The following is a 288,358-nucleotide window of genomic DNA, read 5'->3' as shown; positions in this document are numbered from 1 at the left end:
ATGGTAAGAAAATGCCAAACGTAGGGCAAACGTTTCATGACCCTGGATCTGGCTTGACTTCTTGGATATGATACCACAAGAAGAAACAGACAAATTGAACTTTATGAAAATTTTAGAGGTTTTGAATCAAAGGAAAAAATCAACAGAGTAAAAGGGCAACCCACAGAATGGGAAAAAATACTTGCAATTTGTGTATCTGATAAGGGATTAATAGTCTCTCTCTATATCACATTTTGCTTATTTATTCCTCTGTGGATGGACACAGGTTTCTTCCATGTTTTAGCTGTATATTAACTGACTCAATCTTTAATTTAATTTGGCTGAATGTCACAAAATATTTAATCATAGCTACCAAACTAAACTCTCTATAAGCAGGCTTTGACAAAACAGTGGAGCAGATCAAGTGTCTACTTGAGTTACTCTGCTTCCTACTACCCTTTATCTCTGCCCAGATGCCCTGAAATCTCAGGATGTGAGTGCGTGCATGCACAATAGTCTCCCAGTCTGGGGGCCCGTCCTGTCTCCTGTTAGCTCTCTTCTTTGTTACCTCATTTTTGCCATTACCATGGAGTAGGGGTTCACAAAACACCTTTCCTGTGTCTAATTTCTGTAATGTATGGTTATTTTATTCATGATGATAAGACACTAATACAAAAACTGAGCACATTTTTATTGAGTAATTGCTCTGTGTGCTTATTTGTCTGCGGTTACAGGTAGTTAGAGGCAGCGTCAGATCTCACCCAGGCTGGCTAGCTCCAAAGTTCTTGGTCATAAGCACTGAAAGAAGATTAAGGAGACAGAAGGGCCTTCGAAGAACAGCTTTCCACCCCAAAGGCCCATTTTAATTCTGAGAATTCTAAAATGTTGGCAAGCCTCTGAAAGCAAATACTGTGGATGGTCATTCATTCTATTTCTGTGCACTGAACACCCGAGGTATTTTCAAAAGGAGGGTGGTTGTGAAGCGGGTTTGAATGAGAAGGGAAAAAGAAGTTGACCGTTTTGCAGCTCTGAAAACAATGGTAATCTTGAGGGGTGGACTGCATTACAAGTCTCTTGTGAGCTGGCACGCCTGTTTATAGGAGTATGTTGTTTAAAATAGGCAGTGATGTTAGTCATACGCTTTATAAACGTCCTCTTATTTACAAAAACAAGTAATTTAAAAAAGTAATAATTACTTCTGATCTTTCCTTGAATTTCTCGAAACCGTCACTTCACTGTTTTATAATTAGTAAAAAATCCTGTGAAATTATGCATAACTCAAGACTTTAAAAACCATTGTTTGCCTAGACTTTGAAATGTTATTCGGGACTGTCATTTAAGAAATGGCCTTGTGTTTAAATATGAAAATTCGCAAGCAATTAGTTCTTTTAGTGGACTAATTTCTGTTGTATTTAAAACCAAAATTAAACAGCACAGCTATTTCAGTTTGAACGGCAAGACTTATGCTCTAACATAAATAAATTCCTAGGAAGTTTCCTAAGGAGATTCTAGCTGCTTTTCCTATGCACACATTACCTTGGTCAATTTCCACAAAGGGCTATCGGGCTGATGATTAATAACCTGAGATTTCTCTAAAAAAGCTTCGGTGCAACTGATATGGAGGACACAATGCTGTCGATTGGGTCATTGATTTTTTTAAACTTCACCTTCCCTTTCACACCTACCAAGTTATTAATCAGTTGTAATGGCTCCACTAGAGATATGCTAATTAATAAACCCTTCTGATTAACTCCTTGATATATCCTTGACCCAATTATCATTACTGCAAAGTTTTTAAAGTCCTTCATCATATTGTACAAGTAATCTATAGAGTTCGATGGCCACCAAGGAACACACGGCACCATTATTTTTCAGACATGAGGGGAATGAGCTCCATTTGGATAATATCCAACGTGGTCCCGGGAGGCTAATAAAATGAACAAGGGAAAGTCGTTGCAGTTCGTGTGTTTACAGAGGTAAAGAAACAGCACTGACGCGAGGGGGCCCTGGCTTGGGTTCTTTTACCAAGACCCTGCGCACTCACGCGAACTCGAGCAAGCAGTTAATCTCTCTGGGACACTCCTTCCTTGATGGGAAAAATGAGGGCAGTTCACAGTATGATTTCTAAAGCACCAGTAGACATTGACCCAATCCTGGGGCAGCTTGTGTTCCTGCACCCCAAGAAAGCTCTCATAGCAACAGAGCTGGGCTAATGGTTACCAGCGCTCAATGTTTTAATTCTTTGTGACAGGTACCATCTCTGATGGTCCCAGCTGTGAAGCAATTTCTTGTACAAATACTGGATAGTCCATAGAGTTTTCAGGTGGGTTCCAGTCTCACGGCATGGCTTAGACAGGACACCCCAGGACAGGACTCTGAAAGTCACTGTTGCTGCCTCTTCTATGGTACCCAGAAAACACAGGTTCTCTACTGCAGAAAGTAAATCAGGCTCCAAGACCCTGGAGGTCTACACTGTAACCCTCTGACTGAAGCTTAGTAGAGGTCTTTACAGCAGTCTGACGACCCCGGGTACCATAAGGCTCATGCCAGAGGGTCCCTATACGTGCACGTTGAACCTGCTTCAAAATTCTCTCTCATCTAGGCTCCTCTCCCAGGCACCTGAAAACAGGTTGGGGAGTAGTATTTCTGGGTTCAGACTGTACTGGCTGCAAACCAAAGAGCCTCACCCCAAGAGCTGTGTGCTTCATTCTTTGTGTTAGGAGACACCAGACATAGATGTGTTCTTTCCTTTCAAGAGGGTGTCACCCCTGAACCAATGCGACACTGTGTGTCAACTATGCTCAAATAAAAAAGGAAAGAAATTTTTTTAAGTAAGTGATGTCACAGAATGTTCTGTGCACTAGGCTCATGAACTCTTTACCAGTACCTGGGACCCTTAATCTTTAGTGGAACTTACTTCCCACCATAGGGTCGCAGAATATGGGTCTCCAAAATATGCCACTTTGGCAGAAGGATTGTTTTTTATTTTTTTTATTTTATTTTTATTGTTTTTTTTCAACGTTTTTTATTTATTTTTGGGACAGAGAGAGACAGAGCATGAACGGGGGAGGGGCAGAGAGAGAGGGAGACACAGAATCGGAAACAGGATCCAGGCTCCGAGCCATCAGCCCAGAGCCTGACGCGGGGCTCGAACTCACAGACCGCGAGATCGTGACCTGGCTGAAGTCGAACGCTTAACCGACTGCGCCACCCAGGCGCCCCAGAAGGATTGTTTTAAGTGGACCACAACTGAGAAGAAACAGAACAAAGCTTTCTGCTTTCCCCTACAAATCTGTCAAAGTGTCCCCCTCCCCTCTTCTCTACCAGGAAGGACAGAAGTTAATCACTGGAGACACCTATAGATCCTTATGAGCCCAGAGATGACACCAGAGGAGTCTACACAGCAAACCGCACAAACTAGGCCTTATCTCCCACTAGTTCCCCCAGAGACTTGTCGCTCTACAGTTTGCTGCCCTGGGAACTCAAAATTCTATTCCTTTGTGTCGTCACTGCTCTGCAAATTTGTTGTTCTTTGGCTAAGATGCTCTGTAAGCCCGAGTTCTAACCACCCCTTTGGGTGACTCATCACTGAATACGCCTGTGTAGGCATGATGCACGTGTTAATAAATGTTTCTTCGTTTTTCTTCTGTTCATCTTGTGTTCCTCTACTGTATCGTCCGGTCCGGAACGAGACGTCCTAACTTACGACATCATCATTTGTCTTCGTGGTAACTGCTCACCCACTCTGTGTTGACTTTCTCTAGATGCGCCAAGCAATACCCTTATGGCTGTCCCTCTAGCTCATACCCCTGAGCACCTTGCCTGTCACCCGGGGCCACAGACCCCCTAGCTGCCACCTGGCATCTGCCACTTCAGAATCCTGCCACTCCTGGGGGTGCTGGGCGGCTCACTCTCTGTTGCCCTGCCAGCCTATGGAGAGCCGACTCTGAGATGGTCTACAAACGGACGCACGGCCCCTGGGGAACTTCACTGTGTCTGGGGCAGAAATGTCCCAGGGCCCTCCAGGGACACAGAACAGCTGGCAAGTTCTCTTTGTGTAATTAATCCTTCCTAAGGTGACCACCTCCTGGAGCTGTCTTACGCCTCACTCCTAACTCTGCCGAGGCCGTGCTAGTATCTCCATCCAGCTCAATACCTGTGTGCTAGCATTTCTTCCCCCCCATCCGCCCTCCCCCCCCCCCCCCCCCCCCCGCCGAGCTTTATCAGGTATAATTGACAAAAGCTGTATACCTTTAAGGTGTAAAACGTTATGTTTAATATGCATGTGCATTGTGCAATGATTACTACAATCATGCTAATTAACATACTTGTTACCTCACATACTTAGTATTTTCTTTTCGTGGTGAGAACACTTGAGATCCAACCTCTTAGCAAAGTTCAAGGGCACAACACGATATTGATAAATATGGTCATTGCACTGTGCATTGGATCTCCAGGGCTAACTCATTTGATAACTGAAACTTTATATCCTTTGACCAACATCTACTCTCAGCAACCACCATTCTATGTGATGTATATACATACACACATCAGAAAATTATGCACCTTAAAAAAGAAGGAATCCTTTGGGGCACCTAGGTGGCTTACTTGGTTGAACGTCCAACTCTTGATTTTGGCTTGTGGGATCGAGCCCCACGTTGGGCTCTGCGTTGATTGTGGAACCTGCTTGGGATTCTCTAGCTCTCCCTCTGTCCTCTCCCCTGCTCATGCTCTCTCTCTCAAATATAAAGTAAAATAAAATAAAATAAAATAAAATAAAATAAAATAAAATAAAATAAAATAAGAAGAAAATCCTGCCATTTGTGACCACATGGATGAACCTGGAGGGCATTATGATGAGTGAAATAAGCCAGACACAGAAAGACAACCACCACCTGATCTCACTTCTGTGTCGGCCCTAAAAACGTTGCACTCGTGGAAGCCGTTGTTTCTTTTAAACTCTAGGCAGACAGACATGGCATATTAGCTCTTTACTCCTGTAGTGCACGCTGTCAATATTAAAACTCCACTGCAAAGCTGCGTGGAAGTTTAGCAGAGACACTATTTTAATCACATACATTTGTCATCATTATTGTTGTTATTACTATACTTTGGCGCCCTTTTAATGTTGCCCATTTTTCCCTTTTTATGCTGTATTCCAACAGGCAAGGCATACAATCCTCCATTTTCCCTGTCTCCAAATGAGTAACACATATTAAACAATACCTGCTTTTGCTTTGAATTTTTGCCTGAGTTGACACAGTGTGGTGAGGACCGATTCCAAGAAAAGGTTTCTCCTTTCTAAAAGAAAGCAGAGATGTGACCTCATTTTGTTACCAGACTGGCAGGGGGACAGAAGACAATGTTTGTTTTTCCTTCCTCTCTAGGATGCCAACCTCCTTCGTCTCTAGGGTTCAGTGGCTTTAGAGAGGCCTTGTTAGCTCTTATTCAGGTCCCAAGAGCTATCACTGCAGAAGTGAATACAGCAGAAGGAACATGCATTATTGTTGCAATGTTGTTTGGCGAGTAAAAACCAACCTGAAAATGGTACTGAGATCAGAAAACACGGAACAGAAGACTGAAAGGCTCTTCAGGAATGAAGGGACAGCTGGGCCAGATGGACGACATCATCAAGGGCCACGTGAAAGAGATTCCATATGGCTGGCACAGAAGTGAAAAGAAAAATCTTTTATCCAGGAAGATGATCTTTTTCTTTCCAGTTACTTCTGTCTTATACCAGCAAGAATCGTTTAGGTGCCTTGTATCCATTACACAGGTCTTGGTTTTAGTGTCTCCGTGATCTCCTTTGTGTGAACCCAAGTGGTTCTGGGGCCGTTAGACTCAGGCATCAAAACCCCTGGCCTTCACCGCAGCAGCTTTTGGTCACTAATTTGGCCTTGGCTGCTTGATTTCTAGGATAATACACTGACCCTTGATAAGGAGAACCCATTGAACCAAAGCTCTAAGAGTGTCCTAGCATGTGATTTGAGGAAACCAGCCATTCCGTGGGTTTTGGGTTCTTATCTGAACCTCTTCAAGAATCGAAGAAGCCTCTGAGGATCCTGTGAAAAGCAAAACGGAGTTCCCAAGGCAAATACAAAGATAAACCCTGAGCGCACTCACTCATCTTGTCTTGTGAGTAAACACCTGAACCGTATTGCCTCTCTGCAGCCCTCCAATTCACCGATTCTCAGAATACGTGCTACACAGGAAGCAGAAATGAATTGTCTGTACACATAGAGAATGCATATCACATTCTCAGCTTTGTAGGCAATGCCTCAGCTTTGTAGGCATTTAACAGTAACTATGACCCTGCTGCTGAACTATGCTAGCCACTACAGAGGGCTCTTTCCCCAGGTATGTGGTGTCCTCACCTGATGCTTTTACACATGTGGCCCCTCAGCCTGACTCACGCTAGGGCCCCTCTTCGAATGCAGAAATGTTATCTTCATGACCTCATGGGGCTGGACGTGGAACCCTATACTTGTGATGCCAAGGAATGGTTTTTCTACTTTATGACTGTTTTGTAATAGTGACTTTGCAAAAGTCACTATTAGGTCAGTCTCAAAATTCCATAAGCAAATCCTGTGCCTCTTGTAAAGGTATAGTCTGAGAAGAGGTCGAACCAAGAAGGTGTTTCACTGACATGCCGAAATGTCTTGTACAGAAAATTTTTCATAACAAAATTGCTGACACATGCTTATGCTCATTTATAAACTGTGTTTTACAGCAGCTAAAATTCATTTCCTTTTCTTCTTCTCTCCAAAGGACTCTGGCAAAGTTAACAGAAGGAAAAAAAAAAGCACCTTGTAAGACAGAACCGATTATTCATTATTAATAAAACCCGAAAGCCAATTCCCCATGATTCACTCTTTTTGCAAACTGCAAATATTTCGACATGTGCACTTACAAACTGTAAGTGCTTTGATTTTTGGCGAATGTTCCAGAAGAGATGAGAACAGAAAAGAAAGAATCAAGATAACAGGAATAGAGAGGCTTTGGGGACGAAAAGCATTTGTTTCTGCACATCATCTCCTCCTGCATTATGCACATGACATCCTGGATGACCGCTTTACTTGGACGGAAACATCACTGTAAGCAAGTTACGGCAAGAAAATTTTATAATCTGAAGTACCACACCGTCGATGAGCCATGGACTTAAGGACGATTACAAGGGCTCACAAATATCAGAACGGTAATTTTCAAGGCATTAAGAAATTAATTCTTCACTTGTTTCCTATAGAAACAAGAGCCTCTTTTTGTGTATTAACGTCATCAGCCTAGACATGTACGCAGAAGGAGAGAGTCATACCAGAGGCCTAAATATAGCCAGATATTGAACTGAAGTTCAGGGGCTTGGAGCAGGATTTCACGTCACTCACTGGAAGGTAGATGTGGTTCAATTTAATTGTAGGTCATTCATTTTAATTAGATTGTCATGGGAAATTAAGGGATCGTTTCTGCATAAGCACATGGGCTCCTCCAAGACTTCAAATGAAATTAGAGTTCTTTTGGCATGCAAGGGAAATGCTTCCTGACTTAAAAGGTCAAAATTAGTGCCGTATGGACTTCAGAGCAATTGGTAACCAATAGCTTTAACCATTATGATGATCACTGAAGATAAATTATGGGGAGACAGAAAAATAGCAAAATGTTGTTCGATTTTTGTTTCGTGTTACACATGTTAGAATCTGTTTCCTTACAATTTCCTAAAGCCTTTGTCCTTGGGATTAACTGTACAAGTGATTTCCTAGGTTTCCCTGTTTTCACAGCGGATTCTAAAATAGCCTTTATTTTTTCTTTGCTTGTGTTTCACTCATAATCTGTTCTTGTAGCTCTTAAAAGATTAACTGAGGCATATTTTTAAAAATGTTTCAGTTTATTTGAGCAAAAATCAATTCTAATCAGGCAGAACCAAACAGGAAGCTGTTAGGGGTGTTCTTCCAGCAGGAGCCCGGGAGAGACTTAACAAAAAGTGTGAAACAAAGCAAGGAAATTATTGATCGGCTGTAACCAAAAGCTTAGTACTGTCTGTTTGTGACTAGGCCCTGAGTATTGTGACTCTACCTCTGATGCATCTCCAGGCTTAGGTACTGGTTTGTTGTCCTAGGCCACCACAGCATGCGAGCCACCTCTGACTAATGGTCCCCTTGTTCAGTTTAACACAGCTTATCTGTAATCACTAAAGCTAGATTTTAGAGGATACTGTTGTGGGGTGCCTGGGTGGCTCAGTCAGTTAAGCACCCGATTGCAGCTTGGGTCATGATCTCCTGGTTGGTGAGTTTGGGCCCCATGTCGGGCTCTCTGCTGATAGCGTGGAGCCTGGTTGGGATTCTCTCCCTCTCTCTCTGCCCCTCCCCTGCTCACACACCCTCTCTCTCAGAAATAAATAAACATCAGAGGACAACACTGACCCGTATGCATTCTACTATCTCACCAGCAGGACAAAATACTAGAAACACATTATTAGGAATAAAAAATGGTAAATATAGAATCATAACGGTAGTAAGATATAAGTGGTAAATATAAAAAAGATACAAAATCCAGGAACTCTGCAATATGCAGATGATTATTATCCCACTGGCTAGGGAATCTCCCATTTTCAGCATGGCTCATATAAACCATTTGATAAATGATACATTTTATCTGTTTACTTGCTCTAAGTTTCCTTCAGGCAGTCATGACTGATGACACATGACAAAGAATTATTGTGACTTCATCTCAAATCTACAAATCCTCCTGGCTCCCAATGTTTACCTGATTCCTACCGTGCCTTGCAATCTGCTTTCCTCATAAGCTACAGTCATTTAAGTAGACACTAGTGAAGCTTCTTTTTAAATCCCCGTGCGCTTCTTTTAGAAATGAACTTGAGTCTGCACGACTACGCCTTCTAAGTTAGCCACGTGTATCCTTTTTTTGGCCACGGCATGGACTCAGGCTGAGAGCCTCAGTGGAAAGTCTCAATAGAAACGAACAGAGTAATTATATTACTTAAAAATGAGCGGAGTAATTCTTCGCTGATTACTTCCTACAAGCATAACTAATCTAATGTTTCACTTCCCATGCAATAATGGTTGAAATGCTAATTGTTAAGGCCTTATTCGAACTTAATTGTTATTTGCCTCAGCTGAGCTCATTAATTATTAGCCATCTCGCTTTCCATTTTTGAAGAGAGAAGCTCTATTTAGTGGGGGACCTGGAGACAGTGCCGGCCCTCCGTCCTTGGTTCTCCGTCTGGCTTACAGTCTCAGACCTCAGGGTGGGGAAGGAGGGTGACAGAGGGTCCCGGGCTGGGGAAATAAAGACCACAACGTTAGCACACCGTGTGCGGACACACGCCGACCTTGTGATAGTGCGCCTTGTGCCCTTGGTCACAGAAGCGATCTTCCAAACACGGCCTTTTACCCAAAGCTGCTAACTTAGCAGACCCCCTCCTCCAGGTTTCTTCCAAGGAATACAGAAGACGGAGGTGGACAACGGGGCGGGCACAGAATGGAGACGGAGGAGTTCTGGGCCCCTGCCTGCTTTCCCCCCAAGACAAGAACACAAAGACACGGACAGGGCTCCACCTTGAGCACCGGCCACCCCAGCCCCGCTCCGCTGCGAACACGTTGCACGCCCCAGCTCGCTCGTGTGCATTTTTAGCAGCACGCTTCCTCAGCCTTGACCCCGTAGTCTCAGCGCTTCTAATCACGGGATCGAGCTTTTTCACTGATGGACACTTCTCAGCGGAATCAAAGGACTACAATTTTTTTCCTCGTATAAACTCTTCCAATTCTGTCTCATTATTCCTTATCATATCCTTCTGCCCCTCATCTATCTCCCTTTCCAGCATTCACACCCAACAGATATTTGTAGACATTTATTATGCCTTTCCCCGGTCGTCACTTAGGAGAGTTATTCATACTGCATTCATTTAAAATGTCTTCATAAATCAATGCAAACAGCCCCTTCATCATCTTCATTGCTTTTCCCTAAACTCCCGTCAGGTCTCTGCATGTCTTGTGCACACAATTAGGCATCCAAAGGCCAAATAAATACCCTGATAGATGGGCACACCGGATTCACTGGGAAGCTGCTTTGATTTTTTCTTCACTCAAGGTGATGGTCTTGCGGTGCCAGTTTTTACATCTCATGAACTCCCTGGAAACAGTCTACCATTCTGTCACCTATGAGACTTTTAATTCCCCACAATCACACGGTTGGTTGGACAGGCAAGCGCTTCTATTCCCAGTTTAGAGATAAAGATGCTCAAACATAAGCCAAGGCTCGGGGATTATGGCTAGAGACAATTTCTATTGTACTTGCGTTCATTTCAATCCATAAAAATATATACACATTGATACTTTTTTAGTAAGTGGAATCATTTGAAAATATCTAGGTAAATTTAACAGAACCAAAAGATTATGAAAATGACAAGTTTTTATATTACTTTTTGGAGCCAGTAATATTTTTGATAAAACCAAGTTTACAGCCACATAAAAGCCAGAATAATTCTAAACCCGAGAGTCTGTCACAGCTAAAGGAAACTCCTTGCTTAACCATTTCCTGACATACACTATTCCTTTTATTTTGAAACACATCTTATCTCTTCACATCCTTGATCTCATCCTGCTACGGACTGCACGTCTGTACTCTGCCCCCCCCCCCCCATTTATGTGTTGAAACTTAATTCCCAAAGTTATGGTGTCCTTTGGGAGGTGATGAGGCTACGAGGGATCAGAGCCCTTATAGAAGAGGCCTCGGAGAGCTCCCTTGCCCCCTCCCACCACGTGAGAACACAGTGAGAACATGGCGGTCTGCATCTCTGAAGAGTGTCATCCCCAGAACCCGCCCATACTTGCACTCTGGTCTCAGATTTCCAGCCTCCAGGCTGGGGTGCTTTGTCACAGCAACCCAAAAGAACCCCCACGCCATCGCAGTCCCCAGACACACACACACACACACACACACACACACACACACACACACACACGTGTGTGTGTGTGGCCTAAGCCACATCACACTTCCTTCAAACAGTGCAACCCCAGCCCAGGACATGTGGGGAAGAAGCGGACGGTGGAGAAACCAACACCTCATGGAGACAGGGAAGACGAGGGCTGGAATCTCGGCATCACCATCCGCTGCCCCAACACTCATTAGTGAACGTGCTAGTTTGACGGAGGCATTAGCATCCAGTGATCTTACTTCAAGTTGCAAATCCTAAACTGTGGTTAAGAGCCCACTGGTGCAGACACAGAAATGACAGGCAAGTCAGGGACCCAGGGAAGCTTCTGCATGATGATGTGAGCAACAGGACATTATTGTTGGTTGTCCCCAAACATCCTTCCTTTCCTTACTCTGAAAAATGCTATTCAACTGAATTTGCATGTATCCAAGCAGAGCATTTGCCTTTCCAGAACTTTAAGGCTGGGCAGCCTTCAGATAAGGATAAATGAAATGCTCCTGGCATTCTGATAGCCCTTTGGATTTAGGTTGGACAGGTCCTGACTGCTAAAAGGCAGCAGCAGAAAAAATAATACTACTAATAAGCTCTGTGTTTATTTCCTTTGACCAGTATCCGTGGCCACAGGTCTTCTCAACAATGACAAAAATACCTTTTGTGGTAAGAAAAATTATTTTCTACATATATGTATGGAATGAAAAGACAACCCATTCGATATTTTCATTCAAAAGTAGCATAAGCACATTTTAATTCCTCTAGAATAAAACACTTCCAAACTAACGTATAAATGCTAAATTTATCTACTGAAATTTCAGCCAATTATAATTACTCTACACAAACAGCTTTACTTCTTCAAAATGAGGACCTAAAACCCCCTCCCGCTGAAATGCTAGTTTTTTCTAAGCTGCTAACCCACAATTCCAGTTGTGACGAAAATTCAACATCGATATTCTGACAAATTAGTTTATATGAACCTAGTCAATTTTATTCTCTCTTCGAGAAAATACTAACAAGGAAGCAAATAACAAAAATCCCTTTCATTTAAAACATGTGAGTGCACGTGTGTGTTTACATAGAGGAGAAGGTGGCAGAAACATTTTAAAAACATATAGTATTTACACTGCAGGTTTAGGGCACAAGAAGACTTAGGCAGGGACATACTCACTAACAGTAAATACATTTAAAATACTTACAGCTGATTTTTTCCAAGCACCAGGCATAATGCCTCGTCCGTATCATGGTAGCACCCACCTGTGTTGCATGCGGCAACAGAGTGTGGAAATGTGGCTAGTTCAAACTGAAATGTGCGGTCATTGTAAGACACACACTAGATTTGGAAAACATGCAATGAAAAAAGTAAAATATGTCAACAGTTTTAATTTTCATTGCATAGCGAATGATAATACACACTGAGTTAAATAAGCCAAATAAACTTAATCTCATTTGGTGTCTTTTCTCCTGTAAAAAAATTTTTTTTAATATTTATTTATATTTGAGAGAGAAAGAGAGAGAGACAGAATGCAAGTGGGGGAGGGACAGAGAGAGAGGGAGACACAGACTCTGAAGCAGGCTCCAGGCACAGAGCACGACGTGGGGCTCGAACTCATGAACGACAAGATCGTGACCCGAGCCGAAGTTGGATGCTGAACCGACTGAGCCACCCAGACGCCCCTCTCCTGTTTTTCACACGCTTCCTAGAAAGTTTCAACTCGTGAATGTGGCTGCCATCATATCTCTATGGGACGGGGCCGCTGGAGTGCTTCCCTCACTGTTTCGCAAACAAGCTCACGAGACAGGCTATTGCAGATCGCGTGGTCCCTGCTGTCCCAAGGGCGGGGCTCCACCATCAAGCTTTGGACCCTGTGGCTCCTGGGCTCCAACGCTGAGTAATGCCAAGGCACTGTCATCAACGCCGTGATCCCTTCAGTCGTGTAGCTGTCGTGCGGCAGCATACTTCCTGTACCAGGATAATTGGGTCTGATTGCCGAAATCAGAACCACACAACACAGACGCGAGTCATGTGCTGTACGAGGTACCTGTGCAGTTTCACAATTCCCCAGGTCCTGCTTCACGCTGGTGAGAGCGCTGGACGCTTAACTCCCTCCACCAACACACCATCCTTAAAGACCGACCGCTCCCGTCTCTCCCAGATTAACCACTTCCCAGGACGACTGGGGACAGGATGTCCCTTCCCTTCGGAAAAACCCTCGCGCTGACAAGTATGGCCTGGCTCACTGGACCCGAGAAGACAGTTCCTCCCACGTCCGCCGGGCCTGCCACGGAGGTGCCGTCTGCTGAGTACTCCCTGCCGAGGTTCTTCCCGGAAGGCCCTGGCTGCAAGAACCTGCCCGCACCGGAGCCTACGTTCCCTCACCTCTTTGAGGGACACTCAGTGGCGTTTTGAGCTCCAGAACACGGGTGGGATGGGCCAAGGTCCTGTGGTTGCCCTGCACATCGGTTTTTCTCTCTGCTCTTCCTTAATTTCTTCACACATGTTACTCCCTAACAGTCCTTCCCAATAGAAACCTGTAAACAAATTTCAGACATTGTTTCCTGAGGAAACAAATCTAAAGCAGACAAACTCATAATCACTTGGCAGTGGGTGATTCAGGTGCGTTGATGAATGACTTAAATGATGTCATACCTTGGATGTTGACCTCTCAGTAGAGGCTGACTCCCGAAGGCCGCCCTAGAATAAGATCAGCCTTAGCTACACTCACATTGTGACCATGATCCAATGAACAGCAGAGCGGTGAGGCTGCTCTGAGATGCCATCGCTCTAAGCCTCCTTTCACAGATGGTGGAAGAAGGATTTATCTGTCCTCTGTAGACACTTTCTGCCAGAACCGTCTGTGTGGATGACATCTTTCTGTGGCATTCCCGAAGCATCAAGAATCTGGACATTTGGCCCATTTCTCCTCAGTTGGCCTCTTCTAAGAGTCACTGTTCCATCAGGTGCTTTGGGCCCGTTTTCCACTACTGGACCCTGGTCATTTCTCTCACATGCAGTCAGCACCTGCTCTGGGGGGACTACAAGCTCATATTCACTGCAGACGAGGTTAACGCCTGTCAGCCCAGCTTAAACTGTGGATCGCCACTTTCCTCATCCTATGAATCAGAAACTGGTTCCCTCGACGACTTCTGCGGGTCAGAAGGGTGCCTGGGAGCGCCCTTCTCAGGTCCTGCCTGGGAGCACTGTGTCTGTCGTTCCTGATTGCGCTCAACTGAGCTCAGGGGTGGAGAGGCACCTCTTCCCATGAGATCTTTATCAGCAGTAAGTTCTTTTGGTGAATCATCTGATTGGTCCTGCCACGTTTTCAGAGTACAATTTATATACAGGCAGTTTATCCAGGCTTCCCAACATATTACTCAAAAGGAGAAAGAGAGGAGGTACCTGGGTGGCTCAGTCGGTTGAGCCTCCTACTTCGGCTCAGGTCATGATCTCCCAGTTCATGGGTTCCAGCCCCGTGTCGGGCTCTGTGCTGACGGCTCAGGGCCTGGAGCCTACTTCGGATTCTGTGACTCCCTCTCTCTCTGCCCCTCCCCTGCTCACACTCTGTCTCTTCATCTCTCAAAAATGAATAAACGTTAAAAAATTAAAACAAACAAAAGGAGAAAGGAAAAGACCTTTTCCACCAGAGCTGTTTTATACAGATAGGACAAGACAAGTTCTCTCTCTGTCACAACAGAGACAAGCTCTCTTCTCTGTTCCCGAGGCCTTGACCCAGCGGCATCAGTGCGTGTGGCTTTCTGCGGACCTCTGTGCTCCTCAATACCTAACCAGTGAGCTTAACTGGGTTGCGTCCTACGTCAACGGAAGACCAACGGGACTTTAAGAAGCTCTTTCTTTTTCCTAATGAAAAAAACCAGAGATCACTGGTCCAAGTATCTGATAATGAAGAGAAAATCGACAGCATGGTTTCCATTTGTTTTCAGACATGCGCTTACAAAGAAGTATATGTTGCTCCCACGAGATCTTCCACAGGCTTCAAGGTCTTAGATTTTTTTTAAGTGTCACTTTGTCTCCCGGGGAGTTGGTCCCCTGAGGACTGTTTAAGGCTAGCTCTAGGGTGGAAAGCAGACAGATAACTGGAATACTTAGTGCAGCACACACGGGGTGATTCCAGCAAAACCCGTCCATTTTCTGCAACCTTGTCTGATCCTTGCCTGATGAGCTGTGACACTGCGGCTCACGCAAGTGCTCTGGGTGTGTTCTCGAGGTTGTGTAGGCACATCTACATATGCGAACCATCTTCTCCACCCAGTAAACCAGGTTTACGGTCCAGCTGGCCAAGGCCACCGCCATCAGCTGCAAGGAATCCCCGCTAACAGCATGGCCCTTTATCCTTCTCCACAGGCTAGAAACCTGGAATCATCTTAAGCTGTTCCTTTTTCCCTTGCTCCCCACATGTATGAAAGCTCTCCTGATTTATTTCTCCTATACAAACTCTCAAATCCATCAACTGTTCCCCATTTCTTCCACTGCTACCAGCTTTTAAGCCTTCAGCTCTAGTTTCCCCATCGCTAATCCATGACCCTGCTGAAAACTTTCCTCACTTACCATCGGAGCATCTGTCCCAAAGGCAGATTTGTTTAAGACACTCTTCTCCACTGAGCACAGCCTTTCATGGCTCTTCATTGCTTTTAGAGAGAAATAAAGCAAAATTCTTAACTTCTGTCCCTTTGCCTTTTGGCCTCGACTGATGTCTCTGCTCCCCTCACTCCTGCACTACTGCAGTGCTGGCCTTTTTTAAAAATTTTTTATTTTTATTTATTTTGAGAGAGAGAGAGAGAGAGAAAGAGAGAATATCCCAAGCAGGCTCCGCACTGCCAGTGCAGAGCTCGATGCAGGGCTCAAACCTACGAACCGTGAGATCAGGACCTGAGCTGAAATCAGAAGTCGGACACTTAACCAACCGAGCCTCCCAGCGCTGGCCTTCTCAGTGCCCCAGGCACACCCTGCTTGCTTCTGCCATTCTTCCCTCTGCAGGTGCTGTCCTGAAACCCTTAGCTGGCTGTTCCCCACTCGTCCTTCAGATTTTAGGGCAGATATACACCCGGGGAAGCCTTTCCTGTCTTGGTAAGTTTTCTTCATCACCATACAATTTCATACAATAATTGTCCTCTCCCTACAATAATTGTTGCTTCACCTTGTATTTATACAGCCTGGGCGGGAACTGTATGAATAATGTCAGTCCTCTCCACTAGAATGTTCTTCACGAAGGCAGGTAACAAGTCTGTCCTTGTAGACTAAGCACAACTACTGAACCGGATTCTTTCCCAAGATCCTATGATTCTGCCCTAAGCAAATGTCGTAATACCAATGACGTCTCCAGTATACTCTCTGAAGCACAAAATAGAGAACGGTTATGGGTCACGAGCGTTACCAATATACCGACTTCTCCTACATGCTAGAACCTGAGGGGAGCAGAAATTGAAACACCCACACCATATTTCTCAGACGTCATTTCACATTTAACTCTGAGATCTATTTTCCTAATCAAATTAACATTTCTGAAAATTAAATTCTGCTGCTGTTGTGCTTTTTATAGGTTTCTAGCGGGGCTCTCACGAGACTGTACATGACATAGACGTGTTTGAATAACTCATATACTGCATATGATAACTGTACTTTGTCCCGTGACTCTCCCCCAGGATATCTGGCTGGAAATTCCTTGCCTTTCAAGGCCTGGCTCAAATCTCACCTTCTCATTAAGACCATTCTCTTCAAACACCATCCCTACCGAAGAATGTTAATCTCTTATCATGCTTTACCATTTTTTCCTTAATTTCTAACATACTACATAATTTACTTACTTCCATATTTATTATTTATCATCTGTCTCCCTCAGCTAGATTTGTACTTTATTTTATGATATATGCAGGCATTGCCGCGGTGCATAAATGGTGCTTAATAAATATTGATTAAATGAATGATAAATGATTCTGTTTCAAAGATAAGTCTACAATTAATATATGAAATAAAACCATTTTAAAAAAATGTATTCTCCCTTCCTAATTTATCCCAGACTTTCCCTGACCCTCCTATCATCTTTCACTATTTAAATCAGGGCACACTCAGGGATCAACACACTTTAATCTCCACCGTGTACCTGTGAAGCACGTGCCAGGCCTCACAGTCGGCTTCCTTAACCAGCCGCTTCTCTCTCTTGAAGGTTAGAGCCCACACTGACAGAGGCTTCATTTTTATGTGACTACACGTTAAGTCACGTACATTGGCGTTTAAACAGTTGACTAAAAGATCAAGAGCAGCCACAACAAAAAAGCTCAGGAACAAACCAGAGCGGTTTTTACATGTCTTCTTAGAGAGTACCCAACCAAGCCTCCATTAGCCAGCTGACGCGGCCGTCACAGAATACCCGGGCTGGACGGCTTCGAACAACGGACGTCATTCCTCACACTTCTGGGGGCAGGAACTCCAAGACCAAAGTGTCTGCACCAATGCTACCTTGAGGGCTCAGCCCTCAGGACTTCATCACCCCCCAAAGGCCTCACCTCCTGACACCGCCACATTCAGGGTTAGGGCTTCAACACGGGAATTTTCAGGGGACACCAACATTCATCCATAATACAGTCTAATAATGCTTCTGGTGACTTCATTAGCTCGCTCTGACTCTTCTATATTACTTTATAAATATTTAAGTAAAATGTATTAACAGTGAGGTTCATCAGGGAGTCAGAGTAATGAACAGGAAGTCTGAAATCTGCACCTGAAATTGCTGATTTTGCAGTTTTGGTTTTGAGTAGGAAAACTGGACACAAATCTTGGGTCACCGGGTTGTTAACTTCGTCATGTATCCTGTACTCTTGCTTTGTCCTCAAAACGACATCTCAAATCTTCCACTTAACACTCCCATTGTCCTCCCAGACCCTGATGCATGACCGTGAATAATTCATTCTCCTGCTTTAACCTCCGTAGGATCTCCATCCGCAACCCTCCATTCCACTACCGGGAACCAGAGCAGTAAGGCTTTCACGGACCCGCACACTGACGAAAGCTTCCACGCGTCCTCTAGGGAAGCTAGCAGACAGGCTCGTGGCTGGCACGTGGTACATCCTGAATACACATTTGAAAGGATTCAACAATCCTTTTCATCATGACTGTGCAAACTGTCTCTAAACATTTTAGCCAGGAATGGTGGAGAAACTTGACTCCGGTCATAAGAAAGAACAGAAGTCTGCTGGAAAAAACATCGGGGGCTCTTGTGTTTTGCGGACCTAGAGATGAGGCTGGCAAAACCAGTCCACCTCTCCCTCTGCCCTGAACAGAGAGGTGATGCCTGAGAGTGAGCAGGAAGCAGTGATACGAAGACACTGGGTCTCATGTTGTCGAGCTGCTGAAGCAATAGTGGCCATCACACTCTTGTGGCTTCTTAGGAACAAAGCATTCCTTTTTTTTTTTTAACGTTTATTTATTTTTGAGAGCATGAACGGGGGAGGGTCAGAAAGAGAGGGAGACACAGAATCTGAAACAGGCTCCAGGCTCTGAGCTGTCAGCACACAGCCCGACGCGGGCTCACAGACTGTGAGATCATGACCTGAGCCGAAGTTGGACGCTTAGCCGACTGAGCCACCCAGGTGCCCCAGGAACAAAGCATTCCTAACGGAGACAGTTCTTTATTCAGACCTAAAACGCTGTAAGAAACAAGCTGGTGCAATCTAAAACTTTCTTAGTGAACATTACAAAGAAATACACACACAGAAAAAAAAATTCCAAAAATACTCTGAAGTGATTGCTGTGAAAAAAGACAAAAGACTTATAATCAAATGTCAGGGAGAGTATGGACGTTGTAATGGACACAGCAGCTATTTTTAGTATCTACGTTATATCTAAAATGACTTGTCACATGTTAGCAAAGCAAGACCAAGGTTTATCACAAAGTCGATGCACATATTAATCACTGATCACTAGCAGTGACCAATTCTGTATAAAAACTTTGCCTACTTACCTAAATGGGCATGTTCATCCTCATCCCTTAATGGCCCTCACTGTTTTTTGGGTCAGATATTTGAAGACACAGTTAACCTTAAAGACATGTGAAAGCCCTGGGCTATGTTCTGAGTTACGGCCAAGGTGTCATGGCCACAAGAAATGTCATTCATCTGAAGTTGTTTTATCAGAGAAATTATAGGTTCTTCTTTCTACAACTAGAATGCTTGAGCCCTCCGTCAAAGCAACTTTCCAAAACTAAGACTGAAAACTGAAATCAAAGTCAGAACAAGTTGACACTATGTTATATTATAATTCCAAACAGGAAATAAGCCATTAAAATAGTGATTGATGATAACAGCTCTGTTCTATTTGGCTCAGGGGCAAATAATAGGTTTCAAAGGTCTGAAACGCACATGTTCTATGTTCTGGCTTCCCTAGTACTGATGGTATAGTCTACAAAAGGATATATAAAAGCAAGTAAGTAAAGTATACAGGGAGATTTTCAATATTAGCTGAAACCATTTTGACTGTTGAATATACCGATAGCTAAGTTGGAAAGGGAAGATTTTCTGCTACTTTGAGAACCATTTTCCTTTGACAGTAATTCAAGGCAGCATCTGTCATAGACTCTAAGTCTAAAGTTCTCTGTTGTCCAGCAAGAGAGCGGGATGCAGGATTAAAGTGAGAGATGGCTAATGTCCAGGAAAAGACAAGAGCCCTGAATAAGGGTCCCTGCCCCGTTTTTATCAGGATCAGAAGGCTTACAAACATGGCGATGGACGTGCACAAAGATACAATGAATTTGTGAACATTAACCTGTGGACGTGAGGGGAAGGGGATCCCGAAGATATTTGGGGTTAGGGGTTTAGGTTAATACAAAACAAAATCTGGGTGCTGGGCAGTCAGGAGGAGGGTTGTTTACAGAGGACATGAGGCATCACCTCTGTTTATCTTAGCTAGCCTAGGCGATGAGACAGGGGGGAATAACCTCAGGGTTGGCAAGGCACCTGTTCTTTTGTTAACCATCTCTGCTCTGGGCTGCTTTTCCTGCAATGCAGTGGTCCATAGTCCAATTTACCTGTTTACCTAACTTGGTCCTTTCCTCCTGTGAAAGCAGCTATGGTACTAAATTGGGGGTGCTTCCACCCTGAATATCTAATCTTATTTATTTCATATACCTATGTATTGGGCACCTTTGTGCCTCTATTTCAGGGCCCTTTGCCCCTCCCTCTACTCTGGGGGCTCTACACCCCCTCTCTATTCTGGGGTGCCAATCTTGTTTACCCAAACTCAGGTGTGAGCATTCTATGGCTTTGTATCTCTTTATGCCTTGTTAACCCATTGGTGCAAGCTTAGGGAATTCCTAAGCTTCTTCCCCACAAGCATCTTCAAATCTAAATGACTGACAAGCACACACATGGAGGAAAGGCAACCTCGATAAAATAAAATGAACACCGGCCTTCGAGGATCTGGGAATAAAACTGCTATCATTGCTATTGACTCTTTGGTATTTAATGTCTCTGAACCCATTTGCTTTTCCAGAAGGCAGGAAAGCTCAGTGGAGTAGAATTTAAGCTTTAGAATCAGACATCCCTGCTCCTTCACTTAGGAGCTCTGTGTCAGTGGCAATTCCAGTTAATGAATTCTAGTTCATCTGTGAAATGGGGATAATAACACTCATCACAGTGGCACCATGATGACTGAATCTGTAATGCACAGAGAGTACGTACTGTATGTACTAAGTGGACAGGGCGCACAAGAGTGGCTGAAATGAAAACATGATGCAGTCATAGTGTGTTAGTCTAGTATTACATATGATAACACACTATGTTGAAATATATTTGTTTCTTACAACGGTAGTGAAGTATAACTACACTATGCTATCGTGACAGTATTAGAATGGAGGGTAGCATGATCCTGTTCGACTGAACGGTAAGGTCTGAAGTGCAGATCCAAGCAACTCTCCAGTCCCTTCCATCACATGCTCCGACGTTTTTACTGTGCGCATGGAGACACTGTAGTGCATACTAAGAGAGATTTAAGAGAAACCTTTCGGGACTGGTCACTGTCTTCCAAATGAGTGATGTTCTACATAGTGTGGATCATTTCTGAAGGAGAAGACCAGAAAAGAGGGTGATTAGGTGAGACCTGGCGGATGAAATTCCCCCCGCCCAGCGGGTCAGAAGGGGGCAAAGAAAGGAAATGTCATGCACAAGTCTGTGGTTTCGAGGATGTGGTCTAGAAAGGATAAGGACCTTGACTGTGACTGATGGTTCTATGAGAGAACAGGGGGCAAAACTAGAAAATTCAGGCTGAGGTAAGAGTGTTAAAGCTCATTAATCTTGGCACTGAAAATTCATACTCTATGAGGTTTTCTTGGTTTAATCATAAAAGAATTTAAGGGCAAATACCACTGTAGTGCCAGTGTGGAACAGAAAGCATACAGACTCCTGAGTCAGATTTGATTGAAAACCTACTGCTTCTTCCTGTTAGTTGTGTGAGTTTAGACAGCTAATTCCAGTCATATCCACAAAAAAGAGGAGTACACGTATGACACAGAATTATAACAAGGATTAAGTGAATTAGTAGGTATCAGTCAACACTAATTCCAATTTGTTCCACTTAGCAGGGAGATACATCTTGCACTTACAGTGCAAATCTAATGTCTGAGACACAGATATTGCACTGAGACATAAGCAATAACTTTTTAAACAATGAATCTGAAAACTTTTATTCAGCTTTAAAATATCACGTATCTATCAGCACTGGTGTTAGAAAGGGGGTAATGGAATAATTACATGCTAAAAGTGTCCCTTACTGTATTTCTGCCAGATTGAATTAATTACTATTGGAGCACCGGTGTTCCACACTATACCACAGGCTCTTAGAAATATCACTTAGCTACTCAACTTGGCTTTTGTGATTAGTCAAAAGTGGGGATGGCTGGGGATACAAAGCCACTGAATCATAAGTGACCTCACTGCAGAGGCACGAACACAATAGCTTCTGAAGTGAAAGAAAATCATGATGAGCTTCTGAAAAGGTTTCTGCTAAAGCAGCTGTCCTCACATTCAGTAGTTTGATGGCAATACTACATGGCATTAATTTCAGCCAAGCAAATGATTAACTTCAACCTGTCAAGATAATTAAGTGATGGAAGAAAATCAGCCTGTCAATACTAATTTCTTATTAATTTCTCTAGTCAGGTAAAATTAGTCAAGACTGGTAAAATCTTTAAAAGTGGGGAATCTTTTTTAAAAAAGTATAACCACATGTACATATTAAATTATGTAAAACATCTAACGCGATGAAAACAGACCGTGGACGATGCTTGCTAAAATCTTAATGCATGGAGTTTAAGTGGCAAAGAGAGATACCTGACTAATGGAGGACTGTATACACTTGGTGTTGTGGAGAAGAGGTCCAGGAAGAGAACGAGACTGTGCAATGCCAGTTAGGTTTTGAGGTATGAAATCAATTTCAAAAAGAACAATCTGACATCATATACGTTGGCTATAGTTAGTATCCGCCAGAAATAAAATAAAAACAGAGACAACAAATCTATCACTTGGGTGGGCTAGGGTGAGCCCAGCTACATGATGCACACGGGCGGCTCAACCAGAGAGTTCGAGGTCTCATTCACTGGTATGAACTAAGATTCATTTAAGCAATGATTTTTCAATAATGGAGTGGAGCCCAAACTACCCTCAATAAAGAGTGCAGTAGTAAGCTTAAGCGTTATTTCAGTAAACCTTTGAGAGAGGGTTTAGAGAAGTGTTGAATCCTGAGGCCCCAAACTACACTCTTCATTTAAATTTGTCAGCTGAGGAGAAGAATGAAATGTTGGCATTCTGTCTGTTGAGGAGAGGGAGAAAGTGAGAGGGAGAGAGAGAAAGGAGAGGGGAGGGAGAAGGAGAACAGGGAAGGGGGTGGTAGGAAGACCACGGTAGAAACACACTATCTTGTTCTCTTGCATCACCGCCATGGCCATGGGAAGAGTCTATGTGGCTAGCTTGCCGATTTCAGGAGAATGAGCTACTTGGAATGGGGTGGAAACGCCCCAGAGGAGCCCTGCGTGACCAGCTGACTCATACCTAAGTGACAGAGGCATGGCAGAGCCCAGCCAAGATCAGCACACCCACCCGGCCAAGCCTGGCATGTCTCCTCAGCCTCAGCTGACGCAGAGGTGTGTGACAGCACGGGACTCTTGTGCACAGCGAATGTGGGGCTGGCTTGTGAAAAGGCATTTTATGGCAATGGTTGAATGATTCTTAGGTAAAGATCCAATGCTATGAGGTTAATGAATCTAGAAGCTGCATAAGATAAATGAATACACAAAATGCATTTACTTAACATGAAAATGTAGATGCTTATGCATTAGCACTGGGATAAACATTATATGTGATATACTTAGAAATCCAATATAATACGTGAAAGTAGTAAAATATTGCAAAATAACAAGGTAATTTGATTCTAATGTCCTAAAAAATGCATATATATATAAAAGAACACATAAATGATGAAAGCATTAAATGTATTCAATACAAACAAGGATAATTCAAAAATAGAGCTCTTTGATCAGTATCACTTTGTTATTAAAAAAATATGTTGTTTGCAAAAAAGCACAAAATTTTTAAATTTGTTTTCATTTGCGTTAAACATTTTTATTTATTTACTACAATGATACTTCTATGGTATCCTTGAATATAATTTATTAAAACCTCCATTCCTGTAGATGTTCAGTAACTTATATAGATGCATGATAGAGTTTACATTTGGTAAAATACACTGAATAATTTCCCTTTAGCACAGATGCTTTATTATTAAAATCTGCAATGTGGCTAATAAGTTTTCTGGGTAAAATAATCACAATCCATGACTCAGGCTAGATTGTCTGCCATACCTTCTCGTTTTAACAGTCTAAAATCTATTCAACTATTTCAGATGTCTCTTTTTGAGACTGACCATGAAAAATGAGCTTTATTCTTCCGTGGAGAAGGCATTTACCCACTTCATGCTCTTAGTCAGAAGGGATGGAAAGGAAGGGGTTTTGAGACACTGAGTTGACTCTAATAAAACGTCTATCTTTATTCACTATCAATTTGGGTTATCTGATGAAAACGTGTATAATAAAAATGCCATCCATTTACAAACATTGGCCCAGGGAGGTCCTATTTTTAAAACAAAATTGTCATCTATACAAGCTGGCGTAAAAGCCCCAAAAGAAATATTAAATAAATTATTCAAGCAGGCATTATAGAAATCATTAGTGACATCTACATTTTTAAGATCCTTGCTCCTTTATTAAAACAAAAAGTTTGCTTAACCTAGAGGTGATAGTTTTTGCAAACCCATCAGTAAATATTTTTCTGCCTTCATTTCCTCTTGGAATCTAAATCCTGGTCTCAGAGTACCTCTGGAGATCTCTGAGCAACTCTTCAAACTTTCCAGATTGCTGGATTCATGAAAAGGCACGATGTGACCTAGGAGCTGCCATGTGCAAATAAAGGTTCTTGTGACTCTACCATACATCCTTCCTCCTTTTGGTCACGGAATCTCCATCTTGCTCTGGGGAGTGTCCTTTCCTCCGTTTTGTGCCACCTTACACGCTCAATCAACATGTATAGTCCACAGCCATCTGATTCTTTTCCAAGGAATCTGAATCCCATGGAGGAATGCAGGGAGTGACAGGTGACTGATTCCTAGCAGTGCCCCACTAAGGCTGCCCATCGGTTCTGGCTAACCTGGTTCTGATTCTTCCAGTTAGTCAGGTTTGTCTTCAATTAGATGAGCTACATAAGCTGACATCTGTCTGCCTCTCAAAACTTAATTACAACGTCTACTCTGTTTCTCATTAAACTTCAGCCATCTCAGTCTCCTATTCCGTCCCCACAGGGCCTTTGCACTTGCTCCTTCCCGAGAACAATGCCTGCTGTGCCAGCTGTCACGGCTCCTTCTTGTCCTTTGCTCCCTAGTTCAAACATTATTCCTTCAGAGAGGCCTCTTCTCATTATATTATACAGCAGTGTGCTTCCCAGGCCACTGTCACTGTTACTCTCTGTGATGGCTCAGCACATTATGGCCCTCAGATGAAATCAAGCTCACCGCCTGTTGTTACTGTTGTTTTTTAATGTTTTTATTTATTTTTGAGAGAGCACAAGTGGGGGAGTCTTTTTAAATTTTTTTTTAACGTTTATTTTTGAGACAGAGAGAGACAGAGCATGAATGGGGGAGGGTCAAAGGGAGAGGGAGACACAGAATCTGAAGCAGGCTCTAGGCTTTGAGCTGTCAGCGCAGAGCCCGATGCGGGGCTCAAACTCACGAACCACGAGATCATGACCTGAGCCGAAGTAGGACGCTTAACTGACTGAGCCACCCAGGTGCCCCAGGGTTTTTTTTTTTAAATAAACTTTTATCGGAATGCAGCTGTACCCATTTGTTTGGTAGCATCCGAAAATGGCAAAGTGGAGCAGTTGTGACAGTATGTCTTGCAATGCCTCACGTATTTTCCATCTTGTCCTTAAAAGAAAAAAATTTGCTGGCCCCTGCTTTATTCTCTTTATTTCTCTTTTTATTTCCTCATATAACTCATCCTCATCTGCAATGGTCTTGTTCATAGTTCAGCTGATAAGTATCTGTCCCTACTACCCGGCACTGAAGAGTTCTGGAATTGGGCTACTAGCCTGCTTTCAATCAGTTATGTGTCTTTAATGCCTAATCCAATGCCTGTTGAGAGCGGAACTCAACCAGTATTTGTGGAATCGATGGGTGAGTAAATGAGTCTGCCTCTCGTCAACCTGTGCTCAGTGAGTATTAGCCGCACCACCCCTAGCGTCCAACATGCGCTGCCAGTGAAACGTCCGCACTTTCCTCTCTAGGGCAGACCCGCTCGTGCAATGCCTGTTTCACAGCCCTAGTCGACGTACCAGGAACAAATTCACCCCAGGTACAGTTAGGGGAGTAGGAGTGGGCACTCAGCTCAACAGCAGCCAGTAAGCAGACCAGCCAGAGCACAAGGACCACAGGCATAAAGAGGAACCAGATCACAGGACCCGTTACACATCTGTGGGTTTTGTTTTGTTTTGTTTTTGAGAATTGGAAATTGGAAATGTGGCTCAGGAGTCGCATTTGTCTCTCCTGAGAGTTGTGCTCTATGCATTGTTGCATTAAACCCACTTTTTATCTGAGCTAGTTTGAGTGTCTACGTGTCATATGCATCCAAAGCAAAAAACTCAATATATCTAAGCTTTACCGAGCAAGACGTAATAAATACACATAAATAAATAAATGCAGGCTAACTAACCAAACCAGCTCTACTCTCACGGAAACACGGAACGTGTGCCTTACGAACGAGCAGCCGCATAGCTTGACGACACGCTGTAGGAGGCAGCGATTGCAAAACCCCGACACAGTGGCAGACGCCCTAATGAAGACCAGACTGTCTTTCTGAAGCAATCCGTACTAATCAGTTACTTAAAGGTGGAATCCCATGTCATTAGAGTGACTAATAATAGGAAAATCTGAGCATGCTTATGGTAGCATTTTTGCTTTATCACTACAGACATAAAACAATCTAACCATCTCATTTCTGTTAAAGAAGTACAAAGAAGTGTGGTTTCATTACTTTTTTTTTTTCCTTTTTCTTTCTGGGAGTAGTTGCCTTTACTGCAGTTAATGTGAAAGATTAAATGAGTATGGCAATGAAATAAAATTCGCGTAATAAAAATGTATTAATTAAACACCCAATTTGTGCCCTATTTTCTTCTTGTGTCTAGAGATCTATCAATGAATAAAACTGTCAAAAATATATATGGTCATAGGTGTTAAATTGGGTCACATAAAACTCATGTCATAGGAACATTAAAAGACATTTAGATATTTTGGAGAAAATATAAATTATAAGACATTTAAAACCAACAACAGTTTGAACAAACTGCGATTTACCCCTCACCATGAAGGCTAGATAGTCTAGAAAACAATTAGTAGAAGAAAATTTGGCGGGGCGCCTGGGTGGCTGAGCGTTGGACTCCTGCTTTCAGCTCAGGTCACAATCTCGAAGTTCATAAGTTCATGCCCCACATCGGGTTCTGTGCTGACAGCATGGAGCCTGCTTAGGATTCTGTGTCTCCCTCTCTCTCTGCCCCTCCCCAGCTCACACACACACACGTGCTCTCTCTTAAAAATAAATAAACTTCAAAAAAAGAAGAAAGAAGAAGGAGGATACTTGTCATGTAACATTCAAACTTTCTGTAAAAATAAGCTAGACAAAAATTTGTTTTATTTCTCACTTTCTATTACTATAAGAAAATATCTGCCAAATATTTTGTATATTATTCTGTAAGAGAGAACAGGATTTTGTCACTGTTATGTTAACAATATTTTCTTTTCTAAGTTTTGTCATCCAATTTGCTTGGATGACAATCCAGTTCAGATTTTCTCCTTATATCAACTATCTCATGTCTGTTCTTTTCTAGTTATATTAGTCTTTTCCCTATTTGTTATATAACCCTGTTATTTTACCAATTTTCTTTGTTTTCTTTTGTTTATGTATTCTTGAAAACTGCTTTGATCTACTTCTTGTCCATTTTTCATGTAATCGTTCCTTTTTTCCCCAAATAAATCCCCCAAATTATTTATTTTTATATTGTTTAAACACACTCCCCTCAGACTTGTTATCCTGAAACAAATAACTCACATATTTTGTTCAGATACAGTTCTTCAAAGAGAGGTAATTTCCATGTACTAAGTTATAATCATTCATAACAGTAAAAACATGACAACAAAGTATTTCAAAATCTGTAACACAATTTTGAGGTGGATCCAGAGGCTTAAACGGTAGATCATGAATCAAGTTCAAACAGCAGTCATCAGACAACACAACTACATTTTGCAGTCTACATATGAAGCCCGCCTAATTTTACCCTTGTGATCACCAACCGTGGAGAGCAATGCTGATTCCGGATAAATCTGATACACATGTACATCAAGTCTGTTAAAAAGTATTTGAATGAACTAATGGCGCAAACACACCCTTTGAATGTGCCCAGGACACGAGTGGCACAGGCAGGGCATGGGCATGGGCAGTGGGTCTCAAGCCTGAGAAGGCTTCCTGAACGGCGGGACTCATGAACTGAGTCTTGATTTGGAGACAGCGGTGATGGAGAAGGAGAGTAAACACCCGTGGGAGAAAACAGGAATGTCAGACTATGGTAGATTCCACGAAATGTAATTAGTTCAGGGAGGCTGGGGAATGTGGTCTCTGTCTGAAGTGGCAAGAATTCCAGGAATCAGATTATGAAAATCCCCCTGAGCCACAGAATGGGTTCTCTCCTGAAGAGAGAGAGGATCCAGTGAGGTGTCTTCAACCGGGAAGAGTTGCGTTTTCAAAGAGTGGTGGAGAAAGACTTGTCAGTTTTCTGGCTGGAAGGCTGATAGACTGGTTCCAAGGTAGGAGGCTAGGAGGAGCAGGGAGGTTCTGAGCTGAGCAGGGGGCAGGCTCTAGAGGAGGAAGCAGGCGGGAGGGCTGTCTGCTAAGGCTGCAGGATGGTGGGCAGGCACCTGCGTTTCTGCCTGCTGATTCACTTCCTTTTGCCATTCATTTTGACATACTGTAAGCATTTCTTTCGTCAAGCACATGTATTTGTTTCATTAATTATCACGACAAGGGCTGCTCTGGACCTCTTGCCAATCTCCCACTTGCTAATGAGGATCCACTGCTTATGTTCTTATTTTATTTTATAACTATAATACTCTCTACGCATTCTCATCGCCAAACCTGAACTTATTGGCAACCTACTTTAAATATACGCCTCGGGAATTAAGTTCAGAGGAGGAAAAGAAAAAAAAAAAGGACAGTAGAAACTGAATGGGACTCCTAGAGGTGCTGGCAAGTTGAACAGAGATGAAACTATGCTTAAACAGCATGTCTCAGTCAGTTTTAACACATGTTCAAGGCTGTCCCCACCTCTCAAGAAAGTCAGGCTGAACTTAACCTGATACACAGCAGGAAGGAGAGGCCAACTAGGCTTCAGGTGGGAGTAATTTCTGAGGGATCCAGGCCATTTGTTTTCCTACTTCTAAACAGTGAAGGTTGTGGACTGGGAAACATGGAGGCAGATAGATGCTTTCATGTCCTTGGGTGTGCACTCGTGAGGTGGGTTGCCAAGGATTTGGTTTCTCCGTGTGCAAGCCTCTCTTTCTCTCTCTCTCTCTCTATATATATATCCCATAAGGTTACAATTATCACTAAGTTAATTTACTTTTAGAAACCAGATTGTCTCTAAGTTTCTCAATTTATTCCGAACGTCCATCCACTTTCTTATTTTCTACACTAACTCGAGAATCTTTTTTTTTTTTTTTTCTGGATCCATTACCAACTGCACCTAAATGATTTCTTGCACTCATCATGTTTCAAAAATATTTATAAGTTTGTTTTGTTTTGTTTTTTTTGAGTAGGCTTCACGTCCAGTGCGGAATCCAACGCGGGGCATGAACTCACACCCCTGACATCAAGACCTGAGCCAAGACCAAGAATCAGATGCTTAACCGACTGAGCTACCCAGGCGCTCCATGTTTAAAAATTATTGACAACACATATGAATATATCTATAACACTAAAAAGTCCCAGTGATTCGCTCTTCAACCAATTTAATTAACAGTACAGGTAACATGTATGGTTCTCTATTACTCCTTCTACGTGTATTGAATTTCTCTCAGGAGAAAAGAGACACTATAGCTCGCGTGAATTTATTATTTTTTCTTACACCGTACGTTTCCAATGCCTTAAATGGCAGTTTAGATGGGCTTCAAAATACACAGGATGTGAAATATTTTTAAAACAAATTTTCTCACAACATGCTATGGAGTGAACAAAATTATTTCCTATTACAATTTTGAAAAAAAAAATCTTTATTGTAGGTCCTGAAGTAGGAAATATAGCTCATGATCCTGCAGTCTAATAAAGATCACAGTGGGCTGACTGTATAACATCTCGATTATTAGTTCTTGGCAAATTTCTCTCTAGGGTACTATTCTAAAGTTGTAAATGTCTACATCTTGAGTCCTGTGGCATCGAACAGAGATTTTACATGACGTTTTTCTGGAATCAATAAAACATCAGTGCTTAAAACTGACTTTGAGAACCACAAGATTTTGGAAGATCTCTACTACCTCAAGTTTTTATTGATGTTATTAGTAGTCAAAGCATTTAATGATGACCTATTTATGAGGCATTACATTAGGTAATAAATAAATTTATAGAAACTGGTGACCTATATTCTTAACCATATTCATTCTGTGAATCTAGATTCAAATATCTGACTCTCTCATGAAAATCTCCATATGTTTCTCTTGCCTATATGACAAAGCTCAGTATTTCCAATTCTGAACTCACTAATACACTCCTTAAAACTTAACTTGTGGGGGCACCTGGGTGGCTCAGTCGGCTGAGCGTCTGACTTCGGCTCAGGTCATGATCTCACAGCTTGTGAGTTCGAGACCTGTGTCGGGCTCAGCGCTGACAGCTCAGAGCCTGGAGCCTGCTTTGAATTCTGTGTCTCCCTCTCTCTCTGCCCCTCCCCTGCTCACGCTCTGTCTCTTGCTCTCAAAAATAAATAAGCGTTAAAAAAAAAACCAAAAACTTAACTTGTGGAATTGAGATTCCAAGTGATCATTCCCAGTTAGAACACTTATCTTCTTTGGAAAGAAATCGTTTATTTGGGGAAAATAGCACATACGCACATAAAAAACTATTCGGCATAAACTTCAGTTCAAGAAAACACTATTCGACTGTTTCTGAAGGGCTGGCATGCATACCAGCTGTAGTCTGTGAGAAGATGATTGGTGGAACACAGTCCAATGCTTCATTTCATTTCTGTGTCTATGCTTTCACAACGAGTGTATACTATATCTAGGGAGGACAATTCAGAAATACCAAAATTCAGGGTATTTTTATATTTCCGACTCCTTCATTCTCTATTCCAGCTCCACGAGTAACAAATCTTTGTGGGTTTCAGACCCAACGGGCTTACAGTTGCCATATTCTAATCTGAACTCCCCTGGGTGGTCCCAGTGCTAGTCCCACACTCTAGTGCTTCATCATTCTTGGCGCCCGTGAGTTCCACAGTCTTGGCCTCCAGTTCAGGTTCTGTCATTCATCTCCGTATTGCATTTATGTTTGTCAATTTCAGGACATTTCATGCTTCAAAAATCTTCAATGGATTCCCGTTGAATATATGATAAAGACAAATTATTCATTTGGCGTTTCTGTCATTCCCTAATTTAGAACTGGCTTTTTAGCTTCCCCTGGTTTTCTACCATAACATCATATACCTTATGATTCGGCCACACTGGACTCCATTCCTCTGCCCGCGTATTTGGGACCACCTTGCTTTTTCTCACCCCATTCCCTCACCCTTGAAACACCACCTTCTCTTTCTGCGTATTGAAATCTGATTTAATCATCACACTCCAGTTTAGAAGTCAGCTTCCATGAATGTTTTTACAATCTCTCCTCTGGCATTCTCCAGTACCACGTTAATCACTTTGTGAGAATATTTTCCTCTCTGCATTTTGCTGAGACATGGCTGCTTCTTCGACTAAATTATAATTTTAGGCAAAGACCGAGCATTATTCTCATTCTTATTTCCCATAGTTCCTACTTTATATTGGATGGACATATGAATCAATGAATGAATAAAAGATTACATTGTTATTGACAATAATGAAGGGCATACAAATACCTGAAAAAACCCTGAGCCAGTTTATAGTTTTGAAAATTGTATGATGTGGTCATTCGGAAAATAAATGGTCAAATTATAGATTAAATTGATAATAAATTCTAGACTCCATTGATAATAATAACATTGTGGTAGAAACAGATTTATGAGATGCTCTGAAATATCGTAACTCTCATAAGTATGTAAATTCCTAATTTCCACAGTTAAAAAGTGGTTGCATTCGAGAAATAATAGAGATGAACAGACATAATTCCAGAATATTTCTTTTACATTTTCCCTGCAGAACTTGGTAGATGTTATTGTGGTTCTGCTCACCAAGATACGGTGTTTCATAAAGGCAAAAAAATAATTTCTTCTACACCGCTTTTTATCTGAGTTAGGGTTAGGATGTCCCATTATTTTAATATCAATGAACATTCACTGACTATCTACTAAGGCTAAGGCACGGTGCTGGGCAGAGCAATCCGGTGGCAATCAAGGCAGAGCTCCGGCTCTATCCTGGCCTTCAGGAATTACAGGTGCAGACTCTTATTGTCCATTCTTATAAATGCTGTAATAAACACTAGAGTTCAGGGAGGTAGGGCAGGATTTCTGGAGGAAGTGATATCTAAGATAGTGAAAAGATTAGGAGTCTAATGATATTAATGAGCAGCAAATAACACTCCAGAGAAGAAACAGTCTTTATGGGGGCCTGAGGTTGAGACCGAACGCGAAACGCTATGAACAAACAGAACAACAATCAGTTTTGCGTAGAGGGACGGATATGAGTTCAAAAGAACACTGGGGCAGCAAGCTTGTTCAGAACTGGTACAGCTTGTGGGTAAGTACCGCAGACACCATCCTGAAGACACGGGCCAGTGGCGTATAAGTAAATTCCCTGGGAGTGTACTGTGGAAAGATTAGAGGCAGGTGCTATTAATGGGGGCGGGGGGGGGGGCAGGGGACAGTAACCTGGTTGGCATATGGTGCTGACCCAAAATAGTGACAGTGACAGAAAGCAGTTAATAGAGTTGAGAGATAGTAAAGGGTTTAGATTCAAGCAGATTTGGCTACTGATTTTCATATTAAGGGTAGAGGGAAGAAAGTGGGTCAAAGACGAGGCTTAAATTTTGTCATGAACAAATTCGTGTCATCTGGACTTGAGGGAGAACTTGGGTGAGGAAGGGAAGAAATAACCTTCACTGTTTAGCCTACTCTTGTTTGGGGCTCTCTGTTACACTGTAGCATGACCAAGAGCTTTCTAACTGATACAGGCCATGAGGAATAACATGCACGCATATATCTCCCCACACACCCCTCTACCAGTAACTGTTATTAATAGCTACAGCATGCACTTCTAAAAATCAGTAACAACAAACAACAACATCGCTACTGAATTTCTAAGTAAGGCTACACAGGATGGGGTCGGGGGAAGGACCTGGGCGTTGGAATATCAAGAAACAATCATACCCTTTCTCAAGGTGAAGCAAAGTGAGATCCTGGAGGGATAGGGGGACAATGGAACCTGGGTATACAGTCCTTCTGGTTTCTGGGGAGATCTCACTAATTAGGCTGCTTCCTGTGGTGAATAAAAGAAAAAAAAAAACCCCACTCCCACCCCCCAACCAAACCCAGCTGAGTTTCTAGCTACATATGTAGAAGGTATATATAAATAAACGTATGTACAAATCAGTACACAAATGTACGTAAATGTGTATACACATATTTGTATTATGAAGGGTATACTATGTTTATACTTAACAATATTGTTATTAAGGGGTTGTGGTGGCCTCAAGGCAGGCAGGCAGGCAGGCAGGGATGGCCTGCGTAGTCCTTACGGGCAGGTCTGAGAGCTGAGCCCCCGGCCAGCTTCTCCCCAGCAGCAAAGCCGACACTGGCTTCGCGTGTTAAGCCTGAGGAAACTTCACGGGATGAGGCTGAGGCTTTCCCTACGTTGTGACTAGCGTGCACATTTACACCCACACTTTTTCTGCCCACACACCTTCAATCCAAGCCACTACAGCTTTCCGCCCTCTCAGCAACTGGCCTCCCTCTCTCCTGCGCCGTTTTCTAAGCCAGGCTTGTTCTCGACCCCTGCGCAGTGATATCACAACCACCAGCAGCCACAGGTCAACCTCCAAGTGTCACAAGCAGGACCCTGTCGGTGACAGGAAACCACGTCCTGGGAAGAAGAGAAAAGGCTGCCTTCAAAGGAGTCCCCATGCACTCGGAGTCCATGAGCCAAAAGGATATGCAGAGATGCTTCAACATTTTTCAGGGCTGGTTTCTTGGTTTTTATTCAGCTCTGGTGCTGACGGACAGGGACTGATACCGACGCCCGAGGGCAAAAACCCCACTTCCCTTAAGGAAGGGGCATGTCTGACCATGATGCCCAACAGGGTGTAACCTTAGACTCTCTGTTTGTTGTGCTTTTTATTCCTTTATTGTTGTTGGCCTTGTGCTGGGTTTGTTTACCAAAGATTTATTTTATTTAGCTGAACACTAAAAATGGAAAACTTTGCACATAAAAAAAGAAAAAAGAAAAGAAAAGAGAAACGGAGAGAGAGGCAGGCAGGCTCTGGGTGAGGCGGGGCTCGGTCTGGAGCGTCACTCACGGGGCTCACGGTTCCACGGGCGCCGATGAGGCTGGTGATGGTCAAGGTGCCAATGCACTGGAGTTGGGGGAGGGGTGAAGTGTCCCACAGGACACACGTGTTTTTCGATTCGTAAGTAGAATCAATTTCATTAATAAAGATCTTCCCACACATCCAGAGCAAACAATTAATGGGTTCCAAGGAAAAACCCCACATACAGTGGAGTTAGAAGCATCCCAGGATAACAAAGAATATGTATAAATATGTACACCCATAATCACTGCCGTCTCAGGGAAACTTTTTTCCTTCTGCCCCTTCCTGGGCATCTTCTGCTTCCTGATAGTATTCTTTTTTTTTTTTTTTTTAACGTTTATTTATTATTGAGAGACAGACACAGAGGACAGCAGGGGAGGGACAGAGAGAGGGGGAGACACAGAATCCAAAGCAGGCTCCAGGCTCCCAGCTGTCAGCACAGAGCCCGATGTGGTGCTCGAACCCACAAACCGTGAGATCATGACCTGAGCTGAAGTCGGGTTGCTCAACCGACCGAGACTGAGCCACCCAGGCGCCCCAATAGGATTCTGATCCTCATCAAGACGAGGGGTTCTTCTTGTCAAATCATCGATGTCACTGAAGCGCATGAAAGATTATATGGCTTAATAATAAGGATCTGAAAAAACACTAAAGTGAATGCGAATTTGAAGGCGGATGTGTCCTCCATATAAACCCTAATGTCGGCGTAATCCACGTGAGACTATGACAAAGCTAATGCTTGTGGACTTTTTTTTTTTTTTTTTCAGGAAAATCAAGTCAATGGGTTCCTTTCAATTTATAAATGAAGGCGTCGCATGGCCCCTGCTAGAGCCCAACACCGCTATCCCCGTCCATCTCCACGGTGCCCGTGTGCCGGCTGACGCACGCCCACTCTTGATGCGGGCAATGAACGGCGGCCAGGACTCTCCTTGCACTTCACTTCTATGAAAAATACTGCAGGAATAAGCCATTTTTGACTCTCATAAAAAATAAAAAAAAATACACTTTAACATTGCCAGCAATGAATCTTTCTGAAAACTATCATCTTAAGGGTCACGGGCAACCAGTTTTCTTGTCAAATTCGCTGAAATTAAACTGAAAAAAAAAATCCACTCTTTTAAGGGAAAGCCATGGGGGAATGCAGCAGGCTAACAGTGAGACGAAACCAAACTCCATCGTTCTGGGGGACAGGTTGCACTGACTGCCTCCTCCTCTGGGATATACAACCTGCCTCCCTCCCTGCTCTGGTCCCTTCACTTTGGAGACAATGGATCCTCACTGTGAATATTTCATGGGAATCTGACTCTCCTTTATGGCTTGGTCCTATTTTTCTTCCGGTTTCTTTACAGCTTTCACTGGTGATAAAATACGTTTCAGGTTGGACATACAGTAGGGAAAGCAGTCTTTCCCAGGGCTTGAGTCTGATAAAATGAGTTCAATTTTCCTACTGGTTTCTCTCGAGAGACAGGCAGCACCTACCTGTTTTCAGCACAGGGATAACTGGCACCCAAAGACTACTGTAGTCACAGTTATGCCAAAAGAAATTAAAATCAACAATGACATAAGACGTATTAACTATGGGAATATGAAATTTCAGAACAGAAATCTGTGCAATTTAACATACTGTTCACTGTCAGATAATGAAAAAAAAAAAAAGCTAGAAGTTCTACTCGCATAACTAACAGTCATGTGTACTGAAGACTTGCAGGGACTTTTCCTAACACGGCGCAGTTTCAAAAGCAGAGAAGAGAAAACCCCATCTGTTGCTGAAGGTGGAGGGGTGAATTCCTCAGTTATCATTTAGAAGATAAGCTGTGTGAGGCCCGTGGGAGCTTCCTCCCCTTTAAGCACATATATGTGAGTGGCTATTATAGTGTGGCTCTGTCAGGGGAACTTAGCAACGAGATAAAGTAACAGCTGTATATTTTGTAGAGAAGTTTGCTTAGGAAGGCAGTTGCCATGGGAACGCCCGGGACTAGCGATTGGATTTTGTGTTGTATGAAAGTGATGAGTTTACTTTGTCTGGATTACGTGCTTCGCACTGGCAACTTCTGGAGGGGGAAAAAAAAGAGAGAGAGAAAGAATAGTCTTTTCCGGACATTTGCATATTAAAAAGCAATCCGCGTCATTTTCGAAGAGACGGGGCACACACGTTCCTGCCAGGCTTCTTCATGGAGGAAGCACATGCTGACACCAAAAATCGCACGTTGTGCGAATTCCTATTTCCAAAGACCTCTGACCGCTTTGTGCTGCGGGTCCATCTTATTCAAATGCGTCTCGTTCAACTCCAAGTCCTCAGAAATTTGCCTAAAATACTTGCAGCTGGGAGATGTAAAAAAAGTCTTATGAATGAGCAAAAACGAAGTGAATTATACTCCGTGGGGAAGTCTCTCAATGAAAAATCTGGTAGACAGGCTCTTGGTGGGGGTCGGGGGAGGGAACGGGAAACAGATGCTGGCTGATAAGAATTTGCTTATTTTAACAGGGAGACACCAGTGTATGTGCTGGGGTTCCAGTGAATGGGGGTCTGGCTCCACCATTTTCTCTCTGCAGGTGGCAGGACGGCAGCGAACTGAACTATCCTGATCAGAAGATGAGACGCATTTTCCTATTCCTTTTGTTCCGATGCAGGAATTCAAGATGGCCATGAGCCACGGGCGGGGGGCCTACAGAATAGGAATTTATCCCACAGTCCCACACAGCCCGCCGAGGCCAAGGCTGCCCGCCACCAAGGAATGAACACCAAGGCAAGTTCACGCTCCCCTCCAAACCCCACCCCTGCCCTGCCCCCCAGGCTTCCAGGGCAAGCCTGAGCGAGAAAACCTGTTTTGCAGATGCCTAGACAAGGCTGGATGAGATCTGACACATCGAGGGGATTATTTATCTCGTCCTGAGTGTAGGAAAAGATCACCTCCCCACCAAGACCAAAAATCTTTTTGTTAAAGAGAAACTCAGAAAGGTTATGGGAAGACAGATGGAGAAGGGGCAGATTTTTTTGAAGTCAGGTCACTGCAAGGACTAGGACACTTGAGCCTACAGACCTTCAACAGTTTAGCAAAGTCTACCTTCCCAGGACGTGTCTTTTTCGAAGAGCAATAAAGTGGTTGAGTCTTGCTGTCTGAGCTTGGTTTTTCCTTTGAGATAGGAAGTGAGCTCCACAGTTATCCCCTCTTTATCCTTCCTTATTTGTTTCCTGACTAAGTCAAAAATTTGGGAGATGATGGGAGCCTCCTTGAATTCTTCTGTTGACATTTTTCAGGGCTTGCTGGCATGACTGGAGGTCATTTTATAGGGAACTGCATCCTATTGGACCAGGGATATAACAGCAATTACAATGGGTGACATTGATTTAATGTGCACATGTGTCCACCACTGGGGCTTCTAAGTACCACTGCACTGTTTCTTTGGAATGATACTGCAAAGCCAGCGCCACTGTAATCTCCCCTTTATAGATGAGGACACTGAAGGAGAGGCCCTGCAACTTGCCTAAAAGAGGCTCATTTTGGAGCTGGAACTTGTCAGGCTGCCACCCTGAAAGCTGAGATCCTGAGTCCATAACTACACTGGAAGGTGCCCTCACGTCCCACAACTCAGAGGACATCCTGGGCCACCCTCCGCACCTAAACAATCACCTCGTCCAGACTCTGAAGACCAAAGCTGCCGTGTACAGCTAAGAGTCGTGGAGCGTATCAGAGCTCACTCCCCAAACCGTATTATCCCATACACTTCTTGTTACTCAATTTTGCTATTAATCGGGAAACTACTCAGCTATTTGGAAATGTCTTGAAGGTCCTAATGTAACACCATGACTTAATCTGACTGTTGCCAAACTATGTTTTAAAACTACTTCCAGTTGGGGCACCTGGGCGGCTCAATCGGTTGGGCGTCCGACTCCGGCTCAGGTCATGACCTCACGGTTCGTGGGTTCGAGCCCCGTGTCAGGCTCTGTGCTGACGGCCCAGAGCCTGGAGCCTGCTTCGGATTCTGTGTCTCCCTCTCTCCCTCCCTACCCTGCTCTTGCTCTGTTTCCCTGTCTCTCAGAAATAAATACACATGAAAAAAATTAAAGAAAAAATAAAACTGTTCCCAGTTGAAGTCCTTAAAATATATGTGAAATAAACAAAATCAGGGGTACACAGAAATGGAACATAGGGACTATAAGAATATAATTTAAAAAAATTAAAATTTACCCAGAGTCCTCTGAGTTTCAGAAAGTTTATCTATGGATAGGGTAACAAGCTATTATTTTGTCTTCACTTTGGATGTCGAAAGGAAAAAATAAGTTTATCTTGGAATAGAAATCACACAAGCTATATAATGAAGGGTATGTTCTGTCAATGCTTTGTAAGCCCAGGGTTTTGCCAGGAATTTAGTAAAATTTCTAGAAATTTCTTCCACGCAGAATCTTTCAAAAGGAGCTCTTGCTTTGAGGCTATAGCTCAAAATCCAAGGCTTCAGGTCAAAAGGGTCAGGATGATTCTGTAGTTTAGTAATTCTGGAGACCCACACATTTATTTCAATAGCTGAAAGTGCTATAATCTGACACTTTTTTGCATAATCTCTTATTTAACAGCTTTCTATCAAGCCCTGGAAAATAATTTGACATTTCCAGAAACCCAATATTGCTTCTTAATACAATACTGAAACAAAAATTTTTTTTAGCTGAAATACCAATATAATGAAATATGTGCTCCAATTTGGAAATAAGCAAATCAAAATTATACAGATGAAAATAAATGTAGAGTATTGATTTTAGCAATAATAGCTAGCATTACTTTCAGGGGAAGTTCTCTTTTCTTACTCTGTTGCCTTGACTTCACTTACCCTCCCGTCCCCATTTCACTGAGTACGAAAAACTAGGAAATGGCTGCGGATTCAGTAGGATTTCCGAGCCCAAGAGAACACGGTGAGCCAGAGCTGATGCTGAACTGTATCCACCTGGGAAATGCCTTTAACTCTTCTGTTAACAAACCCCACTCACAGCAACACCACAGCTGTATTAGCACCGACGTGGCACCCTGCCTAGGTGCTAGTGGATGAGGCCCATTAGCTCTATGTCTGAGTTCTAGAAAGAACCGAGTTTTTGTACGTATGTATGTACGTATTTATTTATTTATTGTTAAGAGAGAGACAGCAAGTGGGGGAGGGAGAGAGACAGAGGGAGACAGAGAATTCCAAGCAATGTTCATGCTGTCGGCGCAGAGTCTGATGTGGGGTTCAAACTCAATGGAACGGGAGATCATGACCTTTGCTGAAATCAAGAGTCGGATGCTTAACCGACTGAGCCACCCAGGCGCCCTGAGAGAATCCAGTTTCTAATGTGGTGGAGGTGAGTTGTGCCTATAAACACTCGAGATGTATGGTCTTGTTGAAAGCAAGGGTGTGCAGCTCAAAAACATCACTCACAATTGACCAAGTCATTCTTGTACTAAGGAAGCTCTTTAAGAAATAACGCCAGACTTCACGAGGTGGCGGCTGAACTCTAGAATGAACTGCCAAGACTGCTATGAGTGTACATGCTGAGATTTTAGGAGACTCAGATATCTAGCACTGTTTGTCAAATCCAGACCAGTTCTGACATGGTTTATTTCCTAAGGCCCCCCCCATAGGACTATCTTTCTTCTGGCTCCCACTACATAGACGTCTATGGTAAAAGTTCGATCGAGATGTTACTTTCTGTTGAGATGGGAGAGGAATAGAAAGAGAGAACTAAGTTTTATGGTATGAACTTCTGGGTCACCAAATCCAATATTTGTTTAATTTCTTGCAGATTTTTGAGGTCGTACCACAAGTATACTTGAAATTCAAACTAACGTTAGCTCTGAAGAAATGTAAACTTGGAGATCTTATGTCCCCATAAGAAACTACTTTTAATACAAATAACATATTTTTTGAATATTTTGAATATGCTATTAAAAAGGTGTTTTAATTAACCAGACATGTTTTCATAATCGTTAATGTTGTTTTCCATTATAATTACAGTGAGAATACTGGATTATCTGTCTACTCCCCACACCGCGGCCTCTTACTGGGAAACGACCCTTGCACAAATCCACATGGTCACATGGGTGACTCCCAGCACCTGTGACGGTCTTGTGTTTAGGCAACAATCACCTCAAACGGGGCCCACCTAATTAGACCAGGCCACCGACAGGTTCATTTCCAAGGAATCACAATTGGGGCTAAGAGGCTTATCCGATTTCTTGACCATATGCTGGATCCTTACCATGTTTGAAGCTTCTGGAAGCTTTGATCTCTACCATGTGGATGAGTGAAGACAGTGGCAAAGACACAAGCATGACGCCGACCCACAGAGGATGTCTTTCCAGGACCTTTCATTCCAGATGGGTCTTTAAAATAACTCAAAGCATCTGCCATTCAGGTTGCCTTTCTTCTTCTCCAAGTGTTTCACTCTGAAAATAAATAAATATGTTTTAAAAATGTGTAAGTATGGGGCACTTGGGTGGCTCAATCAGTTAAACATCCAACTTCTGCTCAGGTCATGATCTCACAGCTCGTGAGTTCAAGCCCTTCATCGGGCTCTGCACTAACATCATGGAGCTTGCTTTGAATCCTCTGTCCCTCTCTCTCTTTGCTCCTCCTCCAGTCTCTCTCTCTCTCTCTCTCTCTCCCTCTCTCAAAAATAAACATTAAAAAAAAAAGATAAAGTGTGTTAAGTATGATACAAAAGGGTTTTGTGACATAAAGAATTATCAGAGACTCATGAGTGCAAATTACCATTAGAACAATCTGGAAGTAATGCCTCATTGTAAATTATCCTCAAAAAATTCACATTATGTCTTAATGAACAGCGCAACAACAATGTTCAGGAAAGCTAATTTGTAAGAGACGAAAACATCAAAACTAAAAGTAATTCAAATGTGACATAAGTATACTCACAGGACAGGAGACGGTGGAAGAGGTTTCAGGGTTTATGCAGGAAGTATTTCCCTCCTTTCACTCAAAGCACTAACAGCTTTAGGAAATCAAGTAACGCATTTCTGGCGGGCTTAGCAACGTCTTTATCAAATAATTTTCCCTGTCTAATAGTGACTGTGAATTCGCATTTGGTGGTAGGTGAGAAGGGAAGTATGTACTTGTCACGGAAGGTTTTATCACGCGTATCCCCAAGCTATGGGAAATTGCTCACTTATTTTAATCTGATGCACCATGAAGCCACCACATTTTTGCCTATTATCTGTGACAGACTATAGGACACTTCTGTTGCTCACAAGTTTTAAATGCATTAATATGCCTTTTTATAGCTTGCTCCCTTGGCACATGTGAGTTTTGCATGTTGAAGCGTTCACGCAAGATGCTCTTAAGGGACAAAAATGACAAGATATTCTATCTAGCTTCCTGTTAAAGAACCTCTAACAGAATAGTCAATTATTTTTTTATTATCATGTAACAAAGGCCTACCAGACATAGGTCTAATCTTGTCCGTGCTTGATCATACAGCTCTCACCCAGGGCATCTCCAGACTGTTATGAAATACAAAGTCTAAAATAAGGTTACCTAATATTATTACTTTGGGTTAGTTGTCTTGGAATAAAATAAATCACTTTGCTTTTTAAATAAAAAAAAATTTTTTTTGGAGAGACAGAGCTAGTGGGCATGCGCACAAGGGAGGGGCAGACAGAGCGGGAGAGAATCTTAATGGAGAAGGCTCCATGCTCTGCATGGAGTCCAACGTGTGATCACACGACCCTGGGGTCATGACCTGAGCTGAAATCAAGAGTCGGATGCTCAATCAACCAAGTCACATTTAGGATGAGCCCCTAAATGAAATTTTTGATAAACAAAAATTTCAAAAGTTTTCAAAAATATTTACTTGTCCAATAAAAGATCTTTATTTTATCTTTAATTTCTTGTCTAGATAATTTGTAACCTAGAAATAACTTTCAACGTAAAGATATTTGCAAGACTACAGCAGAGAGTCTCTTTGTTTTTCCTGAACCATTTGGAAATAAGCTGTCAGCACGATGCTCCGTCACTTGTAAACATTTCGGTGTGTAATGCTCACACACTAGAACATTCTCTTACGTAACCAAAATGCAAATGTCAAAATCAGGAAATTAATATTATACATCATCACCATCTAATCTATTCATTCAAATCTTGCCAATTGTTCCAATAATACCCTCTGGGAAGGCAGAAGATCTAATTCAGAAGGCATGTTGTACTCAACTGTTCTGCCTCGTAGTCTCCTCCGATCTGGATTAGTGCCTCAGACTTTCCGTGTCCTTCCTGACCTTGAACATTTGAAGAGTACATGACAGTTATTTTCACAAATCTCCTTGAGTTACAAGTGTCTCTGGTGGAATCACTTAAGAAATGGTAGACTTCTCACTTACTGCTTTCCTTTTTCCCTTTTCTTGCTTCCAAGATGAAAAATCATAAAATAATTTTAGATAAGGAGCACCTGGGTGGCTCAGTCGGTTAAGCGTCTGACTTCAGCTCAGGTCGTGATCTCATGGTTGATGAGCCTGAACCCCAAGTCGGGCTCTGTGCTGACAGTGCAGAGCCTTCTTTGAATCCCCCGTCCCTGTCTCTCCCTGCCCCTCCCCTTCTCGTGTTCTCGCTCTCTCAAAAATAAATAAACATTAAAAAATTTAACAAACAGGCTCCTGGATGGCTCAGTTGGTTAAGCGTCCGACTTCAGCTCGTGTCATGATCTCACGGTTCCTGAGTTTCAAGCCCCGTGTTGTGCTCTGTGCTGACAGCTCAGAGCCTGGAGCCTGATTCGGATTCTGTGTGTGTGTCTCTCCCTGTCCCTCTCCTGCTTGTGTTGTCTGTCTCTATCTCTCTCTGTCTCTCAAAAGTAAATACATAAACGTTAAAAAATTAAAAACATAATTTAAGTAAAAAATATTTCAGTTTCATCTCGACTATCTACCAAATATGAATAAAACTCACATATGGGCTTATAATAAAAATATGAATTTGCAAAATGGCAATCTGGAGTTGAAGACTCCTAAGGAGATCATGCAAGTCCTAAAAGCATTCAACACAGGAATACCCACTGGATTTCCCCGATGACCCAAAATCTCAGACCTTGGTATCACTTCATTGTCAAAAACTGACGGGAAACTAAAAGTAATGAGATATGCTTCAATTAGAACCAAAGATAAATGAAAATTCCTATTCTCATCCTCTTTCAAAATTGTCATGAGACTCAGAACTGCCCAACCTGGGCTTAGAAGACAAATCTGCTTTTAATTTCATCGGTTTCCACTTCTGTAATTGGAAGAATTGATCGTGCACACCATTTTTAAAAGCCCTACAAATGTGCTAAAAATATTATGGCCACTATATGGGTTTCCATGTGCACTTGGGTCGGTTTACAAAGCACTCATTGGATAAGTGAATTACGTTTTAAATACCTGGAAATAATAAGTTAACGTGGAATTTCTACATTTAAAGAAATCTCTTCAAAAAGACAAGGATAGTTATAAGAGAATCTGTTGTTTGAGAATCGCCGCAATATACTGAGTCGCTCACACCCACTGGAACGGTTCTTGCGGGAAACAAAAGAAACGAAACCAGAAAATAACAAGTGTTAACAAGAATGTGGAGGAATTAAAATCCTGGTGCTGCTGGCAGGGCTGTAAAGTGATGCAGCAACTACGGAGAACGGCGCGGTGGTTCCCAGCAAATCAAAAACAGATTTGCTATATGCTCCAGCAATCCCAGCAAACTGGCTCCCACAGTGGCCGTCCTGTTCTGCGTTCGCAGCAGGGGTGAACGAGCGTCCCTGCTGCCCCAGGAGCGCGCCCCAGTCTGGTGCCCTCCGCGGTTTGGATTTCATCATTCCGCAGGTGCGCAGGCTTTCCTCACTGCCGTTCTCACCTGCAGTTCCCCGATGGCACAGGACGCGGAGCATCTTTCCGTGTGCTTATCTGCCATCTGTATGCTTTCTTCGGCGAGGGATCTGCTCAGGTCTTCTGCCCATTTTTAACCGTTTTGTTTTGTTTTCTTATTGGTGAGTTTTAAGAGTTCTTTTTCTATATTGGATGACGGTCCTTTATCAAATGTGTCTTTTGCCAAGTGTGTTCTTCCAGTTTGTGGCTTGTCTTCTCTTGTTTCGTTGTTTTTGTTTTTGCTTTTTTTTTTTTTTAATCAAATTTAACATACTACGCAAAAGCAATACTTACTGGGAGGAAGAGGGTCAAAGGCAGTAAAATTAAACCAATATCATGGTACTGCTGATGGCTTTTAAGTATGTGCTTGTATTTCTTCTATTAATGTGAGTTACAAATTGAAGTGCATTTCTGTTTTTTTTTTTATTCTACATGTGTATGATTAGACTAACCTTGTAAGCAAAAGGTCACACTATCTGCTATCAGTAATACCAATATGCTGGTGACATTCACTCTTCCTTGGCTCTTGACTATGCCATTGGGTCCGCTGCCCCTGGTTGCCGTCTATTTAGCTGAAAGGCCAGGGAGCGAATGGAAGTCTTATCGCCTTCATTTGAAATTGGGAGACTAGATTGGCTAAGAGGTCATTTCATGTGTGCCATGTACAAAAGTCATGGATTAAAGACAATTTTCAGTTTCATGTTTTACTTTCCTTTCAGTGCACCGACCACAGGAGAGAGAAGAACACCCATTGTCTTCAGGATCCAGGGAGCATTGGGAATCCCTCACAACACCCCTGGGTGCCTCTGCATACAGCAATAATAATTAGCCTACTCATCCACCCAGTAGATCCAGTGAAACTACGTGCATGACGCTTTTTCTTTTCCGAATAGGATTGGGTAGCTCCCTGTACTACTTTCGGTCTCTGAACTAGCACAGACAGCATTACCTTCCCAGAAGGAGTTCATACACCTGCATTCACGGTTATATTTTTTTAATTTGTTCATTTTGCTTTGACAGCCATGACTGCATGTTCTGTGTTTCACCAATGAGCCCAACAGTGAACTGAATCATCTCCTTTTTCCAACCCATGAGTTTAGCCAGCCTATGTAATGCAGTATTTCATCATAAAGGAATAGTTCCGATCATTTTCTGTTAGGTTTGTGGTTGTAGACACGGTCAGGCCATTCACAGAAAAACAAAACACCAGTGAAAGAAATCTCCTTGTGGCAGGCATGGGGGGTGGGGAGGTGTCTACGATTTTGTGGAGGCAGCTCAGTGGACAGAGGCAGCAGGCTGATCTGTATTTAAGTTTCAGGCTTGTTGTGCGTTGTTTGAAAATGTTACGCTTACATTGATAAGAAAAATAATTAAGATAAGACTTCCTGAAATAGAGATATTTTCGAGTTCTCCTCTAGACTCATGATGTAACCCTGAAACCCCTGTGGTATTTCAGGCTAATTTAGATTTGCAGTGTTCCAGGATGAGCTCATCTCTGGAGCATCAGTAAGGGAAAGGACTGGATAGGAGACGTGCAATTATCTGGGAGTCCAACTCCCCAGTCCCCGCCGTTGTGAGAAGCAAGAGGTGCTTCCCTTTTGTCACTGATTTTGTAAGGACTGGTTGATACTTATTATCATAAGTTTTTGCAAGGAATTGTCCTTATTTCCCTATTTTTTAGCACTACGAGTACATATAAGCAAAGAAAATAATGGTATGGAATTCATTGCAGAATTTAAATCATCACACAGGAAAGGAAAGATTTGATCTTTTGCTCAATAAAAAGGAATCTGTAGAATTGAGATCCTGGTAGATAGATACTGAGGTGTGGTTCTAATGGATATAATATCTCTTAAGGGAAACAGAATGAGAAAAAAAAAATACCCTGAGGTTCTCAATGGTCTATTTAGAAGGTGATCAAAGGAAATAAATGATTATATTTTCAAAAGTAAATTTCTAGCTGCATAATGAAAATAGTAAATATCATATCTCACAGCAAAACTAAAAATAAAAGGATAGATATTAAATCATAATTCTCACCACCTCTAGGATCTTAATGGCTGGCAATGAGTATCATATGTACAAAAAGTGGTCATAATTTAACAAATTTGGAATCTGCCTAAGAAAATGAACCATAAGGAGGGCATACCAACTGAAAAAAATTTCAACAATAAGCAGAAACGTCACATAAGTCCTTAACAGTTGCATGCAATCAAAAAGATATAAATATTTGGGGCGCCTGGGTGGCTCGGTTGGTTAAGCATCCGACTTTGGCTCAGGTCATGATCTCACGGTCCGTGAGTTCGGGCCCCGCGTCGGGCTCTGTGCTGATGGCTCAGAGCCTGGAGCCTGCTTCCGATTCTGTGTCTCCCTCTCTCTCTTCCCCTCCCCCGTTCATGCTCTGTCTCTCTCTGTCTCAAAAATAAATAAACGTTAAAAAAAAGATATTAATATTTTTTTTAATTTAAAATAGGGGAAAAAAGTAGGAACCTCAATATTTTGCCCACAAACAGTATTTTCTCAAAATATACATAGCGTTCTGCTAACTAATGGAAAATACAAAGAAATACTTGTGAATATAACATTTGAAAAGCAAATGAGTTTAGGTACTAGAAAATGAAATGAAATAAACCAAAGGAGATTATTTTGAATGGAAAAGTACAATTACATTAAAATATACTGAGTTATAATTCAAAGCAGAGCACTTAAGACACTGCCTCATTTTTACAGTGCTCAGCTAGGAGAAGACGATGAGTTTGAAGACAATCATACACAGGTACAGTGTTATTAGTTCAGAAAGATATCAACAACTCCCATACATGCACTGTGTGTATCTGAGAGGTAACACGCTTGGACGTGTTGGGGACACAGACAAAACTTGGGATGTTCAGGATGTCTCTGCAGCAGGCATCTTTACCCCTGGCTCATGCTCAAGGAAACAGAGATCATGAATATTCAAAAACTCAATTCACAAAGCCAGTAAATAAACACAAAATACACATCGAATTACAATGTGGCAAACCTTGGGAATGGCTGAAACAACCCCAAAGCCATTAGCAAGAACTATTTTGTGTATATGCACAGACAGCATGCATTTGCAATCAGAAATACCATATTACTGGGGTGCCCGGGTGGCTCAGTCGGCTAAGCTTCTGACTTTGGCTCAGGTCATGATCTCAAGGTTCATGAGTTCAAACCCCAAATCGGGCTCTGTGCCGACAGCTCGGAGCCTGGAGCCTGTTTCAGATTCTGTGTCTCCCTCTCTCTCTGCCTTTCCCCCACTCACACTCTGTTTCTCTCTGTCTTTCAAAAATAAATAAACATTAAAAAAAATGAAAAAGAGACAAACCAAAAAACAGACTCTTAACTATAGAGAACAAACTGGTGGTTTGGGGGTGGGTGAACTAGGTGGTGGGGATTAAGAGTACACTTATGATGAGCACTGAGTAATGCATAGATTGTTGAATCATTATATTTTATACCGAAGACTAACATGGCACTGTATGATAACTATATCGGAATTAAAATAATTAATAATAGTAATAATAATAATAATAATAATACAGATCTTTATATTGAGAATTCTTTTGTCTTTGGGATACTCAGGGAAGTTCCAGAAGACCTACCAGAGCAAAGGGACCAGATTGGAAGTTTCATACTAGATGTTACCTTGGTGTGGGTCGGAGGAAGGATGGGTTGCAGGAGCCCAAATTGGCTAATTCCAAAAGGATAGGAGCCACTCCAGCCCACTGTGAAGGGAAGTTAGAGGGTCAGCACAACTGAAGTAAGTTCAGTCACTTGTTACTATTTTCTTCATTTACAGGTTTGGAAAAAGAGGTAAGAGAGATTGGAGAGGCCAACTAAGGCTGAGAATGATTTAAGAAACCACAATAACGTTTTATCGTGCTGCGAATAGCGTATGTTTCCAAACCTGTGATTAAGTGATGTGGCAGTGATGTGGGGCCATGGCCTGCAGCCGTCGCTGCAGTTATGAGGGGCACTGACCTCCTGTGGTCAAGATGGTGAGGCAGAAGGTAAATGTTTCCTACACAGTATCTATTCTCTTCCTCCACAGAACCTCACATTGATTCAGGGCAGGATGCACACATCCAGAAGATTAAACGTTCCGTCTCTTTTTCGTCTCGTCATGGCACATGGCTATACTCTGGCCAACAGGGTGCAAGCAGAAATGTGTGGGAATTTCAGGAAGACTCTATAAAGGGAGGGGGATCAACCTTCTCCCTCCTCCACCCTGCTGCCCAGAATGCTCACGTGATGGACGAAGGCCAGCAGCCACACTGAGCCATGAGGCCCACACTGACGGACCGAAGCACAGAAAGCGCAGAGACTTCAAGGCTTGGGGAGCAGCCATACCATCTCTAAACTGCCAGATGAAGGGCTTTTTTTTTTCAATGTTTGTTTACTTTTGAGACAGAGCACGAGCCGGGGAGGGGCTGAGAGAGAGGGAGACACAGAATCTGAGGCAGGTTCCAGGCTCTAAGCTGTCAGCATAGAACTTGACAGGGGGCTCGGACTCACAAGCCATGAGATCATGACCTGAGTCAAAGTCGGAAGCTTAACCGACTGAGCCACCCAGGTGGCTCCGATGGGCTTCCTTTCTTGTGAGAGATGGAAACATCCATCTTTTCAGAATCACTGCTGTTTGGGGCTTCTCTGTTACATTAAGCCACGTGCAATTCTGCGTGATAGGAAGGGGCATGGAAAGGGGGTTGGGAAGTCACTCTCGGGCTTAGGACAAAGAAAGGAGGAAGGACTGGGAAAGCATTTCTGGCCACGTCATCCCCTCCTCCGGGCTCCATGTGAATTGCCAGGAGAGAGGTGGGAACTTTCACCCTGAGTACCTTCTAGGGAAACAACACACCAGAAGGGCTCATGTTGTTTTAAGAGTCTTCATCGTGTTCTGTCGTTCTGCACGCAACGCGACCTTGAGCTTTCTACGACTGGTGACTCAGTGTCCCCAGTTTGTGGACATTGCCCCTACAGGTCACTGTTGAGCAGTAATCCAGATGTGATCTGATCCACAGAGACTTGGAGAAGCACAAGAGTCCCACCCACCTCTAATGGAGGCGGAGCGGGTGAGACTCAGGATGCCGCACAGCTACCCAGCGTCCCGGAGGCAGGGCTCCAGCGGAAGGAAGCGATGCCCAAGGGACTTCAACAATGGTGGATCCATACAGAAGAAGGAATATTATTCAGCCGAGGGCAGGAAGGAAATCCTGTCACTTGTGATGACAGGGGTGAACTGGGGGAAGGGGCATCATGCTAAGTGAGACAAGTCAGACAGAGAGAGACAAATGCTGTGCGGTGTCACTTACATGGGGAATCTAAAGGGGAAAAAAAATTCAAATTCATAGAAACAAGAAACTAAAATGGTTGCCAGAGTCTGGTGGGTGGGGAAAATAGGGAGAGGCTGGTAAAAGGGTACAAACTTTCAGCTGTAAGATGAGTAAGGTCTGAGGATCTACAATAGGGGACGACAGTTGACAACAATGGATTGTAAAGCTGAAATTTAGCGAGAGTAGCAGAACTTAAATGTTCTCATCAGAGAGACACAGAGAGAGAAACCTGAGGTGACAGATGTGTTCATAAACCGGATGGTAGGATTCCTTTCACGTTACGTGTATCAAATCATCATGATGTACATTTTATTTAAACAAAAATTTTTTATTTATTTTTAGAGTGGGGGGGAGGGGCAGAGAGAGATGGAGAGAGAGAGGCTCCCAAGCAGGCTCTGCACTGTCAGCACAGAGCCCAACACGGGGCTCAAACTCACGAACCGTGAGATCATGACCTGAGCTGAAATCAAGAGTCAGATGCTTAACCCACTGAGCCACCCAGATTTCCCCCATGATGTACATTTTAAATGTATTATAATTTTGTCGGTTCCACCTCAAAAAATCTGAAAGAAACATAAAACAAACAAAAGCTGCAAACAAACAGCTAACGGCCCCCGCACAGTGGTTATAACTATGTGACGCCAGGAGGCAGTTCCACTGGTGGTGGCGGCTGTGGGAGCAAAACCACGTGGGGGCAACATGGCCATCTCACTGCAGGCATGTGGTTGTGTCTTCGGTGATTTGCAGCCCTGACAGCCGGGGCACAAAGATGGGACCCTTTCGTTCTCACGCTGTACCCAAAATACAGAACAGGGACACGGCTAAAATCAGGCACAGACACACAGGTCAGCGAGTATTTCCGTAATGCTTGTTCTACATAAGAGACGTGAAATAAGCAATCGAAAAGCACATTATTAAAGCCAAAAACCAAACAAAACAAAAAAATGGGGGAGCGGCTCAGAGTAATCCTATCAAAGGCACGCTTTTTCATTGCCCCGTTCTGTACTCTGCTTTGTGAGCACACGTATTTCCTAAAGTCGACGTGCTTTTTATTCGTACACCAAAGAAGTAAATGTCGCCCTCGCAAACACGTTACTGCTTCCTCCTCGAATAAAATCCTGTGTGCTGCCACTGCCTTGGAACGACAGGTCTGAAATATCTACACCATCTGGAGCAAACGGTTTAGCTTCCAGCTGTATTCGTTTAGCTCTTCATCTTGTCGAAGTGGAAAAGCTGAGTGTCGACGCAAGTGCTTCTTTTGGACAGAGCGAAAGGAGGTTTAATCTGCACTTTGTATATACACAGAAAGCCTAGACTTTGAGCTAAAGGCATTTCCCCCATGCCCAATGGAATCACTTCTCATTCTTTCCCAGTAGAGTTGCCTGAATTTATGGGCCAGCTATAGCCATCCCTCTCAGAAGGGATTACATTGCTGTGGGGCTTCAGAATTTCTGAAATGCTTTGATCTGTCAGAATCTGTGACACGATGCTCCCTGTGAGGCCATGCTGCATGGATTAGTCTAAAAGAAATCATACTGGAATGGTAAACTGCAGAGAAGAAAACATTGATTTCGATTCTCAAGATTTTTTTTTTTCCCAACATTTGGAAACAGACTTTATTTTCCTCAGCTTGGACAGCGAGGCAGGACAGCGTCGCAGATAAGAGCATAGCCCCTGCATGCAAGCCGCTGGGGTTGAGTCCCCATCCTGACGCACACCTCTTAAGGCTCTTCTGCAAAACGGTACAGGATTAACATCTATCTCAGAGGGATACTTGGAGGGCTAAAGAAGATGACTTAATATAAAACATCAGAAACAGTGACTGGGTAAAAAGTAAGCACTCTATTGGTACTTATTCATATTAGGGAAGTTGCTTTTTGGCTGTTGTTTTTAAATATGATGCTATCCTAGAAAGAGTTCACCTATGCAGGCTCTCAATATACATCTTTAAAAGAAGGGAGTAGGAAATTGAAATTTCTGAACATAGTACAGTTAGCTGTTTTACCCTTTTTTGGTTCCTATTTAAGTTTCTCCACATCGTATGATGGAGGTATTTTTAGTCCCATTTTTACATAAAGCAATAAAGAATATGCAACTCATGAGGGGTAATGTACACACTGTATACTAAGATTAAATACAATACAAATACTGTATAAAGAGAGCTAAAATTCTGTAGTTCCAGAGGAAAAAAAAGTTACATATTCTAAAACATGCTTGTCAAAGCTAAATTAAAAGAACATTCTCAATCATCCATTTAACTACCACGTATATATAATATTTGGCACATTTTTAAATGAAATAAATAAAATTAAATTTAAACTATTAAAAGAATTGACTCTATATTCTTATGACTTTCACTGGTAAAAATTCAATAGGGCCTTTTTTTCTAATAGATTGGAAGACTTAATATTCTTTTTTTTTCTTCCAAAATTTTATTTAAATTCAAGTAGGTTAACATATAATGTAGTATTGGTTTCGGGAGTAGAATTCAGATTCATCACTTGCATGTAACACTCGGTGCTCATCCCAAGTGCCCTTGTTAATGCCCATCACCCATTTAGCCCATCCCCCACCCATCTCCCCTCCAGCAACCCTCGGTTTGTTCTCTGTAGTTAAGAGTTTCCTATGATTTGCCTTTCTCTCTGTTTTTATCTTGTTTTATTTTTCTTTGCCGTCCCCTCTGTTCTTCTGTTTGGTTTCTTAAATTCCACATTGAGTGAGATCATAGGGTGTCTTTCTCTGACTGACTTCTTATCATCCACGTTGTGGCAAATGGCAAGATTTCATTCTTTTTGATCACTGAGTAATATTCCATTGTATATATATACCACATCTTTCTTCATTCATCGGTTGATGGACATTTGGGCTCTTTCGATAACTGGCTATTGTTGCTGGTGCTGCTATAAACATCAGGGTGCATGTACCCATTAGAATCAGTATTTTTGTAGCCTTTGGATAAATACCTAGTTGGCGGGTCGTAGGGTAGTTTTATTTTTAACTTTTTGGGGAACCTGCATACTGTTCTCCAGAGTGGCTGCACCAGTTTGCATTCCCACCAGCAGTGCAAGAGGGTTCCCCTTTCTCCGCATCCTCGCCAACATCTGTTATTATCTGGGTTAGTAACTTTAGCCATTCTGACAGGTGTGAGGTGGTATCTCATTGTGGTTTTGATACATATTTCCCTGACGATGAATGATGTCAAGCATTTCTTCATGTATCTGTTGGGTATTTTTTTAAATAGAGTTATTTTTCATCTTAAAAAGGATTAAACAGTCCAAAGTCAAAATTACTCTTCACAAAGCCATAGGCGGCCCCGAAACATAGTCAAAATATCTCATTTGGGTGCTGCATTCTGTGAAGTATTCTTTTGGAACACTAAAGTCTGAGTTGGTGAGTGGAAAAAAGAAAAATTGTACAAGCGGGTAACTGATCACTTAAACCATTGTTCCTTTATGACAACAGTAAGATCTTGACTCAGGAAGTAGAAGTGGTTTTAAAATCTAAAGTTTCCTCTTGCTGGTAGGACAAAGTTTATTTTAATTGTCTGTACAGTTCATACAGGGTAACAGATTTGTTAGTTACAGAAAACATTAAAAGAGCTACTAAATAATACCTTGAAATAGAAGGCATTATGTTCTACATTCTGGGCATACATTCAGTACTCATATGATAGGATTCATTTTTTCCCTCATATTTTACATGTTTGCATTTATTCACCCATTCCTTAAAATATAAATTTAATATTTCCAAGAAAATTCTGTTTAAAAATCGTTATTTGATTTTCAATCTGCCAATTTTACCTTGTTGTCGTTTGGTATTTATTTAACAAAAATACTGTGTTTTAAATTACGTGACTATCTGGTATACAATGGAGGGTATTTAGATTTCAGAGCCAAATGTGGCATTATGATTACCGTCCCATGTTTCCACGCCGTGCTTTGAGAAGACCCACATGATTTGGGTCCACAGAGATGTTTCCTGTTTGCCGTGCCTCTTTCGGCAATTTCATGGTTTATTCGCCAGCGTCCATTTGGGCTGGCTCAGCTTCTGGGGGCACAGGTGGCCGACTGAAGCGGCAATTAGCTGAAGGCCCTGCTGCTTGAAGGTGTGAACAGAAATTTTATGATCACCTCCGAATGCAGACACTCGAGGTTGTGTGCCAAAAATCTAACTGAAGACTATGGAAATCTAAAGCAGGCTTTTCAAGACTCTGATGCTTATAAATAAACAAATGGAATTCACACATCATGCATGCATTTTATGTGACATGCTTTACAAAAAATAAAGGATGACATTTTTAAAGAATTGAGAGCCTTTGATCATATTTTTAGGAAAACAAGACATTTAGGATGTATTTAAATTCTGTTTTACTCATGCAAGGAGCAGATATGGATTATCCACTGGCTGCTAGGTGCTGGGCTATCTACCAAGGGGTGGCAGGTGAACTGGGGGTGGCTCATTCTTTCAAACCCATCTCATTTTAGTAGAAGTGTATCTAGGATTACCTGAGAACTAAGAATCAAAATACTCAAATGAAGCAAACATACATAAAATACTATGGGCAGTCAAATCCGTGGGTGCAAACATTCATGGTTTGTTTCATTCATGTAGTATCCTTCTAAGACAGCACACTTATTTTATTCAAGAGCAAGAAACACTTTGTGTTCAATAATTGATTTAAAGTAAATGGTTTTGAGCATGGTATAAAGAGCATCCTATAATTGTGCTTTCTCTGTAAAACAAATTTGACAATTTCCTGTCATATATAAATTAATGATTACTTCTAACACCAGAGTTTTTTTGTTTTAAGTTTATTTATTTATTTTGAGAGAGACAGAGACAGTGTGAATGTGGGAGGGGCAGAGAGAGAGGAGAGAGAGAAGATCTCAAGCAGGCTCCCCACTGCCAGCTCAGAGCCTGATGCGGGGCTCGAACCCATGAAGCCGCGAGATCATGACCTGTGCCAAAATCAAGAGTTGGATGCTTAACCAACTGAGCCACCTGCGTGCCCCCACAACAGAGTTTTTACTGGCATGTATGTGAAGTCTATGTTGAGTAAAACTCAGGAACCAATCTGTATGGATTTTGACTCTAATGTGTAGGTATGTATTAGTGTAGCTTTATGAAAAAAAATTCTGTAAGACTAATCTAATTCTCCCTAGTACTGTGCCATTCAAAACCACAAACAAAACTAGGAGGGGCCATGAAGCTTGTGTCTGATTTCCAAGGACTTGCGGTGATATGATGTGAAAGGGTTCATCAGCATAGTTGGAAACATGTCTTCAAAGGGAAGATAAGATACTTGGTTTTGGACGATGCTAAAAATGTGGACAGCAATCAAGAGAAGGCCAGGCCAAAATGTTAAATTTTTAAGAGAGTACACTGGTTGAGGTAAAAATTCATCCAAACTATGATATATGATGGTTATTAGCTCAAAACAGTCTAATGAAAATTTTTCTTTTTCGTAAATAAGTGTGAAGATTAGCTTGCCATCTTTCTGTAAATTTGGCTTTACACTTGTTTGAAAGCAGATAGATAAATACACTTATTTGAGGATACTTCCTGTCATGTGACTCTTATCTAATTTATGGACTGGAGATTGGGTATATTTATGATCAACTACTTTGGTACTCTGAGAAGAAAAACATTCAATAGTGATTCGTAATTCCCACAGAGTTTGAAAATGAAGCCCATTTAAATACAAGCTTATCAATTTGTAAGAAACAGAATGAGAGATGGAATTGGAGAAAATACATGTAAAAACTGAGTCTTAGACATGATGTCCAAATTTCAGACAATTTCATGTGTTGTGGCATTTAACTGACTATGAAAAGCCTGCCAGTGGTTTGATTTCCTCGATGAATCAACCACACCAAATAGTTACATTATTTTATTAGTTTCTTGTCAAAACATGATGGTGACTTTCTCCATACTATACAGACTTTTTAAACCTATAAAAATATTTTAAGATACAATGACTACAGAAATTTACATTTAGGAAGCATGGCATATAACTTGAATATTTAGTCACGAGTAAAGAAGAAGTTGAAGCTATTGAAGACAGAACTTGCCACCGGAAACATGAATGAATGTTGGGCTTCTGTCTTCAATTTCACAGGTTAGTGACTGAAAGTTAATGGGAGTCTCCTGGTTTCATCTATGGCCAGAACCGGAAGGCTATTCCAGGGAAGCCCAAAAGAGCAGGCAGATAAAAGTATTTTTCTATTGTTTTATATATATTTTTAAGAGTAAAAGGTAAACTTAGAAACTTAAAGTTGTTTTCCAACAAAACAGTTGTGTTTGACTCACACTGAGAAAACAAAGAACTTGGTCAGACTTAATGTCATTCCAACTCAAAAAGCAAGCCCCATTTGGATTTCAATGTTTGCCAGATACAAAAGATATCCACACTGATATTAAGTATTGATACATACACAGATAAAGTAGAAACATGGATGTGCATTGCCCAAATTAGTAGTGTTGTGATCACAGCAGAAGCTAATTTTAAAAAATACTAAAGAATTAAAAACCAGAAAGCTAAAAAATGTCAAAGTTTAAATACCCAGGACTAGCAGTGCAGTTTTATATTTGTATAAAGTTCCTGCCTATCAAATAATACTATATGATGGCCATAGTAACACACGTGAAGTTCGCACTTTCTACATTTGCTCTTCTAAATGTGGAATAAGAAGTGTTTGTACCTTGTATGAATATATAGGCTAAATGAAAAATATGAAGATTAAAAGTTAAAAAGTTTTTTTTTAATTTTTAAAAATTTTAAAAAAATGTTTATTTATTTTTGAGAGAGACAGAGACAGAATGTGAGTAGGTTAGGGGCAGAGAGAGAGACAAACACAGAATCTGAAACAGACTCCAGGCTCTGAGCTGTCAGCACAGAGCCCGACACGGGGCCGGAACTCACAAGCTATGAGATCGTGACCTGAGCCGAAGTCGGACGCTCAACGGACTGAGCCACCCAGGCACCGCTAAAAGTTAAAAAGTTTTTAAAAGTGTATGTTTCTAGTGAGTTTGCTCATGTCAAAAAAATGTGTGCTATTTACAACACCTATTCACATGCACTATTATCATGGCTAGAGTCCATGAAAAGTTATCGCTCAATTGCAATGAAACACGATTAATAGTGCAATCTATTTTGTTTATTCCATGTGCTTATTTATTTGAAAACCAGATATTGAGCACTAAGAATGTTCCTTGTAATGTTCTGGATTGTCTCCTTGATTTCAAATGTCTTAATTGGGCTGCTACTATAAAGATAGTAAAAATAATTTTTATTTTCTGTATCATCAACATAAAATTTTGTAAACCTCATTAGTGTAAGAATTTTGTTGTTTACTATGTTAGTTTACCAAATTTACATGTCAGTAGTGTACGAATTTAGATGTTTCCTATGCCTATCCATATCATGAAGGGATTCAATGTATTGTAAAGAGTTACATTTCAATTGCAAATTCTAATCCGGGATTACATGCACAGTTCTTGGTTCTCACTTATCATCCCGGTTATAAAATTAACATAAAGCCCAAAGGATAAGTGCTTCTTAACTACATTTCATTCTGAAAATATATCATTAAAACATCTTGGGAAACCAGACAACAGATAAGAACAGAAAGATATCTAAACATCTTTTTGGATCCAGTTAAGTGTTTAGATTCGATTCAAAACCTGTGACTTCAATTAAGCAGAGAAATTTGTCCAGAAAAATGGGAAGTTGAATGGAATAACTGGGTTGAAACATACTTCTTTCTTTTTTCATTCTCAATAATCACGTTCTTCCAGTATAATTGAAATAGATGTGAAAGTAACAAGTTTCCCATGCAATATACAATGGAAAAGTCTCTGTGATTGATAGGTTAAAGAGCGAAATTTCTAAGTGTGAAATAAAACCTAGAAGAAAAAAGTAGCTAGCATATTTACATATAAGTAATGCCTTCCAAGTTCTTTAAAGTATCTCATCTGAAAAGAAAAACCTATTAGATGTGTTTTTATTCCTCTTAAACAGAAAAAAAACAAAACCCTGTGAATTGGTTAAGTGTTTTGCATAAAGGGTAACGGCTAATAAATGATAATGTCACAATTTAAACACAGGTGTGATGGGCTCAGTTACCTTCTCAATGGAAAGAGTCCCTGGCTTTGACTGGACTGAAAACTCATGCCTATCCACTTCTACTGCATTGTGAAATGATGACTTTTTGGGCTACGTCCCTCTGTGAGGGATCACTGCTATTTAGTGACTGATAAATTTAACGAAAACAATATCATAATATGATAATAACTGATTTAGGCATTGGTAAGAATCATCAATTAATGCTAAAATGAGTGGCTGAAAGAGGAATCACAAGATTTTTTAATATCTCTAAGTATCTAATGACAGAAGACTAAATAGTAACTTTTCAGTGGAGAAATCTGGTCTGCATTATTTAACCAAATAATCAAATTCACACTGCAGTAATGGGGTTAATGGACAGCATTTGCCTTCTAAAAGGATGCACTAAGAAAAACTCAGTATCATTTTTGTGGTATTCCTGCCAAGAGTATGGAACCTAAATCTAATCATGAGAAAACATCAGGCAAAGCCAAGAGGGACTCATTACAAAATGTATCCAATATTTTTATAAAATATTAGTATATTAAAATCTATAAAGATGTAGAAACTGTTCCAAATGAAGTGAAACTAGAGACATGATGGCCAAGGGAAAGCAATCATCCTGGGTATTGTCTATAGGTGACATTACAGGGACAACTGGTAAAATCTGGACTAGGCCTGTATATTAGAGAGTAGTATCATATCAATGCAAATTTCCTGAGTTTGATGGTTAAACTGTGGTTTTGTGAAAGAATGCTATTTTTTAGGCAATATACAGGGACTTGTAGGGAAGGATCATCATATATGCAATTTCCTCTTAACAATTTCAGAAGTATCACATGAAAACGTATGTGGAGAGGGAAGGGGAAAATGTAGTAAATGTAAATAAAGCAAATGTAGTAACATATTAACATTTGAGAACTCTGAAAAGTGTTTGGAAATCCTTTATACTATTTTTGAAACTTTTCTGTAAATTTGAAATTATGCCAAACTAAAAAAGAAATGTAAGTTCCTATCTAACATAGTGTTTAGACTGTCACTGATTATAAGCAATTAAAAATCATGTTTGAAATTTCATAGGAAGCCATTGTTCTTAAAAAGCATGTAGGTAAAGTTCAAATAAAACATCTGACTTGAAAAAAAAAATCAAATTTATATACCTAATATGCCAGCTCCATTATAATCACTACTGATCATCATTTCCTAAAAACTTGCCAACCACTTCTGCAGATGTTGAACCTTTCTTCTCATGAAATTACGGGGGAAGGAGACATACTAAAAAGAAGACTCATGACAATATGAATAATAACACAGTGTATGGAGTTTTTACTAAAAATAGGAATGGGTTAAACATTTTAATCTACTGTTTCATTGATGTCTCCAAGAGGAGGTACTACTGTCTATGTCTCTAAGATACTACTACTCTCCACATTGTATATGGAAAGCAACAGAGTCTTAGAGATTTTGAATAGTTTTCAAAGGTCAGCTGTTTGGTGAACTGTAATGGGGGAAAGAAATCCAGACAGCGTGACTCCAAAACTCACACTCCCTGCTGCTGCAAATGCCTTCAGTTAAGAACTTCATCCTGATTCTTTCTCACTTGGGATACGTTTCTATTTTCTGAATGTTCAACTGTGTCTTCTGATATAGTTATTTCTTAAATTAGTAGTATTAATGATTCCTTAAATTTCCACACTGAGATTTTATTTCAAAATATGACAAGTTCTTGAAACCTTATGGTCTTTTAACTTTATTTAACTCATGGTGAACTTTTAATTGCAGAATTTGTGTGTTTCTTACCCATCCTTGGTCTAGTTTCTTTTAAACTGTATCAAACTTCCCATATCCTGTCCTCCGCCTCACCAAAAAGCCTGTGGTTATTTAGGAATTTGAGACAGGAACTATACGGAGTTGATCAAAGTTTATTCATTCAGCTTTTTTAGGGTAAAAAACTTTAAAAATATAAAATGCACCCACTTTAAGGATACAGTTTAAGGAGTATTTAAAAATTTTGTTTTTAATGTTTATTTATTTTGGAGAAAGAGAGAGAGAGACAGAGCATGAGCGGGGGTGGGGAAGAGAGAGAGGGAGACATAGAATCTGAAGCAGGCTCCATAGAATATGAAGCAGGCTTCATAGAATCTGAAGCGATGCTCGAACTCAGAACTGTGAGATCATGATCTGAGCTGAAGTCGGAGGCCCAACTGACTGAGCCACCCAGGTGCCCCAAGGAATATTTTTTTAAATACTTTATTTTCTAGAGTAATTTTAAGCTTACAGAAAAAAAGTACAGAAAGTACAATGAGTCCCCTATGATTTCCCTGATCCCTGACAAAACTTCTCTATGAAAATCTTGCATTGGTGTGGTGTATTTATCCAAATTAATGAGCCAATTGGCTAAAGTCCATAAATTAGGGTTCACTTTTGTGTTGTACAGTTGTAGGGGTTGACAAACGTCATCTATCCACCTTTCCAGTATCATACAGAATAGATTTATTCTCCTAAAATTCCCCAGAGCTCTGCCTGTTCATCCCTCCTTTCCTCCAACCCCAACAGCCACTGATCTTTAGACTATCTTTACAGTTTTGCCTTTCCAGAAATCGTACTTTGGGAACCATAGAATATATGGATTTTCATACTGGATTCTTTGACTAACAATTTGGATTTAAGGTTTGTGTGTGTGTGTGTGTGTGTGTGTGTGTGTGTGTGCGCGTGTGTGCATGTGTCTTCTTATTGCTTGATAGCTCATTTATTATACTGTTGAATAATATTCCACTACATGGATATACCACTCTGTGAATCTAAATGCATATAAGAATAATCCTATTTGCTCCCATGTTTAGGTAATTGTAAATAAAGCTGTTATAAATGAAGAAAGTTGTTTTCAATTCCACTGATTTCTGCTATGATTTTTTTCTTTTTCTTCTGCTTGTTTTGTATTTAATTTGCTCTGCCATTTCTATTTTCCGACAGTAGAATCTTAGATCACTGAATTTTAGATCTTCTTTTCTAATATATGCACTCAACGCCCAAAATTTCCCTCTAAGTAAGGCTTTTACCACATTCCACAAATTTTCAAAAGCTGTATTTTTTTATTACATTTAATTCAAAACATTTCAAATTTCTCCCCGGATTTCTTCTTTGAGCCACGTGTTATTTACAAGTATGTTTTTTAGTCTCCGAATACTTGGGAGATTTTCTAATTATCATTCTATTATTAATTTCAAGCTTAATTCCATTTTAGTATGGGAGCATTCTTCACATGATCAATATTGTCTTGACCTTTGAGGGTCTATTTTATAGTCCAGTGTCTCATCTATCCTGGTACCTGTTCCATCAGAGCTTTAGAAGAACAAGTGATATGCTATTGTTGGATGAAGTTCTATAACTATCGATTAGATACAGTTGATCCTTAGTGGTTCTGAGTTCAACTACGTTCTTACTGATCTTCTGCCTACTGGAGTTGTCAACTACTGAGAGAGAGGTGCGGACGTCTCCACATATGAGAATTTCATCTATTTTTCCTTCCAGTTCGATCAGCTTTTGCCTCATGTATTGTGATATCAGTCAAATGCACTTACATGTTAAAGACTGCTATGTTTTCTTTGAGAACTGACCCTTTAATCATTACATAATGCCCTTCTTTTTCCCCGATAATTTTCCATGTTGTGCTCTGTCTGGACATCAATTTATTTTTTCATTCATTGATTCATTCATTGATTCATTCACATATTTATCGAAATACATCCACTCTGGGCACAGAGCCTATGGCAAGGCCTCCTTCACTGGATGTCTGATTTGGCCCGCAGGGAAGAAGGGACTAAACAAAGAGGGGCTGGGTTTAAGATATCAGAAGGTGACACATGGGTTGATTGTCAATGACAGAAATTATGATCACATGTTCTCAAGTGTATAGTTTAAGTGGAGCCTTTTATGGTGAGAACACAGACATACAAGTCTGCTCCCTGCCCCATGCCCCCAAAGAAAGAAAATAAAAAGGCAAAAGCAGACCCCCTCTGAACTGTGGGCATAGGCTGTAGGGAACAAAGGAAGCATGAGAAAAAGTGCTAACTTATACTATCACGTAAATTCTATACCAGAATCTATTTTTCAACCAAAAAACAAAAACAAAAAAGAAACAATGTCGCTCAGGTTAAGTCACTGATAGTCTGTATACATTAAATAGGACCAAAAAAAAAGCTTTTTAAAAAAAAACTGGGGACCATTTTAAAACCAAGAAAATGACCCGGGAACCAATGTCAGAACTGGTATCATTTTACTGGAAAAATTATTCTTATTGAAGTATAGTTGATATACAATGTTATATCAGTTTCAGGTGTACAAGGTAATCATTCAACAATTCTACACATTACTCAGTGCTCAGAACGGTAAGTGTACTTACCAATAGTCACGATATAGCATTATTACAGTATTACTGATTTTATTCCCTATGCTATACTTTTAATCTCTACGATAGATTATTGAAAATTTAAATAAATGCCCTTTAAAAGGGCATTTTTTCTTATAGTTTACATTCAGTGATTAAAATGAACTCATGAATATTCACCTGAAGTAGTAAAAGAGTAATGTGCTTAATGAGAGAAATAAATCATATTCTTTGATTATCCTCATATGATTCATTAAAAAAATAGTGCACTTTTGTTCGAAGATGCTTAAAAGTGTTTATATAAATTTGAAATAGGGTTTCTTTATATACTTGTTTTTCAAGGAGGGACCACTCACTTTACCTTTGTAAATTTGACTCTCAATTATGAAGAACTTAACCTGATTAAAGTAAGGCTCACTTCGGAAACACCTGGAATTTAAGAAGGCAAGATTCTACACATTGTCGTCTGTAGAATAATTATTTGTATTACCGAGGAATTTGTGCACTTCAATTTTATGAGAGGATTTAATTATTTTCAGCTGTAGAAAAGCTTCTAAGAAGCTCTTTATTAAAAAAAGATTAATATATGAACTGAAATGTTCACTCTAAAAATTCAAAGCACAAAACTTTTAAATTCATGTAATAATGCTGACATCCAAAGAAAAATATAACATTATACATATTAAAACTATAATAAAAATTGCATGATGAGATAAATCTATTCATAAAATTATAGTGCTCACTTACAACTGCCTCTTTAGGGAGTAAATTGATGTCACAGTATAAGTCCCTCGGCCCTGGACCATTCCCCTGAAATTCCTCCAGCAAAAATACATACATTTGGCTTTGGTAGATTTTTAAAAAATTCTTTTGTTCTGAAATTATTTTAAACCACACAAAAATGTAAGGGAGAGCAGAATGAAACAGTCTGTCTGTTCCTCACAAGCCCAGGCCATTGCAGCATGCATTGCATAAATACTTTAGGATATATAGTGAGAATTCTGCCTGCAGAATTTCCGGTCCTTAAGAATTACTTAATATAATTATTCTAACAGGGATCAATAGATATTTGTTGCTAACATCACGACAAAACCAAAAGTACAAAAAAATCACATCCCATCCAATCGACATCGGAGAGCTGATAGTAAGGGGTATCAACTAGGGTCAGCCCCAGATCGATACCTCACGAACTTCACAGCTTTGGCTGTTCTGAACCAGGCTCGGGACAAGACACAAGGATCAAAACAGAGAATATGCATGTGTGGCAGCCTGGTTAAGCTTTTGTTCCTCCATTTGACAGCCCGTAACTGCAGTGGCATGACGTGGGATGGAAGCGGGCTGTCTCCCAGGGAGGAAGTTCTTGCTGCTACTAGAAGAGGGTATTGTGGGCAAGCAGAAATCAAGGGCAGGTAATGAATAACAGACAAGTCTGTCTTCGTCAAGTTAGGCGTGGAATGGCTTTAAGACTGATAATGGAGAGAGCATGAACTTCGTCCATTTACCTGTCCGTGCAACAGGTATTCACTGTGTGTCTACCCATACAATGCTGAACACGATGGGGGTTCTTCCTTTCTCCTGAAGACCCATATTCCAAATGGGATGGAGTAAGAGACAAGTGAAATATATGAAAATACTGTGTCGTAGTTGCTAATGAATGAGAAAATCAGGTGCTGGAGGGTTACACGAGATAACTACAGAAAGGACCACCACACTGAACAACTTCAAGAGACACGCGGGCACAGAGCACCGTTCGTGTTGCTGTGGTAGCTGCCATTCTCGTTTCATGTTCAAATGAGATGAGTCGCTCACATGACCATCATGTACGTGCCTTCTCAAGAAGTGGCATCTCAACTGAGACCCGAAGACAAGTAGGAGGTGGTCAGCAACAGGTTCTGGCCAGAAGGGTGGGCAGGAGAGAAGGGTGTAGAGAAAAGGGGGGTCGGAACTGTGCCCGTGGAAACACAAGATGTTCTCTGTGATAGGGATGGGGAGGGAACGATGAAATGACAGAATAGGAGACTGGAACAGAAAGTGGAGGTCAGGGCACATGGATTGCTTAGAACATGTTAAGAGATTGGGCTTTATTCTAAAAGTGAGGGGGGACTCCTGAAGGGGTGTGAGCACCAGCTCAGTGTGGCGTATGGGCTTAGGTCCTGGAATGGCCTGGGAGATAAATACTTTTTGCCCAAGGTGAGGTGGGGAGCCAGAAAGAACTAGAGGCTTCAGGACCCGAAGGCTGATGAGATGAAGGAGACACAGACAAAGCAAGGGCCGGAGATAAAGCCCAAGTTGCTCACTGCACAAGTTGTGTGGATGGGGGTACCACTGCTGTGCCCAGGGGGAGCGAGACAGAGGGGTATGCTTTTGCACTCGCGGAATTTCAGGTGCTCGTCAATCACACACAGGCTGGTATGTGACACTCAGAATTGTGAGTGTGGATCTCAGTGCTCTGTTTTGCCACATCTGGGAAGTTTGGGAATAATTAAGGGTGCCCAAGCTGCAAGATACACCTCAGAAAGTGGAAGAAAATGAGGCCGAAAGAGATAAACTGATGCAAGAGTGCCTTGCCAAGCACTGGATCAGCATTCTGTTGTGGCTGTTAACACTCAACATGAACTGTACCCTTCTGAGTTCTCCTTTGTTCTGTGCTCCCGGACTTCCTTGTCAACAGCAAAATAGTGAGTGCTTCCAAGGAGGGACATTCAAAAGAGATACAGAAGGCAGCCGTAGCCCAGATCACAGGCATTTCTGGACCGCAACCCGAGGTCTGGCCAGTGGCTCCAGGGTGGTACTGAGGAGAATACATTCTGGGATAAAGCAGCTGTGGTCGTTTGCTGCAGCTTCTCTGTGGTTTCTGCATTTCCAGATTTCCTTTGGGTTTTTTGTTTGTTTATTTGTTTTTGTTTGTAACTGAGCAGTACCATCATCAAACTTGCACTTAGTAATGGCTCATGGGTCACGGGAAAAGGTGTAAGACTTTGGCAGAGAATTGTGTGCTCATATCTAGTTTTAACGTTTAGGTGTTGGAGACTCATTTGATGAACCGTTTTGTAAGATGGGAAACTGTGAACTGATAGAAAGTCCTGGGATTGGGATGACGGTGGGCTCGCTGTAACTTTAATGGAAGTCTCATAGGATGCAAGACGCGTTTTTATCTGTGGAGCTATCTAGGTTTCAAAAGCATGAGGAAACAACATAGGTGACTGATAAAATCTGTAAGTGACAGGATTTGGGGCAAGCATGTTTACATATTGGTAGGACAGTATAAGGATTGGGATTTTAAAAGATGTTATATTTAAATATTGGGCAGAAACCAGCAAAGTGAGACTGAACAAGTATATGATCTTTTTCCCCCCGTCCTGAGCATATATTTGGTTTAATATTTTATTTGGTTGAATATTCTTCCCAATCACAATCTGAACTCTCAGTAAATGCTCATTTTTGTCAACGTTTGCCCAATGCTCTTTAGGAGAAATGCTGACTAGCTTAACAGCATCCTTGTCCCAATGTTTCCTGTGTCAAGATGCTGGGGCATTATCTGTCATTCTCTCTCATATACTTCTTTTGTGTCCTCAGACAAGGGAGAATGCTACATTCTTAGTCTCAGTATCGAAATGCAGCTTAAAAGTGACGCACCATCAGTAATTTGCACTAACGTTTGTCGCACTTTTTGGAACCTCTTCTAAGGAAGTAGTTTGAAATATGGATGGGGACAAAAATATAGGCATGCCTGTGTTTTCCAAAACAAGCTATGTAAAAAAAGCTCTTTTTAGTATAGATAACCAGAAAGAGCAGGAGAAAGTCACAATAGATACAGCAGATCCTCTGAAAGACACGTTATGCCCTTATCCAAGATGGCGGCTGGAAGAAGTGCAGTGCAAACGTTAGTGGTATATTAACAGTTTTTAGAGAATACAGAGTTACTTATATTTTGTCTTCAATTACAATTAAGTAAAGTTTTAAATTCATAGGGAAAAATACTGGAAGGAAATATATAAAGTTATTAACACAGTATTTGCTAGGATACAACTGTGACTATTTTAAACTTTTATCTTATCTAAAATATAAACATAATATTACACCTATACGTATATACTTTTACTCCTATCTGTGTACAGTGTAGTGCATTGTTATATACGTACTGTGGCACAGCCTAAATGACACAACCCTACGGAGCTCTGGCAGCAGAAATCCCCCTTCCTCCACCACACGTTTTCCTTCTGTGCCCCATCTTTATGCCATTATTCAATCCTGTGTATGCTTTTATGAACCTGCCAGTTTTCACAATGAAATTCCAGTCTCTGTTGACGGCAAAATTTAGGTTTTCTTTTCTTTTTGCTTTTAATGTTTTATTTATTTTTGAGAGAGAGAGAGAGAGAGACAGAGTGCGAGCAGGGGAGGGGCAGAGAGAGAAGGAGACACAGAATCCGAAGCAGGCTCCAGGCTCTGAGCTGTCAGCACAGAGTCCGATGCGGGGCTCGAACTCATGAACTGCGAGATCATGACCTGAGCCAAAGTCCGACAGTTAACCAACTGAGACACCCCGGCATCCCGGTTTTATTTTCTAAGGCCATATTTTTGCAGTGCTTTGCACAAAATGGGCACTCTATAAATACGTGTTAAACAAATAAATTATGTGTTGAAACCATACATTGATGCAGAACATTTTGACTGAAAAACAACTATCCTGGTAAGTGACACACCCAGCATGTGCTTCATTTCAATTACCAGCAAATTTCAATTTCAGTTCAGTCTGTTTAAAATGAAAAAAAGTAAATCAATAAATCAATAAAGGAGAAAATGTGGCCACTCCATGGTAGTGTAATTCAGTGGTCATGTGGCCTGTGCAGAGCCAATCAGAAATTTTTAACAGACTCTTAAGGAATTTTTTATTTTAAAACCTTAGGAGAAAATTTTTATCCAGAGACTGAGGAGGAAGAAAAATTCTAAATATCTACGTGGTCATATGCTGAACTACAAGTTCATCTTGAGTTCCTGAAGTGTGGGTTAAATTACATGAATCTTCAGAATATTCCGACAACGTAGCCTGATGCATTTTCAAAAAATTAAGCAAATATTTACAAAATGAAAACAAATATGCGCAGCTGTCTATAACAAAGATAGATCATAGACTATTCCAGTGACTACATGAAATACTGGATGGATGTATTATATGTATCCCAGTCTACATAAGTGGAAACAGTTCTGCAGGAACATGTATATTTACTTATGTCTTCATAAATGTCCATCCGGCCTTTGCCTTCCCTTCCTCCGAGACATGCAGTCTGAGTTATGCAAGTGGCATCAGAGCCCAATAAGTGAAACCACATTCTTCAGATCTAACTGCCATTAATCATTAGTGATCCTGGGTCAATAAGTATCTGGCTTTGATAATATGAGATGTAATATGTTTCGCCAAAAGACAACGGAATTTCTGAAGAAGAATAACCTCCCTTAAGAGTACAGAGACTGCAAGATAGAACAGAGCAGATGATAAGCAAAGTGGCAAGAGAGATCTACATGACAAGATCGGTTAACCATGGACAATGTGAAAACAAATACACACACACACACGCTTCTTAGAAACAGAATCAAAAGATTTTGATAAATTCATCAAAGAGGAGATACTTAACTGGAACTTTCCTTGGGTCTTAATACCCTGAATAAAGGGTCTCGACCCTTTAGGAGCTATCTGAGCAAAAGCCTCTTTAAGATTAACATTTTCATTTGTATTACAATTGCAATGTTAATTTTACAGAATGGAGTTTTACTAGGCTGAGCCACATGAACACACGCCACGCTAACTTAGATCATGGCCAAGAATCAGTTAAGACATTGTTAGCTGATGCCAGGGATGGAGGTCAAAGCTCAAATAGGGACCGCTCGGTAAGCACCTTTACCTTCATGGGGTGTGGAATATCGGTGTTTTGGAATTAACAACTTAAGGCTAAATCGTGTTACGGTTCTATGACTCGCTATATATAATGCTGGCCTGTTTTACTGTTAGTGGCCATAATTTTTCTTGTGTTTCAAATAAGGCAGCAGAATTGATAAGGTTCAAAACATTTGACCTGCCATATGTTAAATTCTATTTTGTAATAAAATAAATTATGTGACCAATATTGTGGATTTTGTGTAAAATAGGTCACCTTGGCAACAAAAACTTGTATTTGGGAAATTAAAAGTCCATATCAAACACCTAACAGAACACAGCATACGATAGGTGTTAATATGACGACTGGGCTCTTTTGGATGGCAAAGGTCAAAGACACACCAGCTCTACAGAAAGATGTGTGCTGGGCGGAGTTCAATGAGGATGTAAACTTAGGGGCACCTGGGTGGCTCAGCTGGTGAAGCGTCCGACTTCGGCTCAGGTCATGGTCTCACCGTTCCTGGTTTCGAGCCCCGCATTGGGCTCTGTGCTGACAGCTCAGAGCCTGGAGCCTGCTCCCTGTGTCTCCCTGTCTCTCTGCCCCTCACCCGCTTGTGTGGTCTCTATCTCTCTCCCAAAAATAAACATCAAAATGAATTTTAAAAAAGAATGTAAAGATTTATAAAGACACATGAGTAAACATTTCCATGGGCTGGAACCGGGGCATTGTCCATTCACACTGGGACTAGAAGGGCAGCTGGAATGAAGCAGCTTATACTGGCTGTTCCTAGGGGTCCTTCTCCCTGAGTGGTCTGCCCCCCTGATGAATGGCCAGCTCGTTTCTGCACCACTCAGTCCTGAAGGTCGGTCAGCTGCAGGCAGGTCTTTGATCCAAATGTCCCCTGGCTTCTCCACCATGGTCTCAAATCCCTGTCCATGTCAGGGCCACTCCACCAGGGGTCCTCTCCTCCAGAGAACAAGCCTGATGGGATAGTGTGGTCTCAGCAGCTTGCTCCCCTATTAAATTGTAATTTCAGAGCAGACCCACCACAGCCTGCTGGCTGGAGACCCACGGCTGGCTTTCCCCGGTCCCTGCCAGTGAAGTAGGGCAGATATCCTTAGCTCTCTCTGTCCATACACTGCCTTATTATCTCCACAGTATTTACACAGTGCCCCGTTCCAAAATAAACACAGCTCCACTCATTAAGTAGTTAAGTCCAAAAAATTTAATATGTTTATATCCTAACAACCTAGATGCCCCTGGAAAAAAATAACACACATAAATTGAAAGAAAAATATTATTTTATCTTATAGGCAATTACCATTTGTGGCAAATGTGCACCTGTTGGGCAATTTCTTAATCCTCATTTCTCGATTCACGTTTTCGTTGTACGTGCTTTTTATCACACCTACCATCTAGACTCCTGCTTTGCAAAGAGGGGACGTTACTGAAAGGATTGTAGCATGATGTAATGTTGAAACTATTAATTATTCAAGCTAGTAGCAGAGCAGTGTTTGACAGATGTCAAGTATCTCTGTGTCCTTCAAAGCTGAAAACATCTTGCGGTGCCCCCATGAGTCGGCTGGGTCCCCAGGGGCACCTTGATGCAGCTTCTGAACCACGTTAAGATAAAGATTGCAACACACAGTAACTTAAGTATGAGTAAATGAGCATTTTTTTTTTTTTTTTTTTTTCTCGGAAGGGATTAGTGGGCCGGGCAAAAAATGCACATCAGGGATAGCTCAACTGAGCTACTAGGAACATGGAACAGTGATAATACAAGTTGTGAGAAAAATTAATAATGGAAGAGAAGTCTATGGGCCAGTTCAGTGTCAAAGGATGGAGGGTAAGAGGTGAGGAAAGTGCATACGTCAAGAGCTCAAGGAAGCCAGGCAGTGGCCTGATGGGAAGGGGTGGCCGCAGAATGTGGCCGTGAGCGAGACTGCTCTCCCGGGGCTGTAACTTTTGGGTCAGTGTTGGGGAGAAGCCCGCGGGAATCTCCTCTAAGCTAGTAAAAGGTGCTGAGGACTCAGCATGAACTGGCTGCTGTCCGAGGGACGACGGAAGGAGACGGGGCTGGGGAGGATCCTGAGATGTGCTCCGAGGGACGACGGAAGGAGACGGGGCTGGGGAGGATCCTGAGATGTGCTCCGAGGGACGACGGAAGGAGACGGGGCTGGGGAGGATCTTGAGATGTGCTCCCTCTCTCTCCTGTAACTCTGTGGTTGCCTCTCTAATCGCTTCCTTTCCGTCAGCAGGAGCATGGACCCACTGACACGCGACTTCCCGTTACTCTTACAAATGATGCGTTTTCCTGCTCAATAGTCTCCCAATTGCAGAACCCAAGGGGCTACCCTACCAAATTCTCAAAACCCTGTCTCTGCTTGCTGTTTCCTCTTGGAACACACTTTCTTCAACTGTTAGATCCTCAAGTATGCGATTTCTTTACAGGTCAGTGTTAGCCCTCTTCTCAGTGAATGCAGCCCATCCTCAAATGGGCTCCTTTCACCTACCAGCCCTTTCTCCAGCCAGGCTCCCACCTCACACTCCACATGCAGTCACGCTGAACTCACGGGCATGCTTGCCTGACCATGTTCTTTTCTGCCTCTGTGCCTTCCCACAAGGTACTCCCTCTCTCCTGGACTAGCCACATGATCCGTGCAGCCCACTCAAAGTGCCAAAGTGGAGCTTCTTGTCCAAAAATTGTTAAGAATTTCAAGATGGTGCCATCAGAGCACTAAACAAAGCACAGGTCCTTTCTCCTTTTTTTAAAATTTTTTTAATGTTTATTTTTTGAGACAGAGACAGACAGAGCTTGAATGGGGGAGGGGCAGAGAGGGAGACACAGAATCCAAAGCAAGCTGCAGGCCCCGAGCTGTCAGCACAGAGCCCGACGTGTGGCTCGAACTCACGGACCGTGAGATCACGACCTGAGCCGAAGTCGGAAGCTCAACCGACTGAGCCACCCAGGCGCCCCCGCACGGCTCCTTTCTAGGTGCCCCCCCAGGTCGCACACCCTTGAAGCCAACCCTGCTTCACTTTCTCTTCACCCTTCAACACTCAGCACAAGCACTCTCCCCCGCCACCCCAGCAACCTGCCTGGCCACCTGTCCCACCCACCTAAACCCGCTTCCTCCACGCTCCCACTCTTCTGCACACCTGGACCCCGGTTCTTGTCACTGTAGATGCTGCCTTCCTCACTGACCCATGATATCCTTTTTTTAAAATTTTACTTAAAAAAAAAGGTTCTTTTAGTTTACTTATTTATTCAGAGAGAGAGAGATAGAGAGAGCGCGCACGAGCAGGGGAGGGACAAAGAGAGAGGGAGAGAGAGAATCCCAAGCAGGCTCTGCACTGACGGTGCATAGCTTGATGCGGGGCTCGAACCCACGAACTTGTGAGATCACGACCTGAGCCCAGATCGAGACTCAGACGCTTAACGGACTGAGCCGCCCAGGTGCCCCTGACTCATGATATTCTAGCACAGACTGTGTTTCTCTGTATCTCCAGCACTTTGGCCCATGCTTAGCAGAATTCAGTCCCCAGCGTAACGGGGAGGGGGCAGGGAGGAGAAAGAAAAAAGGACAAGGATATTTGTTTGGACAATGAGAAAAAGAGGAAGAAAATCCAAAGATATGATTCCCTGTTAGCTGCACGGTAATCTGAGGAGGCAGGATGGACAGGAACGTTCGGAGTTGGGGGGAGTTGATCACACAGCACAGAACCGGTTGAAAATGCAACAAGTCTGGCCTCTACCAAACACCCTTGTTGAATTTGCTTTGAAGTTTACACATGAAATTCCAAACGAGAAACAGGGGCATAACCTTACATTTAGGTTAATTTTACTAAAAGCAAAACTAAAAACACAGCTTCTCAGGTGTGGTCCTGTTACAAGGAGGGGATGACGCGTGTGAGGAAGAAGAGGGAGTGGGTTGGAGAATGAGGCACAAAATCGTCTAGCATCCACTTCCACCAATGGCCCCCTGCCGCCCTAAGGACCTTTCCAGGTAGGACATCTGGTGGGCAGAGGTGTGGTAACTGGGATGCCACACCCCACCCCGCCACGGCACACCACCGCACGCATTTCTCGTGCCGTGACGGTACTGCTGGACCAGCACAGAGGCGCAGCTGGTGCCAGAATAATCTATACCACACGCAGAGCATCGTGGTGATCTCCTTTGCACTCAGGCTCACTTCCATGGCATCCACGTCTCGTGAAACCCGTGTTTAAAAATATCTTGCACTGGATCATCCTGCTGTCAAACTGGCTGCAAGGGAGCGTCTCCACTTTTTAATGAAGGAGCATACCGTTGCCAGCACAGAGTCCAGCATCATCAAAGTTCTCAGAGGTGTAGTTTTATGCAACAAATTTGTCTGCAGAACCAGGGGCGGGGTTGGGGGGGGGGGAGCCACAGGCAAACGAGCTGAGAATTGTTAATGTGAGAACGGTTATAAATTGTGTGCATCATGTTACATTTTTTTAATTGCAGAAAATAATCGGAATCAAAATAAAGGAAGACAAGAGAAACATACGACTGTCAAAGGCGCATACTGGCTTTCTCTGGGTGGTCCAGAGTCGGGGGCAAAACCAGGGTAGATGGTGGCTGTTGTACCCGCCTCCACGGTCCGTGAATGATCGCTGCACAGGCCGCGGGGCAGACTCCCACGGCCACAAGTGGCCTGGGACTGTCCGTGTGTATACTCAGTCTCTCAACGATAATTAATTCCCAAGAAGGCCTCATAAGTAGTTGTATTTAATGCCAAAGGATCAAAGGGTTTACGATATGATGGGAGAAAACACAAAAGGGCCCAGTATCATTTTTGAGTGCCTGCTCTGCTACAAGAACTACTTATCGCACCTATGTTTATATAAGTGAAATGGAAAACAAATTATATTACACCATCTTGAGGTGGAGAAATAGACCCACAAGAACAGACAGAAAATGGCAGAGGAAGGTTTTCAAACGTGCTGATTTCATTTGGTGGAAGAGGGCTCTTAAAGCTGCACGTGTATATGATTCACCACGAGAACGTGGGCGGTCAGGAGTAGCAAGGAGCCCAGCTCAAGCTTTCTTCAAGAACAGGGGAGATGGCCATCCCAGGGCAAGGCTTACAGGGGCCCCACAGCTGGATCCAGGCACGCCAGGAGACCACCACGGCGCAGTTTCCCTACACGTTAGCCTCCTTCTAAGGCTGATCATGGTTCTTCTGTGGCGGCCAAGTGCCAGACCACAACCAAACACCCCCGGGAAGGCAACAGCCCCCCCAACGTCTAGGAGCGGGAGGAGACAGGAGACACAGATACACACAGGCAGAGAAGCTTCACTCCTGTTTCCACGCTCCCCAGAAAGCACTAAGAAACTTTATTTTTCCCCAAGAAGGAGAAACGGACACTGGAGATGCAACGACAGTGGCCAATACAATAAAAGAGGAAGACAGCCTTCTTGTATTAGCACTTACACTGTGAGATAGTGAAGATCATACTGTCAAAAACGGGACACTGTCATCTCACAGAAGTTCCAAAGCATCGATTTTCATGGTTTCCTCAAAGGTTCAAGATATGTGATCCTAAATCGTGACACTTTAGTGTTTTAAGAGATTAACATTATTCTGATGAATAAAATAAATTCATGTCCAATGCCTCCCCCCACCAAAAAAAGAAAGCAAAATTGACTTCGTCTCAGGTCATGATCTTGCGGTCCGTGAGTTCGAGCCCCGCGCTGGGCTCTGTGCTGACAGCTCAGGGCCTGGAACCTGTTTCAGATTCTGTGTCTCCCTCTCTCTCTGCCCCTCCCCTGTTCGTGCTCTGTCTCTCTCTGTCTCAGAAATAAATAAACGTTAAAAAAAAAAATTAAAAAAAAAACCGCCAACAATTTCAGAAAAACCACAAGTATTTTTGGTATGTTTCCTTTCAATCTGATATGTGTATATATTATTATTTAAAGCACCAATCCTCAGCTGTATTTATGTATCCTAACTCTTACGTTATAATTCACTCCCATTGTAATTCATAGTAATGTGCAATTCATTGTAATTTGGTTTTTTCATATTATTTCTAACACTTTCAAATCAATGCTTATTTCAGTCGTTCTTAGTAATACTAAAATTGAACGCTATAGGGTTTTCTAACATGGCTGTGACCACAGAGAATGTATTTTTACACAGTCCTGACTGTTGACGTTTTGCAGTTTCCATGCCCGTTTATCCAAAAATTAACTGGAATAATGATTTATAATACTAAAATGCCAGAGTTCATTTTTTTTTGGTTACGTTAACTTTTATTATTATTTTATCGCATTGTGTTCTAGAAAACACGGCATGTGAAATTCCTGCTTTGGGGAAAACGGATCATTGTTTACACAAAGTACGAGATGTTCCTTGGATGTAATGGCATCTCATAACCTTTTGTGACATTTCCATGGGGCATAGAAACGACGTTCTGTCCCTGAAGGATCGTGTTCACAGGCTGGGGTTTCGGAAGTGGACCCCGAGATGGGGTACTGCATGTATGTTTCTATTAGGGATCAATGGCTGGGAGAGGTAGGGGAGGAAGCAGGAATGGGCCGACGGCGGAGTCAGAGTGAATGTGTGTGCAAGTCCGAACAGAAGGAGGTTCTGCAGCCAGCACTAGCCACGAGAGTTATTCAGAATGGAAGGGACAGACCAGACCTTGTCCTCCCCCATAAGTCCCTGTAACTGGCCGCCCCCAGGAAGGCTGTCTGGATAAGGGACTCTGCAGACGAGGCGAAGCCTGGAGGAGCTGACCAGCAGGGACAACAAGTCTACCTCAGAAGGGCACTGGGTCTTCTCCGTGCCGACCACCGTGTAGAGCAGAATATCCTCATGAATTGCATCAATCAGACTTTCTATATTCTAGACTCAGTGAGTATTTATTGTGTCAACTGGATGAATCAAAAACTGGGGAAAATGTGTTGAAGCTGCTATATTTTCATCAAGGTCACCTTATATTTCTTTTTAAAAACATGCTCATCTCGAATAATTTAAGCTAAGAAGGTAGAAAATAGGGAAAAAATTCCCATGTACTCTTCCCTCAGTGTCTCCCTCACAACCACAATACACTGTCATGAGCAGAAGGCTAACACAAATAAAATGCTACCCACTAATCCACAGATCTCATGTGAATCTTGCCAACTGCCGAACTATCACCCTTGCTGTTGTTCGAGGAGAGAGAGAAGCCCCGATCCCCACGCCTACTGAGTGTCTCGGGCCTCTAGTCCTCTCCAGTCTGCAGAGATGATCAGTCTTTATTTGTCCTTCAGGACCCTGAAATTTGGAAATTTGAAGTGTACTGACCAGTCATGTTCTAGAATGGCCCTCGAGTTGGGTTTGTCCGACATTGTTGATTAAATTCAGGCGAGGCACTGTTTTACAAGAATACCCCAGAATCTGTGCCTTTCTCAGTGCGTTAAATTAGGAGCTTTGTGGTGTTGATAGCTTTCATTCCTGATGATGTCAACTTTGATTACCTGATGTACAATTTTAATTCCTGACTTTGTCATTAATAAGTACCTTGTTTGGTGATATTTTAGAGTATGTAAATATTGTTTCTCTTTATACTTTGCTAATTTTAGCATCTCTGATGATTCTTCTTAATTTTTTTTAATGTTTAATTTATTTTTGAGAGAGAAAGACAGAGAGACAGAGTGCCAGTGGGGGAGAGGCAGAGAGAGATGGAGACGCAGAACCTGAAGCCCGATGCAGGGCTTGAACTCATGAACTGTGAGATCATGACCTGAGCCAGAGTCAGATGCTTAACTGACTAAGCCACCCAGGCGCCCCAGCATCTCTGATAATTCTTGACTGAAACCAACTTGATTGTGGTGTTTGTAAATGATGACATTCTATTTTCACCATCATTCCTTGTATGTTTATATTGTTGGACTTACACTGTAAGAAAAAGTTTTCCCTTCTCCCCTGTTTATTTATTTGAGTATTTACATCAGGAGAGACTTATGATATATCCACTTCTTTATTTTACAAACTATAATTCGTTACTGTCAGTCACATTGTAGGTCAAACTGTCTCACATTTTCCTTGCATTTGTAAACATTTTGGCCTACAATTTTCTAACATGCTCTTAAGCGCAACAATGTATGCTTTTTCAGTTTTCCCAATCTTACTGACCCAATAAATTCTACTAATAACAATGAAACAAATCTCTGCATGTATTTATATGATACAGATTAGCAAAGCCCATTTGCTCTTTTACCTACACATTTTCAAAATGTTATCAAAAGTGCAATGAATTATTACGTGTACACAGTTCTTGCTTCAATGGTCTTGACTCACTACCTGCTCATTCTGCATCTGTAAAAAATACTACCCCTTCTTCTAAAAAAAAAAAAAAGAAAAAAAGGCATCAAAGAACTAGAATAGTACAGATAAAACTGATCCATTCAGGTCAGTTTTTTTTTTTTTAATTTTTTTTTTTTTTTAACATTTATTCATTTATGAGAGACAGAGAGTGCAAGCAGGGTAGGGGCAGAGAGAGAGGGAGACACAGAATCCGAAGCAGGCTCCAGGCTCTGAGCTGTCAGCACAGAGCCCGACGCGGGGCTCGAACCCATGGACCGCGAGATCATAACCTGAGCCAAAGTTGGACGCTTGACTGACTGAGCCACCCAGGCGCCCTGTTTTCTAGTTTCTTTTTTTAAAAATTTTTTTTAATGTTTTAATTCTTTTTTTTTTTTTAATTTTTTTTTCGACGTTTTTTATTTATTTTTGGGACAGAGAGAGACAGAGCATGAACGGGGGAGAGGCAGAGAGAGAGGGAGACACAGAATCGGAAACAGGCTCCAGGCTCCGAGCCATCAGCCCAGAGCCTGATGCGGGGCTCGAACTCACGGACCGCGAGATCGTGACCTGGCTGAAGTCGGACGCTTAACCGACTGTGCCACCCAGGCGCCCCATGTTTTAATTCATTTTTGAGAGACAGAGAGAGACAGCATGAGCAGGGGAGGGGCAGAGAGAGAGGGAGACACCGAATGAGAGGCAGGCTCCAGGCTCTGAGTTGTCAGCACAGGGCCCGATGCGGGGCTTGAACACACAAGCCACGAGATCATGACCTGAGCTGAAGTCGGATGCTTAACCGACTGAGTCACCCAGGTGCCCCCCACTCCCCGCAACTCAGGTCAGTTTTAATCAGAATTGTAAAATCAGCGATATGAAAATAAATCTAGCAAAAATAAAATCTAGTTATTAAAAAAAAAAAAAGCTTTCATGTGAATTGTAACAAATTGTAACATTTATCAAGAGTAAACATCCTCATTATTTTTTGAAAGTTTGTTGCCTCAAACACTACTGTGTCTGGCACCAATAGTGTAACCCCTGCTCTGTTTCTATTTCACTTGCCTGTGGTTCACCAAGTTATTCGTTCTCCTAACGCTAATGCAATTTCCCCCATAGCCGTGACATTCCTCTGGTCATTTTAATAAGAGGAAATCTGCAATCCATGCCTGTGTCACCATCTGACTTCGAGCTCCTTATGTTTGTTTCTAACAAATTACTATCAGTTAATATACAGACGATTTATGGTAGTGATGAGAATGAGCCTGGGAAGGATATGGTTTGAGGTTTATAAAGTAAACTCAGCTGATGTTGGTCCTGACTAATAAATCAACATCTAATGCTCTGCTATCAAACACTAATTAATTCTTCCTTTCCTCCCTCATATTAATTTAGTGTCATTCCAAGTCTTTAGGGGAGAGTGCTTGCAGCTTTCAGCAGGAACACTCGAATGCCTTGCCAGAGATTTTTATTAATTGCAGCAAATGCAGTGATTTTGGACAACCAAATTTAGAAAAGAAAGATGAGTTTGGAAGACAGTTCTCCCCTTTGGCAAGTATGATATTTCAGGATCTCAATAAATCTTTTTGAATCTAATAGAACTGGAAGTAATTTTTCACATCTTTTCTAATACTCAGATATTCTGGTAATCCAATTACAAGAACCCTCATATTCCAACATTCATATTAACACTAATTTTGAAATACAAAATAAAATAAGTTCAACAAATTAGTTCAGTAACTCTAGCCATAAGAGGATATTTCACTCTAATGACAAAGACATATTTGTACATAATTTATATTAATACATGGCTCACGTATTCATCTAAATATTTAAAATTCTGGTAGCCAGCTAAATCTCCTGTATATAAGTATAAATACCTTTCTGGGATATTTTAAATTTTTCTGAGTTTACTGATCCGAAAGACCATCTACAAATCGTATGATAGAATCTTGCTGAATACTATGGTGTAGTGAGGGATTAAAGAGAAAGTCAGGGTTCTATACAGCTTGAGTGGCTGGTAATTATCAGGTAAACTTAAACGCCTTGGCCATTCATCATACTCTGGTATGCACGAAATGTGAAACATACTCTTTTTGTGCTTTCTGCATGTCTGTCACAGAAATGGAAATCGTACAAGGGGAGGGGGGACCCAGTGAGTGGTACACTCTACGTCAGATGCCCGCACGAGTCTGCAGTACTGCGATCTCCCTGAGTCCACAACCGCACACAAGTCAAGGCCAGGACTTGGAGAGGGGGGCAGTGAATGGAAGAAGGGCTGCTTCATGGAGAGGAAAAGCTTTCCTTCGGTCCAAAACAGGAGAACTCTGGGCTCTCTGTCCAAACCAATGCTAGCTCTTGGGTGTGCAGAGTTTTCATTTTTTTTTTTTTTTCAAGCAATTCAGAATTTTAGGAGTGCACAAAAAGTTTTCAGACATTTCGACATACTTGGAGAGGAGCCCCTACTACAGTCTCTCTCAAGACCTGAGTGAACCCTGGGGCTAGCATGGCCTGCTACGGAGGTGGGGGAAGAATCGGAGGCCTGCAGTCAGCCACAACCCTGGCCCTGGGCGCTTTGGTGTTAAATATCCAACCTGCCTGAACCTGGTCGGGCTATTCAATTCAAACTCAGGACCCATGGCTCCCTGAGGATGGCAAACCAAGATGGGCAAATGGACTTGGAAAGATGCTGTATAAACTATGTGCCGAAAGGAATATAGTTGCTTAGGGAGCCTAAGTTAGTTTAACATCACCAAGGTAGCATTCAGCACACCCTGAAAGGTAAAGCAGCTTCCAAATGTTAAAAATAGGATCAGGGAAAAACTCACCTACTCAGCAAACTGGGCTCAAGGTGTATAAAGTTCAAAGAAAGACCAACTACTGTAAAAGCTGTTGGTCAAGGGTCGCCATGCCTCTTAAATGACAAGGTGCTGAAGGGTACTGCAGGCATACGCTTTGCTAGAAACTGTTCATTTAAAAAGAAGATGCTCGGATAAATCAATTCTGTTAGGAACCTTGAGGAAGGCAGGGAAAAGAATATAAAGCACAGATCAATCTTTCATTTAGGTTTCGGTCTAGAATGTTGGACATGACAATATGTGAACACGTTTCACCTTTTAGCTGCTATTTGATTAGCAAATAGGCTTAAGCTTTCTGCAGACGTTATGTGGAACTACACAGATTGGGTACACGTGTTATCTCTAAACACCCACGGAATCTTGTACCCACTCGGCAACACTGTGTCCCTCCTCGATGCCGACAGTGATACATCAAGACAATTCTTGTTTAAGAGGATTCTCTTCAAATCTAAAGTTACTAAGAAAGTGTTAATATTTCTAGTACCCATGGGTTATATTCAAAACAGAGACTCCTGGAGGGAAATTTGGCTCAAAGGCTCTCATTCTCATGACCTTAAACTGCCTTTAAGAAGTGACATATCGTGGGGTGCCTGGGTGGCTCAGTCGGTTGAGCGTCCGACTTTGGCTCAGGTCATGATCTCACAGTTTGTGAGTTCAAGCCCGTGTCAGGCTCTGTGCTGACAGCTCAGAGCCTGAAGCCTGCTTCGGATTCTGTGTCTCCTTCCTTCTCTGCCCCTCCCCTGCTCACACTCTATCTCAAAAATAAACATTAAAAAAAAATTAAGAAGCGACATATCAGATACATTGTTAGAATATCCAGCACAGTTTTGGATTTTTTAAAAATTTTTTTTTAACGTTTATTTATTTTTGAGACAGGGAGAGACAGAGCATGAATGGGGGAGGGTCAGAGAGAGGGAGACACAGAATCTGAAACAGGCTCCAGGCTCTGAGCCATCAGCCCAGAGCCCGACGCGGGGCTCAAACTCACGGACCGCGAGATCATGACCTGAGCCGAAGTCGGCCGCTTAACCGACTGAGCCACCCAGGCGCCCCTGGATTTTTTTTTACAGCATGTAACATTGAATGTGACGGAGATACTTGCATTTTTCTTGTATCTTCCACAAGGGCATTAGGGGGGAGCTAGTACCTTTGTTTCATTATTGTTTCATCCCCTACAACAGCATTTCACAACATATATTCCTTGATGTTAGCAGGGTTTCTGAGGAATGAAAAGATATCTGTTCATGTAAGAAAAGGGGAACGGTGTCAAGGAAAGTCAAACAAATTTTAAAAATGTTAATTAATACCTCATGACTTCAAAAGTTGGGTAAGTTGTGATGTAAACTCCAACATATTTGATTCACTATTGCAGCGTTTTGCCCTTGACACAATAAAGACAGAATATTTTCTTCATCCACTACGACCCTGTGCTCCCTGTGCTATCACCCCCTCCTGTACCCAGAGGCAGGTAATCACTGCTTTGCTGTCAGTACATACAAAACTTGTGCTTGCTTTAGAATGTTATGCCAGCGCAATTACAATGCACCCTCTTTTGTGTCTGTCTTCGTTCACTCATGGAAATATTTTTGATACACATGCTATTAATAAAAATAAGGCATTTACTTTATTGCCCAGTACTATATTCTATTGGGTGAAGAGACCACAATTGCTTGATCCATTCTTCTGTGGTTAGTGGACATCTGGGTTGATTTTGGTTCAAGCTATTAAGTACAAAGCCGCTTTGTACAAGTCGTCAGTGGCACAGTTCCATTTCTCTTTGACAAATACCGATAGGACTGTTGACTTACTTGTTCATTGTACAGCTGACGTTTGAAAAGCATTCAAATAATTTCCTATTCCCACCAGCAATGTGTGAGATAACCTGTGTCACATCCTCACTAGCACTTAATGATAATAGTCTTCTTAATTTTAGCCATTCTATTGTGTGTATTTTATTTCCTAAATTCAAAGAATTTTTTTCAGTTCTAAAGCTGCCATTTGAAATGGAAATAAAAACTTTATTATTCTTACTTCTTGTTAATACTTACTTTGTCTCATTCGTTGAAAAGGCTTTTATTAATTTATTAAGAATACATAGAATTCCTGCTTTAAAATGTCTGTCTGTTAGTTGAAACATTGGGTTCATCTCAGAACAGGCTCTACTGACTTCCTTTTCTTGTGAGAATGGGTTCTGTTTTTTGGATTCTGTGAGGTCTATTACTAGTGGATTATATCTTGGGTCTTATGAATCTCAAGGAGGCTCTTGATTTTATTATATTTCTCAGATGAATATTGTTGCACATGTGTCAGCAGATACTTTGGTTCTGTTTGAGCTGCAGACTCTATTCCTTAAAAGGCAACTCCGATCTGAGTCAGATCATTTGTCTTCAGTCCATCCTACACATAGGTTTCAGAGCTCAGGCAGGGATGTGGGTAGAAAGATTTGGGTGATTTTCTCTAGCTCCTTCTCTCATGGGATTCTCTCCATCTCTTCAGCATGTGCTTCCCAGCCTCACTTGTCAGATGTCCCTAGCCAGGAAGACTGTGGGTGTCTTCCTTGTCCACTGCACCCCTGCCACCATGCAGGTTACAGAACCTTTATAGCTCCCAGTCTCCAATCCTCTCAGAAAGTGTATACTCCTCACCAGAACCTTTCTGCTGGTGTCCCTTCAGGTAGTTGTTATTTTGTAATATGTCTAAGATTTTCAGTAGCTTTTTTGCAGGGGGTTATGTGGTAGGGGCTTAGTTGGTCATACTTAGAAACTAACATTCATTCATGTTGTAGCTTATATTTTCACTTTTATGGCATCATTAAGGAACAGAATTTCTTAATTTGAATGGAAACCAATCAATTTTTTCACTCTATGGTTACTGCTACTTGTGATCTCTTTACCGAATCCAGGTAATTGAGATTTCCTTCTATATTTTCCTTAAAAAAAATTTTTTTTAACATTTTATTTCTTAAGAGACAGAGAGAGAGCACAAGCAGGGGAAGGGCAGAGAGAAAAGGAGACACAGAATCCAAAGCAGGCTCCAAGCTCTGAGCTGTCAGCAGAGAGTCCGACGCAGGGCTCGAACCCACAAACTCAAGATCATGACGTGAGCCAAAGTCAGGTGCTCAACCAAGTGAGCCACGCAGGTGCCCCTCCTTCTATATTTTCTTCTAGAGGATTTGGTGTTTTAGCTTTCTCATAAAGAACTATAATTTACCAGAATTAATTTTTATATAAGGTATAATTGATCAGAATTTTTTACCAGTGAAAACACTCCAATAGCTTGATTTTTAAAAATACAGTTAAGTAGCTATAGTTCAATGTAGCTAAGTATCTACACATAAAAAAAATTCTAAATAAATGCTAAATATAAACCCATAATTTGTAAATTCCACTTATGATTAGCGTTAACTCAAATTATCTCCACATTAGATACAAGAATCAAACATCAGCTTGTCACCAATTAATCAGTCTTCAAGTGAAGGTACCAACTATGTCAGACTGTTAAAATGACATCAACAAAAATGTTTCTATCAAATTAACTTTTCTCATGCAACTAAATTAGATTTCTCAAGTCAAGCGTGTAATTAGAATCCTTTTCTCTCTGGGATATATACTTTACACATTAAGTGCGCCTGAAATAGTTCCTATTTTGTGAATTAAAATGGAAGAATAAGGCTTTAGTCCCTTCTCCTTATGAATGAAACTCTAAATATGTAAGAATTTAGCAGCCAATCTAGACACTTTTATTCAGTCTCTTAAAATAACTAAAATTACATTATGTCCACCAGCTTACAATATATCTTTAAAGTACCCTATAATCTGTAGTATCTCCTTAATTATCTTTTTAGACATCTCTTTCTGCGTACAACAGAAAAAAAAGCAGAGAAAAGAGTACAAATGAACAGCTAAGAAATAAGACTCATGATCAGAATGTTAAAAAGAGAGTAATGAGATGCTACGCTAATAAAATCATGACTTTTATAATATTTACACTTAATATTTATTAATATGTCTACAAAAAGCTTAGCTTTGTAAAATACTAATTTTTCCACAGAACTTACCATGTACGTGAAATGCCCACTGGTTTTCTTGGCATTACCTCTATTCAATTTTAAGCTATCTACAAGCAGGTTTCCTCTTACTCATCCCTCTTTCCCCAACAGTAATATCTTTCCAAAGCATGATGAATGATGCTAATTGTATTGTAAAAAGAAAATTGACCCAAAGACTGAAGACGGAAAAGGTTCTACAACCTGACCCCTAGATGTACGGGGTACTCTGTGATAAAATAAACCAGGCACTTTACACGTGTCCGTTACGTCTGCTGAGCTCTATCCCAAGAATTCATTTTGATTAGGGAAAAAGAAAATTTCAAGTCAGAGCACGTGTCCATACTACCATTACGATTTTAACGTTTGGTGATCCCTGCTCGTTGTCATGGATCACCGAACAGCACTGTAAGTGGGATTTAAAACAACAAAACCAGTGACATGTGGTTAAACATCACTGAATAATTCAAGATGTAAGCAAGAAATGTACCCCATGCCACCGCCTGGGCAATGTTTTGCATTTCCTGTGCTCTCCTCCCCACCCCTCACACCTGTAGTCCTTCTACCTTTGCTTGACTTTATGGGAAACATGACGTGACGGTTGACGTCTGTGCACCTGGTGTCAGCAGGTGCCCAGGGGCGCGGTCGCACCTCCCTCCGGGTGCCCGGGTGGGGGGTTCGCGGGGGGGGGGGGGGGGGGGGGTAACACCTGACTCGGGGCTGGGAGTGAATCGGAACGCCCTCCAGCAGGCCGACGGGCCTCGTCCAAGAGGCCGCCCCTTCCCCTTAGGAGTGACGACCCCTCCCCTCCGGGCCAAGGTCACCGGAGCGCCCGCCGCGCCACCTACTTCACACGCCACCTCCCACGACGGTTCTGCTTGGGCAGCAGCCTGACAGCCTCGCGCGGGAGCCACACCCTCTGCTCTCGAGTCTCCAGCTCCACCGCTCCGCCTGCGTCAGCACAGGGGCCCGCTCCTCACAGAAACCTCAAAGAAACCTTATCCGCGACGGAGCGGGGCCTTGCAGGCCCGCCGCCCGGCTGCGGGGCGGAACCGAGGGCAGACACGCCCGGGGCGGGGCCACGCGCCGGCCGGAACCCGCGGACCGGAAGTCCGGCCGCCGCGTCTTCCGCCCGGCGCGGCGGGAAACTCGGGCTGGGCAGCGTGGCGGCGGCGGCGGCGGCAGGTTTTCCGAGGCTCGCGGTGCGGGCGGAGGGCGGCTCCCGCGTTCAACAGGCTGTGCAAGGAAGCGGACTGGTTTTGTACACGCGGAACTTCCTGCCTGCCGGTAATTGGATCGGAGGATGCACCCCCGGTCCTTGCAGGCCGCCGCAGCCCAGCGGTTTCCCAGTGTAGCCCCGTGGCGGCTGAACCGCAGTTTCCACTCGGTCAGCCCCGTGTTTTTGCGCAAAGCGACACACCGTCCGGGAGAGGCCCGGGATGCTCGCGGGATCCAGCGTTTCGGCATCTTGAGTAAGTCAGCCCTCAGCACGTTCTCGTGCGGAGCCCGGGAGGGGACGCGGCCCACACGGGAGTGGAGGATGGCCCTAGGCGACGGGATTTGGTGTCAGGTGAACTGATTGCGGATCTCATTGAGATCCCCGATTCCATGAAGGCTTCACAAGGCACGGCGCAGGCTTCGCAGGTCTGGCGCGGTGCTTGGTCTGCTGTTGCCCCTGTGCGCTTGACCTTTGCTGCCAGACCCTCATTCGGTACGGGGAAGGTGGAGTTGGCGTGGGTTTAGCGGTCGGTTTTTCCAGGACAGGGGAGAGGCTGCAGGACGGCCCGGGCTCGCAGGAGCCCGGCGCCGTCTTCCGCTTTTAAAGACGTGGCCCTGGGGTCCCCTGCAAGCAGCTCTGTGTCCTTTCCTGAGCCCGTCACCAGGTTTGCTGAGGTGATGGTGGGGGGGGGGGGGGAGGTAAGTGGCTGCTAGCTGCTTCCTCTCCTTCACTGAAATGCCCTGGAGCACCTGGCCCGGCTGAGGCAGGCTGTGCTCGGCTTCCAGCTTCTGCAGATGGACTTTTGCCCCCTCCCCAACCCCCCCCCCCCCCCCCCCCCCCGTGGGCTCTCTGGCTCCCCGTGCGCTCCGTAGTCCAACCATGTCTCCCAGATCCCCAGCCGGTCCTCCAGTCCCAAGCGGGGAAACTGCTCCGCACGTCCGACTGCGGGTGGAAGAGCAAGAGCCCCTCCCCCGCTTGGGGGCAGTGCCCTCAGTTGCCCGGATCCCGTGACACGATGTCATTGCCATGTGCACGAGCCACGTGCTGAAGCCTGGCAGCCCCCAGGCTTTCTGTCACATCACAGGTACCAAGTGAAGGTGGTTAGATATATGTACATTTTTCAAAACCGTTTAAAAAAAATACGATGTCTCTTTGTGGTGGGAACAAGCCAGAATGTGGTCACGGAAGGAGCAACAGCTGAATCAGGAGAATTGGGGCGGATAAAGTCCTTGTGCCCTTCTGCAGACATTTTTCCGACTCCGTATTTGCGGCCCGTAAAGAAGAGCGTGCGGCTCAGAACCGCTGATGTGATGTGCAGAGCCTCAGCCCAGGAGCTCCTGGCCCGGTGTCTGGCCTGTCCTCTGCCATTGGAGAAAGGCGAGAGCAACAGGTGTGAAGATCAGCTTCATCAGTGGTTGTGCAAAGACTCAGGAGCATTTGCCGATTCAGCTTCCTTGCCTCTTTACCTTCCTCACACGTGGATTCCACTGCCTCTGTCTTAGATTGTTGACCTGGGATGAGAACCTCGGCACTGCCAGCCCTCAGAATGAAGGACAGGGAGCAGCTGCAGCTGTCAGAGGCAACAGTCATCTCTGACAGCACCTGAAGCACCTACAAAAGCTGCTCCTGAGTTCAAGGGAGGAGGAAGTTGCCTCTGAGCCCCATCTCTGTGCACCGCTGCACGCGGTGGACGTTTGAGCTGCCTGACCTGAGAGAGAGAGGGAAGTCTCTCCAGAAAATTTCTGCTTTTACTCAAAATTCAGTGAAACCTTGGATTGCGAGTAACTCGTTCTGAGAGTGTTCCGCAAGACCCTTTCTAGTAAGTTTTAGCTTGATAAACGAGCGACGTCATGCGATACGAGTAGTATGTGATGCCGAACGTCACATGATCACAACTGAGCCAATAGTTCTTGAAATTCGTTTTGATATACAAGTGCTTTGGATTATAAGTATGTTTTCAGAACAAATTATGCTTGCAAACCAAGGTTTTACTGTAATGTTATCCTCAGATGCTTGATGCACTGTTGGAAATATAATTATTAATCATGGAAATAAACCACTTGAAAGTTAAAAAAGAAGGATATAAGATAATAATAAATGGGTCAATTCTTCAAGAAGACATAACAATCCATTAACGTATATGCATTTAGCAACAGAACATCAAAGTATATGAAGAAAAAGCTGATAGACCTGTAAGGAGAAAGATAAAACCACTACAGCTATGCCAGTAATTGACAGATCAAACAGGCACAAAATGAGTAAGGATCTAGTTGAACAGCACAATCAGTCCACTGGGTTTCAAGTCCAGCAGATTACACATTTTTTTTCAACTTCACATGGAACATTCACAAAGATCATAGTCTATGGCATAAAACATATCTTAAGTATAAAAGGATAGAAATCTTACAAAATAGGCTCTCATAACCCAATGGGATAAAACTAGAAATTAATATCAGAAAGATGGCTGGAAAACCGAAGATACTGGAGATCTGGCAACACATTTTTAAAAACTATGTGGGTCAAAGAAGCTTCAAGAGAAATTAAGAATATGAGAAACTAAATAAAATTAATTTTTTTAAAAATTTGAATTAAAGTTTGAATTTGAGTATAAAACATCCAGAATTATGGGATGCAGTAAAAGCGATACATAAAAGGAAACATACAGCAGTGAATGTGTACACCAGAAAGAAGACAGATCTAACATCAGTAAGGTAAGCTCCCACTTTATGAAACCAGAGAAAGAAGAGGCATTCAAATCTAAAAAGTGCAGAAGAAAAGTTAGAGCAGATACGAATGAAAACAGGAAAACATTATAGAGAGTCCATAAAATCAGAACCTGGTTCTTTTTATTGATGAAAATATCAATAAAATGGTAACCCTCTAACCAGGCTAAGTAAAATAGAAAAAAGAGAATGTAAGAGTTACTGATACCAGAAATGAAGTAGAGCTATCACTAATGATTTCATGGACATTAAAAGAATGGTAGAGGAATATTATGAGCAATTCTATGACCTAAAATTTGATAAATTAAATGTATGAATTCCTTGGAAGACACAATCTAACAAATTTCCCACAAAGAGATGTGGGTAATGTATTGAAGAAATGGAATTAATCTTTCCAAAAAGAAAGCACTAGATCTAGATGGTTTCACTGGTGAATTCCCCCAAACATTTAAAAAAACAATACCATTTATCAACAATTTCTTTCAGAAAATAGAAGTCGAGGTAATACTTCCTACTCATTCTTTTTTTTTTTTTTTAAACTTTACTTATTTTGAAAGAGAGAGAGGGAGAGAGAGAGAGAATCCCAAGCAGACTCTGTGCTGACAGCACTGAGCCCGATGTGGGGCTCAAGCTCACGAACTGAGATCATGGACTGAAGTGGAACCAAGAGTTGGATGCTTAACTGACTGAGCCACTCATGTGCCCCAGTACTTCCTACTCATTCTATAAGGCCAACATTACCCTATGCCACAACCAGATAAAGACATTATGGTAAAGGAAAACTACAATATTTCTTGTAAGCGTAGTAGCAAAATCCTCAATATAATATTAGCGATGGGAATCCAAGAATATGTAATAGAATTATATACCACAACCAAGTGAGAATTATTTCAGGTATGCAGAGGTGTTTAAAGATTTGAAAATCCATCATATCAACAGGTTAAAGAAGGAAAATCTTATCGTCATGTCAGTTGATGCAGAAAAAACATTTGGCAAAATCTAACACACTTGTTCATCTAAAAACTCACTGAGAAGTGTGAATAGAGGTGGATTTCCTCAACTTGATAAGGAAAATCAACAAAATAATTTATAAGCTAACATCATACATAATTGTGAAAAACTAGAAGCATTCTACCTGAGATCAGGACAAAGCAAAGATGTTCCCACTCATCACTCTTTAACCTTATATTTGAAGTCCTGCCTAATGCAATAAAACAAGAATAGGAAATAAAGGTAAACAGGATTAAAAAACTAAAATTGACATGATTATTGAAAATAAAAGAAATCCAAAAACTCATGGAAATGGTAAGTGATTATAACAAGGTGCAGGATATAATGTTAATATACAAAAATCAATTGTTAACCTATATACCAGCAATAAACAGTTAGAACTTGAAATTAAAAACATCAAATTATTTTAGCACCAAATACGAATTATTTTAGCACCCCAAAAAAGGGTGTACATAGAAATAAATCTAACAATATATATAAGATCTATTTCAGGAAATATACAAAATTCTGATTAAAAAAAATCAAAGAAGAACCAAATAAATGGAGAGATATTCCAGGTGCAGGAGTAGGAAAAATATTGGAAAGCTATTTCCAACTTGGTATATAGATTCAATGCAATCCCCCCAACATTCCAATAAGTTGTTTTGTAGATACCAAGAAACTAATTCTAGGGGCACCTGGGTGGCTCAGTTGGTTGAGCGTCTGACTCTTGATGTCAGTTTGGGTCATGATCTCATGATTGTGAGATCAAGCCCACATCAGGCTCCATGCTGAGCATGGAGCCTGTTTGGGATTCTCTCTCTCTCTCTTTCTTTGCCCCCCCCCCCCCCCCGCTTGCACACACGTTGTCTCTCTCTCTCTCAAAATAAATAAACTTAAAAAAAAAGAGAAACTGGTTCGAAATTTTACACGGAGAGGAAAAAGACCCAGAATAGCCAATACAGTATTGAAAAACAAAGCTGGAGACTGATGCTACTCAACTTCAAGACCTATAAGGCCAAAATGATATACTTTATTTGGATAAATTGTGGTATTGGCAAAACAATAGATAAGTAGATCGATGGAACAGAATAGAGGTCCCAGAAATAGATCTACTGATTTTTGACAATGGAGCAAAGGCAATAAATACGGTGGAGCACAGGTAGCCTCTTTAACAAATGGTTCTAGAACAATTGGACATCTACAGTCAAATCAAGACACAAAGTTTATACCTTTCACAAATAAAGTGGATTATTGACCTAAGAACAAAACACAAAAATTACATAACTTATAGAAAATAACATTGAAAAAACTTTAAGTGACTTTGGATCTGGCAATCGCTTTTTAGATATAACACCAAAAGCATGATCCATTAAATAAAAAAAATTATGTTAGATTTCGTTCAAGTTTGGAATTTACGATTTTTGACAGATACCGTTAAGTGAATGAAAAGACAAGCCATGGATTGAAAGAAAATATTTACAAGTCACATATCTGATAAAGGATTTATATTAAAAATATATCAAGAAATCTTGAAATTGAACAATAAGAAAGCAAGCATCCTCACTAAAAAATGGGAGATCTATACAGATGCCTCAACAAAGAAGATAAATAGATGGCACATAAAGCATCTGAAAAAATGTTTTATATCATGTAATTTCAGGGAATTACACATTGAAACAATAACGAGCACCACTACGCATCTACTAGAATGTCCAAAGTCTAAAATGCTAACACCACCAAATGCTGGTGAAGAAGCAGAACAAAAAAAACTTTCATTTATTGCTGGTAGGAATGCAAAACGGTACAGCCACTTTGGAAGATAGTGCTTTCTTACAAAACTAAGTGTATTTTTACATGTGTTCCAGCAATAGTGCTCCCTGGTATTTATCCAAATAAAGTGAAAACTGAAAAATCCATACAAAAGCCTGCACATGAATGTGTGTAGCACCTTTGTTCAAATTGCCAAAAATTAGAAGCAATGAGGGTGTCCTTGTATAGGTGAATTGGTAAATCAGTCCTGGTCCATCTATACAATGGAGTACTATTCAGTGATACAAAGAAATGAGCTCTTAATCCATGAAGAGACATGGAGGGGCCTTAATGCGTATGACTGAGTGAAAGAAGACAATCCGAAAAGGCTCCGTACTCTGTTACCAACAACATGGAATTCTGGAAAAGTAAAAACTATAGTAAAAACTAAATTATCAGTGATTTTCAAGGGTTAATGGGGGGAAAGAGGAGGTCTATACGTGAAGCATAGGGTGTTTTTAGGTCGGTGATGCTATTCTGTATTATACTCTAATGGTGGGATACAGGACATGATGCATTTTTTGAAACCCTCAGAAATGTACAACACAGAGTGAACCCTAATACCCACCATGGGCTTCAGTTAATACCGAGGTATCAATGCTGATTTATCAATTGTAATGAATGTGTTACAGTAATGCAGGATGTTAATAATAGAAAAAGCATAGAAAAGGGGAGGAATACACGGGAACTCTGTACTACCTGTTCAGTTTTCTATAAATCTAAAATTTCTGTAAACAGTAATGTCTGTTAATTAAAAAAAAAGGTTTAGTGCATAGCTGTCTCTTTCACCAGTAAAGCACAGTTGATAATCTCAAAAAAGTTGATGTTGTCAGATTTTAACTTTTGTTTTTCTAGTGAGTATAAAATATATTATGGTTTTGAGTTCTGTGCATATCGCTAAGACAGAATATATACATATCAAAAATACATGTATTCGTATAAGAATGAGTACTCCTCAATATTTGGTTGTCATATGAATGCATTATGTTAGGCTTGTTTTGTTTAAATATTCACTTACTAACTGATTTTACTGTTTGTTTGATCTGCCAGTTACCAAATATCTGTATGGAATCTCTAACTATGATGATGAATTTTTCAATTATTCCTGTATTTCTAAGTGTAGGATTTCGTAGTTTATTGGTTAATGCAAATATTTTATTAAATTCTTTTTTTTTTTACTACTGTGATTTTGAGAGACAGAGAGAGACAGAGCACGAGTGGGGGAAGGACAGAGAGAGAGGGAGACACAGAATCCGAAGCAGGCTCCAAGCCCGGAGCTGTCAGCACAGAGCCTGACGCGGGGCTCGAACTCATGAACCGCGAGATCATGACCTGAGCTGAAGTCAGAGGCTTAACTGACCGAGCCACCCAGACACCCCTCAAATTTTTTATCATTATTTGATAGCTCTAACTTGAGTAAGTTTTGGCCTAAGATATATTTTACGTGATAATATAGTCATACCAACTTTCTTTTGTTTAGTATCTGCCTTATAGTTGATACAACCTTTTTAAAAATTATTTTTCAATCTTCTTTGTCCTAAAGTTTTAGGTTTGTCTCTTGTAAATGGCATATACATAAATTAGTTGATTTATCCATTCTGACAACCTTGTCTCTTAACTGGAGAGACAACTTTATTTTGTTGAAAATAAAGTTTTTGGTTGATAGCTTCCATTTTTGCTGATGAGGGGGTACGTTTAACCTTCTTGATCTTTTTTAGGTATTCTTTGTTTTGCTTTGTCTTGTTTTATTCCACTTTTTTATTAATACCTTCTCTCTGTCTTTGCGGTTTAATGTTTCCATGTACTCTGACTAGTTTTGCTTTTTCTATATTTGTGGTTTGGAATTCACTGATATCCTGAACTGGAGTATTAACACTTCCTAGAATTTCCAGAACATTCCCAGCCATTCTCTGACAGTCTCCAGTCATTCTGGTCTCTCCTCCAGGAACTCCACGTCCAGCGTCAGATGGCTTCCTGTAGTGTCTGTTTCTCTTAAACTCCTGTTGCGCGTTGCCAGCCTCTGTCTCTTCTGCTGTCCCGAAAAAATGTTTAAATATACGTTGTATTTCTTTAGTTCTTTCTTCATCTAGAGGAACTGCTCTTAAACCTGCTGATTTTTTTTTTTTTTTTTAATTTTCATTCATTTGCTTTTCAGGCCTGGGTTTCCCTTTGGTTATTTTCAAAACGTTTCATCATTTTCATAGACTTTTGCTGTTTAGTCTCATTTTGGTAACTTCTTTACCTTGCCTTTTTGTAGGTCTTGTGATTTTCTTTTTAACTGTAATCTCAGTTTTCCTACAAGTTTATAGTGAGAGTATTCTGCAGAGTGAGTCGAAGTGCCATACCTTCAAAAGGAATTGCATTTTCTTCTATGTATACCCTTAACCTGGGGCCACAGTACATTGATTTTTCCTTTGGAGGTAAATTCAGCACTGAATTTCACATGTGGCTTGGCTTTTTTCTTCCCGCCTGGGTCAAGGCCCTGTCCTGTTTTATCCTGCAGGGCAGGTTCTGCTTCAGCATGCCCCTGCACAGAGGCCTAGATTTCTGGGTCCTTTAGACCCTATATCTGAGTCATCCCCTTCTTTAGCTTCAGTTCTTAAATCAAAACTCACGTCCACCAAGTTTTATTCGATATCTTAGAGTGAAATCAAGTGTCCTGCTTTTCTTTTGGATCCCATTTGTACATTGGTTTTCAGTTTTTCAGACTGCTTCCCTTCCTTGACAGCTGACGAATGCAGTGTGTGCCTGTGTATATGTGTGTGAGTATGTTTAAGTTTTCTTCTGACATTTTCAGTGGTGTTTCAGTGGAAAGGTTTCTGTTTAGGGCATCTGAAAGCTATCCTTTCTCCTGTCCTTTCTGTTGTTACATTCTTCCCTCTTTTCCAAACTCCCCATCAAAACTGGCCTGTCCTTCTAGACGTAGATGAGTGCTTCAGATGGTTTCCTCTTGCCCCTCATGAAAGTGGACTTCTGCTAGCACTTTTAGGCAAGGTCGATCAATCTGTGCAATGCAATTCTAAAGCAGTTGTCATCACTTAAGGAGAAAGCAACTGGGGTACAAATCTGTAGGATCGGTCATGTGCCTCTAGCAGCTTCTGTCTCCGTGCAGCTTCCCCAACCTCTTCCATAAATCTGGGTGGAAGGATCATGTGAGACACCGTATGTGAGGCTGCTTGGTTATACACCATTCCCCCAACATGTGCGAGCTATTTTGGTTTTTCGACTGAAGACCTTATAGGTCCGAAAACCATATGAGCCAAAGCCATGAGAAATAGGGACAGTTTTAAGGAGTGATGTAAATTTGTAAGTAAAGAATATTTTTTTTGATCACTGGGGTTTCAGTGCCTCTCTGAATTAGTCTATACACTTTATTCTGTCTCTCACACATGTGCAGAGAAAATGTTTTGCACCATAAATGCATTGTCTGTCCTCATGGATGTTTGTAAAAGACAGCAAAAGAAATCTCCTTTGTAATGCAGCTTTCCTCAGCATCAGCACTGAAATGGAATCATAAACCATAGTTAATTTCATTTCCAGAATTTTTATAATAGTAGGACAGCTGTTCAGCATAACTTTTCCTGTTGCTTTTCAATTTACGGTACATATGATAAAATAAATTTGGAAGTAAAGGCCAAGAGGCTTGGATGAACTTTATGAAATTTAATTTGGCTGTGTCAGGGGCTTATTTTTCATTGGAACATTTTCAGTCTCATGGACACTGTTTTTGAATAGGTACCAGTTTCTCAAACCTGGTTTAAGATACGATTTTAAAACTAAGCTGAATGGCAGTAATTAGGTGAAAAGCTGGTTTGAAAGTCTTCTGTATTTTCTCATTGGTAAAGTGTTTGGGAAAAGGGTGGATTCTGTTTTTATAAGCCCACTACTTAACGTTACCCATTTTGATACCAAAGTGTAATTTTTCAAATCAAATATTATACGGTTAAATATTCAGATATACCAACACTAATATTTTGTAGAAAAATCCTATCTCTATTCCCATTGTTGCATGTTCAAATATAAGAAAGTCTTGAGCCAGAGTATTGAAGCCAGAGAGATAAAGTCATTTGTTCAGGTGTGTAAATGGAAATTAACTTAACAATGGGATCGATTGTATTCATTTAGTGTTTCAGCTTGACAGATTATAATTATGAATGCATGGCTTCCATTTCTTGTATCTGTAAATAATGGCCGGAAGTGAAAAAGGATGCAGCTAGTAAAGATCAGATTAGACCACTAATTCTTCTTAAAGCATTTTTCAGAAAACAGAATTTACATTATTCATGGTGCTTAAAATGCCAAGGAACAGCCAAACTTTAGTCTCAGCTGGGCTCCAACACCTGGTTTTTAACCACACCATTTTTTAATTCTTTTTTGGTAGGATGATAAGCATTTTGAAATTCAGAAAGCTTCCTTCCATGAATTTTAAGTGTGGGTGGATCTCAGAATACCAATGATACAAGTATGTTGAGAAATTACATTAACTTTAGGGTTTTATGACTCAATCTCCCTTTCAGAAAGAATCCTACCTTTAATTACTGTTTGTTGAGAATACTGAATATTGCAGCCGTAGAACAAGAAGTCCGATTGATAGGGAAGATCTCTCCATCTATGTCCCCATTGCAGGGGACATAAGATCATCTCTCAGATTTGAAGTGAGAAAACTTTCTTTAAGCAGGAGCCAACAGCAACATCTGTGCACAACTAATCCTGAACCTGAACCAGCTCTTTTCCATATTTTAGAATATGCCCATTTCCGCTCATCTTAACTTTTCATTTCATAGGCTCTGGCAGCCACGCGCGGTGAGAAGGACTACTTTGTAATCATTTTGATTTATCTATAAGCAGGACGTTTGCAAAATCCCTTAAGAAACTCATCCTCACAGATTTGTAGCTCAATTAAGTAGATTCAATTAGTCAAGATAGGCTGGCCGAGGAGTATATAAGGCTCAAATCCCAAAAGATTCTAGGATTTTGTGCAGTTCGTTGTTAACAGAAAACCTCATTTCCTTGCAATGATACATCTTCAAAACATTTGGAAAGCAAACTGCATCTCTGACAAATGATGTAAGTACAGTTGAGTTTTGCAGCCCCCAATTTTCCCTACGCCCTGTCTTTGGGAACGTGGGTGTAGGGTCAGGACACAGTCAGTTTCCTCATTATTTGATGCCCAACAGACGGAAAGCTCCTTTAGCTCATGTCTTGCCAGGTGTCGAAGTAAGAGAAGCTCAGGTGTCTGTAACCCACTGTTGTTACCCCCAGATCTTCTTGGCAGGATAAAAATGATGGGGATTAATATCTTTTTGAGGTCCTGTTTGGTTCCAGAGACAGTGCTAGCTTTTGTCTGCTTTGCCTAATATGATTCTCAACACTACCCTATAAGGAAGGTCCCCCCCCAAAAAAAGGCCGAGATTTTTTTTTTTAAGTGAAAGTTGGGGGAAGGAGAGATGGCAAAGAGGAGGAGGAAGAAGAAAACTTTCTCAAGAGCACACACACACATCTGTTCTGTGGCATGTTAATACTTTGTCCAAGGTCATGTGGCTAGTAGAATTGCCAGAGTGACTAAGTATGTGGTTTGTCCAACACCAAAACCTGTGTGGTTTACTGCTAATGCTACATTACCTAGTGCTCAGGAGAGCCTGATGAGAGTCCTCTAACTTGTGGACACAGAAGGATATATTTCTTTGTCTCCCTTGCACTTAGACGTGGTCATATACTGAGGTCTTGCCGGTGGAATACGTTCTCACTTCGTGGTCTGTCCACTAAAACCTTTCTCACAGAATCCTCACCTTCTTTCCCTATTGGAAGGCTGGATGAAGGGCCCCGAGGTCCTAGGGGAGAGCAACACTACACAGTAGGAGGGGTCGGGATCTCTGCAACATTACCTAGAAGGTTGTCTTGGCCACACGTGCCTGAGGAGCTGTGTGAGCAGGAAGTAAACTTCTACTGGGTGAAGGGCAGGGCACTGACGTCATTTATTAGAGCGGTGAGCTCACCCTGAATGCAGACCCGAGGAGAGGGGGCAGCATTGCACACCCCAACCTCCTCTAGCCATGTTCCCACCCCCATTTTTTCTGTGACAACAAAATCTAATCAGGTCAACTAAACCCTACCAGTGTTCTAGCCTCTCACGCATAACAATGCCCCTGTCCCTAAAGACTTAAGACCTGAAAATTTCACACCAGGAGGCATATCAAGGAATGGGGTCGGGGAAACAGCCCTCAGCACATCACAGTGTGTAGGCAGTGAACCTGTTTACATAGTGGATGGCTCAGTCCTGTGCACATTCCATTCCATGCTCTGCCAACACTGTAAAAGGCTAATAAGGAAAAGAAAATGACCACTCCATTTGATCCTTAAAACTGTATTGTGCATGGATGCAAGCACAATGCACGGTCATTTATTATTAAATTTAAAGCTGTAGGAGAGAACAAACTCCTCACCTTCCCAAATAGAGACAAATACTTCTAATCTCTATGGAAAAGCAAAAGAAACCGGCATCTCCAAAGAGTGTGCCAGTGAGAGATTCATCTCCTCATAGATTTCTATCATCACAGGCCTCAAGTTGAGTTCTCGAGCCCACATATTATAATACCCACAGCAGGATAACATCTCTGTGCTGCTGTTACAGTTATTAATGCAGTTACAATTGAGAATTCTGTTGGCTGCATGCTTGACTAAGGGTATGAGTTTATCTTCACGATATCCCTGGAAGGCGGGCAGGTGATGACTTTTATTAACACCATTTTAGTGATGAAGGAGCCAGAAAAGAGGAATGCAAAGGCATTTCCCAGCATAATGCCGCAAATCTAAAGCAAAATTAAGTTCAAAACTCAAAGTATTTCAATTGTTAGTGTACGCTTAGGCAGTGATTTGCATCCATACATTTTTTGGGGACAGAATCCCTGTTGTTGAGGAAGATTTTCTCCAAGATCAAAAAAGAAAAAAATGTTAATGGCTTGGTGGTAGATTTAAAAGACTTTATGACTTTTTTTTGGTGCCTAGGCATGTCCTACTAGGGTGTGACTGTGAAGCAGAAGGGGAAGGACCAGGCTGAAATACATTTCCTACAAAGGACATTTCAGCCCTGATCTATTAAACATATAGGCACGTTTGCCAATATTCACAGCATGCCACTGTGAGTTCATTTCTGTTCTTGTGGCATTGGAAAGACTTGGTGTGGTAATTTAGAATTATTCAAGGAAAGGAATCCCTGCCCAAGTTATACCTAAGATTACACGGCCCCCATTTCAAAGACTTGCTATGCATGTAAAGTAAAAGCCCCCTTTTTAGCCTGACTTGCCTCAGTCCTCCATCCCCAGGGTCTCTTATTCCTGCCGCATACAAACATATTCCGACCTACACACCATTCACCCTATTTCTTACCCCGTTAACTCCCTGAAAGTCCTCTGTCTTCATGCATTTAATTTTGTTTATTCCATCCACTGGGAAGAACTTTATCTTCACATGAATCTACATGCCAGAGTCCCTTTTCATCCATAAAAGACCTTCTCTGAAATATCGCAGCTTCTCTTGAATCACAAAATTGACTTTGTGGGTCATTCACTTGCTCTCTTGCTTCCCATAAGATTTATCAATGGCTTGTGAACCCTTGGAACATAAAAACTGTCATGTTCAGTTTTTTTCCCCTGACAACTAGCATTGTGTTTTGTATGCAGCAAATATTCAATAAGTGCTTCTCTTGTTTAACCATTTTTTTTTAAGTTTATGGATTTATTTGGATAGAGAGTGTACAAGCAGGGAAGGGGCAGAGAGAGGAGAGACAGAGAGTTCCAAGTAGGCTCCACGTTGTCAGCACAGAGCCTGAGGTGGAGCTTGATCTCACCATGAACTGTGAGATCATGACCTGAGCTGAAATCAAGAGGCGGACGCTTAACTGACTGAGCTGCCCAGGCACCCATGTTTAACCAGTTTTTAATGTAGCTTCAATTTTTGTTTTTTTACTTTAATTAATTAACTTTTTATAGAGAAGAGATAGAATTCGATTTGGAATGAGACATGAGTTTTTTATAGGATACAGAAGGGTAACAGAGTCTAGAAAATACAATATATATTTGGTGGCATTCGTCATTTTGGATCAAGGATTTTTTGTTTGTTTTGACTATTGCTTTATTTATTTTATTTGATCCTCTCTCCATTACATGCATGTTAGGATTTCAAGTTTTCCAAAGAAGTTAACACATCTGATGCTATTTTCTATAAGTCTTTATGCTGCACTCTCTAGGAAACTATTTAAAATTACATCCACATGCCAGTAATGTGTGAGTGACCTTTGAGCCCCTTTTAGAAAGGTGAAAAGATACATTCTTGTTTCCAAAGGTATAGTTACATTAAAAAAATATAAATGAAAAAAATGAAAAAATAAAAAGGATGCCTAAGTTGAACTTTACTAGGTAAAAAAAATATAGCCAAAATCATTAGTGTTAGAAGAAATGATCATTACAATTTATTGGAATTAGAACAGCTGCCATCCCAAAAGGCATATTGTAAATATATAAGAAATTTCAGAAGTTTGTCCAGTTTATTATGTAATCAAGATAGCACTGCACTGGGTGATTCCCACACATTTAGACTTTTGGGACACTCTGTCCCTTGAGATTTATATAAAATTATTCCCATCTCCATCCCATATTTAATGGAAAATTCAGTATTCATGTTCAAATTCATATGTCCAAGATCTCTTGGGTTGGGATGAGATTACTCTAATGAAGGCTATTGTACTTGTCACATATACTTATAACTCCCTGTATTATTATATTTACAGATTTTAGTTAAATGTAATCATTCCATATTCAAAGATATAAACATCTATCAGAGAAATAAGAGTTTACAGAAATAAAGTTTGTTGTTGAAGTTGCATTCAATAGGCTCTACCTATAATTTATATAGGCAAAAAAAAAAAAAAACCCAACTAGTATAGGGGAAGGGTTTCTGGTAGGATTTGGGGTATTTAAGAAGGCAATCCTTAAGATATGGGGATACCAGGCCACACAATAAATCTTCACTTCAGGGTGTTGCCATCCACATGATTATGCTGCCAAAAAATCTGTAGCTATTATTTTTCTATGTAAATTCCAATTCCTGGCAGGAAGATGAATGGCCCAAATTAGAATAAGGGTCCTATAACTAGAAAGTCTATTCCTGTTTTAGAACGAGGCCAGGTAGGAACGGAAGGAGCTACTCTAGTCTGCTTCTGTGCAGGTGCAGTCTTTCTTGGAGAAAGGGAGCTACTGTGTCTGGAGAGCTTCCTCAGGAGGTGTCTGATAGAAAGATGATTTGGTTTGCCTCCTCACTTGACAGATGAGGACACAGACTCCCCTCAGAGCTGAGTGCCATGCTCATGGCCATGAGCTGGAGGCTGAGATTCAAGTGGAAGGAGGCCTCTTAATTCCCATTCCTTTACTGTGTCTACCCCACCTGGAGATGCATTTGGGACCTTTTATTGCAAAGATTAGAAGACTGAATAGAATATTAAACCTTTGGGAATTTCAGGGAAGGAATTCTGTTTTTTGAACTTGAATCTGAAAAGGTTTTCAAGTGTGTATAACACATATAAGGTAGTTCAATTTCCTTGTCCTATTGCCCATACCACCACTGGACCTGAGAAGCCACAGGAATAAAAACTGTTAGAGGAATAAAAAACATCACACAATATAATTTTGTTAGGTGCCCAGACTTTAAATCATCATGTAGAAGTTCAGATCGTTACTTACGTATCTGATCAGTTTCCTGGTCCTGATCTGATGTGCACCGTGAGTTTGAGACTCATAGTCCCAGGCCACCTGCTCATGAACTTGGGTCTCTAGAGCAGCAGCAGCAGCAGCACTGTCAATGGATAAAATGTTAGAAGTGCAATGTTTTAGGCACATCCTAAGATCTGCGGAATTGAACAGTTGGGGTCAAGGCCCAGTTCTGGCTTTAATGGACTTCCTGGTAATTCTGGTACACATTCAGGTTTGAGAACCACTGCTTCTAGCTATTGATCTTCTTAAAAAAAACAAAAACAAAACGAAACAAACAACTACCCTAGGCCTAGCTTATTTTACTTTTTTCTTTTCTTAAATAATTTTTTTAAGTTTATTTATTTATTTTTGAGAGAGACAAAGAGTACAAACAGGAGGGGCAGAGAGAAAGAGAGCGAGAATCCCAAGCAGCCCCCAGTTTGGGGCTCCATCTCATGAAACTGTGAGATCATGACCTGAGCCAAAATCAAGAGTTGGATGCTTAACTGACTAAGCCACCTGGGCGCCCCGATTTTACTTTTAATTGAGAAACCATATAGAGCACATTCTATATGCCCATCATTGTTATAAGTATTTTAGAAACAGTAACTCATATGGTCCTCATAACAGCCCTAACACATAAAAACAGCATCTCAGTTTTATATTGGGAGAAACTCATCATACTAGGAAGTCTAACACTTGCCTTATTATTTTTCCTTTATCATCCTCCAAAATAGTTGTTTGTTGTTTTTTTTTTTTTTGCCTTCCCAACCACACTAGAACAAACATGTGACAACAAAGAATGTGATCAATAAAGAACTATTAAAATGAGTGAACATAAGAATGAATGAATGAATTTCTTTTATACAGAAAATTATCTTTATAGAATCCTCAAAAGGTCATGCCAGGTCATGCTGTAAACCTTTTTTATGACTCTGTAATACATACTTTTACATGGCTCTGTGAGGAAAAAGAACCTCAGTTAGGACTTTTCCACATTGCACCTACCTGGGCAATAGCTCTGGGTGGTTAAAAAGACAGAGGAATCCAAGACCTATATAGCAGGTGGACTGCTAGAAAAGAGGCTGCAAATAAAATTTATTCAGATCTGAGAAATAGAATCTCATTCAGTTTCAGGACTCAGGAACAACAGGTAGAGACACAAATAAAAACCTTCCTTTTGCTTTGCTACAGGCTGAATGCTTGCATCTCCCCAAAATTTCGATAGTGAAACCTCACCCCCAGCATAGTGGTCTTAGGGGATGGGGCCTGTGGGAGGTGGTTAAGTCATAAGGGTGGAGTGTCCTTATGAAAGAGACCCCACAGAGCCCCCTCACCCCTTCCACCGTGTGAGGGCACTGTGGGAAGATGCCATCCATGACCCAGGAGGCAGTCCTTCACCAGACACAGAACCTGCCAACACCTTGATCCCAGACTTACAGCCTCCAGAAGTTTGAGAAGTAAATGCCTGTTGTTTGTAAGCCAGCTTTTCTACGGTTACTTTTGTTATAGCAGCCTGAATGGACTAAGGCACACTGATAAGAGACTTGACACGACATGGAAGCTGATGGTCACACCCTGGTATCTCACTTGTAACCAGCAGAAGGCAGATGATGAAGGCAAGAGTGTCATCTTCAAATAGGAGGGCCTTTTATATTTGGAGGGTAGTGAGACCTCCACCGAATGTCTGTAGCAAATGTAAGAGTTAGTTTGTCATGATCTGACCCATGTCCTATCTGAATAGAACATGTAGTAGCAGAGTTTTCTCGCTCCTACAAGATTACAGACTGTGGGATTCAAAACTATGATTTGAGACTAAGAAGATACAACAGAACATACTGGCCTAACAGAAGATATTACCACATAAGAAATACATGCTCTCCATTAAAATATAATGTCACTGATTGAGTTTAACAGCAAATTGGATTTGTCAGAAGAAAAGTCAATGCACTTAGATATGGGTCAATTTATATTGATAAGTTTGAAAGAAAATGAGAAAATATAGTACCCACTATATTTCTACCCATGCTCACATCTTCAGGACACCTAACTTCTAGCAGAGGGAACTCTTCACCAGGTCTCCTGACCTGGCAAGCCACATCCAGCAAGATAGGTTTGAGTTATGTACTTACTTTTTCACGGTCATCCAGCAGCCTGAGTCTTAGTCCCCTCTGATGTTAGAAAAGGGTGTGATGTGATGATGCACGAAAGTTCTCACGTGACATTGGCCGGAAAGCGTTGAGTGAAGTGACAATAGACATTCCTGGACAAGACCAAGACCATTACTCAGGTCGACTTGGGGACAAGTTGGTGTGAACTTGGCATTGTTACTTTGCCAGCCTGCTCATCTGTCTTGATGACCAACTTCCACCTATCGAGGATTTGCATGCTTGCCTCAATAGGCTCTGCCAGATGAACCCCAAAGGGAAGTAATTCTAAAATAACACTGAAGACAAGCACATCTAGGACAGGTTCTCATGTGAATTAATAGCAGAACAAACAAACAAAAAAAAAAAAAAAAAGAAAAAAAGAAGGAGGAGGAGGAGAGGGAGGAAGGACAAAGAGAAAGGAAAGAGAGAAACTTTCCTGGAGGCTTGCTTTCAATATATCATCTCATATTTTTCCTGAGTACATCAATATACCAGTTACAAATACAAACAAAAATTTATGAATTTCATTGGATGAATACTTGAATGCTTGAAGTAATAACATTTGCCATGTAAAGTGGCATCAGATTCCTCTTCCACAGAGGAACTCTCCAAGCAAGAAAATTGTTGCCCAAACAGCGAGTCATTTCATTGTATGGCTGTGCTGGCATGACCCTACTGAGAAGGTGTTCAAGACTTTAGCTTTGGTTTAGAAGTCACTGATGGGTTGAGTGTGGGCTCAGTTTTTCTGCTGCTATGCTACGATTGACACGCAAGTTGCATGCTGAGTTAATTAGCAAAAAGACCAGAGCTTTGAGCCTGTTTCAGATATTTCTAGTTCTCTCCATTTTATTTTCACTGATAAATTTTATTTTTGGGTCTTGAGCCAAAGTTTATTCACGTATGAATTATTTGCATAATAAGATGCATAATAAGATTTTGAGGAATAAAAGACTTGTGAAACCCTAGGAATCAATTACTCCCAGTAATCCTTGGTTAAGATGTGTCCTTTAACGACTAGGTGGCTCAGTCAGTTGAGCATCCAGCTGTGGCTCAGGTATGATCTTGAGGTTCGTGAGTTTGAGCCCTGTATTAGGCTCTGTACTGACAGCTCAGAGCCTGGAGCCTGCTTTGGATTCTGTGTCCCTTTCTCTCTGCCCCTCCCCTGCTCTCTCTCTCTCTCTCTCTCAAAAATAAATATTTAAAAAAAAAAAAGATGTGTCCTTTAAAAACTGACAAAATCCCCCTTTTCTATACTCTTAAATTCTATACAGCTTTCTGTTCCTTAACTACTCATTTTTTTGCTTCTCAATAAACACGAGGAATGCTTTCTGTTTCTTGCTGTAAGTTAGTGCTATTTATATTTTAGAAATTCCAGAGCCCTTCACATGTCACTTGAGACCCAGTGGCAAGAATGAATTACCCTGAACTGTGTCTCTCTTTCCTGACAGGTCTGCCTGAAAAGCAGCTTGCCTGGAGCTGAATTCATTGTTATTTCACTATCTGAGAGCTAGCTAGCAAGAGACAGTTTTACAAATTTTTAACATAAGGCATAAAATGAAATTCAACAGAAACTGATTTTTCCTTTTTTAAAAATTCCTGACTTTGGCCAAATTTAGGGACTGACATATTTTCAATTGCATAGTGTACATACTGTTGTATTTCTTTGACATTTAATCTTATAATCATTGCTCTAGGGAGAAATATATTAAGGTTTATTGGCAAACACATTTCCCCTAATTTCCTTTTATCCTAAAATAAAAAGATAAATTAAGACTTAGCACACATGTTAGCATTTAGTATTTGGTATAGCTTTGACCTTGCATATCCAGATAATGATTGGTATCCTGTAGCAACCGATTATACTCTATGCCTCAAAACTGTGCAATTTTAAATTAGTAGAACGTCTAAACTTAGGAGTTAAAGTATCAAAAAATGTTTATTTTCTAGATTAATGAAATCATCTAGAATATCTGAAGTGAATGTTATCTAGAGTCAATTTTATAAGCTAATATGGAAGTCCCTATTCTTTCATTCATCCTAGAAATAAATCTACGTTCTGATTATCTCTGTAATAATTATGCAACTCGTGATACGATATTCATTCACAACAATCGATCCAGCATTTCCTCCTGATTTCTCTATTCTTGAGTCGGCCACAGGCAAGCAAACACATAGTTGAGATGCTCAGAGTTGTCCCTGTGCTCTGGGGAATGTCAAAGGTAAACATTTTTCTAAACATTAGCACATAAAATCCTCCTTTTACATCGTATGTTCATGTTTCTGAAGGGAGAATTTCCGACCCTGGTAATATTTGAATCAATAGAACCTGCAATTCTTTTCCTATATTTGAAATTTTATAATCAATTCTTATCACAATGCTTTTTCAAGTTAATAATGGTAACAATGGAATTGTAATAACTAACACTTACTCCTTGGAATGTGCCAAACGTCATACTATGCACTCTTTTTCCTTACTTAATTCTTACAACAACCATGTGAACTTGGTGGGTCCGTTTTGCAGGCAAAAAAATATATATGGAGGTTTTGAGAGATAACATTATTTATCATCACAAAGTGAGTCTGTGGCAAATCTGCGATTCAAGGGAAGACATCCTTAACCCAGTGCCTGAAGTTTTCCACACCAAGTGCTTTCGTTAATCATCCACTTCAGGGGCGCCTGGGTGGCTCGGTCGGTTAAGCGTCCGACTTCGGCTCAGGTCATGATCTCACGGTCCGTGGGTTCGAGCCCCGCAAGGGGCTCTGTGCTGACAGCTCAGAGCCTGGAGCCTGTTTCAGATTCTGTGTCTCCCTCTCTCTGTGACCCTCCCCCGTTCATGCTCTGTCTCTCTCTGTCTCAAAAATAAATAAACATTAAAAAAAAAATTTAAAAAAAATCAGCCATTTCATAATACTAAAAAATAATAATCTAATAAAAAGATTGGTTTAAATTCTCCTTTTAAGTACTCAGTGTAACATGTTTCTTAATAATCATAGCATAGAACTCTGATCTCATCCTAGAGTCAAATTTACCTTTTACTAAACCAGTTCATCTTGATTTCATCATTGTATGATTTTTCTCCAACACACTTATTTCTCCACTTTCTGTTATTGCAGCATAATTCAACCTACAGACGTATTTTGCTGAGTTACTAAAAAAAAAAAAAAAAAAAAAAAAAAAAAGCTTTCTAGGGGGTTTCCCTGGCACTAAGGAGTAGCACCTTCCCATAATCCATTCTCTACAGCCATAGGTGTCCTTTTAAGATACAAATTTGATGTCAAATACCTACCTAAAACAGTTCATTGGTGTTCCGTGGATCTTAGGATAACACTACAACACTCAAAATGGCTTACGTGGTCTTCTGTGGTCAGCCTTCATGAGTCCCCTAAGCTCTTTTTCTTCTAGCCCCAATGGGGTGCTGGCTTCTCAAGTCAATGTTGCTTTGACAGACCTCCCACATGGGCATATACTCTTCCTTCTACCTGGATTGCTCATTTGTCTTCTTCCATTGTTAACCTACACTCACCCTCCAGTTCTCAGCTAAATTGTAATTTTCCCTACAAAATTTTCCCTGACCTCCCTGAATATTTCAAAACCCTTATGACAATTTGACATAGCCTCATGTTTTTCTCTTTTTAAAATTTATTTTAGAGAAAGAGAGAACACAAGTGGGGGAGAGGGACAGAGAGAGACAGAGAAAATCTTAAGCAGGCTCCATGCTCAACGTGGAGCCAGACATGGCACTCGATCTCATGACCCTGGGCTCATGACTTGAGCCCAAATCAAGAGTTGGTTGCTCAACCGACTAAGCCACCCAGGCACTCCTTGCCTTGTTTCCCTTATCAGTATTTTTCACAGATTTGTAAAATCTGCTCCTGTGCTGTGGGCTCCATAGGGCATTATGTTTTCCTCAGACTCCAGATCTAATTCACATCATGTACAGTATTTCTTTCTTTTTTTTTTAATTTTTCCTTTCTTTTCTAATTTAAATTTTAGTCAGTTAACATCAGTCCAATATTGGTTTCAGAAGTAGAATTCAGTGATCCATCACTTATATACAACACCCAGTGCCTATCACAATGCCCTTCTAAATGCTCAACACCCACCTGGCCCATCTCCCACCTACTTCCCTCTCTCAACCCATAGTTTGTTCTCTATTAGTAAGAGTTTCTTGTGGTTTGTTTCCCTCTCTTCTCTCCTTCCCCCTTCCCATATGATCATCTGTTTTGTTTCTTAAATTACACATACGAGTGAAATTATATGGTATTTGTCTTTCTCTGATAGACTGACAAATATTTCTTCAATGAGTGAATACCACTCAACGACGAGATTTAGAATTTCTAAGCCCTAAGAGTTAAATGCTTGTAGATTATTGACTAGTCAGCCCTTTAAAAAGTTTAACTAAGATGAGTAGAGACACCCAGAGATCAAAGTCCATACATTTTCTTCCATAATTTCATCACAAAAGCTTCATACCTTGTATGGTTATTGCCATGTATTCAAAGCATTGTATATTTTGAATAACTGCTTTATTCATGGATGGATTATTTATGTTTCTTAAATTCAAAGCATGTAGAGTGCTTGTATGTATCTTTTTGTTATGAATATTTAGCTTAAGTTCACCGTGATTGGTAAACATATGCTATGAGATTGAAATCCTATGAAGTTTGTTGAAACTTGATTTATGTACTTACAAATGTTCTGTTTTTAGGGTATGTGCCTTGTGTACTTACATTTTGCAGAATATGGCTACAGAATTTTATAAATATCCACAAAATTAATCTATTATTCATATTGTTAAAATTTTCTCTGATTTCTCAGTTAAAACTTTTATCTGATTGTGAATTTGTTTCTTATGTAATTTTGCCATTGCTTTCTCTATATATTTAGTTTTTCTAATTTTTCTTCATATTGAACATTATAATTCAATCCATATTTAAGTGCATTGATTTTTCTTCTGTCACATCCAATCTGCTGTTAAACTCATCCAATGAGGTATTTCACAATTGTATTTTTTCTAGAGATTTCATTTGTTTCTTTTTTATAGCTTTGTATCTTTGCTGGGATTTTATATTTTTGTACTCATTGTGAGTATATTTTCTTTACATTGCTTAACATCAATTTTATACTTTTTAGGTCTTATCCTGCTCATTTCTACATCTGGGTCATCCCTACCAATTTACTTTTTTCTTAGTATGGGTTACATTTTCTTGCTTCTGTGTAAAGCTGGTAATTTTTTATTCCAAATGTTGTAAACAATGTATTGTAGATTACATGGATTTTGGTATGTGCCTCTGAAAAACAGCGCATTTTACTTGTGGCAGCCAGTTAGTTTGACTAAAATCCAACCAAACACTGTGTCCCTGTGGTGACGAGCAACTGAAGTGGGTTTTTGGTGCTTTTAGTCGTAGCTTTGCTGTTTGGAGTTTCGTGTGTACTCCTGCTCAGTTTCTCCAGTGCCTTAAGAGAGCTGCATTTTTATATTTTGTTCAGAACTTATAATTATTATATGGAAAGGAGTTGGCCCAATACAAGCTACTTTGCTATTAATGGAAGTGGAACTCTGCTTTATATATTTTAAGATAATATTATTAGGTGCACGTAAATTTAGAATTGTTAAACCTTTCATGATTATGAAGTAAGTTAATGACATGTTATTCAGAATTTTCATTAGTGACGATATGCTGTTGAGCGACCCCCTCAGTTTTTGATAGCTTGAAAATATCTTTATTTCACCCTTTTCCTTGAAAGATTTGACTTTTATTTTCTCTTTAGCTTCCTGAAGGTACATAACTTTATAGTATCGTTGTTACATTTCTAAAAGTTATTTGTCTTTTCTTACAGGGTGTATTTAAGATTCGTGTTTTTCGGGGTTTTTTTGGGGGGGGGGCTAGATTCTTGTTTTCCCTAATATCATTCAGTTTCAGTATAATGGATGTAATATGGATTTTTTTTTTCTTGGTACATATGCTGCTTGGATTGGATTTCTTGAACATGTGATTTCTTTCTTGGTTATAGAAGGCTATGATCTTTTCAAGTATCACCTTTGCCCATTTTCTTACTTAATATCTTTCTGGACTCTATATAAAAGTTAACTTTCTCGCTCTTTTTATCTTATTCCTTTCACATTTTTACTTCTTTACCTCATTTTATTCCATTGTGTTTAACTTCCTTAGATTCATCTTTCTTTACCCCCATAATTTTTCTGTCTAGTCTTCTGATAGTCTTGTTCATTATCTATTTTTTCAATCATTACATTTATCAGCTCTTAACATTCAGTTTTGTCCTTTTTCAATTCTGTTTGGTAATTCTGTAAGTTGAGAAAAAAATCGGTTGCTATTCCAAATCACACGTGCCAAAAGTAGTTAAAGATTTCATGTCAAAAACTAAAAAGCTCATGGTAGCAAATTTGATATGTACTTATTACATCTGAAGTAAGGAAATATTTTTTAAGCAAGAAACAAAAAGTACTGATTATGAACAAAAAAACAGTATTTTGGATTATATTAAAATTAAGAAATTTTATTTTCAAAAAAATTTTTAAGTTTTTATTTAGTTAAAACTGGGAGAATAGATTTAACATATTGATATTTGATACACAATACACACAACTGAGAAAATATTGGCATCAAGAATATATAAATGCTTCAGACTAATACAAAAACACAAAAATATAATAGGAAAGTGGCCCAAAGATACGTAGTGACATTTCACAAAAAAATAAACAAAACAAATCACAGATAGGCAATACCAATATAAAGAATTTTCAGCATCAGTGGAAATTAGAAACATACAAATCAAGGCCACAATGAACTGTCACTTAATTGGCATCTATTTTAACCTGAAAATGAAAAGTATTAAAATATGAATAAATAGGATATTTTATATGGTGCTATTGAGAGAAAATTTGTATATGCAGTATGGGACAAAATTTGCCATTTATGTTCAAGTAGAATATTTCTTTTTCACATGAACCATCAATTCTACTCCTGATAATGTATTCTGGAGAAACCATTCCACATGTAAAGAAAAGACATCTGCACACATATTAAGAGTTTCAAATAGCAAAATTTCTGAAAATCTTTTGATCAATCTTTTGATAAGATAGTGGATTAAAAAGTACTTTTTTAAAGGAAACAATAAAGCAATCTTTATCCATACTGTAGAATATCAAGCAACCATTAAAAAGGAATATATACCTGTATTATACATATGTTGACCAATGATAGATACATAGGTACATACATACATTGATGTAGATATAGACATGACCATTGATGTAGACATTTTCCATAACATATGGATGGCTGTAAGAAAGCAGGGGATAGGGGTAAGAAAGCAGATTGGATTAAAAACACATACATATACATAAAAATACAATTCTGTATTATATACATGGTACATTGTATAAAATATATGTAAGGTAAAACTGTTAATAATGGTTCTATTTTGACATACTCTAATCTTCTTTAACGTAATTGATGCCTAGTAATAAATGGTTCCTGATTCATTGAAACATGTCTGAATTTCCAAAATCTAGTACATCTCATTTGCTTGAAACATCTTTTAAACCAATTTGATCTCTTCAGAATTTAGCTAACCTAGAAAATTGTTATTTCTACACTTTCCTTCTCATGCATATGTTTCATTTCTTTCTTCCTTTCAAACTTTAGGGCATTACTTTTGGATTGATATTAAGCAGTTATATCTTCTAGTTTTTGAAGTATTAGGTGTGGCTATTTTTAAATTAAAAATTACTCAGCAAGAATCAACATTGGAAGATGTCAGCAGACCCTAGGGTCCCCTCATCCCATGAATACAACTAGATAACTATCAAATTATCCTACATATCCCAGAAATTGACCTGAAGACTGGCAGAACAAACTCCACAACTAAAAGTAGAGAAGAGGCCACACTGGAGAAGATAGGAAGTATGGAGACATAGTTTAGGGGAGAAACAGATTCTGGCTGCTGCACAGAAGTGGGAGCTGTGTTCGCAGAGAAGGGCTACAGACAGATGGGCACACAAGGGAGTGCACAGGGAAAACTAGTCCCCATAACAATTGGCTTGGAAAGTGGGAAGGGCCAAATTTCATGATGTCTGACAATAAGCAGGGCTTAAAGCCTAAAGTTCTAAAGACCAGCAGGCCTGGATTAGGGAGAGCCCAGAGGGCACTGAGCCTGCTCTTGGAGAGAAGGCGACAAACAACCTGTGGACATACAGTGCAGAAACAGTGATCTGAAGAGTGCCTGGGGTGGTGTGCTTGGGTGGCTCAATCAGTTAAATACCCAACCCTTGGTTTTGGCTCAGATCATGATCCCATGGTTCATGGGTTCGAGCACTGCATCAGACTCTGTGCTGATGGTGCAGAGCCTACCTGGGATTCTCTCTCCCTCTCTTTCTGCCTCTCTCTCAAAATAGATAAGCATTAAAAAAAATTTCTTTTTTAATGAAGAGTGCCTGGAGCACACAGTGGGGAGGTTATTTGCTCATCTCAGAGCATGTCCCAGAGAGGCAACATTCATGGAGAGACCCCTCCAGGAACAAAGGAACTGGCCAATGCTATTTCCCTTCCCTGACCCTCAGGGTAAGGGTAGGGCCACCTGTGGGAACCAATGTAGGGCTGACACTGCCTGCCTAACTTGCTTCCACCGAGCCCCATCACCCCACACTCCAGTAGAACTGCACTTCCCAGGCTTGCTTGCGTCAGTCCCAGTGCAGCAGTCCCCATCCCCAGAAGACTGGCCCCAAACCCTTCTCACACCTCATTTCCCAATGTGAGTTTAGGGAAGTCTCGGTTCTGGTGGGAATGGTGACAGGTCTCATTTCACAAGCAGATCAGAGCAAACCTACTTAAAACGCACCACATTCAGGCCAGGGACCAAACACTGCCCACAACAGGCAAAAAGAGCTCTGCAGATGACTGGTCTGAAGAATAAAGCAGCCAGGATAAAACAGTAGAACATGTCCAGCATACATTGAGGCATTTCTTGAAGCATCAGGCTCTGGGGAACAAGGTCACTCGTGGCAGGGCACTATAAGACCTCTTCTCAATAAAGCCATTACCCTCAAGAACAGGAGATGTATCTGAATTTCCTAATACAGAAACTGGCACAGACAGAAAAAATGAGAAGACAGAGAAATTTATCCCAAATAAGAAAAGATCATAGCCAGAGATCTAAGCAAAACAGATATAACTAACATGACTAATGAAATGATCATAAGGACAAGAAAAAGAGTGGAAGACATGAGTGAGACTCTTAATGTAGAGATGAGGAATAACAGCAGAGATAAAGGGATCAATAAATGAAAAGAGAAATATGCTCAATGGAATGAAAAGCAGGCTAGAAGAAGCAGAGGGATGAATTAATAACCTAGAAGGCAGAGTAATGGAAAGTAGTCAAGCTGAACAGAAGAGAGAAAAAAGAATTAGGCAAATACAAAGTAGGAAACTTAGTGACTCAGTCAAATGTAATGAAATTCATACTATATGATTCCCAGAAGAGAGAAAAAATGAGCCAGAAAATTTATTTGAAGAAATAATAGCTGAAAACTTCCCTAATCTGGGGAAAGAAACATATCCAGATACAGGAGGCACAGAAAACCCCAAGAAAATCAACAAAAGCAGATGCACTTCAAGATACATTATAATTAAATTTGCAAAATGTAGTGATAAAAAAATTTAAAGGAGCAAGACAAAAGACAGTGACATGCAAGGGGACCCCATACAGTTAGCAGGGGATTTTAGAGCAGCAACTTTCCAAGCTGGAAGGGGGCATGATATATTCAAAGCGCTCAGTTGGAAAAATCTGCACGCAAGAATATTCCATCCAAGAAGTCTATCATTCAGAATAGAAAAGATAAAAAGTTTCCAGACAAACGAAAACTAAAAGCATTCTTAACAATTAAATAAGTCCTACAAAAAATATTAAAGGGGACTCTTGAGTGGAAAGGAGAGGACAAAAGCAATAAAAATGGATATTTCTGTGAAAAATTAGCCAAGGAACTCAGAAAATAAAAGAATGTAAAATAAAACAACATACACCTAAACTATGGGGAAGAGAGGAGTAAAAAATGGGTTCAAACGTAAACTACCATCAACTTAACACAGGCTGCTATATACAGAAGAGGTTATATACAAACCTACTGGTAACTCTGTATCAAAAACCACTAATATGTAAATAATAAAAAGAGAAAGAAATCCAAATATATCACCAAAGAAAATCAGCAAAGCATGAAAAAAGAGAAAGATAAGAAGGAATCAGAGAAAATCTTCATAAACAACTACAAAACAATAATTAAAAAAATGACAATGAGCGCATGTCTATTAATAATTACTTTGAATGTAAATGAACTTAATGCTTCAGTCAAAAGGCATAGGTGACAGAATGTATAAGAAAACAAGACCCATCTATATTCTCCCTACAAGAAATGCATTTGAAACCTAGACACCTGCAGGTTGAAAGTGAGGAGATGGAGAAACATCTATCATGAAAAGGGATGTCAAAAAAAAAAAAAAGACTGAGTAGCGATACTTTAATTGGACAAAATAGACTTTAAAAGAAAGACTGTAAAAAGAGACAAAGAAGGATATTATATGATACAGATGACAATCAAGATGTTATAATAATTGTAAATGTTTATGCACCCAACATAGTAGCATCCAAATACATAAAGCAATTAATAACATATATAAAGGAACTGATTGATAATAATGTGATAAATGTTGGGGACTGTAACACCCCACTTACATCAATGGACAGATAATCTAAACAGAAAATCAACAGAGAAACAATAGCTTTGAATGACACACTGGAACAGATAGATTTAACAGACATATGCAGAACATTCCATCCCAAAGTAGCAGAATTCACATTCTTTTGAATGCACATGTAACACTCCAGAATAGATCAGATGTTAGACCACAAAATAAACTTCAACAATTTCAAGATCAAAGTCATACCATGCATCTTTTCTGACCACAATGCTATGAAACTAGAAGTCAACCCCAAGAAAAAAGCTGGAAAAACCACAAATACACATAGGTTAAATAACATGCTACTAAATAATTAATGGGTCAACCAGGAAATAAAAGAAAAAGTTTAAAAAGTACATAGAAACAAATGAAAATGAAAATACAATGGTCCAAAAACTTTGGAATGCTGCAAAAGTCGTTCTAACAGGGAAGTTTATAGCAATACAGTTCTACCTCAAAAGCAAGAAAAATCTCAAACAAACAACATAACCTTACACATAAAGGAGCTAGAAAAGAACAATAAACAAAACCTAAAACCAGCAGAAGGAAGGAAATAATAAAGATAGAGCAGAAATAAATGATATATAAACTAAAAAGAAATGATAGAATATATTGATGAAACCAGGAACTGGTTCTTTGAAAAAAAATCAATACAACTGATACCCTTCTAGCCAAATGTATCAAAAAAAAGAGAGAAAGGACTCAAATAAAATCAGAAATGAGAGAGGAGTAATAACAAAAACCACAGAAATAAAAAGAATTATGAGAAAATATTATGAAAAAAGGCCATCAAAATGGACAACCTAGAAGAAATGGATATATTCCTAGAAAAATATAAACTACCAAAACTGAAACAGGAAGGAATAGAAGATTTGAACACATTCATAACCAGCAAAGAACTTGAATCTGTGATCAAAAAAACAACAAACAAAAGTCTAAGACTTAATGATTTACAGGTGAATTCTACAAAACATTTAAAGAAGAATTAATACCTATTCTTCTCAAACTATTCCAAAAAATACAAGAGGAAGGGAAACTTCCAAATTCATTCTATGAGGCCAGCATTACCCTGATACCAAAACCAGACAATGACATCACTAAAAAAGAGAACAGCAGACCAATATCCCTGATGAACACAGACACAAAGATCCTCAATGAAAGACTAGCAAACCTAGTCCAACAATACATTGAAAAAAATCATTCACCATGATCAAGTGGGATTTATTCCTGGGTTGCAATGAAGATTCAGTATTCACAAATCAATCAACATGATACGTCACATCAGTGAAAGAAAGCATAACAACCATATGATCATTTCAGTAGATGGAGAAAAAGCATTTGACAAAGTACATCCATTCATGACAGAACCCTCAACAAAGTAGGTGTAGAGGGAACGTATTTCACCATAATAAAAGTCATAGATGAAAATCCTGCAGCTAACATCATCCTTAATGGGAAAAAAACTGAGACCTGTTCCTCTAAAGTCAGGAACAAGATGAGAATATCCATTTTCACCACTTTTATTCAACATGGCAGTGGAAGTCCTAGCCACAGTAATCAGAAAACAAAAAGAAACAAAAGGCATCCAAATTGGTAAGGAAGAAGTAGAATTTTCACTATTTGCAGATGACATGATTCTATATGTACAAAACACTGAGGATTACACCAAAAAAAAAAAAAACTGCTAGAATTGATAAACAAATTCAGTAAAGTCAGAAGACACAAAATCAACGTATAGAAAACTGTTCCATTTCTATATGCCAATAATGAGGCAGCAGAAAGAGAAACTAAAGAAACAGTCCCTTTCACAGTTGCACCAAAAATAAAATGATTACTAGGAATAAACCTAACCAAAGATGTGAAAGACCTATACTCTGAAAACTATAAAAGGTTGATGAAAGAAATTGAAGATGACACACAAAAAAAGGAAAGACATTCCATGCTCATGGATTGGAAGAACAAAATTTAAAAAAAATATACTACCAAAAGCAATCTACACATTTAATGCAATCACTATAAAAATATCAACATTTGGGGAGCCTGGGTGGCTAAGTTAAGCCTGTGTCACACTCTGTGCTCACAGCTCAGAGCCTAGAGTCTGCTTTGGATTCTGTGTTTCCCTCTCCCTTTGCCCCTTCCCTGCTCACACTCTGTCTCTGTCTCTAAAATGAAGAAACATTAAAAAAAACTTTTTTTCATACCAATAGAATTTTTCACAGAATTATAACAAACAATCCTAAAATTTGTATGGAATCACAGAAGACCCCAAAAGCCAAAGCAGTCTTGAAAAAGAGAAGCGAAACTAAACTGGAGTCATCACAATTCTGGACTTCAAGCTATAACACAAAGCTATAGTAATCAAAACAGTATGGTACTGACACAAAAATAGACACATAGACCAACAGAAGAGAAAACCCAGAAATAAACCCACAACTGTATAGTCAATTAATCTTTGATAAGGCAGGAAAGAATATACAATGGGAAAAAGATAGTCTTCAACAAATGGTGTTGGGAAAACTGGACAGCCACATGCAAAATAATGTGACTGGACCACTTTCTTTCACCATACACAAAAATTAATTCAAAATGGATTAAAGACCTAAATGAGAGATGTGAAACCATAAAAATCTTAGAAGAGAACACAGGTAGTAACTTACTTAACATTGACTGTTGTAACTGTTTTCTAGATATGTCTCCTAGGGCAAGGGAAACAAAAGCAAACATAAGCTATTGGGACTTCATCAAAATAAAAACCTTTTGCACAGTGAAGGAAACAATCAAAAGAACTAAAAGGCAATCTACTGAGTGGGATAAGATGTTTGCAAATGACATACCTGATAAAGGGTTAGTATCTAAAATATGTGAAGAACTTATAAAACTCAACACCCCAAAACTAAATAATCCAATTAATAAATAGGCAGAATACATGAGTAGACATTTTTACAAAGAAGATATCCAGATGGCCAACAGACACATGAAAAGATGCTCAACATCACTCATCATCAGGGAAATGCAAATCAAAACTGCAGTGAGATATCACTCACATCTGTCAGAATGGCTCAAATTAAAAAAACACAAGAAACAACAGGTGTTGGCGAGGATTTGGAGAATGGGAAACCCTCTTGTACTGTTAGTGGGAATGCAAATGGATGCAGCTCCTGTGGAAAAGAGTATGGAGTTTCCTCAAAAAATTGGAAATAGAAATATTCTATAATCTAGTTATAGAACTTTTCGATATCTACCCAGCAGAATACAAAACTGGTAACTCAAAGGGATACATACACCACTATGTCTATAGCAGCATTCTTTACAATAGCCAAAGTGTGGAAGCAGCCCAAGTGTTCATCATTTGTGTATATATGTGTATATATATAATGGAATATTACTCAGCCATAAAAAATAATGAAATCTTGCCATTTACAACAACATGGATGGAGCTAGACAGTGTAACGCTGAGTGAAATAAGTCAAAGAAAGACAAATACCATATGATCTCAATCATATGTGGAATTTAAGGAACAAAATAAATGAGCAAAGGGAGAAGAAGAGATCAAGAAACCTACTCTTAACTATAGAGAATAGACTGATGCTTTACAGAGAGGAGGTGGGTGGGAGAAAGGGTGAAATAGATGATAGGGATTAAGGATAACCACTGAGTGATGTATGGAAGTGTTGAATCACCATATTGTACACCTGAAACTAATAAAACACCGTATGTTAAAATATATTACTAAGCAAACATTTGTTAATCTCAGAATTTTAGTCATGGATGTAGTTCCAATTGGTCTGGCTATGAGAAATTTCAAGCAACAGCATTGCTCAAGAATTAATATATTACAGGGGCACCTGGGTAGCTCATTTGGTTAAACTTTTGACTTTGGCTCAGGTCATGATCTTGAGGTTCATGGGTTTGAGCCCCACGTCGGACTCTGTGCTGACAGCTCAGAGCTTGAAGCCTGCTTCAGATTCTGTGTCTCCCTCTCTCTGCCCCTCCCCTGCTCACGCTCTGTCTCTCTCTCTCTCTCAAAAATAAATAAAAACATTAAAAAAAATTTTTTTTAAAGATATGTTCTTAGACACAACAAATAAATTGAAAGACTGTCTACAGGAACAGGAAAAGTGAACCTATATACTTTTGTAATACAGAGTATAATTTATAATTGTAAATATTAGGGGAAAATTTGTCTAGAATAATTCACTATTTAAACTTTACTGGTTTGAAAGCCCAAATTTATCTTGAACCATTTTTTCTGAATAATTTCCTCAGAGTAAAATCTACCCCCACATTTTTGGATGGGGAACTTAGTGTAAGTATCATTTCCAAAATAAATGTTTTGATGAGTTTAAAGGTTAAAGAATCAGAAACACATGGACTGAGTTTTCCAATAAATAAATATAAAATTCAAGGAAATTTGATTTGCTAAAGCTTGTTTTATTTTACCAAATACAGAGCATTTGAAAATCACTTAAAATATTGGACCCAGTTGAGCACCACATAGGATACGTGTTTGTGTGTGTGTGTGTGTGTGTGTGTGTGTGTGTGTGTGTGTGTGTATAAAATGATGGCTAACAGGAATGTCATTAGTTCTCAGGTATTATTACTATTATAGATCCATTCTTTCTTATTTAAATGCTTTGGTTTCCTCTTATTAATTCAGTGCAAATCGTTTGATTACCCACTGTTACATACTTAATTTAAAGGGATTAAACAATGGACTACAACTTACAATATTTTAATTCTTATTAATTATTTTTTAAGTAATCAAGGTACTCACAAATTTGAAATGGTAGAAAATCCTTGAATTCCACATCTCTGTGAAGTCATTTTACTAGTGTTTTCTAATTGATTTGAAAATTTTGTTTTTGGCCAATCTGACAATTAAGATACATAATTTGTTTTATATATGATTATATATAGTTTTATATATTTTATGTATAATTCAATATTATAATTCAATTTTAGCATGGAGATTGAAAACTAAAAGACAATGTTATTTTTGGAAGTCTTGTTATAATAATCCAGGTGACTGGTAAGAAGAAAAGTGCTATCTTATGACTCAAAGGTTGTTTGTTGATTCTCCTTTGTTTAAAATTTTAAGCCATCTTCTGGATAAGTAAGCAAAATAATGTAAATTTAAAATATCTGAAATTGAATAAATTTAGGGAACTCTAAGAACTAAGATGTGGCATCAAACAGTATCCCTCATTTTGCAAAATATTTTCCATGAGACACTTGCAGGTGCATCTCATACACACATAAACACACATGCATGCACACACATACACACACACACACACACACACACACACTGGCACATGCTGATTTTCTGAGAAAGTAAATACTGATAAACACTGCAAACTCTACCTTAGAGGAAACTTTAAAGGGTCTGAAAACTCCTGAAGTAAAAATAAAAAGCCAGGAGACCTAAACCTGATGTTCAACTCCATTTCATCAACAGCTTTCCAGACTTATTACATATCAGAGAATTTTTTCTTGAGTAATACCTAATGTTAAATCCCAGAATTAGTTCCTTGTCCATTCACTATGGTAATGGAGCCAGAGAATCCTATGGATATTAATTAACTGGCTCTGTACTTTGCTGAAGCATGAAAAAGCTATATAATTGGTTCAATAATTTTTGGTGTTAGTAACATAAAAAGGAAACTGTAGGAAAACACACCTTCATAAAATAGGAGCTATATCACTGTGTTTTCTGGTCGTAACTCCTAATTGAGGTTGGAGCTTATTGAAACATTGCACCTCAGAATTATTTAGAGTTGAGTAAGTACTACAAGGTACAGATATATAATTAGGTATTACAGTCAATTCTTTTACAGATAACAGTCAATTTAACTTACAGAATAATTTTCCTGTTGTTTTGCCTTAGTGCAAAGACAATACATGCTCATTCATCATGTGCAAAAATGAATAAAAGTACAAGAAATAAACTGAAATCCACCTTAAATTTTATCACATAGATGGATATGCTAATACATCGTAGAAGGTGGTACTATATGCATGAGTATCAGATATGTAAATATATGATATCAGTGACCAATTCTTTACGTTCAAATGCTTATAGACCTTTCTCTGCGCCTATCTACACAGAGATAATATATAGATATTACCCTCTAGGCCGCATCATATTTATGTGTGTACTCGTGTGTGTATCTATGCATGTGCATATATACATAAATATGTACGTGTTATACACACGTATTTGTAACATACTCTTTTTTTTAATGTGGCTGGACTCATGCCACTGCCAGGCACTCATACTCTACTTCCTCAGGCAAATCACTCTCCCTGACTCCAAAATTACTTTTTAATGTTTCTGCACTGTTTTCCAACTATCTCCCGACAAAAATACAAACTCAACAGATGATCTCATCTTAATTTTTCAGAAAAAGAAAACATCGAGCACATCAGCCAGTGAAACTCACTGCGTCCTTTGAAGTCTACGGAATGCTTGCATTGGTGTCTACACTTCCCGCTTTCCAGTTTGCACGAAAGAGGTGGGTGTACACTTTAGTGCCTAAATCAGAGCCCTCCCCCTGAATCTGCTTTTTCCCACTGTCCTTTGTGCATCCCCTCCGTCTTCCAAACTTTCTAGTTATCTGCTATCTGTTAATAAGCATACTCAAGAAGCAGTATGCCTTTTTTAAAAAGTGAAGCCCCTTTTAACCCACAGCATCTTCAGATGGAATTCTCCTCTTTCCCTTGTCTCCAGAGTCAAATTCCTTGAAAGCTTTGTCTATTCTCACTCCACTTCTTCACTCTCCAGTCACCTTCAATATACTCTAATCTGGTCTCTGTACTGAGAATTGTTTTTTTCAAAAGGACAGAGGGAATGATGCTTTTTCAGCCAGCTCTTCCAGCAGTATTAAAACACTCTCTCATTTGTAGTGTCTTTCAAACAGTTCTCATGCTCAGCTTCTGTAATTTCACACTCTCCTGATTGGCATCCCATCGCAAGTCCCTGTTTATATTCCTTTCTGGCTCCTTGCCAGCCTCCTGACTAAGACATGATGAAGTTCTGTAAGACTTTCCAAGTCCTCCTCTTTTGCCTCCCTACATTCTCTCCCCGGATGTTTCTTTCCAGCCTCTGGTTTCAATTACCCTCAGCATGTTAACGCTCCCTGCCCCGGACTCCTCTGCTGAGGGCCGTATCATAGATCAAAATGCTTACTTGACATCTCCACTCAGATGTCTCAAAGGCTCCTCAAGAGCAACACAATCAAACAAGAATTTATGAGAATCCGCACCACACTGGCTCTCTCCCACTGTTACCCACACCGGTCACGCTGCCCTTTTGGCCCAGACCCCCCAGCTCGCTTCCCCGGCCTTCAACCAGTAAGGTTGGTGGACTCTAATCCTTAAATAATTACAGGTTTATTTTGTAAAAAACTACACAGTGTCTCTTTTCCTCTTAGTATATAAGATTAGAAAGCAAGCTGAAAAATAGAAAGTATAACTCCATAGAGAAATGTTATCAATTTTCCACTTGTTTGGCATCCTGCTTGCCAAGAAGTATTTCCAGTTTCTTTCTTATGTTTCCTATTGGGTCTTTCAAATCTATCCTCCATTAAGGAAAAGTATATTGTGTATGTAAAATATATGAATTATCAATGTTGTTTCAGCTTCCACCAGTTTCCTTTTCTGTTTAGTCCCTGCACCATTGTGGGTGAAAAGTATGCACAATGCAATTGTATTTTGTAAAAGTTTATTTATTTTGGGGGGGGGGGAGGGTCAGAGAGAGAGAATACCAGGCAGGCCCCATGTGGTCAGTGCAGAGCCCAATGTGGGGCTCAGTCTCACAAACCATGAGATCATGATCTGAGCCAAAATCAAGAGTCAGTCGCTTAACTGAGTGAGCCACCAGGGCGCCCCTGCACACTGCAACTCTTAGGCTACACGGCTGACATGTTAAGGAGTGACAGTTTTCCATCACAGTAGCCATGTCTCTAAAAAAAAAAAAAATTCCAAGTCGTGCTAACAGAACTCACTAAATTTATGTTATGGTCGATGTAAGTATAAGTAGATGCAAAGAATCTTGTAGAAATCATTCTTTTAAAATATTTTTGTCGATAACATCGTGTTTTATCATTTTAATGCAAATCCCTATCAAAATACCAACAACATTTTTCACAGAATTATAACAAACCTAAAATTTGTATGGAACCACAAAGATCTTGAATAACCCAAGCAGTCTGGAAAAAGAAAAACAAAACAGGAGGTATCACAATTCCAGATTCAAGTTATATTACAAAATTATAGTAGTTAAAACAGTATAGTATTGGCATAAAAATAGACACATAGATCAGTAAAACAGAAAACCCTGAAATAAACTTACAATTATATGGTCAATTAATCTTTAACACAGTAGGAATGAATATCCATTGGGGAAAAATAGTCCCTTTAACAAATGGTGTTGGAAAAACTGGATAGCCACATGCAAAAGAATGAAACTGAACCATTTTCTTTCACAAAAATAAATTCAAAATGGATTAAAGACCTACATAGGAGACCTGAAACTATAAAAATCCTAGAAAAAAACACAGTAACTTCTTTGACATTAGCCATGACAACTTCTTTTTAGATATGTCTCCTGAGGCAAGGGAAATAAAAGCAAAAATAAACTCTTGGGACCACATCAAAATAAAAAGCTTCTGCACAGTGAAGGAAACAACCAACAAAACTGAAAGACAACCTGCTGAATGGGAGAAGATACTTACAAATGACATATCTGGTAAAAGGTTAGTATCTAAAATATCTAGAGAATGGATACAACGCAACAGACAAAATCCAAATAAACCAATTAAAAAGTGGGCAGAAGACAGCAACAGTCATTTCTCCAGATAAGACATACAGATAAAGACACATGAAAAGATGCTCAACATCACTCATTATCAGGGAAATGCAAATCAAAGCTGCGATGCGTTATCACCTAATACCTGTCAGAATGGCTACAATCAAAAACACAAGAAACAACAGGTGTCAGTGAGGATGTAGGAAAAAACAAGTCCTCCTGCATTGTTGGAAGGAGTGAAAACTGGTGCAGCCACTGTGGAAAACAGTATGGAGATTCCTCAAAAAGTTAAAAATAGAACTACCCTATGATCCAGTAATTGCACTACTGGGTAGTTACCCAAAGAATAGAAAAACACTAATTCAAAGGGATATATGCATCCATGTGTTTACTGGAGCATTATTTATAACAGCCAAACTATGGAAGCAGCCCGAGTGTTTACATCATTTGATGAATGTATAAAGAAGAGGTGAAGGATATATCCATATATATATATCCATATATATATATATATATATATGTATATATATCCCGCTATATATATATCCCTATATATATATATATCTCCTTGTATATATATATATCCCCCTATATATATATCCCCCTATATATATATCCCTCTCTCTATATATCCCTATATATATCTCTCTCTATATATATCCTTCTCTATATATATCCCTATATAGAGAGGGATATATATAGGGATATATAGAGAGAGGGATAAATATATAGGGGGATATATATATATACAGGGATATTATACATCCATAAAAAATAAATCTTACCTTTTGCAAAAACATGAGCTAGAGAGTATAATGCTAAGTGTAAGAAGTCAGACAGAAAAAGACAAATAGCATAGGATTTCATTCATGTGGAATTTAAGAAACACATGAGAAAAGGGGAGAAAAAGAGGGAAATCAAGAAGCGGGTTCTTAATTATAGAGAACAAACTCATGGTTAGTAGGGGAGAGGTGGGCTGGGGAATGGGTGACATAAGGAATGAGGATTAAAGAGTACACTTATGATAAAATAAAATGAAAATAAATTATTCTTCTAAAACTTATTTGTTGATAACAATCATGTTTTATAATTTTATTTAAAGTTTTTGAACAATATGATTACAGACAGTATTTCGTAAGCAGTCATGAGCCGTGATAGCAACTGTGTCATATTAATATGAGTTTGAACAAAATAAGTATAATTACATGAAATTTGAGAATTATTTCTACCATAATATGTTCATTTTCAAGTAATAATAGTTTTCTTAAAATTGTGTATTTTATACAGAATCCATCTTAGATTTTAAAACGCTTTTGAACACTCAGTACAAATACCTAAATTGTAACCCAGTTGTATCTGTCAATACAAAAAAAAAAAGTTACAAGTCTGCATACCACACACAGTTATGAGAACAGAAATTGCATCTGTCTTCTTTTTTTTTAATTTTAAAAAATGTTTATTTTTGAGAGAGACAGAGAGCAAAAGAGGGACAGAGAGAGTTGGAAACACAGAATCCGAGGCAGGCTCCAGGCTCCGAGCTGTCAGCACAGAGCCTGACGTGGGGCTCGAACTCAGGAACCACGAAATCATGACCTGAGCGAAGTCAGACACTCAACCAACTGAGCCAGCCAGGCACCCCTGCGTCTCTCTTCTTTATGATAGTATCGGGTCTAGAACAATGTTCTGTCCATAATAGTCCTCGATAAATGCTCAGTAAATGAACACACACACACATCTAAATTTGAAAATAAGATTTGAATGTTATCTAGAGCAATGCTTCTCAACCTTTTGCAGCACCAGAATCAACTGGAGGCACTGTTAAAACATGGATTGGTGGGGGCCTGGGTGGCTCAGTTGGTTGGGCGTCCGACTTTGGCTCAGGTCACGATCTCGTGGTTTGTGGGTTCAAGCCCCTCATCGGGCTTTCTGCTGTTAGCCTGTCAGTGCAGAGCTGGGAGCCTGCTTCGGATTCTGTCTCCCTCTCTCTCTGCTCTTCCACTACTCACACCCTGTCTCTCTCTGTCTCTCAACAATAAGTGAACGTTAAAAAAATTAAAAACAAACAACCATTGATTGGGGGGCCATGCATCACAGAATTTCTGATCCAGTAAGTGTGGGATAGGGACTGAGAATTTTAATTTGTAACCAGTATCTGGGAAATAACAGACACTGCTGATCCAGGAAGCACACCTCGAGAACCAGTAATCCAGGGCGTTGCCATTTATATGGGATTCAGTATTGTTATTTAATGTATGAAGAAGAGTATGAAAAGGAGCCCCAACAACAAAATGAACTAATTTCAATTTCTTTTGTATTTTATGTGCATTATGTTCAGCACTCAAGTAAAAAGTAAGTTGTGTAAAATAGAAGAAAAAACTTCAGGAGTTAAGACATCGGGTTTTGAGGGGTGCCTAGGTGACTCAGTCAGTCAAGCATCCGACTTTGACTCAGTTCATGATCTCACAGTTCGTGAATTCGATCCCCACGTGGGGCTCTGTGCTGATGGCTCAGAGCCTGGAGGCTGCTTCGGATTCTGTGTCTCCCTCTCTCTCAGTCCATCCTCTGCTCACACTCCGTCTCTCTCTCTCTCAAAAATAAATTAAAAAAGACTTGGGTTTTGAAAAGGAGCATCACAGTTTATTATATATGTTAAGTGCTGAGACCACAATTCTTCAGGATTTTCTGGTAGTGCATGAAATAACATCAGTAGATGTTTGATTTTTCTCAAGCCATACAAACTGTAGATTATCCGTTAAAAACAAACAACCAAGACTTTTAGTCTGGGAAAGATGACACAGACTTGTTTTGCCTTAATTCTTCCCATGAAGAACAACTATAGTTCCTACAAATTGTTCATGAAAGGGAGTTCTGAAAGATGTAAGAGGAAGGCACACTGACATGGGATCCCAGGATTGAAGGAACAACACAGCAATAGCAGATAAACCAATTTTACTGAAGGAATACTACAAACGCTCTGAAAATTAAACTGTCAATGCAACCACAATCCACAAAAGCAAGTCAGAGCCAGTTGCTAAACTTAAATAGGATAACCACTTGCTGAAATAAAAGATTTAAATGGGATCTGGAGTTTCCTAACATAATAGGCAAAATGTCCAGGGTACAATGAAAAATAACCCATCATTCCAAGAACCAAGAAAACATGCGACTTGAATGAGAAAGGTAGGCACCTGATGCCAACACCAAGCTAAGTATTAGTATTATGTGTCAGTGAATTTAAAGCAGCCGTCATAAGGTGCTTGGACAATCAATTACTAATTCTCTTGAAATAGATGAAAAGTGGAATTTCAGCAAGGAAATGGAAGCTATGAAAAATAACTAAATGGAAATTATAGAACTAGAAGATGCAATGACAGGGGAAAAATTTTTGCTGCATATACTTAACAGAATGGAGATGACAGTGGGTAAGATCAGATCAATAAGTGATCAAAAGAATCTACCTAATTTGAACAAGGGCAACATAAACTGAGGAAACCCCCTCCCCCCAAAACAGAGACTAGGCAAAAGATCCAGTGATTGTATGATAAGAGAAAAAAAAGGGGGGGCTGAAAGACCGCTGAAATAAAATGGTGGAATAATGGCTGAACACTTCCCAAATTTGGTGAAAGACACAATCCTGCAGATTGAAGAAGCTGAGCAAACTCTAAACAAGATAAGCCCAATGAAATGTGTGCCTAGATGATAATTAAATTTCTGAAAACTAAAGACAAAGAGGAAATATTGAAAGTTGTCATAGAGAAATGACACATTAATAATAGGGAAGGAAATACAAGTTTGAATGACAGTGGATTTCTCACTGAAAACCATAGAGCAGGAAATAGAAAAAATTGTCAAGTACTGACACAAAAGAACTGTTAGCCAAAATTCTATATCCACTGAAACTATCATGTAAGAATGAAAGAGAAATAAGACATTTCAGGTGAAAGAAAGTTAAAGATTTTGTATTTCTCAGACCTACCCATAAAGTTTATTTAAAGGAGATTTTTTAATCCAAAACAATGTGATAAAACACCCTGTAGCATTAGGAAAGAAGAAAGAACATGTTAAGAGGAGAAATACAAGCAGATACAATAGACTGTATTTTTTCTCATGAGTTTTATAAATTATATTCAATGATTGAAACACAAATTACCTCACTACTAGATACCCAGGATAATGATATTCAAAAATGGGGCAAGACCTAAATGGAAGTAAATCTCCAGACTTCATTTGAAATAGTAAGCTGATGATACCATAAGGCTGTGATATGTTAATATGTACATTGTAATAACCACAGAAATGACCAACTACAAAAACTATTCAAATAAATACATTCAAATATCCATAAATCAGGATGGAATCCAAAAAAAAATGTTAAACTGCAAGAAGTTAAAAAAAAAAGAGAAAAGGAACAAGAACCAGGAAAAACTAACAGGGAACAATTAATAAAATGAGAGACATTAATGTTAATATATTAATAATTATCTTAAATGTAAATCATATAAGTACATTAATCAAAAAATAGATACCGGTGGAGTGGATTTAAAAAAACAATATGGAGGTGAGAAGAAACACATTTAAAATTTAATGACATGAGTAGGTTTAACATGGAACAAGATGTGTCATGTAAACATCATCAACAAAAAGTAGGTATGGCTATATTAGGATTTGAAAAAGTCAAGTTGAAACCAGGGAAATTACTAGAGACAAAGAGAGGTAATATATAATGATAAGAGGATTCATTCAGAAGGAAGACATAGAAATTCTAAGTGTGTGCACTAAGCAACAGAACTTCAAAATACAAGAAGCAAAAACTGATAGAGCTGAAAAGAGAAATAATTCCACAGTTATATTTGGTACTTTAAAACCTCTCTATCTGTACTTTTTAGAACTATTAGAGAGGAAATCAGCATCACAACACTAACACCAACCAACAGAATCTAGTTGACCTGTATATCACTCCATACAAAAATAGCAGAATACACACACTTTTCAAGGGCCTATGGAGCATTTACCAAAATCAGTCATATCTTGGACTATAAAACAAACCTCAACATATTTAAGAGAATTGAAGTCCCACAGAAAATTTCCTCTGACCATAGGAGAACCAGCTAGAAATCATTAAAGGGGAAATCTTTTTTCCCAGAGGAAAATTTCAGAGAGGAAATCACAAATTAAAAATGCTTATACCTGGATAGGTATGAAAATACAACATATCAACGTGTGTGGGATGCAGCTAAAGCAGTGGTAAGAGAAAAATTTATAGCACTAAATTGTTTCATTAGAAAAGAGGAACGATATCACACAACTCTATGGTCAATTAATCTTTGACAAAGCAGGGAAGAAGATCGTCTCTTCAACAAATGGTGTTGGGAAAACTGGACAGCCACATGAAAAAGAATGAAACTGGACCACTTTCTTTCACCATACACAAAAATAAATTCAAAATGGACAAAAGACCTAAATATGAGACCTGAAACTGTAAAAATCCTAGAAAAGAACACAGGCACTTCTTTGACATTGGCCATTGCAGCATTTTCTACATATGTCTCTTGAGGCAAGGGCAGCATTTTCTACATATGTCTTCTGAGGCAAGGGAAATAAGAGCAAAAATGTACTATTGGGACTATATCAAAATAAAAAGCTTTTTCACAACGAAACTAAAAGGCAACCTAGTGAATGGGAGAAGATATTTGCAAATGACATGTCCAGTAAAGGTTAGTATCCAAGATATATAAAGAATTTATGTAACTCGACACCCCCAAAAACAAATAATGCAATTAAAAATGAGTATAACACACGAATAGACATTTTCCCAAATAAGACATCCAGATGGCCAACAGACACAGGAAAAGATGCTCAACATCATTCATCATCAGGGAAATGCAAATGAAAACTGCAATGAGATATCACTCACACCTGTCAGAATGGCTAAAATCAAAAACTCAAGAAATGGCAAGTGTTGACAAGCATGTGAAGAAGGGGAACCCTCTTGAACTGTTGGTGGGAATGAAAACTGGTGCAGCCACTGTGGAAAACAATATGGAGTTTCTTTAAAATGTTAAAAATAGCACTACTTTACTATACAGCAATTGTACTACTAGGTATTTATTCAAAGAATACAAAAATACTAATTCAAAGGGATACACGCACCCTGATATTTATAGCAGCGTTATCTGCAATAGCCAAATTATGAAACAGCCCAAGTGTCCATTGACTGATGAATGGATAAAGAAGATGTGGTATACACACACACACACACACACACACACACACACACACACGGAATATTACTCAGCCATAAAGATGAATGAAATCTTGCCATTTGCAATGACATGGATGGAGTTTGAGAGTATTATGCTAAGTGAAATAAGTCAGGGAAAAATACCATATGATTTCACTCATATGTGGAATTTAAGAATTTCTTAAATGGAATTCCAATTCTTAAATTGGAATTTAAGAAACAAATAAATGAGCAAAGGGAAAAACAAGAGAGAGAAGCAAACCAAGAAAGAGGCTCTTTTTTTATGTTTATTTATTTTTGAGAGAGAGAGAACACAAGAGGAGGGAGGAGCAGAGAGAGAGGGAGACACAATCTGAAGCAGGCTCTGGACTATAAGCTGTCAGTACAGAACCCTATGTGGGGCTCAAACTCACAAACCATGAGATCATGACCTCAGCCAAAGTTGGACACTTAATTGACTGAGCCACCCAGGCACCCAAGAAGCAGACTCTTAAGTATAGAGAAAAAACTAATAGTTACAGAGAGGAGGTAGATGGGGTTATGGGTTAAATAAGTGATGGGGTTAAGGAGTGCACTTGTCGTGAGCTTGGTGATGTAGGGAAGTGTTGAATTAGTATATGGTACACCTGAAACTAATATTATACTGTATGCTAACTAAATGGAATTTAAATAAAAACTTTTAAAAAAAGAAAAGAGGACCAATATCAAATCAATAGTCTAAATTCCTACCCCAAGAAACTAGAAGATAGAGACAAAAATAATTACAAAGCAATCAGAAGGAATTATATAATCAAGATAAAGGTAGAAATCAAATTGGAAAAATAACATAGAGAAAATTAAATAAAAAGGCATTTATTTAAAAAATAATAAAATTAATAAACTTCTATCAAGACTGACTAAAATGAAGAACAGGGAAGACACAAATTGCCAATATCAGGAATATAATGTGCTATCACTTCAGATCGAGAAGCCATTAATGGGTAATAAGTGAATAGTACAAGCAAGTTTCTGCTCAAAAATTCAACAACTTAGAAGAAATGAAACAATTCTTTAAAAAGCAAAATTGTCAAAACTCAGTGAAGATGAAATGGATACTGTGAATTGACCTATAATCATCAAAGAAATTGAATTTATAATGTAAGAGCTTTGAAGAAAGAAATCTTCAAACACTGGAGAATTCTATCTGACATTTGAGGAATTAGCACCCATTTTCCACATTTTTTTTCCAGAAAATGGAAGAGGAAATATTAACTCTCTACCTACTTCCTGAAGCTAGTATATTCCTGATACCAAAACAAGACAAAGAGTTAAAAAAATGAAAGTGAAAAAATGATATTTGTAACGAACACTCAAAAATCCCTAACAAAATATTTGGAAATAGAATACAGCGATATGCAGAAATATTTATATAGCATAATCCAGTGGAATTTACTACCGGTATGCAAAACTTGCTCAACATTCAACAACACAATCCATCTTATCAACAGGCTGAAGAAGAAAATGATCTGATTCTATTAATTGATGTAGACAAACATTTAGCAAAATAATACACCCATTTACCATTCATGATAAATTTCTTGGCAAGGAATACAACTTGATAAAGAGCATTTTATAAAAAAATTAAACCAAAGAAGCCTTATAGATTGGAAAAGAAGAAATAAGACTGTTCTTATTTGCAAATGACACAATTATCTATATAGAAAATCCCAAGGAATGTAAAAAAAACCAAATCCTAGAATAAGTTAGTTTAGCAAATCTGCAAGACACAAGGTCAACACATAAAAATCAATCACATTTCTATGTATTAACAGTGAATATGCATTTAAAATTATATTAAAAACATGATATCATTTATTATCACTTCGAAGGAAATGAAATACTTTTAAAAAAGGTTCTGAGTGCTGAATATTACAAAATACTGCTAAACTAAATCAAACAAGTCCTAGATAAGTGGGGGACATACCGTGTTCATGGATCAGAAGAGTCAACATAGTAAAGATGTGTGTTTTCCCCAAATTAAGCTATAAATTCAATACAGTTCCTATAAAATCCAGGCAAAGTTTTGGTAAACAAAGACAAGTTTGGGGGCGCCTGGGTGGCTCAGTCGGTTGAGCGCCGACTTCGGCTCGGGTCACGATCTCGCAGTCCGTGAGTTCAAGCCCCGCATCGGGCCCCTGTGCTGACAGCTCAGAGCCCGGAGCCTGTTTCAGATTCTGTGTCTCCCTCTCTCTGACCCTCCCCCATTCATGCTCTGTCTCTCTCTGTCTCAAAAATAAATAAATGTTAAAAAAAAAAAATTAAAAAAAAAAAAAACAAAGACAAGTTTGTTCTAAAATTTGTATGTAAAGACACAGGTCCTAGAAAAACTATGACAATCTTGACAAGAAGAATGTTGTTCTAGAGATCACTCTAACCTCTGTAAAGGTTTACTATGTGTATAGCTACAGTAATCAAAGTGGCATGCTATAGGCAGAGGAATGTATGTAGATCATTGAACAGGACAGAGAGCCCAGAAATACCTCCCACATAAAAACGCTTAACTGATTTTCGACAAAGGCGCAAAAGCTATTCAGTATTGGAACAAGTGAACATTCATAAGCCAAAAAGAAAGAACCTCCACATAAACCTCATACCTTAAAAAAAAATAATAAACCCTCAAAATTTATTATGCGCTTAAATGTAAAGTTATAAAACTGTTAGAAAAAATACACATATAGCAGAATTTTTTGGGGATCAAAGTTAGCCAAAGAGTTCTTATAATTGACATCAGAAGCACGATTCTCAAAGGAAAAACTGATAAATTGGACTTTATCAAAATGAAGAACTTTTGTTGTATGAATGCCCTTGTGAAAAGGATCAAAAACAAGGTAAACCCTCGGAGAAAGGATTGTAAGCCGTATATCTGAAAGACTGATAGAGTGCATAAAGAACTCTCAAAAGTCAACAGTAAAGAAACAGCCCAGTGCAAAAATGGGCAAAAGACATGAAGAGACGTTTGGCTGATAAAGATATAGAGATGGCAAATAAGCACAAGAAAAGATTTTCATCGTCCCTAGACATTAGGAATAAGCCGGTGAAGACCACAGTGAGATATCACTATAACCCTATTAGAACAGCTACAATGAAAAAATAGTGACAGTACCAAATGTTGGTAAGGAAGTAATGAAAAAATAGTGAAAATACCAAATGTTGGTAAGGAAGTACAGAAACAGGAGTATTCATACATTGCTGATAGCAACGAAAAAGGCACGACCCACGGTGAAATCGTTTGGCAATGTTGTATAAGCCTAAACGTGCAATTAACATAAAAGTCAGTAATGGACTCAGGCATATATCCCAGAGAAGTTAAAACTTATTTCAACAGATAAAATGGTATACAGAAGTACAGAGCAATTTTATTTGTAGTAGCACAATAACTGGACTTGGTTCAGATGTATTTCATCAAATGGATTGTTAGATAAACTAAAACTTAATGTTCCGTGGAATATTACTCAGCAGTACAAAGTAATAATTTGTTGGAACATGCAACAATTTGATGAATCTCCGGGGAATTATGCTGAGTTAATGAAAAAAAGTCAATCCTAAAATGTTACATAACAGGTTCTTCCATTTATATAACATGTTTGAAACGACAAAACTTTGGAAATGAATAGATTAGTGGATGCCAAGGATGGAGGAAGGAGACGGGGGGAGATCGGTATGGTTACCAATGGGCAATATGACTCATCCTTGTGTTCAGTTCTTGATTGTGGTGGTGGATCTACAAATGTACACATGGGATAAAATTGTGAAGAACCACACACACACACACACACACACACACACACACATACACACACACGAGTACAAGCACAACTTTGGTAACCTGAATAAGGTGGATGGGCGGAAAGAATGTCGATATGCTTGCTGTAATATTGTACTGTAGTTTTGCAAAATATTAACAGTGGCTGAAAATATTTCTTATGACTGCATATGAATGTACAATTATCTCAATAAAACATTTCAATTTAAAAATACAAAGACCCCAACAGACCAAGGCAAAACTTTTTTCAGGAGACACGTCTGAATGGGAATCAGTTGTTCTGAACCCAATGAATATGCAGTCGGTGGAAACAGATGTGTCCCCAATATCCGCCTATAAACACGAAGCTCAACCTGAAGTCTTAGAACTTTGTTCTAGCACTGTTCAGGCTCCCTTCCTGCCTCCATCGGTTTGTTTCACACATGGTTCTAATTAGGGAGCCGTTTCCTCTGCACAGCTGTCCTCAATTTAACAAACCACAGTGACGCGCAGAGAGACAGAACAGCCTTTCTCATCTTCGGTGAAGACATCTCTCCCTGAAGCCAGGAGACTTAAATCTTTGGACAGCTTTTATGAGTGTATTGCAGACCACCAAACACCTCCAACTGAAAGATAACATACTCCACTAGAAAAAAATGAATTCTCGAGACTAAAGAGTAAGCCACTCCTAAATTTATAAACTTGTAAATTTATAAGCTTGTACATTTACAAACTTAAGAACAACAATTACAAAATGAGCAAAAGCATGTTGAACTGAACTTTGAACTCTATGAGTGAACTTTATGAAATGCATAAAATGCAAGTTTTCTTCTTGCCTTCATTTCTGCTACCATGGCAACTTCTCTGTTATAAACATACTTATTGGTTGTTTCTGATTATAAAAGTAGTATGTGTTCAGTGTAGAAGTCGAGAGAAGCAAAAAACAAAACAAAACAAAGAAATAACCCCCCCCCCCAAAAAAAAACCCCAAAACAAAAAAGCACAGAGAAGAAAATGGCCTGCAATCATAGCTCAACCACACAGCAGTAACCTCCATCATACTTTGTTTTAATTCTTTCAGACACTTATTTTATTGATAGATGTGTATACATAACTGAATCTAACTACACGCAGGTGTTAAGGTCTTCCCTGATGAATTTCTCCAGGCAGGTGCATTCTGGAACCGTGACCCCGATCCCGATAAAGAACACTTCCGGGCTGCCAAGAGGCCTCGGCTTCCTCCCACCCGTCGTTAACTCCCACCTCAAGGTAACCACTGTTCTGACCTCCAGGCAAGAGAATAGTTACGCCCGTTTGGGATTTCACGTGAGAGGAATGTACGCTTTTGTGTCTGGTCACATGATCTCAACATCAGGGTAGCCAGCCTCATCCCGTTACAAGTGACAGTGGTTGGCTCTGTTCCTCAACTGTGATAATGCTCCCTCTGCTATCTACAGCCGTTCATTTATCCCTCTACCGGGATGTATATTTAGGATGAATCCATTGTGGGGTTGTTGTGAACGATGCCGCTTTAACATTAGGTCTCTTGGCAGACGTAAGCGCTCCCCTCTATTGGGTACGTAGCTGGGAGTGAAATGATTCAATCAGAGGGTACGCATTTGTTCCGTGTCCATCGATACTGCCAAGTTTTGAGAGTACCAGTGGCTTCCCATCCTTGTTGACACCGCGTGTCCTTTTCATTTTCGTCAGCTGGTGGTAACATAATTGTAGGCCAAAATAAGAACATACTGAATCTGGAAATTTGTATCTTGTGTGTTACAGCATAATCATTCACATGGATTTATTCCTTATCCTCATGAAATCCTTAGTTTTGACCTTTGGTTATTGTAATCTCTGCAAGCTTGATTAGCTACAAAAACCAAAGTAAAAATGACTTTCAGGAAATGCTCACAGAAAATGTCTGAAGTAATCACACATATTGTGGGATTGTGAAGTTTTTAGTATCACAAACAGTCTGTGTGTTGGGGGGTGGTATGTGTTTGTGTGTATATTTAAAATAACGTGTGTATCCCGCAAAAAGGCAAATTTTATTAAGAAAACGATGCCATGTTTTGGTTGGCCTTAACTTATGAAAGAGAATTTTCAAAAGAATGACATTTTAAAGGTATCGTGCCTTGCATTAGAACATGATGACTCATAAAATGATATGTAAGGTTATACAAATATAAATTTGCTGTAGAGCACATTTTCATCATTTTTGATTTTTTATTTTCTTTTCAACTCTACTCTTCTGTGACCATCTGTATTGTATTCTACCATGAAAGTAATAAAAAGTAACTTAAAAATCTTCATTTAAAACCTGCCAGAAACAAAAATTTAAATTACTAACATACTATATTAAGAGCTCTATTTATATCATTTTTATTATGCATGCAACACTGTGTCGCTATTGTTTTATCTCCTTTTTACCTTTACTTTTTTCTAGCTTAGAGATTTCCCTGCTTTTTTCTCTTTGTGCTTTTGTGTTTGTACACATACAACACATTTTCTCTTCTGCTAAATACCTCCTGCATATTAAGGAGGGGACAAAGGGGGATATACAAAAATTGGTTCTAATCTACAAGGACATACTCCTTCAGATTTTTCTGTTAGGCAAAGGTGTAGATATAAACACACATTTTTATTAACTTGCACATTTCAAAACTGTCTGATTCAATTACATAATCTAAGCAGGAGAGTAACTGAGTGATAAATCCTGAAGTTTCCTCGCTCATGCTAGGATTCGACTCATAACAAAAGGTGCTGGTAATTGCCTTTGAAGCCACGGGGGGTCCCGGCCTGTCTAGTTCAGAGTGTGTTTCATTTCACACCCTCTGTAGTTGTGACTGAATGAATTGGCTCTCCGATTCTGTTCCCAACACTGGGAAGTGCAGGATTAGTTAGTCACCTGCTGTCCTTTTGATACTCACTTGATTTAGAGATGAGGCCAAAGCTACATTTTCGCTGATTGGAGAGATTGCAGAAAGGACCACTCTATTTGATTCCAGAAGATTTTGATGTTAATCACCTCGTACATCTGGTTATTTCCTGCAACTCCCATCATGTTCTCACCAATAAAGACAAAAGAAAACAAACTATAGTTTTTGAAAGTCGAAAATGCAACCAAACCATTTTGCATCCTGGATTTTATAAGTGATGTTTTTTTAGGAATGCAACTGTTTGGTATCTATTGGGTCAATAAAATTCAGTCGTATTTTTGTGCCAGTATTTTGGTATCTATTGGGTCAATGAAATTCAGTAGTATTTTCTGACACATTTTGGTCAGTTACCCAGCTATTTTGTCTACGGGGTAACCAAAATAAAACTTAACATAAGATTTTAAGGTATGGAAAACATATTGCATGTGTTTCCACATACACAACTTCCAAGAAAACTGAAACAAGAGAAATAAGCATAAAGAGATCAGTTTCTCTCAGGCACATGGTGCTGTAGTGTAACAAGCTTTCAGGGCTCCGGGACCCTTGGCTAAGAGTATATTTTCATAGCTGTTAGGATGAATATTCATAATACAGCGAGCTCAGACGTCCCACTACCAAATGCCGTCTTTCCCCAAACATGTTTTCCCTTGGGGTACTCCCATTTCTGCTAGCACCGGAACACGGCGGGGCTTCGCTGCGTTCTCCCGAGGAGCACATCCTAGACCAGCAGCTGGAAGTGTACTCATCCCTGACGGGGTGCTGAGCTCGTAGGGATGGGCTCCCCTTCCGGGCCAGTAGAAAGGTGAGGGCATCGTTCCATGAGGAATATTTTGTCTGGACAATGTGCGAAGATCCTCTCGGTGGTCCAGGCAAACTGCAGAACTGAGAATCAGGGATGCCTTCCCCTGGTCCCCATTGTGGCCGGTGACAGTTTGTAAGGCTCTTGTCTCTGGAAGGGAGAACTGACAAAATTGATACAGAGGTGTGGTCCTAATGATCCTGGAATATCAAACATGTTTTTAGGACAGGAACCCTCACTCAGGAAACCAGAAAGTTTCAAATGGAATACAAGATGAGGGCTATGTGGAAGGAATCAGAAGCCTTTTTGCCTGTCAGAGTGCAAACAGATGCTAGATAAGACAGCATCATATCTGAAAAGGAAAGGACAATTTGTCTAGCTTTCTGGAAATAAGGATTAGTCCTAAATGCTTGGGTTAGAGACTGTAAGCCTTCTTATGAAGATTTCATATTAGATTGTATATCCTGAGAGAGAGTGCAGAATTCTAGAGAAAGAGATGGCCAAGTTTAGGACAAAGGCAATAAAACAAAAAAAAAACAAAAAAAAAAAAAAAAAAAAAAAGAAGCAGGTTGGAGTTAGGAAGTATTTAGACTGAAACAGATAGAGTGTTGGTGGTGGGTCGGGAACCACGCTTTAGAGGCAGGAGTATTACAGGTTATCTGAGTTTTCTGTGTGGTAAAATTTAAACTGTTTTATGTTATACATGCCTTTATATTCTCCACTACCTTTCATCAGAAGAAAAAGAAATACCTAAGGATTGTGATGATAAGTTTGAAGGGTGGAGCCAATTTATAGAAGCCACTTGTTCTTTTCATGCATTCGTCACACACTTTAGAGATTGACAAATGCCGTCTGTACAGGGGGCCATATTATTTCTGTCGGGTGGAGACCCGGTCTGAGAAAAAGGCAGAGAAGGGTGTACCACCACACTTGGTCAGCAAGGTAGAAGTTTGGGGTCCTGCAGAACCCTCGCTCCCCTCTTCCCCTGTTGGAACATATGAAAAGTTCCAAGCACGTTGGTTTGTTTCTTACAGCAGTTCTGGCATCTGGCATCCAGCAAGATTGGGTTTGTAATGCCCTTTTCCCTGGTGGGGAGGGGGGATATAATTGCCTCCACCCGTACCTGTTCCTCCCCTTGGACCCGTCATACACCATTGTCAGATTTATATCCTGAAAATACCACTGATGACATTGGTTGCTGCATAGCCATACCTTTCTGTTTGGAAATGTTTAATCTGTATTAGCAATCTAGGCCATTCTCTTTGTGTTTTGTAAATATTTGATATTTTGGTTTGATATCTCAATTATCTACTCGCCAAGAGAGATACAGAAAGTGATTTTTATCATACGGACAGTCTTTACCGAAGCATCTCCAGGTAATGACTCTTGTCTCCCTCAGCCTTTGAGCAGAGAGGTGTTGGCATGAACAGAGAAAACCATTCAGCCAAAAGGCTAACGGGATTGCTTGGAACCCAAGCAATTTAGGCAGGACACCAGATGGGTGGGCGTCTGTCTTTTGCCAAATCATGAGACTGGTGAGTAGAAGACTGACTGACTAGTTAGTGAGACAAGAGAACGTTCTCCGAAAGGCTTACCTGGATCATCACAGGCGTGCATATTCGCACACAACTATAGAGATTCTTGTTCCTTATCCCCTCCCTTGAAAACCTCTGGGCCTCCAACCACGACCTCCATCAGAGTAGACAGTGTCATCCTCTGCAGAGGACCTCAGCCCTGCTTTGTTCTGTCCGGTTCCGATGTCACAGCACCAGAACTGTAGTGTTGGGAATGGTCTAGCGACCCAAGCTGCCTTGTGTGCTATCAGCTCAGCCTTTCCTTGATGAAGATTCCCATGCCAGGTGGTTTCTACAGGACCGTGTAAGCATTACTGTGTTTCTGCCTCAAAACTGTGCGCAGAACCACTTCTGATTTTTCATGACATCTCAGATGTTGTGCTATATGCAGCAGTTGGTGTAAAACTCACCAATCAGTGGTTTTTAAAACTATTGTTATAATTTTGGCTCTGTTTCTTTTTCACATGGAGTGTTTACATCCTCAGATTTTTAGGTTGAATTGTTTCTAAAATTTGAACTTGAATATAGTAATTCACTGTTTGGATGAAGGGCGGTATCCATTTTTTTTTAAAAAAACAATTTAGTCTTTGAATCAAATTTTGGTTTTAATATAGCGTCTAACCACTTTCTTGAGTGGTCATCTTGGTGCTGAATTGTAATCTGCATTTCACAGTTGTTTCCATGGGTATGACAAGGTCAAAAAATTGATTGCAATATGAAGATGTTTAACTCTCGGTGCATTAAGTGTGAGCTGTAAATGTTCTAAATCAAACATTGAAATGTTCTAAATGTTTTAAAAATTACAATAAATTTTCTGATTTTAGCACATGCTTTCTAAGAGCGCAAGGCCAGCAAGGTTTTTTGTTTTTGTTTTTTTAATGTTTATTTATTTTTGAGAGAGAGAGAGAGAGAGACACATAGTGTGAGCAGGGGAGGGGCAGAGAGAGGGAGACACAGAATCCGAAGCAGGCTCCAGGCTCTGAGCCGTCAGCACAGAGCCCAGTGCAGGGCTTGAACTCACGGACCGCAAGATCATGACCTGAGCTGGAGTTGGACGCCCAACCGACTAAGCCACCCAGGCACCCCCAGCAAGGTGTTTTTAAGATCAGTTTATATCTCTTTCAGTAAAATGGTAAAGAATTGCTGCTGGTAGAAAGGAGCATGGACATTTTAGCATCATATAGAGGTTTAAAAAAGTAGTGTTAAGTTACTGCACCAGAGAAGATACACAGGTCGGAAACAAAACTCCTGGAAAGATCCTCAGCATCGTACGTCATTAGGAAACTATGAAGTGGAACAAGAACGAGATACCACCACACAGTGATTAGAACATTCAAAATCTGAACACTGACAACACCAAGGGTCGTGCTGGCGAGGGGTGTGGAGCAGCCGGGGCTCTCACTCACTGCTGGGGGGGATTCAGGGTGGTGCAGCCGCTTCCGGAGACAGCGTGACGGTCTCTTACGAAACCATAAGCACGCTCTTGCCATCGGATCCCGCAGTCACGCTCCTGGTATTTACTCAGAGAAGTTGAAAACCTGTGTCTGCGTAAAACCTGCACATGGATGTTGCCAGCAGCTTTGTTCATAATTACCCAAACTTGGAAGCGTGTACTGCGGTAGATGAACGGGTTAAACACACACACACACACACACACACACACACACACACACACACACACACACAAATTAAGCTTCACAGAAATGGTTTCCCTTTTTTGTATCATAATAATTGTCATTACCAGTTCCAATGTCATCTGTAACTTTGTGGACCAATATGGTACCTGCTGCTCCGGTGCCTTTGAAAGTTGCACAGAGGAGGGCCAGCCCTGCGGCTGCGGTTGGTGGAAGCCTTGGGTTGCCTCCCAAGTACTTCCGGCAAAGACTGCAGACTTCCCCGGGCAGCTCTCTCTTTTAAGAAGTCTTGATTGCACAGAACCCCGAGGTATAAGAACACTCGTGCCCGTCTGGCTAACAAAATGTTGGAATGAGCAGAGCATATTTGTAGCAGGCCAAATATGAATTTCCAGGTGTTGCCAATATACACGCCCACCCAAACTGGGCGTGCACTCCTGTGTACGTTTGGGGCGCCGTGACACTTTCAGGGTCCAGGTTGTTCCCCTATGTCCTCTCTGTCCTTGAGAAGTGACCCAAGTTCTCATCCTCAAAGGATATTAGGATGACTCAGCAACAGATACAGAGCTTCACGAGTTTCCGACCCTTCCTGCAGAGGGGATGATGCTGAATTTTTAATTCCCCATTACCTGCAAGCGTATCTGCCTCCCAGACCATTGTTGTGGAAGCAGACAAACACCAGACCACACCAGGCGTCTGGGCCAGTTCTCATTCTGACTGGTGGGAGCAGAGGAGATCTCTGCCATGCTTGCTCTGGCCTGATGTTGTACGATGGCAGGGTTACGTGTCACCTTTGTAGGAGGTATTCTGTCTATGCAACTCCAAGTTACAGAAAGTTACCCAATAATAAGATCTAGACTTGATTCCCTAGTAGAACAGCAAGAGTTAGGAGAGACAGGCTGTGTTTACTAATAGCGTTGCTTTTTGAGATACAAAAGACATGTCTAATTGATACGTATTATACTCTTTGGCGTATGTTTTTCAGTATGTAATATGCTTTATATTATACTCTTCAATTCACCCTTCAATTCCTCACTGGATTGTAGCACCAAAACACTTCTTTCAATTAGCCCATATTTCAAAATATGCCTAATACCTATTTTTAAAGGCTCAAACATTGAAAACATTCTCAAATGGTGGTTTGCAGCATTTTTAGAAAGAAAAGTTTCCAGACTTATTTATTTATTACAGTTTCTTAATTCTGAAATATGGATTATATTTCATATATATTACAATGGAAAGTATACAAGATGGAGGTATGGTTTAAAGGAGAAAGTTAGGACAGATATCCATATGCCTGCCACTGAGCACTAGAAACAATTTTACCAAGATTATTGAAGCCCTGATGACATAGCTAAACATCTTCAGGGGTGACAAATGTGTCCTAAGTTTGTGTGTATCATTATTTTGCTTTGCATTAAAGGTTTACCTCATGTGTATCCCCACATAATATATTACACACATTTGAAATTTAAAAAAATGAAATCATGCAGTAATTTTCCTTTTGTAACTTTTATTTTTTTAATGTTTACTTATTTTTGAGAGAGAGACAGAGCGTGAGTGAGGGAGGGGCAGAGACAGAGGGAGACACAGAATCCGAAGCAGGCTCCAGGCTCTGAGCTGTCAGCGCAGAGCCTGACGTGGGGCTCGAACTCGTGAACCATGAGATCATGACCTGAGCCAAAGTCAGTTGCTCAACCGAGCCACCCAGGTGCCCCTATGACTTGCTTTTTTAAAAAACAAACAAACAAACAAAAAAAAAAACAAAACAAAACTCCCACATTGCATTAAATCACTCTCATCAATGCATGTACTTAGTTCATTCATGCATAATGGTCCATTGTAGAATTATAATGCAATTTATTTGTCCATTTTTCCTATCAATGGATGTTTAGATGTTTTCGATTTTTTTTTGTGACACAAAGCTTGAATGCCTTTTAGCACATATGTGCAAGTTATTCTTATGATATATAACAGAACCATGAAGCTCATTTCTCCAAGCACATCTCTAAATTCAACAGGAAATCCAAAATTGTTTCCTAAAGTAGCTGTGCCAATTTTTACTCCCACCAGTGAGCAAGACTTGATATTGTCAGATTTTTTTTTTTTTAATTCCCAAGCTGGTGGTTGTGAGATTATATTTCATTGGGATTCTATCTGCATTTCACTGATGATTAATGAGGCTGAGCAAGCATCTTTGTGAGATGTCCACTGGTTTTACAAATGGAATTGTCCTTAAAATTCCTGTGAAATTCCTCTTTCAATCTTGTTTTCATGTTTCCTCTTAGGATATTTCTGGGGCTTTTTTTTCTGTATTTTTTTCTAAAGGTTGAAAAGTTGTTTTTTATGGTCATGTCTTTTAGTACATATAAAATTGAATACTTTGGCATGGTGTAAAGTAGATATCTCATGTTTTTCACATCTAGTTAAGCAATTATTAGCATGCTATTGAATAGATCAGGTTTTTCCCAGGGATCTGCATAGCCACCCAGCCTAGCTTTCCCTTTATGCCTCATCTATTTCTGGGCTCTCTGATCTTTTCATGGTGTGTTTTTCTATTCTGGAATTCTAATCATGATAGCTTTCTGTCAATTCTTCATACTTGGTGAAGGGAGAACCCCTACCCTTACCTCAACCTACTTCTTCTTCTTTGGAAGTGATCCGGATATTTCTGGGCCTTCGGTTTTTCATATATATTGACAAACAGATTGCACAGTTCAGGAAACAATATCTAGGAAAAACACAAAAACAATGTCTAGAATTTTTGTGAAATTACATTAACTCTATGGAACAATTTGGAGATAATTGCAATTTTTATGGGATTCAATTTATGTAAAATCATGACAAAGCTCTCTATGTATTAGACGTGGGGTACCTTGGTGGTTCATTCAGTTGAGCGTTTGATTCTTGATTTTGGCTGAGGTCGTGATCTCACAGTTTGTGGGACTGAGCCCCAAGTTGGGCTCTGTGCTGACAGTACAGGGCCTGATTGGGATTCTCTCTCCCTCTCTCTCTGCCCCTTCTCTGCTCATGCTCTCTCTCAAAATAAATAAATAAACATTTTTAAAAAAAAAACTATTTAAAAAAAACCTCTCCATATATTAGACATACTCAAGGATTTTTTTTTGTATTCCAAATAATTTTATAATATTCTCCAATTATTTCACACATCTTTTAAAATAATTCACATTTAGATAACTAATATATTTAGATCTTCATAAAAAAATGTATCCTTAAACAATTTATGATGTTTTGTTTGTTGTCGACACCTTTCATTGTTTATTTCCATATCTGAAAGCACCGCTAATGTGTCTTATTAATTCTAATTATATATTTGTGTTTTGGGCTAAAGCCATCGTGTCATTCCTAAGTAATGGCATGTGTGTGTCTTCTTTTTTAATCCTTGTTTGATGTTTTTTCTCATTATACTGTAGCGGCTAAGATGTCCAGGACAAAGGTGAAGAGAAAAGCAGACCGCCCTGTCTTGTGTACGGACTACTAGAGAGTAGAGGGAATAGTTGCATTAAACCATAAGACATGAGGGGCGCCTGGGTGGCGCAGTCGGTTAAGCGTCCGACTTCAGCCAGGTCACGATCTCACGGTCCGTGAGTTCGAGCCCCGCGTCAGGCTCTGGGCTGATGGCTCAGAGCCTGGAGCCTGTTTCCGATTCTGTGTCTCCCTCTCTCTCTGTCCCTCCCCCGTTCATGCTCTGTCTCTCTCTGTCCCAAAAAATAAATAAACGTTGAAAAAAAAAAAACAAAAAAACAAAAACCATAAGACATGAAGATAGTTACCATTTTTTTCTTTAATACAATGTTTATTGGATTAAAGAAGCCGAATTCTGTTCTCACTTTGCTAACATTTTTAGCGTGATTGTTCAATTTTATCACCTATTTTTTCTGTATTAATAAATGATCACTTAGAGATGCCCAGGTGGCTCAGTCGGTTAAGCATCCAACTCTGGCCCAGGTCATGATCTCCCAGTTCGTGGGTTCCAGCCCCACGTCGGGCTCTGTGCTGACAGCTCGGAGCCTGGAGCCTGCTTCGGATTCTGTGTCTCCTTTTCTCTCTGCCCCTCCCCCGTTCACACTCTTGTCTCTCAAAAATAAATAAAACATTTAAAAAAAATTTTTAAAAATGATCATTTAGCTTATCTCTGTCATTTGTTGATGTGGTAAATTACCTTATTTTCCTTACACTGATAAACTCGCTGGGACGAGAGTACATTGTTTTCGATGCACTTGTGAGATTGGACACCAGTTTTCTGTACTTAATGCTGCATTACTCTGGTTGTGATAGCTGTAGTTTGTCTCGTAAATAAGACTGTTTCCCCTTTCTATATTTTCTGAGATTTCTGTAAGAACGGTTTTGTTTTCTGTACGTTTGGTAGGTTTTACAAAACTCTCTGAGGTTGTTATTTTCTTGGTGGAAATATTGTGAATTGCTGAGTTAATTGCTTTCATGATACAGGGTTATCTATGCTTTTATTTCTTCCTGAGATAGCATTTTGCCAGGAGGATTTTAAATGTCTAATTTGTGTGTTTGCTTATTTATATTTTTATTAATTCCTCACTGGGTTTTTTGGTGTGTTTTGTAGCTGCAAACTTTTCAAATTTATTTTAGGTGTGTCTTTTGTAAAGAGCATATGGTTAGATATTTTTAATTGAGGCTGACAATCTTTGTTTTTAACTGGATGATTCAGTTCTTTCCCATTTATGGTGTTTACTGTATATTTAGATTTATTTCTATCATCTCATTTCTGCTGCGTCTACATTTTACTTTTCTTCATGCAGCCCACTGTTTGCAATAGTTGAGGAATTGGTCTGTCCCCATTTTTATTCTACCCTTTAAAAATTTATAAGTTCAATTTCTGTTTGCTTAAAGTTACCCCAGAAATTTTAACGTGCCCATTTTACTTAATGGAATCAAGATTTAAGTGCTATTCGTACCACACTCTTAGAAAAGTCAAGAGTCTTGAACGCTTCGACTGTGCTCAGCTTTTGCAGCTCACATATTTTGCTTCAGATAGTTTGGTCTTATTCTGGCGAAACATTATTTTATTGCTTCATGCACACATTCTTAACTTCCTTCTCTCCATACCTCCTGACGTCGTTTTGTCCATCTGGATTCAGTCTGCTTTTTTGTGAAGTACATTCTTTGAATGTATCTTTATAACACAAGTTGGATGGTGATGAAACTCTCAGTTTTTGTCTGAAAGAAAATATATTTATTTTGTTCTCATTCTCGAGTTTGCTGAATATGAAACTCCAGGTTGACAGCTATTTCTTGCTCAGCATTTGGGAGAGACAATTCCCCTGAATGCTGGCATTAGGTGTTTCTGTTCATTTAATTACCATTCCTCTGTGGGAAACCTGTCTTTCATGTTATTCTGTAACATAAAATATCCTCACTGCCTTTGGGGCTGTAGGGCTTGCCTCAGATTTACAGATAGGAAGTCAGTGGGCTCACTGGATTTGCATTCCCAAAAGAAGTTTCTGGCAGCTGTCTCTGAATCTGGCCTCTTCCCCATGATCCTGCTTCTCTCTGTCTGAGATCCCCTTTGATAAATCTTAGGTGTTCTCAGTCTGTAATCCATGTTTCTGCACACTTCCTTTTTTATAATTTCTCCTTTTTCCTTTTTCCGGTCTACATTCAGAGAGTTTCTTTTATTCACCACCACCCCTCCCCCCCAACAAGATACACTTACCAGTGCACTCAGTTTGCTTAGATTTACACACATACTTGATCTCAAAGTCAACTACTATATTCTGTTTTCAATCTCAGTGATTGTTTTTGTTTGTAAAATTTCTGTAGGTCGTTTTTCAAGTCTGTTCCATCATTTAGTGGCCTCTTAAACTTTGCTCATATTTTTACATCCACATTTTCATGACTTGTAAACTTCCTTCTTTTATTATGTCAGAAAATGAAAATATCTTCAGTGCTTGCAGTCTGATGCTCCGAATCTCAGCGTGGAGCTCCAGGGTACTTTTATCGCAAGAGCATTTGTGGTCGCTCGTACCACGCACAGCTCTAAGCGGGGTCTGTTTTACGCGAGAATTGCGTTTTCCTTTCCACCCGACACGTGACGTGAATTCCAGCCCCGCGTACTAGCCAGCTCGAGGTTATGGGTTTTCCTCCTCGCTACCACCCGAGGCCGAGACCTAGAGGACAAGCTTCCCTGGAGTGTCCTTTTTCGGGTTCCGTCCCGTTTACCTGCAAACGTCTCACTCTCCAGGTGTGCCAGATGTCATCGCTCTGGGGTGTGGGGAGGAGGGGTGCACAGCTCCCCTCTCACACTGCAGACGCCCTAGGCTCTGTCTCGTCCCCTCCATGCCCTTGCCCGAGCTTGCTCCGGGTCACCTGGGTCTGGTGGCGCTTAACTGCAGCAGCTCTTGGCCTCAGTGCCCCCACCTCTTGGAATTCGTGCTCACGTTGTTGTGGGGCCTCTGAAGGTTGTCCTTACTTCCTGCCAACTGCCAGCTATGTGATGCGTTACCAGAGCTTTTAAAAATATACCCTAGCGCATTTCCTCCGCGTCCCTCCCTGTCCTCTCCCACCTGCCCTCGCTTCTTCCCCCATCCTCTGTCGTGTGTACACAGACGTAGCGTGCATCTGTAGACTTACTTCATTTAGCTGCCTTCCTTGAATGTTTCAGTGAATCCTCCATCATGATAAATTCAATAAAATTCAGTAGCATTTAAAATACATTCTGCTAAAGATGATTTTGCGGGCTGTCGTTCTTGTTTTAAATTATGTACACATTCTATACATCTGGATTCCATATTTCTTTCTTTATCCATTTTCCAAAAGAAAAGCTTTCCCAGGCATGCCGTGGAAATGACAGCAGCAATTGCACGTGTTAAAACTATTACCGTAACACTCCGAGATATCTTCGCCATCACTATCAGACCAGATTATTATTTTCTGTTAAATTTAGATCAAAGTAATCTAGAAACTCTTCCTCCTTATTTTAAAGGGTATGTTGTGAAGTTAACACTATAGTATATAAATTCGATTGCACTTTTTCCGCACATACACCACATACAACCTCACATTTTGTCTAACGTACTTATTTTGTTATTGTAGAGGATTCAGTATAGACCTTTCACGTAACTTTTACCATTATGGAAGCATTGCAAACATGCCAAAAAAAATGCAGAAAATGTTGTCGGCTGCGCTTATGTGTCCTCCACCAAGATGAACAAATTGTCACCGGCTGGCCCATGTCTCTCACATACTCTGTCACCCACACTGTCTCTTTCTTCCCATCCTTCAGTGTTTTTAGGTCTTCGTAAAACTGAAGAGATACAGCTCCAACTTGACGTGACTCTTTTCACTCCTCACCTGCCCCAGGACTAACCGCTATCGGGAATTGTATTTTTGACTTTTCTCTCTCTGCGTCTGCGCTTAGAGCACGCAGACACGCATCCGTAAATCACAGACACAGCGGTGTTTGTAAAATGCACATACATGTTTTGTCTTGTTTATGTCTTTTTGTGACTCTGTTTTCTCCTCTGTACTTCATCATTGGGAGACTCAGCTCTGCAAATATAGATTCGGTTCATTCATTGGAGCTGCTGTCTGAAATGCCACCGCATGAATAAAACGTGTTATTACGTACCCACCTTATAAGTGACAGTTACGTTGTTTCCACTTTTCTTCCAGTTCAAACACCGCCACAAATAGTCTGCACACATTTACTGGTGAGCGTGTATGAGTGTATGAGACTATTCTCTAGGGCCCACGAGTAACCTAAAGAATGGTTTAGAACAGATGCATTTAAGACTTACCAGGTTTGCAAAATTGCCATCTCAAGCTCCCAGACAATTTACACTCTCTCAAACAGCGCACAGTCTTAGTTCCTCCATTTGTGTCGAATTGTTCTTATCAGACATTAATCTGTGCCTCTAGTTGGGGTATTTAATTGTATTTTATTAGGCCTGTTTATATTTCTCTGATGGCTACTGAAACCGGTCACTTTTTATAAGCTTTTTGGCAATTCCATTTCTTACCCTTGACTCTCCTTTTTTGTCTAGTTTCCTTTTTTTTACAGTTTCTTTTTCTGTATATTTGTAAGAATTCAATATATCCTGTATAATAATCCTTTCTTGTTTATATAGACTGTAGACAACCTTTTTTAGTGTGTGGTTTATCTTATTCAGTTGGTGATTTTATTTTTCATGGGTATGGTTTGAATTTTAATAAAATCAAACATTGTCAGTCTTTTGTTTTCCTGTATATTGTTTGCTTCCTAAGATTTCCCTGAGAGAAAAGTCTCCTTTCCCAAATGTAACAAAGATGTTTTCCTGCTTTTACTTCAAAATCATTATAATTAAAAAAATTTTTTTTAATGCTTATTTATTTTTGAGAGAGAGAGAGAGCATGAGCAGGGGAGTGGCAGAGAGAGAGGGAGACATAGGATCCGAAGCAGACTCCAGGCTCTGAGCCGTCAGCACAGAGCCCGATGCGGGGCTCAAACCCATGAACTGTGAGATCACGACCTGAGCTGAAGTTGGACACTCAACCGACCGAGCCACCCAGGTGCCCCTATACCTTTTAAGAGCCATGTTTTGCAATTGTTTGTGCTGGCATTTGCAAATGCCATTGATTAATGTACTTTGACTGCCACAATGGATACAATTCTCTTATTAGTTCTAATATTTTTCTGTAGCTTATTTTTAATTTTCCAAGTAGAAAATCATATGCTTAGTAAAATAGTCAGATTTTACGATTCTTTTTCAGTCTTTATAATTGATATTTCATTTGTGGGTATTATTGCATTGTCTAGAACCTCTGGATGATGTTGAAAAGTAACGGCCTTGTTAATCACCTGTCTTGTTGCCGACTTGTCATAGAAATGATTCTAAGATCTCACCATTAACTAGTATGGCTATGCAGACTTTTGGAATACCCTACCTGTGAGTTAAGGAAAACACTTTCTTCAGTCTTCCATCCCTATAACTCCTTAGAACACCTGCCAGTACTGTGTATAGGTGTTAACTTAAACAGAGATTTTTTTTTTTAATCATAAAAGATTACCATATTTTAGTCTTCTTAATTTGTTAATGAGCTTGCTGATGTGTAAGGTGGTTTGCTGTTGCTGTTTGTGGGCTGTTGAAATCCCAGTAAGGTGTAAAGGGATTGAGAGCTTGTCGGCAAGGCTAGTTTTTGGGTCAAAGTAAAGGCAATTTAGATGTTACATTAGGTTAATACTTAACCATTAACTTACTGAAATAAAAAAATCAAAATTTAAACCATAATGTAAAGGTATTTTTATAGCCTTATTAAATACCTTTAAACATTTCAAACTATGTAAATGTTATATATTCAAATTCATTTTTAATCATCTCAGTTGCCTGATAGATTTGCATTCCCAAGCTCACGGGTGGATATTAAAAATCTAATAAACTAATAAAGACAGCAATTTTTAATTTCCCTTATCTGTTTCAATACCGTTTACAAACTTAACAAGGTTTCAAATCATAACATATTAAAAATGTTTCACTTGTATCATTTTAAATTGGAATTAAAAATGTCATCTTGTTATATATTTTAATAGGCTAATGGATGAATTTAAATACTTAAAATACATTTTTTTCCTGTTTCTATCAAAATTATTGATCTACAAGTTTAATTCACTTTGTCTCTATTAATCCCATAATTACTCAGGGTAGACAGACACACTTAACCACTAAGGAAAAACTTGCATCATCTTAAAGAATTGTGGGGTCACTTTCCCAAGGGAACTGTGGGTGTCACCCCAGACTGAGGGTGTTCGATGTTAGATCCAGTACTGTAGGCATCCAAGGATTTTCTCCCACTCCCACACTCTAATTCTGAAGCCCTTTTCATGGTCACTGTGTCATGTGTCACAGGCAGGGATTGCCACTCGCCCCATTGCCAAGTCTGAGTTATAACATTTCAAAAATTCTAAGTTTCCAGCCGTTTGGATAATTGCTTCTAAGTTGTCTATATGATTTCTGGCCACTGGGGCCACTATGCTATGAACAAATAAATGTTATGTGGTAAATGTGGGCTATCTCTTGTGGCTCTGATTTGCTGTCTCATTTACTAAGGTCATTTTATGAGAGTGGAGAATTAAATTGATAGAATTCCTGCTATTAACCCATATCTAGTTTGACATTATCTAAATCAACCATGTAGTGTCATCATTTTTTGAAACATGGGTTCAGTCAGTATGCTAATATTGTAGATACGAATTTTTACACTCATATTTGAAGGTGAGATTGTTCTAGAACTTTCCTTGCACATACTAACTCTCTTGGTTTGAAGTCATTCTAGCCTTGTTTAATGAGTTGGGGAGATTTTCTATCTTTTTTATCTCTTACTTGCCGAGTTTGTAAAAAATTGGGACTACATTCCTTGAAGGTTTGGAAAATATTACTTAAGCTCATCTGGTCCTAGTGGTTTTTATTTATGGATACATTTTTACCTGCTGATTTAATTACATGGATTTGAAAGCTCATTTCAATTTTCTATTTTTTCTCTTATACCTTCTGCAATTTATGTATTTTTGAAGTTGTCCATTCTATGTAAAAGTTTAAATTATGTAAAAGTATAACTTATTCATATAAAATATATTTTTCACTTTTAAGTATATGAGTTACCTGCCTTAATTTAACTTCTCTTGTTATCTACATACACTTTTTCTTTATTTTTATTTTTAAACTTTTTGAGAGTTTGTCTTTCTCAAACTTTGTAAAGAGTAATTCTCAGCTTTTTAACCCTTTCTACGGATACACTGTTTTCTATTTCATTAATTGTGCTCTCATACTTAGTACTCTGTTATGCATTCCGGATTTTGACGTTTATCTGTGGTAACTTAAAATTTTTTTTGTTGTTGAAAATTTTACTCAGTAACTTTGTTATTCTAGTTTCCTAATATAGGCATTTAATGGCAACCTGTTTTTCTCCAAATACAAATTTAGTCATATCATATGAGCTTCTTTTTTTAAACACTGCTTACATTGTTTTTGCGGTGTTATGTTATCTATGGTGGTGTTCTTTGGTCAATGGATTATTTAGAAGAATTTTAGGATTTCTGAATTATTATTTTTTCTATTTGCTGTCTTTATTATTTTGGATTTCTTCTGTTAAGAAATCTATGTTTAGACTAAAAATTGTTCTCTCTAGGTAAGATCTTTGTCTTTCTTTGTCGTTTTACTTTCCATGTGGAAATTCTCTGTGGCTTTGACGTTTGTTCCCGCCTCCATTTTCTCTAACCTAGTTTTCCAGAACGCCACTGGCACAAATGCTGAGCCGTGTCGTCCCACCCCACCCACCTGACGATGATCCTGTCTCGCCGACCCCCTGCCAGTATTTCCTGGCATCATTCTGCACTGTCTCCCTGCCTGTCTTCTTCCGAGTCTCTCTTTAACTGTATTATACCTGCTTTTAGATCCATCCATTAAGATTTAAAGGCTGTATTTTTTAACTTAAATGCTACTGGGTTTCTGTTATTCTTTTTTCATTGTGTCTTATTCTTCTTTTAGGACTTCGATCATATTTATGACTTAAAGCATTTTAATTATATCCTTTTTATTGTGTGTTATGCTATTTTACTTTTTTAATGTTTATTTATTTTTGAGAGAGAGACAGAGTATGAGCAAGGGGAGGGGTAGAGGGAGAGGCAGACACTGAATCCAAAGCAGACTCCAGGCTCTGAGCTGTCAGCACAGAGCCCGACTCAGGACTGAGACTCATGAACTGTTGAGATCATGACCTGAGTCGAAGTCGAGTCGCTTAACCGACTGAGTCACCCAGGCGCCCCTAATTATATTCTTTTTAAAATAGTCTTTCAGATTTCCATCTTAGTATTTTAGATCATTGAGTTTCAGTCTTGACTTGAGTTGTACACGCTGTCACTGATGTTATGTTGCAAGGCTGTTTTCTTAGTGAAGGTCCCTTGTGGCCTGGATCGTTGAACATCTCCCTTAGTGGATTTCTATTTGCTCTTGCCAAGAGCCCCAGGCAAGCAACTGGCTTGGGAATAATTCTTAAGTTCATGTCTTAGCTTGGTGGTTTCTGGGCCTTGTAAGTAGTGTAAATACACTTGCTCAAAACATATTCGAGGTGCATGCTTATGGTTTCAAATTCTACCAACTTTTTTTTCTTCCCCATGACTCAGGCTGAGAAAGGCCTCAGCGTTGTCTTCTATGCGTGCCTTTCATAGTATTTTAGTAAATTAAATGTGTTCTGATGCTTTTGCTCATAATTTCATAATGTTTCTTGCAACAGGGTTTTTCTTTTGTCATTATATCCACAATGCTGGCCCTGGACATCTATATATGCATCTTAACCCAATTGGAAGCTAAAACTATTAAAACTACTAGAATGTCTAAAACATTAATGATTCACTTATCTCTACCATGCCCCTAATGACTAATGAAATTCTAAAAGGTTTTATGTTATTCCATTCCTCTTTCACTTACATGACCACATTGGTTAACAAAATCTGTGCATTTATTGCCCTAACAATAAGGGAATGTTTGGGTGCCTCAGGTATGCCGTTATCTACGTACTTTCGAAGCAGTAAGAACTTGCAGCGCCTGGAAGGCCCTGTCGGTTAAGCGTCCAACTCTTTTTTTTTTTTTTTTTTTTTAACTTTTTTAAACGTTTATTTATTATTGAGAGACAGTGAGAGATAGACCATGAGCATGGGAGGGGCAGAGAGAGAGAGGGAGAGACAGAATCCAAAGCAGGATCCAGGCTCCGAGGTGTCAGCACAGAGCCCGACGTGGGGCTCGAACCCACAAACCACGAGTCCATGACCTGAGCCGAAGTCGGACGCTTAACCGACGGAGCCACCCAGGCGCCCCAAGCGTCCAACTCTTGATTTCGGCTCACCTCATGATCTCATGGTTTCGTGAGTTTGAGCCCCCTGTCAGGCTCTGCACTGGTAGTACAGAGCCTGCTTGGGATTCGCTCTCCCTCTCTCTCTGTCCCTTCCCCACTGGCGCTGTCTCTGTCTTCTCTCTCAGATAAATGAATAAATAAATAAAGTTTAAAAAAGAAGCAATAAGGACCAGCGAAATAGTTATCTACCCTACAGCTACAGAGGGTCAGTTCAAACCCAGTTATCCGTGCAAAACTGGGATGCCCAAAATCTTTATTAGTGTAAACTAGAAGAGTGTTACTGCGTTGTTACATATTTTAATTATTGTATAGGTAGCATATGAAAGTCAAGGCATACAGCCACCAGATACTACAAAGACTGCACTTAGAAAATGACCCATTTCCCCATTTAAGAAAGCTGCATTTTCATAACTTTATAACAACACAGCCATATATAAGATAGTATGCAGGTTCCCATGCCTGAGAATACATGAAATAATTTGTTTTTGTTTTTTTAATGCTAAGACACATTTATTTTGGTAAGTGATGAAGTCTTACTCGTTAAGAAATGTATAACTTTCTAAGTAAATATGTCCTTTCATCACACTGAGACATTATTTCTTGCCTTTGGACAAATCAGTCCTTATAATTTCTCTTTTAAATCTTTCTAAGTGTCCAAAACAGCCTGGGAAATGTGTCTCAGAGCTGGCGAAAGCCTGGCTTACACACCAGACTAAGGCCACAGTCAGAATGTGGTATTAGAAAGAAGAATTAGGTAGGATGTGAGAAAAACCACAGGTGCTCAAACCGTAGGGCCTCGTGGAGCTCCCTGTGTGGGAAGCCATGCTGCCCGGGAAATACCCAAGGACAGATGTGCTTTGCTGCTGCTTAGATTTCTGGCTTACCCTTTTCTTCTTTCACAGCTTGCTCTTCTAGGATCACGTATAGTGTCTGTAAAGCCCCGGTGCCATCTTGGTACATCGTAACGGAAGGCACAGCAAGAGCCCAGGACGTGGGCTAAGATGGGGCGGCTCCCTTTCGCATTCTCCCTTCCAGAGCTCCGTTGTCGTGTTTAGAGTGTCCTGCCTCTGCAGTATCCTCCTTCCCTACTGGGTCTTGATGTCTCCTCGCTAACCAAAACCCACCATTGCAGGCCTCTCCAACTCCCGAGATCAACACCTACAAAGAATCTAAGTTCTAAATTACGTTTCATCTCTCCCCACGAAAACAATGAAGTGAATTATTTGGCCCTGTATAAATAATTTTATAAGCCTAAAAATTGAGTCAACTTTTTCTCAACTTTTGTTAACCCCAGTGACCACTTATCATCAAAATATATCAGAATCCTTTCTTCCTGTCTCCTCACCATGGAGACCCATGAAAGAAATTCGCCAAGATAGGTTTGTCCCAACAACCAGGGTGGATACCAAACCTGGGCACTCTGAGAAATGAGACATGCTATGAAAAATAAGGTCAGAATCTGCAGAGCCAGAGTTACAGGTTAAATACAGCCACATAAATATGAATTTTGAGCCACAAGATAAGATCAGTGAGAAGTGATATTAGAATCAGTTATGGGGTATTGTTGGTGGAGTAAGGAGTTACTAATGAAAGGGAGCATTTCCCTCAAATAATTTTGAGCCCAAAGGAACAAAAAACAGGAGAATCATACAGTTCTGGAGACAAGTAGAATTGAACCAGTTTTTGTCTTCAGACATAGCCTGAAATAAAATGCATCATCACATGTAGCCAGTATTGAAAACAAATGGAAAACAAAATGTAGTTCTCACAAATGGTTACTTACATACATCGCGAGAAACTGACCCTTCCTTCTGGGTTAGGGCAGATGTATGCGATTTGCTCATAGTCCCTTTGAGCATATACGTTCATTTCATCGCGTTAGCAGGGGTTCCTCTGTTTCTGAGTTAAAGAGTCTCTATCCTGTCTAATTTCCTTTTCGTGATTTTAACCTCCCCTCCTATCTCAAAAGCCAAATTTACTGGAGTTGACAGTCTAATCCGATGAAAAAGAAAATTGCGTGTCCTCACATACATAGTCAAACCATCCTTGAAGAGTTACATCAAAATAGAGACTAGAAACTGGTTTTTATTGCTTGGCAAGCTTGGCAAAATTTGTGAACCAGAATACTATTCCAGACCAAATTCCTTTGTCTTTCTTGTTAGCTCTCTAGTGTTTGGTGAATATAGCATCATACACACTTACATTCACACACATGTACATGTGCACATGCATATACATACACGGACACACACACACACACACACACACACACACACACAAAGTCTCAAAAATAACCTGGCCGTTTTTTTCTAGCATGAAGTATAAGTTAAATTAAAACAGGCTTAACTTTTGGTTATATGTGCTTCTAGAGTTGGTGCTGAAAACTCTCAGGTGGTGTAGAATTGGAAACCTAAATTTGAGGTCTTCTCCAGTAGTGACAGGGAGCATAACATTGACCTTGCTGCAGCTCACTTACCAGCTCACTTGTACAAAACGGGGATGATAATGGTATCTTCCTGGGGCATCTGGGGCGCCCAGGCCATTAAGCGTCCAACTCTTGGGTTCAGATCAGGCCATAATCTCACCGTTCATGAGTTCAAGCCCTGCATCAGGCTCCACCCTGAAAGCACAGAGCCTGCTTGGGATTCTCTCTCTCTCTTTCTCTCCCTTCTCCTGCCCTGCTCATGCTCTCTCCTTCAAAATAAGTAAACTGAAAAAAAAAAAAATAATGCTATTTTCCTCTTTGACTGTTGACAGACTTTCCCCAGGTCAGTGTATTGAGAGCTGAATCGAGGCTGTCAGAAGCCACGGCACATGAACTTCCTTTAACTTCTCTGTAGACCTCGTCACAAGAATTGTAGGTTAGGCTTCCTGACAGTCATGTCAGAGCTCTTGACCGCCGTGCTCGCTCTTGCACCACCTGGCACAACACCAGACACAAATAAGACGGAGAACAGATGCACGTCGACTGACTTTCATAGCACACAACTGTTCATTCCCTACTGTATTTCCCTACTGTATTGTCAGTTAAGCTCCCAGTAAATAGTAGTCATAATTGCTGACTGATTTAAATATAGCAGCATCTGGTGTTCCTCAGACTTATGATCTTTTAAACAATGGGTAGTGCAAAGAACAATATAAGAAGAGAAGAAAATGTTCAGTGTCTTAGTGTGGGTTCCCCAGAAGCAGACCCCGCGACAGTTCATGTATAAGCCGAGACAGGACTTGTCTGCCTTTATCCATGAGGTGCCTTCCCTGCTTAGAAAGAGGAGGTAAGCACCACCTCATTTTGGATTGCCTTCCATCCCGTATCGTGCCGTAGTTGCGATAGGTACGTAAGAGTAAACAAAGAGATGATGCTGTTACCCACAAATATTTTCCTTAGAGAAAGTATGCATGTTCTTGGGAGGTTAACACTACAATCCACCCGGAGAGTGTACAACTCATAGGACGGAGACCTAAATATAAAACTTACCGCATAGGAAAAATCCTAAAAACAATCATTGCTGACACGTATGAATGCTCCCGGTGGCAGGCACCCTGTGTGAGCAGTTTACAGGTGTCATCACACTTGGTCTTCTTTCCATGAGGAGGCTCGGGGTCAGAGACTTTTGTATCCCTTCAGTGGTGAAGCCAGATTCTGAAGCAGATCCGTCTGAGCTCTTGCTCCGCACACTGACCCACAGGTCCGTGCCGCCTTCTTTATTTCCCTCCCATAGCACTACTGGCTACATGTCCTCCTGTCCTGTCCATGCCCTTTGGTGAGCAACCAGCCCACCGAGGACAGAGCACTTGACCGCCGCGCTCACCCTTGCACCACCTGGCACAGCACCAGGCACAAATAAGACGGAGAACAGATGCACGTCGACTGACTTTCATAGCACACAACTGTTCGTCCCCTACTGTGTTTCTGGCCAAAGGAAGGAAAGTCACAGTCACTTTTACTGCCTATTAAATGTTTAATTCTCCTGCAGAGCTGACTCGGTCACAGGCAGGCTGTATTTCTGTATTGCGCGTTTCATCGATGTGAGCCGGGGTTACACTCTAAAGTAGAAGTCCCTTCTAATCACAGGAAATACACTTTTAGTTCTAAATCAATGACTAGTTCAACATGTGAAATTTGCTTTCTGGTTTCAAGTATATCTCATTGGCCTAGACAGCTTGATATTTAAGACGATCCAGATTCCCTTTGTTTCCACTCTGTTCCACACCTATTAAACAGATGCTTTGGCAGAAGATGTTTGGAACATACATACACATCTACACACGTGTGTGTGCAGTACGGATTCACGCTGTCCACACGACCTGCCACTCATGCTTGATCGGGCGTGGCGTTTATGTTATTTTCTATCCCTTGGCAGTGAAACTTACAGGAGGAAGTGACGCAGCAATGGGGTTGTTAATGCCACCCAGGCCCCAGAGCGTTGCCTCCAGCACGTGCTAGTGGAAACTCAAGTTTAAGAGTAAATGTTCTTTGAGCGACTTGTGTGCAACTGTGATTATTCAGGAACAAACACAAGTTCATGGAAGAGAGGAAATGGAGGAGGAAGGAGGAGGCCGAAGAGGAAGGAGGAGAAGGAGAGGAAGAAAGGGGGAGCCAGTGACAGGCACTTTACTTGCAATAAGGAGCCAGAGAACCAGAGCCATGCGAGCACGTTGAAGTTTGTTTCCCCCTCATTTTCTTTGAAAGCTCTTTGACTAGATTTGGTGATGAAGGGTCGCTATGTGGGTACTAAAGTCAATGAGTTTTTAAAATGAAAACTCACATTGAAAAGAGACAGAGGAAGGGAATTATAAAGAATTAGCTTTCAGTTTAACAGCAGAGGAAATGGGATCTGTTTATAGAAGTAGACATTGAAAGCACAGGGCTTACTATTAATATCTACAAGCATTACCTAACAGATTAGCTATTTTTGTTTCCAACAGCGGCTCCTAAATTTGTCCATAGATTAAATGTTTTCCTCGGAGGGCATGATGTAAGTCCAAAAACATCACAGTGGTTGATGGGATGTTTAACAAATGCACTTGGACGCCGGCCCTCAGTTACCAGACACTAGTAACTCAATTGGCCGTTTCTCATTTAGAGATTCACTCTTCCCCAGGTTCAGCCCACCTCCACCTAGAAATCTTAATCACGGACAGTGGCAGAAGCATTTGCTGTTCTTGCTGGTGGCGCTGGAGAGTGACAGTGCTGTGGCGGGTAAGCGGCCTTGAGCAGAGACACTCTGGCGCCTGGCCGCCTAGAGCATGGGACACCACCGCTGGTAGCTGTGGGCTGACACGAGTCGCTCGGCTGTGATGCCCCGCCATCAGAGTAGAGTTTGATCATTTTTTATGGCAGAGTTTTATCTTTTTCTTCCAGACACTTTCTTCCCCCAAGTAGCCAGCAGCAGAAGAGACTAGGGAGGAAGGGGACAGGCAGCAGGGACTGAGAAGTCCTGTGAAGGGTGAAGGGGAGGGTGAGGCAGGCTGACAGAACAGCAAGGTGGTTCTCTAAGAAATCCCAGCCTTCCCTTCCCCTGTCTCCTGTTTTCATCGACCCCCCCCCTTCTCCTGCTGAGCACCATTTGGTCACAGGCCTCAAGCAGCATTTTACAGGACAGCTGACCCACAGCAGTCACGCAACGTGGTGGTGTTCAGGCAGGGGCAAACTCAGTGTAGGGGTTTAAGAGGATCCAACCCACTTTGGGCGCAGTGGAGAGAATGCATTTGGCAGGAGCTCAGGTCTGTAACATAAGAGCATAGTCATCTCATAGCCGCCCGTGTGCAAGACACTTACTAAGGCTCTGGAAGCCCAGTAACTTAAGTCCCCTTTGAAAGGGAATCATAATACAGAGGATAATGTGCCTACATCTTAATTTGGTCTCCATGATGCTTCCTTGATTTCTAAAAGAGCTACTCCCCAGGCTCCGTGGGAGAGAAGCTCTGGGGTGTGTCCTGTAGATGCTCAGACCCTGGCAGCGGGCAGGGTCTCCATGCTGTGAGCTGCAATCCTGTCCTACAGGCCTGAACCAGATGCACCTCTCAGTGTCTACCAAGATTTGCACCACACGTGTCCAAGTCCCATCCAGATGACCAGGCACTGGAGACACTGAGGTCATTTTGGATGTGCTTCTATAGTTTGCCTTGGGTTTTCTCTCTATCTCTGGGTCTCGATCGGTGCAATGTGCCCATCTGCCTTGTTCAGCACTCTGATCCCAGGGTCTGCACAGTATCTGGCATAGAGTATATGCTTAATGAACACTTGTTGAGTGGATAAATCCATGACTTCCTGAATTGGAAATAGCCTACCTAATACTGAAAGATAGATATCTGTGACAGGCAGGTAATGCATCTCCCTAAAGATGTAGGAGAGAGAAATTTTCATTTTCCTCTACCCATCTCAGGTTCATTGGTGGAGGCCCTGCCACGTAGGCTGATAGAGGACAGATTAACAAGAGAAAACCAAACCAGTTTGTCAATGCGGGCATTGTGCACATACTTGAGCTAACCTAGTGATAACTCAAAAGGATGGTTAGAACTTGGGCTTATAGAGCATCTTCACAAAAGAACAATAAATCTGTAGATAAGTGACAAGGTGAAGGAAAGGAATTTTGAGTTTCTAGGGCAACACATTACAGGAAGGCAAATGTATCGGGAACTAATGAGAACTAAAGGCTGGTTAGTGAGTTTGTTAAATAGATTCCTCCAGTGCTGTCTCTGGGCCAGTGAGGATCTAGAGTCATCTCTGCCAATTGGTTTTTGTCCTTCCTGGTAGAGAAGGGAGAGGGAGACACCTTACAAATTTATGTCCCCCTTTTGGGCAAATGGTGGAAGGCAGAGAGCTTTTCTTCTATTTGCTTCTTCTCAATTATCTTCAGCTCGAATAGAGTAAACTTTATGGCACAGTGACATATTCTTGGGTGGTATATTCTGCTCCCTTCAATACCTACATCCTAATATAACCAGATCTATGACTATGTCAGGTTATGTGGCAAAGGATAACTATGCTTGTGGTTGGAATTAAGGTTGCTGGTCAGCTGACCTTGGGATGGGAAGGGTATCCTAGGTTGTACTGGGGGGGCCAGTGTAATCACAGGGGTCTTTCTGAGTGAGCCAGGGAGGCAGAAGCATCAGAGTCAGGGAGAGATTTGAAAATCCTGCACTGTTGGCTTGGAAGCTGGAGGAAGGGGCCACGAGCTAAGGAATGCAGACCGACTGTAGAAGCTGGGAAAGACCAGGGTACGGACTCTGTCCTGAAGCCTTCAGAATTTACCTCAGGGAGCCCCAGTCTGGGTTGCTCACCTCTGGAACTGTAAGAATATTCTGTTGTTTAAAACCACTGCCTCTGTTCCAATAGCGATAAGAAAGCTATCAGGCATTCTTGTGTGCAGATCTCACCTCTTGAAAAGTTGTGTATTTAAAACATCTTTTTTGGTAACTTCCATATTCTTTCTTATTATTCCTTTTGTTCTACTTAGGGCACTGTTATTTTCCCCTTGTAATTAATTCATACTATTCAAAAACTTATTTATAAAATCTCCGGAGGAAATTATTTCATTTTAATATAAAACTCTGGCAGTTTGAAACCTTCTATGCTTAATTAAATTAAATACCTTTTGACTCTCAGACCACGATTGTAGCTACTGCATGTTTCCACATACGCCCAAAGCGTGGGGTGGCTGATAGGGTATCTGAGCCCATGAAGGAAGATTTGACCAAATCGAATTATGCAGTCAGTTTGGCTTTGGTAATGCAGTTTAACCAAATGGAATTCCAAATAGCTTGGTATTGGTACTAGAAGACATTTTATTTCAGATGAAAAAGATCATCCTTAGAAGTTAGAACCGTGAGCCTTTCATTACCTCCCAGAGAATAAACTCCTAACTCGACCAACATTCACTGGTCGATAATTACTGGTGCTCTTTTTTTTTTTTTTTAATGTTTATTTATATTTGAGACACAGAGAGAGACAGAGTGTGAGTGGGGGAGGGGCAGAGAGAGAGGGAGACACAGAATCGGAAGCAGGCTCCAGGCTCTGAGCTGTCAGCACAGAGCCCGACGCGGGGCTTGAACTCACGAACCGCAAGATCATGACTTAAGCCAAAGTTGGACGCTTAAGTGACTGAGACACTCAGGCGCCCCAAGAATTACTGGTGCTCTTAAGAAGGGCTTCACAGTGCATCCATTACAAAGTGCTTGCCCTGCAGATGATGAAAATGAGGCCCAGAGTGGGGAGTTGATGTGCATGAGGTTGAACGGGCAGCTGGTGGCAAAGTGAGTCTTAGATCTCAAGCCAAGGAGCCAATAGGTTGCTGTCCTTTGCTCCATACCATGTGTTACTGCCCTATATTTAGACACTTAATCCACTCCAGAAACACGGACATCACGACAATTTCTTTTGTTCACCCAGGGAAGCAGTACTGTTGAAATGTCACCTCGTAGAATCAAGGCATAAGTTCATCACTCTTACCCACCTACATTTCTTTGCTCTCACGTATGCTCATGTTCACAGCAAACACTTAGAGAAATGCAGCCTTCCAATATTCAAGGGCTTCATGAAAAATCTCATTTCCTATAGAGATATTATATAAAGTTCACCAGGCTGATGTAGAAAGCAATAATGTATTGAGAAAAATACCAAGAAATGGAAAAATAGTAGTGCAGACCGGATTCCATGAACTGAAGCAGAGGAGAAAAGCTTTTTACTTTTGTAGCTTTTCTCCTAATCATGACTTGTGCTAACACCATGTAAGGGATAATCTGGAAACACGTTGAGCTGCTCCAGCATCAGTATCGGTGTCCCTGTCCCCCAGCCCCTCTTCATTTTGAAATCCCACCCAAATATTCTGCAAGCACGGGACCAGGAGCAGCTTCAGTCTCTCTTAGCAAAGAAAGCACCTCCGTTCTTGACTGAGTTTTCTGTCTTCTCTGTCTGACTCTGCACCCGCATTGAAATAGGATGGTATAAATCAAATCTTCTAGGCTGTCTCTCAGACAGACTTGGGAGACAGCTCTCTGAGTAATGAACTGAGGGGAATTTAGTAGAACAAATCAACATACAAATGCACATTCGGAGGTGATTTATGTGTGTCTGCATGACAGTCCCACAACATTTCACAACATTAAAATGGAGGAAGAAAAATAGAGGAAGTGGTAAGAAAAGTCAAACCTTGCAGGTTCAGCCATTAACCCCCACGTTCACTTCAAACAGGTTGGACATCATTGTCCCAGTCTCCCGAACAGATTTCTGTGCTCATTACCTGACTGATGGGTTTGAAATCGTTTTTAAATGCACCAAACCTGATCCATATGGTGCTTTGGGAACAGAGCGCAGTAGCTAGGGAAATGCTGGTTGCTGTTAACGAGCATACCCACAGACACGTTGAGTGGCTCTGAAGTGATACAGTCTATTCTTCCTCAGAGAACACACAGAAATGGGTGTTCCTGGCTGGTCCTGGTCGTGGCTCTCCTCCAGGTGGTGATTCAGAGACCAGGGTCCTTATCTCTATGGCTCCACTCACTTAAAGTTCATCCAGCGGCCATGCTCATGTACGTGAGGGTGGTTATGGGGAATACTGAGCATTGAGGATTGTGCCTTAAAAGCTTTATTTTCAAAATAAAGGGCATGATGAAAGGGGTGTGCATCACTTCTGATCATAGGTAATTGGCTGTAAATTTGTCCCCCGACCACAAAAAAAAGCCTGAAAAATGTGGTCTGGCCATTTTTCCAGGAAGAAGAGAAAATGCATGAGTAGATCATGGGTCTCTGCCACTAGAAATACTGGCCCAGCTGGTCTATGAAGCATCCTGTGACTTCCCCCCAAACCCTTTGGCTTGGCCATGTATCACAACTGATGGCAAACTTGAGTGGTTGTTAACAACTAAAAGAATAATCCTATTCCAAACTCTCATTTTCAATAAAAGTAAAGTACAGGAAGGCAAAATAAGTCTTTGAGGATCATACAGTTTAGCTAGTAACAAAACCAAGACATTTTTTTTTTATTTTAAAAATTCATAGCTTAATGTTCCTTCTACCACAAGTCATAATTCAGTATTTTATTTTTTACCATAAATTCTCTCTTGGACTCATTAAAAGGAGAAATTCTGAATCACTAGGACTTTGAGGGCAAATGATAGAAATTTAAAGAATTGCTCTATTAAAAATATATTGATGAGGAGCACCTGGGTAGCTCAGTTAAGCGTCTGACTTCAGCACAGGTTATGATCTCATGGTTCATGAGTTCAAACCCCGCATCTGGCTCTGTGCTGACAGCTCAGAGCCTGGAGCCTGCTTCGGATTCTGTGTCTCCCTCTCTCTCTGCCCTCCCCTGTTCGTGCTCTGCTTCTCTCTCTCAAAAATAAACAAACATTAAGAAAATTAAAAAAACTGTATATATTGATGAAAATAAGTGGCCTAATAATGAATAACTATTTTTCGCACATCCTTTCCTTCGGAAAGAGACTACTGTTGAGTGCAGACCGTCGTGTTCTTAGTTCCTCACTTTTTTCAGTACTTCACCGAATTTGGGGCAAAATCATTTGTGAATATTAGAAAGAGGAAGATAAACATGCAGATGATACAGTCCTGGTTCTGAACAAGGAGTGACTTCAAGAAGTAAATGACGTTAGCGACCACTTCCTGTCAGCAGGAATTGTTCAATGTCAGTTGTACTAAAACAGCATTGTCATTTTGGGGGCACTTTTTAGTGTAGAAACAAAAAACGTTAAACTCTGTTCACCAGGTTGAGTCATTTGTTGGGCTTAGTTGGACTTTATAGATAATATCCTCCTAGATTACTAATAACTGGCACCATTCATTCATTGAGCCAAAAAATATTTATTGAGACCCAATTAAGTGTCAGAGGATATGCTAAACACAGCATTTATGCCTAAAAGACTTGTGATCTTCTACAGAAGTGTCAATTTGCTGTTTATTAGTTTCCTTGCTTGTGTTCGAGGCAGAGGATTGATCATTCCTCTCTTCAAATGGATTCAGGGCTAATAGTCACACCCATGTGGTAGGGGCCACAATGACGAGGTGCTGTGGACTGGACGTTTGTGTCTCCCAAATCCATATGTTGAAGCCTCAGCCCCTGTGAGATGGTGCTTGGCGGTGGGGCCTGAGAAGTTACTAGGCTTAGATGAGGTCGTGAGGGTGGGGCCCCCATGGCGGGATTAGTGCCCTTACAAGGGGAGGAGACCTCGGAGCTCTCTGGCACTTTGCCGCGTGAGGACACAGCGTGAGTGCTCTCCCCAGGAACTGAGTCAGCGGCACCTTGATCTTGGACTTCAAGCCTCCAAAACTGAGAAACTCCCAGTTTTAAGCACCCCCAGCCTGTGGTATTCTGCTGTAACAGCCTCGGCTGAGACATGAGCCTTTCGTGGAATTATAGTGGATGTTTGACAGAACAAAGGGCCTCTCTTGGGAGACGTTGAGGTCATGTCTGGCTACCGGAGGACTTGGGCCCTACTTGATAAAATGCAAGGCTCTCCATTGACACGGAGGCAAAACCAGGCCATGTTAGTGTTTATAATGGAATGCAAATATGACCAAAACCATATTCCTTTTTTTTTTTTTTTTTTTTTTTTGTAATATAGTTGGATTTCATGAAAAGTGAGCTGTGAAACAGAGGCCTATAGTTGCCTCTTGGTAAATGAAGGGATGTCAGAAGTTGTGCCGACTGGGTATGAAAGTCAGGGGCGAGCTTGAGAACCTGTGTGGCAGGTTTTCCCCCGTTTTTCCCTCCTCGCTTCTCTAGAAAAATACCTAGGGAAGGAGGAGCGGGCGTCTGCAAAGCCAGCGTGGTTTTCATTCATTTGCACGTAGTGTTTCTGAAGAACTTCAGCTCTGTCAGGCACAGCCGCGGGCCCCTAGGGGGACAGTGGCGGGGAAAGTGGACTCCTGCCTCTTGTGTGACCTGTCGTCTGGGGCTTCCTGGCGCCTAGAGTGCGCCATTTTATCCTGATAGAACGTTCCAGCTACAGAAGTGTGTTCTTACTCTTGACTACTGTGTGGTGGGAGGAAATCAAGAAGGTGCCCAGAAGTTCTGGATCACTGAGTTGCAGTGCACCTTGGAGCAGTGAGTGAGTCTCATGTTATGCTTTGACCCTCCACTCACCGGTATGTTTAAAGGTTTTCTTTCAAATGTTTTCTGCCGAGTACAAAAACAAGATACCACGTTGATTGCTGTACGTTACGTACAATGTGCAGATAAAATTGTGTGGCCAGGGCCGTGTATGCATGTATTTTCTTCCCTGTAACCAGGAGCTGAGCAATAAAAACCGAGAAAGTGTGCAAATATCAACCCCTGATCATTGTGCTGTAACTAGGAGAATGCCCTGCCTATCTATGTGCCTTACAGAAATAGACAATTTAGTGGAAATTTGGGGGAGAAGGGATAGTGACTAAATTAAGTATATAGGCAGTTTGCAAATCATACCTATGAAAAACGAGGGAGAAATATTTTAAAGTATCTTTTTTTCTCTCATCCTACTTGAGTCTAAATGGGAGCATTTGACTATAACTTAAACAACAAAATTATGTCTGGACGGTTCATTTTAATAATTAGTAGTTCTTAAATAGTGGCCGTTTTGGATAAAATTATTACCCCAGGGTTCAGCTTCTTCTTCAGGTTAGCCAAGTATTTTTGAGTCTGGAAAGATGACTTGGGGTTACATCAAAACAAAGTTTTGTATGAATTATCTCATGCTTCCTCATTTCGGGCCAGGCCAAACATACTGTCAAAAAGACTGTGCTGTGCCTGCCTTTCACCCGCACTGAGACATGAAGAACACTAGGGTCAGTTTCAGTGTAAGAATCTTATGCAGTGTTTTCCTTCTTTCTTTTCCAGCAAAGGACTGTGTTAAGGACTGTGTTGTAGTGGTTTGAAATCAGGGTGGAATTTGAGATCTGGTTTTCTCTCCTGGCTGAGCTGGATCAGCTGTCCTTTGCTTATTTAAAAGGAAACATCGACTTTCCAATTTACTCTCTAAAATCGGTTGCTGTGGCTCCCTGCTGGCCTGGAAAGGCACCATCTGTTTGAATAGTGCCAGTGGTGAGGAGGGGAGAGGCTGCGGGATGGCACTGGGTAGTCACAGTGCCGCTTGGAGGAGAAACGCCTCGTAAGTCCACGAAAGTGGGTCCCACGGGGCCACGCCAGGATCAGTCCAGTCGGCACGGACTCGCACGCCCCGGGGAGGGGTGTTTAGAGTTTGTGTGGACAGGCAAACTGATATGGAAGAGTAATTGCGGGGGGGGCAAACATGTAGGAGGAAAGCAGCAACAGTGAGAGGACCAGGCAGAGGTCAGGCCAACCCCCCAAAAGTGTTTTGTGGACATTTGCTTGTTAGTTTTGGTGGTTTTTGATCATTACTGGAGAATGTGAAGTTCTTGCCACGGTTACTAAGAGCACACTATACTGAATCCTTGCTCTCTGGGCATTCGATAGCAGGATTTCCTTTTTCTGCTAGTGAAACAAAGATTCCATGTCTCAGCTTGGAAAACACTGCAAACCACTCACTCACTCACTCACTCACCCAGCAGTTTCTGGTGGAGGGATGTTCCTGGAATGGGTGTTGCATAGCACACACACACACACACACACACACACACACACACACAATCACACATCCACCCAAATACATATACATGCCACGCATACACACATACATACACACAAATACACAACCAAACACACACACCATCACACCAACATTCATGAACACGCCCCAATACACACACGCCTGCACACACAAACACATACCCACAAATGTATACACACAAAAACATGTATCACTCACCCATAACAATAAACAGCCAAATACACATGCAAACCTATACCTACACACCTAAACACAAACACAATATACAAATACCTATATACACATATACCTACACATATGTGCACATGCGAAGTACACACACACACGTTAAATATACATATGCACACATATACACAACACACAATATCCACACACACACACACACACAAACACGTGCATATACACACCAACACTCATATGCACAAGCCATACATACAAAACACACAATTACGCTCACAACAAACACGTACATACCCACACATACCCACACGCACATGTGCACACACACATTTGGGAGATGGTCAGCCTCCCCAGGCCCCTGTGACCCCTTCCCCGGGCATCCCCGCTGCCTCATCGTGCTCCTGAGCAGTGGTCTGACCCGCAGGGTGCCAGCATATGCACACCTTCTGGAGTCCGTCTCGTCCCAAAAGCATTTTAACTTACAGACTCTGCTCTGAGACCACTGCTCGTATTTTCACGTGACCCTTCCAATGCCCTGGGTTACGAGATGAGCTGGGAACAGGCAGATGGGGGGCTGTAAAGGTACAGACAAGGCTGCTGTTGGTTTCTTTAGCACCGTATCAAATACCCTGTTGTAGCAACAGCCTTTTTCTGTTTTCCCTCCCGCCTCCCTGGAAGATGACTCAGTCCGCACCCCAAGAAACCACGACACAATCACAACATTCAAAACAGCTTGCGTGTGACGGCTCAGTGCCCCGCTCTGATGCGGCCTCGCTCCGCTGAATGCAAGCTAACGGATTCCTAAAAATACACCCTGACATGAGTCATCCTCTTCCAAGGGCTGGAGGATGTTTTCCCCAGAAAGGGTAAGGCCCCAAGCGGGCCCGCACTTCTGGGGTGAGTCATGTGAGGAGCCTGCCAGCCGTGTGCTATGTGACATCTTCCACGGTCCCCGGCGCTGGGCTGAGGCCGCTGCACTGGGCTGTTGAAATGCGAGCCTCTCGGCAGCCATGTCAGCTGTTCCTCCCATGCCAGTTCCCAAAACCACATGGTCCTGAGCCAGAGGAGAGGTGCTTCGGGGAGTCTGGGTCCCTCAAGATCCGCTGTCTCCCAAACAAGGGGGAGCAGGAAACGCCCAAATCAGAAATAAGTGCCGCAGCTCTGCGCTGTAAGCGGGAAGCCTGTCCTTGGTAGAGCTGTCCCGTTTCTAGACACTTTGCCGGCAGAGAGAGTAAGTGACAGGTTCGCCCGGGGCCCCGGGGGCACTGATGGATGGAGTGGAGCAGGTGCCGGGGGGCCGCTCGTACTGCCGCTCCTGTTACGGACCCCGCGGCTGGCAGACCCCACACGGAGCTAGGGGGCAGGTGCTCACCGGGCAGAAGTCCCCGCCATCTCCAGCAGGGGTTACACGTTCCTACAGAGTCTAGGGTCTCAGGCACGTGAGCGTGCGCTCAGGGGAGGAGGACTTTTCTAGCACTCCTGACGCTTGACAACTTGAAAGACCATAAAGATCAGTTTACCCACAAGGGTAACACAGTAGCTTCAGATCCTTCTTCGGAATAGATGGGGTATAATTATAAACAAACAAACAAAACACACAAGCAAATGCTCACCCTGATCGTTATCTTGCACGATCAGTGGTGAACTCTTTCTTTGGAGATGTACTCTGTGAAGAGTGACACGGGCTGACTGACCCTCAGTGGAAGGGTTTGGCCTCTCGGTTTTCGGCAAGCAGGTCTCTATAATCCTAGTTTTCTGATTTAGATTAGCCAATATTTGGTTTCCAAATGAGAGTTCACGACTATGCCACGATCGAAAAAAAAATCAAATTTCAATCAAACTTGAGAGCCACGTGTACAATTTAGCAATCAGACTAGCATCTCGTAGGCTAAGAAGGGGTTGGAAGGTTATGTAGGGCCTGCTTAAGAATCTGTAGTTTTGAGACTTTTTGATTACAAGCATGTCCTTCGCTAGGTAATCGCAAGATTTAGTGGTCAAGATGATTTTTAAATGGCAACCAGATGATTTCTCATTGAGTTGGAATTCACATAACAGAAAAATCACCATTTCGATCTTCTAAAAATGTGTAATACAGTCACATTTAGTGCATTCATAATGTTGTGTGCCCACCGCCTCCAGCTACTGTAGGAACGTCTTCACCACCTCAGGACGAACCCCCAAACAAGAGGGTCACTCCCCAGTTCCCCTTGCCCCCAGGCCCCGGCAGCAACTAACTTCTTTGTCTCTATGGGTTTGCCTATTGTGCATACTTCATATAAATGGGATGAAAATGTGTCTTTTTGTGCCTTGGCACCTTTCACTTAGCATAATGTTTTTGAGACTCACCCCAAGTGTAGCACGAATCAGATGTTTATTCCTTTCCGTGGCCGAGTAATATTCCATTGTACGACTGTACCACATTCTGTTTATCTACTCATCGAGGGACGTTTGGACTGCTTCTGCCTTTGGGTGACTATGAATGACGCTGCCATAAGTAGGCAGATACGTTTATGTGTGAACACCCGTTTTCAGTTCTTCTGGGTGTTCACCTAGCACTAGAATGGCTGGATCAGAGGTAATTACGTTTAGCTTTTGAGGAGCCGCCACCCTGTCTTCCACGGCACCGTATCGTTTCACGTTCCCACCCAAGACGTGAGCATCTTAAATTCTCCACACTTTCACCAATACTTAGTACTGTTTTTAAAATAGATTATAGAGATCCTAGAGAGGATGAGGTGGCATCTCACCGGGGTGAGAGGTGACATGTTATCAAAATATGATTTGAATTAGCACTGAAACGATTATATATTTCACAAGGGAAGGCAGACAGAACCATTATCTTTTTTCCCTTTTGTCTCATAAGACTAGTTAGGCCTATTTAACACAATGGATAGACTCCTGGCCGGCCTCGAGGGTAGGTGGCATTGCGTGCAGGAAGAATCTCCGGCCGTGTGTGTTGTTGGGTTAAATTCACCATCTCCCACTACCCCTTCGATGGAGGGTTTCTTGGAAGGAGTAGTTGTGTATACTCCTACCCTTCACATCCCCGTCACCTTCCTGTTTCTCATCTAATCCCGACCTCCTACTTTTTCTATGCCGAAGAGCCATTTCTTGATGAGATCTCCCGTACTATCTTGGTTTCTGTCTTAGCGCTTTGGCTGCTGTAACACAATACCATAGACGGGGGGGTTTATATAGAGCACAGCTTTATTTCTCACGGCTCTGGAGGCTGGAGGACCAGGGTCAAGGCACCAGCAGATTCAGTGTCTGGTGAGAACCCGCATCCTGGTTCATAGATGGAATCTTCTCACTGTGTCCTTATGTGAGGGAAGGTGTGAGGGGCGCTGTGTGGGGTCCCTTATAGGGACCCTAATCCTTCAGGGGGCCCCACCGTCATGACCTCATCACCTTCCAAAGGCCCCACCTCCTCACACTGTCACCCTCATGGGACTTGGCACATGAATTCGGGGGTGGCGGTGGGGGAGGGACACGATCGTGCAGTCCCCAGCAGATTCCAAATCTGTTCTCCCACTGAGTCGTTCTGCTGCGGGCCCTTCCACTGGGGACGGTGCTGTGGACCGTGCCCTTCTTCTTAGATTCCGGCTTAGAATTCTGGCACTCTCCAGATTCCGGCTGGTTTCTCCTGATTCTTACGTGGCCACTTATCAACTATCTCTGTTACCGATTTCTGTTCTTTCCCCATCTCTACCTTCAAGATGGTTGTTTCCTCTTAATCCATACTTCCCTTAAACTGTCTTGCACACTTCCCTTGCTGATTGCTTTGGTGATGTGTGTATGTGATTGAGAATTTATCTTTCTCCCAATATTGAGAACCCAGTGTCATCCTCTACTCCTCTGTTTCTGTCCCCCAAGTCCTAGGAAGTGGGGGGGGGGGCAGTCCAGTGATGGGAGCAGGAAGAGCAAACACCTATCGAAAGAGGATGTTTTAGGAAGTGAAATTTACATTTTATGACTCCCAGTGTTAGCAGCGTGAACACTTCGGTGCAGTGTCCTGAAGCATCTGTAGACATTACAGGAGTCTGTTTTATAAGGGAGTTTGTTCATTTAGGAAATGATGCGTTACTAGAGATTTATTTGCCACTTCTGTCTGAGTGACAGAGAAAGGTCGAATCCACCTCCCTAGATGCTCAGTTCCAGGCACCTTCTGCAAAATGGGCTGTCCCCTCAAACTCCCCCAACCGACTCCGTTTCCCTCATACGAGACAAAAGGGAGTGGGTTAGAAGATCTCCAAGATAAGATTTAAAAAGTGCTTTGGGCAGTTTCCCACATGCAAACCAAAGACAGGGAGTCCTATTAAGTTAAGCAGAAAGAATGTGTTAGAAACCTGTCTGCTGGTTTACAGAAATGACAGGAAATTTGGAGAATGAATTTGGGGAAAATGGGGAGAACCAGAGGAAGTCAGGTTTCGGGGGGCACACAGAAAAGGACTCCCAGAGCTGATCCATCCCAGCACGGCACCAGACACCCTCCCCCCTCCGCTGGGCCTTGTCCTCCAGTCACCTCGGGAGCGAGCCTCTCTGGTCCCCAGGCCTTGTGTCACTTCGTTAAAATTAAAAAAACAAAACAAAATCCTAGTTTTAAGCACACGAGCTTGGCACACGTGGACCCTACCCTCATGTCCTAGTGTAACTCGGGGAAGTGGGGGGCAGGAAATGCAGCCCAGGCTTATAATCAGAATGGGTTGTGGGGCCTTGAGGCCAGAAAGACTTGCCAAGGAAGAGACCCCCTAAATGTTAATGGTTTTTGTAGCGCTGGGAGGGAGATAAATATTCTCCATGTTACAAGTCCCATCTGTTGGTAAGAGCTATCCCTACTTTTACTGCTGAACTTGGTGTTGAAGATGTGCTGCTGGGCTCCGGGCAGCATTGTTAAATGGAGAGAAGGCAGTCGTGAGGTCAGGAAAGTAAGAAGTGGGAAAGCAGGAAGAGAAGGAAAGTAACGAGAGGAAAAAGAATTCTCCAAAAAAACACTGTTACCTGGGGGCGCCTGGGTGGCTCAGTCAGTTAAACGTCCAACTTCCACTCAGGGCATGATCTCGCGGTTTGTGGGTTCGAGCCCCGCGTTGGGCTCTGTGCTGACAGCTCAGAGCCTGGATCCTGCTTCGGATTCTGTGTCTCCCCCTCTCTCTCCCCTGCTTGTGCTCTGTCTCTCTCCCTCTCAAAAATAAATAAACATTAAAAAAAACGCTGTCACCTCTTATTTGGGGCTGAGCCACATTTTGTGGAGACTATAACTTACACTAGTTCTAGAACCTTTAAAAAAAAAAAGCAAAATTAGGAATACAAAAAAAAAATTGGTTCACAAGTAAGTATGTGTTTAGGATAAGGAGAGAGATCCTCACAAGTTCCTGCAGCTTTGGAGATGCAGTACCCTTGCTGAGCTCGCTCTCAGCAATCACCAGACTCGTGATGAGAAGGCCTTTCCCTTCACCAACAATACTCTGTGGCCCCCAGCATGGAGGTGCATGAAGCTCCCTGAGCTGCTCTGGAAATCTGCCTCGACTGCTCTCTACCCCCATCGGGGGGATGGGACCCAGTCCATGTTCATCCATATGTGCATTCAAAATACTGTGGTCGAGGATGAGTCATATGTTAGCACTGCCCTGGGGACTGGGGACCCAAAAGCGAACTAGGACAGTTAATTACCACTGTCCCTGTGATAATGAACACATCAGTAGAGAGAAACAGACTTTTCAGAAAAAGTTCCATGGAACAGAAAAGTTCCATGGGCTTTTCCAGAATAGGGTGTTCTGCTGTATGTAAGCCATACGAAGCTTCAAACTCATAAATACGATTTGTACATAACATTGATCCTATTGTGTAAATAAATTGAGAATTGCAAATTAGTGGACAAAATATGTGACAGTCTCCCTGTGCAGTACGTAGACAGGGAGGGAGAGTAGAGGGGTGGCCCACACGGGTGAGGGTGATGGGCAGTAGTGTGACCCGGTATCAAAGGTCACGGCCCAGCCACAGAAGGAATGATGATCTAGGGGACAGCTGGGAATCCTTGGTATCCCAGAATCCCAGATAAGCTGAAACTTCCCGAAGCACCCTGTGAACGTCTATAAAATCAACTCTACTTTCCAGCAACTCAACAAAGAAAACTCTTCTGTCGATATGAGAGTTAGCATAAATGTCTGGGGAAACTGCTCAGAAAAAGACATCTGTATTTTCCCTAACAAGCAAAGCTTTACAATGGCAACCAGATAGTAGGCCTACAAAGGATGTTATATGTCACACAGTTATACACACATACACAAATTTGCATACACATACGCACATGCACTAACACTGAATACACATCCCAAATGAGTTTTGCGCGTAGACTATGAAGCTAGGACCTTCGCAATCATTTCATTTCTGCCAAGATCATGTCAGCCCTTCTCAAATGTCCTTGAAGCCAAAATGTAGCTCTAGGAACACATAATTATTAACTGTTTCTGAAATGGCCCACTGAAAAAGATGTCGTCTGCCTTATTGCCAACAATGGGAGCCGTTTATGCCAGGCTGGGAAGGGGCAGAATCCTGAGAGCATTTAAGGAAATATAGCTTGTGTTTGTATTTTTAGACTGTGGCAAATTGTAAGCGTCTTAACGATTTTTCCATTCTTTGGATGTTAATTTCTACTAGACACATCAGGACCTGGCTCCATTTTACTGGAGGCTGTCATCTGGCCCCTACTGAAATATGTGTCGTATTTCAGCCTTAGACTACCCTAAAGCTGGAAATGCACAGTGTGCCCCTCACTCAACACCACCGCTTGCTGGGGCTGTCCTGTAAGTTGGTATAGCTTGAGTTATACCGTAAACAGAAAGGGAACACAATTCAAGTATTTGTGGACACAGTTGGGGACACATGGAGCTTCTGAACCTTGCAAGGCAACCTTCTTAGAGCATACCACTAAGAAATACGATATTCCTTATTGACCTCAGGGGTCCTAGGATGAGAAGAAAGGGGAACCCTTCTGTTCAGTGGCCAGCTACACAAACAATGTGAAGAGGCAGAGGCCCGCTGCCTTTCTCTGTTGCAGCCACCGCCACGCCTGTGTGCGGACTGTCAGCGGGCCGCAAAACACAGCCCAGTCCAGTCCGTAAAGATCAGAGGAATTAAAAGCAGTGTTCTCACTTCATCTAAAAAGTCAGCCTGTCACAAAACATACTGCTCTGTGTATATATACTAAGCACTGCCTCATCGCTGGTTTGGTTAGACAATGAGCTGTTTCACTTCTGGGAATCTTCGAGAGGAAGGAATTTTCCCACTAGGATGCTAAAACTTTTTGAAAAGTTAACTTTTATTTTCCTAGTAGCCTTTAAAAAACATGTATTAAAATTCCTCCTGTCTTCTGTCTTAATTACATACTTTTTGCTCAGATTATTTCATGATCTCTGCCCTACCAGTATCAGTGTGAAATCAATAGACTAAGAAATCATAAAAATTCAAAACCAAGCTCAGTGAAGCTTTTGGTTTTATTAAGGCCTTTCAAATAGAATACTGAATGATAAAAGCCAAATCATGTTTATTCCAGCAAAGTCCAACATTCAGAAAATGGCTGTATTTTTACATAAAACTATCCTTCCTCCTCGTTACTCACCCCACCCTCCACCCTGTCTCCAATACCCGGAACACACTCAGACCATCTGGCGAACCCAACCAGGGTCTCAACCCAGACCCTGGAATCTTCCAGAACTTTTTTCTTAACTTGAATCATTCTCTCTCTCTCTCTCTCTCTCTCTCTCTCTTTTTTTTTTTGCAGAAGTTGTGGAGAATCCTTGAATGTGCCAAAATGGGGGGAATAGTGCTGTTGCATATAGCAGGGACTCTATACTTACGACTTCATGTTCATCAATAATCAGGTTTGTTGTTACTCACGTCAGTCGTGTGTTTGCTGTAGTTTTGAGGGGTGTGCAGAGCGTGTCTACCACAGATAGCAAATGAGTTTCAACTGGACTGGCAGTCCTGAGCCATTGCTGGTTCCTTCCCAGAGTACGGTGTTGAGAAGGATTTTGTGGCCCTGTCTAGGCTTCACGAAGGTTGCAGACTTTGTGAGCGATGTCTGTCCTGTGCCCAGGATGGGATCTGTAGCTTGTATGACGTGGTTTTACTATTCCAATCTTCTACACAGCTGCCTCCAACTAGGGGGACTCTTGAGCTCTTGTTTCTACTTGGCACCTGTCACTTCACTGAGTGTCCATTCACATCAAGTCTTAAGGCTGTCAGTAGATCCGAATCTCTCAGGCCCCCCGTGCATACTCTTTTCTTGTGCAAATTCATTCTAACTCATTGCTTCCGAACTTCTATGGGTGGAAAATTAGGTAATTTAACTCGTTAAAATTGTGCTTGTAATGTATTGATTTATGGACAGAGGAATGAATAAGATGGATAGATAGGGAATAAGACAGACATAACAAATGATAATTGTAAAATCTAGGCGGTGGGTACGTGTTTACTGTGCAGTTCTGTTAACTTTTTGGTGTGTTGGAAATTTGTATAAGAAAGTGTTGTGGGGAAAATTGTGCTTATGGTAATAATTAGTAATCGATGATTTTGTGCATGAGTTAATTGCTAAAAATAAAGTACATGTACTTTCATGGATATGATATAATTACATATACTATATTGGTTCCATTGGCCCCTTTTGCTCACTTCCACATTTTTGCTTTCTAAATATGAAAATAGTCAAATAAATGGCATTGAGTTAACTGGGTCATTACAACATGTTTTAAAGGCCTTTGAAAAATAGTGTGAGGTTTCTTTGTTGGCTTGGTTATTTTGCTTTGGCTCATGATTTTATGGGGCGGGAGGGTGGGGGGAGCCAATAAGACCTGAGTGACTTTTTTCCTACAATATAAATCCAAGATAAACCATTTCCCTGGTCATTGATTCTGGCAGAAGAAGGGAGTGGTTATGCTCACCACAATACATTACTCTAAAAAGCAAAACTAATCTGCTTAGTTTTGTAGCCAGGAGAGATTGCAAAATCAATGGGAGGTACCGAAGTGATATTTGAAGTCCGATCCTACCTCTAATGGTTGACTCAGACTTTTAAAAAATGACTGTGCTGTGGCAATGACCGGGGTTACAGTGGGTCGCAAGAAGCTGATGACAGACAGGCAGGGGTAGAGTCAGGAGCAAGAAATGGGTGGTGATCTTTTTTTTTTCCTTTCTCATTAGAGGATCATATGAGTATTTCCAACTTTTCTTTTTCTTTTTTCTTTCCTTTTTTTTTTTTTGGAAGTGAAGGAAATAACCTCGCTAAATTTAAGGATTCATAGAAAATATAAATATTTAAAAAGTATTCACAAAGTAAGTAAACTGAAATAAACAAGAAGTCATTTGCCATCTTACTTTTGGGCTCTGGAAGCTTCCCACTTGTGTCGGGAAGGAAAACAGATCGAACATCTCCATCAGCATAAGAGAGTGGATTAAAAATTGGCCACTGTTGGGAGAGGCAAGTAGCGTCGGGCACGAACTGTCACAGAAGCCCGTACCCAGCAAAGCCCGGAGTCCTGGCAGCACTAACCGTGCGAAAAGATGCCAAGAGAATTATGGGTCTTTGACTTCTTAAAATAACAGAATTCTCTTTAGTAGATTATTCTGCATGGTTGGGTAGACGACGGCCACAGGCTGTTGTCAGTGGGGAGGGCTCAGGCCACGAAATAAATGCAAGAGGGGACCCGCAGGAGCCGGAGCTCGGCAGGGCGATTCACGGAAGAGAAAGCAAATGCCCGTAGACAGCAAAGCTGGACGTCGTACCTGGGCCCGGCCTGCCAGGCCGGGTCACAGGGATGTGGTGGAAAGCACTGCACTGGCTTCACTTATTTCCGAACGGTTACAGGTGGAAGTCTGGCTTCTTGAGGCCCCCAGGTCGGTCTTTGCAGAGCAGCCCGCGCCCCGCACGGTGCGAGGCATTACGCAAACGTGGAAGTTGGGCCTCCTTCCGAAGTGGTCCGTGGACGTAGGATGTCCAAGGGAGACGTTGGCATTCTCCTCGGGGATTCGTCGACCCAAACTCGGCCCTGGTTGTGGAAAAGCGTGACAGAATCTGTGCGGCTTTCGACAGGACGCCACAGGCAACGAGTCTCTGACTCTGGGGCCACGTTGGCAGCACGCCTTCCTAAGTTTAGTGCTTTGCGTGTCACTGCTATGTGTGCGGGGGGTGTGGAGATGAGGGGGGCAAGGCCCGTCGTTTGTATTTTACCTGGAGCACAAGCTTGTTAGCGATTGGTGCGGACGGCACGAGTGGTGAGAGTGTGCAGAGGGTCACGCGCAAGACAGACCCTGGCCAGCCTTCCGCAGGGTGACCCAGGTGAGTCCCAGCCTCTGCAGGCCAAGGCTTGGTCCCCTGCGGAAGGGACGACGATGGCTCACCCCCACCGTGCTGGCTTGTAGTGGGATTGAGAGCATGTAAGATGCATCATACGAGGTCTGGTGTATCAGCTGGGCTCAGCACGTTCTTGCCTTGTTTACCACGATGTTCCAGACCATTCTCTTTGCATATGTCACCTCAAATCTTTGAAACCTTAAGGAGGGGGCGCCTGGGTGGCTCAGTCGGTTAAATGTCCAACTTCAGCTCAGGTCATGATCTTGCGGTCCGTGAGTTCGAGCCCCGCGTCGGGCTCTGTGCTGATGGCTCAGAGCCTGGAGCCTGTTTCAGATTCTGTGTCTCCCTCTCTCTCTGACCCTCCCCCGTTCATGCTCTGTCTCTCTCTGTCTCAAAAATAAATAAACGTTAAAAAAAAAAAAATTATAAAACCGTAAGGAGTAGTTGGTTACTCTTATTCTCTTTACCACGGAGATAACTAAGGCTAGTTTTCCTGAGGGCTCCAAGGCCAGTAAAGGCGGACTCTGCGTTTGAGCCCAGTGTGTGGCAGGTGAGGTGACCAGATCTCCAGGGCTCAGCACACTCTTCAGTCCCAGACAGAGTGGGACAGCTGGCCACCCCGGATGTGGCTCCAAATCCTTCTCCTTCCCACTGTGCTGTAGCTGTTATCATCACAACCCTGTCTAGGGTTCTGTCCATTAATTTTTCTTGTCCGTTTCTGTCTTGAGCCACACGTACGCCAATCAACGATAGAAGAGGTACAAACATGCTCTGGGACAAAGTTACGTTAAAACGTATAAATCTGTGTTTCTTACAGACTTACTCTAATATACAGATTTAGCAAAGATGGGGTAGGCTAGGACTACATCATTCAAGACTATGCACTCCTGGTTTGTTTTATTTTATTTTTTTTAAGAGATCAAGACCATTTATTTTCACTTATGTAATGGAGGGGGAGGAGTGGACACTTACATCCAGACATTTTTATGAGGAAAAAATTCTAAGTAGTAAAAACATATATTTTTGAAGTTCACACTAGTTAGAGTTGAACTTGTCAGTACTCCAAAGCTGAAGTTACCGGCATGGGTTATTAGGAAAGGACACAAAGGTTAGTGATACAATCTGTGGCTATTTAAAGAGAAAATGGCCTTGTCCCCACCCTCTGGGCACAGGGAACAGAAACAGTGTGTTCACTTTATCCTCAAAGTTCCATCACGAGTCGGGAAGGGCCATTCAACGTAGATACGTTCCAAATATTTGCTTTAAGGGCGGGCAAAATTACCTAAAATAGAAATTTAGGCAGCTGAAAATTTCGGTCAAAATTCTCCCTGATTTCTAGCTTCAACTGGTACCTACACATAGCTGCAAAATATGATTTTGATAGTTCACATCTAGACAAAAGGAGACTAACATCTGTGAAAACACACAAAAGCTTCATGACATCATGCTTTCATTCTGCGGAAAAAATGTGGCGTTGATTCATTCTCAAGCTGGAATATATTTCCACATTAAACTAAATTTTGCCTTCAGTTTTAGAGGGAGTTTTTATTATGGGAAAAACATATCCAAAAGGAAAAAATAAATTTTTTTCACTAGGCATGTGAAAAGTTATCGAACGGCTTAAGAGGCTACATTAGGCACAATGCCACCGCGTTTAGCGAAAAGAGCTCTGTTGGTAATCCAGCGATCACTTTGACCGAGACCAGTGAAGCATCAGGATGAACTCCGTCTGTCAGTGATTTAGTATGTTAACAAACTTAAATAGATTTGGCTAGCACTTGGAAAATGCAATGTATTTCCTGTGTATTCTTATGGGAAAAAATAAACACATATATGAGTAAATTCTCAGAAGAAAATGGAATAATGATGTGGTATTATTTCGACCATCCTCCCTTAATAGCAAAGTAATTTGCTTTTTTTTTTTTTTCAAAGCAAAGGAAGAATTCTAGCATGTATTAATGCCTCCTGTTTTTTTTTTCCTCTTGTGATTTTGATTTCACATAGTATCTCAGGTGATTTTCAAACCGATGCCTGAGTAGTGAGTGCCGCTGTGCCTATGTGCGAGCGAGGACACCGGGCTTATGGAGGTCAGACAGCCCCCTGGAGGGTCCCAGAGGTGGCCCTTAACTAAGGTCGGCCTTCCAAGTCAGACACTTGTGACTTCTAACGGTGAGGAGGCAGGAGGGCCTATAGTTGTTCCAGGGAACCACACTCTCGCTGTGTGGCCCTTGTCTGTGGGCCAGCAGCATTAAGCGTCACCTGAGAATCCGCTAAAATGCTCAGTATCAGCCCCTACCTGACCACTGGGTCAGAATCCGCACAGGGCACCATCCCAGGTGACGCACATAGGCACATGCGCGTGTCGGAGAGCTCCTGCCCGACACCAAACGGCGACAGCAGACAATGATCTCGTGGAGCATCTGGGATTAAATATCCCAAAGGCCCCATGTCCACACTTCCAGCATTCACCTGGGGCCTGGGAACCGGAGCCAGAAAAAGTCAGTCCTGCCCATGGAGCACAAGTGTTGCAGTTCAGGGCATTGGGGAAGTCACTTGTCTGCTCCAATATCGAAGTACTGAAGATATTTAATCAGATATGAGGATTCAGCCAAAATCTCAGTGCAGTTTTAGAGTTGGCTGGAAGTTGATAACGGCACAGCCCTGCTCGGTCATCCTTGTAATAGCTGGGGAGGTGTGAAGTGTTTGTCCTGCAGTTTCTGCTTTCCACATGCAGAGGCCAACATCAGTCCTTTCAATTCGCAATGGTAGGAAAAAAATGAGATAGTTTGTACATCTTTTCTAGATTAGCTAATGATAGTAGGTATGAACGATGTAGGTAGCTTTCGAAATATTTTCTTACTCCACATCAAGTCCCTGCTTTATCCTTCCTGGTTTTGTAGGGAGAGGCTTTCCCTTCCCACCTGTAGGAGGCAGGCCTCTTATATTATAGTGTGTTCTTTGATAAACAGCTTTCGGGTACAGATGAAGGCTTCCTAGATCCAGAAATAAGTAATTCGGTCTGTTAGCATTTAAAACGTTACTTCCATTTGTTACCAAAAAAAAGGATATTGATTTTCATAAAACATAATTTACCTATAATGTACATTAGTAGATTAAATTTCAGTTATCAAAGTTGACTTGAGTGAAATTTCTTCTTTGCCTATGCTTTACTTTCTAAACTGTGTCATTATTTCTAAAAGGACCCAGTGAAATATTCCCAAACTCTGATAACCTAGTTCTAGCCCCTGGAGTTATGAAGATAGTTCATTGTTCCTGAGGAATGACCTGATGATCAAAATATGTAAGATATGTAAATACAAGCATTAGCCTGATTGGCAAGTTTGCTTATGGGATTTTTCTATTGCATGATTAAAAACAAAACAAAAGTATTTACCTCTTTCTAGGAATGTAATGTTATCAATCCCAATCATACCTAGCAGTTGATATTTATAAATCAATCATATTATGGCATAAAAATACAGCAAAGCCAAATCATGGGGAATCCTGTGTTCCTAAAAATGTTCATTAAAAAAAAAAAAAAGAACAGAGGACCTGTGGTCAGTTATCACATTCAGTCCTGAAGCTGGGATGCAGAATGCTTCCACCCTTTCTCTCTGTTGGATAGACATAGTCAGGTTTTGATACAATTGGAGATTAGAAGATAGAATCTGCATTTTCCTTCTGTTGTTAATGAATATTTGAATTAAACTATGTTCTGCAGAGACCAGATGTCTATAGGCCAGCTGTCTATGGGAGAATTTTAATTGACAATGAATCCATCTTCCTCTATTTTCTGTGTTATCAAAACACTTAAAAATTTTCCCACTACCTCAGATAAACTTTTAATGACATACTAATTAAGCGTTGAAACTGAAGTCATTCTTAACTTTTATGGAGACACTACGTGTTCATGTATCATAAAGGGAAACATTTAATAGAGCCAAGATCAAAGTGTCAGTGGGGTGATGACCCCCTTCCCATCTCAGATTCACTGTATAGGTAGGTGGGAAGCAATTCTTTTTGGCAAATCATGGCCTTAATTCCTTCATGGACCCCGTCTCTCTGCCCCAGCAATTCACTGTGGACTTCAAAGCCTTCTGAGGCCCACAGAGCTGGGAACCCTCAGGCAGTCACAGCCCCAGGGGCTCGAAATCACTTTGATCCCATGGTACAGTCATAACTGCTTTGAAGTGAGAAGAGGAAGTGAATTAGTGGGTCCCTTTGTGTCTCTGGCTGGGGATCTGCAGGCGGCACCCTGGACACTCACCAGTGGTTATCGTCAGCCGTATTCCATAACCCCCCAGGGCAGCTTGTAAAGGTTCTGAACTGATTGGTCTAGGATGTGGCAATTTCTTAAAAAAAAGAAATAAATAAAAATAAAGCTTTCCAAGTGATGCTAGAATCCTAGTGCCTGAGCCTCCTGTTTGGAATGATAAAAGCATACCCAAGGGACCAATGAATAAACCCTCCCATCTTGGGGGGAAGTAAAGGAACAGATTTATTCCAGCTCAGGATGTGGTACAAACCCCCTCCTCCCATCCCCCAACAACAACAACAATGAAACCTCAAAATCAGAGAGAAAGACAGATAGTCTTATAGGGCTTAAATTTAAGATAGAAACCCTGACACATTAGTAAAGTTAGTAAGCAAACAGGGTTAGTGAGTCCTTGTATGACACTCAGGCCAGGGCCCTGGTACCACTGTGAGGGGACACCTTTAGCTTCCAGGAATGGACCTTTCCAACATGTAGGTATGAATGAGAGCAGTGGACATAGTCCAGGCTAGACAAACACCAATGGACGGAAATCGCTGGAAGAAAATAGCAAAAAGCTGATCCTAAGTATATGTAATTATCTACATACACATCACATGTAATTTTTAGGAAAGGTGTGTACGGTTATGTTGTTGGGGCTCGATTCGGTTGCTTGACATAATGACTGAGTTTCTAAAATTCCCATGGAAGAGCCCCACCCAATAATATTGGAAAAAATATATGAACCCAGATAAGTTCTGATGATCTTCAAGTCACTTGGAGGAGATCACTCACAGGCAACCACTCAGCTGGCATCCCCAGAAAGAGCAGTCAGAGAAATTACACCGAAACGGGTATCTTTACAAAATCAGAAACCTTGATCTCCAGTCTCCTTCCCAATGGTGCATAATTGGCATTTTTTTTTTTTAATGTTTATTTCTATTTGAGAGGAGGGCAGAGAGAGAGGGAGACACAGAATCCGAAGCAGGCTCCAGGTCCAAGCTGTCGGCACAGAACCCAACGCGGGGCTTGAACCCGTGAACCACGAGATCATGCCCTGAGCAGAAGTCAGACGCTTGACCGACTGAGCCACCCAGGCACCCCGGCATTCTTTCTTAAGGCACAGAACAGCACCTACACCACCGTGTCCTGCGTTCATGTAGTCGCCATTTCCAGACAAATCAATCGAGACGGCTTCTACTCTAGTTCCTGCATGCTGCCCTGTTCTCAAATTCACCTTGCAGGGGTTGGGTTATTCCTTATTACCCTATTGATCGGCACAGAGGATTAACTTTGACTGATTCCTGTGATTCAAATTTACAAACAGCTAGATAAACAGAACTATTTTTGGATACCTGATGTCAATAGGTACAACAGAAGAAATAGCAAAAAACAAAAGCTCACATGTACATTCTGAGTTTTCCTCGTTTACTGTCTACCGTAATTCTCTCTGCTTCAACTTTCTTGGGACAGAAACGTTCTCTTCACCTTACATTTTCTTCGATCTTTCGTGACCCAGAGAGTCACGGTCCACAAAGAGCAATGAGGACACGTTTCTTGTGTCATGACGATATAGCAGGTTGGAATAAGCTATTGAGGTGTCTAGTGATGCCTTGTGATTTCCAGGAAGAGGAGCTTATTCGAGACACCACTTTGCGGGGGGCGGGGGGGGGGGGCGAAGCCAGTGGTGACAGCCTGACTGCTGCGCTTCACCCCCCCTCCTTCCCCCCCGAGCACCCCTGCTGGTCTCAGGGTCCAGCTCCTTCTCCTGCCCCCTGACTACTCCATTCCCGTCTGGGGCCCCTGCCTACACCAGAGCCTCTCATGCTCCAATCCCACTTTTAGGAATAGCAGCCAGGATCTGCCAAGAAAATGAGTCAGTGTTGGGGGTGGCATCTTGGTTTGATCTCCTACATCGGATGAGCGTGTTAGCGGAAATGATCGCATTATAGAGAGCTTGGCACATAGCACCGCATCGTCGCACGGGAAAGGGCTCACTGCTTAGTCTCACAGCCCCCCTCCCTATTTCATATTTCCCCTTCTCCTTTTCCATATTAAAACCTACTGGTTTCTCGTGGTATCTTGGGATGCTTATCAAAGTCAGGGTCGTGAATAAAAAATTCCCCATGGAGGGTTCTCACATTAGCCAGTTCAGTAAAATAAAATGAGAAGAGAAAATGGTTTGGGTTGAATTCAAAATATCATCTGGTTTTGAGTTCCTGTGAAGTGCCAAATGTATAACAAATGGTAAATACATAAGAAATGAGGGAAGACACCAATCTGTTAAATATGGACGCTGCACTCCTTCATTCCTTTCGGAAGAAGCTCCACATTTTGTTTGTTGATTCATTTTCAGGCATTATTTGGGGGTTTTGTCTCTGGCTCAATCACAGTTCCATTTCTTTACCAATGTAGCCAAGTTGTATATTCCCTGCAGGCTGACCACACATCCACACTCTTCTGGAGAAGCCATTATTAACCATTCTGGACCACCTCTTCCAGTGCTTTGCAGGATTTTTGTTGTTGTTGTTGGGTGTTTTGTTTTGTAAATTACTTGGTGACATTTTATTGTATTTCATCTAACACAGCCCAGGACACGTACACATCGCTTGATAAACATGTCAAATAAACTCTTACTTGCAGTTAAAAGGCGTGTGTGTGTGTGTGTGTGTGTGTGTGTGTGTGTGTGTGTGTATGTGTGTGGTTAAGTTAAAATAAATCGAGACTTGGGGTGCCCGGGTGGCTCAGTTGGTTAAGCGACCAACTTCAGCCCAGGTCATGATCTCATGGTTTGTGGGTTCAAGCCCCACGTCGGGCTCTGTGCTGACAGCTCAGAGCCTGGAGCCTGCTTCCGATTCTGTGTCTCCCTCTCTCTCTGCCCCTCCCCCACTCATGCTGATGCCCCCTGTCTCTCTCTTTCTCTCAGAAATAAATGTTAAAATAAATTTTAAAAAATCAAGACTTGAATGAAGAGAGACTGCATTACAAAACACCATTGCAATAGGGAGAACACATTGCCCTCAGTCCCTGCAAGTGTCTCAAAAATCAAACGGGTCTGTTTCAGGGAGAGGAGGCAGGGCCATAGGACTTGGTAGGGCCGGACAGCAGACAGTGGGAATGGGGTTCTTTCAATGGTCAGTTGGTTCTGGATTCTCAGGATAAGCAGTTGGGGGGGAATTTTTGCCCTTACTTGCTTACGCTAGCAGGCCGCCCAAAGTCCAGGGCCCTGTGGGGAGGAGAGAAGCCTGATCAGGTAGAGTTTGGTCAAGCCAAGTCATTGGGTAAGTTAATGGTTATTGTGAACACCTGGTCCACATGCAGCCCCATATTCTAGTAAGTCCATGGACGTGAGTCACCAAGTACACTCATTGCTCTACGGACAACACCCTGGAAATAAATACTCCATTTTAAATATGGTAGCAAAGCAACATACATCAACTTGCTGTTTAATCAAAGCCTGCCAAAATTTTATTTTAAAATCCTTAATGACTGCATGTGGACAATTTTCAATATGCTGTGATGTTTTCATATATTCTTATCAATATTTGTGAAAATCTGGTTTATATATTACGTACAAAATGCATATAACTGCTTTAAGTATTAGAATTACAGTGAATTTTTTGGAAGCATTAGTAAATTTTTCTGTGTTAAACAATGGGCAGGTAACTCTTTTAAGGAAGGAATCGGTGTCCTTATAGAAGATGATTCCGATCATTTTAGTAACTCACTGCAACAGAATCAGTCACCATAAAAACACGCCTTACAGAAAAGGCTGCTATTTGCTTGACTGATGGACCCATTCCCCCTCCCACGGGAAGCAGCCGACCTTTCAAAGAACAGATTTTTCCTTTCACATTACCCAATGTTGTGAACAATAGTGTCAGTCTGAAAAAATTAGAGCATATAATATGTAAAACTATGTACTTTTACAGATATTTATATATTTACCTCCAAGAAAAAGAACATCATCAAGATTTAGATGACAATTGTGCAGATGTGTTCAGAAAACTTTGGCTGGTCTGTCTTTCCAATTATGGACTATCCTGTCTTCACGATAGAGATAGAACATGGTTCACAGCACTGTTTCTTCAACTGTGTTTCATGTTTTCCACATGCTAAGAGTGGTGTTAGCAAGATATTTAAAATAGCTTTTTTTTTAACCTTACAAAATTATTACACAGGAAAACAAGCCCGTGGTCAAATATGTTTTAGTTCTTAAGCTCTAATACCTTTTGAAGCCTCATTTATGTGGATGCATATTGAGGAGTTGTAGTTTAGGGGTAGATTATACAAATGTTTTAAGAGTTATTTTAAAAGGCAGAATATAGCATGGGTGAAAACTTTGTCATCTTTTATAATGACCCTGGATTATTACATTTAAAACTAGAAAAGACCAAAACTATTATGAAATCTAACTTTAGACTATGTTCAAAACGTCTTCTTAGTAGGTGAGGAAAATATCGTTTGAGTTTCAAAAATACTCAGCATTTCCTACCAATCATGTTCAAGTCAAAGTTAAGAGGCTGCATCATACGTGCAAGGGGTTTTCAAGAAACGGAGGGATTTTACCTAAATGTAACAACCCATGTGCCTCCAAGATCTTAAGAGAAAAGATTTCCGGACCTATTTTCTCAGCAAAGAACTTCTGTGTCCTTCTGGCTGTCACACTGAACCACGCTTTCTTCTGGCTCTCACTCCTACTGTGTAGCTGCTATGTTGGTCCCCAAGGGAGAGGCTAATTGGAGAAAGAGTTTGGATACCTCCGTGTGTTATCTCTTCCCAGTTTTCTCCATCATAAAACTCTCATTTGAACAAGAGAATCCAGAGGCCTGCAGCGTGCTTTGGAAGTGCCAGGGTGAATTTGAGAAAGTACTCTCAGGGTATTTCCAGAACTCTTTGTAATACAAAACTGAGTGGGGCTCTCCTTGCTCCTCCAGAACTGATGGCTCGGACCTGAGCCAGGCAGGGTCCATGCGGCATGAAGAATTGCACATGATAGAGGAAGTCCTCCTGAGTGGGGCCACAATCCTCTACAGAATGAACCAGCGGTCTCCTCTCAGCCGTCACCCCAAGGTCCATTTTGTAAAAGAAGAGGAGAGGGGAGAAGGGATCTTTGTTGTAGGTCTTTTGCCAAAAGAGCAGGGAGTGAGTGCTGTTAAGGTCAGGCGTAGGGCAGGGTAAAGATAAAGAGTCAGAAGGTAAAAAATTTTTGCAGTCAAAGGCTTTATCGGGAACTAAGTCTCAGGCGAGGTTCCGTGACTCAGGGAGAGAGAGAAAGGAGTCAGGGAAGTCTCGGTCAGGGTGTGGTGGGGTGGGGTTTTTAAGCTGCAGCTTTCCGGGTTTAGGTCTGGGTGGGCCTTTTTCGCGCCAGGTCGTGCTGTAGCTCGGTGATTGGTTGACCTTCAGTTCGTTCTGGCGCACTGCTCGGGGCCTACCGTTGGGGATTTTCCACTGACAAGATGGCCGTCCCCTCCACTGTGGTTCCAGGGCCATCCTAACATTCCAACCTCTTATTGGTGATAATGGGCAACGGATCTGATCTGGCTGCTTCCTGCGGGTGTAAGGGCGATGTTATGGTATGTGGGGTCTGAGGTTGGAATGCGGGAATATGGTCGGACCACCATCTGGTGAAATGCAACCTGGGAAACTTCATGAATTTGTTTCCATATGAAACGGAGAAAACAAGGTAAGAGCATAAGTATTATACAGATAGCAACTAGTGGGGTGACTATGGGGAGGAGTCAAGTTAGGAGGGGTGATTGCCACCAGGAGGTTAGGGGGTCTGAGGATCCTGGGCGGGCGGATAGGGTTTTTTGGATTTCCTTTAGGTGTTCTATATTGGTTTCAACTGAGCCTGATTCATTGAGGTAGTAGCAACATTCCTCCCTCAGGAACAGGCATGTTCCCCCTTTTTCTGCTGTCAGGAGATCTAGGGCCCATCGGTTTGGTAGAGTGACCTGTGCTAGGGAGTTGATCTGCCTTTGTAAGGTGGATAGGGAAGTTGCTGAGGCTTCTATTGTGATTTGGAGCTTGTCTGACAGATCCCCGAAGGAGCTAATGGAGTGTATTAGGGAGCCGGTCCCAACCCCGGCGGCCAGCAGGGAGGTGGCCAGGGATAGTCCGACCATTAGTGGGAGGTAAACGCCTCATTTTTGGAGGTGGAATTCGAGGAGTTGATGGAGTTCCTCCTGTCCGTATAGGGTGAGTTGGGGGATGATGGTGACTGGGAGACAGAAGCGATTTTGGGTATTTGTTTATAAGCTGTGCCATTACACCAATAGAATCCCCCTGGCGGGGGGGGCGGGGGGGGATTGTGGCTAGACATAGGCAAGGGGGAGGGGCAAGGTCACTTGATTTTGGCACCCAACAAGGGGGCAAGGGGTAGAGGATATGATAGAGGTGTGTCCATTAAAGGTTTCAGACAGGTAAAAAATCCACCTATAGGAGGGTTGTGAGGGTATAAGGGGGAAGATGTTAGCGAGGAATAACAGGGGAAGTATCATGATGTATAAGTATGGTTAGCAAATAGGTAAAGAAGGAGATTTCGGCGGGGGAGAAATCGGAGAGAGTTCCCTGAAGCCAATAGTCAGAGACCCAGGAGAGGAATGAGGGGAAGGTGGTAGGGTCGGATGGGTGGGACCGTTGTAGCTTGTGTAGTATCGTGAGTGTGAAGGTGGAAAACCGAGGGGAAGGGTCAGTCATGAAGGGGTTTGTCGAGTTAATTTGAGGGTAAGGGGGCCAGTTGGTTGGGAGGTCCACGACTCTTCTGGTATGGGGGGTAAAGGCGGGGTTCGCTTGAGGTTGGAGGTGTGAACCCATGGGGTGTGGCCCAATAATTTAGCAGCCGTGGGGTTGTGAGTATGACCGTGTAGGGACCCTCCCATCGGGGGGCAAGGGTGGGTTTTTGTCTTACTCGAAGGAGCACCGAGTCTCCTGGGCATACAGATAATGGGGGAGAGGAGAGATCGGTGGGAGCTGGTAGAGTGAGGTCAGCGTAATGTCGGATCAGGTGGCGGAGCAGGCTGAGGTAAGGGAGATAGGCAGCCAAAGGAGGAGGGTCTTTTGGTAGGGGTTGGGGTAACAGGAAGGGTCGCCCGTACAGGAGTTCAAATGGGCTGAGACCTGTGGGTCCTTGGGGAGCGGCTCGAAGTTGGGTGAGTGCTAGAGGTAGGAGTTGAGGCCAAGAAAGCCGAGTCTCTATGGGGAGTTTAGTGAGATGGTCTTATGAGGCCACTGGCCCTTTCCACCTTACCCGAGGACTGGGGGTGGTATGGTATGTGGAGTTTCCAAGTAATACCCAAAGCTTTGGAGACCTGTTGGGTGACCGCTGAGATGAAAGCAGGCCCGTTGTCAGACCGTCTCCTTCTTGGTAGACCAAAGCGGGGAATGATGTCCTTGACTAGGATCTCAGCCACTGTGGAGGCCCCTTCAGATGAGGTGGGGAAGGCTTCTATCCACCCTGTGAAGGTGTCAATTATAGTAAGGAGATACCGTAATTTTTTGTGTTTTGGCATGTGAGTAAAATCTAGTTGCCGGTCTTCGCCCGGGAGGTGGCCCCGCCTCTGATGAGTGGGGCCTGGGCGCCTAATTCCCCCTTGAGGGCTGGTACGTTTGTTGGTACGTTTTGGTGATCAGCTGTCGTAGGCGGGGATGGTACATAACGGGCTCAAGGAAGTGGAAGGCGGCCTCCGGCCCAGTGTGTGGGCTCTTGTGAATTTTTGTTAGTAGGGAAGGGGCTAGGTTACTTGGGGGGCCAAATCCGCACTAATACAGCAGTGCTGCTTTTGTTTCCCTAAAGCCAGGGAGAGGGGCTTCTGGATTCTTCCAGAGAGCAGGTGGACATCCTCTCCCTGGAGCGCCAGTAGCCGGCAGCCCAGTCGACCTTGCTGTACCCGAGAGGGGATCTGTCAGAGCTGGCCTGGGGACGCAGAGCCGTAGCTGTGTCCCCGCTCGGAAGCGTCAGGCACTTGTGACATCCCTGCCAGTCCAGACTCGCACTGTGTTGCTGGCATTGCACCCAGGAGGCCCTGAGACGGGCAGGGTCCACAGCTACTTTGCGGCCACGGCTGTGCCAGCAGGAGCAGGGGGGTGCCAGGGGACGCGCCGGAGCCAGTCACGGCGTCCTGCCACAGATGCAGGCCCAGTGCTGTTACAGTGGGGGTGACGAGGAACGTAGAGAAGACTCCATAGTAGGCGGTTAAGTAAAGGGTGAAAATCAAGGAGCCTTCCCTCCTTTAAACAAGCCCCTTGCAAGTCTCAACACAAGAGTTGAGCAGAGGAGTGTGTGAAGAACGTGTGGTGTGTCCATACAAGCGGGGTACCGTCGGCTTCTAAAGACCAGAGATTCTGCAGCGTGCGACCACACAGAGGGATTCTGTGCGATTAGCCGGATACAGAAGGACGGATACCGCATGGTTCTTCTTACGGTCAAATTCGTGAAATCAAAGACTGGAATGGCGGTCAGCAGGGGCTGGGGAGGGGAAGTGGGGAGTTGCTAATCAAGAGGCAAAAAGTTTCAATTAAATAAGATGAAAAAGCTGTAGAGATCTGCTATGTGCCATTGTGCCTATAGTCAGTGATAATGTATTATGCTCTGAAAATTTGTTAAGAGGGTAGATCTGATATTATGTGTTCTCGCTACAATTAGATTTTCTTTTTAAAAGGAGCTGGGGTGGGGAGCACATATCTCATGACCCGTGTTATGGGCTGAATTGTCACACCCCCCCCCCGCCGCCCCCTACAAAATTCATGTTGAAATCCTAACCCCTCATAGCTCAAAATGTGAGTGTGTTTGGAGACAGCGTCTGAAGGAGTCTGGGACACATTCCTCAAAATGTGCGGCTGTGGCACGTGGTTATTTGAACGGAAGTCACTTACAAGACAGCAGGTGCAGGGAGAGGCTTCCTCTGAGCTCCCCTCAGGTGCCTGAAGACACATCCTCCAGAAGGACCTCGGGGTCCTCGGTCCCCTCCCTGGGAGCTCTGGTCACAGAAGAGGAACTGAGAAGTGGGTCCCACACCCAGAAGACTGTCACCCTCCTGTCTGTGCCTCTGAGGACCCAGCCATCCCCCCTAACCTGTTCACTCCCCCTGAGATGCCTGCACCCCCTCCCTCCTGTACCCGGATGGCATGTGAGCTCTCAGACCCCACTGCCCTTTGGGGTATTTACCTTATGTCCTGGGATGCCCCCGTGCACATAATAGTAAAACTTAATAAATGTGCATGCCTTTCTGCTGTTAATCTGCCTGTGGTCAGTGTATTTTATAGAACCAGTTTTCAAACCTAGGAGGGTAGAGGGGGGATGTCTTTCCTCCCTTGCACACCTTCACAGAGATAATCAAGCTAAAATGAGGCCATTAGGAAGGGTCCTAATCCAAGATGGCAGATGAACTAGCAAGAAGAGGAAATTTAGACACAAAGATATACACAGAGGGAGACCAAGTGAGGACAAGGGAAAAGACAGTCATCTGTTCTCCAAGGACAGAGGTCTCAGAAGGAACCGGTCTTGCCAGCCCCCAGAACTGGGAGACGGTACGCTGCAGTGAAGTCACCCAGTTTGCAGCGCTTTGTCGCGGGAGCCCCAGCAGAGTGACGCGCCCTTCCTCCCCACGCTCCCTGGTGTCAGGGTGGTTGGGGGAGCAGAAATCCGCGCACACGCCCCTCTCCCCTAAACCCTGGAACTCGGGGCCCCCTGTGTTAAGGGGAAGGAGGCAAGGGTGACAACCAGGTGAGATGAAAATCACATACGAGATGGGAACTTGCAGGTGAATCCACTTAAAAATGACTAGAAATGTTTAAAAGATGATAAAAGGCAGCAAAACACAGAGGAAAACCATCACTGGAAAAGTCACGTTATTAGCCTCTAAGAGTTGAGGTTGCAAAATATACCATAATCGTAAGATATCTTAACGTGTCAAAACAGTGAGAAACCAACGGAAGAGTGATGACTCCAGAGCTGTGACGTGCGCCCCAGGGCCCTCGCGTCAGAGGCGCAGGGTGTGCCAGCGAGCAGGAGTGGGCCTCAGCCTGATCCTGCGAGCGAGCTCGGGCCCACGGAGAGAACCCGCCGCATTTCTCGGTTGAGGCTTCCAGTGCGTATTGAGACTTGATCTGTTAGTTTTTGTTTTGTTTTGTTGAGTAGGATACATGACGGATGCGTACGTATTGGCCAGGCTCACTTCCTCTGACTTGTTCTCAGGCTCGGAAGTTCTGCGAGGGAGAACACGGTGGCCTGGGTCGGGTGGCGGTACTGACGTCTGTGTCAGAGAGAGCCCCGACCTCCTTCTTTCCCTTCCTTGGCCAGCTTCTCAGTCTTCGGCCCTCTGGACAGGCTTCCCTTTCTGCCTGTTACATGTCGACCTTCCTTGATTAGCCTTAGCAAGCCATTAAAAGTGTAGTTCAGAGCTATGTTCCCTGCTCTCCTTCACAGAACGAGTTGGCTATCCAATAACCTGCTGGTTTTTGACTTTTGTTGTTGTTGTTTTTTTCCCCATCCTCTCTCTATAATTTGTTCATCCCATTACTAGTTCTCGCACCTCAACTGATTTCTTGTCAAATTGGTCAGTGGTTCTTGGTAAGAGAAAGCATACAGTCTGCGTCTTGGATGTGTTGACCTGTTCCCCGCAGTGTGCAGTCATGTGCTGGGGACGCTATCAGATGTTGCTAATAATGCGGTGGCGATGCTGTTCCTTCCCCGTCTACGCTCCAGTGGAGCCTGCACATGCGTTTCCCTGAAGTGTTGATGATGGGGTGTTTGCGGATGTCGTCGGTGGCTGGTGGGGCAATTTGTATTCTTTCAGAGGGAAGCTCCATAGATCTCTTTCTGTTTGTGTTCCCAAGCAGGGCTCCCTGACCTAACTTTTTTATAGGATTTCTGCCAACTTTAACTTGTTGGAAGGAGTGATTTACTATTCTAAGCATAAATGTTAGCAAATTGTGGTGTGAATCTACACTTTTCATGACATTTGCCAAGAACATGTTTATACCATGAAGACTCTGTCTCCACCCATCAAAGGCCTCCAGGGAAAAGCCATTTCACTTCTGGAACCAATTTAGAATCAAATGTCGGGCTGGAACTGGTATCTCTTCCCTTAGCTAGTTATTTTCTTCTTTCTCATCACACAAATCCATTAATATTCTAATTTAAGAGCAAAATGAATTCTCAAGTGGTAGCTGGCGGTTTCCAGCTAAAAATATAATTCTGCCCTAGCCAAATTTTAGGTCAGCAAATAAAGTTCACCGTGTTAACAATTAGAAGAAACAAAACAGGCAGGAGAGGTGTTTGATTGGATTAGGTTCAAGGCCCTTTAAAACTAGTTTATGTTCATAGGACAGAGTTATAATGTACTGGGAAATACATAAGGTCTAGGGCAATTGCTGAATTTTGTTTATAGTGGAGAAGGAAAAATGCTTTGGTGAATAAATGCATTTTAAAAGAATCAGCTCTTCTAAGCTTCTTCCTTGGTGTTTCTTCTAGAAAAGAAGTTTAAGATGCAAGAAGCAAGAAAACACAAGTTTTACATGATTTTCTTTCTTCGGAAGAATTTCCTAAGTTTCTCAAGTAGATAAAGACCCCTTCCTCCCCCGCTCCCTTCTTAATTATTTATCTAGTTCTTTATTCTCTCGCTACTCAAGTTCATTCCACATCACCCCGTACAAAATATGATGCCTAAGCCCAGAGTTCCTGCTAACAGTTTGGAATTGGGCTATTTCCCTTAAAACATAAATGTGGAATCTCAACAACAGTACCCGGGAAATTTATTGATAATAGACAAAAGGGAATCTTATTTTCATCCGCTAAGCTCACGATATAGATTCTCGCCTTTGTACACGGGCATCCAGTAATTTGCTTCCCTTGACCACGTGCCCTTTTTACTCAGTTGCGTGTCTTCCGTGGCTTGAATCTGAACTCACCAGAGAGCTCCGCTAACGGGTCCCAGGTCGCTTCTCAGCAGGTAGAGCAAGAACAAGAAACTTGTGTCTGTGGGCACGGACAGTTTTTCCCACTAAATTCTGTGTGGAACTTCGGTATTCACAGCAAGATGGTGTTGTTCTCCGCTCCTGTTTACTTCCTACGCTAATATCAGCAGCCAAGACGCTCTAAAGGACAGCACTCTTGCAATTATTTATAAAAACAGCATAGTGTTCCCTGAAAGTGCCACCCTGCCCCCTGCTTATTATTTTGATGCTCTTCTTTTTAAAGCCTTGAAAAAAACTGCCTAATTTGAGGCTCCTGCTGGAAATGACACAAGTCTTTTGGACTGGCCCCCCTCCCGCCCATTCCTTTCCTGCAGGCTTCCTGAGGGTGATGTCATCTGGACACATGGAAACTTATTGTTCCAAGAAGACTCTCTGAAGTGTCCTTTGTTGGGATGCCCAGGCCCACGGTTCACAAGCCAAGGAGATTGGGTGGTGATGGCATTCTGCCATTGGACCGGCTTCCTGGGCTGAACAGGACCGCACAGAAACATCTCCACGGGACGCTGCCGCTCAGGAACCCCATGCATGACACCCAGCCACGGTTGTTTTGTTCGGTTCCATTCCCATAGATGTTACATGAACCAATATTACAACAAGCACCATTTTCCCCTCCCTCGACCACCGCCCCCAGCCCCATGCAGCTTGCCACATGCTGGCTGCGCTGTCCGACCCTTCTAATCCCCGGAGGACAAAGAGGGTCTGTGTGGCACAGACACAGCCCGGCTCCCTTCCTCCTCAGACTCATACCCGTCTCCCCATAGGTGCTGCCCTGTCTCACAGCTACTTCTGCTGTGTACCTTCTTTGTGTTTCGTTTGGGTTTTGAAAGAGGTAATCTGTTTCTTAGAAAATTATCCTCGGATTGAGAAAGGTGGTGCTCTGAGATCCTGCCTTTTAGCAGGGGCCCCAGGAAAGAGAAGAGCCTCGAGACGCTTCCGTGGAATAATTGCGGATGGGAGTAGTTTTTACCTCCCATGCATACTTGAGAAGTAGTGGCAGACCGTGAGGGACAGGCGTTAATGGCCCTCCTTGAGGTTGAAAGAGGTTGAGTGGCCTACAGAGATTGGAGCCTCCCCCACCCATCCCTTTGCTCAGAACACCCAAATGATGCAACGACCAGCAAAATCTTTAGGTGTAAAGGAATTTTCATTGTTTCTCATAGTAATTTTTTTTTTGTTTTTATTCTTTCAACTGGAAAATTATTCCCACTGAAAATTTTCAATCATTACACATAAAACGATGTTTAACAAGGACTGTTCAGCACTTGGAAGCTGTGAAAATCTTCTCACACTCTCAAAACATCTGTAACCCCCCAGTGGAGTTTTGGCTCTCACTACTCTCCTCGCTTTCCAGTAAAAACACAGGAGAATGGCACTTTCCCACCAACACTGTGGTGCCCAGCCATCATCTTGGGAAGAAACGAGTAAACACATTGCTGAACGGCAGCATGAAGGAAGAGACACAATCGCCTGGTGGTTTCAGTAAAAAACACAGGGACTTGGTGGGCTGTGTTCAGGCAGGTTCAGGTTTATGCACCCCCACATACACACATGCACGCTGACAAATATCTTTAAGAATAAAATTTATCGTTCTGTTTTTAGAGAGGAAAAATGTTAGGCTCAAAGAAGTGAACAGCTTCCCCAAGGTCATGTACGTTTTTACAAATATGTATTTCTATTGTATCCGTATAGCCCGGTTGACTGTGTGTTGATGGGAGGAACGAGTGGGAGACTGAATTCACATGTCTTGTGCTACTTACTTAGGACTGCTTACACTTTGTCTGACACACTGACGATCAGGCCTCCATTCTTTATGATTTACCAATCAATGAGTTTGCTAGGAAAAAAAAAAAAAAAAAGCAATGTAAGAAAGCCTGTCACATTTAAAATACTACTTTTCTGGGTATTTTAATGTAACCACATATTAATTTTACAATTTACAAATATTTTAAAACATAACTTGTTGTTAGGTAATGAATATTAATTTTGCATCTATTGCTTAGTAAGGTGTTTCTACAGCTAACCCTAGCTGTAGAAAGCCCTAACTTTACCATATAGTTGAAGCTAGTATCTTGTTAAAGTTGTACACGAACAAGTAACAAAAGGATTAAAAATAGCCAGTTGCAGGTTGATTGCATGTTTTTGTGATATCCTCTGATAATCTACCTAAACAAGAATTAATATTGTTTCATCAGATGGTTTTGCTTACTATGACCAAAGCCAGTTAATGCCTCAGAACTTCGACAAACAATGAAATTGTTTGCAAACACCATTGCAGGAGAAAACTGTCTATGTCTCAGACGCTGTGTTTGTCAACAGATCAATTATTAAAAAGAGGAGGTGTACCTGGGGGGCTCAGTCGGTTAAGACTCCGACTTCGGCTCAGGTCATGATCTTGCAGTTCGTGAGTTCAGCCCCCATCAGGTTGTGTGCTGATAGCTCAGAGCCTGGCGCCTGTTTCGGCTTCTGGCTTCTGTGTCTCCCTGTCTCTCTTTCCCTGCCTCTGCCAGACTAGCACTCTGTCTCTCTCTCGCTCAAAAATATAAAAACATTAAAAAATTTTAAAAAGGGGAATGCTCGGGGCACCTGGGTGGCTCAGTAGGTTAAGTGTCCGACTCTTGATTTTGGCTCAGCTCGTGAACTCATGGTTCTTGAGTGCGAACCCTGCATCAGGCTCTGCACTGACAGCGTGTAGCCTCCTTGGGATCCTCTCTCTCCCTCTCTCTCTGCCTCTTACCCACTCTTCTCTCTCTCTCTCAAAATAAATAAATAAACATTTAAATGTTTAACTGACATTCAAAACATGCGTCGTGCTGACATTGGGAATCCACAGTGAAGCAAATCTGAGGTGCATTTCACGAAAGGACCTTATGTCATTGGGATTCTGTCTGGGATTGCCTAGGAGCTGGGACCTGTATGAAAGGAAGCACATTCATCTCAAGCCTCCAGCAGCTTTTCAGGAAATTTCCTTTCTCATCTTCTTTCTCTTCTGGACTATTATCCTGCAACCGGATTCTTCTGCTCAAGAAAATCATACAGGGATCTAGTTCATCTTGTAGTGGAGAACAAGAGAGGATACACACATTCATCAAGGACTCTCTTTGTAGTAGGCATTTTATATACATTATCCTACTTAGCAACAAAACATACCTGAGATAATAGATAATGTAATAGTCTCCCCACCTTTATGCATGGCCCAGCCAAGGCCGATGTCATTTATATATTTTCCTTAAGTTACCATCAAGTAAGCACTAAAGAAACCCTTTAAAACATATTCTATTTTTTTCTCCAATGATTAACTTCTTTTCACCATATCACCTAATTCGACATAAAGAATTTAATACAGAATTTTTTAGGACCACCTGGAAAGAACAGTATTTAACCCAAGGGAAACCATTTTGCAGAATGAAAGTTCAGGTTTTAGGACAACAATGTGTTTGGGGAGAACTCCTTGGAGGTCAGAGATTTCAAGGCTTTTTTCATGCGAATCATTTGTCAGCTCTCTCTCCTTTTATACGCCATCATTCTCAAAATGTGTGCCCTGAAAACTCCTATATAGTCTTTAAATTTATAGAGGACTTCACAGAGGCTTTGTTAATATGAGTTATATCTATCGATATGTACTGTATTAGAAATTAAAACTGAGTATTTAAAAATGTATTTATATAAGAATCCATTTTAAAATACCATAATAAATTCATTATGGGTTAACATAAATAACATTTTCATGTAACTATTTTCTAAAATACAAAAAAAAAGATGATAAGAATAATGGCGCTATTTCATGTTGCAAATCTCTTGAGTAATGGCATATAGCTGGATTTTCATGTCTGCTTCAGCTTCAACCTGTTGAATGTGTTGCTTTTGTTGAAGTATTTAGAAAATTATGTCCCCAGAGGCACATAGTTGGAAATGTAAGAAGTGTTTTATTTTATTTTTATTATTATTTTCTTAAAGGGTTTTTTTTTAAATGTTTATTTTGAGAGAGAGAGAGAGCAAGAGCAGGGAAGGGAGAGGGAGGGAGGGAGACACAGAATCTGAAGCAGGGTCTAGGCTCCAAGCTGTCAGCACAGAGCCCAGTACAGGGCTCGAACCCATGAACCGTGAGATCATGACCTGAGCCGAAGTCGGATGCTTAACTGGCTGAGCCACCCAGGCGCCCTTGCAAGAAATGTTTTAATATATTTGTGAATATTCTTTGATAATACACCAAAACTCAACAAGTGGTCATTTCTTAGAGATTAGTTCTGGTATGGAAACTGAAACCATGTCAATGAACTTTTCACACTCTTTTCCGTGAAAACCCACTGATTCTTGCTGGTTTGATACCATGCATTGCTCGTTTATAAAATATTGACTCACTGGCTTGTAAGGATCTTCCTGGAGTTGAAATACTTTTGTCCGTTAGTCATTCCTCAAGTAAAAGTGGCATCCCATAGAAAGTGGCTGCCGGGCTTGCCACCGGGTACACAGAGCCTTTCCTCAAGGTGACTGCTGGGTTTCGGTACAGGAGAAACGCTTTCTGTGCACTTCCTAGTTTTTATTTCCAAAAAAGGAAAAGACGTTTTCAAGAATGAAGATTTAATTAATATTTTGTACAGATTCAGCAGGGGCATTCTTAAATACAACTGGCTTTTTATTTTTTTCTTTTTCTGCGAGTACACCAATGGAGAACCCATCAACTACCAATAGAATTCGATGCCAGTGTCTTGATTTTACTCACCATTGCCTTTGGATTCTAGCAAAACTTTGTAAAAACACTGTGTCAAGTGCTCAATGTCTGTGTGTGTGTGTTTTTTCTTTATGAAGGAATGAATACAAAATATTTTTGTGTGCACCTCATCCAGTTATCTGACAGAATTACTGTGGGATCTCAAGGAAAATGCTATTTATAAGTGGCAAAAAATTACACAAATGTAAAATACTTGAAAGTTGTCATGTCTAATCCATTTAAGGTCCTTTCAATAATATTCAGGAAATATCTGGGATCAAGAGCATCATATTTAATGTCTCTCATTTGTTTTATATGTGTCCCCTTACCTGCCCCTTATTTCCACTCTTGCCTGTGTGGGCTGCAGTATTTATCCTACTTATTCTATGATCTGTTTTGAGCATTGAGTGAATTCAGAGCCACGAAGGCACACTTGCAACATCACTATGGATCCATTTATTGAATGCAACATGTTGTATGATTTTAGACAACAGTAATAATGAAGAATAATGCTCCAATTATGAGGTTGGGGGGAAAGGACTCATAAAAGATAAGGCATTTGAACTTTTTGAGACTTTTTTTTTAACTTTTTGAGACTTAAGCAATAATACTAACAAAGTCAAAGAGGTGTGATCATATGGAGTGCTGGGTAACAATGTAGGATATAGATTTTATGGGTGATTACACCTAAGTGGTGTCCATCAAGGGGAGATTTAAGTTGAGGCAACCTGGACAGATCTAGAACAATCATGGAGAAAGGATGATATGATCCAATGTCTTTTTTAATCATGCTTCTTTTAGTGGCAGTGTGGGTAACAGATTAAAGACATTAGGCAAGAAGGAATAAAGAAACTATATCCCATACATGAAAGGATGGAGACACTTGTAAATGAAGTAAACTAAAGTATTTTAACTTAGGTAGAAAATTATTACTGTGGACCACTGAAAAATAGAAACACTATGGTAATACCCTTTCTAGATGATATAGTAACTGGTATGTTTAGGGTGTTTGACTTATGGGACTGCATTACACATCTTGGCACAGCTCTGATTGGGTTTTGTTTTTGGTTTTTTGTGTGGTAGGCTAGAAGAAGAAACAGAAGTAGCGGTTACTCGGGGCACCTGGATGGGTCAGTCACTTAAATGTCCAACTCTTGATATCGGCTTTCAGCTCAGGTTGTGATCTTGCTGTTGTGAGATCAAGCCCCATGTCGGGCTCTGCACTGATAGCGACAGAACCTACTTAGGATTCTCTCTCTCTCTCTCCCTCCCTCCCTCCCTCTCTCAAAATAAATAAACTTAAAAAAAAAAAAAAAGCAGTTACTAGTCACAGATGACAGAATCTTCCAGAAGACAAATGGTCTAGAAATCCTGTGTCTTTCCAGCAAACACCTTCATTTACTCACTAGCTAGTGAGAAGCGTGTTCCATCCCTGTTCTCTACTCCTGCAAATAACAGCACCGATAATTTCAAGATGTGAGGCTTCGTACTGGGGGATCTTAATCCTTGCTAGTTGTTAGCCCAACGTGTTCCCTCACTGGATTGAGAACTCTCCTGATTAGCACAACACTCCACAGCATGCTTTCAGCTGCGGATCACTGTCAGGTTCAGAATAATTGCAGCAGCTATTTTTAAAATGCTGTAATTAAAAATAGTCTTGCAATAGGACTGCTGATTGTCCTAATGCGTCTCCCTTTTAGACATCCATCAATGTTGCTGTTTAGATTGCATCTATAGTGCATTTATGATCATGAAATTTTAAAAATATCTCATATTTACCGTTTTGTAGACATTAGGCAAGGGCTGAAGACTTTAAAGCCATTGTCTTATATGATGTTCACATGATGCCTAGGAGCTTGCAGATGAGGACATTTGCAACGGAGAGGTTAGATGACTTTCCCGACGGAACACAGCGTAGGTGATGGAGCTGGAACCATATTCAGGTTTCTGATTCCAACAACCATGATTCCAACAACCTTCCAGAGAGGATGTGTCTACTATTCATAACTAGGCATGTGTGCAAAATGCAGATGAAGTAATGTGTAAATCTCAAGAACATGGAATACCTATTTTCACATTATTTTAAATAAAGTTAAATAATTACGTCTATTCAATGATTTAGACCAGTATTGCTCATAATAAAAAAAGACTGTATTTAGACAGCCACTGAGGACCTACTATGTGCCAGCCACTGTGGGGAGTGACTTTGCCTCTTCCATCTCACTTAATCCAGGAGCAGTAGAAATCTTTGCCAATGTTTTCTGAAGAGGAAGGTCTACACACGAGTGCTCACAGCAGAGCCAGGATTTGAACACAGAGGTTTCGACACCAAGTCTCAGTCATGTACGTGATGTGAATATAAGCCATTTTAGGAACCCAGCGTATTTCTAGGACCATTTTCATCATCTTTAAAAAATGCGACCATGTAGGGTTGCCTTTACACATCATCAGAAACGAAGTACTCACCCCCTAAATATAAAAATTTATGAATGAGAAAGCCAGCCAGAAGATCCAAAGCCTTCTCCAGGTGAGGACACACGGAACACGTAGGGTCCCCTTATGCATTTGCCCAAGTGGCCTTTGCAAATTTGCTGCAAATGATCCATGTTCTTTGGGGGCAAAAGGTAAAGAAAGAGAGATTAGCAGCTAAGTTAATGATCACCGTATCTCTGGAAAAAGTGCTCTTCACGGTAACCCTGTGAAGCAGAAAAAAAAAATTCTGTCCAATTTACAGTGGAGGAGAATTACACAAGTCAATTCACCAAGCTCCCCGGACACCCCACTGATGAGGAAGTCCCTCACAATGGTGAATTGGGCCTCAAAATGTACATCTTGATTTTGCTTAAGATAGGCTTTGCATTTTATTCACCAGAACATGTAAAGTTATTGTTAAATATTAAACATAAGCGAGTGAACTATATTGAGGTTTGCAAGAAGAAAGGAAAGAGTGAGAAATAGAAATCTCTCCTCGTTGGTTAAAATGATGAATTGTGCTAGTATTTTAGAACTCGGCCTCTAGTGCCTTCTGCTGGGACATCTTCCTCTTCTGTAAAAGGGATGGAGTGGTTGAGAAATTGGGGAAAATACTGTCATACGGAAGATTCAGCCACAGCTCCAAATTTCCAAGAAAATTAAAAAAAAATTAAAAAGTAGACGGTAGCATTGGCAGAGGTTCACCCGGCCTGCTTGGTGTCGATCATCCTTCTGATGCAGTTATTTCATACCGTATACCTCAGTTCTCTGTCAACAATGCCCTGAATTCCAGGCAGATGAGAGAAGTACATTATGTACAGTTTTGCTTCATATGCCCAATGCATTATTTATACTTCTATTTTTGTAACATAAATTATTTGCATTTTGCTACATTCTTTTGTCTACACTAAAAATATTTGTGGACTCAGGGTGCTCTCAGACAACAAGGAGGCGTGCTCACTCTACTCCAGCCTGGCCATCTGTACAGAAATCTCCCCTTACCTTGTGTTAATTGAGAGACATGTACTGCCTCTCTCATCACTTGGATCTTCAAGACCATGGATTTTTTTTTTTTAAATCCTCATGCAGCCCTGTGCTGCCTGGAGCTCACCGTAAAAGTCCCCACCAAGGAGGGTGGTTTTAAGGAAACCACAGGAGAATAGAATTAAATTTTAATGATTTAAGTCTCCAGGACTTGCACACTTATTCACTCGGCAGGTGGTGGTAGGTCCTAGAATCAAGGCAGTTAAGAGTTAGGAGTAACACGGAAGCAGATCAGGTCCTCATCCCCATAGAACTTACATCCCGTCAGTGAAAAGAAGCTTCCTAACAGCTAACTGTGCATTTGCTTGCTTAGGATTGCTGTGGGTTTTCTAGGAAAATGAAGTGTTCTTCACAAGTGTGTATCAGGAACCATGGGGAAGTTCTTGACTATGAGTCACACATGTGACAGTTGATCTGAGATCTGAAATAAGAGTAGACATTTACTAGGAGAAGGTAAAAACATGGAAGAATCTGAGGGTTGTGTTCTGGATTGGGGAAGTAGCTTGTCTGAGGCTATAAAGGCTGGAACTGCACAGTGCTTTCAAAGAAAAGAGAAGAAGTATGGTTTGGGGGCCTGTTAGAGACTGAATGTTCATGTCCCTCTAAATCCATTTGTTGAAGCCTACCCCCCCCAATGTGATAGTCTTTGGAGGTGAGGCCTTTAGGAGGTATGATGAGAGTGGGACCCCCATGAATTGGTTAGTGCCCTGATAAAAGAGACACCAGAGAGCCCCCTCATCCCGTTGTGTGAGGACACAGTGAGAAGAGGTGGTCTGTGAACCAGGAAGAAGGTCCTCCAGGTCTGCTGGTGACTTGAACTTGGGCTCGAAGGCTCTAGAAGTGTGAGAAACAAGGGTCCATTCTTTATAAGCCCCACAGTCTAGGGCGCTTCATCAGCCGATATCGACGAAGACGAAGGTCACAACCATAGAGAGTAAACACACAGCAGTTGGTTAAGCAGGCCTAGAACACCCAGTTATGGTTTCCTTGTCTTTTCTAGCAAGAAATGAGCACTCATGGAGTTTTCTCAGCTACAGCGGGACGTGGTTTGATTTCTCGTTTGAAAGCTTGCTCTGGTTGTAATTGGAGAATGGGTTAGTGGGAGGCAAAAGTGAATGTAAGGATATATGTTAGAAAGCATTTGAAGAGGTGCAGCTGAGAGAGACAGCTTGAGTGATGGTGCATATATTTGGAAATTACCTGTGAGAAGCGGCCGACAAGCCTTGGCGGACATATATACGGGGATGAGAACACGGTACTTACAGGAATGACTCCCAGATAATATGGGTTGTCGGATGAGAATTGGGAGAGTACTGGTGCCGATCAGCAGAGAAAAACTGGGGAGAGTTAGTTCAGGAGAGGGGTGAAGGAGGAGCTAACGAATGAGCTTTGGACAAGGTGAGTCTGATATGCTTATGAAAATTTATGAGGAAAAATGAGCCCAGAACAGTGGGATTTGAGTATTTGATGTTGTGTTTTCAAGAATAAACTACAATTAAGTTTGAGTGCCAACCGAATATGAGGATACTTCATAGATCCACAAACTCGTATCAGTGAAACATTTATGCCAGTGTTGTCAATAAAAGATAAAAGTAGGTTTAGGGATAAGTGCAATAATTTAAAAATATCCCTTCTTCATTAAATGAGTCTGGATGGTCATATTAGTTGGTTTTAAATGACATTCGTAGTGCAAATTACTCTTTTTTAAATGAAAGAGAATAGTGTGTCAGTTTCATAAATTGTCATTGCATGGAGTAGAATTCTGTTCTGGATTGAATTGTGTCCCCCAGAAATATATGCTGACGTGCTAATTCCCTGTACCTATGAATGTGACTGTATTTGGAAAGAGAGACTTTGCAGATACCATCAAGTTAAGATGAGGTCATTAGGGTGGGCCCTAATGTGGTCTGACCTGTGTCCTTATGAAAAGGGGAAACGCCCCATGAAGACGGACACACAGGGAGAAGACCACATGACTAGGGAGGCAGAGACTGGGGCAACCCTGGGAGCCAAGGATTGACAAGCACCCCTGAAGCTATAAAGACATAAGGCGGGATCTTGCTGGGTCTCCGAGGGACCATGGCTCTACCAACGTCTGGATCCAGGACTGTGGGAGAGTAAATCTCTGTTGTTTTTAGCAACCAGGTTGTGGCCATTTGTTTGAGAACCCTAGGAAACTAATATAAAATCTATCAATGTTACAAGGGATTTGGGCTGTATTCTTTTTTTTTTTTAATGTTTATTTATTTTTGAGACAGAGAGAGACAGAGCATGAATGGGGGAGGGTCAGAGAGAGGGAGACACAGAATCTGCAACAGGCTCCAGGCTCTGAGCTGTCAGCACAGAGCCCGACGCCGGGCTCGAACTCACGACTGCGAGATCATGACCTGAGCCGAAGTGGGCCGCTTAACCGACTGAGCCACCCAGGTGCCCCTGGGCTGTATTCTTTACTTCAGAGTACCCAGAAAGTCATCATGAAAGAAAAGAAAAAAAGGTGCAGCTCAATAAAGTCTCAAACAAAAAAAAGGAAAGGAAGGGAAGGAAAAGGAAAAGGAAAAGGAAAAATGACTTAGCTCCATTCTTGAAACTTGGCAACGAAGCCAGTTTGAACATGTTTGAAGCGACTTGCCATTGGTGAGTTTTTCCCTGGTTCTCCTGCTTCAAATCAGGGAGATCCTCAGAAAAAGAAGATATTTTAAATACACTGGAAATCTTAATTTGCCTCCTTTGGAGTTAGCATCTGAGGGCTTCAGAGTGCAGAATGATTGAATGAAGATCGAGCCATCCAACCCTTGCGCTTGTGAAGAAACATGTCACTGATAAGGAAGGGAGTCATGTCAACTCAATAAAATATTCAAACATTTTTGGGAGAATCAGTGCCATTTTAACAAGACTGTTTTTCACTTAGGAAGTAAAAAATACACTTTTTTTTTTTTTAATTTTAAAGAGTATCTGAACTAAAGCTGGTTTTGGAAGAATGATTTCTGTTTCTCCTTAAAATGCTCACACTGAAAACTATTAACTAAGCATAATGAGCCGTTTAAATAGCTGTTTTTCTTCAACTAAAGGCTAGTATAGGAATGAAAACGAAATCATGAGAATTCTGTATTCTGTCTCCAACGTTATCAGTGTGTTTTATATTAGGTGGTAAATTTTCCCATTTAAAATGAGCTATGACTAAAAAAGAACTTGGTGTTGGGAATGTTTACTACCTAAGTCATTCTCTAAACCAAATCACAGTTGTTTGTTGTGTTCTGGATTCCTAGCCCACCCGCGTGAAACCATTCCCGGTTCTTCCAGCAAATGCCGTCTCTAACGCTTCTCCATTCTAAATCTTCATTTATTATTTATCAAGCATCAAGTGTAAAATTTAGCAGGGCAACCTGGACCAAAACGTGCAATTCATTTACATGAGAGTAGGCTCCTTTGTAACTTTATCCCTTCCGAGAAAATCATAGGAAGGGAAAAAAAAACCTTTTAGAAATGAAGTAGCTGACACATCACCTTTATTGAAGCTACAAGGCCTTCAGAGTGATGACTTATGATTTTTCATCCTCAACAATGGCTTTTGCCAGAATGCCGCTAGACTTGGAGAGGCTGGTTAACAGAGCAGACACTCTGTGTCTGTGTTTAACAGCAGCATGCTACTAATTCGTTTCAAAATAAATTCAGATTTGCTAGCAAGAGGGAAGAACACAACAAGAAGACATTCTCCAAGTCGTCTTTCTTCTAAAATCATCCGTTTTCCATATAATTCCAAAAGCTCACACAAAGTCTAAGTCAGCCCCAAAGGGCCTATAAGTATAAAAGCTGACATATTGTAATAAAAAGATAAACATTTCACCATGAGCCTATAACGCTTCCAACTATAGGACTCCGCATTCTCACCCAAACTGATACAATAGGTAAGCCAAAGCAAGTAAAAAATTGCTTAATGTGTGTAATTACTCCTCATTTTAATAGGTTGTTCTAATTTGTAGTTTAAAATGAGAGACAGATGAAAATAATTACAACTGCCACAATTATATTAAGATGCAACCATTGTAATGCTATCAGCGCTGGACTGCCGATACCATTTTCTAAAACACAGACCTTGGTTAATAGGACAAATTATCCTAATGATAATACTGAAAACGCCTTGACCTTAGGAAAAAGCGTTTAATGACAGTGTTGGGTGAGTGAGGTTGCTGGAAGATGGATTCCAAAGGAAGAAGGTCAGCAGCAAAGTTGTGGGCGATGTCCTGATAAGTGAATACAGTCTGTTTCTAAATCACATGGCCTTACGTCTTAGAGAATCCAAGATGTTGGGCCAGTGAGAACAAATATTTGTTTTAAAAACTCATAGATGGAGGCACTGTTATCAAATGATAGGCTTTAGATGTGTGAAATTAAGAGACTAAATCTAATTTGAAATTAGAGGACTGATTCCGCTTTTGGCAAAGATGGAGTGACAGGGACCAAAATTACCTTCCTTTGTGAAACAACTAAAAGACTGAAAAGAATGTACAAGCACTGGCCCTCAGGAAATAAAGCCATCCCGGAAAAGGAAAGACATTCAGGTGAGCCCTATGGTTTCTTCATAGGCGAGTTCAGGTTTCTTCATGGGCGAGCATCCAGGCCAAAGGGCGGGGGTGGAGGACCCAAGCATAGCACAGGGCCTTCCCTGGGCTGAGGAACAGAGCTGAGATTCTGGGGGGCCAACGTGAGTCTATGGGGCAGAGGGTGGAGGGGGGACAGCAGTCCATAAAGAGAGCCTGTAGGTCTGCAGAAGCCCCTGAATGTCCAGCTGAGTCATAATGAGCTCACACGTGTAGAAAACTGCACAAAAGGAGGAAAGGAAATAATCCTTAGAGGTATCACAGGGCCAGGAAGACTCTGTATTCCCACCAGCAAAACTGGGAAACGCCATAGTGCATGGGCATCAGATAAAGTTTTCAAAAGCATTGCCTCAGTAGTAGAGTAAAATTGCCCTAGACTATAGGCTGCCTGACAGTTTGGCATAAGACTTCAAAAGGGTCCAATTCTTTTAACGCAACTTACCTGCATTCCAGAAAAAAAGGCTGTGAATATTACAGAAATAAAACAATAGCTAGGACCCAATAAAGTAAAAGTCACGATGCCTGACATCCAGTAAAAATACTGGACAAACAAAGAAGCAGGAAGATATGACCCATGAGGAGGAGAAAAATCCTTCAGTACAAATAGATGCAGAAATGACACCAATGATACAACTGATGGATAAAGACATTAAAACAATATACAATCAAAACTATCTTCTGTTTGCTCAAGAAAATAGAGGAAAGATTGAGCATGCTAGCCAGAGACACAGAAACACAAAAGAGAACTACATTAATCATCTGGAATTGAGACTATGAGTTCAGCATTACTCTGAAACTAAAGACATGATAAGACAAAGAGACAAAACAACTGACCTCTATCCCTCGTCAACGTAGACGCAAGAATTCTTAATTGGATTTTAGAACATTGACTCCAACGTTATGATCAAGTGGCTCTATCCCAGGAATTCAATTTGGTTGAACTTTTGAATAAATCCATCCATATACGTCACCATGTTACAGATTAAAAAGAAAAAAACGTAAATAGGATCATCTCAATAGATGCAAAATTCAGTTTGCATTCCCGATACAGATTTTCAGCCAGCTGCAATAGGGAGGAACTTCTTCACACCAGTGAGGGAATCTATGAAATGTCTAACACTGATACCACACTTGACAGTGAAGCACGGAAACTAAGCACAGGAACAAAGATAGGATTCTTGCTCCTGCCACTTTTGTTCAACAGTGTGCTGGCGTTCCGAGATTAGGCAAGAAAGAAAGAAAAAAAGGAACCAGATTGGAAACAAAGGCATCAAACTGTTCTTTCTTTATACATAACTCATGATCATCTACATAGAAAATCTTAGGAAATCTACGATGGATTTGGCAATGATTTCTTAGACATGACACCAAAGGCACACCCAACTAAAGAATAAATAACACAAATTAGACTTCATGAAAATTAAAAACTTGAAAAAGAAATGGTTGTCGAGTTTTAGGAATTCTCCATATATTCTGGATATTAATTCCTTATCAGATATATGGTTTGCAAATAGTTTCTCTGCCTTTTCATTCTTTGACAGCATCCTTTGGTGCATAAAAGTTTTTAGTTTTCATGAAGTCCAATTTGTGTATTTATTTTTTTGTTGTGTGTGCACCCCAAAATAATATCGCATTGTATGTTAATTAATGAATTTCAATGAAAACTTAAAAAAAATACCTCAACAACCAAAAGTAACCCAATTCAAAAGTTGGAAAAGGACCTGAACAGTCATTTCTCTAAAGAAGACACACAAATGGCCAATAAGGATTTGAAAAGATGCTCAACGTCACTAATCATTAGGGAAATGAAAATCAAACCTGCGCTGAGATACCCCTGCACACTCCTTAGGACAGCTACTATCAGAACCCCCAGAAAATCACAAGTGTTGATAAGGATGTGGAAAATCGGACTCCTGTGCACTATTGGTGGGACTGTAAGGTGGTGTGGCCAATATGGAAATATTAGAGTGGTTCCCCAAAAAGTTAAAAGTAGACTTTTTCCCCCAGAAATTCTACTTCTGTGTATATAGACAAAAAAACCTAACAACAGGGCTTGAGGAGATGTTCATACCCCCTTGTTCGCGGCAGCATTGTTCACAGTACTTGAAAGGTGGAAGCCACCCGAGTGTCCGTCACACATGGATGGAGAAACAAATGTGGTCTATCCATACGATCAGTATTCTTCAGCATTACACGGGAGGGAAATTCTGACTCATGCTACAACATGAATGAACCTGGAGGACATGATAGTAAATGAAACGAAGCAGTCACAAAAAAGACAAACACTGTTTGAATCCACTTAGACGAGGTAATTAAAGTAGTCAAAATTCTAGAGACAGAAAATAGAGTGGTGGATGCCAGGAGCTGTGGGGAGAGCACAACGGGGAGTTACTGTTCCGTGGGTGTGGCGATTCAGTTGTACAAGACAAGAAGAGCTATGGAGCTGGCTGGTGGCGATGCTTGCACAACGCACGACCGCACTTGGCGCCAGGACCGCAAACTCAGAAGTGGAGAATATGGTAAACTTTATGTTATGCATATTTTACTGCACTAACAAATTGGAAAGAGATGGTTGCATTTTTGTACACTAGGATGGAACATTCCAAAATAGGAACTTGGGGCACCTGGGGGGCTCAGTTGGTTAAGCATCTGACTCTCGATTTCAGCTCAGGTCATGATCTCATGGTTTGTGAGTTCAAGCCCCGCATCAGGCTCTGTGGAGCCTGCTTGGGATTCCCTCCCTCTCTCTCTCTCTCTCTCTCTCTCTCTCTCTCTCTCTCTCTCCCCCTCTCTCACACTCTCTCCCTCTCCTTCTATCTCTCAAAATAAATGAATAAACTTAAAAAAATAGAACTTAAAAAAACAATGCCACAGTAGAATAAAAAATATGAAACACTTAGAGATAAATCTAATAAAGTGTATACAAGTGCTATACCCTAAAACAAAATATTACTGAAACAAATTAAAGAAGACCCAAATAGGGGCACCTGGGTGGCTCAGTCGGTTAAGTGTCCAACTTTGGCTCAGGTCATGATCTCATGGTTCGTGGGTTTGAGCTCCGCATCGGGCTCTGTGCTGACAGCTCAGAGCCTGGAGCCTGCTTCGGATTCTGTGTCTCCCTTTCTCTCTGCCCCTCCCCTACTCATGCTCTGTCTCTCTGTCTCTCTCAAGAATAAATAAACATTAAAAAAATAATGATAAAAAGGAGACCCAAGTAGATGGAGAGATATACTCTGTTCACAGATTGAAAGATTCAGTGCTGTTAAAATAGCAATTCTCCACAAATTCATATTTCAACCAAAATCCCTGCAGTCTTTTGTTTTGTTTTTGTTTTTAGAAAATGACAAGCTGATTTTAAAATGTATGTGAAATTACAAAAACCTAGAATAGCCAAAACAACTTTGGAAAAGAAGAAGAAAAATGAAGGAATTATAATACCTGGCTTGGAAAATTATTCTGTGGCTACAGTAATCAAGAGACTGTGGTTTTAGTAACAAGATAGGCTGATAGATCAATTCATCAGAGCACAGAGTTCAAAAGAGACCCACACACGTATAGTCAGTCAAATTTTGACAAAGATACAAAGGCAATTCAGTAGAGAAAGGAGAATCTTTTTAACAAATGGTATTCTAGAAATTGGATATTCATAAGGGGAAGAGAAGAGAGAAAAAAGGCAAAGATTAATTCAAAATGTGCCATAGGTCTAAATGTAAACTTCAAACTTCAAAATTTCTAGACTAATGAAGTAGAAAATTTTTATTTCCTTGAGTTACACAAAGATTTCTTAGGAAATCAAAACACAATACACACACACAAATCAAAACTTGGTGTTAGAATTGAGAAAAATTAAGAATTTGTGGTTTTGGGGGCGTCTGGGTGGCTCAGTCGGTTAAGCGTCTGACTTCGGCTCAGGTCATGATCTCGCGGTTTATGAGTTCAAGCCCCGCATCGGGCTCTGTGCTGAGAGCTCAGAGCCTGGCGCTTGCCTCGGGTTCTGCATCTCCCTTTCTCTGTGCCCCTCCCCTGCTCACACTCTCTCTCTCTCTCTCAAAAGTAAATAAACATACAAAAAAGAACTTACGGTTTTTGAAGGATGCTGTGAAGATGGGAAATAAGCACGTGAAAAGATGTTCAACATCAAATAGTCATTATAGATGTGAAAATTGAAACCACATTGATATGTATCCACATATATGTGTCTACATACACACACTAGCATGCCTAATGTCAGAAAGACCAACCATCCAGAGGTTTCCAGGGATGTGGGGCAACTAATAAGTTGCTGATGGGAATGTACGATGGTATTGCTACTTTGGGTGACGTTTTGGCAGTTTCTTAAAAAGTTAAACACATACCTACTCTATGACCACACTTATTCACTCAAAAGAAATAAAAGCATATATTTAAAAAAGAGAGAGAGATAGATTTGTACACGAATTGCTAAGAGCACCTTTATTTGAAATAGCCAAAAACTGGAAACAACCAAAGCCCCTGAATAAGAGAATGGATATATCCTGTATCTTCTCAGTGAATATTATTCAGCAATAAAAACAAATGAACTGATAGACACCAAAATGAGTAAATCTCAATATAGTTATTGAGAGGGAAGCCCACCTTCTCCCCACCAGAGGGATATATACTCTGTGATTCCTTTTACACAAAATCATATCAAATTCTGATTAATGCAAAGTAATCTTTACTGAAAGGAAACAGATCTGTTGCTGCCTGGGTATGAGGCATCGTGGGAGGGAAGGAGTGATTCCAAAGGGCACAGGAAATTATGGGGGTGATGGGTATGTTTATTACTTGGTTGTGATGATGGGTTCATGGATTTATTCTTATGTCAAAGCCCATCAAATTGCATACTTGAAACACGTGCAGTGTATTGTAGGTTAGTTATACTAACACATAACAAACAAGTTAGCAAATAAATTAGGTAAGACTACAAGAAAAAAAGAGATTTGACATCCAGTTGTGTGTATATTATATGTATACATACATATATATATATATATGGTGCATACATGGCTTACACACTCACTGCATCATTACACGCTCACATACAAATATAGAGTTCTCTCTGCTGAGGGGCCCTTTTCGAATGAGCAAATAGCAGGAAGGAAGTGAGGAATCTTCTGGTTGCTTTTAGTTTTGCTTCTTTCTAGCTACTTGACTCAATTTAACCATTCATAAAATTGGAAGGAGAGGTTAGTTGAGTTCCGAAGCCACTTCTAGACCTGAAGTCTCTGTGTCCCACTGCTGAACACAATCCCTGATTTTGGAAATATTGAGGAACGAGAGAGTGACAAACCGTAGGCACCTTCGCGTTTATGCAGTTCCTCACTCAGTACATAGGTCTGTTCCGTTCATGAGGGTGAATGACGTGTAGCCGTGATATCAAGGAATACATACGCCAGCTCAGGAGTTGATCTGTTGGATCATTCTAGCTACTCTAAAATATTAACTCGCAATTTTAGTGGCTTCATGCGTTTGACTTTTGTTTCTTGCTCCCATTATAGACCAGTATGTGTGTTGGGTCGGCGTCTGCTGATTCAGAGACCTCGACGCCTCTAGATTCCTTCACTGATGTTCTCTCGATGGGAAGAGCCATGAAAGATTGTGTGAGGGAGATTTTTATACGAAGGAACTTTGTATCTTTAGCTTCAGTCTTGCAGTTCTGCTTTTGAATACCGGCTTTATGATTTCATATCCTTTATTTAAAGAGAATAGTATGGGGAGGTCGTCATTAGCTGCATGCTCATAGCCCACGTTCCCAGCAATTCACAGATGTTTTTGTGAGATGTAGTCCTATCTGCCACAGAGTCAGCTTTCACCACGCAACTCTGATTTCTCGTCATGCGTAGTCAGGAATTGCGATTGCCTTTATACCCGTCTTCCTGTATGTTCACAGCCAATGTGCACAGCATGTCAGAGGACTGCAGAGAAAATATTAGCGGTGGCATTTTGGTTGAGAAAGGCAAACATGTTTGAAAATAAATTTGCTCATATTTTCACTCCTGCTTGGAATGTCCTAAATGTCCTAAGAGGAGATCCCCCCACAGGATCTGGCTGAGGCCCCAGCTTTCCCGAGAAGCTTACCTCCTGGCTGTCCCTACTCTGCTCTCCATGTAAATGCCTATGGTTTACTGGGTTTATTGTCTTTGGTTTTTTGGGTTTGTTTTGTTTTGTTTTCTGAGACTTAATCATAGTTCCTATCACCATAGAAACCGCCTCGTAATACTAATATTAATTCTTGCTGGGAATGTACTGCACACCAGGCCTTGATCTAAACACTTCGTGTTACTTTATTTAATTCTTGGATTCTCACAATAACCTTGTTATTTTTCTTATTATTACCATCATTTTGTTTTTAATGTTTATTTTTGAGAGAGAGAAAGAGTGTGGGCAGGGGTGGGGCTGAGAGAGCGGGAGACCCAGAATTTGAAGCAGGCTCCAGGTTCTGAGCTGTCAGCACAGAGCCTGATGAGAGTCTCGAACTCACGAACTGTGAGATCATGACCTGAGCCGAAGTCGGACGCTTAACGGACTGCCCCCCAGGCACTCCTACCATCATTTCTAACTTACAGAAGAGACACTCTTTTTTAAAGAGTTGATTTAGTTGAGATTGTGCATGACCAGGATTTCAACATGTAAGATTACTTTTTAGAATGAACAATACCAAGAGTTTGCAAGGACACAGAACAGTGGAAACTTTCCCCCACTACTGAGAGTAAAGCATACTGGCCCAGGCTTTGGCAAGCAGTTGGATGTGATCTAGAACTGTCAAAGACTCCACACGGACCCAGGTCTTCCCCTTTCGTTATGAACCCTAGAGAGACTCTTGTCCTGTGCGGCCACAGAAAAAATTACACCAAGATTAATGCTAAGCAAAAAGAGAAGACAACTTAATAGTACAGAAGTTACTAAATGGATAAGTTCATTGTGGAATATTTCTGTAATGGAACACTATACAGAAATCAGGACCGAACAGGCAACAACAGGTTGTATATTCCGCACATAATGTTGAGTGAAAGTCTGGATGTGGATGGAAGAATATGCACAGTATGATTTCTTGCATCTAAAGTTCGAAAACAAGCGATAGTAAGAATGCTTATGTAGGTGGTCACTAAAAGGTAAGCCGAGGTGAAGGAGACTCAAGGTGGAAGGTCTTTCTGGGCTCCAGTCATGCTCTGTACCATGACCTGGCCACACAGGGGTTTGCTTAACACTTGCTACTGTGTCCACGCTGTGCACCTGTTCATGACATTATATTTCACAAAGAAAAAATTGTAACTGGAACACATGCCCATCTAGTATATGGCACAATGCTAAACAGTCCTTCAACACCTGGTTGATTTAATTAAAGACAAATTGATGATGATCGGTGATTAATTGCAAAGGCAAAGTTGATTTTGAAGTAAAAACTACAGTTTTAGGGGCACCTGGTGGCTCAGTCGATTAAGGATCTTACCTTTGATTTCGGCTCAGGTCATGATCACACAGTCGTGGGATCAATCCCTGCATTGGGCTCCATGCTGAGCTTAGAGCCTGCTTGGGATTCCCTCTCTCTCTCTCTCTCTCTCTCTCTCTCTCTGCTCCTCCTCTGCTCATGCTCGCCTCCCTCCCCCCCCTCAAAAATAAATAAATAAGGTTAAAAAAAAAACCCTACAGTTTTAGAATCTTGGACTGGAAGGGGACCTTTTCATCCCTGGTTGAATTCTCTGTCTAGTCATGAATTCCCTCTACCATGTCTTTGACCAGAAATCATCTGACTTAGGAAAATGACAAACTAATTCGCTAAATCAGGCTTGATTTTGGATCAGAGCTAATATTTAGAAGATATTCTTCTTTCCGTTAAATTAACTCATGTCTTGTAATTTCTTCACACTAATAGAAATTCTTCCTAAGGCACAGGAAAACTGTTAAAAAAATAAATAAAATGAAATTTTACCTATATATTAATTACTCTTCTGCCTCAAATTTGGGAAAGAGGAGGGTTTAGAGTATGGAATGTTGTACTGCAAAACAAAGAAATCAGATTATGGTCCCAATGTTTTAATAGAGACCAATGGGAATACATATGTTGGCCAAACACTATGCTGTAGGCTGAATGTTTGTGCCTCTGCCCCACCCAGCCCAGACTCATATGTTGAAAGCCTAATCCTCAGTGTGATGGTATTTGGAGATGGCGCCTTTGGGAGGTTATCAGGTCACGAGGGTGGGGCCCTCATGAATGGGATTAGTGCCCTTGTAAGAGAGACCAAGAGAGATGATCTCTCTCTCTCTCTCTCTCTCTCTCTCTCTCTTTCTCTCTTTCTGTCTCTCCTTTTTGTGAGGATACAGCAAGAAAGTCACTGTCTGCAAACCAGAAAGAAAGCTCTCACCAGGAACCCAGTGTGCTGGCACTTTGATCTGGTACTTTCCAGCCTCCTGAACTGTGAGAAATAAATGTTTGTTGCTTAAGCCATGCAGTCTATGGTATTTTGTTAGAGCAGCTCGAGCCTACTAAGGCAATGAATGGCACAGTGTTAAAATGAATACACAGCTGACGTCAAGGTTAAAGGCGATTCTTCATCAGAATGAATCTCTGGTACACAAGTATAAATCTGAGCCTGCACAATCCCAAAATAATCACCATGGCAATTTTATTATAATTTTGTACCCAAATTTCCAAGTTAGATATTTTGATCAAGAATGGTAATACCCTATCCCGTCAGCTACAGATTTGTTCCTGCTGACATGCTTTTCATATTCACAACACCAAATAGAGGCTCACTTCCAACTGGAACATTTATTGATATTATGAGCCTTTTGGTGCACAGCTGAGTGTAATGCAAGGGGTTTTCAGAAGCCTTTTTTCTAAAAGGAACTTTGTGCTAAGGAATTACTGTTTGGACAATTATAAAACATAGATTAACTACTGAAAGTGATTCGGTGTTTATAGCAATCATTTAAAATTTATTTCATAAACTACAAGGAATTTTCTTACTGTAATGATTGAAATACCATATTTAGAAGATTAATTGGAAGAATAAATATATTCCTCTTTTTTCCCGTCATTTTGTTCTTTTTTTTTTAAGTTTATTTTTTTTATTTTGAGAGAGAGAGAGAGAGAGAGAGTGGGCGAGCAGGGGAGGGGCAGAGAATGAGGGAGAGAGAATCCCAAGAAGGCTCCGTGCTGTCAGCACAGAGCTTGATGAGGGGCTTGGTCCCATGAACAGTGAGATCATGACCTATGGCGAAATCAAGAGTTGGACGCTCAACCAAATGAGCCATCCGCGAGCCCCTGTTCTTTTTAATTTTTCTTTATAATTTTTATAAGATATGCTTGATACTTGTGTTATATTCTTGCTGTGTCTTTCCCATACTAAATTTATCATGTATGGCATAAATTTTGGAATTTTTCTTTATTGAGAAAATTTAATGTTGCATACTTGTCATGTTTTTAATTTATCCTCATGAAATGTAAAACATTCCCTAAAGGGGATTTTTCCTTTCCTTTTTTTTTTTTTTTTTTCTTGGAGAGATACATGTCTAAATTAGTCAAATTCAGTATAATTTTTAAAGGTTACTTAATTTTCCACTGTAAGTGCCAATACACCAAATACTTCTAAAGAGATTGGAATTGTAATTTAACCAAATCTCTACTACTCTACTTTGTATCATTATTTTAAGTATTTGATTTAAATATTGTAACTCAGAAAGTTATAATGGTCTTACTAAGGGAACATTCCAAAGGATTGTCCATTAATACTGCATTATTTTAATCTATTTTTCTACTCAACTATTCAAAAGTTCTTAAAATTGTACCTATATATACAATTAATAGTTTTCACAAACATTATTACAGATACATGTTTTCAGGTAGCAATAACAAATACATATTTATGCCTTAAATTCTCAGTGCATATTTGGATATAAAACACATAGGAGATTTTTCCCTAGAGGTTACAGCTGGATTTGACAGTCAATATTCAAATACTAACAATAAATCAGAATGACGTACCTTGTCTAAACCACTGATATGCTTACCCTGTTTGGGTAGGGTGGAAACCTACGGGCTCACAGACATTACTCAAGCTCAGAGACATGAGAAATGATGAAGTAAGAACTTACTCTATGGCCTGAACAGCCAACGAACAGTAGCAGATCTTGGCAGAGCTTTCAGACTGACGCTGGACTTTGGTATTTCTTTATTTTCGCGTATTTTAAAATACCTACGGCTCAATGAGAAAAAATAGTTGTGGAAACTTACATACTATACTATGTAGACTCTGTTTTTAACCAAACCAAACCGAACCATAAAAACCTCACATTGAAACAATAATGAAATAGTGAACGTGGCCTGTGCTTGCCTTCAAAATGCTACCAAGACTGCTGAACTAGAAAGAATGATTTTATGAAGATTTTACTTGTAATGGTCACTAAATACTTTTTAAATAGAATCAATACGTATTAATTCATCCTATCAGTAGGCACTGCAGTTAGTCTGGAGGATGTAACAGTCACCAAAACTAAAACCCTTTTGCAATATTATCAATAGCCGGATCTCCAGGAACCCCTAGTGTCTTATTGCTAATGCTCTGCTAGAGGGAAAAACAACCTTAGCTTGACAATAGCTAGGCCTCCAGCATCCTGGGAGTCTTCTTTAGCCTATGAAAATCTCCCTGGAAACTTCCTCTTGACTTTACCTCCCCCAGTTCCATAGTGTATAACCACTCACTCTTCACAACCCCAGTGCAACTCTTTCTGCCCTCGGGTCCTGTCCCTGTGCTTTAATAAAATCACCTTTTTTGCACCCAAAAAAACCCCTAAATAAAACAAAACAACAACAAGAAAAACTCAAAAAAAACCCTTGAAACAAACAAACAAAAAACCAAAAATACAAAAAATAAAAACAAACAAAAAAACTAAAGCCCTTTCTTCAAGGAATTTCAAAATGGCAAAGAAATTAAACACTCTTCTTAGTGTTTCATAAGCCATAACCCCAGCATTCCATTAGTTCTAGAAACACATTTACGTAACATACAAAAGTAAAAGTTGCTTTCTGGATTTTTTTTTTAAATGCAAATAAAGCTTTTTGTTGGCAGCCATAGACAAATCAATTTTCCCTAAAAATAAAGTAGATTTTTAGTACGTGATTTGGAACCCATGGTGTAAAATGACTCAAAATTGGGCATCCCATTCCATGGTTCTATGAAAACAAAGTAACGCAATGAAGAAAGAGAAAGGGACGGAGAAGCCACACAAGCACATGTTTCAGTCTCTAATCCTCCTTCAGATTCTTTGCTTTCTGTTTTGTTCTGTTCTATTTTACCTGGTTTGGGTGTCTATCATCCTTGGATCTCCATGTAAAGATAAATTCTAAATTCATTAGTACAGTGGGTGTGTACAAGCACAAACTTATGAATGAGTGACAGAAAAAAAGACAGCGAGAGACAGATGCTCAGTAATCTTAACTGTATTTCGAGAAGTATTTTCTCTTTTTAAAACGGATTGTTTCATGTATTAACTTCATGTAGAAAAAAATCCATCCAGTTCCACAGGTATGAATTTCCTAACGCTGCTATAACAAATTACCACGAACTGGATGTCTTAAAACAGCAAAAATGTGTTCTCCCACAGTTCTGGAGGCCCGATGTCTGCTATCAAAGTTCAACATGCTGGTTCCCTCTTGGGGGCCCAGAGGAAGGGTCTGTTCCTTGCCTCTCTCTCCTGGCTTCTGGTCTTTGCCAGCAATCCGTGGCGTTCCTTGGCTTATTGGTGCCTCCCTACAGTGTCTGTCTCCGTCTTCAGATGGCCTTCTCCCTGTGTGTCCATGTCTCTTCACACCTTATAAGGACATCGTCATACTCTAGTAGACCTCATCTTAACTTGACTATCTGCAAAGACCTTTCTTCCAAACAAAGTCACATTTACAGGTGCTGGGCGAGGATTTCAGCGTATCTTTTGGGAAGCACAATTTGTCTTAGTCCCTTCAGACTGCTACAACAAAATACCGTAGACATCCTGTTTAGATTTTAAACAACAGAAATATGTTTCTCACTGTTCTAGAGGCTGGAATTCTGCAGATCTTGTATCTAGTAAGGACCCACTTCCTGGTTCCTAAACGGCATCCTCTCCGTGTGTCCCCACATGGTGGAAGGGGCAAGGGAGCTCCCTGGGGCTCCTTCTATAAGGATACTAATTCATTCATGAGGGTCCCTCTCATGACCTAATGACCTCGCTAAGGCCCTGCCTCCTAATACAATCACATCGTGGGTTAGGTTTCAACATGTGAACTGGGGGGTGGGGGGCACAAACGTTTAGACTATAGCACAATTCAGCTCACTCATTATAACTCAGTCAAGTCCCATATTATTAAATGTGTGTTACTTGCTGAAGTATTCACTGAAACTCAGATAATTAAGACCAGAGCATAGCAGGGGAACCACCCAAGATCAAAGGCAACCACTGATCAGGCATGAAGCTTGATGTAGCCAACATTCTGTGAGAATACTCCATGTGAAACACAAGCAATACTCAAAGATTTCACCCGTTCAGAGACATAGCCATACTTCCTACGATACGTGGACAAATGAAAGTCACCTTGTTTTGTCCTAATGTTCCTACTCCAGAATTGATAAGATTAGTTCTTTGTCTGGGTGCTACCGATGAGATCATGATAAATAGCTTGAACTGTTTCAATAACCTGCCATAACCTAACGGTTTATGCATAGAGAATTATAAATGAATCATTTGTGCTACCACTTACCATGTGAAAACAATGATATTGAAGAATCAATTTCTCTTTGTTTGGGGACATAGTGAAGCATGGAACACCTTTCGTTGGATAAATTAATCGTTGGACTCATTCAGAGTCGAGCTGTGGAGCAGCTTGGAAACCTTTTGTTCAAGGGAGGCATTAAATGTCACGGGAAATTGTTGTAGTTAACTAGCTGTCCTCTAGATGCATCTCCAGTGAAAGCAGTTTGTTTTTCCTTTTTTTTTCGTCCTATTTTTCTTGCCAAATCCTGTGAAGACAACCATCCCAAACATTTTGAGAGATACAGTCACCTTTTTAAAATGGTGCTAATATTTTAGTTTATTAATCTCCTTTCAGAAAAGCAATGATCATCTAGGAAATTAATGTCCCTTAAGATGAGAATAGCTTATTGTGCTTTCAAAGCTTAACCCATACTTTTTGTTAGTATTTTAGCTTCCACTGCTAACTACAGATATCTGCCCCCTTACCTACTTGGGGATGTGTTCCAAGACCCCAGGGGATGCCTGAAACCATGCACCCTACGTATACTATGCCTTTTTCCTATACATACCTACCGATGAAAAAATTGCATTTATAAATTACATTAAGAGATGAACAGTAACATCTGGTAATAAAGAAGAACAATTATAACAATATGCTGTAATAAAAGTTATGTCTCCTTTAAGCTATCTTCTTGTGTGGTGGTCACCCTCCTGCCTGTGATGATGTGAGATGATAGCATGTCTATGTGGTGGGGCGGAGGAGTGAGGTGGGTGATCGGGCATCCTGATGGAGGGTTAGGTTGCTCTAGGATCGTCACTTCTGGAGCCTGCGTAAGTGTGACTCACTGGCGCCGTGGGAGGCAAACCTTCAGATGAGGGCGGCGGGGTACTAGTGCGTCTCCTTTTCTCTGAAGTCTCAGACCCAGTTCCCGAGAGGAGGAGTTGTAGGTCACACACCAGCCTGTAGCTTGCTGGCCTTGGATCAGGTCCTCATCCTTAATCCCCAGACCGTATATAAGTGGTTACGTGTAGCAGATATGACTGCCTTTGGGCTTCACTTCTTTTGAAAATGTTGTTTTAAATGTTTATTCATTTTTGAGAGAGAGAGTACAGTGGGGAAGGGGCAGAGAGACAGAGAGGGTGACACAGAATCCGAAGCAGGAGCTGCCAGCACAGAGCCTGGCGCGGGGCTCGAACTCACGGACTGTGAGATCATGACCTGAGCCGAAGTCGGACGCTTCACCGCCTGAGCCCCCCAGGGGCCCCTGGGCTTCACTTTCAGTAGAACCATATAGGCACCTTGATGAACACATCTAGGACACTTAGAGTTGGTGTTTTGTGTATGCTCTTAGAAGTGTGTTTTAAAAGATTTGTTCAACATGTAAATCTCCGGGATGGGACATAGAGTTCTGCGTGTTGTATTCATGCAAAGTGTACGTAAGGGGTTCCAGGAATGGTAGATGCTTCGTCAGCATATGGCGGCGAGGGCAGGGACGTAGTCACAGCGGGACTTGAGAAATACATTTCGCGTGGTATGTGTGAGAAAACTCGGTAAGAGGATCACCTCAGCTTTTTCCCCATGTTGGACTCTGATAAGAAAGAACTTTTTTCTTTTCTTTTCTTTTTTTTTCAGTAAGCTTAGGAGGAAAAAGTAGAAACAGGAAAGACAGCATTTGGAAGGGTGGCAATTGCACTTTGCCTATTAAGTCCGAGACTCTATCGCCGCAGAGTAGCAGCCGGGCCCTAACAGTTAGGAAGATGCTCCAGCTGCCGGAGCAGGAATCCGATGCTACAAGGAAGCCACGGTGCTGGGGGGGAAGCGGGGGAAGGAGTGAGGGGCCCTGTAGTTCTGTTGGCTGTGGGGGAAACCAGGAGCCCTCACGTCTCACATCTCACAGTCTCACAGAAAGAGAAAACCTTACCGTGCACGAGCACAGCTTACCTTTGACACAGGAGATGTTTAAGAACGGTGACCTGATCACGCATGGGATGAAGAGGGAACAAGGTGGCAGTGTGGAGTGGTGCACGGTGTGGACATCCCAGGCCAGGTGCACGAGGACAGCCAGGGAGCCCCCCGTGGCCACCGCCCACCCAGAGATGGAAAGTGCCTGACAGGAGCTCACATCACAAGGAATGATTACAGAGGGACATGTCCTCGGGGTCCCGAGAGTCTCCCGGTGATGAAGCAAGCCTACTGCCCAGGAGGCAAAACCGTGCCGAAAACCGAGGAAGGACAGAGCCAGCTGGCTACTGCTGGTGGCCGCGGGCACCCGTGAGCCCCGTAGGCTGCCCTCGAGCTGCCGGACGGACAATCTGATTTCCTTTCTTTTTCCTGCTCTTACTGTGCCCACTACCTCTTTGACCTTGCTGGCTTTGCTGGTGGTCCGTGGTTTACAATCCTCTGTGCCGACTGTTAAATTGAGTGTTGGGGTGGGCGGGAGAAAATCCCCTCCTGCCTTTACAATGAAAGGACTTGTAGTCACGGTGGCATAAGTAAATCCATCATCTTCTCTTATTATGAAGTGTTTCTGTTTGTTTTTTTTACCCTTTTCAATGCTAATTCAATTCTAGTTCACAAGTTAAAATGCAACGCAAAGTAGTTAAATGTGTGATTTGGAGGTTTTAAGGAACTAAGGAAATCATCTAAAAGCAACTAGAAAATAAGATTCCTACCAGTGATAAGAGAATATTAAAACCTTTATTGTCCTTCCATTCCATTTAAAGAATTTTGTTAGCTGAAGGGAAAAAAAAACAAAACAAAACCAGAATTCGTCCCATGGCACAAATCTCTTTTCTAAGGAGAGAGAACATCGTAATCATTTGCAGAGACATCTCTTTTGAATCACACTGAAGCAGGGAATTATTACAGACTCAAGACCATTATCACAGCATCACCGTGGGCCAACTCAAAGGGGACACGGGGGTCGGCGTCCCCAGCTCTGCTCAGTGCCCCATGGAAGCCCACATTTCCCTCCGGCCACGTTTACGGAAGAAACCACGCGGGCGCCATGTGAACCCCAGCATCCCAAAGCCCTTCTTTTCTTTGTAGTCACAAAGTACCTGTGACACAATACTGTTTATTACCAAGCATTTAAAATAAAGGTGTCACAACCCACTCGTGGTAAACGATTCAACGTAGAACTGAGTTTACATTTGCATCTGTTTAGACCCAGAGACATTTGAACAGATCCCTCACCACGTGTGGCCATGCCCCAAGGAGATTTTCGCAGAAAGACAGAGTCTTCTGGAGAATTATGAGGCACTCCAGTTATCATGCTAATGAAAGGTAATTGTTCTGTGTTGATTGGCTCCCATCAAAGCAGTAGGCCTTGTTCAGATGTCCAGTGTTTGCTAAAAAGTTCATACATTCCCCTAGGAAGCAGGTTTGGGGCGAAGAAAATGCAGAAAATGGATTATGAACAGTGAAGCCTGAAAATTTTGTATTTTTTGGTGAACCTAATCCTGATTAGAAGGAGAAAATGGTAGAACGAGAAAGTATTATCTGGATTTTCAGGAAATTTCTGTTTAATCTGAGGTTGTAACTTGAATAGTTGAGCACATTCTGTTTCCCTTGGGGACACTTCCACACGCTCGCCTCATACCAGAGCTGAGCAGCACCCCGTCTGTGAGGGCTGACTAGCAGCTGTGGGAAGGCTTCCATAGCTTTTTAAAAAATGTTTATTTATTTACTTTTGAGGGAGAGAGAGAGAGAGGGAGAAGGAGGGGCAGAGGGAGAGGGAAACAGAGAATCCCAAGCAGGCTCCGTGCTGTCAGTGCAGAGCCCAACGTGGGGCTCGAACCCACGGAACCTGAGATCATAATCTCAGCCCAAACCAGGAGTCGGATGCTTAACCGACTGAGCCACCCAGACCCCATTCCTAGATTCTGTGTCTTAATTTGGTGGTGCTTTTCTTGTGGACCGTCTCATCCTGGTTAATACACTTCCCGATGAACACCAGCTGTATGTGTAGTGTAGGAGACAGTACAGCCACCTCTAGAGTGCCCGTCATCAGCTCAGTGCCGGCCGTGCCTCGGTGCCATAATTGCCCACCAGCCGGAGGAAACAGGAATGGCCATGTCGGAGCCTGTTGGTGACGGAGCCCTAACAGAATACAGTAATTACAAACACTTATTCCCTTGGTGCAGCGGGGGTCAAGGGCAGAGTTCTTGCAAGCTATTTATATTGCTGCAGGAATTCTCTGTTCTCGACATTACCAAGGTTTATATAAATGGTCATTAGGAAAAATTGACTACGCTGAAGAAAAGTACATTCTGTACTTGGAAGTGTTTTGCACGTATTCCAGAAGGGTTGAGAGGAAGGAGGAGGAAAGGCAGGCGGGGTTGGGGGTGGGGAGTCTCACATTTTTGGAAAAATCTCTCAAACATAAGGCTTTCATTAATGTTAAAAAAAAAAAAACCCAAAAAACCACCAATCGTAATTAATATTTCACAGTTGTGAGCATCTCACACACTACACTGAGGGCCTCAGACCCAAGCATGAGAATGTGAAAATAATAAATTCCACAGGAAGAAATTCCCTCTATCTGGGATTTTAAGAAAGGATTCTTTCCACCACGCTGCCTCTCGTGATGACCTTACGGTTATTTGTGTTAATGATCTTCTGTGCAGTTTTAGCAATATTTAAATCAAAATACAGCAAATATCCATTCCATAGTCCAAGGCCACAGTATGCTGTTAATATACTGATGGCTTCAGTTCTGTACAAGTTAACCGTGTCATGTAATCTGCCCCAAACACTGTATCTGCGTTTCTAACTGCTCAGGAGGAACTTCCTGGCTCTGTGTTTTCACAGTACCGTATTCCTAATGGAAGCTCCAGTGACAATATTTGCTTTTTGTTTGTTCGTTTGTTTTAAATTTCTAGTAATTAAAGTTTAATTACCCTGAATAGCACTTTCAGGAAGTGTTCTTCTTTATACTAAATTCTACATGTAACTTGAAATATTTGGTGTTCCCGTGAGTGTTAATGATTTTAATAATGTTAACATACTACCTAATAATTACTTGCTTCCCTTAGAAAGTAATGAAAGAATAAATATGCCCGGGAAGCCTAAAAGGCATTGAAAAGAATCTTTGTGATATACATCGAAATACCGCTTTTAATTTTTGCAAGAGTACTATGCAGCGTCAGGGCGCACGGGTCTCGGGATCAGAAGGGCCTGGTGCCCCGGGGCTCAAGGTTGCGTCTCTTGCGTCAAAGTCCTGCTGATTGTGCCTTTGAAGTGGTCCCTCCCAGAGGACCGTCCGCCTACCCTGCGATTCGCTCCCACCTGCGCCCCTACCCAGTGCCCAGAGCGAGGAGCCCAGGTAGGGTGGGGGTCCTGATGCCAACGGGACCCATTCGGAGGGGTTCGTATCATTGAGCTGCTTGGATGGGGCATAGGGACAGGGGCGTGTAAGCGCCTCACGTGGTCTCTGAGCCACGGCTGCCTCAGTTGCTGATGGAGTCTCCTCCCCGCCTCCTGGTGCTGTTGGGAGAAAGGGACGTCAGGTCTTCAGCACCAGGCCTGAGCCGGAGCAGTTGCTCAGTCACCATACCTGCCCGTGGCCTCTGTAGTCTCACTTGCACGGACCTGGCCACCTCCTCTTACCTGTTTAGTTCACTCTCCCCAGGTAATAGTTTGGGGAAAAGTAATTCACATCTCTAACTCACAAGAATAATTAATATTGTAATTTCAGTACTGAGCTGTAGAAGGATTGCCTGCTTGGTGACAAGAAATCAAAGTATGAATTAATTCACTCATTAAACTTTTTTGGGTGACTGCTGTGTGCTAGGTACCATGCTAAGCTCTGACAGTCCCAAAATGATTGGGACTTGAAGTCTGCCTACAGGAATTCGTGATCCAGCCAGGGGGACAAAGCTACAGACGGACTCTGGGGGAGGGCCTGGCTTGGCATGCAGGCGGGACTGAATACACAGAGAAAACCGGTGCCCTGGACCCAGACTCAGCTTCTCTGAGGCCCAATCACGTCCTGTGGATGCCCAAGGGCAGGACCAGATACTGTGCAACAGCCTGGCATTCACTGCTCAGATCTGCCCTCGGGAAGCCCAAATGTCACATTTGTGTTTGGAGAAAGAGGGCAGTGGTCAGATCAAAAGGGTCCTTTTACTAACACTGAGATATTGGGACCTGTGGAGGAAGAAAAATAATTCCTCTCTACTCTTTGGAGCTCTTGGCTCAGACTCCTGTAATAACAGAAAGATGAACAAGAAAAAACCAAACAGGTTCATTAATATGTACACCCCACGTATACATGAGAGAGACCCAGGAAGATGAGTAACTCTCCCAAGTGCTTAGATTCAGGCTTAAATCCCATCCTAATGGGATGTGTGGGTATCTCAGGGGGGGAGTGAACAGGTTAGGGGGGATGGCTGGGTCCTCAGAGGAACAGATGGGAGGGTGACAGTTTGTGACACTCTTCTGGGTATGGGACCCACTTCTGAGTTCCTCTCCTGTGACAAGAGTCCATCCTCCTGGTTGGTGGGGCTCCTGGGGAGGGGACCGAGGACCCCGAGGTCCTTCTGGAGGATGTGTCTTCAGGCACATGAGGGGAGTTCTCTCCCTGCACCTACTTTCTTTCAAGTGCCTTCCGCTCAAAGAAAGCCTTCAAAGGAGACAGAAGGAGGAGACCCGGGAGGGAAAATCAGAGTAAAGCTAGACGAATGGAGAGTCATTGATCAGTGGTCCTTTTATGGAGCATTTCATGTGGATTTATGAGTCTGTCAGCCACTGAGAGGATCTAGATGGACTGACCTCTGGGAAAGCGTCAAAGATACTGAAAGGGATTCAGACTAGGCCACCCCAAATTATGCCACTTTAGCAGAAGGGTTATTCTGAGCTGGAGATAATTGAGAAGAAGCAGATGGAAGGAAAGCTTTCTGCCTTCCCCTAATTTGCCTAAACACAGGACACAAATTTGTAACAGCGCCCCCCCCCCCCCCCCCCCCAGGAAGGACAGAAGTTAATCACCAGAGACAGCTCTAGACCCTGATCAGCCCGGAGACTGCACCAGAGGAGTCTATGCAGCAAACCTAACCAACTAGGCTTTATCTCCCACTAGCTCCCCAGATACTTGTTGCCCTATAATTTGCTGCCCCAGGAACTTAAAATTCTATTCCTTTGTCTTGTCACCTCTCTACAAACTTACTGTTCTTTGCTAAGATGCTCTATAAGGCCATGTTGTAACCACCCCTTCGATTTACTCATCTCTGGTGTTCCTGTGTGTATGCATGATGCGGTGATCTGAGTCTTGAAATTTAGCTGGGTGACCCGGCCGATGAGTGGTCTCCAATGCCACCTGTCTGCTCAGTACTGGATGAAGGTGGACTTCAAGTAGCAATGATAGCCAGCTCCCATGACACTCTTCTGAGAGGCCAACCTAAGTCGAGCATTTCAAGTTAATACTTACACTGGGGCCCTCGAGCCTCTGATTTCCCCTTTCATTCTCAGAGCCTATCAGCCAAGTAGGATGCACTTTTAGCTTAGTATTACAGATGACAAAGTCGAGGCACAGAGACGCTAAGGAGGTTCTCGTGGCCTCAGAGCAGATCCGGGATCCCGCTGACTCCAGAGCTGGGATTCCTAACACCACCGCCTAGAAAACTAGACAGAGCACAATCACGGAGAGCAGTGAGCATTCACCCCAAATGCACTTGAGAACCGCTGGTGATGTCAAGGAGCGGAAGGTCCAGTTTTTGTTTTAGAAATGTCACTCTGGTTTGAGTTGGGAGATGGACACACCGGGGAGGCCAGTGAGCTGGTTACTGGAGTAACTCAAGAGAAAGTTGATGTCCTGAACCCAAGCAGATGGGGGAAAGGATGCTGGGTGAACTTCAGAATATAATGAGGTGATGCGTGGAGCCATGAAACACTGTGGGTTTCAGAGCAACCAACGTATCTCAGCAGCCGGTCAGTAAATGTGTAGATTTCATGTGTAAAAGAGTTGATTATGGTACCTCCCCCACCCAGCATCGTAGCTAACACTGTTGATGATGCCCAGTGAAAAACTCCATCCCTTTTCTCGTGGACCCATTCATCTACCTTTCCCTCTCCCTGCTTCCCAGCTATCACTGATGGTTCTCCCATCTTTGAGAAGTACTTAGAGGAAATGCTTTTACAAGTCATGAGACTCCCAAGTTCCTCATTAGTGTTTAAGTGCCATGGACATTTATGGCTATGGCTATTCCTTTGTCATGAATATTATCCCATTACATTGAAATGCTTTATAGGCCTTAGTAGGAAGGCGCTACAGACTGAAAGTCCTAATTATTATTATTGCCATTATTACTATTACGATTTTTAAAGTATTTGCAGAATGGTCCCATTAAAGGACAGTTTATTACAAGTTTACTGTCTTGCATTTCTCTTTTCTAGTGTTTCCAGTGCTCTCGATCTCTCTTACAATGTTTTATTTGTTCTCACTAATGAAAAGAGAAACTGTTAAAAGCATGCTCATAGAATACAGAGTCATATATTTATTTTGAGTAATCCCTTTATAATAAACCTATTTTTTGCAACAATGGAATAAGAACATCTTGTTGATTTTCTATCTAAATATCTATCTAAATCAAGTAATACGTAACAAGCATCCTCATCTGTTACAAAAATGGGCTTTTCAAAGAAAGAAAGAAAAGTACTCATAGATAATTGATAGTGATGATGTGTCTTTGGCATATTGTTATATTTAAGCTCCTTTCTACCAGCATATTCAGATATTTAGACACACTAGTAATGTCTATTAATTTTAGGCCAGTTAAATATTTTTAAAGATATGGATGTGTTCTCATATATTTTTTGACATACAATTTCAAGGAATTTCAAGACTCCTTGAAGACCATTCACGAAACTCCAAATATCCTTAGATTCCCTATCTCAGAACATCAATTTTTAGCTGACCAACATCCATTTTCCTACCTTTGGTCACAAAAGAACCCAACATTTCTTTGAGGAAACCTCTCCTTTTTCCTGTTTTGGGGGAATAGACTCCATAACCAGCTCCCATTGTAGGATCAGTCAGGTTAAATTGATCCCATGCCCCTCGAATGTAACGACCGGTGAAGAGACGGGCACCTAACATAGAGTCAAAACAATGAGAAAACGTGTGCTGATACTCGTGGTGTAGGGGAGCTTTGGCTCTTCCTCTGGGTTTGACGGTGTGGCCAGGAGGCATGGGGCAGCCCCAGGCGCCTTCGGACCTTAGTAACACAGGTTGAGCCCTGAATCGAGTCAAATCGAAAATAGCTGTACCCGTAGACGCATCTGTTACATAAGCCGAGGTTTTCCCTTTTTTGTTAAGCCGGTTTAAGTTGATTTGTTGATGCATACATCACAAGTAGTCCTGAAAGATACGCACTAGCCTGGAGACAGTGACCCTGGTCTAAAAAGATGCTTCATGTTTTTAAAACTTGCAACATGTTTGGTTTTGATCATGTCTTATCCAAATGTGGTGTTATTGGGGATTTTCATGAAATTTTTCAATTTTTAAAAAATTTTTAAATTTTCTATCCTTCAGTGATAACTAAAAAGTTAAGAGATTACAGCAAATTGGGCACATTGACTTTTAGAAAAATGTTGAGTCCTGGAAAGTGGAGAAATGAAGCAAAGCTAAAACCTAGCAGAAGTGAGATGTTAGAAAAGTATTGGGCCAGTTGATATTACACAGCCAAAGCAGTAGAAACATCTGGACGGTCTCTTCCTGTAGGAGCTGGACATGAACAGAATTTAGTTGAGGATTTTACGTGTAACCCTTCCTGCTTCCATGACACGCATGTAATTGAAAGGGACGAGGACACGTTTTAGGTAGGATTAGATTTCCTGGACTAAATGCCGGGATGGAGAAAATGGTTCCTGAGGGCTTCTCACAGGATCTCTTGTAAGGAGAGAGAGCTCGGTCTTCCTGTTGGTGCGCTGCTCACCTCAGATGGGGGGTCTGACGCAGATTCCAGAAGCACAGGGTGGGGAGAAAGAGCAACGACTCACCGTTTTAGTCCTGTTTCGCTTTTCATTCTGTTGATCGGGGTAGGAGGCATGTGAGTAAATTGTTTCAGTTGTCAGAATGACATCAAATCAAACAATACCCCAAGACTTTAAAGAATTAATAGACATTCTATATTAATATTTTGCAGACCACGTATGACCTAAGTTATTTTTTTCTCAATAGAGTAATGACCGTTATTAATACATCAAGAAAGTAACCTGAGTCAATTCAAAAGCAATTATCACAGAAATTCTGATGTAGTATAGAAATGGTTAAAGTTTCGTTCTCTCAAGCAACCGGTTCTGCTAATATTTAACAAAATCTGTTATTCTAAATTGTTGATTTTTTTTTTATTAGAAAATGTCCTAATGGGTGCTCTTTGAAAAAGAGGCGGGAACTGGTTAATTAGTTTTAGAAATTGTTTAAGATATATATACATTTTTACAAGTCACACTTTCAAAGCAGTTTCCTCTTTTAAAAATTTTACTTCCTTTATTTAGGGTAAAAGCCTCTTATGTACAGAGAGGAGTCAATATTTATTTTCTCTTCGCAGCTTCTCTCCTTGGACGTTTTAAAAGCACAGAGTCTGAATCTGGCTTCCTTTAGATATTAATATTAAATGACTCTTGAATTAGAGTTCTCGAGAGACACACACCCAATGGGCTACACTGGGCAAGATTTACGACGGGGCGCTGGCTCCAGCTATCATGCGGGCGGAAGTCCCACGGTCGGCCAAGCTGGAGACCCAGTCGAGCCGGTGGTGTTAAGTGCCAGTCTAAAGACGTGAGAGGCCTGATGTCCCAGCTCAACAGCCAGGCAGAAGGAGCCAATCCAACTTTCCTCTTCCTTCTGTCCCATCAGGCCCCGGAGAGATTGCATGAACCTCCCCTCCCTACGCTGGGGGAAGCTGATCTGCTTTGCTCTGTCCACCCATGCACATGCCAGTGGCATCTGGAAACTCCCTCACAGACACACCCAGAGGTTTAGCTGGAAGCTGGGCAGAGCTAGGAGTCAGCTGAGTCCATCGCAAACTTAAGCATCTCCACGATTGTGGAGAACGCTTTTGTTCAGGCAAGCGGGTCCACCAATTCCCGTAGCTCTGTCAGGGATGCCTCCACGGTGACCCGTTCCCCGTGGACCACCTCTCGCCCCAGACTCCTTTGTCCGCTTACATGTAGCCTATGAAAAGCAGAAATGTCTTCAGAAGTGAATACTCATGAGGAAACTTTGCTTCCAGTTTCACAGCAACAAACATGCACACATTGGGTTTTATGGTAATCAACAAAATACATGTCCAACAAGCTGCAAACAAAAAGCAAAACTGACAAAATCATTTTCTCCTATAAATTTCCCACAATAATTACCAAATATAATTTCTTCACTTTCTCAAGTTAAACTTTAACAGATATTAATATAGATAATGTAATAAACAAAAGCTCTCTCTCTATATATATATGTGTGTGTGTGTGTGTGTGTGTGTGTGTGTGTGTGTGTGTGTATACACATGTATACACACACAGAAATAGATGATTTAGACAATAAAAATGAAAATCATTTCATAATGAATTGCCTGATAAAAATAGTACTCCATTTGGGTAATTAAGTGTTAGCCTTTAATGGAATACTTTTGGCATGTATATGCGTGTCCATATGACTCAACAAGAGAATAATGATACATATGTTTCTGATTTGGTCCAAGTGAAAAATCTAGATAAAATTCAATCACATTTTATTTTAACATAACACAAATTCTTCTCTCATCTTTCAAAATTTACCACTGAAGATTTTTCTCAAGGAAATTGGATTGAATTCATCTTAATTAGTGCTAGTCTTTCAAATGAGCATACGTAGTCCTGCAAAGATATTCTTTCATACAGCTGCCCTTTAGAAATGCCAATAAGCATGTTGCTGCTTTCCCATGAGAATATTTCACATTTTATAAGGACGGAAAGTGCCAGCATGTGTAGTTGGAATGAGTCTGTGGTAGCACAGGGCTTCCCCATTCATATAACTGGATAAATAGATCTATGCAGAGTAGAAATAAGAGAATAAAAGATCTTTTGCTGAAACTTGTCATACATTTCCTTTCAAAAGATCTAAAATGATGAATTCTATACACAAAAGCAAAAGAAAATCTGTTAATCCAACAGTGTGCTCTGTTCGTATTGCTATATTAAAAAAGTGCGTGTGTGTGTGTGTATGCATATATATATATATATATATATATATATATATATATATAAATTTTTATTTGAGTGAAAAAAATCCCCCCCCCAAGCAAAATATGTCTTATCCAAGAAAGACCAAAAGCATACATTAAAGGTCTAAAATTTTAAGCAGTCGAGGAGGAGATTCTTAATGCTAAGGTACATCAGTCAAGAATCCGATAAAACACAGGATGTTAAAGGGAGCTGTTAGCCAGGGCATTGAATGTCCGAGGCTCATTCCCTAAGCCATAAGGAAGTCAGCGTGAAGGCATGGCGGTGCCATGTTGTGTCCTGGTCCCTGCTGATGACCAGCCCCAGGGGGTGAGAGTGGTCACAGGGTGTCTCCTCTGCTTCTGACACTGACTTGGCACAGTCTCTTGGAGAACAGTTTCGCAGCATCCAGTAACATACAAGATGGGCATTCAGTTTAACTGAGTAATTACATTTGTAGGTATCTGAGGAAAGCCTCAAGCTTCCTCTAGAAAGAAAACAAACAGGCAAACTGTGTAAAAGGGAACGTCTGGCAACAGAGCCTTAAAAGAAACAGAAGAAATCGCGCTTACAAAAAATGTATAAATATCCATAAAAATACGATAAAATGTTGACAGAACCCAATAAAAGATGAGAGGAACAATCAGATAAGAGAGCCTTTCTGAAATGAAATGTGAGAGCGGAAATTTTTCTATGTCTGAAGTGTTGGAAGGTGACTGGGGGGAAATAGCCCAGCAAGTAGCATGTGGGAAGCGGTGTGGGACCAGCGGAGAAGGACGGGAACCGGGGGAGCAGGTAACCCACACGAGGACACAGGAGCCCGTCGGGTGTTTGTCGGGGCGGAAGCCCAGGCCCAGAGCCAGAGCCTAGGTTGCAGCAGAAGGGCAGGGGGTGGCCCGAGGCCCCCAGTCCAGTGCGATTCTCATTGCCACGCTGCTGCAGCCAGCTTTGTGTTTCCCTCTGGGAGCATTTCATTCTTCCCTGAATGCTAACTGAACACATTAAAATATAATCAGCCAATATAATACACTGCTTTAAAAAAAAAAATCTTAACAGAGCATAAACTCAGTTGCTTAAAAAAAAACACATTTTTTGAGATTTCACAGGTACAAAACTATGGGCCATCCCTTCATTTTTGACTCCTTTGATTGGAAGCTGCCAGAAGAATCACACCAGCTCATGCTTGCGCATGTTATGTGAGTTGTGCCGAGCTCCCTCTGGCTCCTCCTTCCAAGACCAGGGCTGCAGGGGCAAGTGTGCTCGGCCATGCTGCGGTCTTAGTGGAGTGGGGCTCAGCGTGCATTTGCCTGCTTTCTGAACTGGAAGGGAGACTGCATACAAGTCAGCAAATTCTGGACACCTGCTCTTAAAAAAGGCTGGCCTGAGGAAGAAATCCTTTACTAGGAGCACTGTGATTGGAACCGGTCCACGTGAGCATAATAGGAGAACAGGCAAATAACTGGGGAAGATTCATACAGCAAAATACCTGTATGGTATTTTTAATGGTTGTATGGTTACCATTAAAAAGATTGCTCATGTTATAGAATAAATTCTCCAAAACTTGGTGACAAAAGCTATTAAGCAATGGAATATACAGCACACTGATGCTTAAATTTAAAAATAGATAAAATAATTTTAACCCAATTAAAAGTGGTCAGAGAACCTGAATAGATATTCTTCCAAAGGAGACATCCAGATGGCCAATGGACACATGAAAAGATGCTCAGCATCACTTGTCATCAGGGACATGCAAATCAAAAGCAAAATGAGATACCACCTCATACCTGTCAGAATGGTTAAATTCAGAAGCAGAAGAAACAACAAGCGTTGGCGAGGATGTGGAGGAAAAAGAACCCTCGCACATCGATGGTGGGAAAGCAAACTGATGCAGCCACTGCAGAAAGCAATAGGGAGAGTCCTCAAAAAATGGAAAACAGAATTACCACATGACCCAGTAATTCTACTACTGGGTATTTACCAAAGAAAACAAAAATGCTCATTCAAAAAGATACATACGTCTGTGTTTACCGCAGCATTATTTACAATAGCCAAGATATGGAATCAACCCAAGTATCCATCGATAGATGAATGTGTAAAGAGATAGATATATGTGTAAATATATATACACATATATGTATGTGTGTATATATATGTACATATATACACACATACATATATACATACATATATATACATACATATATATATACACACACACACACACACACGCACACACATACACACACGCAATGGAATATTCGCCATGAAAAAGAATGAAATCTTGCCATTTGCAACAACATGGATGGATCTAGAGAGTATCATGCTAAATGAAGTCAATCAGTCAGAGAAAGACACATACCATATGATTTCACTCATGTGTGGAATTTAAGAAACAAAACAAATGAACCAACAAGAAAAAAAGAGACAAAAAACAGACTCTTAACTCCCAAACACAAACTGGTGGTCACCAGAGGGGAGGTGGGCGAGGGTGTGGGTGACACAGATAAAGGGGATTCAGAGCACGCTTGCTTCTGTGGGCACTGAGAAGTGTGTGGAACTGTTGAATCATATTTTAGACCTGAAACTGATATAACACTGTCTGTTAATTATACTTGAATGAGAAAATAGATAAAAACAGACAAAACAACTCAAGATAGTATTTATGAAAACAGTGCATAACCAGAGCATAAAATAGGAAGGGGATGACAAATTCGGGATGCTGGTTATCTCTGAGGAAAAGGCTTGACAAGGGACTTCAAACTCACCAGTAAATTATGATTTCTTAAAAACGTGTGAAACATGCATATCAAACTGTAAAGGCTTGAGAAATCTGGGACTTTGTTATATTATTTCCTATATCTTTCTCATACTTTATCATGAATACTGAAAACCCCAACCCTGTGTAAAATGTAAAGTGGCCCCGTTATTGTCACCACCGGTGAAGTTTGTGCAGTTCTGGGCATGTGTGCCCTCTGAGTGCCTGAAAGAAAGGCCGATTTCCTCTTTCATCTGTGGGCACAAAATGCAATGGATGAACTTTTTTTTTTAATTGAATAAAACCCCTGACTTCAGCAAAACTGGAAACTAAAGTTCACATTGCTTCTTAGAATTATCATTGCCACCTAGAATTATCATTGCCATCCACATTGACAGGTCATTGTTCCCAGGATTTATATGAGTTCTTGCCGAGTGATAGTTTCCCACGCAGAACTTTCTGTCTCTTGCGTGTTCTTGGCCTCTCTAATTCTCATGGCTGTGGACTGAATGTTTGTGTCTCCCCTCCACCCAAATTCCTCCATGGGGATCTACCTGCCCCCAGTGTGAAGTTAGGAGATGGGTCCTTTGAGATGTGATTACGTCAGGAGGGTGGAGCCCCTGTGATGGGAGCAGTGCTCTTGTGACAGAGACCCAGAGAGCCCCCTTGCCCATCCCACCACTTGAGGACACACTTGAGGAGAAGGTGGTCATTGGCGAGCCAAATAGGCTTCAGAAGAAGCCAGACCCGCCAGCTCTCTGATCTTCGACTTCCAGCCTCCAGAGCCATGAGAAATAAATATTTGTTGTTTAAGTCGCAGACTATGGTATTCTCTTAGGGCATCCAAGCACATGAGACATTTGTCGTTTCCCAAATGTTGGAGTCCTCTCGCTGTGACGGTCACTGGGGCCAAGCAGGTCCCAATCTGCAGTCCTGGGTGCAAATTATTGGTGCTAAACTCACACTCATTCAGCAAACATACAGTGAAAGAAAGTTAAAGAAAATAGCAACATTATATAATCCTCACCCCTTTCCACCCACTTGTATCTTAGTCATTGCTAACAGTTTTACAAAATATAGCTGAAACAGGGAAACATTAGGTGACTTTTCCAGAGCTGGGGCTGGGGGGGCACCATAAAATTCTCTGACGCCCATGGGAGAAGAAATACATCATACCTCCGTGTCTGAAATAATCCCAGAACCATCACAAATTGATTCGTTAAAAAGAAAAGCAACAGAGAATTTCATTTCAAAGAAATTCACACGCTCATTATAACCAGGGATCATTAGTAATCACTAACATTAGTAATCGCTAACAGAGAGTCAAATGTGTGTTTGCGATTTTTAGATATTTTATCACCTGAAAAAGAAGCATTAAAAGAACTGAATTTTCTAAAACTTTCTATGTGTTCACACAACGTCCGTGAGCCCTCAGTCCCGTGGCAGTCCCAGCTTGCTGCGGGCGACTCCGAGAGGGCGGTGCACACATGGGTTGAGGAGGATGTGATAGTTCTGACATGGTCGGTCGCAGGTGCACTCAGAAGTCTGATCATCTCAGGTCTAAATCTTGGGCCAGCCTTAGCCTGATCTCCGAGTGGTTTTCCTCCTCGCTTCCCGCCCCTGGGAGAAAGTTTACTGTAAAGCCGTGTGATCAGCATCCGTCCACAACACGCGTGTGTAGAGTTTCCCTGCTATACAATGATAGGAGTTACCTGGAAACAAAAGAGTGAAATAATTCATCGTTCATAAGATTTTTCTATATGCGTTCTTTAAACCCAAGTTAGAATCTTATTCAACTAAGGAAATGGAATTCTCTACGCCGTCCTGTGCCCTAGAAGACGTGTTGTTTACGTATCTCCTAAATGTCCTCTTTGAACCCACCTTCCGGAGCAGCACGCTTGCATGAGGGGGGCAGGGCTCCGTGCCCCTCACACTTCCCTTCTCCAAGGGCCGCTGGTCCCCGGCCCTCTGCCTTTCCTGTGTCCTTCCTAGTGTCAGCCCTTACTGCAAATGGCAGCAGGTAGAAGCGGGTAATGTCAAGAAGAGGCGGATGGAGGGGTAGGTCCCATCCGGTTAGGTTGCCAGGTACCGATGGCTGGTCATCGTGTCATCGTCACAACGAGAATTCAGTTTACCACGTTACCCCGAGCCCTGAGGACCCCATGACCCTCTTTCCATCTCAGCCTGTTGGATACAGCTGGGGTTCCCGGCCCCTGGGGTTGCTCTGAAATCCAAATGCCAGATCCTGCCATAGCTTATATCTGTAACCTTCGCTTACGACCACTTGTCTTGCACATACCGCTTTACCGTTTGAACAACGAAGAACCAGGTTTCCGTCTGTTGCGACAAAGGTCTCCCCAGAGGAAATTCTGGTAAAACACTGGGATTTTAATCCTGCAAACTTAGTCTCCATTGCATTGTGTCCTTGTCTTCTTTTTGTTTTAGCTTGCTTCTTTCTTCTTATTATCATTGTGCTCCAATCAGACATTCAACTGTCTGAAATCCCAGCTGATAGGTAACAGCAACTTTCTCTAAAAGTGGAATCTCACTGGGAACTGGGAACGTCCACAGTCATTTCCTTCCTATTTAATACAGCTTTTTAGGAAAGACCTAGCATCCACCCTTCACGGTATTGAACACACACTCCCTCTCTCTCGATTCTTACTCATTAGGGCACAAAATCCCAGTCTCACATGTATATTTCTTAAATTCCTTGAAACAGCCAAATGGAATAGGTAGCACTTTTTATTTGAGTAGCCCAGAGAACAGACTATAACTCATTCCCAGGAGCTGCCGTCATAAACAGAGTTTGTAAAAGGGTGGCAAGATTCTTGGAAATGTTTCAAGCACTCAGCAGACATAAAGGAAACCTGGAGAGAGGCAAAGAGCTCAGATTCCTATGCAGCTGTCCTCAGGTACTTACCAAGGACTTCTCCATTTCCTTTTTTTTTTTTTTTTTTTTTAATTTTTAAATCACATCCATTACAGCAAGATTTAGTGAGGGAGATTCTAGTTGGAGGCATGTGCTGAGTGCTGACCTGGGCATTTTTTTCAGAGGCATAGCACTGAGAAATTACAGAAAGATCCTGTAAAATGCACAGAAAGTACATCCAGAGCCCGTGCTCCACGGAGAGCACCTTGAAGCTTTTCCCTCTTTCTTCCGCCAAGTGACCACTTCCCGGAGGGAGTAGAATCCTAACACACACTCGTATCCCGGCAAGACTCGAATGGGTTCATTTTAATGCAGCCTTCATGGTTTAACTAAGTATATGACAGAACTCGCTAATCCAGAAACACACAAAAAGACCAAAACCCATTTAAAAAAAAAAACAAAAGACAAAAAAAACCCCAAAACTGGGCAACAATTCCAGAAACTAATCAGTAAGCTCTTTCTACTCAACACCCAGATTTGTCATCGACCTAATCACCATCCTTGGCACACAAGTACCAAGTGGCCCCACCTGCAGGATGCTGCAACCAGACTCTCTCGGAAGAAAGTTACTCTGTCCCTCCAGGACACAGGCTTGGAATGCACATGTGCCAGCGTGGGGGCATTCGGACTTCACAGCATGCACACACACAGTCACACGCTTCACCCACACACGCACACGTGCACACAGTCTAGTAATTGCATCCGTATCTTCCAGTCATCCCCTCCGCTTAATACAGTTGAGAAGGGAATTGGATTGTACGCCATCGTATTGCACAATGCTTGTGAATTAAAACCAGACAGAATTTCGGCAGAGACGGCAGAGAACATCGAGCCACCACTCTGGTTTCCTCCGGAGAAGACACATCCGACTTTAACTGCTCTGGAGGAAAATCATTACGTGGAGTGCTCTTACACAGAATCTTTTTGTCATGCGGTGAACAGGTGTTTAACGTAAATTGTCACTCCTTAATTTATATGGTGAGAATGAGGTTTTCTCTCTTTCTATATTAGGTTTTATTATGAAGTGTCACCCCGGAATTCTACTGTACTGTCAATCTCTGGAACCCGACATTCTGACATTCCCCCGGGCGGATCTGTAACTTTCTAAAAAGCCCCTGTTAGAATAACAGAAATTGTATTATTTGGTTGCCGTTTACTTTTCTGCTAGTGAGGTGTGACGGCAACAGTAAGTCTTACCATTTCACCTCATGAGCAATCATCTGCGTATGAAAATGGGCCCTCTCTCATTCTGTTGGCTGCTAAGGGAACGTACCTGGGGTGCTTTAGCCTTCAGCAAATGTGACCCTGTTAACACAGCTTCAGCATCTCGCTCTCCCACAGCCCCACCGTGACGACAGGGCCTTCGCGCCTATCATCATTGCTTCCCACGGATGTATGCAGGGACTGCCCCCTTGCTTTCCCTGTGTCTGCTCAAAAGACGTCATAGTCCTGCTGCTGTCACGTTGCCCAGGCTGCTATTTCTAGTATATGGTCTTTGTCTTTCTCAGCCCACAAGAATATAAACCACGTGAGAGCAGTGAAGGCGTCTATTGTGTTCACTTTTATATCCCCAATGTCCAGGCCAATGCCCAGGATGTAGAAAATGCTCAATAAATCTCTGTTGAATTAATAAATCATCTGGTTCAATATGTCACCAGACGCACACTTAAAACTTAAATATGACCTCCATTCTTCTACACACTCTGGCACGAACCTTTGCCGGGTGGTGAGAAGTCCTGAGGCAACCTCTGGATTTACTTCTGCCTGCCTCCCCCCCATCCCCTCCTCCCCCAGGGAAGCGATGAGAACAGACGCCATGGTGTCTGATCTCCAGGACAACGAGCCTGGTCACCGGCCCCACCCCTGGCAAGTACCCGGGGCCCCGGGGGGGGGGGGGGGGCTCTCGGAGGTGCTTACCTAAGCTCACCAGTTCTGCTTGGGGAGAAAATCTCTGAGCTTGGCAGCAAATTCTTGCTGATTCTTCCACGATGGCTTATATCTGGGCACATGGAAAGGCAGTTGGGCACGTCTAACCAATGGCCGGAGGACATGTTTCCTGGCCTACTCGTTCATTCCCTGGTGAGTGTGCACTGATCGCAGGAGCCAGGACCACTGCTCCCCTTTCTCAGTTCTAGGGAGGAAGTGAGAGGCAAGGGGAGATGTGAGACCCCAGGTGGAGAGAGGTCAATCTTTTTCCACTTGTAGACCATCTCTCTACCCAGCGGCCACTGAGAACCTGCCATCTTGTGGGTCTTTTTAGGGACGTGAAGCACAGTAGAGAAGGGGAAGAAGTTACTGTTTTCACAGGGATGCCACATGGCAGGAGAACGCTGTTCCATTAAATGAGGCATAATCTTAGAGAGTATTAGGTGTCGTAAAGTGAATAAAACCTGACGATATAAAGCATGCAGCTCCGAGGGCCCCATCCTCCCGGATTCCCTGGGGCACCCGGATGTGTGAGCTACACAGTGCCTGAATGGGGCTTACAGTAGGGAGTAGGAGGTGGTATTGGAGATGCCCAGGCATTTTGTCTGAGCTTGTGTTCCCCAGAGGTTTGCCTGGAGGCGAGGATTATTTGATAGGATTATCCTTGATAGGAAATTCTCCTTTCAAGAGAAGTCAGTCCGGGAGCCCTGGAGCGAAATCAGGAGCCAGAGGAAGTAAAGCTCGGGGGAGTCCCAGCTCCGGATTGTTTTCTCAGGGGGGTCTGGAGACCACGTTGCCCCCCAGAGTTGGCTCCCTGGGAGGGAAGGAAGCTGGGCTTCCCACACTGGTTCCAGCCCCAGGCTGTCACCGAGCTTTCTGGGGAGTCCCAGTCGTCCGGGACAGTACCCTGAGCAAAGCTGGTCTGCAGAGAGCAGGGGAAGGTCACCCGAGGCAGGAGAAAATGAAAGCCCAGGTGTCCTGAGGAGGGAAGGAGGTGGGTGCAGGCCAGGGCAGAGGCTCAGAGAGTGCGGGAAAGCCACAGGGGGAGGGAGGGGTGTGGCCAAGGCTTTAGATTTGGGTCTGAGTCTGATGGGATGCCTTTGGAGGGCCAGGGACACTGGTATTTTATGAATTACATCAGAAACTAAAGGGAAAATGATTTGTAAGAAGGCAAAAGTGAAAGCTGGAAATACCACCCACGGACATAACAGATTTAAAGTGGTTCAGACTCTCTACTTTCATATATTTCTGGATGTAAGTAAGAGCCCAAACTTGAAAATATATGACAATTGAGGTACTTTGAATGTCCATCTATCTGTCTGTCTGTCTATGTATCTACTAATCCACACACGCGCACACACACAGATTATTTCATTGTGATAATTACTCATGGAATCCCACCTGATGCCAGACCGGAATTACGATTCAAATTACAGGAGATAAGCAAGATGGTCTATTTTTCTGAGATCCCAAACACCTCAGACATACTGTCACCAAAGATATGAAAGAACTTTTGTGAGTATTAGATCTAGTATCTCTTGAAATAAACATGTTCAAGAGATTATAGAGTAAGATGTGTGTTCCTCAAATGACATATTCTCAAAAATTCTGGAAAATAACTCACTAAAGCTCTAAAAGATGAGGCTGAGTTACATTATTAAAAGCGGCTGGATGCCGTGACAGTTTAATATTTGAAAGTCAAGAAATAGAGAACTACTCATTATCTGTGTCTTCTGAACGGAAAAGAAACGTGTGTCTGTGTTTTCACGGAAGCATGGATACCCTTAGGTTAAGCGCTATGTTTCTCACCCGCTGGACACCAGATCGCTTTGGCGTGAATCTCTGTCTTCCTCTGGAGCTGCTGGGATGCATTATTTGAGAAGTGTCAGAAGATATTTCTGTGGCCGTTACTATACAATAGTCATCCGTGACGTACTGGATTTCACTATTATTTTGTGATGTGTGTCTGTTATAAATAATATGAAACGTTAAACGTTCATAGCTAAGGAATACTTTATCGCCTTAATTAGTACCGAATGATACGTTATTTTTAACACAAGTGCACGTTATAACTTTCTCCTGATCCCTGTATTCTGAACCTTTCTCGGCAGCCTTCTGTCTTACCACCCGTGCCCCATTTTTTAGTTTCAACATAGTTAATATACTGAAAACCAGAGGCATCTATATTAGCCTATTTTCTGAAGATGACAGTAAGGGGTTGATTTGCCTAAAGGATTGAATGGAAACACCATTTTCTATAGGGTTGATTAAAATAATATTTTAGCCTGTTTATGTCTTTAACCCTATATAATATGGGAATATTAACTAAACATAGTGACTAAAATAAAGATAATAAAGACAAAAAACAAACAATAACAAGCCTTTGTTTCATCCATGCCTTTCAAGTGCCCCTTTATGCTGTCGCGGATTTACAGCCTTCTGCTGGACTGGACGCATGCCTGTTGCAAATGAAAATCGAGCGCATGCACGTAAACATTTAATGTCACGAGAGTGGCTCTGAGCACTTGCACTCTTACTATGCCCGCTAGTGCACTCCAGTGCAGACAAAAACAGCACCTTCCCAAGGCATGTGCGTCACCCCCAAAGTGAAGAAGGGGGCCTCGGTCCCACATTCCAGTCACCACAACTGTTTCCATGCTTTGCCTTCCTCTGGTTTTTGACAGCGAATCTTCACAAAGTCTGTGCAAATTACAGTAGATTTAAATTTTCTATTTTTATTTCCTTAATTATCCCTTTCTTCCTAGATAGTTTAGATTTTAAAAGTCGAGTTTTGTTCAAAAAAAAAAAATGTTTAATTGAAACTTTTTAGAAAGCGTACTTGTCACCGAGAAATTAATCAGCAAAATCAGTGAGCTAATTTTAATGATGATTACTATTTTAATGGGTGAATATTTTTAGCTCTATCTGGAATGCAAAACTGCTCTCTGACTTGGTAAGATTTAAAGTGAGTACAAGCTGCGTTTTGCCACATCTAACAAGCACAGATAGCACATTATCTTAATTCAAATTAGAAAGGTATTTATAGACTAGCCTACAAAGCCGCAGTATAGGTAATGAATAAATGATGCCGGAGGAGACCAAATCCTGGTAAGTGGGTAATGAGACAGTCCCTGCGGTGGCCGCGGCCAGCTAGCCGTCCTGCCGAGAGTCACGAAGATTTCCAACCTATCCCACTTTTCTCGTTTTATGAAGAAGAAAGCATATCTGCCAATTTTTAGGCCACGGCTGTAAACTACCGTATTATACCTGTTGGGGTGTGTTTACGGCCTTCGTTAATCAAAAGCGAACGCTGTATGTCTTGCGTTTAGTCTGAGCAGAGAAGGGAATTTTCCATGGAACGTCGTGCCACGAATTGCCAAGACTCATGATAGGTTCCCGTAAATAAGCCCCTACGAAAGTGCATTGTATCAGTGGCCGTGTGGAGTGTCTGCGCCGACAGATTCTGACCTCCTCTCTGTCTTGTGAACGACGCTTTCCGTCATCTGTTTGCACAGTTGGGGCATCAGGCGAAACCACAATATTTGCTGCTGTGCACTTGGTCCCTGCCGCCGTGACGTCTCGTGAGGCAGAGCCCCGCTCTGACGGCCGGGGGCAGGGGGCGCGCAGGAGGGAGGGCCTCAGCGACTACTCAGCGTGGCACTTAACAAGGCAAACGCGTAACTCACGTGTTTCAGCGTGCCCGGGCGAGGGACATCGGCAAACTGAAAGAGTTTATTCTTAAAAGAGTGAAACCAGTGCTTCGTGAGGAGCTTCCTGGACTCACAATCGTAATCGTAATCACAATGACGGGACAGCTGTGTCTCATCCGCACCCGGGCCACTCCCTTGCTTCTGGGCGTCCCACACCTTCCTCGGGGACAGAAGGCCTCTCTCCACCAGTTCCGGCCTCGAGTCACCCAGAGGACTGTGGATAAATGAACAATTAGGGCTTTTGGCTCCAGGAGCACCTGGCCTGAAACTAAAAATATTTCAGCTTTGGCAACTAACATCCATCAGAGTGAAGGAGAGGCATCCACTATCGATTTCCCTACACTCAGCCCGGAGAGTGTCCCCAAAATGAACCTCCAGTGGCAGAAATGGAACACAATTAAGTGGAATGATTTTCCTTTCCCTGAGAGACATTCTTGTTAGCAGTTTCTATCACCGAAAGTATTTATTTAACCTTTTATAATAAAACAGCCGCCTTCTTAGATAAATGCACACTTTTATTTTCAGTGCTATGATTTTAAATATTTCACAGCCCCTCATTATTTGCAGAAATATCACAGGGTCGCTGCTCTTCGGGTTTCTGTTTGTTTGTTTGTTTGTAACATACCTCGGATGCCACTGACCGTACTTGCTGGATGTCAGATACACCACACGTAAGCGTGTCCTCAGATCCACCTGCCCGGACCTACCTCCCCCCTCACTTGAGAGATGAAACTTACCTTTTATACCACAAAAGGGAGATTTTATTCTTTCTAGACCCATGCCTACCAGCAAATGGCTGTATTTGTATGTGTCAGAATCGAAGTGTGGTTTGAAATCAGAGGGTAGGTTTCAGTGCTTCTAAAAATAGAAGAAGGAAAGTAATGTCTTTGGTCACAGCTCAGCTCCTATAGACACACGTTGTTTTCCAGCACACCAGGGAAGGGTTGTTACTCTGTAAAAAGAGGTGCCCTGGCCATTCTTAAGATCCTATGATTTCAACTGGTCTTGTGCAGCGTTCATACGCGAGGTGTGCCGAGCACAGAGGGATATAAATATTTATACAACAAAACATCCCCTTACCTTTGAAAAGTCTGTTGGAAAACCAGAGGTAGGCAGCCCCACCCTGACATCAGGTAACGCTTTTCATCCGGGTTGCCCGTGCTGCCATGAGATTTTCACCTAGGAGCTCAACATTTGCCCACACCCATTTGTGGTTCCCAACGTCTGCCCGGAGGATCATTTTTTACCCTGTGGGACACTCTATATAACCAGCTCGTGAGAATCCAGCTTCCACCCGCCCCCCAGCTTCACACCCAGTACACCAAACGGGGTGGGTGGGGGGGAGAGACAGGAGTCCCGAAAGGACTTCTAGACTTTCATCTGCCTTCCTCGTGCAGACCCCTGCATTGTCCCTTCTTTTCACCTGCACTGATCTTGTGTGCCTCGACTTGCTTCTTCCCTTTTCCTCTCTTGCCATGCTTCCACCTTAGCTTGAACTGCCCCAGAAGCAGCCCTTGGGATGAGGAGGGTTTAGGGCAAATATTTATTACAGAAATTCTTCCGGGAGAAACCGACCGGTGAGGGAGTGGGGGAGATGTGTAACAGCGGGGTCCACGTGACCCCACAGGGAGACCCAGCCCTGCAGACTGTGTTCCTGCTAGAGACAGAGGAGGGGCTTCTGTGCTCCGGGGATCAGTCCTGGAGGTGGGGCTGTGCAGAGAGAGAGGCCGTGGGGGCTGGACTCTGGGTTCTTCCAGGGCAGCCCTCGGAAGGAGGCCCCTGTGCAGCGGGGCAACAAAGCAGTGGGAAGCACACGGCCTGTTGGCGATGAGGACTGGGGGGCCTGGACGGGCAAAGACTGTTGCCATCGCGCTGTTGTTCGGGTCTCTTGCGCTGACCAATTAATACGTTCACTGCTGCTCCTTCCTGACTAAATCAGTGCATTTTGTGATGCTGCGTTTACCTCAGGCAGCAACGAAGGGCCAGAACCCAGTGTCCCCTACGTAACGCGTACCATTCCTTAGTCATGCTTGTGTTGGGGGCACTTTTCAAATGATCGGCCCCCGGGAATGTGTAACAGAAGTTGGGAAATGAAACAAGACTGAAAAGTATTCTGTTTGCATCAGCCCAGCCCCAGCACCAATTGAACAAGTTAGTGGCATAAATTAAGTTTGACGTTTAGGTTGGGTATTTTTCTTGAAAATAGAGAAACAGGGAAGATGAACAGAAATAGCCAGCCATAGGTTTTCCTGATTAGATATTTATGATAAACTTAAGAACTCTTCTTAAGGAGATGGAAGAAACGAGTAAGCACTTAACATATATTGAGAATCTCCTGAGTCAGTGCTTAGAACGGACCTCATTAATCTGCACAATATCATTATGGTTGAATTAAACTCTTTATTCTGTTGACGAATAAACCACGGCTTAAATGAAAGTACTTGTCCAAAGTCACAGAGCTTGAATAAAGCTGAGATTCAAGTCTGGGTTTTCCTAACTCAAAAATGGCTGTTGTGTTTTTTAATTTACACTATTTGCATAACAGAACTTACGTTATGCACACGTAAATATCTAATGGAGAGGAAAATAGATACCGGCTGACACAAAAATATTCTTCAGGAGACAAGTCCTTGAAACCTATTCCTTTACCCAAACTAAAAACGTTAACCAGATACCTCAGAATATCTTCATTTTGTCAAATATCTAAGTGGTGTTAGACTGTACCCTATAGTCTTAAAACCATGTGTTTTTACTGTAAAAGATGACAATCACCGAATCACGATCGAGAATCCTATCACACAGTTACACATTTATGCGTTCACTCAACAAAGAATTATTTAAGTGTTCACTATGTTTTCTGGGGAACAGGGATAAAGAGATGATTAAGCATAATCTCTACCATCAAAAGAGCTTCCCAGCTTGGGGATGAAGTCAGATTAGTTCACTGAAATGCTGTAGGACTCAACAGGAGATGTGCTTTGTATCACAAACAGCATGAACGATAGAATGGTCAATTCTGTCAAAACAGGCTTCATAAAGAGGATTATGTTTAATAAAGTGTTTAAAATTAATAAGTATTTATTAGCCAGAGGGGGAAAATAGAAATTGTAAGAAGAGGGGACATAAGGAGAAAATCAAGAGGATCCAAACATGGGACTCAGCATGCTTTGTAACCAGAATTACAAGCGACATGTCATGTGCCCCAGGATAGCTGTGGTACATATTCGAAGCAATAACATATGTAATACTGCATATAACTGAAAATTTCAATTAGTTCTAAAACATTTGAGAAACTGTCTGACATAAGGTGACTGGGTGTGTGTTTATTAACCTTTTTACTGAAGTAAAAATACCTACAGGAAAGTGAACGAGTTATGTCCGAAGACCGCCGGGTCAACCAAAGAAGCGTCACTGCCCCGCCACCCAGCTTGCGCGTCCCACCGCAGCAGACGCACGCACTTCTCGGCCTCCAGCGGCTTGTGGAAATGTCAGCGTCCACCTCAATCTCCCAGCATCTCCATAGTCTTTATTTTTGGTTACATAGATTGGCCTCATCTCAGTTTTCTTTACTTTTATAGGCTTGTAACACTCCACATTCACTGCGGCTGCTCAGACAAAAACCCTGGTTTACCTCTCTTTTCGGGGCAGATGGTCACACGATATCTCCCAGCCTCCCTTCAAGGGCAAGGTGGCCGTGTGATGGCTCTAACCAAGGCAATGGGGACCAACACGATATTTGTCACTTGGGCCACAGCCATACAGAGTGGGCCTGTCTTTCTGTGTTCCTTTCTCAGTTTCACCAACAACATGCAGATGGCAGGGCAGAGCCAGAAGACGGAACGAAACGAGGTCCCTGAACATCACGTGGCTTCCTGACAACCAGGAATGCCAATCTGACGACTTTGTGAGGAAGAAAGAAACGTTGACCGTATTCAGCCACCGAACTATCAGTGTCTGTTTGTTACAGCAGCTGTCGTGGCTCACATACCAACCAGGAGCTGACCCAACGAGCAGGAAAATGTTTCCCTTTGATGAATTTTGACTTGCTTGCGTGGCCAAACTTGAACTGCCTGTAGGGCCAAGGGCAGGGCGGACGATGGAGGCCCTGGGAAGTAAGAGAGAAGAGGGAAGCAGCTTGCAGAAACGTGATACCTCGTGTCTCCTTGGTCCTTGGAAAGCCTCTAGCTTTCTGTGGGGACAAGAGTCACACAACTGGAGATCCCTGAAGAGGAAAGAAACTTGGGAACATTTCTGTATTGAGATGATTACCACATCTGCAACTGGGTCTGAAAGATAGAAGCAAGAGACAGAGCCTATAGTTTCCCATAAAGATGGGGGGGTGGGGGGAGTGAGGAGAGAGCATGAGTAAGACAGCAGCCCACAAGGAGGAGAGGATGGGAGGTCACGGAAGTGGAAGGAACAGGGTCCATTTGTCACTGAGAAAATGGAAAGCAAACTCTAGAGACAGGAGACAGAACAGTGGTTGCCTGGCTTGCGGGGATGTGGAGGAATAAACAGGTGAAGCACAGAGCATCTTCAGGACAGAGAAAATACACTGTAGATACTGCAGTGGTGAATACACTCCTCAAGACCTATAGACTACACAACATAGAGTAAATCCTAATATAAACTGTGGACTTCGGTTCATAGCAATGTATCATCAATAATACCGGCTCTCCTGGCACAAAATTAGACACATAGATCAATGGAACAGAACAGAGAGCCCAGAAATAAACCCATGCTTATGTGGTCAATTAATCTACGACAAAGGAAGCAAGACTATACAATGGGGAAAAGACAGCCTCTTCAACAAATGATGCTGGAAAAACTGTACAGCTAGCTGCAAAAGGATGGAACTGAACCACCTTGTTGCACCACACACAAAAATAAACTCAAAATGGATTTAAGGCTTAAATGTAAGACCCGAAAGCACAACACCCTGAGAAGAAAACATAGGCAGCAAATTATTGGACATCAGCCTTAGAAGTATTTCTCTAGATACGTGTCCCGAGGCAAGGGAGACAAAGGCAGAAATAAGCCATTGGGACCACATCAAACTGGAAAACTTCTGCACGGTGAAACCATCCACAAAATGAAAAGGCAGCCTACTTAATGGGAGAAGGTATTTGCAAATAATATGTCCCATAAAGGGGTAATATCCAAAATATATAAAGAACTCGTACAACTCAGTATCAAAAAGACAAATCATCAATCTAAAAATGGGCAGAAGACCTGAATAGACATTTCTCCCAACAAGAAATCCAGATGGCCAACAGACACATGAAAAGATGCTCAGCGTCATTTATCATCAGGGACATGCAAATCAAAATTACAATGAGACATCACCTTACACCTGTTAGAATGCCTGCAATAAAGACGATGAGGAATACAAGTGTTGGCGAGGACGAGGAAAGAAAGGAACCCTCCTGCACCTGTTGAGAACATAAATCGGTGCAGCCGCTCTGGAACACAGCAGAGAGGTTCCTCAAAATATTAAAAATGGAAATACCATGCAACCCAGCAATCCCTCTTCTGGGTACTTAACCTGAAAAAAGCAAAAACACTAATTCAAAGAAATATGTGCACCCCTATGTTTCTCGCGGCATTATTTACAATAACAAAGGTATGGAAGCAGTTCAAGTGTCCACTGATAGATGAACGCATAAAGAAGATGTGGTGTACATATAAAATGGAATATTACTCAGCCATAAAAAATACGAAATCTTGAAATTTGTGGCAACATGGATGGAGCTAGAGAGTACAATGCTAAGTGAAATAAGTCATACAGAAAAGACAGATATTCTGTGATTTCACTTTCATGTGGACTCTAAAAAAAAAAAAAACAAAAGAAATGAAAAACCAAAAAACAAAATAAAACCCAGAAACAGACTCATGGATACAGAGAAGACTGCTGTTTACCAGAGCAGAGGGGTTGAAGGGATGGGCAGAATTGGTGAAGGGGATAAAGACATACAAACTTCCACTTATAAAATAAATAAGTCACAGGAATTAAAAGTACAACATAGGAAATACAATAAATAATATTGTAATAACAGGGGCACCTGGGTGGCTCAGTCAGTTAAGCGTCCGACTTTGGCTCAGGTCACATTCTCCTGGTTCATGAGTTCGAACCCTGCATCGGGCTCTGTGCTGACAACTCGGGGCCTGGAGCCTGCTTCGAATTCTGTGTCTCCCTCTCTGTCTGCCTCTCCTCCACTCATGCTCTGTCTCTCTCTCTCTCTCTCAAAAATAAATACACATTAAAAATAATAATAATAATATTTTAATCACAATGTCTGGTGGCAGATGGCAAGTAGAGTTATTGTGGTGAGCATTTGTAACGTTTAGAATTATCGAATCACTGCTCTACACTTGAAATGAATATAATATTATATGACCACTGCGCTTCTATAACTATGCTCAGATTCTGTTAAAAATAATAATTTTGACTCATCAGCTGTTCCACGTTTACCACATTAATACAAGATGTTAATAACAGAGGGATTGTGGCAGGGAAAGAAGGGTCGAATGGGAATTCTGCAGTTTCCACTCAACTTTTCTGCAAATCTAAAACAGCTGTAGAACGTAATTATCAATTAAGAAAAAAAAAAGAAAATGGAGCACTTGCGTGTTACAATCACCGTCTGTGTCTAAGACGCGGTTCTAGATTTCCACCCTGACTTACCGGTGCGGGTCCTAAGTCTTACTTTCAACCTGTGCTGGCTCCTCTGCCATCGAGAGACGTGGAATGGGGTGCGGACCGAGTGGCTGTGTCACCTTGCTGTTCCATCACAGTATGAAAATCCGCAGCCATAATGCAAACATTCGACCCCTGTGCCTCTACGCAGTGCCCACAAGTTCAGTTGGGGGAAAAAAAACGGTTTTCGTATGTACAGTTACTACAACAAAGGAAAAGCAAGTGTGATGTCTTAACCACAGTCTCTTTCCAAGTATGTGGATGGATAAGCTGGCTATGAAATCGTCTCTCAGCTCCAGAATGTTCTCTGTGGCAGTCGAGCCAAGGTCCCTCTGCCAAGGAAAAGAACTCCCTGATTCGGGTTTGTGTGTGTCCCGCGCCGTTCCGGGCCGGCGTGAAGGCAAGCTGAGTGGAGCCGGCGAGCCAGCAGCCCTACAGATACAAACCACGAGACGGGTTTTTTCCCTTGGCTTTTCTGCGGCTCCTGACGGAGGAGAGCAGTGTCCCGCAGCACCTCCTGACCGTGCTCCTGGGGTAAGCCACTCCAGAACCACAGCCACGGCTCCCAGTGCAGACAACCTTTCCCCTGCGTGGTCAGCGCTCTGGTCCCAGAGCCAAGCAAGACGAAGCACAGGAACGTGACCGGCAGCCAAAAAAGTCACACGTTTAGAAATAGCTCCTCTGGGTTGTCACGTCGCCTCCACGTGTGTGTCTCGTGGCCGTCCCCGGCGGACTCAAGCACCGGGGATCATGAGACCCCAGAAGTGTTGCGAGTAGGTCACGGGCGACCTGCCCTTCCTCTGAACTGGGGGGGGGGGGGAGTCATAAGCCCCTGTTTTGTGTGTGGATGGAGCCCGTGCTGGGGTCGGGGACAGTCTCTGCGGCAAGACGGAAGGCAGGTAACCGAGATTCGTCTCCTGCCTCCCGGGACACGAGGAACCTGTTAGAGTGCAGTGCGAGTTTGCTCAGCCTGTTCCGTTTGTACTTTTGGGCCTGATGGTGCCTCATCGTGGGGAGCGGTCCTGGGCGCTGGAGAACGTTTAGCAGCGTCCCCAGCCCTCCCCCGCTAGACGCCAGCAACGCGTGTCCCCAGGTGTGACAATCCAGAATGCTTCCAGACATTGCCCAATGTACCCCGGGCAGGCGAGATCACCCCCTTGAGAAAGACTGGTGTAGTGGGAGAGGGATTTGTTTGGGACAGGAAAGTGTTTCCCGCATTCCGTTTTCACTTTGTAATTTGCGGCTGCCACGCAGAGCCCCGAGAAATCATCAACTGGATTCTTAACGTTGTGACTTCTCCCTCCCGTGGCCCAGCAAATGAGGGCTGAGAGCTGACTACTCATCTCTTCAGCACCTCCAGCAGGTGAGCCTCAAGGGTCTTCCCAAGTTCCTGAGCCCGACAACCGAGGGGCCGGTTCTAATATACTTTACATCTGTGTGGGGAAAATTGCATCAGAATAGTTCAAACAAAAAGGCCAAACTGCATGATTCATTTTGGAAGAGTAGTTCAAAAAGTGAGCCCTATTTTAAAAATTCACATTTTTATTTTTATCCAGGACTCTGATCGTTCCACGAGAGATAAATGATTCCTTCTCAGAGGGGAATAAGGAGCAGTTTCATCTTGGCCTTCCATTGCTTGAAACTATTCCACCTCTGTGAACTCATTTCATATTTTAAGCTCCCAAAAAAGGACGGAAGAATTTAGCAAACTTCCCATGTGACCACATATTGTTAATAGAACAACTTGTCATTTGGAAAATTTCCACCTTTCTGGGAAGACACGCACTATTATCTACCTTAGGATCAATTTCAGTGCAGTGTAGTCCCTGTTTTGATCTTGTCCAAAAGCACTAATATTCATCTATTCATTTACTGAAGGTACATCTATTAAGGTCACTTGTTTTTTCTTCCTAGCTATTAAGCACCAGGAATGATTCTTTGAACAAAAGAAGGCATAGGTTCACATATAGCTGATGGTTCCACGGAGTTCCCTGGGAACTGAGGCCTCATACCGCAAGGGTGGTCATGGAAAGTCAAGGTACCTCTACGTGATGGGCACGAGATGCGGGTTCAGAGCCGGGCAAAGCTCCAGGGGAGGCGGCATCCAAGTTGAGGTGCGGGGGCGGGGAGAGGCCAACAGGATAAACCGGGGAGAAAGGTTCTAAGCACAGGCACGTGCAACCCCCAGAGGTGCCATCGTGAAAGTCTCCCTGCCACAAAGTCTCATGTCCAGCCCTCAGAGTTGAGAACTCAGGGACTGGCAGCCCAGATGGATTAGCCTGGAAGTTTCTCTTCTTCCTGAAGAGACACAGAAGGGAGAGACACTTCAGGTGGAATATCTCTTCCCTCTCCTGAGCCAGGTACAGTTTGGGTTCCCCAGCCTGTACACACTTACAGCTCTTCAGATTTGACTCAAGGTCCCTTCTCCCAGAAACCTTGTAAAGGCCACTCCAGCTTCTATCAGTCCCTTCTCCAAGCTTCTCTGACTTTCTAGATGGTTCTGATTTGCTTTCCAATCAGGATTTTAGACGCTGTCAATATTATTCCAATAGGCTCTTGGTAATATACTTCATCACTTATGTGTTTCCTGTGCACATGATTTTGGTTTTCTCAACGAAAATATGGAATGTTTTGGTCTGTACTTTCCAGTGAGCTGTACCCAGTTCTACCAAAAAGTCATGTTTAGATCTGCAAAGTGACTTAAGCAAGTGTTAGGTGAAAAGTAAAGAAGAATGCATGAGCAGGGTGAGGGGCAACCTGATATAACAACGTGCCTTCCAAATGCGATGATTCACACCAGATGGAGGTTTCTTTCTCTGTCAGGGGATGGTCCAGGGTGGGTAGACAGGCTCCACGCCAAGGATCCGCCTCCGGGACCAGGTGAGTCAGGCAGTGTGCCATCCTCAAGCATGTTCCTCCCCGAGGCGCTCTAATCTTTGCAACTTCCATCCCGCCAGAAGGAAAGAGAGGTCCTTTTAAGTACAAGTTGAACATGTTCTCTCATATGTTTATATTTTACTGACTCATGTTCTACTGACAAGAACTTAATCACCAGGAAATCTGGGAATTATAGTCTAACTGGACACAGGGACCGGGAAGAATGAGAGATCCAGGCAAGGAGACAGGGAGACTCTTTTCTACTAAGGGCATCCCCTTTATACCCAAGTCTGTTTGCTCTCTCCCATCAACCCATTGTGAGCCCCTTCTTTTGCATCTGTGCCCTAGATGGGGGGGGGGGGTGGACAATATTTTAAGCAGAATGTGCCTTTTGAAACAGCCCCAAATGTTCACCCGGGATTTGTGCATCTGTAGTAGAACGAAGGATTGTCCCACCACCCCTCTTCCTGTGCCTCCACTGTAGGCCACAGAAGGACAGTTGGTTAGCTTTTTGGGCTAAAATGAAAGAATAAAAATGAAGTAGCCACTTATAAATACAATATCCTTTCCTCGGTGCTTCCAGATAGAAGACATTTATCCACGATGGTGTCTACAATCTGCAAAGGTAATTTATTGCTGAGAAAGGACAATGCCCATTAAGTTAATTTTTCATTTTAGGACTTTCAAAATATCACAGAAGATCAAAAACAGACAAAAAACAAACAAACTGCTTTGAAAATGGACAAAGGACTTGAATAGATGTTTCTCTAAAAAAAATGTTTCTCCGAATATCCCAACAAGCCTATGGAAAGATGTTCGACATCACTAATCATTAGGGAAATGCAAATAAAAAACACAAGGAGACACCACTTAACATCCATTAGGATGGCTACTAATAAAAAAAAAAAAAAAAAAAACAGAAAATAATAAGTTTTGGCAAGGATGTGAGGAGATTAGAACCCTTGTGCACTGTTGGGAGAAAGGTAAAATGGGGTGTCCACTACAGAAAACAGTATGGCAGTTCCTCAGAAAGTTGAAAATATAATGACTGTATGACCCAGAAATTCTCCTTCTGGGTTTTTACCCACAAGAAGCAAGGATATGAAGAGATCATTGTAGAGCCATAGTCACAGAAGCATTATTCACAAAAGCCAAAACGTGGAAGCCATCCAAGCATCCAATGAGAGATGAATGGTTAAACAAAATGTTGAATATTATTCAGTCTCCGAAAGGAAAGAAATTCTAACCTATGCTAACACGGAAACACTTTGAGGACATCATGCTAAGTGAGATAAGCTGGTCACAAAAATGCAAATACTGTATGAGTCCACTTATATGAGGTACCCAGAGCATCAGATTCATAGAGACAGAAGTAGATTGGCAGTCGCCAGGGCTGGGGGAAGGGAGAGAGGGAGCTCCTGTTTAGAGTTTCGGCTTCCCCAAATGAAAACAGTCTAGAGATGGGTTGTATAACGTTATACTTAACATGACTAAACTGTGCACTCAGAAATGGCTAAGATGATAAATATTATGTTGTGTGTTTTTTTCACTACAATTAAAAGTGTTTATAATATATTACAAGGGAAATATACAAGAAGCAGAAATTACACTAGATGGGGGAATGGAAATATTTGTTTGAGCTAATATACTTAACATTTAGGTAAATTTATTACGTATTGGTCAGCAGAGCATTTTATTTACTAGAGCAAATGATTTATAATTTACTTATTCTTTCTAATAATCATTCAATCAGAAGCTTATTTGTTGAACATCTGTCCTAGGAGACCATACTACACTAGAGAGATATTGATAAACCAAAATAGTCATGCTCCCAAGCCCAGTGGAGCTTATCTTCCTGTGGAGGGAAAGGGCATCAGGTGTAGGATCCCTTCAAAGCAGTGGTTTTCGGGGTACGGTCCCTGAGTCGCAGCATGAATGGGAGACTTGTTAGAAATGCAGATTCTCAGGCCTCACTCCCAACCTGCTGAACCAGAAACTCTTGGGATAGGTTTCAAGATTCTGTTTACATTTTTAAAATTTTTATTTATTTTTGAGAGAGACAGAGAGAGACAGTGCGAGTAGGGGAGGGGCAGAGAGAGAGAGAGAAGGAGACAGAATCCGAAGCGGGCTCCAGGCTCTGAGCTGTCAGCACAGAGCCCGGCGCAGGGCCCGAACCCATGATCTGTGAGATCGTGACCTAAGCCGAAGTCGGATGCTCAGCCTACTGAGCCACCCAGGCGCCCCTCAACATCATGTTGAAAGCAGCCTTCCAGAGGGTTGAAGGCATGCTGGCAGCTCTGGGGAAGGACAGTCAGAGACTGAGGCGAAAGGGTAAAACCCAGGTCAAGGAAGACAAGTAGCAGAGCTGGATGAGAGGGCGGCTGGTGTCCTCCTGGAGGGACTTGGGTCTGAGGGATGATTTGAGGTTAACCAGAAAAGGGGTCGTTGGGGTTCGGAGGCAGAGAGCTGATGTGCAGACACCTTCGGCGGGGTGAAAGCTGGCACGCGGAAGGAACCACAAAAGAGCAAAGTGTGTGGAACACAGAAGAGAAGGAGTAATGAGAAGGGCACAGCCATAGAAGACAAAAATCAGACCCTAGAGAGGCGTCTGGGCCATAATCAGGCTCTTGGTTTTTAGGAGGATTTTAGAAGAATGGTCACATAATAACAACTTTCATCTTGAAAATCCTTCTGATTACAGCATGACGTTACTAGACGGTCATTAGAATGAGCGCAAGGACAACAGTTAGTAGCTTTTGGGCATTTGGGGAAAGAGATGATGGCAGGTTTGGACCAGGGTGGGAAGCTAATAGAGGTAGAAAGTGACCCAAGGTGAAACATGGTGGAGGCTGTGGGTGTGCAGTGTGGATGGGTGCTTCCCAATCTCCAGAGAGTGGTTCCGGCTACTTTCATACATCAGACTCACTGATGTTCGGCTGACAATCGGAACCACCTGAGTGACTAGGGAGACGGCCTAGATAAGAACAAAGACCTAGTCTAAGAAACCCCAGCACGAGACTGACTCCTGTTCACAGATGGGATGGAGAAGGAGGTTGAGAGACCAGATCGGTGATACGAGAAGATTAGATGGACAAGATGGAGTTTCCCAAAGTGAGAAGTCAGCAGCAGTGATCAATGCTCTTGAGTGGCCCAGGAAGCTACATGGAGGTTGTCATTGCATTTGCTGACATGAGGGCCAGGCTGACCTTAGGATATGTCCGCGGAGTAATGGGGTTTTTGTTTTTTGATAAAAACATGTATTTCAAAGTGGGAACAGTTGTACGGTACAAAAGTCACTGTGAATCTTCAGCCAAGTAAATATGCAAACGTACAGCCTCAAAGATGCAGAATTTCATCTGTAGCTGAACGGTCACGTTTGACTTTGTTTCACTCGGGCTTTTAGAGTAAGTGGTGCCCTGCTCAGCAGACAGACGACTTCACCATTTTTTCCCCCTTTCTTCTAATAAGGAGACCACATTCTGTCTGTCAAACACTCTAGCCATTTCTAGGACACCTTTGGAAATCAGGCGAAAGGGCGTTAACAAGTGAGAAAATGGGGCAGCACGTGGGTGGTTCAGTTGGTTAAGCAACCGACTCTTGACTTAGGCTCAGATCATGATCTCACGGTTTGTGAGTTCGAGCCCCATGTTGGAATTCTCTCACTCTCTTTATCCCTCCCCCCACCCAAAAAAATAAATAAATAAAACTTAAAAAAATAAGTGGGAAGATGGTAAGGGAATGGAAACAAGCCATATAATCAGTGTTTTTGAGAAATTTGCCTGGGACAGGAGACACATCAGTCAGTAGGTCAGGAAGGATTTTATCTGTTGTTTCTTCAAAGGACATAACAAAGATATATTTTGAGACTCTTAAAGCAGAGGTTTCAATCACATGTTACAAAGATGCTGAATATCAGAAAGTTTAGATATTTAATCCTACCTCCCCCCTCCCCCCCCCCCCCCCCCCCCCGCCTCCCAAATTATCTTCTAAGCAATTAGTTTGAGACTTTGTGTTTGGGTTCTTTTTTTCATGTTGACATTATGCCTTTTGCCTTTCCCCAAACAAACTCTCTAACTCTGATCCTGGAGCAGAGGGCCTGTCCTGTGTCTCAGCTGCCTGCAGAGTTTCTGTCAAGTGAACGTCTGCTCCATAAACCTGTGCTTAAGCCTCATCTTCTTAGAGCACATTTTAAAATACCCTCCCTTCGTCAAAACCTGGCAGCAGGAAGTGACCCCAGTCCCGCTGTTTACCTGAAGGTCATTAGCAAGCAGCTCTGGGTTTGTACTCTGGCTCAACTTAGGCACGTGGTCTGTGGCCATTCACAGGCCATCACCTTCTTTTGGTGGCCAACCTCAACACAAGACCAGCACAAGGAGAGCTCAGAGCCCACGCGCAGGTCCTAGCTGGGCTCCTCCCCGCTGTCTGGGGTCATTGCTCCCAGGTCCTCAGGCTACGCCCAGCTGCATGTGCTTCTTCTTCGAGTTTTGTTATTTCACTGCTCTCCCAACCGCAGCCCAGTAAAGAAGTGACAACCCAGTTCCAACTGTGGCAATCCAGTGACTGACCGTGTCATCGTACGTTCCTCGCCTGTCAGATCAGGACACAGACAGGGATGCTTAAACTGTGCACCTGGCAGTGAAATGTTATCCATCATGGAAGGCCAGGAAGGGTTCTTACACGTGAAGCTAGCCCAAAGCCCATCTGTGCCATGTGCCGTGCACACGTTATTTTACAAATATGTTGTTGCTGATGGACGATGTGACCAAGAAAGATCCGAAAATAACTTTCTGGAAGAACAACCAAAATGTAACAGCTGTGGGCTGGTTTTTAAGAATGCTTCTAGATGACTTAAAAATAGCCATTAAGGGGCCCCTGGGTGACTCAATCGGTTAAGTGTCCGACTTTAGCTCAGGTCATGATCTCGCAGTCTGTGCGTCCCAGCCCTGTGTTGGGCTCTGTGGTGACAGCTTGGAGCCTGGAGCCTGCTTCGGATTCTGTGTGTGTCTCTCTCTCTGCCCCTGCCTCTCTCACACTCTGTCTCTTTCTCTTTCTCAAAAATAAATAAACATGAAAAAAAAAAAAAGCCATTAAGCAGTTTCCCTGAAGAAATTAGAAAACCCGAGGAGAAAGTCCTGGCCATCTGGTCAACAATGCAGATAGAGTGCCATGTCTGCGGCTCCCCCATGCGACCATGCCCGGGGCCAAGGCGACGGGAAGGACATGGATTTCAGTCTGTGTTTATAATCATCTTATTTCCTCCATCCCATTTCCATCTTCCTTCCCGCCGGCCCCTCTGTGGACATTAAGCTCCAACAACCATACAGAGATGGCCTGTCTCCCACCTCTGCAGATCAAACACTCGAACACAAGCCTACACAGTTGTTGTGCTTCCCTGACTTAAATTTGACTAATGCAGAATGTGGTATTGAGAGTGGTTGCAGAGGAACAGAATCTTCAGGATGAGCTCTCTGAGTTATCTCTGGGTTTTCTGGAACTCGTCTCTGGTCTGATTAGGTGTAAAGGCACTAATGACCCTATTTCCAGTGGTAAAGGAGTGTGTAGAATATAGTGGCGAAATAGCTCCTCAGATTTTCACCTTTATGTACGTGCAAGTAAGTGCCTACTGAGGACCAGGCTCTGGGTGGCCAGGCATTTATTGAGAACATCGTGATGAGAACAAGGAGTATAATTGGATTGGTTGGTTACTTCTAACTATGCTAACTTAGGAAAAGAAAACGATGAGCTCGGGGCTTTAAATTCCCAGATTAAGGTCTATATAAGGAATCCAAAAGCGCCTAGAATGGCCATGTAAGAAATCCTATCTCCTGTAGCCAGAGGGCCAAGATTTCTGAAAATTAAACCCAAAGTCTCATCTTGCAGGTGGATGGATTACTGCCCAATATGAATTCCCAAATTCACAGGGTCTCTTTTATTAGAATTAGGACATTTGTTGGAAAGAAATGGGATTTGGAAGTTTGGTTTATATGAGGAAATTCTGATGAAGCTAGGGATCTTGACTTCCTAATTCTGGCAGCCTCCTTTGCCTTCTTTGCCAGTGGAATCCTCAGGAAATTTGTCCCCTTCTCATGATGGAGCCCTAAGGCCCCCGACTCCGAGAACTCACTGATAATCCTTGTTAAGATCTGCTCTCACCATTCTCCTTCCATCGTGGCCTGTGAGTAGTCCCAAATCTGTGATGGGGTGTGGTACACACCAAAAGAGTTGCACGACGGACAGTTTGTATCAACAGCAATCTGGAGAATAAGAATGGCAGTTATCTTAACATATGGGATTAAGACGGGACGAATTCGAAGTCTGGCTCATGGTGAATCTACTGAGAGTGGTTCACTGGCTCAGGGTTTCTGTTGAGGGGCTAGGAATGCCTCCAACAATTTGCTTGACAGATCGACTGAATGATGAACCCAGAGTGGATTTACCACATGAGGCCAGCCCCTCCCTGCCCCCCCACCCCCACCCTGGGATGCCTTTCACCTCACGGGGCTGCAAGATAATATATACCTGATTCTGAGCCATCAAGTTACCAACCAGCCTAACAGGGTATCCTGACCTAGCTGTTGTCTGACCCACCAGCACTGTTTTGTTACTTTCCGAGGACTTTCAAATATGTTGTTACAACTCAGGAAGATAAAGAAGATGGATTCTATTCCTCTTTTTCTGAGTTGAGAAAAGTTGAGAAGTTCACTTAGAATTATGCATTTTTTATATTCATACAACAGTACATATGTCTATACAGCCATCCCTCCAGATGGCTAAGCCATCAAGAGGAAAATAGATCAATAGTAAATTTTATTTGATTATAAGTCATGCATTTAATCACATCTATCAATAAATATTAAGTAAGAACAGCTCAAGTTACAAACTTAAAATACCCTAAGTAAGTAAGGTTATATGTCTGTGGTAAAAATACATCACAGCCCACATTGCACAGAGTAAGTGAGATGTGTGGGAAATGACCTGCCCTTTTCTTCCATTAAAGGGCAGAGTTTTTTGAAAAAAGATGGTTCAATTTCCTCTCTCCAAGCTGCCTTTTTAAAATAACATAACATCACACATATCTTGACACAACTCCACATGATTCAGAGGCCCTTCTTAAAATACGACCAGACCACATTCACGGAGACTGAATCACCTCTAACCTTCCGAACTTGCTGAGGATTACTAATCAGGATGTGTTTTCATTCCTCAGATAGTATGGGAAAGTTCTGATTTTGACAGTGAAGCTAACATTCAATCAGTTATCACTGCAGCCCTAAACAAGTCCTGTGTTTCTTCTTCTCTCGTTGCCTCGCCAAGACTGAAAGACATCCCGTGTAAAACCGCGTGTTTGCCAGTGGAAATAAAAGCTGCCCGTCTCCGGAAAAATGAACGATTCCCGAGATGACATTTTAAAAAGGAATAAAGCAGCCTTATGAAAGTATGTGACATTCATCTACATTAGGACCTCCGTCGAGCCCTCTAGCTCCCAGAGACACGCACGTCTTCCGAGTTAATTATGCCGGAAGACAGCTCCCGCTCCAGGCCCGAGGACACTTGTTGGGAAAAGTCAAACATGATTTGGCATTTTTCTTCTGACTAAAAATCGGGGACTCACGGCACCTGCCGCTAGCACGTACGGACGAGTCTGACCGCGTGGCACAGAGTGACCAGTGCCTGGCCTGCGCTGGCCTGACTCCGCGAGAAAGCTCACAGAGGCCCGCGTCTAAGCCAAAGAGCCCTAAGAGCGGAAGGAATGGCACTCGAACTTCGAAAGCCTCCATTGGAATCTTCCTTCCTGCCAGGCTGAGGCTCTCGATTTCTTTATTTGGAAAATGAGGCCGGGCTGTGTTTACCTCAAATGTGCATCAAAGCAAGCTCATGCACACGGACTTGTGCTTAGGTCTGCAGGTCTGTCCACTTGGTAAATGCGGTCGCTATTAATAACAGCAAACACGAGCTGTCATGACTAACTAGCCTGAACTCCAAAGGGACTGATTTCTTTGGCTCACTCAGTCAGAATTTCCTTAGCGACTGGGGCCCAGAAGATAAAGAACTGTAATCACTTCCTGTGAGTGATGTCTTTGCCTCCGTTGTACCATGAGTAACATGTCTATCATTCATGTTTAAGCGCCAGCCTATCTGAGAGCCAGATTTCCCCCTAGGCATTTGGTTAAATCGGCCTCGGAATAGTGATGGCTCACGGTTCTCCCTCCCCTCGCCCTCACCCCCAAGCACACTTAAAGACGGTCAAGCTTGTAGCGGCCGACATTCTCTCTCAGCCCCTCCCGGAGAGCCCACTGAGGAAGCCACGGAGGAGAGGGGAAGAAGAGTCTTGCCTGACGTCGGCAGCTTCCACATCTCCCACGTGTGCCCGCATTCAGGGCTGGTCCCGAATGTCACATCCCGGTGGGAAGTGACTGCGTGTGTTTTGTTTGTGTCCGTGGTCCTGTTGACAAAAGCCGGTGCTGCAGGTGTCCTCCAGAAATGATTACACACGGTGATTCTCTTAGCTGAAAAGAAGCATAAATATTATTGACTCCCGTCTCCCGGCGACCTCCGAAATCCCTACTTTCCAGAGACCTCAGGACTCTGTTTCTCTGATAGATTTTTTCCTGACATCAGTCTGCGGGGACAGAATTTGATGAGAGCAGTCATAACTGCATTCCTCTCTCTGTTGCCCACCTTCCCAGCCCCATCTCTTGGTATTTTCATAGCGGGGCACAGCATGCGACATGCCTCTCCCTCCCCCCTGCCTTCTCCCGAACCTGAGTCTCCCTGGCCCCACATTTATGCACATAAAATTCTCAGTAGGCACTCGCTCCCTCTTCCCGGAGGCAAACTTTCTTCACGGTGTAACTCACTCAGATGTCAACAACAGAAAGTAGAAGCAAATCGAGAAGGCAGGGCACAAAAGCTCCCTGTGGCTGTGGGGCAGGACACCGGAGAGCGACCTCAGGACCTCACGCGGTGCCCCCGCCCCTGACAATGCCAGGCTGGACGGAGCACAGGGGCCACCCTGGGAGCCAGCGCGGTGTGTAGGTGGGGGTGGGGGCCTCGCACACATCAGGCATCCACCCAGACTGTGTGCTCCGTACAGAAGGACAGAAAACCTGTGTTTAGAATATCACTAAGGAAACCCAGATGCATTATCTTTGCCAGAGGACAAAAGGCAGTGTGGTTAGTGCCTGACTCGAAGCGACCGGGCCAGAGAACATGTGATAAGGATGTTGACCAGGTGGGGGCGGGGGTTGAGGAAGAAAAGAGCGGCCACAGTTTTTATACAGTAGAAGAACGCTTCCGGAAGAGTTCCACGGCTCTTTATCATGCTGGTGCCTTTTTGCAGGCAACGAGCAGTCGAAATAAAGGCATTTCAGTCTTTCCACTCGAGGATTTAGGCGGCCATAAATTCATCTTTCAAATACCAAGGTTTTTAAGCACTGCTTTTTGTTCCTGCTTTGACACCTGTAAAACATATTTTATTTCAATATGTCGTGCACAGTCGCAAGAGTATGTTTTGACCCCAGAATTATGTTTGACCTCAGGATTTTGAAAGTATATATATATTTTTTTCAACTTCCAAACTCTTACAGCAAGAGAGCGTATTGTGTGTGCACTGATGTGTGCGTGTGTGTGCGTGGTGGGTGTTATGTGTACTGTGCCCTAAATTTTATTCAGAAGCTTAGTTCCATTTTAATGCCAGTTAATTTTTAGCACTATTAACAACACAGAAAATTACTCTCTAAAAATAAGTTGAAATATGTTTATATTTGTGACGTTTAGGCAATAATACTCTCATGCACGATACCCTTTAACAGATTACCATCCATAAAAAGATAACAGGAGCCTCCATTTATCGTGCCATAATAACTTCCCCGCTACTCCTGAGGCGCGTGCTGTGGACTTATTTCCACGTGGGTCAGCCCGGTTTCGACCTGTGTCAGACTTGGGTCTCTTCTCCGTGCGGTCACGCGTTATTTTCTCTTCCACTGCTGCATCTTGATTATAATGTTACAAATTCAAGCTCTTAAAATATAAAGATAGTAAATCATTTTAATTGAAGAGTCTACAGTCGGCATCTCGATCTTAGATCATCTAAGCGAGGATCCCACAGACCGGGGAAGGACTTCACACCTGCTAAACACAGTTGAAGTGATGGTGGATCTTTCTGTTGTTACTTAAAGCAACAACAACGATTTGGCAGTTTTTACACACACACATACATGGGCACATCTTTACAGATTATGCTCATATTTTTTATTTGGGTATTATTTTGTTTTGTTTTGTTTTAGGCTGACAGCATGAAATCGATATGGTTCTAGGAAACCAGTGCCTAACCCATGGGGCTCAACAGCAAGTATATAATCCAAACCTCAAAAAACCATATTCAGTAGAAATATTTGGCTCTTGCGATGGACACACCTGGAATCTAATCTACATGACTGGCATGAGTCATCTATTGATAGAGTATGAAAGAAACCAGTGCCCAAAAGTTTGAAAATAGGCTAAAGAATGAATTAGTCGTTTTTTAAGAAAAAAATAGAAATGAGCCAGGACGATAAGACAAACTTTGTGGGTAACAACAATTGCAAATTACAGACTCCGAGATGCAGATTCAAAACCCTTTCACTAAAGGAACTGTCTCTATTTCCATTAACCCATTTACTTTAAAGCATTTGTGCAGCGTCTACACTGTTACAGCTCCCGTACGATTGATACACAAACACAAGAGAACATTGTTCAGTGATTGGAATTGCAATAGATAATTCTGACGGCCTAGTTACAAGTCGGAATTCGATATAGCCAGAAGACAAATCCTAGAAATCTTTTTTAAAATGACACGTTTTGCTTGTAATCATACCGGGTGTAGTTGCATTATCTAAAGGCAGATCATTATATTGTGTGTATTACAGAGAGAAGCAGCATGGTCTGACTCGGAGATAAACTTGAACATATAGCACAGAGAAGCACTTTTTTAACGGGCCTTTACGGTACTCAATAATCACCGTCTAAATACGTTGAAATAAATTTCAAATAACGTACTTCAAATTCAAGACTGTGCAGAATAAGGCATTTTATTACCAATATGCATCCATTTAACATCATATAATTACACAATTGGACATTTGTACAAAAACATTTAAAATAGCACTGGTTAAAACTGTACTCTCTCTGAAAATGCAAGACCTAGATACTTTCTTTTGAGAGAGAGAACATGTGAGTATGCTTGCACGGGGGAGGGGCAGAGAGAGGATCTTAAGCAGGCTCTATGCCCAGTGTGGAGCCTGGCTTGGGGCTCTAACCCATGACCCTGGGATCATGACTTGAGCCCAGATCAACAGTCAGGCACTTAACCGACTGAGCCACGCAGGCGCCCCAGGAAAGATTCTCTCAAGATTCTTTAGCTCAGACCCTGATGATATTTTTTTTTTTCTCTATTAGAACACAAAAAAACCCAGACGAGTATAAGCACTACAAAATAAAAATATTAATAAATTTTAAAAAATCATATCTTGGGGCACCTGGATGGCTCAGTCAGTTGAGCATCCCACTTCGGTCAGGTCATGACCTCACAGTTCATGGGTTCGAGCCCCGTGTCGGGTTCTGTGCTGACAGCTTAGAGCCTGGAGCCTGCTTCGGATTCTGCATCTCTCTCTCTCTCTCTCTCTCTCTCTCTCTCTCTGTCCCTCCCCTGCTCACACTCTGTCTCTCTCTGTCTCTCTCTCTCTCAAAATAAATAAACATTAAAAATCACATCTTGATTCTAATTATTCTCCTTGAGGCACAAGCAGCTCTCCGTAAATTACATCTCAGATAAAGATAAACTAACAGAGCAGACAGCCCCACGAATTAAATAGGCTTTTCCCATCCAGGCTTCCCACCTCCTATCCAAGTGTCTGAGGTCTTAAATGTATCTATTTTAATATCTGGGATAGGGTGAATTTTGACGAGCATCTATTCATATAAAATAACAATAACGACCGGTAACATAATCCACCATAGTTAGTTTTGCATTTATGATACAAAACTGCTTGCAAAATACCTTTAACCAATACAGAAGTATGCCACCCAGTTGGTGCCTGCAATAAAGGCATTTTCTATAAGCTTGCAGGGCAACACGGGTCAACTCTGAGAATTCATTTGCTAGCCAGCTTTCACTAGGATGAAAGGAAAATGCATATCTGCTATTTTGCAGCAAGCAAAGGACACAGACAACTGATGGAGGGGTGGTTAATCTTGTCGACGATGTACAACTCGAGGTACATTTATATGTTTTAACAATATGAAGTTAATTTTTGCAGAATGGATAAACATAGAAACACAACTCACGATTTTCTCCATCCAACCTGAATCAATATACATCAGAGAACACGTACATTTGTCACTGTCGGTTAATTCCCGTCACATGTTGGCTATCCATTTAAAAGTCAGACAACATAGGGGTGCCTGGGTGGCTCAGTCAGTTAAGCGTCTGACTTCGGCTCAGGTCATGATCTCACAGCTCGTGAGTTCGAGCCCCACGTCAGGCTCTGTGCTGATAGCTCGGAGCCTAGAGCCTGCTTCAGATTCTGTCTCTGTCTCTGTCTCTGTCTCTGTCTCTGTCTCTGTCTCTCTCTCTCCCCCTCCCCTGATTGCTCTCCATCTCTCAAAAACAAATAAATATTTAAAAAAATAATAAAAAAAAGTCAGATGACGTGTCTAGAGTAATAGACCGTGGTGGCCATGGCGGATCAGTCAGGAAAGACACCGGGGAGAACACCAGAAAGGACACACGGGCACAAACTGGCTGAATGCTAGCCCTGCCTCCTACCAGATTAGTCCTCAGACAACATCTCTTTCCGACTGCCATCCTCGGGAATGGGCGCTGAGGAAGTCGGGTGCTGTGGCCAGGATGCCTGCAATCAAAACCCAATGCAGTTTCTCTCTGTTGTGCAATTCTGGACACACCCGGAGACTCACCTAGTAAATTTTATGGGGCTCCTAGAAAGTAGTATACCCTTCACGATGTGGCCAAAAAATGAGTGATGGATTCATAGTTACATTGTCTTTAGGATATGTTTACCTGGACTGAGCAGTGGGAAGGCGATGCCAGCATAAACGAAACTAAGGACAAAAACAGGAGTGAACACCCAGCACCCCCTGGCCGGTTCTCCTGCACCTGCCTTCACACCCCTTGGCCACAAACATATTCTTTGCAGTATGTCTCTTGGCGGGACTGACTGAGAGGGAGACAGGACCAGAGCCAGAGTGCACAAGGCTCAGGGTGGCAGACGTCTTCAAGGTCACCGCCAGCTGCTGAGCTGAACGTCCCCCAGTGTCCTCAAAGAAAGGAATTCCTGGATTCCTGGAATGCTAGGATAACCCTAGTTCATACTTAGAACTGGCCCCGAAGACGGAAATACATCTCAGTTTTATTGTAAATTCTGTCCAAAAACCTGTGCGAATGCTCTTACCTAGACAACTGTCATCAGCATGACCTGATTCATAGTATCAAACAGTAAGGGCCTCGGGGCTTATCCGAAGTCTAAGGTTTGCAATGTCACAGGAGCAGTCGGGACACCTGAGTACTCTGGTAATGAAGGGGACGGTCAGTGGGTCTATGAGCGATGAAAGCAGTGATCACGGTAAAAACAATGGGTGTCTGCTGGGGCGCCTGGGTGGCTAGAATGGTTGAGTGTCCAACTCTTGTTTTTTTGACGTTTATGTATTTTTGAGAGAGAGAGCACACGAGCTGGGGGAGGGACAGAGAGAGAGGGAGACAGAGAATCCAAAGCAGGCTCCATGCTATCTGTCAACAGAGCCCGATGCGGGGCTCAAACCCACGACCCGTGGGATCGGCCGAAGTGACTGAGCCACTCAGTTGCCCCATGAACATCAGATTCTTGACCTCGGCTCAGGTCACGATCACCTGGTTCGTGGGATCAAGCCCCTTGTCGGGCTCCACGCTGACTGTGGAGCCTGCCTGGGATTTTCTCTCTCTGTGCCCCTCCTGCACGTAAGCTCTCTCTGTGTCTCTCTCAAAATGCATAAATAAACTTTTAAAAAAGCGAGTATCTATTGACAATTTATTTTCTAACATTTAATAAAGTCGCTACACAGCCATCTTTCGACCTCTGCTGGGAATAAGCAATAAAGCTCTGCATTTTCTAAGCAACGCCTGACTGACCTCCCGGGTGAAAAGCATCTTCCTGGCAGAAAAGTCATCAGCGTGATGATGGGCATAATCAGAAATACTGCAGCCAGTACGGGCAAAGGGCCCAACTCACCTGCTGTCCACGGAGGACACGCCTGTTTCCGGCATCCAGCAGCACGGGGCAGGAGCAAATGTTTTCCTTAAAGGATCCGTAGGAAATGTTTGCCATTTTGTGGATCCTCCTGTCTGGGCTGTAACCCCTGGACCCTGCCACTTCAGTGTGCTGCCCTCTGTGTACTGCCCTCTGCCAGCCAATCTAGCCAGGGATTCATCAGGAAACCTGTGACTCCGGAACCTTCCCCCCCCCTCCCCCCCCCCCCCTCCCCCCCCCCCCGGGGCGCTTCCAGAAGTCACTGCGTTAACATAACAAAAGACACCTTGAAGCTCTTTTCACTTAGAAGTTCCCAGGGTTTTAGGAATTCTGTGCCAGGAACAGGGTGAAGACCAAATGCATATTTCTTGTAGCTCAGCACTCGGCCGTGGCTTTGGCGTCCTGTAGCCTCCCGGCGTGGCCGTGAAGGCAGCTCTGCTCACGGAACACATGCATTTTTCCCTGCAGGCCCAGAATGCGGCTAGGCCCGGGCGCCCCCTCCCCTGCTGTGTGCACCCCGGAGACGCCAACCTTGCAGCTGACAAGAATATCCCAGGATCGAGGTTCTTAAGGTACAGCTCTCTGGAATAGCCTGTGAGGAGTGCGCGTTCTCTGGCCCTCCCTCAGGCTGGCTGGAGGAGAAATTCCAGGGTGGCCCAGCAGCCTCCGGCCTAACAAGCCTTGCGGGGGGGACGGGTCCCGGGTACGTGAGAGGGAAATAACGCGCCTGCCTTCCGTTCCCAGAGTATTGGGGTTCTCGGTCAGGGTCTCGTCGGGTTTTCCTCGGACCGAGACACCTCCCGATTTCGGTTTCCTCGCGAAGCTCCGTGGGCTGTTGGCACGGGGGGTGAAGCCTCTCCCGGATCCGCGTCAGGTTTCTGCAGAGGCGGAACGTGGGTTTGCACACGCTTCTCGGTGCCGCCGTGAGCGTGGAAGGTGCCGGTCTGCCTCCGGGCACGGGCCTTCGGGGCCCACGGGAGTCCTGGCCCCCAGCCGCCCCTGTCCCCTGCTGCACCTGGTGTTCGGTAGGTGTGTCCCACACGTGTTTGTTGAACACATAAAGGAAATGTTGTCACGTGTGTTTTCAACTCGAGACCCTTCCGAGACAACAGCTTGGGTTAACGGGCTTGGCCAAGTGCGTTCGTGCATCTAGCGTGTGTCCTAGCCACTGTGTCACAAAGCGAGAAGTGTGTGTTTGTTTTTGTTTTTGAGAGACGGAGAGAGCAAGCAGGGGAGGGGCAGAGAGAGAGAGAGACAGAGAGAGAGAATCCCAAGCAGGCTCAGCACAGAGCCTGAACTTGAACCACAAACTGTGAGATCATGACCTGAGCCGAAACCAAGAGTCGAATGCTTAACCAACTGAGCCCCCCAGGCGCCCCGAGAAGTGTGTTTTTGGATTTTCTGTCTGTAGTTGGCGTATTCCCGGTGCTCAGCCTGGAGGTGGGGAAGCTGTGTTGGGCTCTGGGAACAGTGACATTGATGGAAACCCCTGTGGGGTAACTCCAAATCTGCCCGAGAAACAGCGCCACACATCAGAGGTCTGTGTGACATGAGCCCCTGTGCTCAGGGCCGTGTGAGTGGCCTGGGCCTTCTGTGTCCTCCTCAGGCTCCTCGCCGTGACGCCGGCCCCCAAGGCACGGTCATGGCAGGAGGGCGTCCCTGACCAGGCACGGACACCTTGTCCTCACCCCCACTCTGGCCTCCACCCTCCCAGTGCGGCTGACCCCCCTCCCCCAAAACCTCACAAAACACCCACATGTCACGACAGGGAATGGGTTAGCTCAGCGCCCAGCAGCACCCACGGCGTCCAGTGCTGACCGCAGCTGTAACGGTCACCTCGGGCCATCTGGACACTGCTCAGGCCGGTCCCCAGCCTACATGCCCCTCCACGCCTCCCCCTGCAAGTCCCCCTCACTCTGCCTCCTCCTCCCCCCCAAGGAGGCTCCACTCTTCACCAAGTCAGGCCAGTCCTCGGAGCTTCAGAAGGGGGCTAGACATCTCATTTGACGTCTCGGAGACACTTCAAATCCCTAAGTCCTAAACCCCCCGCTCGCTCCCCAGACGGAACCTGCTTCACCCTTGCACCTGGTCCCCACCCCCCAGGGTATCGCGGCTCCTGCAGATGCCCCTCCCAGATGCCGTGGCCTCCCGAAGCTTCTCTAAGCTCCCTCCCCACCCTCCCGCCGGGCACACTCCTCCTCTGCCCTCAGACCTGTGTCTGGCTTGGAGCTGCGTGTTCCCTCCGGCGCCCGTCTCAGCCTTGACCGCGACGCTGAGGAAACCGGGATCTGCTTTGCTCTTGTTCTCACCACTGTATCCACATAAAGTAAATACTGGTTAACAAAACTGGAAATGTAGATCATAGTGGGTTTTTTTTTTTTCCACACTGATATGCTTTTACAGTAAAAGCATATATATTCAGTGTGAGGAACAAAAAGTCTACACACACACACACAGAAATATAAATCCACACATAACCTGCCCACCACCCCAAAACATGCCACTTTCCAGAAATCATAACCTCAGACTATTTGACTTTTGTTCTCCCCGACTCAGATATGTTTGATGTTCACAAATGTTTCTTTCTTTAAAAAAAAGAGAGAGATATCACAGCACAATACCGTTTTGAAGCCTGTTTTGTTTTCTACTAGACCATGGTGATAATCACACAAAGTGTACATATAGGTCTTAACACATCATATTTTGTACATTAATTGTGTTCACCTTGTGTAGACCCGTCATACCTCCATGCAGCTGGAAAACAGTGAAAACACAACACAACACACATAACATAGCAATTCGATGCCGACATGCGCGGACCCAGTCCACACTGCAGCGGCCACACGCCGCTAGTCTGTACTTTGGCCGAATGAGTTTCTTGTCTCTCGGTTTCTCCATCGACTCAGATAACGCACGTATTCATACGTTGCATCATGTTTGACATCGGGATGCGTCTCGTGATCCGTAGCCACTTAGATGTAGCGCAGTGCAATACTCCCCCTCCTTAAACCATCAGTAAATAGCTGTAGCTGCCGATATGAGGGTCTCCTGGAGAGACATAGACATATGCTCACAGAAAACTAAGACACCTCGATGGACCCAGGCATCCTGCCCCCCCCCCGCCCCCTCAGGTGACCAGATGCATACACATCTACTCCACAGCAAGACAGTGATCACCAGGCAGTGAGATACTGTGCAGAGGGGAAACAATCAGGGATTCCAGCGAAGTAAACGCAGAAGAGAATCCAGAGGCCACGGGGAGGGCCAGGATCGCACTGTGCCGGCTGGTGGGAGACCTACCTCCAATCTCTTTTTCTGGAGAGCTTTTCGGGCTTCTTTTTCTGTTCCGACTGGGCTGGGCACAGTAATCCCTCCTGCGTGGTGCCATGGCACCAGGTCAACCCACGTCTTCTTCTTGGGTTTGATTTGCATTTTAAGACTAACAGAGTTGATCAGCCTGGTTCCAAAGGACAGGCTACAAGATCCCTGGAGATAATATTTACCAAACATCACCTCTAATTCGAACCGTAAGTCAAGATCCAAGAGGTATGTTGTAGAACCAGCTTCTCTTAAAAACATTACATAGGGCAGAGCAGCAAAGAGCATGCTATGGGAGAGTGGGATTCAATGTTCATTAGTGAAATTATAGTTTTGGTGGTTGTACTTGAATGGTGCGGCCCGGCTTCTAGAAGATGTTCCTCATCGAGGGTTATGCTAGTCAGACCGATGTTCAGCTGTCCTCTGTCGCTGTGGAGAGGGTGGCCTCTCCGACCCTCGGCCACCCTTGCCTTTTCCAGGCTGGATGCCCATGGGGCTGATGGGGAGGCCCCCTGCCCACTGTTTCTGGTGGGATGGAGTAACGCCAGGACAGAGGGTGATTGTTGGCCGTATCCCTTGCTTATTCCTCCTTTTTACACCTTTCAAAATCATCATTTCCTTCCATTTCCAGAGCAAAGCTTCAGGGTACTTGCTACTGATTAAAAGAAAAGCCCTTTCCTACACTTTTACATCACTTAACTCATTTTTCCCCAATTTTCCCCCTCGTGGTTCTCAAACCTCTCTGGAGTAAGACTCCTTGCAACCCCTAGCGGAAAAATGCAAAACCCGGAAAATGCGACATAAAATTACATAGAGTTGGAGATTCTTTAAAGCTGGGTCAGCGGCCCATCTGTTGGAGCTGCTCGAATCCAAGCTCAGGAACATTCAGGCTGTTGAATTAACCATGCATCAAATATGTGATACGGTCAGAGGGTAATACGTTTAAAAAGGTAGGTATGTTCTAAGGGACCACTTTTCTTGTCTGTTCACTCTGAGCACCGCTGTTTTACCTGTAATTTTCAAGTTGAATTCTGCCCGAGGCAGCACAATAGAAAAGAAAGTTCTTGAATTTGAGGTTTTAAAATGACATTGAAAGAAGAATCATTGAAAGTTGCCTGAACTCACACTGCAGAAGGACTTTACCAAATGCTTAATTTAATCATGTGTTTTATAAAGGCAATGATTGCAGTGACACATGGGGAGTGTTTGGTACTGACTTTGATCTCTTCTGATTGAAGAAATGACAGAGCAAAGGTGTAGACGTGGCTAATGGAAATGTCCCTAACCTCATTCAGTCTAGCTTCTCCTATTCTCTGATTTTGTTTCTGTGTCATTTAATGATCCTAATTTGCACCCAAAAAGGCATTTCATTGTATCAGAGACTCTGATATTGTGTGATCTCATGCAATCTGCAGTGGACCCTAATCGGATAATGCATAGCATTTCCATTAGCTCCACACACATTAATTAATTCAGTTCAGGAATATAAGGTTCCTTTTCTCCTTCGGTGGGCTTCTCGAGCCACCTGTTCCCCCTTTTCCAAGAACTGTCCTCTTACCTGGCCTGTACTGGACATTTTCTTGGCCAGCTTTGACATCTAGATTGTGGGGATGTAATGGTTAATTTTATGTGTCAGCTCAACTGGGGTCCTGCCAAGACATTATTTCCGGGCGTGTGTTTTGGGGGGAAGTTAACAGTAACGAAGATGGCCCTCTGCAGTGTGGGGGCCTCATCCAATGCCATGGGGGCCTGGATAGCACATAAAGGCATATGAAGGGGGAACCTCTTTTCTCTGCCTGAACTGGGACACAGATCTTCTCTTGCCCTTGGACTGGGGCTTACACCATCGGCTCCCCTGCCTCTCGGGCCTCCGGGTGTGACGGGAACTGCTCCAGCAGCCTCCCTGAGCCTCCAGCTTGGCAGACATCCACTTTTCTTAAAAAGAACAGAAGACCAAGGAACCTGTGACTCACAAAAATGAACAAAGAATCCAGATATTTGAAAAACAACTACAGTATCTGAAATGAAGGGCCAAGATGAGCCAATAAAAGAATGAATCTGGAGGAAAACAAAGCTAACTTAAGGAACAGAAAAGAATTATTAAAAAAGAAAAAAAGAAAAAAAGAAAGAAAACAGAGATAATGTAGTAAATAGTTTATTCATAAACAGGTTGCTGTGAAAACGAGCAAGTAAGTGTATTGAAAATTTCAAAACGCAATTGTGAAAAGGAAAAACATTCAGTAGCAGGGTTTCTAACCACTCTTGTACTTCCTGAAATAAAGGAGGAAATATCTCAAAAACGTATCCAAAACACGAAGAAAGATGATGGGTAGCACGAGTGAAATATTAAGACATATGAAAGGTCAATTAAAGAGTTTATGAATGTGAGAACAAAACAAATGAGAAGACTTGAATTAATAAAGAAGCTACAGAAGCAGTGTTTACCACGCCTGCAAATGGGCAGCCGAGTCCAGAAGACAGAGCATCTGAATTGGAATCATCTACAAGGAATCCCAAAGAATATGAATGCTAACAGAGTCCCACCCAGGGTACCCTTCTCACAAGTTTAAAAGATAAGTATGAAGGGAAAAGCCCAAAAGGTACCAGAAGGAAAGAACAGGTCAGCTTCAAGTCAGAATTAGATCTTCCTCAGACTTTCCATCAGCAACCTTAGGAAGAATTAAAAAACAGGCAGAAATGTCCACAGGAGTCTAGGGGCAGGGAAGAAATCATTTTGAACTTAAAGTTCTAGACCCAATCAAAATACCATTCAAGTGTGAGGAGTGATAAATACTTTTTTGGAAATGCCATGACTTGGGAAGTCTATATGTCACCTGTTGCCTTTGGAGAATTTGCTGACCAATGTTCAGATAGGAAACAGAACCCAAGAAACAGTGATCTGTTGGGCTAAATTGGCATTGAGACTAGCAAGGATGAGGGATTTAAAGGAATCCCAGGTGGATGGCTTCATAGGAGTTCTAATCTCCAGTAGTGGGGGAGGGTAAATGTTTTAGGCAAAAGCAAATTCTCTGTAAAACAATAGGGTAGTTTATAAACCAGAATCTCATTATTTATGATAATTATTACAAGTTGTTAATAATAATAACTGCCTTGTACAAAAGGAATGTGAGAGACACATAGTAACTTAAACTGAGGAGTCAGGAAATAGATGTTAAAGTGTATTTTTTAATAACATAATAATGACCAATGAAGAATTATAAATGAAAATAGGACTGGCAGGAATTATTAGAAGAAGTAGAAGGAAGCCAAGTACTTCAACTGAGATATTTCTAATCTGTTCAGGCAGAGGAGCCAATAGATACTGCTTATATTTAATAAATAAAACAAAATACCAAGTTATCGCCTCTGACCATGGTTAAAAAAAAATCAGTGGGGTATTTAAACCTCCAACTCAAGAACTTCTGGGCCAGATGGAGAGCCCAGAATTCTCCTTTTTTTTTTTTTTAATTGTTTAATGTTTATTTATTTTTAAGAGAGAGACAGAGTGCAAGTGAGGGATGGGCAGAGAGAGAAGGAGACGCAGAATCCAAAGCAGGCTCCAGGCTCTGAGCTGTCAGCACAGAGCCCGACACGGGACTCGAACCCACGAAGCATGAGATCATGACCTGAGCCAAAGTCGGACGCTTAACTGACTGAGCCACCCAGGCGCCCTGATTAGTCCCTCCTTAAATCCGCGATAACATTTAACTCACTGAAGTTTTACCTGCTTGAGGGTGGGGCTGATGTTAAGTACTCACCATTGCATGCCTGCAAAAGAGCATGGATTCCATGTTGGTTTGTTACATGAGTTTTACAAATCATTGCCGCTGGCAGTGATCTGCGGTCCGCCAGATTAACCGACAACTGCTTGTCGTCTAAGCCATGCTGGAGACCTGTAAGGTTCTGCCCCTGATTGTTTAGAAATCTCCCTGTATATTATGTAAAAAGACATTGATAGATTTCTTCAGATGGAAAAACCATAGAGCAGGTCTAATCTAATGGTCTACTTAGAAGAAGTTCCAGGGTCTTGCCTTCTCGGTCTGAGGGCCCCTTTCTTCCAGCTCTTCTCCCAGAGCATGGTCTCCAGTCGCCATTACACCCTGTTGCTGGCATCCCGTGCCATCCCCTGGGGGAAGCTGGTTTGCAAGAAGACACCACTCGCCAGGCCTGTCCCTTGGGAAGTGTCTTCCTGTTCTCTTAGCATTCACATCTTCTTTTGATAGACGTGGCCTATACATCCACAGCCATCATGTTCCCAGAAGGCGCTTGGAAACCATAGGCTCCCTTGCCTGATGCAATCGATATCCTTTCATGGCTGTCTCAGAAGTTTGCCACAAAGTAAATATGTATTTATAGTATTTACTCACCAAGCATAGGTATTAAGAAATACCACACATTAGTTAGTTTAAAAAAATTTATAAATAATAACTGACAAGAATTGAGCCATACACTGCCAGAAACCCTTATAGTCTTCTCAAGATAAGTTTTTTTTTTTTTTTTAATTTGGAATAAACAGAGAATATCCTGAAATGCTAAAATTGGAGAGGCAAAGGTTGCTATTCTGTACCTCGGACAATAAGTTTCTTGGTAAAAACCCTGCAGTTTTTCCTTAATGGACACATAAAAATGCTTTGTCATTAGTGCACGAAATGCTTTCTTGAAAATGCTTTCTTTAAAATCAGTTTTTTTCTTCAGTAGTATTAGAACTTTTCTCTTAATTCTGTTTTCTTTGTCATACAACCATTTTTTTGCATATAGAAAAAAATCTGTAAGTATACTTAAATATAAATATAAAATGGCGCATCTGACATCCGTGGACTGCTAAGAACATATCACAACGCACGAAAATTCTTTCTTAAATACAATATGCTTCTCGGTAGAATGCAGCTGTAATGTGGATAAGTTAGAATAATCGCTTATGATTTTATAATCAAAACATAGATTTAGTGTTATTGTTAAATTTTAAATCTGAAAACATTCTGATATAACTGTGTGTATTTTCTGGTTTTATTTTTTGAGGCTCGAATGAACATATTACTATGAGTAGATATATAGATAGAGATATCATCTCAGAACTTAAGACATACTCCGCAGACACTGACGTGGGCCCTGGTCTGCAGGTCAATTGGAAATATTTAAGAGCTGAGAATCAATCTGACCACGCTGTCCGGGAATGAAAACCGTCAAAATCGGTAAAGCTCACTGATACTCTCTTTAGAGCCCATCAATGTTGTAAAACCTTCAGTGACCTTCTGTTCGCTTATTTCTTCTCCAGAAACTTTGACATTCTCTGCCTCCCTCCCCGCCCCGCCTCAAGAGGCCCTCATTTACAAACATCCGTTTTTAAATAGGCTTTATGAAAGTAAATGAGGCCGTTACATTTAGAAATTCGATTTTAGAGCACACCCTTCGCTTGAAGTTGGACACAGTTTCTAATTTTCGATACTGCTGGTTAATTATCTAAGTACCCTCCTAGAGCGCGAAGTCTCTTGGGTTCTGTCGTCAGCTTCCAGCTGGATGACACAGAACGACGGTTTACGTGCATTCTCATTTGTACTATTACAGTTATTGTTATTATTATTTATTCAGAGCATTTTTACGCCTGATTAGTGACGGGTCCTGAGAGGATTTGACATGACATGCCGTCAGGAAGACAAAAGCCGCTGCCGTAGGGATGTGTTACAGGCTCGCTGAGGCAATTTGGAAGAATAAGGACTGTCAGAAGCAATCAGACCCACACCAGAGTCTCTATTAACTCTGGGGGAAGACACTTGGCAGAGCTGAGCGCAGTGGCCGCCCTGACGGGTGACAGCAGCGGGGACCCGGCCGGCACAGGCTAACCTTTCAGATCACGATGTGGGCCAGAAGACTTCTGCCCACCTGCAGAGATCCCGAGATCCCCTTTCCCCACCAAGTAGCGGCCGGTCATGCAAAACCCAGGGCCCGGTTGGCTCACCGACTTTTAAGGGAATGGTCAAGTCTGAGGGAAGAGCGGACCAAAAAAGACTTCGGGACACTCCCAGTTGCTCCATCGATCTGTGTAGAGAGAGTTCTCCTCTCGAACATGTTTTGTTTCCTGGGGCGGAACATTGCCACGTGCCCAAACCGTCGTTATCCAGCCGCACCTTGAGCACTGTGCTCTCGGACCGCCGTGAGATGATCGATGGTGGAGGTTAAGAGGGCGGCCGTCTGGAAGACGGCCCTGCGTTTAAGAACAGACGGCAGCGGGGCTGGGGTTGCAATGTGGCCAGATGCCCTTGAATGTGAGGAATGTGGCAGCAGTGGCACCCGGTGTTTGGGATCAAGAGAAGGTAAGGTGTTGGGTTCCCCGCGTCCTCTGCTCTGTCTCCACTACTCACGGAGCCTCACCAGCCGGGAGGGGGGTCACGTGTGCGTGAGCTTATGGATAAGCAGAACCAGCATGACATTAGATTTATGCAGCCATACAGCCACCGTAGGGAATAATAATAACATCATTTTGAAGAGCATTACATTTTTAAAGTCGATAAAAAGAATTCCTTTGAAAACGTAAAATTGTATTTCTCACTTGTTAATGCAATTCCAACACACAATTTGCTTCATCAGAAGCATAAGCTAAATTACACCAAGGGGTTTCTACTTGCAGTCATTCACATATTATTTATAATTTACTCTGCATAAGGCTCTTTCATGTACAATTTGAACGCTTCATTTTTAGCTAAAGAACATAAAACCATTTACTATTGCTATTTCGCATTTACCCCCTTTTCCAAAATCGGACGACATATTTTTCTTGGGGTGCAGTGTTCCGCATAGGAATAAAAGGTTTAGCTAGCAACGGTAAACCAGAGAACAGATTAATAAATTGTTCGGAAGGGTCGAGAAAACCCACGTCCTCCATGAGGTTTCCATGAGCTCTTGAGGCTCTCCGTGAGCGCTCCACGAAGAGAGCTGTGGACGCTGGCTTCCCTTCGGTTTATGGCCAGATGATGGACCGCACACCTCCCGTATCAGCAGGCCCGGCTCACGCACCCCTTCCGGGGGAGACACAGGCGGGGAGCAACTCTCCCCAGCAGGCTCCAGCCAGACCGGGTCTCCCCATGTGAAAAAGCCCCAACGTTGACCGTATTGAAATAGTTTTGTTTTTAAGTGTGGGATGCACATTGAAAACATTGGGGGGTGAACCAAGGCACTAATACATGGCGTCCAGTCTGCTCATACACTTTGTGGGTCAGCGGTAAGGGAAGAGTCACAGCTTGAAATGCTTTCCACGTCTTCCCACACTCCAGTGTGTCTCATTTGATAACGAAGATGCGTGCTGACAAGCAGCGTAATATTTTAACAAAACAATACTTTTAGACCTATATTCTACCACCCCCTCCCTTTTTGTTAAGTTTTAAACGAATGCTAAAGACTCCGGGCTTCTTGAACTTCGGGCATTTTCTTCTCCGGTTCTCATATCAAGTTAAATAAAATGAGAGCAGCCAGGGGCACCTGGGTGGCTCAGTCGGTTGACAATGTTCAACTCTGGATTTCGGCTCCGGTCTTGATCTCGGGGTGGCGAGTCAGGCCCCACGCCAGGCGTGGAGCCTACTTAAAAAAAAAAAAAATAAAGGAGCTCACTATTTAAAACAAAATCATTCTCTTCATTAAAAAAAAATGTACATTTTTAACTTTTATTTTGGATGTATGAAGCATGTAGTGAAACGTCTTTAAACATTCCGTAAAAACCTCTTAATCAAAGGATGAAAGCTATTTTTTTTATTACACCTTTAGCTTTTTCAAGGTGCATTCACGGTCGTAAACTTCATAGGTGGACCATCACTGTGGAAATGAGAGAAAAACAGGATCGTAGGACAAAGAGAAGGAGCTTTCTTATAAAGAGAGGAGAAATTCATGCACAGTCTTGCCCCTGATAAATCAACATATTATCATCTGAAAGGCAATTACATCATATTGGGAGCTTCTCTACAGCCCCAGCCAAAATACCAGAGCTGCTTCGAAGGCAGCAGTGTCTATGTAGTAAACACACAATTGAAAGTAAAACTCATCTGTAGTCAAAGGAACTTTTTATTAAGAAAGAAAAGAATCACTCAAAAATAACGTCCCGTTCTAAACCAGTAGGATGTCACTGGGGTTCTAAGGAGGCTTTGTAGGGTAATGTATAATGCAACATGGACAGTTTCTCAAATGCAACAGGACAGGAGCTAATTATATAATTAGTCTTTGTTCATTATACATGTGTGATATAATCAGATTTAGGGATAATATGAAACTATGAAACCGCAGGTCTTGTCACGTTAAATTGATGAGAAAAATTATTGCTTAAAGAGACCTTATGACATATTAATAAATGGGTATAGTCTGTAAGGAATATTAACAAAACCTGTCTGAACGAGATTATAAATCTCCAGTGAGTTTTTAAATTACTCATGCCTCCAGGACACAGAAACACCAACTACTGGATTGTAGCCATGTCAGATTTGCAGCTACAAGGCTTTAAAAAAAAATAGCAAGATAAAAGGCAATGCTTAATTAAATGTGTCCACAGATAAATCCCAGGTTAGGTTAATTTTGTGCCTGTGCAACGAAAGTGCGCCTGCGGGCATTGCAAAATGGCACCGGCTCGATCTCAAACCGTAAGGAAGGCCCTCCAGAGCAAACTCGAAGCACAAATACATCCAGTGTTTATTTAATATCTTACTAGACATATTTCTTGCAGGAAGAACAAACTTACATGGATGATTTACAGTTGCAGTTAGAAACTGTTTTCTCAGGCACTTTGTTGATTTCTGTAAACGCCAATCACGGGGGACGTATTTACAGCAAATAGTAGAGATTTGGTTTATTTCCACATGCTTTAGATGTATTAATTCGGTTTGTCTTTACAAATGGTGAAGCTCAAGCCTGCCCGGATGAAGTCCCTTGGACCAAGTCATGAATCTGGTGAATTCTTCCTGTACCGTGGGTTTGAACCCAGGCGGGAAACTGGCTGTAACTCAGTTTGCACTTGTCCTACAAGTGCAAGCATATGGATATTTACGGCCTCTAATGGTCTCTAAGAAAAGTAGCTCCGTTGAACAAAAAGCAGTTTGGGTAAACATAAGCATAGCAATGAGAACTTCAGCAAATCATCAAAGAACGTGAGAGGTGACTTAGCACCTACTTATTTTCAATACTCCATCCTTATCATTTTCCTTGGCCCTGCTGAGAAGTAGAAGTCTACATTCATGAATGAGATCTGTGAGAAAGCACGCAGTTCTCGGCTTCTGTCACGTGAGGGTGACGTTAAGAGGAAGTGTGATTGGCCACTATGTAGAAGAGGAAAGTTCACTGCCGTGTGAAGTGGTATTTCCAGAAACTTCTACCAATGCCTAAGAATCCATTCTTCTTAGGGAAGGTGATGCCGCTTTACCTTTCACGGTTCTGGTTTGGGTATTCCAAGTGACCTTGGATGGCGTTTCGTGGGCGTGGTTGGTGAGGAACAGTGGCACTGATCTAGATCCTGTCTCCGAGTAAAGAGCTGTGAACTCCCCCGGGCGGAAGCTGGGCTGTACCACCCGGCCTTCCGCAGAACGCTCACGGCATTCAATCCACCCTGCAGACCAGACTGCTGACTGCTGATTTAGAAAACCTTCTTGAAAGCCTCATGACCTATAGCTTGGAGATAGAATTGGCAACTCAGATTTCCTTTCAGATGGATTTGTTGACTGTCCCAAGGAAGATACTAGCAAGATTCCTCTCATTCGTTCATTCCTTCATTCACTCTAAATTTGCACTATGTGGAAGAAGCTTTCATACGCTTCTTCCAAAATGTGCAGCCAGTTAGAGGCATTCCAGGGTAATCGTTTGTCTTAGAATCGGTGGGCAGGGCTCCGAATCTCCATCCAGAGCTCCTATGTCCATTTTAACCCATGTTTTATATCATGGCACGGCTTGAAGAAGCAAGGACTGGACCCCTTCGCTGAAATAAAAGTTTTTGCTTTTATGTTTTAAACAATGACCCGGACTTTTCCAACCTTAAATCCAAGTTTAAGCATGGCACTACCCAATTGGTATCATTAAGCACACAGCTGCCAATACTATTAAAAGCGCTGGCATACATTTTTTTTTTTTGCACAGAAGTATATTTCTTTGAATGTTATTTACAGTTATTCGCTTTGTTGTATTTTTCTTCCATACCTATTATGCTATATTTTGTCATATCTAATCAGTGCTATTATATGTGCATCTTAATTGACGATATAGTCAAAATTGTAGCAGTTAAAAGTTTTTAAGGTCACTAGTTAGTTTTATTATTTAAAGAAACTGCTGCTATTTTTGTCCCGGATATGTCAGGGGCAAGAATTGGTGAAGGAGCAGAGGGCTGTGGTATAGGGCTGAGGGTGGTTGAAAAGAGCAACAGGAAAGAATTAGTTCATGCTTCAAAAACGTGGCTAGCACTATTCAGGTTCAGTGTAGGTAGAAGTTACCTCCTTGGTTCAATAAATATTTGGAATATTGTCCATCATGTTATTTTGAACTCCTCACTCCATTTAACTCCACCCTCCCCCATCACATACATGTAGCTTCCTCACTCTGAGTAGTTTTTCATAGACCAGCTGTGGAACATCATCAAGGTCCCACGGCCAAGAGTGAGGAAGAAGGAATAAATTATCTAGATGCCCTATATGACTAGGAAAAAACAAATTCAGTTATTTAGATCTTAGTCACTCCCTTATAAACATATTCTCTTAAATACGTCCACTACCTATATCGATGTTCTTTTCTTCATGAAGAGATCTACATATTTTTCTAAATATTTCTTTTGCTAACCCAGTTTTGACACTTGCTTTCCCTTGTGCTGAGAAGTTGCAGGAGAACATGTCCCTACACTCTGACACTGGGATTCTCTGCACCTAAGCTGTTAGAAGAGTGAGGACCCTGCCTACCTGATGGAGACTGAATTTCTTTGGTCCAAGAAATTAATTGACCACAAATCACTGCCTACAATAGTTTACAACCAAAGCAAGTAAATGTGTACTTACTTGTGCACCCGTTTATTGTCTATCTTTCCTCATAGAAGATAAAGCCCAAGATAGCAGAGCCTTTGTTACTTCATTCACTAACACGTAGGACAGAATGGAGCATAGTTCCTGGCATGTAGTAACTGCTAATGAACATTTGTAGGAATAACCACTGGATGGCTAGAGGCACACGTGGAGAGATAGATGGGTGGGTAGATGAGTAGATGGACAGATGGATGGATGGATGGGTGGATGGGAGGGCAGGTGGATGATGGCATTCCCTGCATCACTTTCTTGGAACTTTGGTTTGAGGAATTACATTGACTGTCTTTGAAGACTATTTTGATGAGAGAGCCACTTCGTAGACAAAACTAGATGTGATTCTTCTAAAACTGTACTCTGCTTAATATGGGAAGAATGATGCACCAATATATTGGTCCTAAAATGATCTTACTTTTCAATACAACAGCTTTTATGCGAGTTTTTGCAATGTAAAAGAGATTGTCGTTTAAATAGCACTGCTGATAGACTTTTGAGCTAAAATAGCTCAACATGCTTGTCATTATATCTTCAGGTCATTTGAAATTAACGTTCAGCTGGGGCGCCTGAGTGGCTCAGGCAGTTAAGTGTCCAACTTCAGCTCAGGTCGTGCTCTCGCAGTTCATGAGTTTGAGCCCCGCATGGGGCTCTGTGCTGACAGCTTGGAGCCAGGAGCCTGCTTCGGATTCTGTGTCTCCCTTCCTTACTCATGTTCTGCCTCTCTCTCTCAAAAATAAATAAACATTAAAAAAATTTTTTTTAATTAACATTCAGCCTAATGATCTATCATAGAGGTCTCAAGCTGTTACCCTAATGTTTTCATGATTTTATTTTCCAACCATTTTCCTGGAAGTCATCCTAATTCAGAGATCTTCGTAATGCTTACTTGAAAATCACTCTCTAAGGTGCCTGGGTGGCTCAGTTGGTTTGGCGTTTGACTTCGGCTCAGGTCATGATCTCGCGGTTCATGAGTTCGAGCCCCACATTGGGCTCTGTGCTGACAGCTCAGAGCCTGGAGCCTGTTTTGGATTCTGTGTCTCCTTCTCTCTCTGCCCCTCCCCCACTCATGCTCTGTCTGTCTGTCTCTCTCTCTCTCTCTCTGTCAAAGATAAACATTAGAAAAGAAAAAAAAGAAAAGAAAATCACTGCCTAATCAAGTTAGTGCTTGCCTCTACTCTGTAACATAATTCCAAATTGTCTTATGAGATGTCTTTGGACAACTGGACCGTGAAAATCATGTCCACAGCCGCTGCAAAAAAGACCCTCATTTTTGCATTTGGACCGTGATGGAAGATACATTCAAATTACTCTCTTTAGTTAGTGATACTTTACTTCTCTACCATGAAGTATTATATGCTGGGAGAAAGTAAGAGAAGGAGCCAAAGAGAGAAAGTGAAAAAGCAAGTCTTGGATGTTAAACTCAAATCAAATCTATATATTTTGTTAAAGCCTTTGTTAAAGTGGTCCTTTTTTTAAATTTTTTATTTAAATTCCAGTTGGTTAACATACAACCAACAATGATATTAGTTTCAAGTGTACAATATAGTGATTTAACACTTCCATCCATCCCCCAGTGCTCATCACGACAAGTCATCCTTAATCCCCATCACCTATTTCCCCCAATCCTGCCCACCTCCCTTCTGGTAAACATCAGATTGTTCTCTACAGTTAAGAGTCTGTTTCAAGGGGCACTGGGAGGCTCAGTCAAGAGTCTGTTTCAAGGGGCACTGGGGGGCTCAGTCAGTTAAGCATCCGACTTCGACTCAGGTCATGATCTCATGGTCCATGAGTTCGAGCCCCGCGTCGGGCTGTGTGCTGACAGCTCAGAGCCTGGAGCCTGCTTCAGATGCCATGTCTCCCACTGTCTGCTCGCGCCCCCCCCCCTCCCCCCCGCTCACTCTCTGTTTCTGTCTCTCAAAAATAAATAAACATTAAAAAAAAGAGCCTGTTTCTTGGTTTGTCCCTCTTCTTTATTCCCCTTTGCTTGTTTGTTTTGTTTCTTGAATTCTACATATGAGTGAAATCATATGGTATTTCTCTTTCTCTGACTCGCTTACTTCATTTAGCATAAAACCCTCTAGCTCCATTCATGTCATTGTAAATGGCAAGATTTCATTCTTTTTGATGGCTGAATGATATTCCATGGTGTATATATCTACATCTTCTTTATCCATTCGTCAGTCACTGGACACTGGGGCAGTTTCCAGAATTTGGATGTTGTAGATAACGCTGCTATAAACGAAAGATGGATCCCTCTGGATTAGTACTTTCGTGTTCTTTGAGTAAATAGTTAGTAGTGCAATTGATGGATTGTAGGGTAGTTCTATTTTGAACTTTAGAGGAACCTCCATAGTGTTTTCTACAGTGGGTGCACTAGTTTTCATTACCGCTAGCAGTGCACCAAGGGTTCCCCTTTCTCCACATCCTCACCAACACCCGTTGTTTCTTGTGTTGTTGATTGTAGCCATTCTGACCGGTGTGAGGATCTCACTGTGGTTTTGATTCGCATTTCCCTGAAGATCAGTGACGTTGAGGCGAGAGAACAAAAGCAAAAATAAACTCTTGGGACGTCATCAAAATAAAAGGCTTCTGCACAGCGAAGGAAACAATCAGCAAAACTAAAAGGCAACCCACGGAATGGGAGAAGAGATTTCCAAATGACATATCTGATAATGGAATTAGGATCCAAAATATACAAAGAACTTATAAAACTCAACACCCAAAAACCGAACAAGCCAGTTGCAAACCAGTCAGAAGACCTCAATAGCCATTCTTCCAAAGAAGGCATACAAATGGCCAACACACACGTGAAAACATGCTCAACGTCACTTACCATCAGGGAAATGTCAGAATTGTACTTGTAATTTTTGTTTGATGTGTATATTTATATGTACATACTTTCAGGAGTTTTACACTTACCTGGTGAATTATGTCTTTTGTCAATAAATAATTACTTTTCTTTTAATCTAATATTTTCTTTTGCCACAATGTTCATTATCACGAATATAACTATATCTTCTTTTGTTGGTCAGCATTTTCTTGATATGTATTTCTAAACTTCAAACTTCTGTGTTAATATATTTTAAATACTTTTACCACAACAATATATATAGTTGTTGTATTAGTCAGGTTTTTCAAGGGTAATGAGATAATACGATATAAATGTATACACTTTAGAAAGTGGAACTTGTTAATGGCATTAAGCATCAAGTCACTGGTAACATCTACATTGTAAGTAATCGGGGGGCATGATGTTGGAGGCTGGTGGCTAGCCCAAACTGCAAGGTGGACATTAGGCTGGAGGTCTAGAACTGAAGTTCCAGTTTGAAGGCAGTCTACTAGAGAATTCCCTCTCAGAACAGAACAGGTTCTGTTCAGGCCTTCGACTGGTTGAACGAGGCCCACCTACACTGTGGAGGGCAATCTACTTTACTCCGTGGATTGAACTGTTAGTCTCATCCAGAAGTATCCCTTGCAGAAACACCCAGAATAATGTTTGACCAAATGTCTAGGCACCCCGTGGACCAAACAAGGTAACAGAAAATTAACCGTCACAATTGTTTTTATCCATTGTAAGAATTTCTATCTTCTAAGACATGATTTTAATTTTTTACATTATGATTAATGGTATATTTGTGACCCATACAGTTCATTTCTGTGATCTTATGGCTGCTCTTTTTTTTTTTCTCATTTTCTCTTCTCTTTTTGTTTCTCTTTCCTTGCCTCCCTTTGGATTCTTCCAACTCCTATACTTGTTATCTGTCCTCTATAGGTTTAAACAACCATCTTCCTGTGTGGTTGCCCACAATGAGTTTTCATTGCTACACTTTTCAAAGGTATCTTGTGGCATTTACCCTTATATATCAGCATGCCTACTTGTCTAAAAATGACTAAAGTTAACTAGTATCCGTATCGTTTTCCTGAATAATTACAAGATATTTAGATAACTTTTCCATCGAGCATTTCGATTACATCTTATGTGTCATTGTAGTCACATATTTTAATGCCATTTCACAACAAGGACAATGAAATTATTCATTGCTGTTATTATCAAATTTCATAACCAATGCTTAGTCAGAATTACTACTGTTTTTCCTAGTTTATTTGCTCTCTTTTGCTTCTTGGTGCTGCATTAGAGCCTCTCGCTGTATCTTTTATGTCTTGAGGTTTCTTTGGATTTGTTTTCTTATCCTTTAGAATCTCTGTGCTATATTTTTAGCCAGGGATCAATAATTTTTTTTGTAAAGGGCCAAATAATAAATATTTTAGGGTGCTTAGGCCACGAAAATCTAACATATTTTTATCTGTTCCTTCTTCTCTGGTAAATCCTAACGGTGAAATGTGGTTTCACCATCCGTCGAAGCCAAATGAAGGTGCGCGGCAGATGGGAATCCATGGAAAGACTTAGAGCACAACTGATGGATGATTTTCTTTAAAAAGAAATAAATTCAGTGCTTTTAGATATTATTGAAAACAAATCACCAGGAGTTATGAAATCGCATACTTATGAAAATGAGGGATTTCAGTATAGTTGAAACCAGCTTCCTTCAGTGGCCAGGTTCCAACGCGTGCTTTGTTGACACTGTATCCTTTCTACTCTCAACTTGCTATGGCCAAGAATAGAGCCTGAGGGCCCGAAGCACTCCTTCAATCCCATGCAGCATGCTAAGCATCCTGTGTGTCTCCCAGCCCTCCCTGAGCTGATGCATGTGGTCAGCCTCACTTGAGCCTAGGCATACATATGTACTGGGAAAATCTTGTTCAATCTCTCCATCGCTTTTTACAGTAATAACCCCACCTGATGAAAAGCCACCTTAGAAAGTAGAACGTGTTAATGACGTAAAGCTGTAAAGTCATTAGGGTGCCTCTAGCTGTATTGTTTTGTAATTTGTTGAACATTGCTGTGTTTGCCTTAGGTTCATTCTCTGCAGCCTGGTCTAATTATTAGCGATTAAGAAAAGCTTTGGCCATCATGGGAATTGTTGGATACAGATGTGCACTCAGACAGAAAGTGACAAACCAATCAGCAGATCGTGACAGTATCTGTTCATTCACTGATTAAGTCTTTCAAAAAATGTATTGGGCATCACTGTTCCAGGCACTGTTCAGGCACTGAGGCTAGATCAGTGAACAGATCAGGCAGGTTTCTTGCTCTCGTAGAATTTTTTTTTTTTTAGCATTGAATCTACAATACTTACATATCTTGCTTGAGCAAGTAGTTGCCATATGGGTTTTTTCTGAGTACCTTATTTTTCTCAGGAATAAGAAAATGAGACAAAGTAAAGTGAATATTTTTATTTACCTCAAGCATAGATTAAGTATATTTTCTCAAATGTATATTTGATCAACCGATATTCGATCCACGTATGAATGCATAAAATATTCTTAATACTATCTGAAAGTTGAATAAAAACAGATATAATTGCATAAAAAGGCAGTCTCAATGCTTTTAGAATAAATGAATAATATCTACTCTAAAAAAGCTCATTTGTAAGAACAGAACCAGCTAATTATTTTCTAGGAGAAGGAAAGTCTTTTCTGAGGATGGCTGATAAAACTTCCTTCCTTTGAGTTTTCTAAACTTGCCCGACCCATTTTAAAGTCTATTTTAAATTTATGAGTGAACTTTCAATTTTATAGATAAGTAGTACCTGGCAAATGTATTTGCATCAGAGTGTATATTTTTGCTAGCTTTGACAAAAAAAAAATGCATTTGAACTAGATAAAAACACTTCCCTTTTATTTAGGCTTTCAGTGTGATAATCTTCACATGTGACCCCCACGCACCCTCGTCACCAGGCTCGAATTACTCCCTCTGTTAGTCATGATGGATGCACACCTGTCTCTCCGCGTCACCTGATTCCAAATAAGTTAGAGGATGTTTCTGGCGAAAGGAATGTGTGATTAATAAACAAAGCACAGCTTGCTACCCTTGAGCAAGCCGCCAAAAATCATGATATTAGCACCTCTGGTAAGAGCTTTTTAACTCAAGCAGCCAGTTGGCTTTAGCTACACATTTAAAAACATAAGCTGAATTTTTCGCAGATGGAAGAAGAGGGTTTGTTATTAAGTATGCTCTGGTCACTGCACTGTGGAGGGAGGACGGAGAAGCCTGGGTATACACAGGATGCCTGTGCCACGTCCCCCCTGAGCTCGTGTTCCTGGTGCTCACAGGCCAGTGTTCACCACTGCCCGACGTTTTACAGCCCTTCGCCCACAGCCTTTGTCTGTGTAAGTTTCTCCCTCAGGAAGTACACACGTGTTCATTGCCTCAGTGAGGCCATCTGAGTAGGATCTCTAATCCTCACCACCTGCCCACACGTGGGTTTCGATATTTTACTGTCAATTTGGTATTTGTGTAAGAATGTCCCCCACTCAGGGCTCACACGTTCCTGCACAGCATTTTCTTAACAAACCTAGAGACCCCTTCTGCTCCCTTCGTGGCACAAACAGGATCTCAGTTCCTCCCTGGGAACTGTGCTTTCTTTTCTCCTTTCCTTCTTTCTCTCTTTCAACTCTTCTGTTGACATGTCACGGTCGGTATATAATCCTGTGTCGTTTTAATTCGGCCCCTGGATTTCCATGTCTCTTGTAATGGGCAGAACACGGACTCCTTTATTTCAGGCGCTTCGTTTCAGGACCCAGCATGGTGCCAGAGAGAAATTAAATACTCAATAGTTGCTTCTTGTGTGGACTGATGAATGCATACAGAAGGCCATCTGCACGTGCAATCACCCAACTTGGTTCACTCTTCCGTTACAATATTTTTTTGGCTTTGTTTCTTGCCCTTCTCTGGCCACACCTCCCCAAACAACTCTTGTTTTGATGACTACAAGTACTGTCATCATGTACCTCCTTCCTGCCCAAATCAACACCTGGCAGTCCATGGAAAAAATCCTGCTCTGTACTTTGGTAGCCACCGGTGGCTATTAGTGACTAGAGATCTCAGAGCACTGGGCACCAAAGACTTGTGTGCTGTATTACCACTACAGGCAGTGTGTTACGTGCATTCACAGGCAGCGTACTTTCCTGAAGACGTTCGCTGGGGCCAACAGTTGGGAGACAGCAACCTGCTTCATCTTCGTTTCTGACTTAGTCATTAAGGAAGGCTTAAATCCATTTCTTTTTGAAGAAATTCTCTCAGGAAAGCACACAGCTTGCCTGAGCTTCTCTCCTCCTCAAGAATCCTAGAAAGTCGTGCTCTTAAAACAGAGATGGACTTGGAACTGACTTAAGAGGGGTTTTTTTAATGTTTGTTTATATTTGAAAGAGAGAGAGAGACGGAACATGAGCAGGGGAGGGTCAGAAGGAGGGAGACACAGAATCCGAAGCAGGGTCTAGGTCTGAGCTGTCAGCACAGAGCCCAACACGGTTCTCGAACTCACCAACCACGAGATCATGATCTGAGCTGAAGTCAGACACTTAACCGACTGAGCCACCCAGGTGCCCCGGAATTGACATTTAACACTTGCAGCAAACAAGCGTGAAAGATTGTGTCTTACACCGGGATTAGGGCGAAACTTCGTGAGGAGAGCTGACCAGGAGGCCAGGTCCGTGAAGCCCCAGCTCACGTCTGGGGTATGCCACTGGGGTGTGCAGTCTGGGACGCTCGTCTTGGATACACGTCTGGGGTGCACGTCCGGGCACATGTCTGGAACGCACGTCTGGGGTGCGCGTCTGGGGCGCATGTCTGGGGCGCACATCTGGGGTACATGTTTGGGGTGCATGTCTGGAATGCACATCTGGGGCGCACGTCTGGGGCGCACGTCTGGAACACACGTCTGTCAAGTATCAACTGAAAACCTATTACAGACAATCATGTATCATGACGGAGGCATGCTGAGCACTTGACTGGATCAATTTGTCTTCAAAGATCTTTACAAACTAATGAACTAATTCTTACAGTATTGGCCCTATGATCAAACATTAGTCACCTCTGTATTATGTTTCAGGGAGGAGTGGATCAATATAAGAAGTAATATTTTCACAGAGAGAGAGGGAGGAAAAAAGGTTTTTGCAAATGAGTTAAAATGGAAAATCTAAGTAAAGGCGGACCTGAAGGCTTAAAGATATTAACTCCTTGTTGCCAGTTCCTTTGAGAGTTACCAGTTTGAAGCAGAACTAGTTTCCCTTCGTGTCTGATAAAATTCTGTTTTAATCTCTGCTCAAGATACAAAGCAACAAAGCTCCTCCCAGAAGTGGCCAAGTGGACAGTGGCCTTGAGCAGAGAGAGGTACTGGGCAGGCACCTCACAGCCAGAGGACAAATGAGGTCTGTCCCTTAGAACCCAGGCACTTGACCTAAGAGTCCTGGTGAGGCCTGGAGCCCAGGAGGGGGTCTTTCACACCCAGAATTGTGTGCTGAGGGAAAGCATGTGAGAGGGGAGGCCATATACTAGCATTTGCTGTACGTTGTTTCATTGTTTTTGTTGTTGTTTAACTTAGAAATTGTGTTTTTTTTCAGTTTTATTGAGATATTATTGTCATACATCACCGTATAAATTTAGGACATACAACATGGTGACTTAACTTACATTTAGTGTGAAATGATTAGTACGATAAGAGTAGTTAGCAGCTATGACCTCATATAGTTGAAAGAAAGAAAGAAAGAAAGAAAGAAAGAAAGAAAGAAGAATGAAAAAGGAAGGAAGAAAAAAGAAAGAAAAAAGGAAGAAAGAAGAAAAGAAAGAAAGAAAAAGAAAGAAAGAAAGAAAGAAAGAAATGAAAAAAGGGAGGAGAAAGAAAAGAAAGAAAGAAAGAAAGAAAGAAAGAAAGAAAGAAGAATGAAAAAGGAAGGAAGAAAAAAGAAAGAAAAAAGGAAGAAAGAAGAAAAGAAAGAAAGAAAGAAAGAAAAATGAAAAAAGGGAGGAGAAAGAAAAAAAGAAAGAAAGAAAGAAAGAAAGAAAGAAAAAAAGAGAAAGAAAGGAAGGAAGAAGGGAGGGAGGAAGGAAAAGAAAAAATGTGTTTTCCCCTATGGTGAGAATTTTTAGGATTGTTTTAAGTCTTACCTCTGGCACTGATGGTCTGTGGGGGGGGCTTTCAAGGGACGCCCTGCTGCTCCTGAAAGCACCAGCAGAGGAAGGCACAGCTGACACCCCTCTGCAGCGAGGGGACATCACACATGGCTAAGTGCTCACATCGTTTCTGAAGCTGGGAGCCCTGATGTTTACCCTGAACTCCACGGCAGGCATCAGGGCAAGGCCAGCGCCAGCTCCGGACCCCTGCCTCTGATTCACAAATGGATTCAGCATGAACCCAGAGAAGCAATCAACTCAAGGCCTCAATTGCATAAACACAAACATCAGACTTAAGTAGAATTCTTAAAAATCCAAAGGTCAACAAGGGAACAGTCATTTCCCCCTCAACCTGGAGGACAACATAAATAAATCACCTGATATTGGGAACAAAGCTCCTATCCGTCACAATTGCACAGACTCACAGGTCAAGAGTCAGAAAATAATGACCCGCGAAAACTTGTAATGATTGCACCCAGTCAAAAGGCGCTGGCCAAGGTGCTTCCATGTCAATGAGATGTGGTTCACCTAGAGCCACTAATGGCTTAGAGAGTGGCACTCTGGCAACATCGAATAGAGAAGCGTTTAATTGCCTGCAAGAGAAACCTGGGTTCTGTGCTGTAAGACCACTGACAATAATGGGGAGCGTGTTACGATGAGGC

At 42.0% G+C, this 288,358-nt stretch overlaps 1 protein-coding gene across 1 annotated transcript; it reads left to right on the top strand.

Annotated features, from left to right (window-relative positions):
- The first annotated feature begins 72,894 nt into the window (after nt 1-72,894).
- Nucleotides 72,895-274,039, top strand: LOC122240209. The gene is made up of 7 exons (XM_042990999.1): nt 72,895-72,980; nt 74,516-74,687; nt 83,976-84,487; nt 118,812-118,922; nt 132,405-132,507; nt 264,810-264,913; nt 273,249-274,039. Exons 1-7 carry the CDS (start codon nt 72,895-72,897, stop codon nt 273,280-273,282), a joined length of 1,122 nt encoding a protein of 373 aa, XP_042846933.1. The 3' UTR covers nt 273,283-274,039.
- Nucleotides 274,040-288,358: the final 14,319 nt, after the last annotated feature.

Source organism: Panthera tigris, chromosome B4 (genome assembly GCF_018350195.1).
Source record: "Panthera tigris isolate Pti1 chromosome B4, P.tigris_Pti1_mat1.1, whole genome shotgun sequence".
Taxonomy (NCBI): domain Eukaryota; kingdom Metazoa; phylum Chordata; class Mammalia; order Carnivora; family Felidae; genus Panthera; species Panthera tigris.
Note: the sequence above shows the minus strand (reverse complement) of the source record. Positions and strands in the feature narration are given on the sequence as shown.

Coding starts and splice junctions, on each gene's coding strand:
- LOC122240209 (XM_042990999.1), top strand. CDS start 72,895: ATGGCCATCCCAGGGCAAGGCTTACAGGGGCCCCACAGCTGGATCCAG. Junction 72,981..74,515: donor ACGGCGCAGTTTCCCTACAC/GTTAGCCTCCTT, acceptor GGCCGCCCCCAG/GAAGGCTGTCTGGATAAGGG. Junction 84,488..118,811: donor CCAGCGTTTCGGCATCTTGA/GTAAGTCAGCCC, acceptor TTAATTTTTCAG/AAAAAGAAAACATCGAGCAC.